The following is a 288,358-nucleotide window of genomic DNA, read 5'->3' as shown; positions in this document are numbered from 1 at the left end:
ACCCTGAGCACAGCTGCTGGGAGCCAGACGGGATGTGCAGAGCAGGGCTGAGGAGGAGCCTGGCCCCAGGGCGCGGCCGGAAGGACCGCGGGCGCGTTGCTGGGGGACGGTGGGCCAGAGCTCACCGCAGAGCAGAAGGGGCTGACATCGGGGTCTCTGTTTGGGCAGGAGGCCTGCGGGGCGGCGGTGGGGGAGAGGTGGGTGCGACCTCTGGGGAGGGGCAGTCCTCCTGGGGCACTTAGACTTTAAATTCTAGGTCTGTGGTTTTCAGGCATCTTTTAACCGTGACCTCCCTCTGAATGAAATCTTAAGTAGCCACCCGATATGCAAACTTAGAGCAGAAGTTCTGGGGTGGCACATCCTGAGGGCGGTGGCCCCCAGGGACCACTCAGGACCCTGACACATTTTTAAGGGTTGGGGCTCCAGGAACATTTTTGAGGAGAGTCACCGGTTTCCTAACCAGTCTGGGTATTTTGCACTCAGATTCTAATAAAGAAGAAGCCATGGAGGAGGAAGACGAGGAGGAGGAAGACGAGGAGGAGGATGATGACTTGGAAGTTAAGGAAGAAAATGGTGTCTTAGTCCTAAACGACGCGAACTTCGATAACTTTGTGGCTGACAAAGACACGGTGCTGCTGGAGTTCTACGCCCCGTGGTAAGAACCCATGTGCCGTTCCTCCGCCCGCCTGCCCGACCTGGCAGGGCGGGAGTGGCCGGGTGCGAGCCCCGGGTTCCGGGTCGCCAGCAGCTCAGCGTTCCGTTCTGCCCGTTTGCATCGTGCATCGTGCATCCTGCATCCTGCGAGCCAGCCCTTACAGAATGTGGTTCCCAGTGGCTTAAGATAGGAACAGGTCCTCTGTCAGTGACAGCTGCGGAAGGGGGCAGTGTTTAACAAGCTGTGCTGATCTGGAAACCTGCCTTGGGGACAGGCATCGGACCCATCCGAGGGCCACCCACGTCCCTCCTGCCGGTGGCGGGGCAGGTGCCCCGCCCCTTCCCTCTTTTGCCCTCACACCACAGTGCGGGACCCCCGTGTACCCTCCCTCCAGCTCTCTGCTGTTGCCTTACAATCCCTTCTTTCCTCTGCCCCCACCCTGGTTCACTTTGGAGACTTAATAGTCGGAATGCATGTACGTATTTAGCGCTTGATGTTTAAGCGTAGTATGAAGTGTTTTAAAAGAATTATTTACTTATTTTTTTAGAGAGAGGGAAGGGTGGGAGAAAGAGGAGAGAAATGTCTGTGTGAGAGAGAGTCATGGATTGGATCAGTAGCCTCTCCCACGCTCCACGGCCTTTCAGTGTACGTGCAGGGGTGCCCAGCCCGCAGGCCGCATGTGGCCCAGGATGGCTGTGAGTGTGGCCCAACACAAAATCATAAATTTATTTAAAACTTTTTTGCTTATCAGTTTTGGTTAGTGTTTGTGTATTTAATGTGTAGCCCAAGACAACTCTTCTCCCCGTGTGGCCCAGAGACGCGAAGAGGTTGGGCACCCCTGGTATGGGATAATGCCCAGCCTCCTGAGCCACACCAGCCAGGGCACATGTAAATTTTTTTTCTTTAAATTTATCGATTTTAGCCAGGAAAGGGGGGGACCAATTTGTTGTTTCACTTACTGTAGGCCTTCACTGGTTGATTCTCGCATGTGCCCTGACTGGGGATCCAACCTGCAACCTCTATGTGTCGGGATGATGCTCTGAGCAACTGAGCTACCTGGCCAAGGCAGTTTTCAAACTTTTTAGTCTTGGGATCCCTTAACATGTAAAATCTGAGGACCCCAACTAGCTTTCATGTGGATCATGTTGATCGGTATTTAGCATGTTAGAAATTAAAACTGGCAAGTTTAAAAATTATTCATTTGTATGTAACGTGACCCTTACATGTCAACATCAGAATGCTGGTGCCGTGAGTTGTTATAGCCTCTGGAAAATTCCACTGTACGCTTCTGAGAGAATGAGTGAAAAAGAGAAAAAGCGTTTTTGTGAAGAGCTTCACCTCACAGGCCCTTTGCAAGGGGTCTCTGGACTCCAGTTTGAAAAACTTAAACGCGAAAAAACAAGGTTCCGAGGCACTGAAAGTACGTGCCCAGAGCAGGGCGGGAGGTCGAACCCAGGGCGGTGTGGCCTCCGGCCGCTGGGCCTCCCCGCCGTGTCTCCTTTTAGCTGCAGTCATCGCCCGCCCCGTGCCCCGTGTTGGTGTGCGTGGCTGGGGTTAAGCCACCACAGGTGCCGTGAACCTGCTTTTCCTCTGCCTAAAACCTAATTCTTAGGTGTGGACACTGCAAGCAGTTCGCTCCAGAATATGAAAAAATCGCCAGTGCCCTGAAGGAAAACGACCCTCCCATTCCCGTCGCCAAGATTGACGCGACCGCAGAGTCGGCGCTGGCCAGCAGGTTCGATGTGAGCGGCTACCCCACCATCAAGATCCTCAAGAAGGGGCAGGCTGTCGACTACGAGGGCTCCAGGACCCAGGAAGGTGAGCGCTGCCTGAGCTGCTGGAAGGCGCAGGCACGACTCTCCCCGGGGAGGGGAGTCTGGGTACTGGGAAGGCAGGCAAGCTGAGGGGCCTGGACTGCCCCCTGGGGTCACCGGCTCCTGGGAGCGCTCCTTGCTGGGATGTTCGAGGTGTCCGAGATCAAAGTAGCCTTGTCCTTAGGTGAGAGGGGTGTCTTACAAGAGGTGGAGATTCTGGTCTAGAGCTGCAATTTTTAAACACTTATTTTTAGAGAGAGGAAGGGAGGGAGAAAGGGGGAGAGGAACATCGATCGGTTTCCTGTAGCACACCCCGAAGTGGGGCCCTGGCCCGCAACCCAGGCTTACGCCCTGACTGGGAATCGAACCGGCGACCTTTTGGTTTGCAGGCCAGTGCTAAGTCCACTGAGCCACATCCGCCACGGCTAGAGCTGCAATTTTTAACGAATGCGCCACAAGAATTTTTAAAACATGCGATACCTGTTTCATCAGGGGCACTGGCCTCTCTTCCCTTAGGCTGTCAAATTAAAAAATGACAGCAGCCAACACAACAATAGTCATCCAGTGTGAATGAGTCAAAATTACACCATTTTTTTTGGTCAGATCAGGAAAAAATACATATATTTTTGGTGCGCCAAAGAATTTTAGCAGTTTAGTTGTGCCATGAGTTGAAGAAGGTTGAAAGCGTTGTTCTAGAGCAGCAGTCCTCAGCGTTCCGCTTGCATCAGAACCACTGAAACGGACTAGGGGGCTGTTAAGACATCGCAGAGCCCCATCTCCCGTGTTCCCCGACTCAGCAAGTTGCAGGCCAGCTCAATAGCTTGCATTTCCCCCGAGCACCCCAAGTGCTGAGGCTTCAGGCCCAAACCCCACGCTGAGGATCGCGGCGCGGGGAGCCAGGGGCTCTAAAACCAGGCCTGTGGGCCCCTGCCTGCTCACACGGGGCACTAAATAAACTTTATCATGTGAATGAACAAATAAAATTGTGATTTCCTTTAGGAAGAGTGTATCTCTTTGAATCACTGTAAAAGAAATTAGGTTCCATTTTCCGCTCTCGGTGGGGGCACCGTGGGAATCGCACTGGGCAGGGCTCCCAGCCGCGCAGGAGCCCTGCGTCCTGGACACGCGCCCTCCCCTGGCCGGGCCCGGCGTCCGCAGCAAGGGATTGATGTCACTTGGACTGGACCTCAAAGTTCCCTTCAAGTGGTGCGAGTCTGCCCTGAGACGCTTTAGCACCGGAACACGCCGTTGTTGGGCGCGCGCTGAGACGAGGTGCTCACAGCCTTTTTTTGTACTTAATTGCACGGTGCGTTTGTCTGGTGACTCGATCCTGTGTTTCATGGGATGCTCTTTCCACCCTGCCTGGTTCCCCAGCTCCTGTCCAGGAAGGCGGCCACCGTAACAGGTTGCTCCTCTGTCCTCCAGAGATGTACGCATCCAAGCAAATGTGTCTGTGTGTGTGTAACTTTCGCACAGTTGTTAGCATATCTTAAATACCATCTGTACCTTCTCGTTTTTACTTAACAAACCTGCCTTAACCATATCGGTTCACAAGGAACTGAATCTAAAATCAGGCTGACAATAGTGTGCTGTACTGTTGGAAAGTAAATAGGCTTGTGTATTTGGAGTTCTGTGCTCAGTATTTGACTAGAGGGATGGTCCAGCTGGGACCGTAGGCGTGGTGTTTGCCATGGGGGCTCCTCAGCCAGCGGCCCTGTGAGTGCATTTGAACAATCGGGCCTTCCCCAAGGTCACTGATTTGGGGACTGGGTGTGGACGGGGCCGGCGGCTCATGCTGTGGGTGCACATTCCAGGCTGGGAGTTTGTGCTGTGCAGGCGTGGCTCTAAGACCTGGTCCTTTGTGGACTCCACAGCCAAGAAAGAAAAGGAGATATGAACAGTTTGGCTACCACTGCTCCTAAGAACCACTTGGAAAGTACTTTGCAAGAATATGCTCTGTGTTCCACTCCCATCATTGAGTTGGTCTCTGGGGACCCCGGGCCACAAGTGGGCACTCCCCCTTTTTTTTTCCCCAGTCCTCACCCAAGGTTATGGTTACTGACTTTTAGGGGAAAGGAGAGGGGGAGAGAGAGAGAGAGAGACAGAGAGACAGAGACATCAGTGGTTCCTTCTGTATGCACCCTGACTGGGAATCGAACCTGCAGCCTTTCCATATATGGGACGGCACTCCGGCTGACTGAGCCACCTGGCCGGGACACAGCTGGGCCTTTTTATAACATGACACCAGTGCAGCCTGAGCAGCGTGGGGGCTGCCGCTCTCCTCATTTTCTTGATTTCTGCATATGGTTTGTGGTGCGGTGATACGCTCGTGCCTAATGTGTGCACAACAGGAGGATGCCCCCCAAACTGTGGGTCCGCGCCTGTGGCCAGAGCACTGGGGCGTGACCACGCAGGGCCCTGTGGCCCTTGGTGAGAAGGGAGCCTCGTTCACCAGGCCGGTCCTGGGCTCCGAGAAGCCTGCTGTGCTCAGTCTTGTTGCGTCTCTTTCAGAAATTATTGCCAAGGTCAAGGAGGTCTCGCAGCCCAACTGGACGCCTCCACCGGAAGTCACGCTTGTGCTGACCAAAGATAACTTCGACGAAGTGGTGAACGACGCAGACATCATCCTGGTGGAGTTTTACGCCCCATGGTGAGATGGTATTGGCCTCTGGTCATTCACATGTTCATCGGGTGCCCTGCTGGCACTGGGTGGGGTGGCAGGGATGGCCGGAGAGCAGGGTGGGTGCAGCGTCCCCACTTTGCACAAAGGGCTATTGAGAGGGAGGAGGCCGTGACCTGCTGGCTTCCCCAGGGGGCCTGGCCCGGCACCCGTGGCAGGCACAAGAGGTCGGCTGGACCTCACCAGGTCGCTCAGGAGCGCAGGTTGGGTTTTTGCACCTTGGGTCACCAGGAGGCTGCGTCCGCGCTAGGACAGGCCCCTGACAGAGCTGGCTTCCTCGGGCAGGTGCGGGCACTGCAAGAAGCTGGCCCCCGAGTACGAGAAGGCTGCCAAGGAGCTGAGCAAGCGCTCGTCCCCGATCCCCCTGGCGAAGGTCGATGCCACCGCGGAAACGGACCTGGCCAAGAGGTTCGATGTCTCTGGCTACCCCACTCTGAAGATCTTCCGCAAGGGAAAGCCTTTTGAATACAACGGCCCACGGGAGAAATACGGTAGGGCCCCTAACTTCTAGCTCGGTGGGGCGGGCCGGCTCCTGGCGTGGTGGGCAGCGGGCAGAGCGCCCGGAGCCCAACCCCCCTCAGGCCGGTGCTCTGCCCACAGGGATCGTGGACTACATGATCGAGCAGTCCGGGCCACCCTCCAAGGCTCTCCCAGCCCTGAAGCAGGTCCAGGAATTCCTGAAGGATGGAGACGACGTCATCATCGTTGGGGTCTTCCAGGCAGAGAGCGACCCGGCCTACCAGCTGTACCAGGATGCCGGTGAGTCTTGGCCCCCTGTGCTGGGTGCCGCCGCTTTTGCGTAAAGGCGACGGCTTCGGGGTGGCTCAGTGAATTGCTGTAGCACCTGTGGGAACGGGCGTTGTGATCCCCCAGGTCAGCGGCTAGAGCATAGTTCCTTGTGGCCCTCGTCTCCACGGAGGCGGGAGCTGGGGAGGGCACAGCTGAGTCCCCCCAAGTTCACTGTCTCTCTCCCTCGCCTCCCAGGGTCCCCTTCACAAAGCCAGCCCCTCTGCAAGGGGAGGCTCTTCACCGGAGGGGGGAGCTTTGCATGAGGCCTGGGTGCGAGCCCGGCTCTGCCAGTTCTCAGCACTGTGGCCGACCGCAGGCAGGGCCAGTCGGCCTGCCGTTCCCTGTCCACCACGGTGGTCTCGTCCACCTCCGAAGTGGTCGCGTTCACTGAGATGATGTAGACTAGGCACCCGCAGTGCTAGAGCAGCTCCTCTGGGAAGTGAAGCTGCCCCGCCAGCTGTGGTGCCGCAGGTGCGGGCAGCGGTGGGCACTCCCCGGGCTGTGGATGGAAGCGGTTTCTGCAGGGACACTGGGACCCTCTCTGCCCTCATCACTTCCTCTCGTACCCCCCGACTCCGCCCCGCCGCCAACTGTACTCACACCGCAAATGCCTGGGCTTTCTACGTTAGAGCGCCAATTAATAATCTTCCGCACACGTCGTGTGCCGCTCAGTACTCCCTTCTGTGCCGTGCGATAACGGTTACATGTGTGTCACATGCGGCCTCACGGAGCGGAACTCACCAGTGGGGCCAAATCCCCTTCCTGCCTCCTTGGTCATTATTGATTAGGTAACCCTGTCACCTGCTTCTAACTAATCGGGAAGAACCCCAGACCCAAGTCACACTTGCACGTCCCGGGGCTGCGGGGGGGCCTGTGATAACGGCCTGGGCGGTAGGCTGGGCGGGCCGGGTCTGCCAGTCCGGGCTCCACAGGTCAGGTCGGACCCGTGTGCTGCGCGGGGCTCGGTCGGGTCAGGCTGCAGGCAGAGGTGAGGGGCACGGGGCCTGGTGTGCTGGCCCGTTCGCTGTGGGCCTCGGGGACGGAGCGTGACAGCCCCCCGGACGTGGGGTGTTCTGCAGAGAACAGGAGAATGGGGTCTGCAAACACGGGGCGGCTGACAAAGTTCTGGAGGCAATTCTGGCTCCTCGCCCACGGCCAACCGCCAACACCCGCGGCAGAGGAGGCCTAGAACAGGGTCAGGGACGCCAGCCTTCTGTGCGGGTTGTCTCACCTGATCCTCACAACAGCCTGTGAGGTAGACTCTCCTGTGTTTGCAGCCCACGGACGGACTGCGGCTTGAGCCAGTGAGTAACAAACAGCTAGCAAGTTGCAGAATTATGACTGGAACGTGGGTGGGTCTGATTCCGAGAGCTGCGGCCTCTCCAGGCTGCCCCCTCCGCCCACCGCCTCCCCCAGGCACGTAGTGCGCCGTCTCGGCTCAGGTGGGGCCTGGGTGCTGTGCTACGGACCGAGCGGAGCACCCGGGGTGCGATCGCCCCAGACCAAGGGCAGGGGTTGGCGCGCGGGCCCCGCCCGGTTTGGTGGCTTCATTAGAACACAGCCACACTCACGCTTCACACGTTGTCCTGCCGCTTTCACACGTGAGCTCGCAGTTGGGTGCTTGTGGCAGTGTGGCTGCAAAGCCCAGGACGTTTACCGTCTGGTCCTTCCTGGGAAAAGTTTGCCAGTCAGGTTTTTGTCTTGGGAGCCTGACAAGATTTAAATACAATGTATGTAGTAAAAGAGGAGGAGGTGGAGGAGGAGGAGGAGCTTAGGGCTCCAGGAGGTGCGGGTGGGAGAACTCGCAGGCACACAGCCGCTGACGCGCTCACTGTGACCTGGTGACGGGCTTGTCTGGGACCCGTGTGCTTCCCAGCATCGGGGACTGCAGTCGATCGGAGCACCTGACGGATGAGCTCTCAGATTTTCTGTGAACGTTCAGTTTGATGAAATTTTCTTACAAATTCTGAGATTCAGGTTTTAAGGTATTAGGTCTGTACAAAGGTGTTTTTTGGGGGGTTTTTTTGTGAAGGTTTTTTTTTTAATAGTTGGTTTTAGAGAATGAGGGAGGAAGAGGGGGAGAGAAAGAGAAACATTGATTTATTGCTGCAGTTAATGCATTCAGTGGTTGATTCTTGAATGTGCCCTGACCTGGGATCGAACCTGCAGCCTTGGTGCATCAGGATGGTGCTCTAACCACCTGAGCCCCCTGGCCAGGGCAGGTCCTGTACCAAGTTTTAAATCCAACATTTTAGCTCGAGGCGTCCTCACAGGCCTCACGGAGGTCCGAACACTGTTTCTCGGGCATTTGCTTTGGTTGATGTGGGCCCTGAGTTAAATCTGGATCCCTTGAGCAATTTAACAAATTGCGTATTTATCATTTCATTTTTCAGCTAACAACCTGAGAGAAGATTACAAATTCTACCACACTTTCAGCACTGAAATAGCAAAGTTCCTGAAAGTCTCCCCGGGCAAGCTGGTCATGATGCAGCCTGAGAAATTCCAGTCCAAGTACGAGCCCAGGAGCCACACGATGGACGTCCAGGTGGGTGAGGGCGCTCGCGCCTCGATGGCCCCTCGGAAGTGCCAGCCCCGGGGCGTCCAGTGGGCACGAGGATCCTGGTGGTGCCCCCATGGGGGTTCACAGCGTGAGGTCTCCCTCCGCCCAGGGCTCTGGCCCTGGGGCCCAGCCCACTGTGGGGCTCCCGGTTGGGTTTTACGGGGCAGCTCTCACACCCCGGGCCCCTGGCCGGGCTCCACCTCCCGTTCCCGCCTCCCTCGGGTGCCCCCACCGTGGGTCCGGCCCGTGGGGCTGCGCCGCCCGCTGTGAGCTGAGCCGCGTTCGCCGGCAGCCAGGCCCCGGCTCACGCTCCGGCCCGAGGCCACGCGGTGCTCTGGGGGTGTGAGCCGTGACGGGGGCGGCTTCTCCGGGCCGAAGGCAAAGCCCAGTGCGGCCACTCACCAGCTGTGGCACTCGGGCCTCCTGACACCTCCCCGTGCTGCTCTGCTCTCATCCCTGGACCGTCCCGATGGGGCTGACCCCTCGGGGAGGTGGGCCCTCCTGCTCAGTGCCCTGCGTTAACCGCGGTCTCCTGGCCACCAGGCCTTCCGCCAGCCATTCTGAGGGACGTCGCAGGGAGCCCAGCCTCCGAGGACAGGGCCCCAGGCTCCTGCAGCGGCCTGACAGTCTCACCTGAGGTTCTGGAGGAAGGGGGCCCCAAGGACAGCAGGGAGTTACTGGGGTGCACGTGCGCAGGGCCCAGAGCACCCCACTTTCAGTGGCGCCTTCCCCCCGCCCCCATGCCCAGTCCCACCTTTGCTCAGCAGCAGCAGTGACAGCAGAAGGTGGGCGTGGTAGATACACCCCATGTCTGTCAGCCTGTCCCTCACCTGTCCCCGCCTTTTTGCAGGGCTCCACGGAGGGCTCGGCCATCAAGGACTTCGTGCTGAAGCACACCTTGCCCCTGGTGGGTCACCGCAAGCCCTCCAACGACGCCAAGCGGTACACGCGGCGCCCCCTGGTGGTCGTCTACTACAGCGTGGACTTCAGCTTTGACTACAGAGCTGGTGAGGGGCCTCGGCCCTTGGGGGTTGGTGGCCGGGTGTGTGTTAGCTTTCTGGCTTCAGGGTCACTTTCCTTCTGTGCTCCAGGCAGGAGCTCGTGCCACTGGGCACAGGCCTCTTGGGTGGGTTGAGTTTTTGGCCAAGGTCCCCTGCTCACCCAGGTGACTTTTCGGAAATGCTTTTCTCTCCGATGGAGGCCTGAGCCTTTTCCGAGAAGAGTCTGAGGGACCGATTCTTAACCTTCATCTCCGAGACTCACGGCCTTTTGTGTCGTTTCAGCCACTCAGTTTTGGCGGAGCAAAGTCCTGGAGGTGGCCAAGGACTTCCCCGAGTACACCTTTGCCGTGGCGGACGAGGACGACTTTGCCACGGAGGTGAAGGACCTGGGGCTCAGCGAGAGCGGGGAGGACGTCAACGCTGCCATCCTGGACGAGGGCGGGCGGAAGTTCGCCATGGAGCCCGACGAGTTTGACTCGGACACCCTGCGCGAGTTCATCACAGCCTTCAAAAAAGGTGGGCCGCGAGGCGGGTCCGCCATGGGCGCGCCTGGCATCCTGGCCACAGCGCTTGGCGCCTCTCCCTTCCCATCGCTTGTTCGGAGCCTGATTCTGCGGTCCTCGCGGGGCCCTCAGGGAGGATGGAGACAGAGTATCCCCATTCTTCCGCTTGCTTGCTTTTTCCCTTTCCTCTACCGTTCCCTTTCCCTTCCTTCCTTCCTTTTTTCTTTGATAATAGGAAAAAGAGCAGATGTGTCTTAGAAATGCAAGAAGCCTCATTTAAAAAAAATATAGAACAGGCTTTTGGTGTTGGTGGAAAGTGTGTGTACGAGGAGCCTTGCTTTGAGGCATCACGCGCGGGTCCCTGTCAGCCTGGTGGAGCTCCGGTCCCGGCGCCCGCCCTCACGGGCAGACCTCCTGGTGCCCTGCCTGCCGGGCCATTCTTCTGGGCGCTCTTCCCCACGTGGCTTTGCCACCCCAGCTCTCCCTGGAACCCTCTGCACTGGGCATCTCTCTTGTGACAGCCTCACTGGACAGGACCCAGTGGCCCAGTCAGCGTGGGGCAGAACCACCTGTGCCCTCTCTGGCCATTGCAGGGACTGGGGAAGTAGATTCGAGGAAACCAGGGAGCCGGGGGGTGGGCTGTTGGGGACAGGGCCCCGCCCAGTGGGCGCACAGCTGCCACTCACACCCCTCCCCCGCTTGCTTCCCGCGGCAGGGAAGCTGAAGCCGGTCATCAAGTCCCAGCCGGTACCCAAGAACAACAAGGGCCCGGTCAAGGTCGTGGTGGGGAAGACCTTTGACTCTATCGTGATGGACCCCAAGAAGGACGTCCTCATCGAGTTCTACGCGCCCTGGTGTGGGCACTGCAAGCAGCTCGAGCCCGTGTACACCGCCCTGGGCAAGAAGTACAAGGGCCACAAGAGCTTGGTCATCGCCAAGATGGACGCCACCGCCAACGACGTCACCAACGACCGCTACAAGGTCGAGGGATTCCCCACCATCTACTTTGCGCCCAGTGGGGACAAAAAGAACCCAATTAAGTTTGAGGAGGGAAACAGAGATCTGGAGCACTTGAGCAAGTTTGTAGAGGAACACGCCACAAAGCCGGGCAGGACCAGGGAAGAACTGTGAGCCCTGCAGCTGGCGGAGGGCAGGAGGGAGCAGGCGCTCGGCTTCCAGCGGCTGGAGGCCGGGCGCGCCCCCGGCCCGGCCAGCGCAAGGGCAGTGTCTCGAGGGGTGTTTTTGTTTTGTTTTTGTTTTGTTTTTGCTTTTTGTTTTGTTTTGTTTTTAATTTTTTATACTCTGATGTTTCACCTCACACTCTGATACTGAATAGAAATGAATGATTCAATAGATTAGCCCAGATTTTTACAGAGGATACATCTATTTTTGTCATTATTTGGGGTTTGATTTTTTAACTTTCCACTTTCTTTAATATATTTCTTCAAAGCAGATAAGTTGAATCTCTTCTGTGAACGTTTTTTCTTAATTTAAAATTTTAAAAGCCTTTTTGCCAAATCGTATTGAAGTTTGCCCTTTACTGTGTATGCCGTTGTCTGAGGAATTCCTAGTCGGAGTGCTGCAGTCTCTCTTCTGTCACGGCACAAAGTGAGAGCCGTCCCCCAGTGCCCTGCCAAGGCCGTCCCTGCAGCCTGACCTCTGCACTGCAGCCGCGGAGTGTCCACACGGGAGCGGTGCCGGTGGGGCTGGGTGTCGCCGTGCCTTCTCCACGGCCCGCGGGCCGGCGGGCCTGCCCCAGGCCCCAGGTCCCCCGGCCCCTCGAGCCAGGATCCGAGGAGCAGCCTCAGAGAGAGAGGCCACCCGCTGGCGGACGCAGCCCCACCTCTTCAGAATGGACATGGCCTGAGGGGAGAGGACCGTGGGCACAGGCGGATGCTCTAGGGGGTAGAGACTGGGTGGGCTGTCGCAGTGGAATAAAGGAAATACTGAAAGTCAACCTCCGTGACTGTGTCAGGGTCCCTGAACAGGGTGGGCCAGGGAGGGCTGTCCCGCCTGACTCCGGACGTGCAGGGAGAGGGGGCCCTTGTGGCCGGGGAGGGGTTCCTCTGCTGGCCGCAGCTCCGGATCATGCTCAGGTGAGCAGTGGCACGTTCTGCCAGGATGGGGGGCGTGGGGCTGGGAAGAAGGCTGGACCAGGCCTTGCTCGGGTGGTGGGCTGCGTTCAGGAGCCCGTGCTACGGGACGTGCCGTCCCCTGCTCTGGATTTTGACTGGAACAGGTGGTGAGGTGGGCTTGCCTGAGCTGGTGGTAGTTGTCAGCAGTGACAGCAGGTCTCCCTGGAGGGGGCAGCCTAGGGGGACCTTGGCGAGTGGTCTGCTCTACGGCGGAGGGACATAACAGGACATTGTCTGCACCGTCTTAGTCCTCCTTGTCCTCTTCCATCATGAGAATGATGAGCACGCTGCCCCCGGGACTTTGTGCCATAAGCTCATAGGAGCAAATGTGGGTGTGGGACTTAAGGCTTTCTCTTCACCTGGGGGGCACGACTGTCCAGCTGCCCTTCTCTGGAGCTTCCCGCCCAGTCGGGAAGGCGCCCGTGCAGTGCGCAGGAGCCAAGGTGTCAGGAAAGCCCTCCTTCCCTCTGAGGTGGCCTCCGCTGGGGAGCCGGCTCAGCTCAGGGAGGGCAGGCGCGCCTCTCGGTGGCCCCGGGCTGCGGCCCTGGCCCTGCCTGTGCTGGGCGTCTGAAACGCAGGATCACAGGCAGGGCCCCAGACCGGCTGGGTCTGAGTCTGCACTTCCAGGAGATCCCAGGAGACGGATTTCACGGGCTCATGGTAAAGGCCCTGAGGCCAAAGTCACGGTGTGTCCGCCTCTGAAATACAATCTGGAAACCAGCTTCCCGGGGGCGGGGACTGCCTCAACTGGGGGCGGGGCGGGGGGAACCGCTGTGAACGAATCCACCCGGCTGGTTAGGGAGCTTCTGGACCCGTCGAGGGGACAGGCCAGCAAGTCGATGACAGACCGGTGTGCACTGTGGAGAACACACGTGCAGGACACGGCTGGGAGGGGCAGTCGCAGCCTGGAGCCTAGAGCGGCCCTTCAGGGGGGCGGAGTCAGGAGGAGAAGGCACGGGCTTCCCAAGTGGAGCCAGAGCAGGTGCAAAGGGACAGAGGCACCAAATTGCGAGGTGAGTGAGAAACTCCAAATAGAGGGGGAAATGGCGCTGAGGGTAGGAATTGAGGCCGAAAGAGGCAGGGCCAGAGGTGGGGGGTCGTTTTTGCTGTCAGGAGTTGCCACTCCGTGGGGAGGTGCCATCTGATTGAGATTTTACTCAGGAGAGTGACAGTTAACATTTAACATTTGCTGAGCACTTAGCAAAACCCAGCCCCTGAGCGAGCAGCCGGCTGGGTTAACCCACCTTAGTGACCTGTGAGGTGGGTTCCCCTGTGTTTGAGTTACAGCGGAAGGTGGGAGGCAGTAGCCCCGGGGCAGATGTCTGCAAGTGCAGAGCTGGGCCTTCTCCTTTGCTTTAAAAAAGAAAAGGAAAGAAAACCGGACCTGGTAACAAGGGAGGCGCTAGGCGGTGGCTGCGTGTTCATTAGGGGTTGAGTGGGCTTGTGTGGGGCCTCCAGGGCTCGGCCTGATCGAAGCTGCAGGTGGCTGAGGACCAGAGGCAAAGGCATGGCCCCCTGGTTCCTGAATTGCTTTGTTATTTAATTATGCCACTTCTCCATACACAGAAACAAAGGGACCTGTATAACCAACGCCCTTTACTCACCACCCACCGCAGACAGTTACCAAAATTTTGCTACATTTTCTTTCCCTGGTCCCCCCCCCGCCGCACCCCGCACCGCAACTTTCTCTTGGATGACACACCCAAGACATGTCTTGCCACCCCACGTTCCTGAGAGCGCACGTGCCTGCCGAGCCACAGCGCCTTATCACAGCTACCAAGGGAAACAATAATGCGTCCAGTGCCCAGTCTAGAATCCGGTGTCCCCAGTTCTCTCGAAGGCGTCTTTTTACAATTGATCTGTTTGAACCATCAGCAATCAGTGTCTACCCTTTTGATTTTGCCTCTTAAGTTTTGTTCTGGAGCATTTCCTGTCCCCACCACTTTAACTCACTGCAGAAAGGACAAGGGGTTCTATTGGGTCAGTTGAGTTGTGTTTTGTACGAGCTGGAGCAATGGTCCAATGTCACCGTCTCACTGGTGTGTCTAGGAGGTACCATATATATAGACACCTGGAGGGAACTGAGAGTGGAAAATGGTTCCAGATCTTACAAGCTGATAATAGCTTCCGTTGACAGGGGTTGGGGGGAGGTGCCTACCAGGTATCAGGGAATCGATGCGTGTTGTTATTAATGGAAACCTCAATCCAAGTTGACTCTACTGTGTGACTTTAGGCAAGTTACATCACTCCCCTTGGAGCTTACTGTCCCATCTGTGAGATAAAAAGCCACAGCCCTCTTCACTCAGGACACTTGTGAGGATTCTGTGTGATAACGTGGACACGGGGCTCAGCGTTGTTCCTGGCATGTGGCCATCCCGTGGCGGGCGGGAGGCTCAGCGCTGAGTCCCAGGCGTGGTGTTCAGGCTAAAGAAGGCTCAGTTGTCTGCCTTCTGAGTGGTTCTATGTGGCAAGTTGGTGCCGCGATTCCCAGTGCGTGGCAGAGAAAATCGGCGCACAGGTCTTAGACACCAGCTCGGAGCTCTGCGGAGCCTGCCCTGCTCACTTTGAGACCTTTCTTCTTTCTCCTGGACCTCGTCTCTGTCTGTCTTCCCTGTTCTGTGGGCCAGGGCGGGGCCGTTGACCTGGCATTGTGCAGACACAGGTGGACCTCAAGTGGAGGGTGAGGGGTCTGCATAAGTTCGGATTCCTGAACCCCAGGTCTGGTCTGCGGAGACAGATGCGGCAGGGGCGGAGCCTAGCATCTTTTGTTTTCCAAAGTTCCCAAATATGGTCCCATTCCACCCCCAGAATGGCGGCAGGACAGGCATGATGGCCTCCATGGCACAGAAAGGAAGTGGAAGGCGGAGAGGTTAGACAGTCAGCCCAGAGCCGCGAGGCCAGAGGAGCAGGAAGCCAGAGCTGGAACTCGGAAGCAGGGTTTCCATAGCGCCCGCCTTTCCCAGAATGTGTTGGCAGAACACTCCTGAAGGGGGTTAATAAATGCTCCATTAAAATGGAACTCTGTTTGTAATTCGGCTTGGGAAGTACTGGACTAAAAACAGTGCTTACCCTGGCCAAGTTGCTCAGTTGATTGGAACGTCTCCCCACACGACAAAGAGTTGCAGTTTCAATCCCTGACCAGGGCACATATGGGAGGCAACCGATTGATGTTTCTCTCTCATGTTGATGTCTGTCTGTCTGTGTCTGACTCTCTCCCCTTTCTTCTCCCCTCTAAAATCAATTAAACAATAGATCCTCGGGTGAGGATTAAAAAAAGCAAAATCTTTTTAAAATGCTTAAATGGGGTTCTTTTGAAGAAGCTCTCAGGTCCTGGAAGCCTTCAGTGTGCCGGGGACACTGCGCAGAGATGTCACTTTAGCTGGCTTCCTGGCTTCGCTGGCCCCAGACCTCGCGGATCCCCAGGGCTCCATGGTGACCTGCCCCCCAGTGCCAAACACTGTTAGTGCAAGTGTATTTCCTGAGAACGCCCCTGCCCTTAGCTCCTTCCCCAGACCCCGAGGACGCGCCAGTGCCTCCCCGCCACCCTCCCACGTCTCCCTGTCAATGTGGACCAGCCCTGGGTGGGGGACATGGGCCCGGAAGTGCTCCAGGAGCCCCAGGACACCCGGGCCCTGGGGCCCATCACAGCCTCCAGGGGAGGTACAGGTGTGTGACCCGCTGTCAAGTGGGTCGAAGAGATCAAACCCACAGAAGGTATGATTGCTGTAATTCCTTGACTTCTATTATAATAACTAAGAGGCATTTAAAATGCCTTCTGTGGGACCTGTGCTACGGCAAAGAACCCTCCTTCCTGGAGCCCACCTGGCTACCCACGTAAGAGCTGGCGGGCCAAGTGCGGGACTGAGGAGAGCGAAAGCCACGCGGAGCCCCCGGGGCCGAGCACGTGTAACAACGCTGTGTGGACGCCTTGAGTTGACCTGGCTCGAGGGCCTCCACGGACGCAGGGCCCCCCTCGACCACAACTCACCCTGCACGGAGCACGGTGCTCTAATCCAGCATGTTCCTGCCTTAGATCGCAGAGATACCATGGCGGAGAGGAGGACAAAGAACCACTTGTTATAAAGACTGAGAAGGGGGCCTTTTAGAAAGCAGTGGCAGGGGCTTGGCACAGGAATCATGTGGGAAAAGAACCCTCTCGCCATCCTGGATCTTCTCATGAAAAGAAAGTGGGCTCCGCTCCGGTTGGGTTGAAAACCGATGCCTCAACCAGAGGTGAGGGGGAAGTCGAACCCTCCCTGTCCCCACCTGCTACAAAAGTGCCCTCAAAAACCATAGATAATTGGGGGACTGGAGACCCCAGAGAGCTTCAGGGTCCGGGTTGAAAACTCCAGTGTTCAAGGGACCGGCAGGTAAGGCAACCATACAGGGCTGGATGCGGACCATAGGGAGTGGCGGAGGGCAGGTCATGCCTGCGAGTCTGCATTCCCCCTGGGGGTGGGGGGGGTGCTTCTTGTCCAAGGGAATCTGGTTCCACGGTTGCTGTTCAGACTTTTCAAGAAAAATGTGATATTGTGGGAAATCCCCCAGTTTCTTTTTTTAAAAGATTTTATTTTTCAAGAAAGGGGAAGAGAGGGAGAGAAACATTGATCAACTGCCTCTCACATGCCCCCAACCGGGACCCAGGCACGTGTGCCTTGACCAGGAATGGAACCGGTGACATTTTGGTTCACGGGACAGTGCCAAACCTACTGAGCCATACCCGTCAGGGCTCCCCCAATTTCTTTAAAAGATTTATTTATTGATTTTCTTTATTGTTGTTCAGTTATAATTATCCCAACCCCGCTCCATTGCTCTCCCCACCGCACCCACTCATGACTCCACCCCGTTGTCCATCACCACGAGTCCTTTAAACGTGTTCCTTGACGCGTCCCTTCCGTTTCTTTCCCCTGTTTTCCCTCTTCCCCCTCCTCTCTGGTTGCGGTCAGTCTGTTCTTTGTTTCCATGCCTCTGGTTCTATTTTGCTAATTTGTTTTTGTTGATTAGGTTCCACTTATAGGTGAGACCACATAGTATTTGTCTTTTGCAGCCCGGCTTATTTCACTTAGCACAATGCTCTCCAGTTCCATCTATGCTGTCACGAAGGGTAGGAGTTATTCTTTCTTTTTGCTGCATAGTATTCCATTGTGTAAATTTACCACAGTTTTTTGATCCACTCATTTACTGATGGGCACTTAGGCTGTTTCCAGCACTTGCCTATTGTAAATAACGCTGCTGTGAACATTGGGGTGCATAGGTTCTTTTGAACTGGCATTTTAGGATTCTTAGGATATATTCCCAGCAGTAGAACTCTCAGGTCAAAAGGCAGTCCCATTTTTAGTTTTTTGAGGAGATTTCCATACGGTTTTCCCCACCAGTCTGCGTTCCCACCAACAGTGGACTAGGGCTCCCTTTTCTCCACAATCTCGCCAGCACTTACTTGTTTGCTGATTTGTTCATGATGTTTGTTCTGACCTGTGTGAAGTGGTATCTCACTGCGGTGTTACTTTGCATCTCCCTGATGGCAGGTGATGCTGAGCATCCTTTTGGGTGTCTCTGGGCCCCCGTATGTCCTCCTTGGAGAAGTGTCTGCTCAGGTTCTTTGCCCATTTTTAAATTGGATTGATTTTTAAGAGAAAGGAACGGGGTGGGGGGGGAGAGGGACATCAATGGTATTGCACTTATTTCTGTATTCAGTGGCTGATTCTTGCTTGTGCCCTGCCTGGGGATTGTATGTGCAACCTTTGTATATTGGGATGATGCTGTAACCCGCTGAGCCCCACCGGTCAGGGCTGGAATCCCCCGGTTTTGAAACGCCAGATCTAGTCCAAACCGTTTCACCTATTATTTGGGTCACAGGAAAGGCACCAGAGAGCAGGTTCAGTTAGAAACTGCAGACCTGATTGTGTTTCCCCAAGAATCAAACCAGTACAAGCGCTGCCCCAGGTGCGACAAAGGCTTAAAAACCAAGTTCCTTTAGGAAAGTAGGAGATTTCAGTCTGGCCTGGGAACCTGGGCTGAGTCGTGGGGCGGTGGGGACAGACTGCGGGGCGTTCCCTCCCCCCGGTCCCCGCTCCCCCCCCACCTCCGCCTGGGGCCACGCTTCAACCACACCTGAGCACAGGGGTGGCCCCTTGGCCGGCACAAGCGCCCAGTTCCGGGGGCCCCTCGACAGCACCCAGGGGCACCGGCTTGTGAGAGTCCTCCCGTGATTTCCCCGAGCCCCGGCAGGCGCCCACGGAGACCTGCCACACCTTCGGCCACCCCGAGGCTGATTTGGGTCGTGGGAGCAGCAGCTGTGCGCTGGGGACGAGGTTGGCTGGGCTTCTGTGCCGCTGAGCCTGCTGCTCCTGCCGAAGCCTTGGCGCTTCTGGTTCCGAAACCGAGGCCCCAGCAAGGGACGCGCTTGCCCCGCCGGAGTCGCGGCGCTGGCCCAGGGCGTCCGCAGCGACTTCAAGGCTCTTCCCATCGCCGCACCTGCGCAGGTTGCAGACCCTGCTGTCCCGTCACTGTCACCAGCCTCGGCTCCCAGAGCTCCGACCTCCTGGCTGCCGGGCTCCCCGCGGCCTCTCGTGGCCCCGCAGGGTCCCTCCGATCACACGCAAGCGGCTCTGCCTCCGCCGCCGCCCCTCCTTCCTGGCTGCCCTCCCCCCGGGTTTGAAAACCAAAGGAGTGGAGAAGGCGCCTGTGTTGCTTTCGGAAAGAGGCTGCTCACAGTGTGTGAAGGGGGCCTGGCCCTTCAGAAGGTCTTGGAGGAGCAGAAAGCTTTCCCGAGTCGGGCCCAGCCAGGCCCGGGCCGGACAGGAGGGCCGTGTCCCGCGAACCGCTCAAGGGACCGGGTCCTCCAGCCCAGGCCGCAGCCCCTGTGGTCCTCCCTTCGGCCGCGCGCGGCCCCGGTTTTACGGAAGATACACAGGGGATGAAGGAGAGGCTTCCTTTCGAACAGAAGGACAAAGCCTGTGAGGAAGAGAAAGCTCAGGGGCTGAGGTCGTGAAGAGGAAGTGGTAACGCCATTTGAATTCCAGGGAGGTCCAAGGAGGGAAGTTTCCAAAGGTTTTTCTTTCTCCTGGGGGAGGTGGGAAGTGTTGCCCGGGAGGAAACAGGTACATGGGATCCAGGGGAACGTGAGAAAGTCACTCCAAAGCCACTGAAGATTCCCATCCCCACACACACCGAAGTCACCAGACAGGCCGAAGGCAGCGCCTGGCACAGGACAGTGGGGCCGGGCCTGTGTCCAGCGCTCTGTGTTCTGAGGGGGTGTGAGGAAAGCTGCCAGGCCACAGGCGCAGACCCTCAGTGGGGCAGGGCCCGGCTCTGCGCCCATGGCGCGGCGACCTGCCAGGCCCCGGTGCTCCGAGACTCGCGTGTGCCAGGGCGGCCCTTCTGTGCACCTGAGGGGCTGCGCAGAGGGGCCTGTCCCCACTCGAGGGCTCCAGCCTGCGCTGCGATCTGGACAGCCAGCCAGTCCATGTGGGGACCAGTGTTAGGGACTGAATGTTTGCGTCCCCACACCCCCCAGGCAAATCCGTGCCTGCGAGCCCTGACCCCTAATGTCATGTTTAGATGCGGTGGTGAGGGCGGGGCCTCCGCGATGGGATTTGTGCCCTTCGATGAAGAGGAAGAGACAGCAGAGCTTTCTCTGTCCATGTACACTGGCCAAGGAAAGGCCATGTGAGGTCCCCGCAGGAAAGTGGCCGTCTGCAAGCCAGCCTGTGGGCCCTCACCAAGAGCTGAATCAGCCAGCACCTTGATCTTGGACCGCCAGCCTCCAGAACCATGAGAAACGAACGTCTGCTGTTTAAACACCCAGTCGGTGGTACTTTGTTATAGCGACCCACGCCCATTAAGACCATCCGTACCACAGATCTGACGACATAACCCCATGCCCACAGGAGCCCCGGCGACAGTGGCCACTCAGGCCCCAGGGTTCTTCCCAGCTGGGTGCTGAAGTCAGACCGATCCCGCCATGGGATTGTGGAAGCCTGGGGAGTCCTTTATTTTGTTGTGGGTTTTTCTGTGGTTCAGTTTCATCTTCACAATTCAAAGGCAGGAGGCCTCCAGAAGGGAGACGACTGGTTTCTGGCTAACTCTCCAGGAGGGTGTTGGGGAGTTGTATGAAAAAGACTGGGCCCACCCTGGCTGGCGAGGCTCAGTGACGGAGTGCTGGCCTGGGAACCGAAGGGTCGCCAGTTCCATTCCCAGCCAGAGCGCACGCCGGGGTTGTGGGCCAGGGCCCCAGGACGGGGCGCAGGGGAGGCAACCACACATTGATGTTTCTGTCCCTCTCTTTCTCCCCCCTCCTCTCTCTAAACAAACAAACAAACAAACAAACCCTGGACCCTAGTTTTTGGTATTCACACAATTTTACATGTCATTTCCACAGGGGTTTTGTTTTGCTTGTTTCAATTCCTCTATAATCCAGGGCAGTACCCTGAAGAGGCCAGGCTGAGAGCAACAGACACAAAGGGGCGTCTGTCCCTGTCCTTTAAGGCCCAGGGAGTGAGTCAGCGCCCCAGGTGCCTCGCCCACCCGTCCTGGCCCCAGCCCCAGGGATGCCCAAGCCTGGGCTCTGAGAAACCAGCTGGACCCCGGAGGGGGGCGGGGGGAACCGGAGAAGTGTGTGGCCGTGACCACAGGCTCCCGGCTCCCGACTCTGCACATCAGGATGTGTCATCTTGTCAGACAGGCAAAAGTGGGACGCTCTGCAGGTGGATTTTGAATCAAGGGAAGAAAAGGTTGAGAGATGTCACTTGGCCTGGGAGGGCACATAGGTCTGGAGGGGGTGGTGGTGCAGAATCCTGTCCTCATAAAAATCACTTGGGAAGTGTTTCTGGGGAAATTTTTTTATGATTAATCAGGAAAAACTCCCTTCTCTTTGCTTAAAATTAATTGTTCAGAACTTTAAGTCAGAGTTAGAGATGGTGCCAGCAAAAAACAACAGGGAAGCTACTTGAAGCTCTGCCGATGTGTAACTTTTTCTTGTTAATTTCACATTGGCTCCCACGACCCAGCCACGTCCTGAATAACTCATTCTAGAATGTTGCCGGAGAGCGACATCGGTGCTTCCGAGACGGTCTGTCGTTGATGACACTCTTACTCTCATTCGCTCCCCTCTTGAAAATGAGGATATTAACAGTGTTCAGCCTGCTTCACCTCATTCACTCAGCACATTCACTGAGCGCCTGCCGCGCGCCCGGCACCAGGAGGCATCCTTCTGCTTCCGCAGCCGCGGTGCCCGGGGCGCCCCCCGTCTGGGGCTGGAGATCCGAACTCACCGATGAGCGCCCCCGGCCCTGCTCCGCGGCCCTGCTCCGCCGGCGGCCGCTCTTACAGCGGGCTGCGCCTTCGCGTGCTGGGGGCTCGGCTGCCCCTCCACCGCCTGCGTTGGACAAGCCCCTGCCCCCGCGCTGTCCTTTGCTACTCTCCGCAATGGGGGCGAGTTCAGGTTTTCCTGGGCTTTGCTGTTCGGACGCTTTCACAGAAATCCGTTCCACTCATCTCGGCTCAGCCACCTTTGCTTCTGCCTGTGTCCCTGTAAATTCTGAAACCCTCAGAAGCATCCTGGAGGCTTGGGAGTTTCAGATGCCTCCTCCTCGCGTCCTGCGGTGCTTTCTGGTTTCCATCAGCCGGGTTTCAAGGATGGCGGGGGGAGGAGGGGGATATTGGGTCGTGGGAGGCGCCTCTGCCCTTCCGAAGGGGACAGGCCCCGCCGAGATAGGGGGCGGCTGCCTCCGAGGCAGGAAGTGGGAGAGCTCCAGGGGGCTTGGAAGACGTGGGGACTTAATCTTCTCCGGATCCGAGTTTTCTCCAGACTTCCCAGAGCCGTCGCCGGGGTCACCGGCGGGAGGCAGACAAAGGAGGGCAGCGCTGATTGGGCAGCGCCCCGGGACCTGACTCTGCGAGCCACTGCCGTAGGAGAGACCCTGGTGACGAGATGCTAATTGTGCACGGCCCTTCCCAGGATGCCCAGCAGCGCTTCTGATTCTTGTTGCTAAAGTCCTTTAACACTCAGTATTGATACGTAGATGCTCCGAGGAGATTCTTAGGAGAGATACAGGATTGATAAGGTGAATGTAACCCTTTATAAGCTATGACTAAAAATATCACTGTAAAGTAAAAATGAATAAATTATCGGGCTCTAAATAGTCCAAGCAGCAGGGGTACTTGCTGGCTGGTCCGAAGGTAGTGAGTTATCTCAATTGATTGTCACAGTCAGTTACAGATTCAACTCTTCCTTCTACTCTTTCCCCCGTTCTCACTACTGCACTTGACTAGTCTTTTGCGGGGGGGGGGGGGGGGGGGGTATATCACAGCCGCAATCTCTCTCTGTGCAAAATACAGTAACCACCGTTCCTGTGTTTACTTTATTTCAAAGTTTTTTGCAAGTCAACACTAGCGAGCAGCACTACTGGGTCTGAATCCTTGAGGAGGGAGATGGGAATACAAAAACATCTGACAGTATAGTCCTTTATCCCCAGGAGCTAACCATGAATTTGAGGAAACTCATGACAGAGCCCCCAGAAAAAACAAATCAAGTAAACGTGGTAAAGATACTATACGTTCTGAGAGATCAAGGAAAGGACATGGTGTGAGGGCGAATCGGCTTAATTTTTCTAACCTTTTAGTAGAGCGGGTTTTTCTATAATTTCTACTTTCTTTAAGTCATTAGCAAAAAAGAAAGAGAAATCTTTGAAGATGCATAAAGATTCTGAATATTTTTAATATCAGTAGGATGAAAGACTAATATTTGATGATACAACACTTAATAGACAAAATTAGGAGACATTTCAAAGGTGTCAATCCTGTTAAAGTGTGAAGATAGAGATGTGAACGTTCTCAAAGAGGAAACATTTTGCAGGAAGAAAAACCAAGTCTGAAACCAGAGCAGAAGGCGGAGGCGGGCAGAGTACATGGGGGTGCCCAGGCAGGTCCCGAAGCGGCTTTCTCAGCCTGGTTCGGCTGCCTCCTCATCTCAAACTGAGGCCAGAACACTCTCGTTGGCTACGGCATCAGAACCCGGGTGTAGTGCCCTGGGGTGGGGGCCACAAGTATGAATCTAAGGACAGGATTTGGTTTGTCTTTACAAGGTGGAGGCGCCCCAGAGCACCCCAGGAGCCTCGGATCTCCGTAGCCCTTCCGCGAGGATCATGGTGTTAGTCTGGCCGCAACCCCCCAGAGAGGTAAGGCGGTGGTAGGAGTACCACCGTCTAGGGTTTAGGGAGACCAAGGGCTCCCTATGCGTGTCCTCAATCTAGGCCTCGCCCTCTTTCCTGTAGCCTCACTGATTCCTCGGTAATAGGCGTACACGAAGAAGGCCGGCCCCCTTTGTTACAGTGGATTGTTCAAGCCAATTAATGCTGCTATAATCACACACCAGCAACGAGACTCTGAGGAGAGGCAGTAAGCGATGCTGTGAGAGAGGAACAGTCCATTTGCACGGCCAGGGTTTTGTATTTGCCAAAGAAAAACCTTAGGTTTGTGTGATGTTTCACAAGGTGCAAAGTATTTTCATATTATTTATTGGGTTGGCCAAAAAGTTTGTTTTCTCTCCATTAGATGGCCCTGGTAGCACTTAGTTGACTTTAACTTCATTCGAAACAGTTTTGCTAGATTGTATTGTGACAGCTGTCATATTAGCCGAGTGTTAAAGAAAACTTATCGAAATCAATGAATTTTTGTACAGGCATTTTAATATTGAAGATGGAAGAAAATAGGCAACATTTTCAGCATATTATGTTTTATTATCTCAAGAAAGGTAAAAACACAACTGAAATACAGGAAAAGATTAGTGCTGTGTATGGAGAAGGTGCTATGACTGATCAAATGTGTCCAAGTGGTTTGTGAAGTTTTGTGCTGAAGATTTCTCTCTGGATGATACTCCATGGCCGGGTAGACCAATTGAATTTGATCACATCGAGACATTAATGGAGAACATTCAGTGTTCTACCCCGCGGGAGACAGCCGACATGCTCAAAATACACAAATAAATTAAATTATTGGTGAAAATGAAAGATGTGTCCTTTATTTTACGGAATAAACCACATGAAATTTTTGGCCAACCCAATATTTCCCTTAATATCGTTTACAACCCAGTTAGGTTGGTATAGCAAACAATGCCATTTTACAATGAAGACACTGGGCATCTGAGAGATCACCTGTGCGAGCTCTAGGGCAGCCAGCGGTCATTCCTTGCAGGTGAGGCAGGAGATAGAGTAGGAAACCCTGAGACACTGCAGCTGTCATCAGTCAGCATCCTGCTAATAATTAGCAATGTGCTTTCCTCCCCAGGTGGGCAAGCAAGGAGGATTGTGGGAAACCGCATGTGTAAAAGCTTAATACAAACCCTGTGAAGCCTGTAACCGTTCAACAGAAGAGAGTCGTTTCCTGGCCGGTCGGCTCGCTCCTGTAGCTTGGGATGATGAAGCCCTGAGAACCAAGGCTGAACCTACTATCCCTTTGGTCCCTGGAAGAGATGAGGATTTTGTGAGTGGGGATGATTTCGACTTTGGAATTTGTAAGATATGTGTTTACTTTGGAATTAAATATTTTAGCATAACTTTTGTTATGACTGCATTTCTGCACATAATTTTCAATTGGTAAAATGCAATTCTTGACACTTTCTGTATGATTAGAGCCTCTATTTTTTCTTTTTCTCTTCTCTCTTGATGATTAGGCCAAGGGCTGGGAGTAGGAAAGGGATTAGCTACTAGGGGCAAAGAAAGAGTTGACTCGTGCCATTGGAGATGGTCCCAGACATACTGTAATGATGTGCTTTCTCCTCTCTAACTGGATTCCGTTTTTTCTCTTTTTGCCTGAGCTCTTTGGCTACAGGAAGGTATGGGGCCATTTCATGATATGGTCTCTCCCTAATTCAGTGGATCCTGTTTATCAGGTTTTCCATTTATTTCCCTGAATATTTGGATGGTCAGTATTGGCTCTGGTGGGTGTTCCTGGTTTTAGGCTTTCTCCTGTTTCTCAGAGGATCTATCAGTTATGATGCTAGAAACTTTCTCTCCTTTGCTTCGTTCATCCTTGTTTGTGTGGTCCATTCAATTCTTTGTTTGTGGCCACCCAAAGCCTGGACCCATCTCCATCTGCAACACAGGGCCAGGATGACCTCTCCTTTTCGAGTTCCCTCTGCTACCCCACAATGAAAAACCCACAAGCAAACGATGGCAACAGAATGAAACCAATTGCTGTAGTGTCTCATGCAATTACACTGCAAACAAACAAACAAACAAACAAACAATAATAAAGTGTGGGGGGGCGGGTGTGATTATTTCCTTACTAAGACTTGTGTGACTAAGATAGTGTTGCCAGATAAAATACAAGATGCTTAGTCAGATTGAATTTCAGGTAAATCATTTTTCGGTGTGAGTATAACCCAAATATTGCATGGTATATCCTGCAATCACTGCATTCGCCATAATTTGGAGCCAAAAGAATCTTGATTTGCAAAAGCCCTGCATTTGAGAACAGAATGGGGATTTTTTAAACCCCAAATCTGTTTTACCAGAAACACAAAACTTGGTGGAATCCAGGCGTAAGCCAGTGCCATGAACCTCTGGCTCGAGCGCGAGACATGGCTCATTCCCTAGGTCACCTCAACTGCTTCTCAAGAACACTCCAGGGACAAGGTGACCTCCCTTTTCAGGATGACCCTTGCACACTCATGAGCGCTACTGTTCACGAGGACCCCCAGGTAGGCAGGCTTGTACGTTTTCTGGTATTAAAAGACCATTAGTCAGGACGTAGGAAAATTTTTTGCGTACTCCCCCAGGCAACAAAAGGCTAGTCAAGTGAAGCAGTGGGAGTGGAGAAGGAACAAAGAAATCTGTAACTGGCTGTGATCAATTAATTGTAGGCACCACTGCACTCGGACCAGCCAGAGAAACAGTTCTTACGGCTACTTATATAAAAGTCTAAACCTCAAGCCCCTTTATAGGTATGGTGACTATTTGTAGTTGGATTGTTTTTCAGTGTATGAACATACACATCATATATAAACCACATATTTAAAAAAATTAAACATAGGAACTCTGTGAAGAAAAGAGCCTTTTCCGCCTCAGTGGAATTAAAAGAGAACCAGACAGCCTTCCTAGAGCATTGTGGGGGATTTACATGCAAAACCAGCTCCAGCCACATCCACCAGAATCCCATGGTGGTCCCGGCGGTTCTCGGAGTGATTAGCGGTAAATCTCAGTGTAATTAGCGGTAAATCTCAGAAGGGCGGGGCGTTTTCTTGGGAAGGGTGCCCACCGAGCTGGGCCGGAGCCAGCCCCAGGCCCGGAGGAGGATGGGGATTCCCCCGAGCAGACAGAAAGGGAAGCGAGGGAATTTTGTCTGCGGAGGCCAACAGAGGAACGAGGTGATTGGCAGTAAGTTTTTAAAACGAGCGGGCGGAGAAAAGGCGCACAGCAACGGCGGGCAGAAGGGCCGGTCGGGACCGTGCCTGGTCCCCGAGGTGCGCCCGGCTCCGAGCGGCGCCGCCCCGAGCGCTCGTGCCACCTGGCTTCCCGGAGCTGTGCGAGGCGGGAGGGACGGTCTGCGCCGAGAAAGGTGAGCAGAGACAGGGGGACCCGCGGCGCGGCTTTCGGGCCTCTTCAGTTTCAGGGTCGGTAGCCGGGACCGACTTACTTGACCTTTGGAGCGGGCCATTTTGAACACTCCTCCGAACGACCAAGTTATTTGCAGTAATATTCATGTAATAATCAGTCGTAATCACTGTTTCTTCCATTCTTCCTTTAGTTTTAAAACAAGCAGCTAACAAGGTAAAAAGGATGAATTTCTGTTTGAAAATATGTTTTTCAAACTGAAGTATTTCATGTATCAATTAAAAATTGAACTTTCCAAATACAAGTATTACACCTTGAAGTTACCTCTGTTCCCCTGATTTAAATAGTGTGTGTTTTAAAATTTTAATTAAACAAATTTAAATTTAATTTAAAAGCTAATTTAGCCCTGGCTGAGTAGCTCAGTTGGTTAGAGCATGTTCCCATACCCAAGGTTGTGGGTTCAATCCCCAGTCAGGGCACTGTATGCAAGAAGTAACCAATGAACATATGCTAAGTGGAACAACAAATTGGTTTCTCTCACTCTCTCTCTAAAATCAATCAATAAATGTAAAAATGTATTTGTATCAAAATTTAAAAGAACTTTGTATCAACGTTTTTTAAAATTAAACTTTAGAATTCATTTAAATTAGTTAATTTTAATCAAATAAAAATTCCAAGTGGTGACACACAATGATAGAAATGAAGTCACTCAAGGTCTGATTCTTGTTTGAATAGTCACTGTCCTTTGGTGATTTTTTTTTTCTTAATAGACTATTTTTAGGACAGGGTTTTTGTTTTTGTTTTTTAATTTCTTGATTTAGAGAGAGAAAGGAAGGGAGAGAGAGAAACATCTACCTGTTCCACTTAGTTATGCATTCACTGGCAGCTTCTTGTATGTGCCCTGTCCAGGGATCTAACCGCAGCCTTCGCATATGGGAGACACCCTACACAAGGAGCTGCCTGGCCAAGCCTTTAGGCCAGTTTTAGGTTCACAGCAAAACTGATCAGAATATGGAGCTTTCCAACACACCTACCCCCTGGCTGACACATGTGCACAGCCTCTGACACTATCGACATTCCACAAATTGACACACCATTATCACCCGAAGTCCATGCTTTATATTAGGATTCGCTCTTGGTGTTGTACAGTCTGTGGGTTTGGGCAGATGAATGATGACATGTATCACTGCTCTGAAAATCCTCTGTGCTCCACCTGTTTATCTCTCCCTCTTACCTAGCGCATGGCCACCACTGATCCTTTTAGTGTCTCCATAATAATGGCCTTTTCCAGAATGTCATATACTGTAGTTGGAATCATACAAAACACAGAGTTTCCTATTTTTTTCCCCACTTTGCTATATGCCTTTAAGTTTCTTCCATGGCTTTTCATGGCTTGATACCCATTTCCTTTTAGCACTAATATTCCATTGCCTGAATGTACCACAGTTTATCTATTCATTCAACCCACTGAGGGACATTTTCCAAGTTTGGCAATTATGAATAAAGCTGCTATGAATGGCCATACACAGGTTTTTGTGAAGACATAAGTTTTTAACTCCTTTGGGTAAATGTCAAGGAACATGATGATGCTGGATCATATGGTAAGAGAATGTTTAGTTTTGTAAGAAACTGCCAAACTGTCTTCCCAAGTGGCTTTCAAAAAGTACCATTTTGAATTGTCACCAGTAATGAATGAGAGTTCTTGTTGCTCCAAATCCTTCTTAGCATTTGGAGTTGTCTGTGTTTTAGATTCAGGCCATCCTAACAGCTGTGTGGTGGCATCTCACCGTCTTAATTCACACTTCCCTAATGGCACATGATGTTAAACATCTTTTCAATATGCTTGTTTGTCATGTGTGTATCTTCTGTGGTAAGGTGTCTGTTTATGCATAGACTTTGCCCCTTTTAAAATTGGATTGTACTCTTATTGTTGAATTTTAAGCATTCTTTGGATAGCAGTCCTTTATCAGATGTGCCTTTTGCAAATATATTCTCTTAGTCCGTGGCTTGTCTTCTCATTCTGTTGACAGTGTCTTTCCCAGAGCAGAAGTTTTTAGTGAAGTTCAGCGTATCAGTGACTTCCTTTCACGGATCGTGCCTTCTATATTGTGTCTAAAAAGGCATTGCCATCCCCAAGGTTACCTAGATTTTTTTCCCCCCATGTTATCTTTTAAGGGTTTTTTATAGTTTTGCATTTTACATTTGGGTCTGTGGTCCATTTTGGGCTAGTTTTTGTGGGGGTCATAAAGTCTCTGTCTAGATTTATTTTTTTGCATATGAATGTCCAGTTGTCTCAGTATCATTTGTTGAAAAGACTATTTCTTCTCTATTACAGGGCTCCTTTGTCAAAAGTCTGTTGACTGTCTGTATGTGAGTTTACTTCTGGGCTCTCTATTCCGTTATACTGATATATTTGTCTATCGCTTCATCAATACCACACTGTCTTGATTATTATAGCTTTACAGTAAGTGTTGAAGTTGGAAACTATCAATCCTGACTTTTCCTTTAATATTGTTTGGCTATTCTGGCTCTTTTGCCTCATCATGTTAATTTTAGAATTAGTTTGTTGATATCCACGAAACAGCTTACTACAGTTTTGATTGGGATTGTGTTGAATCTATAGATCAAGTTATAAAGGACTGACATCTTTGCAATACTGAAGTCTAATAATTTCCCACTTCTTTAGTTCCTTGATTTATTTTATCAGAGTTTTGTAGTTTTATAGATCTTATCTGTATTTTGTTATATTTAGACCTAAGTACTTCATTTTTGGGGGTGCTAATGTAAATGATATTGTGTTTTTAATTTCAAATTCCACTTATTTATTGCTGGAATATACGAAAGTGATTGTCTTTGGTCTGAACTTTGTATGATGCAACTTTGCTATCATGGCACACTAGTTACAAAAATTTTTTTGTTGATTGTTGAAGATTTTCAACGTAGGTGATCATATCATTGGTGAACAAAGACCGTTTTATTTCATCCTTCCCAATCTGTGTTTTATTTCCTTTTCTTGTCTTATTGTGTTATCTAGGACTTATAGTATGATGATGAAAAGGGGAGGTGAGAATGGGACATCTTCCTTTCCTGATCTTAGCAGAAGAGTTTTGAGTTTCTCACTGTTAAGTACGATGTTAACTCTAGGTTTCTTGTAGATGTTCTTCATCAAATTGAGGAAGTTCCCCTCTATTTCTAGTTTGCTGGGAGTTTTTATCGTGAATGGGTGTTGGATTTTGTGGAACGCTTTTCCTGCATCTATTGATATGATCATGTGATTTTTCTTCTTCAGCCTGTTGATGTGGTGGATTACCTTAATTGATTGTTAAATGTTGAATCAGTTTTGCATACCTGGGATAAATCCTATTTGGTCTTGGTGTAGAGTTCTTTATTAATTGTTAGATTCAATTTGCTAATATTTTGTTGAGAAATTGTGCATCTATGTTCCTGAGAGATATTTGTCTGTAGTCTTCTCTTGTGATGTCTTTGTCTGGTTTTCATATTAGGGTAATGCTGGCCTCATAGAATGACTGAGAAATATTCCCTCTGCTTCTTTCTTCTGGAAGAAATTGTAGAGAATTGGTATAATTTCTTCCTTAAATGTTTGGTAGACTTCACCAGCGAACCCATCTGTGCCAGGTATTTTCTGTTTTGGGAGGTTATTCATTATTGGATAAATTTCTTTAAGACACGTAGACCTACTCAGATTGTGTGTTTCTTCTCGTGGGCGTTTTGGCCCTGCCGAGGTTTCCCCGCGCCGTAGCTTGGGCCACTCACGCAGTCCTTTTTATGCTGCGACGATACTCAGCTGGACGGATGCACCGCCTTTGGTTTAGGTGTTTCAGCAAATGGTGACCCTTGGGATTTGGCCATTATGCCTAATGCTGTTATAAACGTCCATGTAGAAATTTCCAGTATGAATTTAAGCGGTTCTTTAGTGAGGCCGGTCTTGCTATGCTTTTTACAACTGCAGGTCGGTGGGTAGCAGGAGATAAAAGATTCTTCGTGCCTGTCCTTCAGAATAAGGGAAGGAAGGATAGCCCACAGGGAGAGGTAGACAGAAAACTCACACATGTTCGTTGTGGTTTAAAGCAAAGGTAGCGGGAAAAAGAATCAAGTGATGGTGAACGGCCAGGTTGCCCTCGCAGGGTGTTGGCAGTGGAGCCAAATGGATTAGATACAAGATATGTAATTCATTAAATATTAATATCCTGTGAGCTCTCTGAGTACAACAAAAGGGAGAGAGAAATGAGAACAGTGTTTAGAAAAGTCCCTGTCACCCCACCACACTTGGGGGGACCCAGGGCCACACGGCCCGGCCCTAGGAGCCTTCGGACTGTAGACACATGAAGGCGCTCCCGGCTGCTTCTCATTCGAGTGCGGTCAGGGGAGGGGCCTTCTGAACGCACATCTGACACTGCAGCCCCGAGCCAGGGGGACCGCGCCCACCGTCACAGCGATCTGTCCGTTCTCGCGCCCACCCCCCGGATGCCGTTCTTCACCGCCATCCCGCAGCTCCCGGAGGGGCCCCTGGCTTAGCCCGCTGATTAGGAATAACTGGACTCTAGGCCAAGGCCTGCAAAATTTTGTATATTGTAGTCAGTGAATTTTTTGAAATGTTTATTCACTCAATTGTTCATTTATCCTTAAAACACTTATTGAGTATCTGTGAAGTGGAAATTGGGGTGCAAGGCATGGGGATTCATGGATGAAAGAACTTGGGGAACACTTGCTGTCCAGTTGGGGAACCAGAAAAGTGGGTGGATGGTGAGAATACGACGCATTAGATAGCATGATGAAGTCAGCCTGGGGACTCTGCCTGGCTGGGGTAGGATGTGTTTGCTGAAGGCAGTGGCTAGAGCCTCAGAGATGGGGTAGGGGCCAGGGAGGTGGGCCCTAGAAGCAGGCATCTCTCCAAGGAACCAGTTCCCATTTTGATCCCTGCAGAGCAAGACACTGGATATCCAGGTCACTGCAAGTATTGGTCCTCAAGGCACCGCGTGGAGAAGCAGCCCCGTTGTCGTAACCTGCAGGTCCCCGAGGTACGCATGCTGCTCTTGCTATGCTGGTCTGTGGGACACTCGTCCTGCACACGCGCACACCTGGGGGGACGGGTCCCGATCCAGGCAACTGAGAAAACACCCTTCAGACACAGAGGCAGAGGGGTTTGAAGAGCAGCGGGCAGTCAGCCTTAGTGACCGGGGCATTTGCTTTGATTCTTCGTTTCCTGTAACTGGGTCTGTCAGTTGAGATTATAATGTGATTTGGACTTGGGATCATCTCAAGTGGTATTTTTGGGACTCAGACTGGTTCCACTGCAGAAAAAAGGAAATATACATATTTATATGTATATGCATGTATTATTTCCTTCATAATCAGGAGCTTTTGAGAATGCCCTTATCTTTGTTATTTTTGCTTTGCTCTGATGGCCAGTCTCATTCTCAAGGAAAGACAGGCTATTCCAGCTTTATTATTATTTTTCCTGTCGTTCCTATTTCAAACTAAAGCAAGAATAATAGAAGAGGGTGGCGGAAAGGCTTGCGGACTTCGCCCGGCGGTCCCGCACCTCGGCCCTCATCCCTAAAGTCCTCTGAACCAAGGGCTTTGTTAGTTAGGCCTGAGATGCTGAGAGATGCTTACAGAGACAGATAACTGACAAATATTTGCAGCTTGACATTGGATAACCATGTCCACAAGGATTCCCTTGAAGAGACAATCGGGAGAGGTGGTACCAGGGTCCCTGAAACCTGCCCCTCCCTTCTGAGTGAACGGTCAGGCTGGACAGCCCCATCTCAGAAGCAGCCCATTTCAGGTAAAACACATAAAACACAATGGTTATGCAGTTGTTATTAAACTTAGAAAAAGAATAGTTTTGTTCCTAGTTGGATACAAAATGAAGAGGTAAAAGAGCCAGTCAAATTGAGTAGTGGGGGGTTGATACACCAACTTTAGTACACTAACTTTAGTTGAACTTTGATAATCCACTACCATCGGACCAGCCAAGAAACCTGCTTTCACTTTCATTATATAAATCCCTGGAGTTGCTATTCTAAATAACTTAGGATGAGTTATTTCAATAATTTTCAAAATATCATTTAATGTTATATAAACCACATAATATAATGCTCTAAAAAGCAGCACATTTCCTGATGGTTTTCCTTGGATGTTAAGCAGGTTAATACAGGCTGATATTCAAAATGAATGTAGTTGCATGATGGGAAACAAACAAATTACCAGACGGAAGCCTCTTGCTACTCACAAACACGGTGAGACATTCAGGGGCCACAGAAAAGAACAACGAACATACTTGGGCCAAATGTTCAGCAATAAAAATGTAAGACACTTAATGTCAATAAAATGAGCTTTGACTTAAAAAAAAAATGTCTTCTTGTTTATGATTTACAAAATGCCTTCTTGATTTTAAGCAGCAGGTGGCAGCAAGGCACGGAAGATTTGCTTCCCATCTGCTTCGGTCCCAGAGCTTGGCCGGAGAGCTACCAGCCAGGAATACATGCAGTGTTCATTCATACTTGTTATTATTTAGACATTTTACTCTTTTATTAGTAACCCTTAATAGTTATAATCAGGCAAATGGGCCAAATTTAATATAACTGTATCCTTCATCTTTATTAGAACACTTTGTAGATGTTCCCATAAAGTGCTGAAAATAGTCTTTTATCACTGGTTTTGTTGTTAAGAGGTCAAAGCCTATTCAGTGATCAGCTATGAGCACCCTCACCAAGTTCTAGGTAAGAAGTCCCCCATTAACCAGAAGGAAAGGAATGAGAAGGATTAGAAAACGACCAATAATTGGTTCTGATCTTTGCCTGTCAAATCTTAATTTTCCTGTTTTAAAACTTTCATGTTTTAAAATACAGCACATTAAAGTGAACTGAAGTTTTCAAGGACAGAAGGAAACATGTGTTCATTTATTTAAAGAAAATATTGTGTAAATAACCATTAAAGTGAGACTTGGAGTTCACAAAACCCATGCGATGAGTTTCCCGTGGCTGATAGAATAGACAGGGCCCAGTGGAAGTAGTGCGGTTGAGTGTGGCTGGTTGGGTACGTGACTGTCCCACACGGGATGGACAGCAATTCAAACCTTTCACCTAAAATGTCACATGGTGTGCTTGAGTGTGGTATTGTTATGTTACAGAATTATATGCTTATGATTTTGTAATAAAAGATTTTTATGTAAAAGAAAGGGGCGTTATTTGTGCCGGGCCCTGTATATGACTTCAGCTAGGAGCTCGCAGGGGTCGCGATCCGGGTTCGAGACGGGAGAGGAGGGCTGCCGAGCCCGTGGGAGGGCAGCCGTCACAACTGGCCTGCTTCGTCCTTGGGAAGACCAGCCACTGGGTCATAGGGGTCCTAGAGGGGAAAGCTTCTCATGTGATAACCTCTGCTCTTCTTCAGAATATGCTGGAAACCCACCCATGCCCCATTGCTTTCGGAGAAGTTTAAATTCCCTAATTTCTCTGGTCCTGTCTTCCACAGGCTCATGCTTGCAGGCTATCCCTGCCCTTGCCCATGACCTGTGCTCTCCAGTGGGACTTGAGAATGGTTCTGGCTGCTGCTGTTTTCTCTCCCATCCCCGCGGACAGACGGCCACCTGCCTATTGGCGGGGCAGGGAGAGTAACACTGACTTCAGGGGCATCAGACAAAAAATCCATCTGAGCATCGATCCGATATGATTTCTCCCATTATGTCTCTGAGCCTGGAATAGGGACGAATACCTCTTCTAAAATGCACAGGAGAACGTTGCTCTGTAAATCACAGCAACAACACGATGCACCCTTTGGGCAAAGGGCACAAGGGAACATGGAGAAAGTGGCAGTGGTCGCGCTACGGGGGTAGAATGCCAGGTAGGTCTCTTCCCTTTAAGGATTTACTGGCATGAGGCCTTTTGCGGGGGCAGTGATAACCCCTTAAGTGTCCTAAAACTATTAGGTGGTGGTGAGGGAGCTCTGCAAAGTTACTAAAGTCATTGAATTTTGTGGCACTCAAATTGCACCTCCACAGAGTTCTTTATAGACTTCAACTTGTGTTCTTGTACAATTTTAGCAATGAGTGAAAAATGAGAGTAAAAAAAAAATGAATGGAAATGAGGTGCTTTATTGTTTTAGTCATTGTCCGAACACCTGTCCGCGGTCCTGCCAGGTCCTGGTGAGTGCCTGGGAGATGCCAAGAAGATCAAGGACGCCCAGTCTTAACGTAGGAGTTTAACTGGACGCCAAACTCACGGACTCTGGGTGCTCAGCTGTGTTCAGCTCATTGCTTGGACCCCGAGCAGCCTCACGCAGGTGAGTAATGCTGAGGTCTGTGCCAGCAAGAAAGGAAGGGGGTGGCCAGGAACCAGCCTCGGGGGGATAGGGAGGAGGTGCCACAGGCCTAGCTGCTGGAAAGGGCGCAAAGCTGCACCCAGGGCTGGGGTCATGGGGCAGGTCGTCTGAGCCATCAGGGCATTGGCTGGACCAGAGAAATGGGAAGAGTCATCTTATGTTTCGCCACTGGAGTCACACAGGCGGTGACAACGAAGCACAGCTGGAGGATACGTCAGGTTTTGTTTTGAAACCCCCACATCTTAAAATCCCCAGCGCGACATCCCTCTCCCTCTTTACTGCACATTCCGCTGTCTCGAGTCCAGCCCTCCAGCCCCGCCACAGAACTGCAGCCCACCCGCCTCCCTAAATGCGTCTTTGAGGGTTCCTCTCTCCCAGCAAGCCCGAAAGCCCGAACTCCAATGTTTCCCTTTTCCCCTCTTGGGAAGGAATCTTTTCTCTCCTCCCAACTCCAATACAGCACTTTTCTGTTCCTCAGATGTGTCGTAATTATGGACGGGTGTAAGCCCATGGCCACAGCACACAGCGGTGTCATCCCGGAGAGCCCTCCTTCCGGGGCATCTTTGGAGAAGGCAGGGCAGAAGCTTCTTGACCACAGGGGCTCGGCCCTTTGTAGTTTTGCCTCTCAAAGCGAGTACTTCTTAAACTGTCTTAAGAATTGTTACGTTTGGGGCCTCTGATGAAAGGGATACATCTGTGTCTACAAAATTGCATTCTCAGGTGTACAGACATTCGGGGCACAACTTCGGGGTGCTCATAAACCCTCAGCCTGACCGTGAACCCCAGACCTGAGGAATACCGGGGGCTCACTGCACACATAGGACAAGTGTGTTGTTTCCCCCATCCATTTCTCCACCCTCTTCTCTGTCCCTGTCCCACCTGGGGACCTCTGACTCGCGCCGTGGAGACCCTTACTCCCCCAGAACACATCCAACAATCGGAAACAAGCTTAAGTATATTTTGTACATCCTCTTGAGGGAGGGTGTGTGCAGATTAAAAAGAGAATTATCAAAACTGGGCGGTGCAAAGAAAAATTACATGTAAAGGCCATGGGGGAAACATAAAATACTGTGCTCACCCCTGTGGGTGAACTTATATGGGATTAAGAGCAGAGAAACTGGAAATCGCAGGTGTGACATGCACTGGGCCGGTGCCTGCTTTTCCTTTGTTGCACAACACACACACCGGATCGTGTTACAGGGCTGTCTGCCGTCTGGGCTGCGACAGTAAGAAATCGCATTCCTTTGCTGCCACCGCTCAGGTGGTTAGAATAACAGAAGCCGAACGAACAAGTTCCCATAGGGTGTGAATAACCCAGTATACACACCAAAGTGAACCTGAAAGGGGGCTTGAAGCCATGGGCGTGTCATGGGCCTTCTGCGGAGCTGAACTGTGCGGTCTCAGCCTTGCTTTCCAACTTGAAGGAAAAAGGTTGAACCCTTTTCCCGCCGTGCCTGCCAGGTTTGTTAGCCTCCTCTAGGGGAGGCTGGGGCTTGGAAAGCGCCCCTGTTAGTCACAGGCAGGGCCCCGAAGGGCTCCCCGAGCCCCTCCCCTCCAGCCCGGCAAGATCGAGGTCCGGGCGTTGAGACGTTTCTCCTTCCATAGGCTCCACCTGGAGCCTGCCTCGCAGCCGTGGCGCGGGACGGGCAAGCAGAGACCAGCGGAGCCCAGAGCCGCAAACCGTAGGGCGCAGCCGGCCTCTGTGCCCCGCTCGGCGGTCGTCCTCGTCCCGGGCAGGGGTCAAGGCTGCAGCCTCTTCCCGAGTCGGGTGAGGCGGCCGCCAGCCCCAGCCTGAACCAGGCGCGCTTTCTGGGTGCTCCTTGGGGCAGGCTGACCCTGGGCAGGAGCTTTTCCACCTTTTTAAAAATCGTGTTTCTTCCTCCTCCGGACGGGTCGCTGCGTTTCTCCCCAAACCTGTTGCGTGTCCCATGGACGCGCCCTTCGGTGGCGCGCCTGCACCTCCAGGCAGCGGGCTTTCGGGTCAGTGTGTTCCCAGTCTCCGTTCCTCGCTGTGCGTCTCGCTCTCCTCCTTTTTACAGTGGGAATGAGAGAGATTTCGGCCCCCAACGATCGTAAAAGCCGCTCAAAAATGGCCCTTCTGGAGGCTGTCGGTGGGCGCGGGTGTTACTAAGCCTCACGGCGGAAGTTTTCTCGCCTTTTCCTCCGTTTTCTCGCCTTTTCCTCCGTTGAGTCTCTGTAGGAACCGCGCCCCCTCTGGGCTCCCCAGGGCGGTCGCCAGGCGGAGGCCTGAGTTCGGGGTAGTGGGACATGCAGGGGAACGGAGTTGGAGGCTGAGACACAACGCTGCGACTGGCCAGGGACGAGGAATGACGGGAGAGCGGGCTTGAGGGACGAGGAGCAGGTCTTTGGGAGGCAGGCGCAGGGGAGGCGGCCCGTCTGGTTCCTGGGCTGTTGGGGAGGGTCCGAGCTCCTCTTCTGCGCCTGGAATCAGCGCCCAGTCCAATGATAGAGCTTCTGCCAAAACAATGCTCATCTGTGCAGTATAGTGAACATCACCTCTCTGAAATAAGGGGCAGGTGACGGCCGTTATCATTACAGCAGTTAAATAGCGTTAATCGAGCTCTTGCTGATCCGGAAGGTGCTAAGTGTAATAGGTTTTTCTCCTGTGAAGTAGTGCTGTTGTTATACTGCTCCCTCCCTCCTTCCTTTCCTTCCTTCCTTTCCTTCCTTTCCTTCCTTCCTTCCTTCCTTCCTTCCTTCCTTCCTTCCTTCCTTCCTTCCTTCCTTCCTTCCTTCCTTCCTTCCTTCCTTCCTTCCTTCCTATTGCGATACAGTTGGCACATAACATTATATTAGTTTCAGGTGTACAATGTAGTGATTTGCTGTGTGGAGCAAAATGACCCCACTGTAAGTCTAATTAACATGTCACCTCATTTAGTTACTTTTTTATTTTTGTCTTCTGAGAAGTTTTACTATTCTTAGCAACTTTTGGATACACAATACAGTATTATTAACTGTAGGCACCATGCTGAACATTACACCTCCACCTTCACCCATTTTGCCCACCCCCACCCCCCATTCCCAATCTGTTCTCTGTATCTATGAGCTCTGGCTTTGTTTTGTTTTGCTTTAGATTCCACGTGCAAGTTAAGATCATACGGTATTTGTTGTTCTCTGACTTATTTCACTCAGCATAAGCATAATGCCGTCTAGGTCCATCCATGTTGTTGCAAATGACAGGATTTCCTTGTGTGAGTGTTTTTTTATGGCTAAAATATATATAAATAATCTCACTTTTTTTATACACTCATCCATCAGTGAACACTTAGGTTGTTTCCGTGTCTTAGCTATTGTAAATAACACTGCAGTAAACATGGGGGTGCAGATAGCTTTCTGAGTTAATGCGTTCATTCTCTTTTGATAATCACCCAGAAATGGATTAGCTGGGTTGTGTAGTAGATCTATTTTTAAGTGTTTTCCATTGTGGCTGCACCAGTTTTCATTCTCACCAACAGTGCGGGAGGGTCCCCTTTTCTTTACATCCTCCCTCACACTTGTTATGTCCTGCGTTTTTGATGACAGCCATTCTAGCAGGTGTGAGGTGATAGCTCATTGTGATTTTGATTTAAATTTCCTGATAATTAGTGACATTGAGCATCTTTTCATGTACCTGTTGGCCATCTGTATGTCTTCTTTGGAAAAATGTCTGCTTAGATTCTCTGCCCATATTTTTTTTCATTGATTTATTTACTATTGAGTTGTATGAGTTCTTTATATAATTTGGATATTGACCCCTTATCGGATATATAATTTGAAAGTGTTTTCTCCCATTCAGTAGGTTGTCTTTTCATTTTGTGGATGGTTTCCTTTGCTTTGCAGAAGCTTTTCAGTTTGATGTAGTCCCATGTGTTTATTTTTGCTTTTGTTGCCTTTGTTTTGGTGTCAAATTTTTAAAAAAGTCATTGCTAAGGCCAGTTCAAGGAGCTTACTGCCTACGCTTAATTATGCCCCTTCTAATAAGGAGAAAACTGAGCCTCAAAATGCTAACTTGAGCATGATCACGCTGCAAGTGGCAGAAATGGGGTTTGCTGAGGTGTGTCTGAGCTCAGGCTGCTAACGACCTTCAGCTGCGTGGCTTGGACATCAAACACACATTTCTTACAGTTCCGGAGGCTGGAAGTCCAAGATCACGGTGCTGGCAAATTTGATTCCTGGTAAGGGCTGTCTTTGTGGTTTGCAAACAGGTCCGTTGTGCCGGATCCTCATGTGACAGGGTAGGAGTGGGGGTGGGGTGGGGAGAGACCACCTGTCTTGTGTCTCTTCTTAGAAGGTCACCAGCCCCACTCATGAGGCTCCACTCTCGTGATCTAATCATCTCCCCAAGGCCCCGCCTCCAAAACCATCATGCTGGGGATTTGAGCTTCGATACATGAATTTTGGAGGACATTAACATTCAGTCTGTAGCAAGATGGCAACAGCCGCTTGGTTTTAGCATACCAGCCTTCCCCAGGCTCTCAGGACTTTCCTCTATAGGTGACATTTAGACCAAGACACCTGCAGTAAGGTCACTGGATCCTGACAGCACCTCTGGGGCAGAACTGTCCAGTGAGACTCTGCTGTGCACGGGAAGCTACAGGCATGTGACTTCACCCCTGCTGGGTCCTCCCACTTGTCACCTCCCAGAGGAGGCAAAGGGAAGTGACAAGTCTTTTCAAGGAAGGCGACACTAAAGCAGAGATGGTGCTAGATCTCCAGATCTCTCTTCCCTGCGGTACAGTGACTCTGTGTGGCCTCAGAGACAACTGTCCCCTGCTGTAGGTGGCCCTCTGCCAACCTCCCAGCCATGAGCATGTCCTACTGAACCTGAGGCCAGCACCGGACAGTGATGCTGTCCAGTGATGCCTGCATAGCCATCCACAGTCGTCAGCCAAATTCTGCAGATGTTCTTTACTTGGAAATATATTCTTTCACCATTAAGATATAATGTACATTGGCTCTGGCTGGGTAGTTCAGTGGGTTCGAGCATCAGCCCAACATTCCAAGGCTGTGGGTTCGATTCCCCAGTCAGGGCACAAACAAGAGTCAACCGATTAATGCATCAACAAGAACAACAAATTGAAGTCTCTCTCTCTTCCCCCCCTTCCTCCCTCTCTCTAAAATCAATAAATAAAATTTTTAAAAGGGTACAATATATATTATTGTAATTTTATGTAAGTTTTTTTGTGTGTAGTCATCTTCACAAACTGAATAGCCTACCCTGGAAATTGGATTGTACTTGTAATTTTCTTTAAAATGTAATAGATGCTCCTTATGTAAGCTGTGAGTAGTCTCTCTCTTTCCTTGGAAATTCTGCAGGCTGAATGCATATTTTTCCACATCCTCCGGCATTTTGGGGAGACGGGCGCTGGGCCTGGCATCAGAGAGCCAGAGCCGAGCCCTGGCTCGGTCCCTTCTCTCCGCCGTGCGCCCTCGGGCGAGCCGCCCGGCCTGTCCAGTCTGGGGCTCCTCATTTGTAAACTGCGCGATGGGGACTCTCCATCATACTTTGGTGTTACTTTGTACTTTACAGGGACACAGTGGCAGGTGAGTCTCATTATTTAGTCAGAGACAGAGGTTACTTCTCCCGTGTACCTCGTGTTCCTTGCCACAGTGCTTGTCAACAGCAGGGTCCAGTAAATATTTGTGGACAGTCTCCTTGTTCAAATACCCATGTTCAAAGGGTATTTATGTCTCCATGTAAAGGATGGAAAAGGGAGAACCCAAAGGGAAGCTCATGGGCACACGGAATCCTTTATGAATTCAGGTTCTTAGGGATTAAAAGATGTGCGCTTGAATCAAAAAAGTCCCTGTATTCAGTTATGCATGTTGCTAAATAATGCACAAATGTATACAAATCAAGTCACCATTTTTAAATAATAGGGTCCCGTCACTAGTCGACAGGGCTCATCAAAGGGATCCAGTTCACGACCAATCCTCAGATCTGCCGAGTTTCGTGGATGTTCCTAGCAGTTGTGAATCATTGAAAAGTTGGCTGCAGCAGCTTGAAGATCGCACATGGAGCATCTTCTGGCGCTTGTACGACTTCAGAAACCACCCGAGGTCCTAGGATTCCATGGACCCATGGACACTGTTCGTGCATGAAAAAGTTTTCTTGAAAATAAGCAATGCCTATGGACAAGACATGGCTCATGAAATGCATACGATGGCGTTCTCGCCACTAAGGAGGTTCTAATCTATCTCGGCATATAAACCACGTTTATAAATTATTATGAAGTAACAAACAGTATGTGAGGTGGTGACATACAGTAAAGGGTCCTTGTAAAGGGCAAAACAAGGGTCCTTGATGGTTGGCAGGAGGACGGACCTCCGTGTTGGTCACAGCCAGAGGGGACGCGCTCTCCGGGGCCGCAGAGGAAGGTGAAAGGGGACGGTTATAGGTGAAGAACCTTCTGCAGTAGCTCCACGCTTCCTTTGAGGTCTGTGACAGGAGGGCCTTAAAGCTCTCTTCTCAGAAGCCAAACCTGGCACGAGCTTTGCCAGCACTGGAGTTAGACCTCTGAGGCCTGGGTTAGCCGAACGCATGGACAGTTCTACTCGAAGTCTGATACGACACTAATTACACAACCAAAAAAACTCACTCAGTTTGACGTAAAGACCAAACTCTTGGTCTTTTGGTCCTGTACCTTCCTAAATTTGACCACCAGCTGCTTTGATGTCTTTTCCCTTCTCTTACAGGAGAATGTAGGCAGGAACATCAATTTGATATTTCGTATATTTTGTAATCCCATGAAACTGAAATATTATTTGAGTAAAGGTGAAATTTCATTACAATGAACAGGAAACTACCTATGCTTTGTTGTGGTCTCGAACCTGTCACTGTATGAGATACCACTGGAAAACAAAGGGAACGAACAGAGAAGCAAGGGAGCTTTGTAGCAAAGAGCACAGTCCCAGGCTGCCCTGATTGGATCCTGGCTCTGCCACTCACTCTGTGTGCCTCCCCCAAGTGTTTTCTGCCTCAGTTGTCTCATCCATAAAACAGAGAGAGATGAGAGCGTGCACGAAGTGTCATATGCTTGTTAGATACTCAGTAATGCCGTCATGGAGCAACCCTCATTAAATAGCCAGTGTAAATATTATCCCTTTCAAAATCATCACCCTGGGAGAATGATCCCGGGGATGTTGTCATTGGCTAAAATATATCTGAAACCAAGTGAAATCTGTCTTTAGTAGCCATGGCATGCATGTTCTTTTTTAGTATTTCTAGTTGCAGTGAATCTTCCCTTTTGGAAAACAGGTTTGCTTTTAGAATAGCCCAAAGTCTGTAAAAGTCAAGGATGGGGAATGTGATGAGAACAAGCTGGGAAGTACTTTCTCGGCAAAAATGCAGTGCGATTAAAGTAACGTGGTCCTCCTCCTTTTGTGGCTCACACTTTGACTCTGGAGAAGACTTTCAAAACAGAAGGAACGTTCCAAATGTGCATGAGCAAGGACACCCCTTTTTGGTAAAGTGCATGTATCAGGTGTCTATTGCTGCATAACAAATTAACCTAAAACCTAGCAATTTAGGACAATGAGCATTTTCTCACAGCATCTTTCGTGGGTCAAGAATTGGGCCGTAGTTAGCTGGGTGTTCAGGGTCTCTCACTGGGCCAAAATGAAGGTGTGGGCCAGGGCTGCGGTCATTGCAGCGTTCCCCTGGGGAAAGGACCACTTCCAAGTTCACCTGCAGGGCCTCAGGCCTGACTGCTGGTTGGCTGTATACAGTTCCTTGTCTGTTCTCTACAGTAGCTGGCTCCCCCAAGAGGAAAGGAGGAGTGGAGAGAGAAAGAGAGAGATGAACCCTAGCAGATCTACAGTCTTTTTCCAACCTAATCTTGGAGGTGACACCCATTACTTTTTTGTTTTGTTTTGTTTTGTTTTTAATAGTTATAGATCTATCTATATATAAAGGGTCCGGCAGAAGTAACACTTGTTTGAGTGCGGTTGGTCGGGTAATAATATGAGTGTAATAATTTATAGTTTTAATTTGAACATTTCACCTAAAATGTCACATGGTGTGCTTGAGTGTGATATTGTTATGTTACAGAACTACATGCTTATGATTTTGTAAGAAAAGATTTTATAATAAAAATCAGGGGCATTGTTTGTAAGCAAAAGCACCAGTACTCTTCTATATAGAATATATATGATTCATTGATGGTGTTTGTTCAATTTCCAAACACTAAGTTACCCAGTTGCATAATAGGCAATAGTGGAAGGAGGAAAAAGGTAGATAAGATGCACAATGGACACTCCTTTACTTTTGTGTTATCCTTTTCCTTAGAATGAGTCAGTTAAGTTTAGGCCTCAGTCAAGGGCACAGTTATCAAGAAGTAGAATCATTGCCTAATTCCTTGCATCACTTTTGTGGAAAAAGTGCAACAATAAGAACATGATCTTCATCATTGTCATCTTGGGTCTGGGTCATGGGTTGAAATTACAGAAGCAAAAGCTTAGTTCTAGTCCCCTTCCTTCCCAGTAGGCCTCACCTTTGATAGATTTTATTTTATTTTTTTATTCTCACCTGAGGACATGCTTATTAATTTTAGCGAGAAGGGAAGGAAGGGAGAGAGAGAGAGGAGGAGAGAAACATGCATGGGTTGCCTCTCGCATGTGCCCGACTGGGACTGAACGCGGAACACAGGCATGTGCCCTGACCAGGAATCGATCGCATGACCCCCTCTGTTTACAGGAGGACGTTTCAACCAACTGAGCAGCACCAGCCAGGGTGTGATAGATTTTATAGTCATCTGAAATGGGTTATTGAAATGTCTATCATGTTTATAATGTTGAATAAAACTTTTGATAATCTAGGATTTCTAGAATACCCGGTACCTAGAATTTAGGGACTTTGTATATTAATGCTTTTTAATCCTGGATTTAATTTAGGTATTAAGTTCAACAAGCTGATTGACACAAAGCACCTGTTTTCAATAAGCTTGTGAGAGGGGCTCTCCAGCTAATAAGCATGTTCATCACAGTCAAATTGTGCCCTTTTCATCTATCAAAATTTAGTAAACAGCCTTCCCTCCAAGTGGGGTGTTTTTTTTTTTTTGAGCGCTTTTACAATGGAGGGCACATATTTCTCAACAAAGCAGTCAACTTTGTTTGCTAATGAAGATACCAATGTGTTGGAACCTGTTGATTGGCTCTTAGTTGATTGACTAACTGATCACAGCAATTGAACGATAGAGATGGCAGCTGCTGGCTGACACCCACAGGCAGAAAAGATGGATGAATGTGGAGCCAGGAAGCTTTGCCACAGAGCAGAAAACTGATACACACTTCCTTTACTACCTGGTTTTAAATTGGATATTGATCCTGGTCTGTGAGCATATGCACTTTATAAATGTGAGACAAATAAACAGGCTAATGCAAAAAATAGGCATTATCTGCTCATTCACAGACAGCTAAAATAATTAGTAAATTTTAGCAACAAAATTTGTATATCTTCTGAAAGTTTCTTTAAATGTCCTCCTCTGAAATCCCGCTCCTTACAGTTATGTAAGCAATTATTTGGTGTATAACTTCTAGACTTTTTTTCTATCTGCAAACACATGTGCAATTATATATATGCTCACGGGTATATGATATCATAACATATGTCTTTGAAAGGAGCTTCTTCTGTTGGTTTTTCCCTCCTTCCTTCTGGTTTATAATGAAAAAAAGGCAGCGTTGTTTAACTATGAATTAACAATCTTCATTATAAGATTTCTAAAAACTGAATATACTCTTTAATTGGTTTAAGACTGATTATCCTTTTAGTATGAGGTTTTTTCCCCCCAGGTGCTTTGAAGATTATTTTACCGGAAAAAAAATATATAACCCCAGTCGGGCTATTTTATCATAAATTCAAAAGCTACTCGGATGCATGCATGAAAAATAAGCAAAAACACGCAGTCAGTCAAGCGTGGTTGTGGGGGGAGACAATGTTAATCAGCTTAACAATAACCCACAACCTTCGGACCAACTGAGACAGAAGTTTGTTCTCTGGGTATTTATAGTCCCTATTCAGACTTTTTTTTAAGTTAGGGTGCTTTTCATGCTGTCTGACACAACCATGAAAAATACCGTGGGTACACCTTCCTGATTAAATACAATGTAAACAAAACAATAATCCCTCTTTTGAAAGCAATCTTTGTGAGAATTGTGTTAACCGCTAACTTTTTTTGCATTTCATTTTTTACAAGTGCATTGTGGGTAGCGCCTAGCTAAATACGAAAGTAAACCGGCTGGGTGACTGGAATCCGCGAGGGCGCCCAGAGTGCGGGCTAGGGTGTTCTGGGTGAGGTGCTGGGGGCCCACACCTGGCAGACTAGGCTGGACCGGGGGCTAAAGGAACGGGGAAACCAGCCACGGTCCTTGACTAGCCCAAAAGAGGGCGCGGGGGCCGCTGGTTCTTTCAGTTTCATGTCAGTTTCAGGAGCACGTGCGGAGCCCGCGGCAGCCAGGCCAGGAGGGAAAGGGCGCCCCACGCGGGCCCTCTCCCCGCGTGGGCGGGGACCACGTTTGGCTCTGTTTCATCTGTGCGAGCCCCTTCACAAATCCCCACTGACTCCCCGTCCCCCCCCCCCCCCACCCTCTGGTTAGGGATTAAGGCTGAGTCAGCAGGGAGTCAAACAGGTGGCTCCAGCAACAAACACTTCCTCTCACCCTGCAGTGACTGTAGGTTTCCCCCAGGAAACCCCTCGTGTGCGTGGGAAGAGGGACTGCTCCAGACGTTTACATCACCCGTGTTACTCTTCTTCTTTCAACCCACGGCAGGGGGCCGGGTACTTCTTTTCAAGAACTCGAAAATGCAAACCATTGGCAACCTTTTGAAACTGTGAGTATTTATTATGATAGGCTAAGGACAATCAGAGAGGTTGTGCACACTCTAGTATTTTCGCATGAAAAGCATTGACGAGAAAACATGAAGCTATTTCCCTTAAGGGACAGGGTTTATTGGCTGAGGACGTGGGGCTGAACCTCGGTTTTATATGTCAGATAGGAATTACGGCCCCAAAAGTAAAATATGAATTAGATGCAATAAATAAACCTTTCGGAATATTGGAATGAGCTACTTTTTTTTTTTTAAGGATAGTTTTGTTTTTTTATTAAAAATTTCTTTTTGGAGAAATTAATAAATTTCCTACACTTACTCAAACAAAAGCTCTTATTCAATATTTTTTCGGTTTTCCTAGTAATGTACTGCTCTTTCTTCCTGTAAAGACAAAACCAGGAAAAAGGCCCAAGCTGACTTCCCAATTACCTATTGTGATTAGTGAGAAAAACTTCGGAAACTGGGAACATTGAGAATTTCAGAAAAATGGAGAAAATCTCAAATTTAATAAAAGATATTTAACAATTGTCCTGGTGAAAATGGTGTATTTTTCTCCACGTCAAGGTAGTTGACTTGGGGATTTAAAAAACATATATAATCTAAGAAGGGCAATATATTAAGAAATACTGGGAATGATACCAAATGCTCTATTTTAAAGGTAGATAATTACTCTAGTGACAGCCTTGTAAATTCTGGGATTTTTGTCTTTGACTAAGGTGGAAATTTATATAACAGAAATCATTGTAGTTTGTATAATAATTTACACTTTTTTTTATATTACCTCATTTCAATTATCTTTAGACATTAGTAGAATGCATCAGCTGCCCCACCCCCGTTTGTAATGCTTATCGGACTTGAAAGGAATCAGGATATGCCACGCAAATATACCACTTCGGCATAAAATTATTTTGAACTGAACACAGTTGACAATCAACAGATGCACAGAAAATTTGTTTAAAAACCCAGAAAAACACTTTTTGGAGTTTCCCTTATCTGAGCAAAAGCAGCAGCTTCTGGGAAATAAGGATGCCCATAGTCCTCCTCTGGGCGGGTCTACGCATAAGTGTCCCCTCTGGGAAGGTTCTGTGGCTCTGAAGAGGGCAGGAAAGACCACTCGACTCTGCAGAGACCAGCAGTGTCACCAGCTTTCTTATCTCTGTCGTTCTGAAAATCCATTTGTCTTTCCTAGAGAAACCCATTTGTTCTTCACACCTTGGCCTTTTCTCGCTCTTCCCTTCTCTGCTAGGTTAGGTGTATCAGCTCCACGCTGTATCTGCTCCTTTGAAGGCTCCAGCGTGTATGGGCGCTACATACATACATACTCTCTGCTGTTTTTCCTTACCGCCCTGTCTTTTGTCAGCGTAATTCATAGGCCCCCAGACACTGAACAGGAAAGGGTAGAGGAAAAGGGTTTTTTCCTTCCCTCCTGACCTAAGGGAAAATAAACTATAAGAGCAAGCACTGATCACAGAGGTTACCTGGGTGGAGAGGAGTTTAGCCCTAGGTCTTTACAGAGATAGTCTTAGTCCTAGGTCCGCAGCACCCAAGTTAAGTTTCTCTATAATGTTTTATTGAGATGTACCTCCCTGCCAAGTGCTGTGCTAAGAGCTTTGCCAGTATTATCTCATTTCACCCTCAGAACCACCCCATCAGGTCAGGTAGTTGCATCAGAGAAAGTAAACAGCTTCCCCCCCAGCCACATTCTGTAAAAGGTGGAGCAGGTTACCTAGGGGCTGACTTAACTGGGTCATGCTTTTCACCTCTCTGAGCCCCAGGATCTGCTGTGAAATGAGAGACTTGGGCTGGATCCACTTTCCCCCTGAGGCTTCAGAGAAGCCAAGTCTGGTGGGCTAGATGAGAAGATAATTTTGTGAACCATTTCATTTGGGAAAGTCTGAGTTATGTAAAGTATAAAAAGGGGGGGGGTTAATTTTACTTTACCTTTCCTAGTATTCATGTAGATGCATTTATTGAATGCCTTCTGAGCCAGGCCTCCGCGGGGGCAGAGCCCCCAAGCCAAGACACAGCCTCGGCGCAGCGAGGCACGGCCAGTGCCGAGGGAGTCGCGGGGGGCACCCAGGGACGTGCTGCAGGGCTGGTCCTCAAAGAGACCGGGGTGGGGGCGGTCGGAGCTGGCCAGGTTAGTGGAGGCATGATTGAGGCAAGAGCCTGGAACTTCAAAAAACTGGCCCAAGTCTAGGCTGACAGCAGAACATGGTGGAACTTAGACATCGCTGGGGGGCCTGGGGACAGATTTGGACTTTATCTCAAGGGACACAAAGGGCTATTGCAGGGGTCTTTCTGGCTACTCGGGAGAAGGGGTGGATAGAGGCAGAGCTGTTTGGGTGCCTGTAGTGTTTTCGGGGAGAGAAACCGGTGATGCTGCGTGACGGCAGTGAAAATGGGGCAGAAGTGGACAGATTTTAGGAAAAAAATTGGAGATGTAATTGCGGGAGGTAAGGGAAAGAGGGGAGTCTGAAAGCACCCCCACATTCCTGGCTTGTGCTGTCAGGTGGATGGACGGAGGTTCCAGTGCCCCAAACATGGAACAAGTGACGCCGCTCTGGAGGATGTTTATGAGGTGGTGGCGGCGGGGAGGGTGGGCGGGATGTGTTGAGACTGATGAGCTCTGTTTGGAGCTGACATTGCGAACCCCTGAAATAAACAGTGCGCAGCCTTTGCCAGCTTGACCTGTAATCTGTGTCTTCTCTGCAGAACGTGTCTCGGGGCCAGGGTTCCGTGGAACACCCTTCGGTCAGTGCCGGACTAGCTGTGCTCAGAGGTCCCTTCCAGCTCAAGTGATATCTTTGCCCTACTGCCAATGATAACCGGGAAGTAAACTGCATTGCCTGATGTTTAGATGAACTTTTAAACTCAAGTGGAAGAAAGATATAGCGTGTGTCCACGGCCTACAACAGCAGGACATATTATTGCAGAAGCCTCCCCTAGGCTCTTGTTTTTAAGTGTGTAAGTCGAACACGGGGCGGTCACAGGGAGCACAGGGGGGCGGGCTGCTGGGCTGAAACACCACCTCCATCTGATCTCTGCGATGGCGTCCTGCCCGGAGCTGAGCAGTAGACCTCAGCTCACCCGTCGCCCTGCACTCTGAGGGTGCCAGAAGTCACCAGGCCTCTTTTCTTACAGAGGGTGTTAGTGGCCAATAAATCTAGGGGAGGACCTTCCTCCAGAGTTGGCCTCACCTGCCAAGTGCCTCCGTGTGAAGATCCCAGGAAGGAAGGGAAGGGCAGGGCTCCCATCCATTTGCCAAACGACCCTCAGCAGCTCATGACCCTCTGGGTGGGCAGTGGTGCAGCACAGGGCGGCTGAATCGTTACAGGGATAAGGAGCACATGAACATCCATCCACCTCTGCTTCCTGCCAGGGAAGTGGGCCGTAGGCTTAACGCCTCCCAGCGAGCACCCTTCAGTGGCAGTTCGGTGTCATGCCCTAAATGAATAGATGGATGGGTGGGTGGGTGGGTGGGTGGATGAATGGATGGATGGATTCATTTTCTGCGCTGAAGCGTTCTTCTCCGTCTCTTTCCGGCTGCCTCGCCTGTGCCCTGGCCCTAATTTCACTGCCTTGCCCTTGGAGAAGCTATTTCCTACCCATGGAGGAGACCAGGCCCGCTCTTCCTCTTCCTAACGCTGCTGAGAGCAGCCACCAGGGGTCCCCAGGCCTGTGAGAGAACCGAATGGGGCAGCCTGACAACGCGGCCACGTGGGAGCTGGACTTCCTGGGTGCAGGCCTGTTCCATCCACTACTACTGGCTCTGTGACCAAGTGACTGAGCTTCTCTGTGCCTCCATTCCTTTATCAGCTGAACCATGATCGTTGATGCTTATCACGGTACCCACATCAGAGTCAGGCTGCGAAGATTAGAGGCGAGAACATCATGTAAAGTGCTTAGGGCAGGAGGACCTCAAAAACCACAGGCTGGGTGAATGAACGCCGGGTGCATCTGTGCGGCTGTTCTGACTGAGGGGTAGTAGAGGGTTCTGTGCGGCTGAATGGCTGAGGGGAGAGGGGAAAAACAAGTGTGGCCGGGGGAGGGGAGCCGGGAGCAACGAAGGTGACACTGGGGCTTCTAGTGTGCATTTCATTTCAGGACAGGACCTGACCTGCCTTGGCCATGTAAAAAAATAGGAATAATAATAATGCTTCTTTGCATTTGCCCAAGGTCGAATGAGCCTGGACGTGGTAATAAGAAGCCGTTGTTTTAGTATAAAGGTCGCACAGTGTGTCTTCTTTCTGTTGGTTTCTATCATGGGAACTTGAGAGGGGTCAACTCAGTTGACTACATTCGGCTCTGGTGGCTTCTCTGTCTGCTGACCTAGTGACAAGGCGAGTGGAAATGGTAGGGCTGGCCGCAGGGGGTTCACATGAGACTCCTGCGGGTGAGCACAGTAAGGCACGTTGTCATGGACCCTGGCGCTGGAAAGTTCTTCGCCAATTCCCTTTTTGAATTTAAATGTTTATGGATTTGTTCTCATTCTGCATGAAAATATTTTTACGGCTTGGGGAGGTGGAAGCGGAAAGGAATTTTGGAACAAATACATTTGGTCATTTATTTTCTGGCATAGTTCAGATGTGGTTTTGAGGACAGTGGGAATCTGTCAGATCTGGGATCTGTCAGTTCTCAAGATCACTTCCAGCCCTGTAATTCTATGATCTAATAGAATTTATAACATTATGTATTCCAGTAGTGACTTGCAAAGATTGCTTTGAAGGGATTACAGACGGTTCTGTAAGTATATACTTTTAGAAGAGCATAATGCAATTTGCTTTCTAGCCCAAAGCCCTAAAAATAATGAGGTAGGAGTTCAGACAAGTGTTAAAAGGCAGCTGCTTCTGGTGAATCCAGACAGTTTTGAAAAATCAATTGCATTTACCCTCAGAGGAGGGCTTGCATTTTAGATTCCTTACAGTTTATTGAATAGTAAAGCACAGCAACCACGCCAGTGTTAAAAAAAGTACACAGCGAGCAAAATCAGCACAACCTTCCAAACTCGGCTTACGAATAACAGAGTGGGGGGAAGGCATTCCAGAGTTCGGGAATGCGTAATGTAACCAAGACCTGGAGTGCTGGCCTTTGGGGAGTCTTACTTGGTCAGAGTTGCGACTGTAACATATGTGTTCCATCTGACCACGTCCGCAGCCCCTCGTGCCTTGGAATCGCCCAGTGCATCTGGTTTCTCTTAATGGGGTCCAAGGGAGACTTTCTCACTGAAGCGAGGTCGGCCGTGGTTCAGCGTGGTGTGTACGGGGAGAGGGGGTGGGCCCGTGCAGGGGCAGGAGGGGGGAGCTCAGGACCTCAGTCAGCGGGGCCCAGTCTGTGGATGGAGGGCTGCCGTGTAGGCAGGAGTGAGCCATCGGGGAGTTCTAGCTTCAATAGCTTATTCTAATAAGAGTATACCCTCAATGGAGAAGAATTAGAAAAAACACAAATGTGTGTAGAGGAAGATAAAGGTCCTTCATAATCTTGTCTTTCAGAGCCATTGTGGCCCCCCCCCCTTTTTTTTTTTTGGTTGAGCAGAGATATTAGCAAAGTGCTATTTTCAGGGACATTACCATGACAGTGGAAATTTAGGATTTAGGACGTCCTGAGGGAAGACGACCCAAGGCATTATTTAGACTCTCTAAGAAGCTAACTCATGAGTCACTGGGGAAAGTGGCGGTGGTGGCAGTGACCAAAAGGAGGAAGGGAGAGATTCGAGGCCACCAGAAATGAAGAACCAGCAAGTCCAGGTGAACTGCCGTGTGGGAAGCGAGACTTGAGGTGGAGGAGATAAAGGTGACCAGCGAGCTCCACTGGATGAACGTCGCCAAGTCATCCGTTCAAGTCATTCAGCTACGGGGGTGGGGGTACATGGACAAAAAGGTGAAATAAAAACTCCAAGACATAGCATGTGGGATGGTAGTAAGTGTCGTCAGGGGAAAGAAATTAAGCAAAGAGGCAGCTGCAGAGCATGGCAGGAGCGGTTTGAAACAGGGTGGCCAGGGAAGATCTCACAGAGGGGATTTTATTTGTTGTTGTTGATGTTATTATTATTTTTAGAGAGAGGGGAAAGGAAGGAGAAAAGGAGAAGAAACATTAATCAGTTTGATCAGTTGCTTCTCGTACACACCCTGACCAGGGACCAAACCCACAACCCAAGCATGTGCCCTGGGAATAGAACCGGTAACTTTCCGCTTTGCAGGACATTGCCCACCCAACTGAGCTCTACTGGTTGGGGCACAGGTGGGATTTTTTAAAAATTGATTTGAAAGGGCGGGGGAGGGTGGGAGGGAGGGAGGAGGGGTGAGGGGAGAGAGAGAAGCATCAGTTTGTTTTTCCACTTATTGATGCATTCATTGGTTGATCTTTGTATGTGCCCTGACTGGGGATTGAACCCTCAACATTGGCTCTTGGGACGATGTTTTAACCAACGGGACTACCTGGACAGGGCAGAGGGGATTTTTAAAGAAACAGCTGAAGAGGGTGAGGCAATGAGTCATGTGGTTAAACAGGCCATTGGAGCATGCCCCACCAAGGATAAGGGAGAGACAGGGACAGTACAGGAGAGGAGGGAAGCCATCAGGCGCTTTTAGCAGAATGGCCCTGGCACTGGCTGTTCTGTTGAGAAGAGACCGAAGAGGGATGGAAGTGGAAGAAGGAGAATGCGATACGTCCACAGAAAGAGGGGTGTGTTCGCCTGCCAGGGCCCCCGTAACAGATTACCAGCTGGGTGGCTTATGAGAAAAAAAAATGTGTTCTCATAGTCTGGAGGCTAGAGGTCTGAAATCAAGCTGTTGACAGGGTCGGTTCCCTCCTGAGGCTCTGAGGGCGGATCTGTGTCATGGCGCTCTCCCGGCTTCTGGTGGCTGCCAGTGTCCCTTGACATCCCTTGGCTGGTAGACACATCCTTGAGGTCCCTGCCTCTGTCCTCACATTGCCCCTCTTATAAGGATGCTTCTCTCATCACTGAGTTTAAGGCTCATCCTAATCCAGAGAGAGCTCATCTCCAGATTCTTTTATTTATTTATTTAAAAATTTATAAGTCATGTTTATTCTATTACAGTTGTCTCAATTTTTACCCCGCTTTACCCATCCCACCCCCACTCCCTGCTCCCACAGTCAATTCCCACTCTGTTGTCCATGTCCATGGGTCATTCATACATGTTCTTGGTCTAATCCCTTCCCCTTCTTTCCACCTCCCCTCTGGGCACTTTCTGTCCGCTCATGTTTCTGTGCCTGTGGTTTATTTTGCCCATTAGTTTATTTTGTTGAATAGAGTCCACTTATAGGTCAGATCATATGGTATTTGTCTTTCATCAACTGGCTTATTTCACTTTCCAGATTCTTATTTATACCCCTAAACTCCCTTTGTCCAAATAAGGTCAAATTCACAGGTTCTGAATGGAGATGCTTTGGAGGGGCCACCATTCAGCCTTAAGGAAGGTCAGGAGGCAGAGCTGGTGTTTGGAGAGAGGTGTACATTGCCAACTGTTCTGACCTAGGAAGACTTGGTGATTCTCCAGCAGTTTCACAGGCAAGTGCTGTCTTGTTCTCCCCAAAATCTACGTGAGTCACCGTGGCTTCTGTCAGCAATGCAATCCTGAAAACAACCTGATGATAAAAAGCCAAGGTCATACCCTTGAACCATAGTTCAACCATGGTACTTCCCCAAGAAGCCTCAGCTACATAGGTGCGTACTTATCTTGGGATCTGCCCTGATAAAGGACTGATCCTGGAGGATCATGTTCCTGTTCAGTCCCGATCACGCCTCAGTTCATGGGCCTTTAGTCTAACGAGAGAATGGGTGAAGAACCAATGTAACTCTCACCAGGGTTGAAATTCAGAAGAGATTCTACCACTTAAAGATGTTATTGATTTATTTTTTAGAGAGGGGAAAGGAGGGTGAAAGAGAGGGAGGGAGAGAAACATCAGTGTGTGGTTACTGGGGATTTGGCTTGCAACCCAGGCATGTGCTACAGACTTGGAATGGAACTGGGGACCCTTCTGTCCTCAGGCTGGCACTCAATCCACTGAGCCACACCAGCCAGGGCACAAGAGATTCTAACGTTTAAAGTCAGCAGGTCTTATGCTTATATTGTGGCATCAAGGATGCCCTTGAGAATGTGGTAGGACATCGAGGATCTCCTTCCCCTAAAACTGCAGCCCTGGTTCTCATGATAAGCAGTTTCGGGGACTCGCTGATGGAGGCTCCGCCGGCCCATGAGGAGGCGGCCCGTTTTAGAAGGTGTGGCCACATTTTCTTTTTTTTCATGAGAACTGCATGGTACCTCAAATCTTCACCCTGGAAAGCTGCCCAGCCCACCTGATGTCACGTGGCATGACTGGCAGGATTTGGGCCTGGATGTCTTCCAGGGCACGAGGTTGCCAGGGAGCTTAGAGCCCGGACGGGGGCGGGGGGCGGGGCGGGGGGGGCGGTGTCACGCGGGGGGGGGGGTGCCTGGCCAGGAGAGGGCGGGTGCATGAAGAGGAGAGGCCGCGAAGCTCCTTGCTGGCCCTGGGGGAGGAAAAGAGGTCAAAGCCAACTCACACCCGGGAGGAGCACCTGTGTTGGGCTGTGGCGTGGCAGCTGAGAGCGAAGAGGGAACAGTTTTGATGACTCTTTCAGTTTGTTGCTTAGAATCTTCCTGAAGTCCATGTCAAGCCTGGAAACTTTTACCTCTAGTTGCTGAACAGGTAGACATGATAGCAGTGATATACGAACAGCATTGGTGAGCGTTTTGGACTTTCATGGCAAACGTGGACTTGAATTTGCTGTTGGTTTTGGAGGTACAGTTTGCTCTTTTTTCTACAATTTCCATTTTCCTTTGTCATGGGGCCTGAATTGTATCATATATAACTGGGTAGTGGAAGTATCCTAAACTTAAATAGCAGCTCTTTTAAAATGGTACTTACAAATCGCTCCTGTTGAACCCACAACCTGAACCCTAAAGGTGCAAAATTCTTAGAGCATCATGTGAAGATCTTATATTGTGAAAAATTTCAGACTGTGGGCGTGGGATGTATCTAAGAGGAAAAGGAAGGCCTATGGAGGTTTAAGGTTAGTAAGGGAATGACACTTATTTAAAAAAAAATTCCTTGTGAGCGCGCCCATCGACGTACACGCATGGGAATGTTGTTATGGGTGTTACCTCTGAGCGGGGGTTGGGGGTGCGTGAGGGGAGGGCACTTTCACTTTTTTTCCTAAGTATTGTTCCATCTTTTCTTCCTTCTTTCTTTAAAAGTTTTTTTTTATTGTTGTTCAATTACAGTGGTTCCCATTTTCCCCCCATTACTCTCCCTGCCCTGCCCACCCCCCACATATTGTTTGATCATTTAAATGGAGAATATATTCACAAATTACTTGCGGAATTTAAAAGAATTAAAGAAATGCCGTGGCTGGTGCGCTCAGTGGTTTGAGCGCCGGCCTGCAAACCAAGGGGTCACTGGCTCAATCGCAGTCAGGGCGCGGGCCTGGGCTGCGGGCCGGACCCCCAGCTGGGGGTGTGCGAGAGGCACCCGACTGATGTTTCTCTCCCATGTCCGTGTTTCTTTCCCTCTCTTTCTCCCTCCCTCCCCATCTCTCTGAAAATAAATAAATAAAATCTTAAATAAATAACAAATTAAAGAAAGACAAAAACACTGAGGCCAACACAGCTGGCGTAAACAGACATCTAGATCTTCTAGAAAATGAGAAAGGTCAGTTCTTCTAAGGAACATGGTAGATAGACTTCGTCTGGGGCCGTCTTAAATGAAACACGTCCTCTGGTCTTCTATTTGAGGAATGAGGCCGGTACTGCTTTCACAGTTTCTTCCTGAACTTGTCACTCGGGCCACTGGCACGAGGCCCGTTTATTGATGATCTCAAAGTGCACAGGAATTTGTCCTGGAAAGAAACAGAGGAGGCCAAGTGACACAGTTAATCACCACCTTACTCCCCCTAAGCTTCATAGTAGAATTAACAGACATAAAATATAACCAGAGTTTCATGGGCTTTTGTTGTTGTTGTTTACCCAAGTTATCTTATTGGTGCTCCCATAGTCCTATGATACCTGCCTCACAGCCCATTTTATTCAGTGACAAAGTCTCAGCAAGACAACGGGACAAGTCCAATGTCTTCCGGCTCCCACACGTGGGTCTGTCTCCTGGGGCTGCCCTAGCAAAGTACCACAAACTGGGGGCTTCCAACCACAGAGCGTGACCGCCCACAGCTCTGGAGGCTGGAAGTCCCAAGTCAAGGAGCCTTCAGGGCCTTTTTCTCGCTAAGGCTCTGGGTAGAGCCTGCCTGGCTGCTCCCAGTGTCTGGTGTTGCTGGAACCCTTGGCTCGTGGTTGGGTGACTCCAATCCCTACCTCCTCCTCCATCCCTGCCGCTGCCGTCGCACAGAGTGCCCTTGTATGTCTGCCTTCCCTCTTCTGTGAGGACACAGTCATGATGGATTAAAGGCCCAGTCTACTCCAGTATGACTTCATCTTAACAAATTGCCTCTGCAAAGACCCCCTTTCCAAATAACGTTATATTCTGAGGTCCTGCGAGTTAGGACTTCAACATGCTTTTTGGGAGACACAATTCAACCACAACATGCCAACGCTGGGCCTTCTCCTCTATCCGCCCCACCAAACTAGACTTACAATGATTCACTTTCTATTTTGCCACCCTTTAAACACGTCATCTGTAGACTTTGGTAAGTCATAGTACTGGGTGCCTCAGAAAAGTTTTGGAGGGAGGACCTAGACCTAGTACCTGCGTGCATACGAAGGCAGCCAATCGATGCTTCTCTCACATCGATGTTTCTCTCTCTCCCTTCCTCCCTCTCTCTCTAAAAAAGCAAGTGAAAATGTCCTTGGGTAAGAATTAAGAAAAAACCCTCCTAAGTTGAGTGATTGTATGTGGGTGTGGGTATGTGTGTGAGAGTATAATTGTGCTTGTGTGTACGTGTGTACATGAGCGTGCGTGTTTGTGTCAGTGTGTCTGTGTTTGTGTGCCTGTGTGTGTGCTCAGCTTGTGTATATGAGGTCAAGGTTTAGGTGTGATGGTATCAGTTGACCGTCTCAGAAATTTTACAGATGTCCTTTGTTAGAAGGGAGGCCTTGTAACTTAAAGTATGTAAATTGTAAATTTCAGGATCACAGTGTACATATGGCAGTGGTTTAGTGATTTTCCTTTTCTTTTTTTATCTTCATCTAAGGACATGCTTATTGATTTTAGAGAGAGAGGAAAGGAGGGAGAGAGGGGTAGAGAAACATCCATGTGAGCGAGAAACATCGACTTCCTCTCACATGCGCCTGACTGAGGACTCGAGCCCATGACCTTTCGGTTTATGGGACGACCCTCCGACCAACTGAGCTGTGCTGGCCAGATCAGGGGTCCTTTTTTTCCCATGGACCTCTGATGTCCCCACTGGACTCAGGCTTTTGGCTCTAAAGTGTGAGTGCAGGAAAAAAATAAACAGAGAAAGCTAGGAAATGTTGGGCTATCGCCACCATCTGGTGCTGGAAGCAGGAAGAGAAGACCTCTTAAATAGAGTGGAGGGAGGGAGAAGAGGTGAAAGAGACAGACAGGCAGACAGACAGACAAGCACCAGCCCTAGTTGGGAAGCAGATAGGCCAGCGTTCCCCAGGGGCCTGACATCACAAGTAGAGTGTGGGCGAATTATCTAGATTATCTCTTTAACAAAGTTCTGGAATGAGAGGAGAGAGAGCATAAAAGCTGCCATGGGAAAAGTTAAGAATTAGTAGAAAAGGCTCAGTTATGTATTGTGAAGTTAACATTCATTTCAAAATGTGCGCCAACGGGGCATCATCTCAGATTCAGCACTTCCGATCGTTGAAAACATGTCTGTGCACAGAAGGCCGTCTTCTCTATTGGACTGCACGTCCCCGTGGTGTCTCTGGTCACCTGGCAATGACAGTGAAAGTTCCGACGGTTTCAAGCTGCCTCCTCAGGGAGAGGCAAGGTGGTGTTTGTGGGGTCCGATTCACCAGGTTTTGAGAAATCAGGCCGCTCATGTTAAGGCTTGGAGATTAGATTCCGTAGTCTTAGGCAACTAATCCACTATCTATGTACTTACCTCTTTACCTAATAAATTGGTAAGATGAAAGTAAATTCTAGAAGTGGCATTAAAGCAACACCTATAAAAAACTGCTTTGGAGGTATTAGTTAAATACGTATGGAGGTTTGAGGGTAAAGCAGAACTGAACCAAATCCTAAAGCTCCAGGAACAACGACGCCTCCACGGGTGCGGGACGTGAGGCGGAGGGAGGCACTTGCTCTCGGGGCTCCCAGACAAGCTTTGCCGCGGCTGCCCGTGCTGCGTGGCTATGTTGGCATCTTCCGAGTCAGATCTAGTGCGCGGAGAAGCCTTTTGTGGACAAAGGGGAATTTTAAAAATATGGCCAATATTATTGTTAATATGTTAATTCAAGAATGAAAAATTATTAAGTACTTGCTGAATGCTGTGTACTGTGAAGCATGCATTTTCACCATATGTGATTTTTGGATGCTTGCTTTTTTAATGTTTTTACATTCAGAGACAGTGTTTTTTTTGGTTTTTTTTTTTTTTTTTTTTATGGAAGGATTCATTTAGCAGCAATTTACTTAAAGACACTCTATTCTGTGTTAGGAGGCATCTACCCGTAGCTGGAGATATTAACATGAACTTGAGCAGCGAAAGTGCTGCCTGAGGTCCAGCCCATGAGCTTAAATCACCAAGTAGCAACATGTTTTAAAGTATATTCTTTCTTAAAGAGAAAAACCATCTCCTAAGAAATCTCTGCCAGGACAGAGACTACATTTTAGCCATCTTTGCATCCCCCACAGCACTCAGCTCAGCAAAACATGCTCAGAAGATTTTCTTTGAAGGAATGTTGAAATTGGGTATCTGAACCAGAAAGTGCCATTTCTTTACCTATGCTTGTCAATGGTGTTTTGTTGTTTTTTCTTTAAATGACATTTCCCTTGCTCTCGGCAATAATTAATGCCAAGTTCAGGCTGCAGGGTTTGGAGAAAGAAATCTGAACAATAGCTAGACAAGACAAAGGCTGTTACATCTTATGCAGGCTCCTCTGTCTGTTAATGTGGTTTAGAATTATATGTTGGGAGCATTGCATACCCGAAGAATATTGATTGCATTTCACATAACGCAATTTACAGTTAAGATGGTTATGCTGGTCCAGGGAAGTATTTGTTTTGTTCAATAATGTTAGACAGAAAACATACATTTTAATAAATACCGCATGAAGACAATCCTTTTGGGTGAACTTCAAGGAGAGAAAACCACATGGCCACCCATCAGCGGGCGTTCGTGTTTCTAAAATCCGAAGTGATACGTGCGGAGAAATTCGTTGCTTTACAAATAGATTCTTCTGAATTGTTTTAATATTGGAAACCTTTGTCTGGCATTTGGCATGTAACCTTTAACATCAAAGAATAATAGGAACAGGGAAGAATATACAGCACAATCCCATTTGTTCAAAAACACATATTTGTATGCATTTGTAGGTGCACACACCCATACCTAACACTCTGGAAGACAGTCTCTCTTCACAGTGGTTATGATGAGCAGGGCAGAGTGAGGTGTTTTTAAATTTAGTTACATATTTCAGTGATATTTGAATTCTTACAATAACATGTTCAGAGAAAGATTAATCAGAGAAAGATTAATATCCAGAGCTGAAGCTGATAACACAGACAATAAAAATAGTATTGCAAAGAGCTGGAAAGTAATCTAGCTGCCTGTGCTGCATGTTAAGAAAATAAATTAAAATATTAAAAGGCCGTATTTAGGTCCACAAACTACAACTACTACTGGACAAGAGGGGCCAGGAACTGAGAGGATTTGGAGTATCTGGCTGTACTCTTCCCCCAAACAGGGCTTCTCAAACCATAGATGGTGAAAGGGAAGGTTTGTTTTGCTTTTTATTTCCCCAATGCCTTGCAGACTGATACTTTAATAAAATCAATAAAAACGAATTACTGGGAAAATGAAATTAACAAACAACGAAGACTTCAGGGCCCAATATTTTTATTATTAGATTGAACAGACATAAAATTCCTCTGTCAAATTGCTTTTAAACAGGGTGGGGAGCTGTGACTTGGCCCCCCAAGGGACACTTGGCAATATCTGGAAACATTCTTGGCTGTCACAACCAGGAGGGTGGCATTGGCCAGCATTTCCCGGGCAGAGGCTAGGGATGCTGCCCCAGGTTCTACGGCGCCTGGGATGGCCTCCTACGCCGAGGAGCTGTTGGGCGCAAGGTATCATCGGTGCTGATGTTGGAAAACCCTGCCTTAAAGTTTCCAAGTGGTCGGCCTCGGTTTTGTATTTATCTTCTGGCAGACGGGTGACATTTTTGGACCCTTCCACAGTCTGAGAAGGCTGCTCTAACATACTTACTTTGAACTCTGACCCAGTGAGGTTGCCAAGCAAATCACAACCAGAACTCTAATCCTCGAAGTCTGGGAGGCTTCCACAGAAACAACGTGCTGGAAGCAGCTCAGGAAATTGAAGTGTAGAGGTGGAATCAAATGAAACAAGAAATTATTCTCTGCAGATGGTGAGACCAAGTCTCGAGGCTCACCTTGTCACTGCTTACCTGTGTGAGCCTGGGAAAGAGAATTCACATCTCTGGGCCCCCGGCTTCCCATCTGTGAAATGGGAAGGCCACCCTGCTCACAAGCTACTGTGAGGACCCCATGGATATGACACCCGTAGCCTAGTTCTCTCTTGGAGTCCTCTGTTCAAGGACTCTGCCCCAGGTCACGGAGAACCCAGAGCGTTGTCTGCATTCTTTTAACTTCTGTTTGGGGGACTTAACACGCCTTTTCTCCTCCTCCTCATGGAGGAGTTGGGCTCACCAGATGCGCTCAGCCCCAGACCCCTGAAGTAGCAGAGGGTGGGGACTGCCCCCCCCACCAGGGGATGGAGTGAAACTGCTTTGTAAAATGGAAAGTGCCATGCAAATGTGACAGTCACTCACTAGTTTGGCTGGTACTTATTGGGCCTTAACCAGATGCCCTTACTTTCAAGCGGTGGGAGAGGAAACTAAAAGGAAAAAAAAAAAGAAGCCCCCAGAAAACTTGAGACCTGGTAGCCATGTGCACTTTGCAAGACCAAAGCTGTGGGTAAAGCAGAGCCAGGCTCCCATTCGTTCACGGGCCAAAACACAAAAACAAAACCACAACGAAAAACTATCAGGGAAGACAGGAATAAACAATTTGTGGAGAAGCTTCTAGTACAACTTCTGAGGCCGCCACAGTGCAGCCAGCTCAGTTCTGGCAGGAAGTATTGGGAAGGATCTCGCCCAACAAATTCCAGCTGCACCTTAAAAAGTAACTATCTAGCCCTGACCAGTGTGGCTCTGTTGGTTGGAGCATCGTCCCCTACATCAAAAGGCTGAAGGTTCGATTCCTGGTCAGGGCACATGCCTGGGTTGCGGGTTTGATTCCCTGTGGGGAAGCAAGTAGGGGGGGCAAACAATCGAATGTTTCTCTCTCCCTTCCTCTCTCTAAAATCAATAAACATGTTTTTTGAAAAAAAAAAAAAAAAAATTCTCCAGCTGGTTCTTGTCTTCCTCTCCTAACCTGGAGCACAGGGCCACACACCTGGCCCCTGACCCGACACCACTGACCTGGCTCAGGAACTGGAACACAGACCTTCACGGGTCCCTGTTCCGGCAGCGGGTGGGGTGGGGGGTGTGAAGGGCGGCTGTGGGCCCCGTGTCCGGGGCCGGCGGGTCAGGGACCGCAGCCCTCCGAGGAGGCCCCATCGGATCTCTGCTTCCAACACTCTCCTTCTTGAGAACACCTCCCTCTCCTTCACAGCCGCCGTGTGTGAGTCATGCTCGGGTTTCGCAGAGGCTGTGAAGACCTGTCCCAGGCTGCTCTCGTTTTGTGTTCTGAGTAAGCACAGGTGCTGCACAGGGACGGAATGACAGCTGTGCTCCAGGCTGCAGCAGGGAGGCCACGGGGAACCACCTCGCCAAACAGTCTGGAGGCTGGAAGCGCCCACGCTGGAGACAGGGATGGATGCGGGAAGGTACGAATGAACAACAAATCTGTTAACGCCCCGTGGCTGCCTGGGAGGAAAAACCTGTTCTGGTCCCCATCCACATTATTTCACCTGCCCCTTCCGCCGGCAGCCCCCTCAGCATCTCCGCTGCTGTCGTGGAGGCGCTGGAGGAAGACGGCTCGCTGATCCACTGCTGCCCCCGAGGCCCCAGCAGATGCTGAGTGCGCCCGGAGAGTTACGACATTATTTCTCTTCCACAGACACTCAGGGCCTGGATGGGGACATGCACTGGAAACTAATAACCTCATGTGAGTCCAGTGGTATAAAAACACATTGAATGAGAACCTGGGAACAGAGAGGAAGAAGCAACGAGAGGCCAGAAGCAAGGAAACGGTCCTTTATGCCTCCCTGTGAGCCTGTTGAACAGACTTGCAGTGCTCAAAGCCGACGGTGGTTGATACCGTACCCTGACGACTTTGAAACATTTTCTCATTTTGGGACGTTTTAGCTGAACATACAGTCTTAAACTGTCTTCTTGTGAGATATTATTAAAATATCTTTCCACCCAGCACATGCTTTGTGTTACTGTGTAACTTAGATCTTATCAGATGTGCCTTTCATGTCCAAAAGCAACGCATTGATACAAACGTCCCTGCAGATCATTAAGTCTGAGTACACAGGTGCCAGGCACGCTTGGACATGACCCCTCAGTTCATGCTAACACGTACTCGCACATTTCCGATTTCTTCCTATTTTCAAAGAAATGATATGTAAGTATACTCATATACTTTTTTTTTTCCATGTTGGTCTCGTATAGTTATTTCTTTTCTATTACCTCAGGCAAAGAGTGCACTTTCTAAGCTTGAGCTCCTTGCACGTGAGCGCCGTGACTCAACTTTGCCCCAATGAGGTATTCTGGGGGCTTTTTAAAAGCTGGGAGACATAATTAAGATGAGTAAAAACAGGATCATCAGAATCACACAAACTGAAAGTAGAAAAAAGTCATTGTAGCTTCTGGTGGTTCGGTGAAACTTTCTATTCACTGGCTCCATAATTCATAAGCATCAAAGTCAAGGAAATTGTGGCTGCACAATTTTTCAGCCACTATTTCTGAGGCTCAGAAAGGCACTCAGTTGAATCAACGGTAGCGTTTTTAAAATGCAGAATGGGTAAAGTATAGATTTATGGTTTGAGAATCAGAACAGTTTAATGACTAGGGAGAGCCTTTGAGAACATTTGCTCCAAGCCCATCGCTTTGCAGATGAACAGCATCGGCACACAGCTGCTTTGCGACTGGCAGGCCCCTTAACTGCCCAGGGCTCAGCTTCCTGGTCTGTGAGGTGAGAGGCTGGGCTGTACGAACTCTTGATGCCCTTCCACCAGCATGTTGCAGGGCCCCTGTAAACGGCTGTTGAATGAATCACACTAACGCTCAGAGAGGCTGGTTAACCCTCCTGGAATCACACAGCTGGTCAGGGACAGACACAAACAAGTCTGGCTCCCAGCCTGTATTCCTTCTCTACAACAGACTTAGAATGAAGACCCTGGATTTTGTACAAAATCACCTAGAGATTAATAAAGAAAACAGCATGCAGAGAGGGAAAATAGAAAACAACCTAACTATGGATTAAAACCAAGTCAAACAAACTACTTATTTCAGATACCTGCATCTCCACTTTTTAAGTAAAGATTTTACTTATTTTTAGAGAGAGGGAAGGGGGAAGGAGAAAGAGAGAAACATCTGTGTGAGAGAGAAACATTGATCAGAGACCTCTCACACAAGCCCGAACCAGGACCGAACCCGCCACCCAGGCATGTACCCTGTCCGGAAATCGAACCGGGTCTCTTTGCTTACAGGATGACGTCTAGCCAACTGACCCACACCAGCTGGGGCATGTGTATCCACTTTTAAACCACAAACTGGCTTCCCTTAGGCACCCGGCTTACATACCAGCCATGCACCAAAGGAATGTCAGCTGGTGCCCTGGTTTCTCTTGCCGCAAAACAAGCTTCTCCAGAACAAAGAGGCTTCCAGCAATTTATTACTACCCCTTATTATGGGTTAAATTGAGTCTACTCCTCCAAGGAAAACATGACCTAACCACCAGTACCTATGAATAGAACTTATTTGAAAATAGGGTCTGTGCAGATGCTATCAAGTTAAGATGCGGTCGTTAGGCTGGGCCCAAATCCATAGAACTGGTGTCCTCGTAACAAGGGGGAAATTTGGACACAGAGAGACCCAGAGGATAGACGGCCACGTGAAGAAGGAGGCAGAGGCTGGAGTGGCGCTGCCATGAAGCCGAGGGGGGCCAGGGGCCACCTTTGCTGGAAGCAGCAAGGGAGGAGCCTCCCCCAGGGGTTTCGGAGGGAGCACAGCCCCGCCGACGCCTTCGTCTCGGCTGTGCAGGCTCTGGAGCCGTGAGGCCCTGCCTGTCGTTTTAGGAACGAAAGCAGCCCGAGGGCCTGGGTCACGTGAGGCAGCCCCAGGAGGTGAGCGCAGCGTTCGGGCTCGTGGGGGTCGACAGGGCTGAGCGGGTCCCTCGCCATCAGGGTCCCTCGCCATCAGGCTCTCTCAGATGGCGGCTGGCACTAGAGTCACCGGCAGCCTTGACGGATGTCCAAGGTGGCACAGTCACGGGGCCACCGTCGAGGCTGTCGTTGGCCGGGGGCTCAGCTGGGGCTGTGGCCCGAGCGCATGCCCATGGCCTCTCTGTGCGGAGCGGGTTTCCGACCGACCGCAAGGCAGCGTCCCCAGAACGGCCACCCCAGAGACGGGAAGTGAGAAAGAGCCGGGCCCGCAAGGGCCTGGCCAGAAATTGGGGCGGCCCCTGCCCGCCGCGGCCGACCAGCCACGCCCCTCCGAGGCGCGCAGCTCGCTTTAAAGCCAAATACCAGCGGCCGAGGGGCGGTTCGGGGAGACGCTCGGAGCCGTTGCTCCCCACTGGCGACACTGAAGAACAAGACGGAGGTGCGGAAAGTATGTCCCCGGAGAGCAAAGCCTCCCTTGGGGCCCGGAACAGCTAACGAAGCCCCCAAGGGTTCCAGACGACAAGGGGGCGCCGTTGATCCAGTTTCGCCCGGAACCTTTCTCACCCCTGGGTCACAGCTCAAGGCTCAGGAGGCACTTCCTCCCTCCTTGCTTTTGAAGGAAACTTATTGTCAGGGTTACACTCCGTTCAGTGACCCCCAAGCTGGGGAGGAAACGTTGTCGCGAAGGCCCCACAGTTCGTTATTCAATGAGCTTCCCTTAAATGCCTCCTGGGGGCCGGCTGTGCTGGCTGCTGGACAAGGAAATGAGGAGGAACTTAAGACGTTCAACAGAGAAAAGTGCCTGAAGCCCCGGGAGATGAGTCCAGAAGGTCCCTTCTTTCCCTTCCTCTCACCTCTCCGAGTGTGGAGGGGAGGACCCTGGGGCTCCGAGCCGTCCCCGCCACGGGTCTCTAGACGCTTTTTCTACGGGAGGGCTGGCCTGAGACCCTGGGCCTGAGGGCCCTTCCCACCCCCCTGCCCCCACCCCATTCCTGGGGCAAACCCATTCCACTGATGAGACGGGATAGCAAGAAGCTAAGAATATTGCTCGGCAAGCAGAAGAGGGAAACCGAGATCGCTGAACACACTGGCTGAGCAGTTTACAGCCAGAGACAGAAGGTCGCTCCCGGGAGATAACGTGGAGGCCCCAGTTGGGTTTCAGCTCCAGGCCCAGAGAAGCAGCAAAACCAGGTTGACAACTCCAGAACCAACCGCAGTGACTAAGGACCCCCTGCCCAGCGCAGACCAGTCAGTGGACGCCACGACCCTGGAAGGGCGCACCTGGGGAAGCGATGACTGTCCTGCAGAAGCCGTCCCCTGAGGCCTGCCCTGAGGTTCCCGCCTGCAAGATGGGGAAAAAGGAAAGACAGAGGATCCCCGGGGAGCAGCCCGAGCCATTCCCTTTCCCCTCTCCTCCCCCACTTCCTTGCCCACGTCTTCAAAACTCTATGGCAATGGGCAGCTGGCAGGTGTCCCATGCTAACCGCCTGAACCTTTCCCCAACACCCCCTTTTCTCCGACTTCCCAGGGAGCCAAGGCAACCCAGCCAAGGCTCTCCTGTTGTTCCTTCTGCGCCAAGCCCTTCCTTGTTTTTACTGTCCCCAGCTTTAATGAATGCACCCTGCCCTGACCGGTGTGGCTCAGTGAGTTGGGCGTTGTCCTGCAAAGTAGAAGGTCGCTGGTTTCCTTCCCGGTCAGGGCCGGTTCAGGCCCAGGTCAGCGGCGTGTACTAGAGGCAACAATCAATGTTTCTCTCTCACACTGACGTTTCTCTCCCTCCCTTCCCCTCTCTCTAAAAATAAATAGATAAAATCTTTGTACTATTTTTTCCAACTTTCTTCTGTCTAGAGTTTTTCAGAATTAAAAAGTAAAAAAGCATTAGTTTAGCACGTACTATTTAGCACTTTAAGGGCTGAGAGGGACGAGGGCAGCTGCGGTGCGTTGGAGGTGGGTAGGGAGCAATAAAACTCAGCAGTGTTACCTGATCCCGTATAATTGCCTCCACTTCTCCGGCGTTTTGAGAAACAATCTTTTCGTCTTTTCTAGATGCAAGAAGGTATAACTGAGTAAATCAGAACAGAAAATGTAAAGACTCTCTGCTTGTTGTTATAGTGACTGTGAAGTACGTATAAATCCCAGCCCCAGAAGGAATTAATTTGACTAACATAGATGTAAGATCAAAATTAATAAGACTACAATCCTTGGACCATCTGCGCTTGCTCTTATCAAATGCTCTTGGGGACACAGGATACAACGTTATTGTTCAGATACCTGGAGGGGGTGGGCGTGAGTGGGATGGAGAAAAGATAGGAGAGGTCATGTGCTTGCCTTGTTTGCAGAAACCTGATAAAGAACGCTGGAGAGACCCACCGCAGGGCTGGGGTGGCGGACCGGGAGCCTGACCCCAGGGGCCTCTTACAGATGTGGGGACGGGGACTGGGGCTCCGATGGGGCCGGACCATGTGGTCCTGATTGCTATCAGGGAACTGGAGGCTCATGGGTAATCCCCTGCCTCAAAGGACACAGAGAGCACCCTTAATTAGTTAAGGTCTTATTAGAGTTCACCAGAAAAACAGTCAGGGAAGGGCTGTATATTGAGGTATTAAGTAAGTGCCTTCTACGGATGAGGCATAATGCCAAGGGTGGAAAACTGTCAGAGTAAGATAAATAGGATCAGTGCCACCAGGTGGCTGATGGGTCAAAGATTGCTCACCAGGGAGTTCCCACAGGACTCAGTTTCCCCACCTGTAAAGGGAAGCCTCCCTCCCTCACGTGCGCGCTGTGAAGGTGAAATGAACTCACGCACCCGGAGTGAGTACCAGGCACTCCTCAGGGGCGGGTCCTCACCCCCTCCTCTCGGATAAAAGAGCCTGAGTCGTCCAGGTTTACACTGAAGTCTCGCCCACCCTACGCTGTCCCCAGGGCAGTTCCATGGGCCCAACTTGAGACCTTGTGCTGCTGTAATAACCCAGATGTGCTGCGGACACCGAACTAGCCCTTACAGCGTCCCACCCCCACGCCGAGGCTGCTCGCAGCGGGGCCCGCGTTTATTCAGTTAGGAAAGCCACCTCCTTTTAAAATGGGAATATATTGGGCTGCGACAGTGATTTCAATTTGTGGCGTTCACCACAGTCATGCTATCAAGCAGAGTTCAGGTTTATTAACTTTATATGCATCGGAGTCTTTGAAATTGTTAGTTCATATGTATGGAAATACATTTTCATAAAATGAACTACAAGCCCTGTTACATGGCACATCTTGAATACCAGAGTAAAATAGCTTTTAAATGACTAGAACGGCAGGTTTCTGCTATAAACTGGTGTAGATACGGGGGCAAAGAAAGCATAGATGGAAAAGAAAGGAAGGAAGGAAGGAGGGAGGGAGGGGAGGAAGGGAGGGAGGAAAAGAAAGGAAAAAAGGGAAAGAAAAGGAAGTAGATGTGAAGTCGCTGGGCTTTTGGTTATGTCCAGGGAGAAATTCGATCCCCTCATCCCTGGAACCGAGCCCCTAAGACGCCTTTGTAAAGATAGGAGTCATCCCTCCTAAGGCCACGAGGGCTCAGGGGTAACTTGGGACAGGGGCGGAGGAGGGGGGCAGGGGGGAGGCCGTGGCCTGGTGCCGCTGCCCGGCTAGGAGGACCGGCAAGGGGCCCATATGAGGCTGAACTTGCCGGCACCGGGAACAGGCATCTGCTTCACATCATTGGGCCCGAGGTCGGCAGGAAATAGGATCCCAGACCCTCCTTGGATGGAACTGAGCTTCCACAGGAAAGGGAGGGCGGGGCGGGAATCTGCATCTGAGGACCGGGGGAAGGACTGAGGGTTCAGCTCAGGGGTGCACTCAGCCCACTGTCCACCGAAAATCGGGTTCAGAGGGCTCTCGTCTTTAATCCCTCCATCTGCCCTGGGAGAGATTTCACAGCTGCTTACGCACTGACTCCGGAGCGCCAAGGACAGGCTCCTGCAGAGACCAGGGGAAAGGAGCTGGGGGAGTGTCTGCTGTTGGAGGGGAAGTGTGAGAGGTTGAACCGAACTTTGATTTTTCAACAAGTATCGAGTTACACGCATGTCTGCTACATTGGCCTGACAGAGAAGGAAAGAAAATTGAAAAGCAAATTCTAACATCCTCAGGAAAAAGAAAAAATTTATTTACATTTTCTGTTCTCTTTATAGCATTTTTTCCTTCCACCTAAGAATGAATTTGTAATCATCATTCTGTTATTATCAGAAATTTGTTATTACCAGATGTGACTACAAAGTAAGGCTACTGGTTCCACAAGCCACACATGGAAATGAATGTCCTTATTTTATAGTCAAAGCAGAGACAAGCAATATGCATGTATCTCAAATTATTGTTTTGTGTACCTGAAACTGATACAATGTTATATGAAAATAGCTCAATTTAAAAGACCATATTCTGTTTTCAAAGAGTATATGATGTGGTTTGGGATATCATAGGCGATCTCTGAGTTTGCTTTCTGAAACATGGAGTCAGGATTCGACTTCAAAATAGTTTACACTTCTACTGTATGATGGAAGGAAGGAGACTTGGGTGTAGAACACACAATACATTATGCAGGTGATGTATTCAGAATTGTACGCCTGAAACTTATATAATTGTATTAACCAATGTCACCCCAATAAATTCAATACAAATAAATGAAAGTCATCACGTATTATATAATAACTTAATAACATTATCCATTCCACCTTCCCGTGACCCAAATGAGATAATCAGCAGATTGTCTCAGATTCTTAGCAACAGGAGCAGGACTCCTGCAGGTCACCGTGGGCAATAGTTTGCAATTAGATACTTGATAATGATAATGCTTTGAAGTAGGAACTAAGTTTTCACTTTTGGTCATTTGATTTTCAACTTAATGAGCCATTTTAGATGTCGTCAAGGGCTGGTTTGCAAGTTCAGTTACAGAGAGGAGAGACGCCGCTACACTGGCAATAGCAACGGTCAGACCCACGCACCACTACGCTTGACACAGCAGAGTGGACCCCAGATGCTGTTTGCTGTGGGGGCCAGGTTGAACGACTGAGTGACTTTGGGTGGATTTCTTAACTTAGTCACCCATGGATGGGTTCCAGGAGCTCTGGGCACTCCCTGGCATGCCACGTTTGAAAATTTGAGAGCAGGACAGTATCTGTTAGTTACTTGAATGCAAAAGGAGTTAAGCTTGATCTGCCCCCATCCCCCCCCACACAAAAGGTAAAACCACAACCGCATGTCTTCTGCTCTCCTGCCTCCATCAGATTGCGAAGACAGCTGAGTGTGGCCAAGGCCATGTGCAGGCGTGGTTTGCCTGGACTCATTCCTTCCCTTCTTTCTACTAACAGATCTTGGATTTTGCTTTAGGTGACAGTGGGCTCAGCCTGATGGAGTGACTTGGGGCATTTCAAAACCAATCATGGCCATCGGATCCTCTTTCATTAGTTTGTAAACTTCCTAGCCTCCCTTTCACTGACTTTCTTCTTAGGGTTGTGGGCTTATCTTCTATTTCTTGCCAATGAGATGCAAGAGGAAGTCTGTGGGGAAGCTTCTGGAGAACTTTTGCTTTATTTCTACATGAGAAAGTAGTGGCTGACTCAGCCCTTTCTCTTTGCTTTTTGCTTTGAACTTGCATGTGATGGTTGGCACTGCAGCAGCCAGCTTGCAACCTTGAGGTGACATGCATCGGGGGTGATAAGCCAATAGGCAAAATGGAGAGACAGGAGGAGTCTGAGTCCTTAATGACACTGGTAAACTGGTAGGCCAGTTCTGATACGGACTGTATCTGAGTTTCTCGTTCAGTAAGCAATAAACAGTTTTCTGGCCTAAGCTATGGTCAGTAGAGGGTTTCTGCTACTTGCAGTCAAATGCATTTCACTAGATACAGTAAATAATCTTTTTCAGCTTAAAGTCAGCTGATTCTGTCTGTTCCAATGCACCACGAGTAGCTAGGTGTTGTGTTCAATGGGTAACACAAATCCTGTGGCCTCCCAAATGTTCATTCAGGAAATGTATGGGACAAATCCAAACAGGGGGAAAAGAGTGACCCTCTGAATGGAAATAATTCTCTTTCTGATATAGAGGAGAGTAGGTTTTACTTTATTTTTGGTTAATAATTCGGAAATCAATGAGCAAAAGTAAAGAGGCAAAGAGACTACATCTCAACTTCGCGCTGAAGCAGAGGTCAGTTTTAAGCTTCCATGCTTTCCTGTTCCACACGTTTCTATCGTCATACATTTTTGTGCTATTTCATCATGTGGCCTACATACTAGCCTAAAAGACAAACCCACTAACTAAGGTTTACATTTTTGGTTTTATTTTTTTCTACTCTGATAAAGGACCATTTTGACCTATCAGTCGCTTGGAAAATTTAACGAAGGAAAAAGCGGCTGAATTGTTAGCCTCTCTCCAATAACTTTAGTCATGTGTATTTCTAGGCTAGTTATGGAAATCGATATTCTATGTTACAAATCTCTCTCGCTCTATTTGGGGATTATCCACATACACTAACGGTGAAAGGGTTGGCCGTTTATCAGTCAGCTTTTGCTGTGTAACAAACCCTCCGAAACTCAGTGGTTTCAACAGCACTGATGTCTTCGCCAGTGCCCACGCGTGGCTGGTGTAGCCTGTGCTTGACTGGGTTTGGCTCCACACTGAATGCTGGATCCAGGCCTGCATCACATTTTTTGGACCGGCAGGCTGGCTGGCACATGTTTTTCTCACAGCGCTGACAGAAGCGCAGGAGGCAACAGGGCAAGTCCAAGTGCACATGTCAGGCCTTTGCTTGTATCACCTCCACTAAAAGTGCCATTGGCCAAACTGAGTCATAGGGCCAAGCCCAGTATCCATGGAGTAGAAATGGACTTCGCTGCTGGCTGGTAGGGACTACAGAGCCTCAAGGCAAAGTTCGAGGGAAAGGGAGGGGGGAACGATGGCAAACAACGGTGCTGTGAAAGGGAAGAGAGCTGGCAACAAAGGACCTGCTTCTGAGATTGTTCTGACACAGTTCTTAGAACCCGCCAGAACTAAGAATTAAAGGAACGATGCCTGGGACTCCTCCTGTGAAAGAGGAAATTTCCCGTCCTGAACATGTTTAGGCTGGAAGAGTCAACTCAACAACGTGGTTAAATAGGTCACCATCCGCCTCTCTCCTATGAGCATGCCTTTCTGGAGCTAGCCTCATATTTCTGTGGAATAAGGACAAGTGTCCTGTCATTGTCTCTGTGTGCTGGAGCTGTATAGAGACTGCATTTATAAGACTCATCAGGTGCTAATGGCGGTATCTTTTTAACAACAATACCAAGTGTAATAGCCACGCTCTTTGTGGGCATCTTTTGACTTTATTCTTCCCAGCCACCCCGTGAAGGAGGAATTGTTTATTATTTGTTTCCCAAATGATGAACTTAAGTCCCAGGCGGCACCGCTAACAGGGCCAGGATTTGAACCCAGTTAAGTGTTGTTTAGCATTTGCATCCTTGTCCCCCACCACCCCAGCGAGGACACTGCCATCGCTGCAGCCAAATTGATACCGGGTGACATATATGTGCGTAAAATAAGACAGAGCATGTGTCTGTATGACATGTTTGTAACACAGAAATTGCTCATCTAAATGGCATTTGAGCACTACTACATCCTGAGGACTTGTGTGGTTAGCAGAAGAATGCATTTCACAAAACAAATGTGAATTTTCGAAATACTCACTGGGCCTCATTGGCTTCCCAAACCAGTGTGACCCGGGCCAGCCAGGCCCACAGGGGACTAGCACCCTGAAATCTTGTTCCCATTCCTACCTAGCAGGTCCCAGCGCCGGGTCCCTCCTGTGCAGGGAGCTCTTCATGACCCAGCGGCACTTAAAAGCCTTTCCTTTATTCCCCTCCTTGATTCTCTGCTGTGTTCTGCGTCCTTTTCCGGGAGCGGGTGTTAACTGGGCACGTGGAGCCCTATTTGAAGAAACCTCCCAGAGTTCAAACCCTCGAGGCGCCTCCTCCTGGATCTGACTTTAACTCTTCAGCTCCCACCTCCCCTTCTGCACATCGATCTATGCAAAATGAATCTCCGGACTTTAAAATGCTTTCAACGGCCATTAGAGAAATTGTCCTTTTCATGTTTTAAGCTACACAAATAATTCCTCTACAAAGGCTATTCTTAAAAACAAGACTTTTGGTAGGAACTGGAGACGCCCCTTAAGCCCCAGGGCTTTCATGTGAACCAGGAGCCAACAGTTACTCTTCAACTAGTGCTTGTTTTGTTTTGATTTTTGCTTCTTTAACAAGAGTGTCTAAATTGGGGTAGGGTGCGTTAGAGGTGGCTAATGGAATGGGAGGGTGATCAAGCCCCCAGAGGGGTGTGATTAAAATTATTTTAATCACTGAGGTGGCTCACACACTGACCAGTGAGAATGGACAGTGGTCACAGACAGCCACGTGCTGGTACCGGTGTCCCTCAGCCCTGGTGCCTGGCCCCACCATTCCAGCTCTGGCTCCAGGCTCCTGTCAGCTGCTTCTGTAGATACGATAAATACGACCTGCTGTCCAAAAGAAAACATTTGTCACCATTTACTTAGGACATTCTGTGTTTTGAGGCAATTTCAAAAGGAGGTGTGCAAACACCGATTCAAATGAATACATGTACCCCTATGTTCATTGCAGCGTTACTTACAGTAGCCAAGGTTGGGAAGCAGCCCAAGAGCCCATCAGTAGGTGAGTGGATAAGGAAGCTGCGGTACAGTCACACAGTGGAATGCTATCATGCTAAGTGAAATAAGCCAGCCAGAGAAAGACAGGTACCCTATGATTTCACTCATACATGGGATTTACTGAACAAAATGGACGAACAAACAAAATAGAAACAGGCTCATAGATGCAGAGGACAGATCAACAGCTGTCAGAGGGGAGGGGGATGGAGGGCTGGGTGATAAAAGTGAAAGGATCAAGCAAAAGAAAAAAGGAAAAAAAAGAAAACTCATAGACACAGACAACAGTCTGGTGATTACTGGAGGGAGAGGTCGGTGAGGGAGGTGAAGAGGGTGTGGAGGGATAAATGGTGACGGAAGGAGACTTGACTTGGGGTGGTGAACACGCAATACGATATACAGATGATGTGTTACAGAATTATACACCGAAACCTATATAATTTTATTAGCCAATGTCACCCCAATCAATTCCATTTAAAAAAGAAGATTTTTTGAGCAATGACTAGAATGCGTTATTCCTTCTTAAAGTCCACCCCTGATTGAAAACATAGAAATTTTGGCTCATTCATCCAAAGACAAGCATGGTTCTTTTGTCGTACTTCTTGGTAATTGATATACTTAGTGGTGGCTTCCAGGAAGTGACTATCATTTTGATGAAGTGTTGGTCAGGTGACAGATGTCTGACATTCAGAGAACCCTCCACCTGGAGAGAGCAGGAAGTCATTATTAGGTCAGAGCAGTAGGTGTAGAAGGATCGCATTGTAGAGGAGAAAGAGTTGGAGTTGGAAGACGTCAGTTACGCCGGACTGACCACCAGAGGTGGGGGGACAACGTGGGCTCGTGGCTCTCAGGGCGCAGGTGGCAAGATGGACCGGGGATGGGGTCCACAGGCCGAGAAACAAGAGCCCAAAAGCACACGTGGGACGCTGAGCTCGGCTCTCACTCTGCCTGCTCTGGCTCCTCAGGCTTGCGATGTTCTTTTCGTGGGGGATCTGCGGATGAGACGGCTTCTGAGAACAGAGCCGGGGAAAAAAGACTTGGGGAATGTGGGGCTGGCTTAGGAGAATCCAAGCGAATGCCCCTCTTTGTGGCAACTAATTTTAATTAACTTTACATACCAAAGGAAATGTAAAAATGCTCTTTGTTGTAAAATGCCCAACAAGACAGGGCTAGTTGAATAATTACAGCGTATCTGTAATTTAGAACATGAATCGGTCATTGAAAGCTATGTCTTTAGGAAAGCAATACTATATATTTCTCTGTAGCTGTATAAATTATTTGTGAAAGGTCTAAAACCTTCATGGAAACCACAAATGCCCAATTCAAATTGCTGTGTTGCTTCTGGAGAGAGTGGGGGAGATGGGGGTTGAGGCGTGAGTGGGCAAGTGGGGTTTATTATACACGTGATGTTTATTCTTCAGCTGGGTGGTGGGTCCATGTGTGTTCAGGATATGAATTTCTATGCTTTTTGTTTGTTTGAATTATTTAATAATTTAAAAAATCATGTTCTCAAATTCTGATCACATGACATGTTTGTGATAAAGTATTGAACAAAAATCAATCAGGCTATAAAATATGTACACAATATGATATCAATTTTGCCTTAAAATAATATATACTCATATGTGTATCTATATATACATACATACACATATGTAACTAGAATAAAGTAAAAGAGGCTATTTCTGGTCATTTTTATTTTCTTCATTATTCTGTTTTATGTTCTTTGGATTTTTACAATAATATATCTCTTATCATCTAAGAAGTGGTCTTATAAAATATTATGATCTTTAACAATTAATGAAAAGTGCATTATACACGTTCAGTTATTTTTAAAAAATCCTTGCCCGAGGATATGTTTATTGATTTTAGAGAAAAAGGAAGGGAGACAGAGAGAGACAGAAACACCCACCAGCTGCCTCTTGCACACGCCTGCAGCGGGGACGGTGCCCCCCACCCAGGCATGTGCCCTGGCCTTTTGTGCACGGGACGATGCTCCGACCAACTGAGCTATCCGGCCAGGGCCATGGCCACTTTTTAAAATGTTAAAAAAACTTTTAAAACTGTAAAATTGCTGCTTTTTAAAAAAATAAAAATAAAATGACGGCTTTTTAAAAACATATGGTTCCCAGCTGAAGTTTTATCACTGCTGCTCCTTTTCTTCCCAAAAGATTATATACCAGTTTGATTGGTTTCATCAGTGGGAAAATATTTTCTCCTCAAGTTCGAAATGAATTTTTGCAGTTGGAAATGTTTCTTATACGAAAAATACGGAATCAGAACATGCTCTGGACTTAATGGTAGGAAATGTCTTTTGTCAGCAGTCACTAGAGCACTGAGAATTGCAAAGCGACTTGTCGATAGTGGCAAGTCCGTCCAGCTTGGTGTCCTGGGCTGGCCGAGGCCACAGTGTTGGCTCTGAGTGTGTACTCGGCCCCCTGGCCCACTGCTGTGTGGTCCAGGACACAGGTGGATGGAGAACCGTGAAGCTCAAACCCACTGAGGACATATGAGGCCTGTCCAGAAAAAGTCCAGCCATTTTTAATATAATGAGAATAGATTGTGTGACATTGACGTAACATGGTGGCCATGGAGAGTGGACTGGAATATGCCTGTGTGAACAATGGCCATTTCACTGTGCTAGTCAGTGGGGGCCACTGACTGAGCATGTGTACTGTGTGGCCGTCGCATTCAAAATGACTGAGGGAGTAGAGCAACAAATCTGTATCAAACTTTGTGTTAAGCTTGAGCATTCCTCTACAGAAACTATTGGGATGATTCAGAAGCCGCAGCTATGGGCGACTGGGGATTGGCAGCTTCATCAGGACAACGTGCCTGCTCATGCATCACGTCTGGTGCAGTGTTTTTTGGTGAAACATCAAATCACCCAGGTGACTCATCCCCCCGACAGCCCAGATTTGGTGCCCTGTGACTTCTGGCTTTTCCCAAAACTGAAATCACCTTTGAAAGGGAAGGGATTTCAGACCGTGGATGAGATTCAGGAAATATAACAGAGCAGCTGATGACAACTGGGAGAACCACGTGAGGTCCCAAGGTACCTGCTTTGAAGCGGACTGAGGCGTCATTGTACAATGTTTCTTGTATCTTGTATCTTCTTTGATAAATGTGTCTATTTTTCATGTTACGTGGCTGGATATCTTTTGGACAGACCTTGTAGGAGGGCACCATCCTGGATGAGGAGCAGAGGGAAAAAATCTGGCTCAGAGTCTTGTTGTTGGCAAGATCTATTCTCTACAGTGTTCCACCCCAAAGCTCACCCACCCCACCCAGGAACTCAGGCATTCCCCTGTCAGAGCCCCACTGAGCCTGGTCCTGACTTCAGGGTCCTGCTGATACACACTGCTTTTGAGATCCAAGGCAGTGATGACACTAAGAGGCTGAGGGAAGCCCTGGCTGGTGTGGCTCAGTGGATTGAGTGCCGGCCTGCAAACTAAAGGGTTGCTGGTTCGATTCTCAGCCTAGGACACAGGCCTGGGTTGCAGGCCAGGTCCTCAGGAAGGGGCGCGCAAGAGGCAACCACATGCTCATGGTTTTCTTCCTCACTTTCTCTTTCCCTTCCCCCCTCTCCAAAAAAACAAACAAATAAAACCTTAAAAAAAAAAAAAAAAAAGGCTCAGGGAAGTGGCCATCTCTTCGAAGTGCCCTTCCTTTCCTTGCTTCCTTGCTTTCCTCTTGTTATCTTGAGAATCTTTATGCCCCTCCCCCTTCTGCCTCATCTATGATCTTGATCTGGTCTAAGCAGGCCATGGACCAAAGCCAGCGTTAAGTGAATGTCATTTGAGTGAGTGAATGAATGAATGAATGAATGGTCCTATATGGCTCAGGCTTTAAAATACTTATGCAAACAGTTTAAACTCTTTCAGATTTGTCTAGTTACACCGTATTTTTAGGGAATGATTTTTTAAGCTTGTCACTTAGCAAATGAAATGATTCTTAATCATTTTTAATAAACATTGTAGAGAATGTAAGCAGTGGTCTTTAAACTGAAACATCTTGGGATTCAATGGGAAAACCTGGATTCGCTTTATCCAGATCACATGTGTTTTCAGAGAATTTGCACCCTGGACTCACTTCTCAGCCCCTGTGTTTTCAGCCTGAAGAGTACCGACTGGTCTGCCTTTAGCAGAGTCCCTGTCCTTTTCCCTCCCCTGTCCCTATTCCTTTGGCCTCTTAGGTGCAGTGATCAAAAAGGCTTATAGCATTTCCTGTTGAGGACACCTCAAAGTTTTGTTTTAAATTTGATTCTTGGACAATGTTTTGTTGCTGTTTTGGGTCTTAAGACCTTCCTTCCAAGCAGCTGACTTCCTGGGTGCCTTTCCCCAGACTCTGACTGGTGGCGAAGGGGATAAGGAGCTGTCACGACCTTTCCTGGAAGTAGGGTCTTTCAGTGGGAGGCGTGTCCAAACCAGTTTTCTTATCTTTGTTCCCCTGAGTGACCACCTCTTCCTTCTTTTTAAAAATAACTTTGAGATATAATTTATATACCATAAAGTTCACCCTTTTAAACTGTACAATTCAGGGGTTTGATATACCATAAGCTACTTTTAGAACACTTTCATCATCCCCCAAAAGACCTTGGACGTTTATCGGCCACTCCTTCTTCCTCCCACTCTCTCCCCACCCTCTCGCCCCAGGCGATGGCTCATCTACTTTCTGTCTCTATAGATTTGCATATTCTAGACATTCTTATAAATGACGCCATACAATATGTAGCCTTTGTGTCTGGCTTCTTTCCTTCCCCTAATGTTTTTTGAGCTTCATCCACGTTGTAGCATGTATCAGTACTTCATTCCTAGTTATTGCTGAATAATATTCTGTTGTGGGTATATCAGGTTTTGCTTATCTTTTCACCCGTTGATGGACATTTGGGTTGTTTTCACTTTTTGGCTTTTATGAATAGTGCTGCTTCGGGGTGGAGGGAGATACTTTCCTGTGCCCACAAGGTTCTTTCAGCCGGTCTCATAATCAAATCGACATGGAAAGATTAACAAGAGGAAATAACTAAATTTTTAAAATGATTTGATTTCTTTGTTTTTAGAGAGGGGAAGGGAGAGAGCAAGAGAAGGAGAGAAACATCAGTGTGTGGTTGCCTCTCACACGCCCCCTCCTGGGGACCTCTCCCGCAACCCAGGCCTGTGCCCTGACTGGGAATCGAACCTGTGACCTGAAGTCACAGGCTGGTGCTCAATCCACAAAGCCACACCAGCCAGGGTTTAAGTAAGTTTTCACACTGTGGATGAACCTGTTTCCCCAGAACCCAGATCCAGGACTACAGCATGATCGGCAAGGGATCCCTCAGCAAGGGATCTCCTCTCTCTCTAACCCCTGCCCTCACCACAGAGAGCCAGCTCTGCTGCCTTCTAACATCACAGACAAGTTACGCTTGTCAAGGAACTTAAACAAAATGATATGATACCTATCGTTTTGTTCTTTCACTCAAAGTCATGTGTATCCGATTCTTTCCAATTGTATGTACTTGTAGATCATTCATTTGCATTGTTGTAGGCTATTCCATTAGATAAATTTACCACAATTTATTCATTCTACTGTCAGTGGGCATTCGGATAGTTTCCAGTCTGGGGCTATTAGGAATAGTGCTCTTAGGGATATTCTTGTACATGTATTTTGGTAAATTACCTGCCTACTCACCTACTCACCTACCTTCTTACCTACCTGCCTACCTACATATCTGCTAGATCTATAGCTATGAGTAAAATAGCTAAGTTATAGAGTATTATTATTTGTTCAAATTATCAATTTTCCAAACTGGTTGTACCAATTTATATTCCTGTTAACGGTGTTTAACGATTTGGGTTGCGGCCATTTTCTCCTCAGAGGTGGACGGGCTGGAGCAGCGGCCGGCGCTGAGGCAAGCGTTGCCGTGGCCGGTGAAGCCCAGCCCGACGCTGATGCTTTGCAGGTGCTCAGGCACCTGGCCAGTCGCTCGCGCTTCCGCCCCCTCAGGGCCACGTGCGCCTCGAGCTCCAGCCGCCGGGCGTCTGTGCTGCCCTTGCACATCATGAGGTACAAGCAGGAGGACCCAGGGTCCTGAAAAACTACTGATTCATCCTCGGCAAGTGACTGGCATTTGCTGATCTGGCAACCAGGGGGGTTGGACAAGGACTGGGGGCTGCGTGCGGGGTGGTATATACTGGCAAGCACTTTGACAAGGCCAGCTGAGAGGACAACGCCCCCGCCATTTGCTGAGCAGGCCTATGACCTTGCTAAACAGGACTGCCATTTTATGCTCTTGAGCTTATACCCCCAGGATTGGAAATTACTGGAAAGGGAGAACAGAATTTAACTAACTGGCCCCCTACAGCCACAGGCAAAAGGTAACGTCGGAGCAAATGCAGCTTATGCAAAACCAATGGAAACCGCCTGAGCTGCAACGCCCCTAACAGCCCAGGAGCCACAGGGCAGCAGCCCCCGCCCCTTATAATCCAATATAATACGATGAAAACTCGAAGCCCCCATGTTTCACTGCTGGGGTATCTCTCCACACTGTGCCCCTTTCCCCTTTTGGAAAGTGAATAAAAATTTGCTCCCTGCCTTTTCCTCTCTTTGTGAACTCCTTCATAGTCCGCGCCAATGACCACCCTAACACAAGCTACTGGGTGTTCTGCCCCTTGAGATATGCTGAGTCTTGAGGGGCTCTGCCTGGGAGGCATTGGCCTTCAGTTCCCACTACAGTCTAAATAATCTCTCTAAATAACCATCTTCGACGTGGACGTCCTGGGCTACAGGGGCGTCTTGCCCGTTGAGAACCGCATAGATGTCTATCAGAAGCACCAGGAAGCCTTTGGGTGGGATATTTACGTGGTAGAGGGCTGCGGCATTGAGACACTTGGTGGGGGGTATTCTGGCAAGGGACTCGAGTGAAAAACAAGCCCACTGTTGTAATTGCCAAGACCTTCAAGGGCCAGAGCATTCCAAGCACTGAGGATGCAGAAAATCAGCATGGAAAGCCAATGCCAACAGAAAGAGTAGATGCACTTAGCAAGCTAACTGAGAGCCAGATAGAGACCAACAGGCATCTTGAACCGAAACCCCGGTTGGAGACCCGCCTCAAATCAACATCTCGGACATAGAGATGAACTTTCTACCTGCTTACAAAGTCGGGGACAAGGTAAATGCTCAGAAAACATGTGATTTGGCTCTGGCTTAGCTGGGCCATGAAAATCAGTCATTGTGTTGGACGGTGACACCCGGAACTCCACCTTCTCTGAGATGTTCAAGAAAAAGCACCCTGAGTGCTTCGTCGACTGTTTTATTGCTGAGCAAAGCAAGTTAAGCATGGCACTGGGATGCACCATCTGTGGTTGGACTGATGCTTTTTTGTTAGCACCTTCGTTGCCTTTCTGACCTGAGCATTTGACCAGATCTGGATTGGAGGCATCTCTCAAAGGAACATCAGCCTTACTGGGTGGCACTGCAGGGTATCCGTTGGTCAAGATGGCCCCTCCCAGTCGGCCCTGGAGGATGTGGCCCTGTTCCGAGACATGCCCAACTACACCATTTTCTACCCAAGTGAAGCAATCTTGACCCAGCATGCTGTGTTCCTGGCGGCCCATACCAAGGGGATGCGTTCCATTCGGACCAACCGACCAGACACTGATGTTATTTACTCCCGACAAGAAAGTTTTGAGATTGGACAGGCCAAGGTCGTTCGCCACAGCGTCAATGACAAGGTCAGTTATCGGAGCTGGAGTTACTCTGCATGAAGCCGTGGCAGCTGCTGATGCTACTTCCAAACAAGATATTTCTATCCGCGTCATCAACCTGTTTACGCTACAGCCCTGGATGCTGCCACCATCATCTCCAGTGCAAAATGCACAGGTGGCCGAATTATCACAGTGGAGGATCACCACCCAGAAGGTGGCATCGGGGAAGCTGTCGGTGCAGCCGTTTCCATGGAGCCTGACATCCCGCGTCGCCCACTGGCAGCGCAAGGAGGGCCTCAGGGTTGGGAGGTCGAGTGAACTGCTGGACGCCTTTGGAATTAGTGCCAAGCACATTAGAGTGGCCACGAAATGTATTTTAACAAACTGAAAGAGCTGTTGGCCTCAGTCTTAAAAGACTAGCCTCTACATTTATACTTGTTGACAAACGATCATTAAAATCCATACAGTTTGTTCTTTGTTGTTCTTAAGGGCAAGACAAGTTCCTGTTAAGCCGTAACTACATATACAAGTGTAACGCTCATCTTAAAGTAATTAAAGTGGGTTATAAGATTTTTAAGTGAGCTTTCGCCGGTGTAGCTCAGTGGGTTGAGCACTGGCCTGTGATCTAAGAAGTTGTCGGTTTGATTCCCAGTGGTGGCACATGTTTGGGTTGTGGGCCAGGTCCCCAGTAGGGGGCGTGCGAGAGGCAACGGATCGATGTTTGCCTCTCTTCCTCCCTCCCTTTCCCTCTCTCTAAAAAAAAATAAATAAAATCTTTAAAAAAAGATTTTAAGTGACAGAATGTCTAACAAAACAACCATCTGATATCAAGTTTTATGATGAGACTACACATATCCGGGCTGGGGATTAACATAGGGTAGCAGTTTCTAAATGTGTGTATTTTCCTCATAAGTAAAGAAAGTGTGAACTGTAGACTGCACCCGCTGGGCTGCGCAGCACTAGAGCACCACACTGCAGCCAGGTAGGAAGTTCATGTGCTGCCATCCCACGTGCAGCTTCCTGGGCACCGGGGGACCCCAGAAGCCCTGGAGTTTCGTCTCCTCTCTTGCGGTGCATGAGCGGCAGTGAGAGCTCTTAGAATGGGCTCCTCTGCTTGTGGCGACTAGTCAGCACACGGAGGACATAGCTGGTGTTAGTCTCCACACTTGCCCTCCTTGCGAGGTCTCAGAACGTCTCATTTGCTCAGTGATCAGGCCAACTGTTAGCTCAATTATATTTATCTACTAAGGACACTCGTTAAAGTTAATAAAGCATTTAAAAATGTAGTGGTATTACATTATGATTTTATTTGCATTCTCTGATAGCTAGCGAAGTTGAGCACCTTCTTATACTTTTATTGGACATATGTATATTCACTTTTTGGGGGTGCCTATTTAAGGGTTTTGGGTGTTTGTTTTTTTTTTTTTGCCATTCCCTAACATTTTGTCTTCTTTTTCAAATTGTTTCGCAAGAGTTCTTTATGTAATCTAATGGCAAGTCTTTGGTCAGATATGTGTATTATAGGTTTCTTTTATTCTTGTGCCTTTTTCAGTATCTTAATGGTGTCTTTTGATGAATAAAATGTTTTAATTTTAATTTTTTCTTTATGGTGAGCACTTGTGTTTCGTCTATTATGAGATCATAAAGCTGTTTCTCTGTGGTGTTGTTTTGTTTTGTTTTTCATATTTAAATAGGTGATCCAGCTGGGGTGTGGCTGGGACTGAAGATTTTCTCTCTCTGTAAGGTATCCAGCACCAGTTAGTGCAATACAGCCCTCTCCCCGCTGCCCGGCCAGGTCCCCTCGGCTGTAAATCGGGCGACCATGTGGGCGCGGTCCTGTTTCTGGTCTCTGTGTGCCTCCCCGTTGGGCTGTTTGCCTGTCTTTGTGCCACTGTTACTGCTGTAATTATCCCAGCTTTAAAAAGCTGGGTTTTCATATCTGGTAGTGAAGACTCTCAGCTTCATTCTTCTCCTTCAAGATTGTCTTGGCTCCTCTTGGCCGTTTGTATTTTACGTGTGTTTTAGAATTGTCAACGTAAGAAACGTTCAAACCTGTAGGGAATTTTTGTGAGTTTATTTGAGCCAAGCTGACGACAATTGCCAGGAAGCAACATCTCAACAGATTGAGGAAATGCTCCGGAAAACAGCAGTGTGCACTTTACTTTATGTGTCACAATCAAAAGAGAAGACGTAGGGTGGTTCCGTGAAATCCCTTGGTGGTAGGTGGGAGGCAGGAGAAAGCAAAGTGGGGGAAGCCTTTGGGCTTAAAATAAAAAGGTAAAAGGAGAGAGACACAGACTCTGTTTGCAGAGGTGGGTACAGGGCAGTTTCGAGTGGACAACTAACAAAGAGGGGATTTGTGGTCCCTGCCCTGGGGCAATGGTTGTGCCCCAGGGGTCTGGAAAAAGGGAAGTTACCTTGACATTCCAAAGGTCTGTTCTCACAGGTTCAAAAGACAATGGAGGGCGCAGTCAAGGTAAAGTTTGACTTTCGACCCGGAAGGCTCTAGCCTATGACCAGGACGGCCCACAATGACCTGCTTTCAGTTAATAAGTTTAATTTCAGACATTCTTTTGTGGTTACTTTAGGTCTTGGGGCTTGTGACGCCGCCTCGCAGGCCTCCCCTGAGCTGGTCAGGTTTCATGTGTGGTCCCTTTTCGTCCACAGGGTCACCTTGTCAATTTTCACGTACACATAAGTGCGCACACTCGCATCCATAAACCCTACTGGGGTTTTGACTGGCATTGTATCGACTCCATGCATCTTCTAAATGATGAAAATACTTCCTCTCTTTCTTTAGGCCTTTTTTAGTTTCTCTCAGTATTGAATAACATTCAGCATATAGGTCTCGCACATTTTTTGTCGGATTTCTTCCTTAGGTATTTGATATTTTTCAAAATGTAAATGGTTTCACTTTAAAAGTTTAATTTTCTCTTCGTTTATTGCTGGTATATATAGTTGATTTTTGTAAACTAGCCTTAAGTCCAGTTACTTTGCTAACTATATTCATTAATCCTAATACTTTGATGGAAGATAAGTTTGGAATATCTATGCACATAATCATGCAATCAGTTTTCTTTTTTTTCCTTTTCAACTTTTTTTCTCTTGCTAAAACTATGTTCTCTATCTCACAATATATTTTAGTCATTGACCCTCTCCCTCTTGTTAGAGTTCATAATTATGGGAAGACTCATCAGTTTTCAGCTTCCCCAGATCATCAGTAGTCCTCGATGGGACAAGTGTCACATTTGTAAAATGATATTCTGCCCAGGAATCACGTATAACCACATTTTAGCCAAGCATTCCCAGCTCATACTTGAATCCCTTTAAAACTCCCAGTTAATTTCTAGACTAATTGTTTAAATCCATTTTAATCTACTCATTTGACTTCATCAAATTTCTCTTTTAAAAGCCTTAGTGTGAATTGATAGCAGTGTCTTGATCAATTCAGCTGAGTTTGTGCTTGGGAAAGTAAAATATGTCCGGAATTTAGGGAGGGAGACGTGCAAGACAGAAAAACTGATGCGACAACTTCTTTCATGCAGGATTTCAGAAGTGACATCCCTTTGCTCTTGCAGCCTGTTCTGTTAGAAGCCAATCACCAGGTCGGCGCGCTCCGCGGGCAGGATCACACCAGTGGTAATTTGGAACATTTCTGAAGCTGCCCACCGTATTTCCCTCTGGCTCTCTACAATGTGACGATTTGAATCTTGTTCTAAAAAGCACCAGGCTAATTTAAATCATGACTGTTTATGTGACATGACATATGTAACATAAAATTATGTTACAGTTTAAAAATTAAAATTTCCTGACATGACCCTCATTCCCTGACCCCAGCCTACTGTGTTTCCCAGCCTGCAAGGATACATTTGATGAGCTCAAACTTCTTACCCAAATTTTATATCCTAATGGCTCTTCATGTGTCCTCTACAAATCTTTTAGATTTTTCACTTTTGCTCTGTATTCCATGTGCCTGAAACCAAAACCATCAGTTTTATATCTCTGTTAGGCCTGAGAAATTCTTTTAAGACCAAGAAGGGGGAGTTGATAGCAACATAATGGCCTACACATTTTTTTCACGCTAACAAGCTGCACACTCATCCAGACACTACCATTCTCAGTCAGGTAATTACCGACGGGTGTCTGTTGCAATCGGACGGAAACTTCTATTAAATCTACCCCTGTATCTGCATTTATGTACAAACACTGGACCTCTATCCTGTTCACCCTCCCAGCAAAGGCCACATCCTCTGTCTCCTTTCCCCTGTTCAGTGTGTGGAGCCCCCTCGATCCAGCACACTCAGGGATGTGGCTTCGGCAATATTCTTGTCCCTGACTCATCAGTTTCCCCATCTCCACCGGATGTGTCCGTCATCAGTGTACCAAATGGTGTGTCATGCCTCTTAAAGCTCATAAACTCTTTCTCTTGATTTCACTTGCTCTTCCAATTGTATTTTCTTTCCCTTCCTTTTTAGCAAAATCCTTGAGAAAGTTGTCTATAGCGGCTCTGTCCGATCTTCTCTAATTCCCTTTGGAATCCACTCCAACCAGGCCACTGAAACTGTCTTAGTGAAGTAACCGGTGACCTTTGTATTGACAAATCCAACCCACAAGTCTCAGGCACCTTGAACCAATGGTTACTTTTATGCAATGGTTACTCTTTCTTTTTTGAAACACTTTCTTCCCTTGGCTGCCAGGATACCAGCTTTCCCACGCTGGCTGGGCTGGCTGGTGCTCTCTGTCTTCGGTGGTTTCTCCTCACCTCCACAATTTTTCCCTGGTGGGGTACCTTGAACTTTGCTATCTATGCTCCTTCCTCTGGTTTTAAATACTATTTATATTCTGAGGACTCCTAGTCACAGTTTCTCCCTGGACAAGACCTGTATACTGCAGGGATTTCTTTATGCCAGATGTGGTGTAAAGATTACTTCAAAGTAAAAACCCTGGAGCTCCAGTTGATACTGCTAGCACTTCCCGGATCAGAGTAAAGCAGAGCTTAAAGAGAGTCAGCCCTCCCGTGTCTCCAGTCAGGAAGGTGACTGACGGACCTCAGGCACTGGGACAGTCCCCCTCCCCACCCCCCAAAAAAGTTGTTTAAACAAGCCTCATCAGAACATTCCATCCTTTGAAGCGTCAAACCCTTCCCGCCACCCCCCACCCCCACCCCATTAAGCTGGTATGTAAACCTTTACCTCCAGCTGTCAGGGGAGTTACTCTGGGTAATGCACTCCTGCAGCCGCAATAAACGTTTCTCTTCTTGTCACCGAATTTGCAGGCCCTGATAATCAGGCCTAAACTGGTAGAGGATGAGTTTTTCTTCCAACAATAACTTACCACCTTGACATCTCTATCTGGTTGAAAACAGGCATCTCAAACTTACTGTGTCCCAGACTCACCTCTGATCTCCAGACCTCTGTCCCCAGGGCCCCTCCTGCCCCTCCTGCCCCTGCCACCCCCAACTCAGCTGTGACTCGCTTGCTCATCCACCAGCTGGTTTTCAACTTCTTTCTTGCGTCTTAAGTCCGACCTGTCGGCAAATCCTATCGCCTATACCTCCAAATATAGCCATAGTCAGATCATTTCCCCCCAGCTCCACTGTTACGGGGTTGGTTCCCTGCCACTGTCATTTCCTGCCTGGATGATGACAATAGACTGTAGCTGTCTTCTGATTAGGCCCCCGCTCCACTTCAGGCCACTCTCAGCACAGCGACCTTGTTTAATCTATCAGGTCTCTTTTCAGCACAAAATCCTCTCACTTAAGAAAAGTCCTCACAAGGGCCCCTCACCCCTTGGCCTCATCTCTCCCCGTCTTCCCCTTCCTGTTCCTAGAACACCCTGGGCAGGCTCCCCGTAGGGTCGGCTGAGGCACTTGTCATTCTCTCTGCTTAGAACTTTCTTGTCACCTCCTTCAAGGTTTTCTTTAAACGTCATTATCTCAGGGGAGCCTCCCCTGACTAAGGTGTTTTAAAGTTGCAGCACTTCCCTCCTTCCAGCCTATGTTTTTTTTTTCCATTTTATTTATCACTATCTCATTTGCAATATAATTTGTTTATTTTTTCTTTCTGCTAAAAAAGTCAGCTCCCCCAACGCAGGGATCTTTCTTTTGCTCACATTTTATTCTTACCTCCTAGAACAGTGCCTTCCACTTAGGAACTGCTCCGTAAATACTTGTTGAATGTGAGGAATAAATACATGTGCGAGGAGAAGTAAGTTGCTCTCAGGGGGCTGAAAGAGAAGTTCTGAGATGCTGATAGCCTGAGCTTTGTTCTTGACTTTCTCCTGTTCTCCTAGGAAAGCCCTGAGGGTACCTAGCGTGTGCACTGTGTGAGACCCTGGGCCTAGGGCAGCGAAGTAGGTGGAGCTGCATCTTGACTTCTAACTGCTGTTTTTGGTTTTGTCCCATACTGTACTAGTGAATCTCTGTCTACGACAGAGGACAAAATGGCCTACCAGTAGCGTCGTAACTGCAATCTGAGCATCTTTACACAGAAATGAAAAAGCTTGGTGACCCTCAGTGGTTTCACACCCACCCCTGTGCTTCACCTAGGCACCTTCGGTCACCAGCATTGCTGCACGGGAGCACCGTGCACGGGTGCACAACGCACGCGTGCACACACTCACAGACTCACACACTTTATCTGGGCTTCCCTGCCTGGAAATCTTCAAAGGAGTTTTCTTAGTATGGGAAACAAAATATAATTGACTCTTGAACTAGTATTTCAACTGTGTGGGTCCACTTATGTATATGCATTTATTTTTCTTCTTTTTATTTATTTTTTTAATCCTTACCCAAGGATATGTTTGTTGATTTTTTTTAGAGAGTGGGGCGGGGGAGGGGGGGAGAGAGAGAGAGAGAGAGAGAGAGAGAGAGAGAGAGATCAGTTGCTTCCAGTAGCCACCCTGACTGGGAAACAACCCGCAACCTAGGCATGTGCCCTGACTGGCAATCCAACCCATCGCCTTTTGGTGTACAGGACGATGCTCCAACCAACCGAGCCACATCCATAATATACTGAATATTATTTTGGAGATTTGCAACAATTAGAAAATACTCAGATGGACTTTTTGATTCCCTTAGTAACATTTCTTCTAGATTATTTTATTGTAGGAACACAGTACATAATACATATAACATATAACATATATAATGTGTTAATTGACTATGTTATCAGTAAGGCTTCTAGTCAACAGTAGGTTACTAGTGGCTAAGTTTTTGGGGAATCAAAATTTATATGTCGTTGACGTAAGAAATGTCCTAACCTGTAGAGAGCTGTATGAGTTTATTTGAGCCAAACTGATGGCACTTGCCGAGAAGTAAAATCTCAACAGACTGGGAAAATGTTCCAGAAAATGGCAGTTTTACCACTTATTTTATACATCAAAACCAGAAGGGAAGACATTGGGGGGGTTACATGAAATTCACTGGTGATAGATTAGGGAGGCAGGGAAAAGCAAAGTGGGGAAATTTCTGAAACTGGATAAAAAATAAAATGGAGACACACATACTTCTTTTACATTGGTGGGTATAAGATAGTTAACTGTTAACATTTACAGCACATAGAGATGGTATGTGGGAGAACAAGATAACAGGGAGGGGTTCTGTGGTCTCATTTTCTGATGGGAGATTGTGCCCTGAGGGGTCTGGAAAAGGGGCTTACTCTGACATTCCAAAGGTGTATTACACTCTGACATTCCAAAGGTATGTTATCATAGATGTAAAAAGACAATAGGCTCAGATAAGGAAAAGATTGACCTTTGTTAAGGAAGAGGCTGCCTTAGGACAATGCCTTAGGACAATGACTACAACTCATGACTCTCCTTTAGTTAGCGAGCTTTCATTTCAGACCATCCTACCTGGTTACTTTAAGTCTTGGGGTTTGTAAGGCCTGCTATGCAGGCCTCCCCCGAGTTTGTGAGGTTTAGTATGTGGCCTTTTTTTCATCCACAATGTGGATTTTGACTGTGTGTGTGTGCGCGCGCGCCACTAACTCCCGCACTGTTCAAGGGTCAACTGTACTTCTCCCTCCCGTCCTTTGTCAATATACAAAAGAGAGTTGCAAGATACCATACGTCCTCCATGTACAATAAAGTCTTTTTACAATTAGTTTCAGATTATCCCTTTTTCCTGCCATCACTGTAACTTAAAGTATCTTGCTTAACTGGGTAGCGTCACCCCCCAATTAAGGATGCCCCTGGCATCCCTACTTCCTGCTGTAGCTCAGCCTTCATGTTACAGTATGTACATTATGAATGTTGTATTTAATAGAGCCTTACTTAATTAGCTCTCTACTCTTTTACCCTTTCCCAACTGGAACTCTCAGTGCTAGCATAGATATTCAGTGCAATCGCCCTGCGAAGACGTTCATTCCCAAGTGCCCCCCGCCCGCTCAGTCTAGATCTAATGCTTGCTTTCTTCACAGTCCAGCTAAAATTTCCTTTTCCAAGGATTCTTTTGGGAACATCTTGAACCAACATCATTCCTTGATTCTAAATGCTTTGGCAATTCATGGTGTTTCACACTCTGCTGGATTTGTTTATAATTGCTTTCTGATAATTCCTGCTAATTTCTTTGACTTTTAAAAGATGACCATGTTTTAATATTTAATATAAAGAACAGATAAAATCAGCAATTTGAGAAGCAACTTAGGGATAAGCAGTTGGCTTCTGAGGTTTAAATTGCTGGTTAAAAATTGTTAACTACTGGTATAGGTGGAAATCTTTTACTGTGGAATATGAATGTATTGGTGATGTTACATTATTTTATAGTCACATCTCAGATGCATAATCTACTTTTGCATTATTACCATTTATTCATAATTGTGCTCTTATTTGGGTACATGATTGTTTTTAGTCTACCTTTTGGTTTTCCTCCACATACATTCCTGGTGTTGAATTTGTTCGTGATACTTGTGTGGAATGGAACGGCGATTTAGGACAGGTGGGAAAATTATGGGCTACATCAAATGAATTGTAGCGTATTAAAAACTTAGTCATTTGAAAATGTAATTAAAAATATAAAAAAAACAGTTTCTGTGGGCTTTTGACCCAACAGTTCATCGTTGACCATGCTTTCCCCAGCCTGAACTCTCAATGTGGGATCCTAGTTTCCGTGGGTGAGTGGTTATTTTGCCCTGTAGCTGCATCCTATTAAAGAAAGTCGGAATAACCTTAACTTCATTGCCAGATTAAGCAGAGAATGCATTCTAAACGAACAGTCTTAATTCCTCCGGGTTGAGACAGGTTTACCCCACTATCACTTCTAAGTAATTGAAAACTGTTGGAATCATCCTGACACTTTCCAGGGGCGTTACCATGAGGCTAGAGAACCACACTTATTTTGGATAAATGATTTCTAACGTGGACACGTGCTTGGAATTACAAACACTGGAAGGATCTCAACAAGGCGCTTTGACTGAGGAATCTGAACTGCAACGTCGCCCTCGCCCAGGTTTCTAAGGCGATGGGCACTGCGGGCTCGACCAGCGGGCCGGGGGTATCAGGGGACCGGCCGCAGAGGCAGCAGCCGACAGAAGTACTGGGGAGGGCGCTCGGCTCCTGTAGGGGCGCATGGGGCCCGCCGGAGCGCGGGAGGGTCGCGGCTCCTCGCCAGAGACAAGCCGAGGACCCCAGAGCGCGTCCCGCCGGCCGTCGTGTCCGGCGCCTCCCTCCAGCCAGCCCGGGCCTCGGCTCCGCGCGCGGGGAAAAGAGCGCGGCGGTTGAAACCGTTACCACACTAGAGTTTTGAACTGGTTCAAACTTGGCGTTCGGCCCCGCCCCGCCCCTCCGGCCCGGGAACTCCGAGGCGGCGGTTCCCGCCAAGCGCCGCGAGCGCGCCGTCCCGCCCTCCGACCAGTTCCCGCCACCCCTCCCCGCCGGCCTCCCGCCCGTGGACCGCATTTAGGGCTCCACGGGCTTCTTGTGCCCTTCTTAAGAGGCGCCGAGCCTTCAGCGAAAGAACAAAGAGCCGGCGCGCCGCTTCCACTCTGCGTCCAGGCAGCCGCGTCCCTCGACTCCCACACGCGCGCACGCGCACGCGCACCACCAGCCTAGCCCGGCCGAGTCCCGCGGGCGCCTCTGCGTGGGGCTGGCTCGGCGCCTCGGCGCCCGGCGGGCCCTGTGATTGGACGGGAGCCCGCTCGCGTCCCGCCAATCGGGGCGGCGCTTGGTTGGACGGGGGGGCCAAATAAAAGCGATGGCGATTGGGCTGCCGGGTTTGGCGCTCGGTCCGGGAGCGTCCGACACCCACTGGGACGCAGAAGGCGGTGGAGCCCCGGCGGCGGCGGCGGCGGCGGCGGCAGTGGTGGCGGCAGCGGCGGCGGCAGCGCGCGGGAGCGGCGCGCGGGAGCGGCGCGGGCTGGGGCTCAGGTAACGCGCCGCTGTTGGGCGGCCCGCCGGCCGGCATGGCTCCGGAGCCGGGCGCGAGGCGGCGGCTGCACCGGGACGTTCCCGCCGCCGCTTTGCCTGTCCGGGTATCGCCCTCACCAGGCTCTCTCCGGGCGCCGCTTTTGCTGGCGGGGTGAGGGGACACCCCTCGAAAGGGGGCCGTAAGGGCTGGCCCGCGCCACCCCGCGGGCGGGCAGTGCCGGACTCCGGAGACCCGAGAGGGGGGCAGGAGCGGGCGCCGCCGTGGGGGGCGTGCGGAGGGGTCTTCTCGCGTGCCCGCCCCTCCGGAGGCGCGGGGCCGGGCCGGGGCGCTGGGGTGTCCGGGGCGGGCTGGCCGCCGGAGCCCAAGTCTCCTTTGTGTGGAGCGCCGGGTGGGACGGGACACACACAAGTTGGTGGGACCTCGCTGCCGAGTGAGCACTCAGACAAAGGACGGACTGTGTCTCAGGGGAGCTCGGCGCGAGAAAGGGGCAGTGACATGGGCCTGACAGCAGGCGGGAGAGGGGCGTGCGGGCGGGGGTGGGCGGGCTCGGCCCCACGCCCCCTCCCCTCGGGCGCGCGGGGCGGCGGGGCCGCAGCGGCCCGGACGGCGTGCGGGGACTGGACTCCGAGTGGCCGCACCTGTGACATTTCCCCCAGAGCAGCCTGAAAACCCGGTGGCCGCGCCGGACTGCCTTCGCTTTCCTGTCGGGCTTTCTGTTAAGTTTGAGAGGAGGGTCGAGCTGCTCTCCCCCCTTCTTGGTTTTGTTCATTTCGGGGGCTTCCCGTCTACTTCCCGCGTCATGGTGCACCCCCTCCAACCACCGTCAAGTCTGTGCCACGGGGTCACTTTTCGAAAACGGGAGGAATCGAGAAGCACGGTATTTTGGGAAAACTTGGTGAACTCACGCTTAGTGAGTTACCACTTTCTGAGGAATCATAATTAAAAAAAAAAATTACTAGCTGTTTTGGCCAACTTGATACTGAGAATGGCGACAGGTGCTAACGAAATCAACTGTCATTTAGTCGGCGAGTATTCCCCCCAATCCTTGGGGGCTGAATGAGGATGAGATGGATGGTAGAAATAGTTGATCAGAGCAAAATGCTTATGACAAGTGTGTGTTTAGATGGTATGGTTAGCAGTTATTTATTTATTTTATTAATTAGTCTTGTTTTCCATGAACAATAGCCTTGGTGAGTCAGGAAAGACTGGATGCAGAAATGTTTGTTGCCTAAGAAATAGAATGTGTGCTGTCCACAGTTAAACTAAACTTCCTTTGTTTACCACACAGGATCTGTAAAATTTAAATTCGTTTGGACATAAAAATCTGTCATTGGTGTTTAAAGATATTTTACTACAAGGTTTACTTTCTAGGTTTCAAAGGTCACGAGTTTAATTTTGTAAAACAATTTAAAAATCTTTAGTAAACACTAAAGCTGATGCAGTTGAATGTAACCTATATTTCCAAGGATTTTGGAGTTTATTTTCCAGTTCTCTTCGTGAGCATAAGCAACTACTTCATATGTAGGAATAAAATGTGGAACAAATGACTAGTTTATTGATAATTTTATTTACAAGAAAACGAAAGTATTTAAGATATGTTTTATTTCCTTTTCATAGTCTCTAAAATTAGGAATAAATAGGATGCTGTTCTCATTTTGGAGGTGTATTAGGGAATGTAATATTTAAAGTTCCAGAAACCCTTAGGAAAATGCATTTTAAATTCTAATTTTTTGTTGAAAATGAATATGTTCAAAGAAAAGGAATTTAGAACCACATAGGCACTCTTCTGATTTGCATTGTTCTGTATGATGAAGACTTAATGTACACCTAATATCTTATGATTTCATAAAAATGGAGACAAAGAAATGCAGTGTGAAAGTATTCCGTATATTTATAGAGTTGGACACAATTGAACAGACATTACAGGTGTTGCCCTCAGTGCTGAGATTGTTAAATAATGTTTGCATTTAGATTACTTGCCGGTAAATATGTTTTAAAAAGTCCTGCGAATAAGCTTGTCCATTGTAATGAGATGAGCTAGATATGCAGATTTCAGAAGAAATTTGGCTGTTTTAAGCTAAGAAATTAAAAATTTTCCCTTCTTGTGTATTCAGTATTTGATAATTACTATCTTTGTACTTGCCACGAGATATTTTTTTAAAGTCTTTTCGGGGAATTAGTTTAGAAATTGGTTTTAAATTTTTTTCTGATTGAATTGAGAATGTATTTAGGCAGTTAAACTAGCCATGATTTAAAAAAAGCCCACTTGTGATTTAGTGTAGTTAGGCAAAAAAAAAAAAAAAAAGTTCTAATGCTATATTATACCAGCTTTGCCTTTGCATGCATACATGTCATTATCTTTGTGTTGACCACTTAAAAATTTTAGGGAAATTTCCCCAGGAATGTGAATTGATTTTTGTATTGGCCTAAATAAACAGTGATTGAGAAAGTTGATCTGCTTCTTAAAAACCAAGAACAAGGAAAAATTCTCTGAGGAGCTAATGCAATCCAGGGTCAATTAGAAATGATTTATGGATTTGCCTTGAAGTCTGTGTCAGTACAAATGGTGAAAACGTTTTCTTTGAATTATAAAGCGTTCTGTATGGTCAGTTGAAATCTCTAGTTTGGATGAGAGCATGAGTGGAGAGGAACAACAGCTCATTCAATTCAGAGAAGGGTTCAGGGTCAGATGATACCTTTACATTCTAGAGGCCTTCTCTGAATTCTCAGGCACACTTGTATTCCACAGGGCTTTGTTCATACTTTTATTATAGCATGTATCAAATTGGATTGTAATCACTTGTTTATGCAGCCAGCTTCACTCTACTCTTCAGTGCCTTAAGACAGAGGCTCTGTCCTATTTTTTTCTGTATATCTGGTAGTTGCTAGAGAATAGGGGCTTAATAGTCAAATGAATGAAAAAAATGGAGAAATAATTTGACAAAGTAACTGAAAAGAAACAGTAAATATTAATATTTGTGTCGCGAGGAACTTGAGAAGGTGTGTTTTCTCCCTCTTGGAGAGGCAGTTATTACAAAGAAAAACAAATGTCAAGATGAACAAGTTCCAAGGTTTCTCATAATTCCATTGATATGTGATTGAAAATTGGATATTTTTTAGGTGCAGCTATTGGTATTCACGTTTGATATTTGGGGCAGCTAGAGAAAAGCTTGAGTCATCTGGGTACCTAGCATATAGTTTCCACTTAATTTGATGATACTGATGATCCTTATACAAAAATATAAGGAGGGGAAAGTGGTCAAGAATAGTAAATCTTTTAATTACAAGGTGTCTAGTTACAGTGGATGAGTTCTTTATTGGAGTGATTAATTTGAGGTAGGTTTTGAAGCTGAAACGGAAGGAAATAGTTCCAGCCAGTGTAAATATGGATCATTTATTGAGATGCTCATCATTTCTTTAAAATGGTATGATAAATGTAGATTAGCAAATCCAATAATCTCTCAAAAAGCATAGCCAATACATTTCTGAACTGGTTGCTCTGTTCCCAAGTTTTGCCACTCCTCCACTACTTGGTGCAAAAAATAAGACAAAAATGAAGTAAAAAGAAGATACTACAGTGCCTATATTTGCCAGATGCCTTATGCATTTGTTTGATTTTTATTGTGGTAACATTCACATCAGATGCTTTATTTTTATTCTTGTAAAAACTACCCTGTATCCATCAACAGATGAGTGATAGACACATACAATGGAATATAATTTAGCCATTAAAAAAGGAAATTCTGATACATGCTTTAACAAGGATGAACCTTGAAACATTGTAAGTGAAATAAGCCAGGCACAAAAGGAAAAAAAACCCTGTAGAATAGGCCAATTTATAGAGACAGTAGAATGGAGGTTACCAGGGGTTAAGGGAAGGGGGAATGGGAAGTTAGTGTTCATTAGGGTACAGAGTTTCTGTTCGGGATCAGGAAAAGTTCACACGGCTGGTGATGGTTGAATGACATTTGGAATGTGTTCTATGATACTGAATTGTAGACTTAAAAATGGTTAAAATGGTAAATGTTATGTATATTTTACAATACAAAAACTTTAACAACTCACTCTGAAAACTTATACAGGTAAGAAAATTGCTGTCCTGAGGGGTTAAGAACTTGCCCAGGATTATTCAGCTAGGAATTTGCACTCAGGATCCATACTTAAATTCTGTTTAACTCCATATTACCTACTCCATGTTATCTACTAGTAAAGTCATGTTGGTTTATTTGAGTTAATCAGAAAGTTTTATGTAAGAGTATATAACTGTAGTGTTTTGGGAGATGCAAACTGGTGCAAAAGATGTTTGTAGATATCTTTCTTAGCCAGAGCTGTAATGGTGTGCACTCAGGGTTTGGGGGAGGATGGCATTTTCTCTCTTTTTTTAGTATCTTCACCGAGGGACATGCTTATTGATTTTTTTAGAGAAAGGGGAAGGGAGGGAGGGAGAGAGGGAGAGAGGGAGAGAAACATCAGTAAGTTGCCTCTCATAGCACTCTGAATAGTAGGTGCCCTGAACTGGTATCAAACCTGAAATGTAGGCATGTATGTACCTTGCCTGGGAATCGAACCCACGACCTTTCGGTTTACAGGATGACACTCCAACCAGCTGAGCCACACCAGCCAGGGTGGGAGGACAGTGTTTTAAGAGCGTGGTCTTTGGAGTTGGCTTTGCTTGAGTTCCAGTTCCTGAGCTGCCAGGTTGCAGCCTAGGTAAGTTGTCCTTGATGTCTAAGTTTCCCTGTCCGTAAATTAATCATAATGACAGACAGTATTCATTCCATATGGTTGTTGAGAGGATTAAATGAATTACTACATGTGAAACCTTTAGCACGATACCTGGGATAAAGTGTTTGATAAATGGTTTTTAGTTATTGACAAATGATTTAGTTATTGTTTAGTTAAAACAGTATTGTTTTTATGAGTTGATGTGTATTCTCATTAACAGAACTAAGCACTCCTCAAGTTTAAATATGTGCTTAGGGCCTGTAAGTCAAGAAAGTGGTGTTACATACGCTTTATCTATTTGTTTATTAAGAAACATCTCTTGGTTAAATACAAGTTTTATGTGTTCAGTTTAGGCATTTATAAAGTGAAAGCTTTCTTGATTCCTATAGTCCCAATCTTTACCCTTAACAGTTTGGTGTATATTTTCCCAAAACTTTCCAGTGTAGTCATATAAATATGTATTTACACATATATTTTATAAAGATTGGATCAAGTTATTTAGTTTTAAAACAACCCTTTTTAAAGGTCAATACAGAGAGCTCTATTTCATTAGAAAATAGCTGACATTTTGTTAGGGCTGGCTATGTGCTTGACATTGTTTTAAGTGCTTTCATTTATTTTATATAGATATTGTAATAACAGGAGATGGAGAGATTGGGTAACAACTAGTTAGTAGTAGACTATGGATTTGAATTTGGGCTCTTTGGTTTCAAAGCCCTGATTTCAGCGTGTTTTTATTTTTTTTTCCTTTTTGATAAGGTCCACAAACTGCCTGTGATTTTAGTATTTCTCAAAGAGTTATAAAACAACAGCAAAGCTCCCCAAAAAGAATATACCAGGAGACTGCATGCGGCCTGCCAAGCAAGCCTAAAGTACTGTTGATGTGGCCCTTTGCAGAAAAAATTTGCTGTTCCCTGCTCAAAGCTATCAGGCTGTGTTGTAAGCAGAATATGGAGTGTTTCAGTTTTGATGAATGTGTCACAGTGTCCACCCCTCTGAGATGGATGTGGTGTTCTCGAAAGAAAAGTGAACACATATCTGAGCATTTGTGTGACAATGTTCTACTGAGTATGCACATTTCAAGTTTTAATAGATGTCAAGTTGTTTTCTAGAAAGGTATCCATTTTTTAGTTAGATCAGCTTTATTGAAGTGTAACTTATATGTACACAGGTCCGGCACAAATAACGCCCCCATTTTAATTACAAAATTAAACGCATGTAGTTCTGTAACATAACAATATCACACTCAAGCACACCATGTGACATTTTAGGTGAAATGTTCAAATTAAAACTATTAATTATTACGCCCATATTGTTATTACCCTACCAACCAACCACACTCAAGCAGGCCTTGCTTTTGCTGGGCCCTGTACAATAAAATACACAATTGAAGGGTTCAGTTTGAAGAGTTTTGACAAATGTATACACCTGTGTAACCATCACCTCAGTCAGGATAGGACATTGCTATAATCTGAAACTTCTTTTATGCGCCTTCATAATCCTTCCCTCTCAAATACCCATCAGGTTTTTCCTGTTCAGGAATTTCATATAAATGGAGTTATACAGTATATTCTCTTCTATGATTCTCCTCTTTCATCCAGCATGTTTTTGAGATTTATGCTGTTACTTGTGTTAGTAGTTTTTAAACAAAACTTCTGAGTAGTATCCTATTGTGTGAGTATACTGTTTTTATTCAGTTACCTGTTGATGGACACCTGGGCTGTTTCCAGTTTCGGGCTTTTATTACTAAAGCTGCTATGATCATTTTATGTCTTTTGTGGAACATCTTTTAATTTCTCTTGAGGAAACACTGTGTAGTTGGTCTCCCGGGTCATGTGGTAATGATTTAACTTCATAAGAACTGCCAAGCTTTTCCCAAGTGATTGTGCCATTTTGTTTGGGGAGTAACAATTTCAGTTGTAGCTGTAACAGGACTTAGTGACTCCATGCCCTCACTGGAACTTGGTATTGCCTGTCTTTTAAATTTTGGCCTCTAATGAGTGCTGAGTTTCTCATTGTGATTTCAGTTTGTATGTACCAGGTGATCAAATGATGTTGAACATCTTATTTATTGATTTTAGAGAGAGACAGATAGACAGACATAGATTTGTTGTTACGCTTATTTATGTATTCATTCGTTGATTCTTGTATGAGCCCTGCCTGGAGGTTGAACCTGTAGTCTCGGTGAATGGGGAGGGGGTGTGATGCTCAAACCAACCAAGCCGCCTGGCTAGGGGCTGTTGAACGTCTTCGAAGGTGCTTATTGGCTATTTGCATACACTTTTTGATCAGGCTTTTTGCTCATTTTAAAATTTGGATTTATCTCATTGAGTTGTAAGAGGTCTGTATATATTCTGGGTATACATTATCCATCAGATTTATTGCAAATGTTTGCTCTTTAATTTTCTGCATCGATTTTGTGTATTTTTGATAATATACAGATCAAGTTAAATAATGTTAATACTGGAAGCATAATTGTTACAATTCAGTTAAATTATGTGAAAGCAAATTTGTTCTTAATCCACAAGTCATATAGTTCGTAGTATAACAAAATGTTGTGTTTGCAGAACCATGGAAATAAAAATGGTATTATTTGTATAGGTGGTATTAGGTGTGTGGCATGAGGAATTTTTTAAATTAAGCTAATTAGTTTTGAAAATAATATTTGGTAATTTTTCTTACATTTTCAGTTTTGGGTAATTCAGAGCTTTTCATTTATTAGTGAGTAAAGTTTTTCTTAATTTTTTTCTTCAAAGGATAAATGAGCATATTTAAAGTAAAATAACCTTGATTATAGAATCTAGTGTGATGATGAAATTGCCGAGCTTGGTCTACCAATTTTGACAATTAAGTAACATTTTTATTATATAGAACAGATGACTTTTCAGAGTATATATACTCGATTTCTGCATACTATTTTATTTCTACAAAATATCAGTTCTCTGCTCATTACCTAATTTACCTCCATATTAAATTATTTTTAGAGAGAGGGGAAGGGAGGGAGAAAGAGAGGGAGAGAAAAATCAATGTGTGGTTGCCTCTCTCGCGCCCCCACTGGGGACCTGGCCTGCAACCCAGGCACATGCCCTGACCTCCATAATAATTTTTATTTTTATTTTTTTCATTATACAAGTAATAGGTGACCCTTCTCTTTGTTTCATAAAAGGGGAAAAAAGTGCAAGCCTTTAGGCGTCTGTTGGCGCCATGCACCACTCCACGTGATGGACCGTGTTCTTGCCCAGGTCAGTCTTCCCGTGGCTGTGCATTCAGATAGGCTTTTGAGGCTGCCCTTCCAGGCAGTCTAGAGAGCAGTCCACGTGCTCTTAACTAGTCATATCTCTGGCAGTTTTCTTATACCTTCCCCCTGCTGAACTCGACCTTTTTGCTGGTCTCTAGGAAGTTCCACATGGCTTGTCTGTGCTCTGTCCCCTTTCTGAAGTATCTTCCCTGCCATTTTAGTGTTTCAAGATGCTGTTTAGCCTGTTTGGCTCAAAGCACCCCCCTGCACCCTTGTCCTCAACCAAACAGATATAATTTGTCTCCTGCTTAGAAAGAAATACAACACATCTCTTGGGTTTTTCACTCTCCCTCTCCTTCATTTTAAGCTCTATTTTACTCATCTATGTCATAGAGGTTAGGAATGGGTTTTTGCACCTAGGAAAAAAAGACAGTTTTTGTGAGGTTGATTTAGGACCAGAGCCTTCAAAACTTGGGAGACCTCTTCTTCAGCAGCAACGCAATAAATGATGGTGGAAATAGCGCCACCACCCCTAAAGCAGACCTTTTGAGATTTTATCAATTGAATTTTGCAAGGCTCTACTGTGTATCATCCACAGTGAACTTTGCTACCTGCTGTCAGATACTATTCTAGAATTTTAATTTATATCTTTAATGATTAAAGCCAAAGAGCTCGAACTCTGATTCTGGAAAACAAGCAGAAAATAGTGGGTCTTCAAACTTATCAAAGGATGATCTTTATCCCTCAGTTGCTTTCATATAAGCTAAATTCATACATAGCATTATCAAGATGTCGCTAGTAAGTTTTCAAGAAGCGTCAGAAGGACAAACATTCTCGGCTATCAATTTTAGTGCCTTGGTTTTTGATACTGAAGACCATCTGAAGTGCTTTGTAAGCAAAACGCAAACATTTAAGAAAATTGTTTTATTTTCTTTAAACAGTAAAAAATACCAATCAGTAAGCAGCTTTCATATGTTTTTGATGCCATAGCCTATAGTGAAATGTCACTGTATTTGTAGGTAAGTGACTACCTACTATGTGCCTACAAGTTATAGAACTTTCTGCTCTTTATTGAGAACCTGTTTTGTGCCGCTCAAAGCCAAACATTTTGCTTTTGAAATATGTTGTAAATCATGCATTCTAATTATTTAAAAACAAATACCATTTTTTTTTTGCTAAATGACTAAAGTATTAACTGTTCTTTGAATGTTAAAAAAGATTCTATTAAGATGAACTTTATAATTTTTTAAAATCCTCACCTGAGGATATGTTTATTGATTTTAGAGAGAGAGGAAGGGGGACAGAGAGAGAAACAGTAATGTGAGAGACAAACATCAATCAGTTACCTCCTGTACGTACCCCGACTGGGGGTCAGACCCACAGCCTAGGTATGTGCCCTAATTGGGGATCAGTCCCGTGATCTTTTTGGTGTACAGGACAACACTCCAACCAGCTTAGCCACCCGGTGAGGCTGAACCTTATAATTTGGTAACACTATGTATACTGACCTACCATTAGGTGCAAAAGCTGCAATGTGAGTATACTTACTTATAAAAATTTTGGTCTAAAATGTTTTCATAGTCAAATTACTTAGTAGCGGAAGCAGAATTTGCAAAATCAGGAAAACCCTAGTGGGTGCTATGAGATATGTTGTCAGGCAAATTATTCGTGGCTCAGAAAAGTTTGGGAAATACCCATGTCAGGACTTTTAAATGGCAGAACTGTTGCTTCAACAGGCCTGGAGAAAGGAAGCGATGAGTTGTTCCACTGTGCCCCGGAAGTAGTAGTGCCCCTGGAGAACATTTGTCTGCCCGAAATACAGAGCTTAAGTTACACTACAAAGACATTTTTAAAGGGTGACTTTCCACTAGCAGCTGGATACTGTGCAGAGCACATAGTCTCTAGGCGAGGCTCTGTGATTAAGGTAGTTGTATATCACTGGCAAGTAGTTTTGTGGATTTCATTTTCCCCGTGTTCAAAGAGGATATCTCCATTTTGCAGATAAAGAAATAGGAGCGCGGTGAGGGTCAGTAAATGCCCAGCTTCACATGGCCTGTAGGACCAAGGCCTCTCGGGGAATAGGCTTTTGCTACCTTGGGTCCTTTTTAGCTCAGACACTGGAATGTGAGATGCTTGGTTTGTTACCCACTTAGAACTCTTTCCCTGGAGAGTTTGAGAAATATTGGTCTTGAGTTCACATTGCTGTCACAGGTAATTGTGAGTCTCCCTAGCTGATATTTAATTGACCAATAAAAAAACATCTAATGCTGATTATAAGCCTATTTTTTCTCTTTTGTTTCCACATTATAGGCATAATAGCACCTTAAAGATTTTTAGGACTGTGATAAATATGACTAAACCAGCTTTGTAAACAATCAGATTGGGATATTATATTTTATAATAAATATATATTTGAGCTTCATCCTATTTCTGGCTGAAAGCTTTTATAATCCTTGGAATTTCCAAAGTGATAAGATCCAGCGATAAAGGTGTCTTTTGATATTCATAACAACCCCTTCTCAACCACACCCAGTTACATTATAGATGACTTCTGGAGCTTAAGGATGGGGCTGGTTGTCAGGAACCAAACTGTTTAGAGGGTTGGACCTTTCAGGCCCCTTTCCCTTACCTCTGGGGAGGGGCGAGGGGCTGGAGGTTGAGCTCAATCACCCAGTGACTTAATCAGCCATGCCTGTGCAGCGAAGCCTCCATAAAAACCCAAATGGGTGGGGCCTGGACAGCTTCCGGTCGGTGAAGCGAGTGCGTGTGTGGCTGGTGAACTCGTGTGCGTGCTGGGAGAGTGGTGAGCTTAGAGGGTCTGGAGGCTCCTTGCCCTACCCTTACGCAGGTCTTAAATCTGGCTGATCTGAGTTACGTCCTTTTGTATTTAACTGATAATTTAGTAAGGGAACTTTTCCTGAGTTCTGTGAGCTGCTTTAGCAAATTAACAGAACCCAGTCAGGGGGGTAATGGGAACCTCTGATTTATAGCCTGACAGAGAGGAGCACAGGTGACAGACGACCTGCAGGTAGGATTGGCACCTGAAATATGTGTATGAGGGGAGGGGGTCCAGGCAGTCTTGTGGGACTGAGCCCTTAACCTGTGCGATCCCACACTGTCTCCAGGTAAATAGTGTCAGAATGGAATAAAAGTGTAGGAGACCCAGCTGGTGTCCCAGAATTGTTTGGAGTGGGATAAACTCACGCATTTGGTGACCAGAAGTGTCAGAAGTGAAATACTGTTCAGACATATTGTATGTAATATAAATGGAAACAGTAGTTTTTCTTTACACAAATCTAGATTGGCAAGTTCATACTTTTTTCCTATAGAATTTACTCTTGTACATAGAGAAATAAAATAGTTCTTTTTTTAAAACCCGTTTGTCTGGTGTCACTTGTCTACTAACAACAGCATGTAACTAAACAGCTAGTTAATCTCATACATATTTTCTAGAAAAGAAAATTCCTTTATACTATTTATTGGGTGCCTCAGTCTTCACCTCTTAGGACTATTCAAATAAAGGGTGAGGAGCTCTCTTTACCCTCTAGAAAGAGTCGTTCTCTACTAGTGAAAATACCAGCTTGTAAATCTAGACTATCATAATGTCATGCCTTTTCTAGGCCCCAAGTCAGGAAATCCTAAGTGTTAGGTACTCATGTTGGCCTTTCTTTCCTCCTTTCCCACATGGAGAGCTGGGACAGAAATCTTTTTTTCCCTGCTTAAACACCTTATTGTTTGTCTGGAAATTGCAGGGGGCAGCTTTCCCTGTGGCTGGTGAATTCTCTACAGCATTTCTATAGGTATTTGGAGACTCAAAAATGTATTCCCTCAGGGCTTATTTGTGACAAGTCATTTTATAGGGCTAAAATAATTCATTAGACAATATATTTGGTAAAACATATTAAAAATATCGTTGATTGTAAATAATAGTTGAAGAGTTTGAAGTTTTCTAGTACCTCAGCAGTATTTTTGTGTTAGACCCTCGATAAAGGACAATCATGAAAGGCGTATAGCTCATAACTGCCCCGCCTCTTTTATTTCCATCTTGTCTCGAAATGACTGCTATTCTTAGCAAAAAAAGTGAACTTCAGGGCCGAGGTGAACCAGAGAAGTTCTGAGGGGGCTCAGCGAGGTGTCCACAGGTTAAAGGAGCGGCACTTGCAAGCAGGCTTACCTCCCCATGGCATCCGTGGGGTTCAAGCACGGGGCCTACCAGGTAATGGGCTGTAGGATGCCTGGAAATTCTGAGGGTTCTGCGATTGGTAGTGTGAATCCATTTTTGATTCTCTTATCAGAATAGAGAATTGCATCTTATTCGGGGGTTTGAATATAAGGTCAGCGTACAAGGCATCAGTCATATGTCAGCAGAATTACCCATGCAAAGTTCCTGGGAAGATGCCACATCATAAATGTGCCCCTTTGCAGTCCATAACCAGCCCATCTTTCTCTAGTACTGTTAGCAGTGATGTTGGACTGGAGCCTGACTGGTGAGTCCCTCTTCCAGGGCCAAGGGAGGCAAGGAGCAGAAGTGTCTCCCTGGGGAGGTAAGGGGGTTACAACCAGGGAAGTATAGGGGCTGTGAGTAAAGTATAGCAATTACAGAAGGGTCTAGTTTACAAGTAGTACACAGCGTGGGGTCATCCCTGAGGGCCATGAAGGCTTGGATATGTGCAACCTCCATCTAGGTCCTTTGGGAATGGCAGAATAGGTTTAGCTGTAAGATGGTGTTAAAATTAATGGTGCTATTAACCAGTCAGACCTTTCTGTCCCCCAGTTTATACTGGGGCCAGGCCATGTGGCCAAAAAAGAGTAGCCTCTTTTTCTTCAGGGTCACATTTCTCCCATTTGGTAAGTATGCACCCCAAAGGGTCTCTTGAGGTATGATGCACTGGTTTCCCATCTACAGAGACAGATGTAATAAGCCAAGAGTTAGAGGTGTCCCTGCAAGTCTCTGAGCTGTTTTGGGCCACCTTGAATTATAGCAGGGTGGGTACCCTGTACCCTGGCACCTGTGAGCTACGCAGGGTGTAGAGTACTTAACCCGTGCTCTGAGGGCAGCCTTACCAGCCGTCACAAGTGGTAGGTAGGGACTCTTGACACTTCACTTAACAATGCTCCAGCAGGTGACCTTAACTCCACACCGATGACCCATACCTCAAGTGGGGTGTTTCTCACTTACGCTCCCCAGCCCAACTGGCCTACGGGAGACCCCTCTCCCCTTTCTGTCTGCTCATACAAGGGGTGCCTAGCAGTTCTGTTGCCTCAGGTAAAAAACTTGTCTGGCAACCCTGCTCTTAAGTAGTGGAGCTAGTGGCTCGTCACCCTGCCTTTCATGTTCCCGGCACCCTCTCTGCAGGGAGAGGGCAGTCACCCTTAGGAGGAAAGATAGGGTCCCTGTCCAGCTGTCCCTAAGGCTCTCAGGGAACTTAATAATGAAAAGATGATTAGAGGAATGGAGAAGGAGTTGAGGGTGGCCCCTTTCTCAGTCTCAGGGGTCTTAAGGGAGTATGCAGAAGAGGTGTTTTAAAAGACGGAGGACCTGGAAAGGATCAGAGAAGATCCCTGCTGACCTATGTACGTTAGCTGGGCTGGCCAGGCAGAGGCAGCACCCTGGGCCCTGGCGGCGCATCCTGTTGGCCTACTCTAGGGAGGCCGTCAGTGGCTGGCATCCCTGGATATGAGAGGGTGTAGGGAAAATTTGCCCCTATGCCAAAGCGGGGACTGGTTATATAGGGGAATTGGTGAAAGACCAGTTGGTCCAAGGAGAGGAACCCATAGGAAATGGATGAAGTGCTGAAGAAGCCAACAAGGGAGGGGTCCTGAAGGTTGTGAGGTGTAGGCACAGAGCAGTGACCAGGAGTAGGGCTTGTAAGCAAGAGTCATGTTAGTGTTTGCTATGGTATTGAGTGTCAAGCAGGCTTTTGGCCGGTGTTGGTCCCAGGAGACTAGGTAGTAAAGGTGTGGACCTTGGGGGGTGCCATGAGGGCTGGCAGTGCCAAGAGGTGAGGCAGCTACAGTAGGACCCCGGCAACAGAAAAGACAGGGAGGATCCAAGAGCGCTTGTTGTCGGAGGAAACCTGGAGGTGCACAAAGAGAAAGTAGTGAGTATGTATCTTGAGCCCAAAGGTCTACAGTCTGGGAGGTTTGGGAAAGAAGGATAGGTAAAGACGTGGAAAGAGGGATGGAGCCAGGGAGTGGGCTCGAGTGTTTGGCCTTGGAGGCGTGGCGTCTTATTTTGAGGTCTGTAGAGTCTAAACAAATGTCTAGGGATGTTGTATAGTGGGCCGAAGTGTGGGCCGAGCTCCATGGGGCTGTCACCTCCCGAGTAGCTTCAGCCCTCTTACAGGTCCCAGTTTCTCTTCCTGGCTGTCTAACACAGCCGTGAAGGCCCACACTAGGCACCCAGCCTTTCTGTGCATGTCCCTAGACAAGTCAGTTATCTGATGACAGTTGTGTTGGAATTCCCTGCGGGGCTGCTGCTCCTGGTGAAGGACACCCTCCGATGCTGCCACAGGTTCTTAGTCACCCAAGAATACCCGGAATTTGAGCCGGCGGGAGGAAATGCCCGATATTCGGAGCGTAATGAATTCAGGCTCTTTATCTGGCAAAGGATTTTGTTCAGACTCAAAACAGTTAACGGGAAGAGTCGCTGTTCATGGCTTCCCTGGTTGTAGGTCCGGAGAAAGGAGACTGAGAGCACCAAGAGGCAGGAGTGCGCCAGGCTCAGTGGTGTGCACTCAGGAAGAAAGTTATGGAAGCAAAGGAAGAGTCCGCAGAGACAGCTTCAGGGGTAAGCCCAGGATGAGCTGCTGCAGCCCGCTGTCTGGTATAAGTCTCACAGGGACCCTTAAGACTTTAGAAAAAAGGAAAGAAGGACATATGCTTGAAGAAGGAAGACGCAGGCATGCTTTAGAAGGCTACCTACCCAGAAAGACAACAAAGACGATCTGAGTTGCAGCACCAGAAGTTAGCAGCGATGGTAGAGCTACCCTGGGGCGTTGGCAAGGCCTCCTTAGAGCTGGTCGGGGCTGACCGCTTCCCGAGGCTGCCCTGTCAGAGTCTCTGTTGTCCGTGTTGGACTCCTGTCCTCGCATGGGAGTTGTATGAGGCTGTTCTCCGTCCCCTTGTTCATCCTCGATGGGGATCTAAACCTCATGATTAATGACAGCCTAGGGGAGAAGCTACCCTAGGGGAAGAAGGGTCACCCTGGGGGCAAGTCCTGGCCGGTATTGGTTGTTTTTTCTAGTTTTGCCCATTGCTAGGCACCTGGGACTTTATGCCCTGGTGACATTCTGTACCTGGCCTGTCTTTCCTGCTCTGCTCACGTCTGCTTACCTGCTGCCTCTATCTGTATGAGAACAGATCACTGTTGAGTGGAACGGAGTTGTTGGTTTGTGCTTGGGGCCAATGATGTATAAAAAATGCTTATGTTTTAGCACTAGAATTGCTCTGTGTTGCTAAATACAGTGAAAGACGCGCAGAACAGGTTGTAGGAACAGCAGCAGATTCCTACCGCCAGCTCATGCTCACATACATGCACTAATTGGGCAGATTCCTTGTTTTTACCTAAATTGAGATCCTCCTAAAATTTTGTTCAATGTGTGTTGTTAAATTTGTGTTAGGTGTTGGCTTACTTGAGGTTTAAGATTTAAAATAGACTTCCTGGAAGGAAGAATATCTGGCGTTGGACTTAACTACCTTTTCATTCTGTTTGCTTGTATCAGTTGGAGTGCTAAGGAAATAATATGTATCTTATGGTTCATCCTTGAATTATAATGAATTGTGTGTCATAGTTTTAGTTTCTTCTGGTTCAACATTTCTCTTCCAACAGTGTCTCAGTAAACTGAGTACATTCCTAACAAAATGAAGCGATTTAGCTTATCAAATAGATAAGCATTGTTTTCAAAGAAAACTTTAACCTCTAGATGTCAGTTTAGTTAACCTGTTTTATATATTCTTCAAGCAGATACTTTAAAACATTTGTGATCAGTCACTTCTCCAGTTGGTGTAAACTTATATGGCCATTTCTTTTCTTGAACTTGTTTTTGTGAAACTGATATAACTTTGAAATAAACACGGGAGTACTGGTCAGTAGACTCTGGTGAACTTGTGAGTTTAGTTTACTCTTCTCCTGGAGGAGGAAAGAGATCTTACTTTTGTGGAAAATACATTACTGCAATCTATGTACTGTTGCTGTAACAGTCAAGTTAATATTTTCTATCATTCAGCTAAGATTGCCAAATTTTTTAATTTTCCTGTGCCTTTTAACACTATTGTGCTTTTTAGCACTACTTACACCAGGGCTACAAATATATCTCTATTTTTTTCCCTTGTTACTAGTCACTGCCACATCTGTTTCCTAAAGGCTCCGTGAAAACAAATGCTGCTCATGATACTTTCTCCTCTGTAGTTGCATGTACAAGTGACCCACTAAAGTTTAGGCACTTAAGTTGCCTGTCGTATCTTACACAGTTGTGTACCTCAGAGCATTTAGCATTTTCTGAGTGCTCCATAAATTCTTACTGACTGGTTGATAATATCTCTGTTCCTGGCTTTTCAAGTCCTTCAGACTGAAGTTTCAGAACTTCTGCTAGCATTCTGCAAGTCATTTGGGTGGAATGTTGGGTCCAGCGGTTGCAAGCTTGTGCATTTTTGTCCTTTTCCTTCTTTTTAAATAAAAACAGGCATTCTCGAAAGCAAAAGGTCCCTGGAACAGGATCTCAGATTATCTTTCTTTCATGGGGGTAGGGTGAGCCTTTGGGTAGGGCGTGCTGGTTTTGGGCAGCGTCAGGGGAGTGGCTGGGACTGTGGGCGAGATCCGACAGTCAGTGGCGAAGGGTAGGACGGACGGAGGGAGCAAGCGGTGTGCTTAAAAGAAGTTTTGCCAGACATGAGTCTCTTAATTTGGCACAGGTGTATGGCCACCTATCATTTGGATTCTGTAGCTTGACAGTTATAGCGAAGTATCCCTCGTTAAATATTCTTCACGTAGACTTTTGTTTGCTTTTTTATTTTTTAGTTGCAAGATTGGTGGTTTCTAGGCTTTCATTCTTATGTCTTAGAAATATATAATTTTACTATATTGCCTGTTCTAGGCTCTCTGTTAGGTAACTGGAAAAGTGCAGAGTATTATGATTCTTGATTCATATGGTTCTGGGTAAACTTATGGCAGCTGGACTTAGCGTGTGGTCTGTGGACCACAGGGACCTGTGATGTTAGAACTGTTTTTGTAATAATACTAAGATGTATTTGCCTTACCTTTTTTTTTTTTTTTTTTTTACTGTGCTGACATATGCACAAATAAGAAAGGAATGGTGTGTAAAACCAGTTGGCACCTTAGCACTTGGAGTAGAAAAAAGACATTTTTACTGGAGGGTGTCCTTGATAAAGTGATAAAAAATATTAATTTTATTAACACAATTCTGAGTGCACACATTTTTAACATTCTGTGCAACAAGATGGGAATGTACGTAAGGTGCTTCTACTGCATATCCCAAAGTATGACGATACTCTAGCAAAAGCACTTAAGCAATTGAGTGTCAAGCTACACTAGGGGCTTTTTCCATGGTGAACACCATTTGTACTTAAACAGAATGGGCAGACGAACTATGATTATTCAGGCTTGGGTATTTGGCAAAACATTTTTCAACAAAGTGAGCCTGTCACTTCAAGGGAAACAAGTGACCTTTGTCTTGCCGATGATAACATTTAAGCTTTCAAGCAAAAATTAGAATTTTTGGAAAACTTGTATCTGTCACTGTGAGCTGGACAGTTTCCCAATAAATACTTAAAGACTTAATGATGAGATCAGTGGGTTTAATAAATACAATGTCTTGAAATATATCTGCTTCTGGAAAATCTGCATGATTCAGGGGACCAGTGTTTTTCAGAGGAGGAGCGATGATGATGTAGCATCATGTGTGAGTTAAAGATTCACTTAAAGTGACTGGGCCAGTGAACTTGAATGTAGCAGAGTAGGAAAAGTTTATTGATACAGTTTCAGATTCCCTGTGGCCGCTGATCTTTTAAGAAACTACCATTGTTTATAGAAAAGTAGTGGTTGTCTTGGAAAAGGACCTATGAGATTCAATTGCCAGGTCAACTAGCCACTTTTTCATAGAACAGTGTTGGTGTAATATCAAAGCTTGAGGTAAATCCACAATTACCTCAAAAGGCTGTCAAATATTCTTCCAGTTTCTTGCTAAATATCTGTTTGAGAATAGTTTCTTCATACTCTTTAACCAAAACAACATATTGGAGCAGATTGAATGCCGAAGCAGATAGAAGAATACAGCTGTCTTCTACTAAGACGGATATTGAAGAAATTGTCAAAAATGTAGAACAATGCCATTCGCTGCTTTTTTTTTTAAAGGAAAATAATTTTTAAAAATCTGTTACTTATATTTACATGTAATTGGCTTGCATTATTTTGAAATGAGTTAATGTTTCAAGAATTTTTCAGTTTCTATTATGCCAAGTATCGATAGGTGGAGCTCCTGTAAACTAAAGGGGTCCGGAGACCAAAATGCTCAAGAATAGTGTATGGTGTTCGAACTCTCTACCTGTTTTGTTTGTCAATGCTGGTAACTGCATGTTAGTAATGTCTCAATTTGGATTATTAGTTTCAAATCTTTTGTCATAAAAAAAAAATTTTTTTGTCTCGTATGAGTACATCTGACTTAATTTTTTTTTTTTTAATTTTAGAGGAAGGTGTGGGGGTGGGGGGCAGAGAGAAAGAGAGAGAGAACCATCTCTCTGTCGTTCCACTCATTCATGAATTCATTGATTGATTCTAGCATGTGCCCTGAGCAGGATCGAACCCACAACCTTGGTGCATCTAGATGAGGCCCCAACCAACTGAGCAACCTGGCCAGGGCCATCTTGTGTTTTAATTTTAGGTTATCCTTGCCATCCTTTTTCTTTATTCCCTCTGACATCAACCCAGCCAGAGCCCTTATCACTTTATTCCTGAATTACTCCAGTACTTTGGTATTTTATAATATGTGTTTTTCAAACTTGAGTGTTGAATGGAACTTCAGGGTTGACTAAGACTATATTTTAAATATGTTCCCTAAAAATGTACAAACTACTTATAAAAAGGTATAAACCAAAGCAGTGTTACAAATTAAACACTATCAAATCAACAACACATATTTAATGATGCTATTTTGTGAAAACTGAATAGTTGACATTAGAGCTTATAATGGAATTGCATGGCAGCCTCAGGACCAGTTTTATTATATTACTTTAATTTGGTTTAATAATTCTAACATAGAGAATGGCTATTACCATAAATATGTTTTATAAAACAGTGTTAACTTTTAGTCTTTATCTTTTCAGGATAATCAGACCTAGTAGTATTGGGTTGGCCAAAAAGTGTGTTTAGTTTTTCCTGTATGAAAGCTCTAGTATTGCTTAGTTGTCTTTAACTTCATGCGAAACAGTTTTGTTAGATTGCATTGTGACAACTGTCATACCATACGCATTAAAAAAAAAAAATTATCTGCCCTGGTTGATGTGGCTCGGGATTGAGTGCCAGCCTGTGAACCAAAGGGCTACTGGTTCGATTCCCAGTCAGGGCACACACCTGGGTTGCTGGCCAGGTCTGCAGTGTGGGGGTGCATGAGAGGCAACCACACATTGATGTTTCTCTCCCTGTCTTCCTCCCTTCCCTCTGTCTAAAAATAAATAAAATCTTGAAACAAATTTAAAAAAAATGATCAAAATCGGTGAATTTTTGTGCAGCCATTTTAATACTGAAGATGGAAGAAAATAAGCAACATTTTCAGTGTATTATGCTTTATTACTTCAAGAAAGGTAGAAACGGAGCTGAAAAAAAATTTGTGCCATGTATGGAGAAGGTGCTGTGACTGACTGCACATGTCAGAAGTGGTTTGTGAAATTTCTTGGCACTATTCACATTTGGGCCAAATAATTCTTTGCTGTGGGCTGTCTTATTCATTAGAAGGTGTTTAGCAGCACCCGTGGCCTCTATCCACTAGAAGCCCATGGTGGGAGACAGCCGGCATACTCCAAATATCCAAATCAATATAGTTATTGGTGAAAATGAAGTGTGTCTTTTATTTTGTGGAAAAAAACCATATACTTTTTGGCCAACTCAATAGTTAGCCTGAACAGTGACACCTAGCAATCCCTGAATGTGAGTTTTAATGGCAGTTGAATATTCTGTAAAGCCGCATTGATCACTGGAGCCTTGTGGAGTTAATTGAAGTCTGCATCAGATAGATAATTAATCCAATTATTTTTGGAATGTTTACTAGAAAATATGTTATTATGTACTTTACCTCTGGGTTTGCTGTTAACAAATTGTTGCTGGTTGATGGGAGCAAAGTGCATGTTAGCGGGATCTCTGCATCCATCCTCCCACTGACAGTTGCAGCGCGGATTAGGCGCTTTGTGCTTCAGCGCAGTTTCCTGTTGGCCAGCCTTCCCATATTTGCCTTGCCCTGTTTCCCTGTCTTTCCCTAGCACTCAACACCATCTTACATACAAAACATTTTTTATTTTGAGTGTTTCCTTTTAGGCAGATTTTAAGTTCTGTGAGGTCACAGATTTTGGTGGTTGTATATTGCTAAGTCTGCAGTTTCTGTAATAGTGCCTACCATGTGCTAGATATTCAGTCATATTGATTGAATGACTGAATGTATATTAACCCCTCTCTCTACTCAGTGCTACATCCTGATGCTCTTTCTTGTGTTACATGCTTGCTGTTGTCTCCCGGATGGGGCATTTCTAACCTTATATTTTTAAAGCATTCTAATTATCTGTACATTTTTTTCCTTCTATTTAACATTCCTGTAAAGCATTTTAACTTTTTCAAATATATTTCTGTTCTGTTTATTATTTTAAAAAGTGGTCACTTAAAAAATGGATGTCTTTATGTAATGGTTGTTGTGTAACTTTTTAAAAAAACTTTATTTTTGAATAATTTTAGTTTCTGTAATCGTGGTCCATTTATCAAAATTAAGCAATCAATATTAGTGTGTTACTGTTAACTAAACTAGAGATTTCATTTGGGTTTTACCAGTTTTTTTCTTTTCTGTTCCAGGATCCAGTCCAAGACTCCATATTGCATTTCATTGTTTCCCTAGTCTCTTCCTATCTATGACAGTTTGTGTCTCTCCTTGTTTCGACCTTGATAATTTTGAGCAGTATTGGTCAGATGTTTTGTAGAAATGCCCTTCAGTTTGGGTTGAGCTGGTGGCTTTAGTGCGATTAGACTGAGGTTGTGGGTTATGAGGTTTATCGGTGGCACATGACAGTAACAGTACTTACCACTGACGCTTTAACCATGATCACTCGACCACAGTGGGGTCCTTTGGGTTTCTCCACTGTGACATTGTTTACTGTCCCCTTTCCAGACTCCGCTTTGGAAATGGCTCACTGAGTCTAGTCTGACCTCATCGGGCAGGGAGTAGAGTGCTACCTGCCAGGTCAGGGGGTGTCCACGTACCCTATGTTGTTGGAGTTCTCTGTAAGGAAGATTTGTCTCTTCTCCATTTACTTAGTTATTTAATCATGTATTACATCACAGACTCATGGATACTTAATTTTATTAAATCAGTTTTAATTTGATACCATTGTGACTTATTTGCTGTTCAAATAATTCCAGCTTTAACCATGGGGGGTTTCCTCACTCAGTAAGTGCTTCTTGTCTGTGACGTGTCCTCTTCTTTTAGTCTTTTGAACAGTTCCTGACTTTCTGCTACCGGCTTTTCTTGTATTTTCCTTGTCCCAGCCCTAGAACCAGCCATTTTTTTAGTGCTCTGCTTTCTTGTACTGGAGAATGGTATTTAGAAAAAAGATACGGGTGCTGGGTGTGCTGCTGTAGCATCACTGCTTCGAGGCTTTCTGTGGACGGAGCTTGGAAATAAATGTGTGTCTGCTAAGCCATGTGTATGCATGTCTGTATTTCTGTACCTGTATGCACATATCTTAAAAATAAATGAATTCAGCCCTGGCTCTTGTGGCTTGGTGGATTGAGCGCCGGCCTGCAAACCAAAGGGTCACCAGTTCAATTCCCAGTCAGGGCATGTGCCTGGGTAGCGGGCCAGGTCCTCAGGAGGGGGCGTGCGAGAGGCAACCGCACATTGATGTTTCTCTCCCTCTCTTTATCCCTCCTTTCCCCACTCTCTAAGAGAATAAATAAATAAAACCTTAAAAAAAAATGAGTTCATACTGATACCTCCGACTCTAGTCCATATCCATCCATTGCTTATTTGTAATTGGAACCCCTGAGAGAAATTTAATAACTAGGGTACAGTGTTTATGCACAGTTCTTTTTAATCTTTTTTAAAAAATTATTTACTTTTAAAGAGAGGGGGAGGGAGTGAGGAAGAGAAACATGTGAGAGATACATCGGATCTGTTGTTGCTCACATGCCCCCTAACTGCACAACCCAGGCATGTGCTCTGACTGGGAATCGAACCAGTGACCTTTAAATTTGAAGGCTGGGGATCAATCCACTGAGCCATACCAGCCGGGGCTCCATCTTTGTTTTTATCTGCATACAGTCTACAGTTTTAAAAAAAATGACTCTTTTCACACTGGATTGTTGTCTTAACTTTTTTATGTGACTGTTGTAATTGCTATCTTATTCTTCTGCTGTTTGTGTAGTTCATAGCCAATATTATGGCACTGTCCTGTGTACCTTACATAAATTTGTTTCTCATAGCACCTCTTTGAGGTAGATACTCCTATGTTAATCTCTTTTTCATGAGGGGAGAGAGGCACAAAGATGTTTAGTAACTTGGCTAAATTCATGAACAGCTGGTATGTGGGAGAACTGGGGTCTGAACCCAGGTAGGCTGGTTTTGGAGTCTGTCTGTGCTCTTGTCTTTTGCTTAAGACTGGATATGATTTAGAATTTAATAGGACTTAGAATTTAATGTCCACTTGCTGTTTAATGTTGAACTGCGTTTGGAATGGAGAGTGCTCTTCCCATGTTCTTTGTCTCGCATTCCTAACAGCCATTGTTAATCATGATGGCGCTCCTCTTTCTCTGAGCTAGAACGTTGCCCGGCCTGGGAACCTTTGTAGCACTCGGGGGACACATGAAATGCGGCCTCCTGTCTTACTGTCCTGAGAGCAGGGTGCAGTGCAGTGGCCCTTGCATCTGCCTTTCGAAGTTCTTGCTCACTCTCAGGCTTAGTTTTTGTGAGGTGTGGGTGGAGGGTCTTTTCCCTTGTGCATTGGACCTACTTCTCCTAAGTAATTAATTTTTATCTCTCATCACAAGTTACATCTCTGTGTCTGTCTAGGTTCTCTTTATCTTTACCTGCAAAATTTGTTTACTATTAATTTACTTTTGAGTTTATTAAAGCAATGGATTTTTACTTAAAAAATAAGTGAAATTGTTAAATGAGACTAACATGTTCTCAAAGAATCTAAAAATAAAAGCACTATTGAAGATTGGTGATTTTTCAAAATAGGCAATTTTATGACAGTCTTGTGAAGTAAAAAGACATTTTAGTCAGAAAAGGACATCGAGCATATTGCAATTGTGTACTTAAATTTTGTTGGGTTTGGATTTGACTTTATTTAGTGTGGTATTCAGTTAGGAGTCACAGTGAATGCTGTTAATATATTTGGGAAGGATAAATAGTACATGTAATTTATTACTTAGTGTTCTTCCGATAAGTAGAAAGAAGACTCCACAAGACTGAATAGGTGGCTAATACCTTGGTTTGGCAAATCCTTTAGGAATGAAGAACCCTTAAAGAAAGGCATCAAGGGCACTGAAAAATGCCCAGGGAACTTAAAAATTCCTCCGTCGTTGGCAACTCGGTAAGGAGGGTTAGGGATGTCGTCTTAGGTGAAGGCCCTCACAGGTGGACCGGCTGGGCCTGACAGAGAAGGGGGCTGATTCTTGTGGCCTCATCACCCGCGAGGTGGCTGGATGTGTCTTGGCCACATCACTGGGGTTGTAGGCACTTGGAGGGCGGAGAAAGCTCCTCGCCTGGCGGGAAGCAGAGCCCCCCGGGTGTGTAGCTGCGGCCCTTCCTGATGCTGTTGAGGATGAGAGCCCGCCTCTGTCGTTTCAGGCCTTAGTGTACCTATAATCTCAGTACTAAGAATCTATCTCAGTCCCCCTCTGTATTTCATGTGGCAGAGCACCTCATCCAAACTGGTTTCAGCAAAAAAAAGGGAATTACTTGGCTTGCATGACTGAATAGTTCTGGAGTCGGTTTAGCAAAGCATCCCTCCTTCGGGGCTCAGAGGTGGGATGAGAGTCCATTTCTTGGTGTTGGGCGTTTTCTTTCTCTGTTGTTGACTTTGTCTTTGCCGGCTTTTCTCTTGTGGTTGCAAGTTGGCTTCCAGCCATCCTCAGGGCAACATGTTTCCAGGTTTACATCTAAGTGGAAAAGTGAGCATTCTTGCCTTCACGTTCCAGGGACCCTCCTGAGATTCTCACTGTGGCTGGATCGCTTCCGGTCATGTGTGCAGCACGGTCCTGGTGACTCTGCAGGGAGCGGCGGGCCTTGGCCAGGCCAGCTCCCTGGGCTTCTTCCTGTGGCAGTGGCGGTCCTCAGAGAGGGGGTGGTGGGAAGTTCCCAGAGGGTGGCAGAACCACCCCCGCGTCCGTTCTAGTGGGACAGAGCTCGGTTACAAGGGTGTGGTGTTCAGGGTATTTGATTTGGTTTGATAAAATAGACTCTAGACTACATAATTTTTTTCCTTTTTTCTTTTTCTTTTCTTCTTCTTTTTTTTTTAAAGAGCCACTGAGCCACGCCAGCCAGGGCTCTTTTTCTAATTTAAGTTAAAAAAAGTTTTTTATTGATTCCAGAGAGAGAGGAAGAGAGAGAGAGAAACATTGATGTGAGAGAAACATTGGTTGGTTGCCTCCTGCACACGCCCCAACCGGGGACTGAACCTGCAACCTAGGTATGTGCTCTGACTGGAGATTGAACCCGCAACCTAGGTATGTATGTGTCTCTACTGGGAATTGAATCCAAGACCTTTCAGTGCATGGGATGATGCTCCAACCAACTGAGCTGCACAGGTCGGGCTATATAATTTTTTTTAATTTTATTTATTTTATAATTAATTCTACAAGGTTTTAAATGGTTCCCTGCTATAATCTGGTTTGCCCTTTGAAATAAAGCATAACCATTGTTTTGGTTTTACTGTACGGTATATAGGTAGAATCGTATTTCAGTGACTGGAGCTATACCATAATGTTTTGAATAAGAGAAGATGTTTTCATGTCCTAGATAAAAATCATACTAGTGCTATTTATTTCACTTATGAAACAAAACAAATGTTGTGATTGATAAGTTTGAAAATTGGGTATATTCACAAATTCCCGTCCACTTAGTGGTAAGTCATTTTAATAAAGGTTTCTTTTTGCTAATACATGAATATTTGAAGCTATACTTAAATAGTTGGCTGTGGTGTAGTGGAAAACAGTCAGAAACCCAGTTGGGGTCTGAGGGGCGTGCGTTGGAAGACTTCCTGCGTAATAGGCGCAGCGCTGGGTGAGTCTGGCGCGACCAGCTTGGAGACAGGTGGCGCCGTCCCTTTGTGATTGGGGCTGTCTTAAGGCACTGTCAGCTTTCTCAATAGAAAGAAATTCAAGAAACTCCCGATTCTCGCTCAGGACTCTTGACTGGTAGGGCAGCTGGGTCACGGGCTTCTGTTGCCCCTGCGACGCATCTCTCAGGGGGCTTGGGGCACAGCTGATGATTTTCCATGCTCAGGCGTGGTAGCCACCCTTCCTTCTCCGGCCTGGGGCACAGGTGTGCTTTAGGAGCTCCTCAAGATGGGGGCACACTAACAAATCTATTTTTTTATTTGTTTTAAAATCTGCTCTCTGCCAAGTACACAACCAGGCCCCGGGATTTCATAAATGAATAAAAATGAATCTTGCTGCTGAAGAATTAAGTGGGGGTGAAGTGGAGTGAAAAACGTGAAAATGTGATTTTAATATTATAAATGCTGTGATAGAGAGAGTTTGTTTTATGGACAGTATCCTTCTAAATGGTGCCTCTTGTTTTCTTCTTTACAGAAGATGGTCTCCCTGTTTATTACTGTACTTCCAAAGAACAGTCTGGACACTTTTATATTTATTTCTTAAATCAGATTTTTGATAATCTCCCCTAGATGAATTACCCTAATTTTCTTCATTTCCTCTCAGTTGTGCAGTTATTTAGAGGCTCATCCTATAGACTAAAACCTCCACTCATGTACGTTGTTTAGATGAGCTATGTGAAATCTGTAAATGTGGAAATTTATCCATATTTGTCCTCTTTCAAGAGAGGTTGGTTCCAGATTCAGTTTTGAAATGTTCTGTTGTCTCACCACTTGTTTAGTTGGCTAAACTTGGTCAGAAAGCCTTTTGTTGTGACACACTTTATTGTAACTAAGGTAGAAGCAACATGAAGGTGTTCCAGAATGTTAGACAAGGAGGGTTGTAGTACAGAAACGTAATGCTAATTAACGATACCTCTTTACCAAGACATAGCACGTGTGCGCGTTAAAAAAGCATTGTAGCAGCACCCACACTGTGCATTGGGGGAAACTAAATGCCCTGGCCCTCCTGTAGGGTTTGTCAGGGGTGTTGCCTCTAAGACCAAGAATTTGTCAAGGCAGCAGATCCGATCGTTGTGAAATCATTTTTGAGCTCATGAAGCAACAGATAATCACTTTTTATCAGACTCCTTTTCTTTCTAGTTTCTAGGCCTTTGATGTGCTAAATGTCTAAAATAATTTGCATAGTATTACTTGAGCTTCTTTGTTAACTAGCAGATTTGAATGCAAACAGTTGCCACAAAGTTATATCTTAAAGGAAGCTCCAATTTTTTCTTAACTTCAGTGTCTTTTTGCCCTCTTCACTGTCTTTCTAGCTTTCTTCTTCCCTCCTAACTTCCTGCATTGCTTCAAGGAGGGGCATCTAGGTGAGTTCAGCCTTCTCTGTTGTAAGGACAGTTACCTTTGTTCCACTTCAGTAACCCAGAGGCAAGGCTGCATTTTTAACCTTTCACAAGGAATACTCCTATCTCTGACCTCATTTAACTGTTTTTACCTCAGATTCTGAAATCTCTTCATTCTTCTCATTTGTTCAGTCCTTGGAGTTTTGAGCCTCAACCACCCTAAACATCCGCCTCTGTCAGAGGGGTCTGCAGGCTCCTCTCTGCCCAGACAGCCCTGTCTCCAGGGGTGTCTGCTCACGCCTTGGCGTTTCTTTCATTCCTTCTTGGACTTTGAACCCCATCTTAACTGTCAGGTTGTGTCCTTGCCTTCCCTGCCACCCCTCTGCAGTCTAGTCTGTCCAGTCCCCCCCCCCCCCCCCGCCATATTAATCTTATATTGGAATTTTTTTTTTTTTTTTTGGCCTTCTTAGGTAGGCTGTCAGCTCCTTAAGGGCAAGTTCTGTGTTTCACTCATCTTTGTGTATTCATTGCCGGGACCTTATTACGTGCTTTCTTCGCCCCTCTTTCAGCTCTGAATAACCCCGCATTTGCACTCCGTGTTGCGGTTTGGTGGTTGAGCGTTTTTACTGAGAGCTGCCCAGACCCTGGCTCTTTCTCTAGATCTGGACTTCTTGGGCCGTTTTCTCTCGGCCTGAGGGGATTATGGAAGCAGGTAGGTAAATGAAACCTTACTCAGTTATTCAGGCCAGGAAGTCATCTTCCCCCACATTGAAATCATCACCTGGTTGTCTCCTGAGTAGCCCTCGAGTTCCTTTCCTGCCCTGCTAGCAGCGTGGTGGCAGCTGCTGTCCCCTCTTGCCTGGAGACTGTGTTGCAGTCTGGTCCGCCTCGGCCTCACCTTTGCCTCTGTCTCCCCACCTCCCCTCTTGCTTTGCAGTCACCTGGCCTTCCAAGGTGGAAACCTCCTCTCCCCTGTTACTTAAAGCCCAGTGGCTTTCCACTGCTTTTAGAGAAATGAAAGCCAAACTCCTGAACATGGCACCTTTGCACTGCCAGAGAAGTGTTCTAATCTTTTGAAGATACAGGTATGGTTTCATAGTTTGAGAAGACAATGTTCTAGAAGAGGACTTACTTAGACTCAAAGTGGGAACTCTAGTATGAATGAGGTACCTTGTGAACTGTAGGTTGTCCTCAGAGTTGAACACAGTTAGTTCCCAGAGCCTGAAACTGAAGATAAGGCAGAGGGTTTACTGTGCGTTTGCCGCATTCCTTTCTCCTCTTGCTGGCAGAGGGACCCCTCATGTCAGTAGATGTAGCTCAAGAGGCAGGAACCCATTTTACCAGTGTTTAAGGTGAGAACTGTGGTTTAAAAGTGTATAGGAGGAACACTTTAATTTGTACATTGGTTGTGTATTGTACTCTTTCTACTTTTAGTGCTGCATGTAAATTTTACTTTTTTGGACTTGTCACTTTTATATTACTCAATTTTGCCTGTAATGTAACGATGAAAACTTAGGGTCATTCTACATTTTTTCGCTCCACAGTGTGGATGTCATAGATTAAAAACTAGCTTGTTATAAGGTATACTTAATTCCTGTAATGGGATCATATTTCTGTAAGATGGCTGATCTGTAGGGGTGGGGAATCTGTGTAAATAAAAATATATTTTAGAAGTTGTGATGAGTAAAACTTTATAGTACTTTGAATGAAATGTTTTATGGATTTAACCATTCAGATCAAAGGAGCACCCTTCTGCAAATGTCTACACTACAACTATGTATTATTTCTTTTGCTGCTTGTTAGTTTGCTGGGGATTAACACACAAGGGATCATATTCTGGATGGTTAGATTAGTGATTTTAATATGAAACCATTGCTTTTAGAATAATCATGGGCCAGACTGGGAAGAAGTCTGAGAAGGGACCAGTTTGTTGGCGGAAGCGCGTGAAATCAGAGTACATGAGGCTGCGGCAGCTCAAGAGGTTCAGGCGAGCCGACGAAGTGAAGGTATCGCTTACTTTGTCTTTTGTGAAAAGGTACATACAATTGAAGATAGCTTTTTTCCTCCCTAAAGATATGTTTTAATTTGAAATGGTACATTTTCAGCCAAGGCTATATTTACATTACGATAAATGAAGACTTGGAAGCTCAAGTTGTTATCTGTCTTAACATAAAATGGTACCATGCACAGCAGTGATATGGGAAAGATTTTCAGCCTGCTTGGAATTCACTGCCTTTTTGTATACCTTTGCATTGCATCTGTAGACTCGGGCCCACATAGACAGGGCTGTGCATGGTTTCATGTTTCGAAAGTCATTGTCAGTTTTTTAAAATACGGAGTTAACAAAGGATGGAAATAATTCCCTGTTCCCCTCCCATTTACAATAAAATAACAGGTGTGGTGTTTTTGTATTATTTAAATGTGGGAAACGACAGTTTATTTAAAAATCTTCATGCGTTAGAGGGAATGTTCCTGGTATTTTTGAAAAATCACTAGATTTTAACCCTCAGTAGACATATTACAAGTGGTCTAACAATGAACAATTTTTTTCCTCCTCTGCTTTATTTTTTTTAAAGAGTATGTTTAGTTCCAATCGTCAGAAAATTGTGGAAAGAACGGAAATCTTAAACCAAGAATGGAAGCAACGAAGGATACAGCCTGTGCACATCCTGACTTCTGTGAGCTCATTGCGCGGGACCAGGGAGGTTGGTTAACTCCCGCGCCGCAGTCCTTCTCGGCGCTTTCTGGTTTTTGCTGCTGGGACGCTGGTTGTTTGTTGAGAGAAAGTAGTGGCTGACTTCTGGATGTCCATCTTTTTATTGCCATTTCTTTTTCTTATGTAAATGTTAATGGCTGCCTTAGGTAACACAGAGCTCTAGTGTTTGATGTACGTTTCACTGTTACTAGGCAGATTCTGAGATTTTTAAAGACTATTGTTGAAAAAAATCTTTTAAATTAAATACTCTTCAATGTCCTCATCAGATCACTATTTAGAACAAGGCTTTCTGACTCAGTTGTCTTTTTTCTCCCATTAATATGAATTAGTCATGCTCTAAGAAGTACCTCCTTTTTGTTCATCTTCTTAGACAAAGTTTTCCATAATTTGTTTAAATTCTAAGGCTCTTTTAATAAGAATTTTTTTTTAAAAAAGGTCTCACCAGGGGATATGTTTATTGACCTTAGACAGAGAGGAAGAGAGAGAAAGAGAAACGTTGATATGAGAGAGAAACACCTATCAGTTACCTCCTCTACGCGCCCTGACTGGGATTAAGCTGACAGCCTCTTGGTGTACGGGACATGGGATGTTCTAGCCAGCTGAGCCACTCGACCAGGTCTTTTACAGGAATTTTAAATTGAGCGTTGAGAACTTACTTGGAATTTCCTTTTCTGTAGCAATTTCTGAATGAATGAGATATTAATTCCTCCAAAAAATCTTATTCTTAAAGGAAGGTGATAAATCTGTGGTAGATTGTATGATTCAATAACACAGGAAAACAAGTGGCAACAAGATGAAAGATAGTGTGGGCGCTTAAACAGTGTAGAACCATGTTAAAGCATTTCTCTTTGAGTACCTGTTTTATATAGAAAGATGGCATAGGGTATGTTACCCTATCTGACTGGGCTCAAGCAGAAAGAGGGGAAAAGTGATTTGGAATTTAGATTATCCTGTGTAGTAGAGTATTGACTGGAGCCTCTATCTAAACTAGCAGTTTTCAGCCATGTGCCACAAGAAGTTTTAAAAACATGCAGTGTCCTCCCTGACTAGTGAGTGGCTCAGCGGGTTGAGCGCTGGCCTGCGAACCGAAAGGTCACTGGTCCGATTCCCAGTCAGGGAACATGTCTGGGTTGTGGGCCAGGTCCCCAGTTGAGGGCATACGAGAGGTAGCTGATTGATGTTTCTCCCTCCCTTCTTTTCTCTGTAAAAAATAAATAAAATCTTTCAAAAAAAAAAAAATGCAGTACCTGATTATTTAGTCAGGGGCACTGACCTTTTCTCTCTTAGATTGTTAAATAAAAAAAATGACAGCCAATACAACAATAGGCGCCAGTATAGATGAATCAAAATTATACCTATTTTTTGGTCTAATCAGCAAAAGATATATTTTTTGGTGTTGCAAAATTTTAATAATTAGTTTATGTGTGCCATGAGATGAAAAAGTTGAAAATGGCTGACCTAAGCTATGGAATTTGTTCTAAAATACATTTCAATGAGTAGCCATTTTTAATACAATGTGGTGATAACCGAGCACTACTTTGCTGTAGTCTGAGACCTGTGGCTCGGGCACACTGGCTTCAAAGGCGCGCCAGCACCGTCCCAGTAGCCCAGTGAGCTACAGACATGGGCCTGGTGATGGCTTCGTGACAGCGGGCGGTTCCAGTGGCAGTGCCTGGCTTGGGATGTTCTTAGCCATTTATGCCTTTTGTCAGGTGACTATTCTTTAAAGCTCTGACTTGTACTTATATGAACATGTATGATGTGCAACAAACATGTCTGCACCATCTGGGACAGGTCAGGGCTTACATATTGGAGGTAATAACTTTATTGATGTACTAAGGGTGAAAGGGATTTTTTTCTATGCCAGTTAGAACAATCTTGAAAGGGTTAAGCAAGGGGCTTCTAAGTAATTCTTTTGAAAGTTTTGTCTGGTGACCTTCTGGAAATTTGAGGTGAGGAACAAAAAACCCCCCCCAAAAACCCTCATTTTATTTCCCTCCCTGGAGGAATAAATCTTAGAAATTTGGAGAAATAAAGTAGAAACACATGGAACACTTATTTTTGGCACCCATTAGAAATCCCAAAATGCTATCAAAAGCCCAACTTACTTTAATAATAAAAGTTAACAGCAGTAATGATTTCTGGCACTGTGCAAGGTACTCTGTACACATTATTTTATTTAATCTTCATGATGGCTGTATTATACCTCCCCCCCGACTTTCCCAGATGAGGAAACTGAGCCTTAGAAGAGTTAAGTCAGTTTTGCTTGCTGTAATGATCTGATGAGGGCCCAGAAGAGTACACTTTGCTCAGACATATTAAAAAATTAGTAAATTCATTATTTATGTACAGCTGCAGTTGCTCATAATATAATTTTTGGCATTAAATTTAAGAGTACAATATAATCAAGTGTGTATTTACCAATTGAAAATTTCTTATGATTTTTGTCAAATGGAGATAAACATTGCATGTCAAGCTATCTAACTTTACTGTGAGTTTATGTGAGAAATTGTGAAAAGAAATTAGCATTTTAATAAAACTGTTTTCTAAACTTGGTACCCCACGCAGGTTGAGAAACACCATTTTCAAAAAATAGGAGGGGAAAGGAGGGAAGTAGTCCCAGCCTCAGGTATTCAGTTTCTGTTGGTGGAACTCTGGCCTGGTCAGGCACGTGGTTTTGAGCTGCTCTTGATAACCAGTCTGCTTCAGATGATGGTTCTTCGATTCCCTCTGTCCTCACCTCCTTTCAGACCGCCATCCCTGACTTTTGGAAATTGGAGATTTATACAGTTTGTGATAAGCCTTTTGGTGTTATCACAATAAATAATAAAATATTAGGGCTGAAAAGGAATTTAATGATCTCTGTTTAATTGCCTTTTCAGATAAGAATATAGCTATTATTTTTTTTCTTCAGTTTGAGCCTTTTCAGCTATATATTGATTTCTTTTATATGCTATAAAAGTGGGAGTCTGGAGCAGGTTAGAAGCATGAGGATAAATAAAAGCCTGTTTTGCAGACTTTTCTAGTAGCAGGCTTGGCAGGGCTTTGGGCTGCAGTGCTGACCCAAACACCTCGTCTGTGGCTTTGAACACTCGGAAATGCTATCCTAACGGTGCTCATTTTTATAAGCTGCTGATTCTTTGTAAGCCCCGTCTTCGGTTTTAATACCTTGCAGCATGGCGATGATTCAATGACAATTTTCAGTTTTTTACACGTCTTTTACTTTCTTCTCTTCTGTACTTGTAGATACACTCAGTTTTAAAGTGACTGATTTTATCCAGGTTATTTCAGTAAAGAATGTCTGACAAGTTTACTCTCTGGTCTAATGAAGTGACTGCTGTAGGTGCCGTCTTCAGCTTAAGGAGCTCTGCAGCTGAACCTAGAGGCCACATCTGCAGTATATTGTTTTCAAGACACTTTCTGATATCTGTTTTTGGTGAGGTTACGGAACCTTAGGCAATGTTACGTGTAGAATGTGTCTTATTTTTGTGCTTCTTTTAAAAAATACTTCTGACTTCTTGAAGACAGTGACTATAATCTATGTTTTAAATTTATTTTTTGTTCTTTGGTTGATCTTTTTAAGGGGCTTAAACATGTCCCTAAGTGATACATACAAGCCAATGGATGTATGCCTTATTGCCATGATACGTGGCTGTTCATCACAACATTTTCAGGTGACCTTCATTCCTTTTCTTCTGTAGGTCTGCACCGTTGGTAGTCATACTCTTCAGTCAGTGTGTCTGTTTTTCCAGTTTTAATGAAGAAACTGGTTTAAGAATTACCCTAGTAGTTCTTACTAGTGCATTTCTTTTTGAACATTTATCCATTTCTTGCTTAAAAACTACAAAGCCCTTTATCCTTCATTGATTCTTCATATCAAGCTTTATTACCTATACCTAGTGTGACTGAAAGAGGCTTGCTCAAATGATGTCTGACTTCTGGGTAGATGGTGTGATTGGTTTTGTAATTTAAAAATTCCCTGCTAATACGCATTTTTAGATTCCCGGGAGAATATAATGTTCTTGCAAGAATTCTGTGTCTTGTTTACTGGAAGAGTGAGAATTTTTCATGTGTGTGGAAAAATTCAGCTGGGCTTCTTGAGAATGCTTGACACACAAGCCGCATCAGGAAGGCCTCCTAGTCCTCCGTTCAGGAAGAATTAAATGTCTTGTGGACTTTGCAGTACATGGGTTTGCTCTTCCTAGTGATGTCTGAAATGATTTTAAGTTCATCACCTATCATTTGACATTCGTATATATTTTTTTGGAGAGAATGCTATCAAAATAACATAGAATGTGTAAGTTCTTTAATGTGTTTGCAGTTTGGACTGACTTGTTGAAGAAGAGAAAAACATTGTTTTGTTTACATGTAAACACTTATTGTTGATTGAATTGGTACCGCACTTTCCTAAGTTAACTTAAATGAATTTAGTTACTGGTTTCAAAGAAAAAAAAATGTTAGTTTACCCAATGTATAATTTTACTGTTCTTTTACTGAAATACACTTGCAACACACTTAACATGCTTTCTTTCCTTTGTAAATTGCAGGATGACAGTACCAATAGGTCTAGAGTCTCCTGAGTCCTTTGAGCAGATTATTGGGAGGGAGTGAGGTCGCTTTTGTCCTGTCTTAAAAATAAAGGGATGCCTCTCCCAGGTGTCTGCTTTGACTTTCAGTCTGAACATATCCATCCTTTCTTGGTTCCTGAAGGAACTGATTTTTAAGTTGCTTTCTGCTCCTGTTGGCCTCTCTTAACCATATGCTGTATTTACTTGGAGAATTTAGTCTTCCATTAACTCTGCCGGTCCTTCCACCCATGTAGCTTTTCAAATCACTGCAGCCTTCGTTTCCTTTCTGGCTTTCTCTTGGCTGAAATAGATGGAGCATTTCTTAAATGACCGTAAAGGAAGTGTTTCTTCTCTTTTGAAAGGAAACTAATCCAATAAAAGCATTTAATGGATTTCCAAAGGGTTGTTTAACAAAGAACAAAGGTCACTTAAAATGTTTTGAGTTTATATTTTAAACTTAACATTAGATATCTTAAGTTTAAAGTGAGCTTTTAAAAATGTTATGTTTATGTTGTGCAGTTAATAAGCAAGAATTACATTTAATTTTTTTAATCCTCACTTGACATTTTTCAATTGCTTTTATTTTATTTTTTGAAAAAAGATTTTATTTATATATTTTTAGAGAGAAGGGAAGGGAGGGAGAATGGGAAATGTCGATGTGCAAGAGAAATGTCAGTTGGTTCCTTCTTGCACACCCTCCAACCAGGGACCTGGCTCACAGCCTAGACATGTGCCCTGACTGGTAATCGAACTGGCAGCCTTTTGGTTTGTAGGACTATGCCCAGTCCACTGAGCCGCACCAGTCTGAGCCATATTTTTTTGAATTGCCTTTAGAGGGAGAGGAAGGGGGAGAGAGAAACATCCATGCAAGAGAAAAGTATCAGTTGCTTGCCCTCTGTATGCACCCTGACCTGGGCTTAGGGATCAAACCCACAACCTAGGTATGTGCCCTGACTGGGAATTGAACCTGCAACCTTTTGGTTATGGGGTGAAGCTCCAACCAACTGAGCCACACAGGCCAGAGCAAGTTGCATTTAATTTAGTGTTTTTCTTCTAGAACTCTGTGTATATATAATTATTTTTAAATTGCTTAAAAATTGTTTGAATTTTAAAATTATTGTTAAATTGTTACAAAGATTTTTTTCCCCCAAAATGCAAAACCAAATTTTGACAGGTATTTTAAAAGCAAACAAAATAAGCCCAAACTAAAAGAAATACTTGTCTAGTCTGGTGTTAAAAAATGCTTATTGCTATGAAGAAACAAAATTTTATTAGACCTGGAACTCTGGCACAATTTATTTAGCTTGATAACGTAGATTGACTTAAATTCGCTGTCTAGGATTCTGTTTTTTCTTATTAGATTTTATAAAAGAATATCACTTGTACCATTTTGGCAGGTTTGGGCAGATTTCACAAGCTACTTTGGCAACTGACGTGGCAGTTTTATGCCAGCTAATGTAAATATCTGTTGGGTCAATGAAGTTTCCTGTTTTTCATCTTTCCAATTAAAAGGTCATTGCAAAGTGATAACTTGAAGAATTCAGATAAAGAAATATATAAAACAGTCCTGCCCCCAGGACTTCTTTGAGAGTTCTTCTGTATCCGCTAGCGTGTTAATAGTAATGATAATGTATGTTCTATTTTGAAGAGTTACTCCCGGATAGAACAGGCCTGCCACGTGGGCCCTCGCTCCCCGTCCTGTCCAGGTCCGCTGGCGCTGTTGCCGGGCCGATGGTGGGTGATGGGTGGTCCTGTTGTTAATCGACAGGCATTTAGGTTTTTGTTTGTTTCTTTTGTAATTAGTGTTGCTCTGAATATTCTTCACCTTTATTTTTGCATCTTTTGCGTAATTTTTTAGGAAAAGTTTCAAGAAATAGAATAACCAGGCCGAGAGGATGTGCATATTTAAAATTTAATAGAGATTTTCAAGTTGCGCCCCAGAGGTTTCACCTTTACACTCTTGCCAGCTGTTTATGGAGTGTCTGTTCAGATTCCCAACATCAAGTATTACTATCTTTTAAGTCTTTGTCAGTGTGATAGGTAAAAAATTAATAGTTTGTTCCTTTACCTTTATTAAATTATTCATTGAGGTTGAGTATCTATTGTTTATGTTTCTTTTATGAGTTTGCTTATTATGGTCTTGGATCTTTTGAAATTAGGTTGGATTTTTTTTTCCTCAAGATTTTAAAGGACTTCTTGTAGATTATACATACTAGTGTTTGATCATATTTTACAGAGTTCCCCACTCCCATTTTGATGTTATCCCTAATATATTTTGGTTATGCAGAAGTTTTAAATGTGTATGTATTTAAATTAGAATCTCTTTTTTTGATTTCTGTGTTTCTTAAAGGTTTAGAAAGTCATTCTCCACTTCAGGATTTTAAATTATCTGTCCATCTTTACGGTTAGGACTGCTTTCTTTTTTGTATTTTACTCTCATTTAACCCATCAGGAATTTCCTTTGGCATAGTAAGTGGGAGTTTGATTTTTAAGTTTTTTTTATTTAGCTTTATAGTTGTTTTAGTGCTATTTACTAAATAACCAGTGAATGACTGCAGAGCAGTTATAAATCTGTTTTGCAAAGATCAGCCTGATTGGTGGTCACCTGAGCAGGTTTACCACCTGAGCAAGGACTTGGTGCTTCTCCTCAGAGACTCCGGCTGGGTGACAGTCTTGCTTCCCTTTAACTGGGGCCTCTGCTGCTCCGGGGCCGAGCCCCACCCCCACCCCACGTCCATGCATGGAAGCAGGACGTCACAGCCACAGCTTACGGAAACCGAGGACTTCTATAATACTGTTTGCTCTGTTTCTTAGTTTTTGTTTGTTTTTCCATGACAGAAATGGTCATATTTTCCACTCACAGGACTGTTCTTGAATTAGGTACTTGAGTTTGCATGTAATGGGTGAACATGGCTCTGTTACCTGCTTACTGTCCTTGTTGAGTGTTTTTGTAGTTTACTGACTTACGTTCCGTGTCTGATCCCCAGTATTTTAGCAAAACTGCAGATGATGAGGAGATGATTTACCCCAGTAGCGCCCTTCAGGCCCAGACTGCAAGGGGTTTTAACAGTTGATTAGTTTCCTAGGTTTATATATTTATGATCTCTTTCATTTAGAGTCAGGTGTCTGAAGCTAGGATGCAGGAAAGAGCTTTAAGCACCTCAACTTCCTGAGGTTGTATTTCAAATGTTCTATGTTCTATGTTAAATGCTACGTATGCCCCCTGCCCCGTCCCCAGAAGTGTAAGAACTGACACAGGATGACGTCTTTCCATTGTGCTTTTGTAAACTCGGGGGCAAGAGCCCTGTGGTGCGCGGTGGACGTTGTGCCCCGAGTCCAGACAGCTTTGCTACCTAAAGGTTTAACAACAAAACAAATAATTTACAAGCTGGAGTGAGCCGCTCCTTCATTCCTCAGCACCATCACCTGTGATTAGCTGTTTGTATTAAATATGTCAGTGTCAGTCCTGATTTTTTCTTTGCATTTTTATTTCTGGCACTTGCCTGATGGAGCCACTCGTCACTTTGATCACCTCCTAATCATCCTCCTAACCTGGTAATGAATCACTTACTGTTGAACTTAACTTGATTCAAACAGTTTTTCTTCATTACTTTCTTCACGTAAAAGCAGTCTGAAATCAAGTTCCATACACTCATTTCACCAGAAGGGCGAGTGAATTTAAAACTTGGCTGTGTTATCTTTACTCTGATCTCGAAGAATATGGGTAATTTCAGAAACGATGCTCGGCTTTTCTCTAGAGTCGGGTGGCAGCCGATGCTTCCTCCTGACCCATTCTTTCCTACACCTTAGATGTGAGACAGTTCTTATTGTTTCACTTGGAAAAGTGAGAAGATACTAGACAATGTCAACAGTTCATTTTGTCTCTGGCGTGAATCAAATGGACCAACCACTAGCCAAGAATATTTTTAATTTTGGTTAATTGACTGTATTTCCCCCTTACTATGCAGAGTCGGACTTAACCCTTCTGCTGTTAAGATTGTTCAGAGAGTGGATAGCTATGGCAACTGTCCTTTGGGATGTCCCACTGTAAGATGGGGAGTTATCTACCTCATAGGGCAGTGGTGAGTTTTAAAGAAGTTAACTTTGGTAAAGTCTCTAGCACAGTGCTTGGCACATAGTAGGGTGTGTTAATTTCTTTCCCTTCCCTGCAGGCCATTCACCTGCTCTTCCCTCTACGATTTTCCATAACACAGTTTTTACTTGGAACCAGCCTTCTGCCAAGAGTCTCAGTTTGGTTGTGTACTCCTACAACTCCTATTTTTGGCTTGACTTCCCTCTCCAGCTCCCAGTGGTCCAGCCACACAGTCGCCTATTGTACCAGCTGGTTGATGTAAGTCTATCCATCCTCAGAGGAACTTGGTTACTTACCAGTAGTTGTGTTTCTCTGAAAATGTAGCATCCTTGATAACTCACGTAGTTTTTTTCTTTATCACTGATGATGAATCATATATGGTAACTTCCTTGTGATGCTCAAGTTGGAACCAGAATTAGAGAATTTACTTTGTTGAGATAGGTGGTCTCCTAGTGAGCGCCTGAGCGCAGGACACGAGACTCCGATCAGGTAAAATGCTGTGCAGATCCACGACGTCAAAACCCTTTTCAGTGCTCTGCATGATAGGAGGCTTCATTATAGAAACTGTCAAGGGTGATACATTTTCAAAGAAAAAAAGTTACTGGTAAGTAACTGGGATTTTTGAATAATTTTCCTATAAGTCAATAAATAAGAATTCCCAAACTTGTTTTTACCAACAAATGCTTTTGCATTTGAATATTTCATAAATGAAAGGAATATGGTTTTTAGTTAAGGTTGACAGTTCAAGAACGGGACAGGTTTCTGGAGATGCTACTGTGTAGAGAATGAAGTGGTGTCGACCTGTAGCTTTCTAATTAGACGCTCTCTTAGCCTTAAAGGGAAACTCAGTGTGCAGTTCTCCGCTAGGGAGAACCAGCAAACGCAGCCTGCGCAGCCCAGGAACATTTTTTGAGTGCCTACTCTTTTTTGAGACACTGTGCTGAGTATCGTTGTGAGACAGAGAGGTGAAGCCACACTCTGCCTCCGCCGCTTCTGCCCTCCAAGAGCTCGGTGACCCTCGTGTGACTGTATAGACATAATGGCTCATGGGAGTGCGACAGGCGTGGGTGGAGGTAGGACTGAGTACTCAGCCTTTGCCGTCTTATTTCTGTGCTTCCGTCAGTTCTTCTGTTTATGGGAACACTTGGCCGGCTTCACTCAGTAGACCCAGAGTGTTTTCTCCGTGGCCGGAGCAAACAGGTGAAGCAAAGCCAGCCTCCCTCCTGCTTAGCAGTTGAATAGAGCATGTGGCTGTCCAGCCGCAGGTGTGATCTTGGATTCAATGTTAAAGCAGGCAAATGAGCCAAGAGTTGGAGAGGCCACCCACTCCCCTGCATGCACCGCCCCCCGTGCTGTTAACAGGGGGCTAATCTTCAGAATTCAGGCCACAGAAGTAATTCTTATCCCTGCCAAATTTAAAATAAAAGTTAAAAAACCTAACAGTTTTACAAGAAATGAAAATTATTCTGTACTTAAAATCACTGAGCAGCGTGTGACACTTGCCCCAAAGTTCCCAGGTTAAGGATTCCTGTGTAGGAAGGAAGGAGGCTCGGTGGGGACAGGGCTGAGAGGAGGAGGTGCTGGGGGAGGAGCGCGGCGTGGTGCCCACTGCACGGCTGCGGCACGGGTGGCGCTCTCGGCGCTGGAGTCAGACCTCGGCCTCCACCCTGGCTTGGTCGTTTACTGCCTTTCGGACTAGGCCAGTGATTTCACTTCTCTGCACCCCAGCCTTCTCCTCACTGTGAAGTTGTGAAGCCAAAGGCTGAGGTGAGTGGTTAAGATAACGTCTGTGAAGCACTTAGCACAGTGCCTGCAACATAGTACGTGCTCAATAAATGTTAACTGCTGTTGCTGTTGGATGGTGGGGCGGACGGATGAAGAGTTGCATCAGGGACTAAAGAGGGGAGCTGGGAAGATGGCGGGTTCTGGGGGGGTCAGTAAACTGTTCACACCTTATTTATTTAAGCTATGTATGAGCTTCCTGGTATTATTATCTTTATCTTTGCCCTTTTGGAAAGCAAATTAATGGATTAATCACTGTCACAGTTCTTCCTGACTACTCTGTCTTTACCCTTCCCTTCCACCGAGGAAGGAGCTGTTTTTGTGCTGCAGTGACTGTGACGGTTGCCAGATTGACCCCCTGGCCTGGCCTCTGTGCCAACAGTGTGCACTCTCATGTCACTGAATCGAGTCCTGCTATTTTTAAGACCTTGTAAATAAAAATTAAATGATTAATAATAATATGTCTATAGCATTATTATTTGCTTTATTTTACCACTTCAATTCTACTTTTTTGCTCTATTTTCATTGATTATAGATTATGAATGGGTGTCCAGGGTATTCTTGAGAAGGCTCTGGAGGCCTGGTAATTGGGTAAAGGCACTTACTCTTTAAGAAAAGCTGGATCCCTAGATGGGATGGAGACTGTTGTGGTTATTTGGACACAGATTTTTACCGTATTTCATAGAATCAAAGATGCAAACTGTCTAACATTTGCACATCCGAGACCATCATGCATTTTAGAATCTCTGTGATCAGAAAGCATTATGACGCAGCGTAACTGGAGCAGTATTAGCGATACGGAAGATGGCGGTATGCCTGGACATCGGCGTCCTCGTGGATTGGATGAAATACGGTCCCCGAAGGGAACGGAGGCACTGAAACCCTGTAGAAACGTGGCGTCAGGGCAGGCTGTGCAGGGGCTCCAGAGTCAGACTTTCTGGGTGTAAATTCTAGCCCTGTTTGTGTGACTTTGAGCCAGTTACTTATCCTTTCTTCACCTTTGTTTTCTCACCTGTAAAATGGGGGCTCAGGATGGTCCCATCTTACAGCGTTGTGATGAGGACTGAATACGGTCAGATGTGATGTGTGTAAAACGGTGCCTAACACATACCAAGGGCTTAATACCATTAGATGCTGTTATTATTAGTTTAGAGATTATGCTTTGCAGAACTGATTCGAGAGTCCATTTTGTGGTGATTGAAACTCAGCTCTATTACCCTTTAATGTTTGTGTATCACCTGATAATTCAGCACATGACACCCGGGCTTTTTAAAAGGGAAGATAAAGATAAAGCTTAACCTAACAAGTTTCCATATTCTTACTAAGTTAGATTTGAGTGGCATATTTGGTATCTCTATTATTAATACATGTGTTGAAGTATGGAAGAAATTTCAAGGAGTTAATCTGAGGCTAATTTAAATGTGGTTTTTGACTGGTAAGTATGGGAAGGGGTGGAGGGCTTTAAGAATTTGCAAAATCTGAAGCATTTTTTTCACCCTAAGTAAAAGAGGAGGAGAGAATCCCTTTTGGGTTGTATGAACTTTACTGCCTTAGGTAAAGACAGTGATTTTTAAATTTAAAAATTACCTCTTTAAAATTATGTTATGTAGGCAGCATCTCCTTATGATACGATTGTTATAGCTTCAGGTTGTCTGTTCTTACGAGCCGTTTTATTTTTTCTGTTCTAGTGTTCGGTGACCAGCGACTTGGACTTTCCAACGCAAGTCATCCCATTAAAGACTCTGAACGCTGTTGCCTCGGTGCCCATAATGTATTCCTGGTCCCCCCTGCAGCAGAATTTCATGGTGTGTGAATGACATTGCTTCTGCTTATTTGATCATCACTATTTTAAATAAATGGCAATATAGCATGAGTAAAAAAGCTATCAAAATGATCAGGATAACATTTTTAAACCGATTTTTATCTGTCTATTTTAAGCATTTGCAGTGTTGCTCTTTTTCTAGTCCTTTCTAGTTTTAAAATGTTCTTCAGAGGAAAAGTGTTAAGCAAAAACCATACCTGGGATTAAAAACATATTTAACAGATGAAGTTTACAGTTTTTAGCCTTGAAGAGGTCAGTCTGACTTTGAGGTTTTGTTAATCGAGAACTTATTTAAAACAATTTTAGGCGGCATGTTATTAAATGATAATGTACACTATGGAATATTCTTAAGTCTTATAAAATACAAGCATTTCCACAGGGAACACTAGCCTAATAAACTTGGTAATGCTCTGCTAGTATACGTGGTCCTTGATAAAAGTAGGAAGGAGGATGGCACAAAAGAGAAAGGCGAGTGTGCTTTTCTTGTATTCAATAAAAATGCAGTTTTATTACTTGATATATAAAATAGTGTTATTTTTTCCCAAGCTTTCATACAGTTGGTTTATTTTTTTTTCCCAGCAGGAGAAAAAGAATAAAGTTACAAGATTCTTTTAATATTTTCACTGTGTTAAAACTAAAGTTGAGCTCTATGCTGTGTATGTAAATCTAGAACGCAAATGGGTTAAGTAAGATTTTCTCATTTAAAGATATAAGAATGGAAGCTTTTCTTACAGTAAACTTCACAGAACTGCAGGGGAACAAACAAAAATATAGTTGTTATTGATATATAAAATGGTAAGGGTAATAAAATGTTGATGAAGTCCTTGGTGAGCCTACTTTAGAGAATTGCTTATTTTTCCAATGTCTTTAATAACTTTGAAAGATTTTACAGTGGAGGGTTAAAGGCAAACTGGATACTCTTCTGCAGTTGCATTCATTTGTGTGTTAAAGGCTTTATTAAAAAATCATTTAGGTTTTTTAAAAAAAGATTTATTTTTAGAGAGAGGGGTAGGGAGGAAGAAAGAGGGAGAGGAACATCGATGTGTGAGAGAAACAGCAATCACCTGCCTCTCTCATGCTCCCAACTGGGAGCCTGGCCCACAACCCAGGCTGTGTCCTGACCGGGAGTCGAACTGGTGACCTTCAGTTTGCGAGTTGATGTCCAACCAAATGAGCCACGCTGGTCGAGCCAAAAACATTTAGTTTGAGAAGCATATTGCAAGAGCTTAAGGGAAGTTTCATATTTTCACAGACTGAAATTCTGAAAGAATATTGTGTTTAAACTTGATAATATATACTATTTATGAGTCATCCATGGGTTTTGCTGGACACCGACCAAAGCAAATTACACAGGCTGTCTTTATTATGCTAGGGCATGTTTTGGGGACAAGATTATATGCATATGATTGGGAAGACAGAATAGCCATCGTCCCTTAATTTTTTTCTTGCATCAAAAAAATGAACTCGCCTAGTTTAAATGGGGTCAGTGCAAGTGAGATGCAGTGAAAACTGGACTCTTGCACACATTTAAATTTTCATTTATATACTATGTACTTTTTCGCCCAATTTCCCTTTTCTCTGTTTGTCTAATGTATGAGCTCTGCAGTTGTCCTCAATTTGTTACCGAGGAGTTACTGGAAAATACTCGCTTTCTTCGCGTTTCCTGACCACGGCTGTAGTCCTTGACAGTCCTTTGTGTCTCAGCCTTTCCTGTGTATTCTTGCCTATCGATTGTGGCCCCGGCTGAAGGTTCTTCACACTTTATTCATTTAAATCTCACCTGAGGATATATTTTTATTGATTTTAGAGAGAGAGGGAGAGAGAAATACCGATGTGAGATGGAAACATTGAAGGGTTGCCTCCCATATGCCCCCTGACCGGGGTCAAACCCCGAAACCTAGGATGTATGTCCCCTGACCAGGAACCGAAAGTGCAGCCTTTTGGTGTACAGGTCGATGCTCCAACCGACTGAGCCACCCAGCCAGGGTAAGGCACCTCACACTTTAAGTGGGTGCCCTGACTTCAGGTATTAGCTTGTCCTGTTTATCAGTCACCTTTCTAAAATTCTATTTTTAACCAGTACAGTACCCTGTTCAAAGACCTAAGACTTAGAGCTGTCCTCACTTTACATTAGTGTCCTTAAATATGGACTGCAGAGCATTCTGGTCTTTATAATCACTGTCTTTTCATTCTTTATTGAAAATTCTCTTCCTCACGATTGTCAGCTTTTTGCCCCTTGTATTCTTAAGTACCCATTTTCTCTGAATTTTTCTTTGGCTCTTCCCAGCTAAGGCCGCACACTCATTCTTCCATTGCCCTCCACATCTTGCTAGGAACTCATCTTTCATTTCCCTTAGCATTCTCAATTTTGATGTGCATTATATTCATCTCAGTATTGAAATATTTTTTGTTACTGTAGAATGTTCTCATGTAAATGAGTAGATTCTTTCCGCATAAACTTTAATGGATCTTCGATACTCTATTGTACAATCCTAGACTTTTATTATATTGAATGTCAATAACTAGATCAAATGAAATTTAGAAACCCTTATGTTAAGTGTTTTTTTTAAGGTATGACTGTTTATAGCTGATTTTAAGGAACCGTATTTCATCCATTGTAAGACACTGTCATTGGAAATAGGAGTGTGTAGATAAAATAATGGAAGGTTTTAATGATCGATGATATGTTAGATTAGGTAAGCTCAGTAGTTTTCCTTAAATTTGTTTCTCAGTGATGCTTACTTGTGAATGGGGTCTTTTTAAACCCTTATCTGAGGATATGTTTACTGATTTTAGAGAGAGGGGAAGAGAGAGAGAGTGAAAAACAGAAGTAGTGACATGCAAAACATTGATCTGTTTGGTGCTTATACATGCCCCACCCGGGGACTGAACCTGCCGCCTAGCCTTCTGCCCTGACTGGGAATCAAACTCACGGCCTTTTGGTGTGCAGGATGACACTCAGCGGACTGAGTCACAGGGCAAGAAGTGTGCTTTATTTATAGTTTATAGAGTTTGCTCTTTATTATTTTAGGTCTGGAGATCAGCGTAAAGACATCTGCTTATGAAAAAAATTGTTGTATTTCAGTTATCACATTGATTTTTAAAAATTTCGATAGGATAAGGGTGCTTTTTAAACTTACTATTTTTTAACTTTTAGGTGGAAGATGAAACTGTTTTACATAATATTCCTTATATGGGGGATGAAGTTTTAGACCAGGATGGGACTTTCATTGAAGAACTAATAAAAAATTATGATGGAAAAGTACATGGGGACAGAGGTGAGCCATGGGTTTACTCTCTTGGAAAGAGGGCCAAGGAATTATGGGATGATTTGATTTTGTTTTATAAGGATAGATATAAAAAAGGTTTTTCTATTACTAAAATTAAGTTTTGTGCTGGGCTGGCTTGGCTTACAAGCTTAAAATTTTCATTGTTTTCCCTATTTATAAATTGAAGGACCATGTTTGCCACATGAAATTTATGCATAGTTGGTGATAGCATAAATTATGTCAGTAACCTAAGTAGAATTGCTTGAGTATACATAGACTTCAAGATTCTTTAGCAGTAAAATTAGTAAGGGCCAGGGCTCTGCCTGTGTCACGTGGGCCACAGGCCGCCCCGCATTCTCACGTGCCTGCCCCGCAAGGCTGCTGCGTGCGGCCCCTGCATTCTGTGGCCAGAACCCTGGTGCCGGCCTTCTGTGCCCAGGAGAGCCTGCCCAGTAGCCTGGTAGGAGGGTGGTGTGGGTAGTGCCATTGCCTGTCCTCGTCATTAGGAGTGCGCTGTCTGCTAGGGACACTGATTCCAAGGAGGCCAAGGCCACACTGAGTCTCCAGTGAATTAGGTCACAGTAGAGGCACTGGGGACTCTTGAGGGAGCGGTGATTACAGAGAAAATGGCAGATGTTGAAGGAAAATTCTGTTCCTCACTTTGCCTTTGGCCAGTCCTGGAAAGGGCCTTTCCCCCGCATTTTAATGATAATGGTATGCTGCTGATTGACAGGCTCTGGCTGTTCCAGATTAGGAATTGGCACAGAAACTGTTGTCCCTGCCACTGTGCTCCATCTGTTCATGGTATCCGACTTGGTGAATTTCAGAATGTGGGTTCATAAATGACGAAATCTTCGTGGAGTTGGTGAATGCGCTTGGCCAGTACAATGACGACGACGATGACGATGACGGAGATGAGGCTGAGGAGAGGGAAGAGAAACAGAAAGACCTGGAGGAGAGTCGGGACGGTACGTCTCTTAGGTTTGTGCATAGCCAGCACAGCGACGTAAGGAGAGCAGTAGGTACAAGTGGCTCTGAACCCCCCGCCCCTTTTTTTAAATCACATCCATTGCAATATAATTGAAATTAGTATTTGCAACTTTTCATTCTGCCCTTGAGGATCTTTATTTCCTTCGGCTAGCGAAGGAGTAGACTGTGCTGCTGGGTTTCACGGGGCAGTCGTCGTCAGCGCTGGAGAACGCCGACTGCCTCTGCGCAGGCAGTGCACTGATCGCTTAACGTGCACCGGTGCACTCCACCCTCAGAGCGCTTTGCGGGAGACCGTGTTGTCATCGTCGAGGAGATTGGTTTCCTGTGGTGAAGGAACTGATTTAACTTAACGCTTTTTGCAAGGAGCAGCCCAAGACGCCGTGACGGGGGCTGGCTCTGGTGGCTCCAGGGCCTGTGCTCTCCACGCCCGCATCCGAAACCAGTGTCCCCAGGCGGAGTCGAGAGTTGGTGGAGACTTGGTGAAGCTCATTAAGACAACATAGAAGGATTTGAAGAAACACTGCAATTTCAGAGAAGCATAAATTTTTTATAACAGGCACCTCGGTGATCATGTAGTTTGTGCCTTTGTTTACAGATACGAAAACAGACCCAGGTGGGTCAGTGACTGGCCAAGGTCACATAACCAGTTAGTAGCAGAGCTCGGATTTGAACCCATGTTTTTCTGCTTCTCAGTCTGCTTGAAACTCTTTGTTTGTCTGATATACTATTAAGCCACAGATACATGCAAAATATGGTAGAAGTGAAACACAAAGTTGATAGTTTCTTAGGAGAGCTTTGTTACATACAGTAGTGTGGAGAAAATGAAAGATTGAAAACTTGTTTACTTTCATTCTTTTTTTGTCCTTTTATATTTCCCTATTTAGATAAAGAAAGCCGTCCACCTCGCAAATTTCCTTCGGACAAAATTTTTGAAGCCATTTCCTCAATGTTTCCAGATAAGGGCACAGCAGAAGAACTAAAGGAAAAGTAAGATTTGTTCTTTCAAGGTCATCTCAGCTTGTCTGGGAATGCCACTCACCATGTGGTTTATTGGAGATGGAACTAATGTAGCTTGGGATCCGCTCACTTCATTTGTTGCACATTTGCCAAGAGGCTTGGAGCGACGCACACACCTGTGGTCTCTGGCCTCCAAACCTTTCCTGCTGATGGAATAGACACACCCAGCGTGCAGTGGTCCTCCATGTAGAGGACAGTTTCTCTGGACCCTTGCAGAACTTTTAGTGCCCTTGGAGGTTAGCTTTAATACAAGAACATTTTTCATGATAGATCTGAATCATATCTGTGAATTTGATTCTTGGTATGTTGTGCGTAATATTTAATGAGTTCTTCACAAGGTGGTGGTTGTGGACTTTACCTTTATAGTTTAGGCACAATAAAAATAATACATGGAATCTGTTTAGAAACTTTATTTTTAAAACAACTTTTGTTTCCCATTGACTGACATCCTTGGTTCATGTCAGGTATAAAGAACTCACCGAGCAACAGCTCCCAGGGGCACTTCCTCCGGAATGTACTCCGAACATAGATGGACCAAATGCTAAATCTGTCCAGAGGGAGCAGAGCCTGCACTCATTCCACACGCTCTTCTGTAGGCGATGTTTCAAGTACGACTGCTTCCTACATCGTAAGTGCAGTTATTGTACGTTTTCCTTTTCTATCTTTGTTGTGGAATTATGTCTTAGAGCAGCTTGAAAATTGTAGTTGTTCGTTACAATTAGATTTTATCGTTTATTCTTTCAGTTAAGATTAAAAATGTTACTGCCAGTGTCTCAATATTTTTATTATTTTTAAAATCTTTATTCAAGATTTATTTATTGATTTAGAGAGAGAGAGGAAGGGGGAGGGAGAGAGGGAGAGAGAGAGAAACATCAATGTGAGAGAGAAACAGTGATCAGTTGCCTCTTGTACAAGTCCCAACTGGGGGTTGAACCCACAACCTAGGCATGTGCCTTGCCTGGCAATTGATGCTCCAGCCCACTAAGTAGCCTGGCCAGGGCAGAGTCCTGCTACTTTTTCATTTGTTGCTTGAGGGTTGCTCCAAAGCCCTCGGCATGCTCTGATTTGGACGGCTCTCCCTCACTAGGGTGGGGTACCCACAGGCCAGTGATTTTTCCATAAATGCTAACCGCGTGGTTGTTGCACAATAGAATTTACTGTGGACTAGCTGATAGCCCAGGGCAATAATGTGATATTGATGAACAAATTTTGTTGAAGAAACTGACTAACAAGCTTTGTTATATATATCTAGTATTAATTTTTTTTTCTTTTTGGTCCTTTAAAAACCTCATTTGAATACAGGTAAAGCATAAAATGTTCTTAATGAAATCGAAGTATGGCACATAACAATATTACTTAATTTTTCTGACATTGCTGGGGAATGAGGTTTCTTGTCACTGGAACTTCTGTAGGCACAGTTAAAACGGTGCCAGCTACTTTTGAAGAACTTATTTTGAAAGTATATTTCATACCTCCCAGTTTACCAAGCGGAGTTTACCTCATACAGGTTAGCTTCTTCCATATTACATTTTAGTGCGATGTTAGTGGCAAGGTAATGCGGCAGGGGCTTTGGGCCTGTGTCCGGTCGCCCTCCCCTGCACTAAATGGCCCCGTGCTGCCTTGTGCTCGGCTCCCGGTCCCACCTCTCCCGGAAGGTTTCCCTCGTTTTCCGGCCCTGCGTCTCGGTGCGACTTCGCCCGCGCAGGCGGCGGGCTCTCGCCGCGAGTTGTTTTGCTCTGTCTGCTTGGATCTGCTGCAGCTCGGGGCCTGTTGTGTGATGTGTGTCTTGGTCTGGAAGAAATGACTTCTGTGTGTGAAATATTTATTTACTTTAATAAATAAAATAAAGGGAAGGAGGAAGAGTGGGAAAGAAACACTGATCACATGCCCCCAACCTGGGACCTGGCCCGCAACCCAGGCACGTGCCAACTGGAAGTCAAACCAGCGCCCTTTCGGCCTGTGGGACGGCGCCCGACCCACTGAGCCACACCAGTCAAGGCTGTGTGTATGAAGTCTTAGTGGTTGAATTAGAAAAACTTGAAGTAGGTTTTTAGAATTATTATCTCTCATTCCTATCTAGTTTAAATTGGTGATTTGGTGGTTTTAATAATCTGGCCGTGGGGTGTTGGTCAAATGCGTATCTCATTTGAGCCTGGCAGTGGTGTCTTCACACAGCTCTTGAAATAGTTATTTTGAATTGCATTTAAGTACCCTTTACACATGTTCATTTTATAAAATATGTCCAATTCTTATTAAGAATATTATAGCCCTGACCGAGTAGCTCAGTTGGTTAGAGCTTCCTGATACACCAAGGTGGTGGGTTTGATCTTGGTCAGGGCACATACAAGAATCAACAAGCGAATGCGTATATAAGTGGAACAACGCATCAGTGTTTCTCTCTTTCTTTAAAATCAACAACACACACACACCCACTAAACAAAAGAGTATTGTAAAGTTAATTAACATCACTGTAGCAAAAAAATTTGAGTGAAATGGTCCCTTCAATTCATTGGTTATAGATGTAGCATTTCAAGTACCTTTTTTGATGTACAAATGAACTAAGGAAGCAGGGTGCTCCTTTTAAATATTATGAGTTATTTTATTGTGCTGTTGAGATTTGAGTGATTCTGATGACCCTTGAGCCTATTAATTATCTCATTATTCAAGCCGGGGAGAAGAGGAGAGAGACCTATTTCCCTCTAAGGGAGCTGGCTCCTGTGGGGCCCACGGGCTGCCCCGGCCAGCAGTGCGTGGCGGCAGGGCCCCGCAGTCCGGCCCGCCCCCCCCCCCCCGCCTTGCGTAGAGCCGGTCTCCTCCTCGTGCAGCCCGCGCGGGCTCTGTAGGTATACCTGATGCAGCATTTCCCACTGTGTGTTTTTCTTAGGTAAAGTAAACTGTGAAGTAAATTACTAGACGTATGTTAAATATAGCATTTTGTGCTTTCATCGTTTTTGGTCTACACAGTGAGGCTATATGTTGGGTTGGCCAAAAAGTCCATACAGTCTTTTCCATAAAATAAAAGACAAACATCTTTCATTTTCACCAATAGCTTTATTGATTTGGTTATTTTGCGTATGTTGGCTGTCTCCCACGTTAACGTTGTTTGTTCTCAATTACTGTCTCGATATGATCACTATCAACTTCAGCTGGTCTTCCCGACCGTTGAGCGTCGACCAGTGAGAAGTCTCTAGCACGAATCTTTGCAAACCACTTTGGACACACGTTACCAGTCACAGTGCTCTCCCCATACATGGCGCAAATCTTTTTTTTGCATTTCAGTTGTATTTTTACCTTTCTTGAAATAATAAAGATGATGCCAGAAATGTTGCGTATTTCCTTCCATCTTCAATATTAAAATTACACAATTCAATTTTGATAATTTTTTAAAAATAAATGCATGTTGATATGACAGCTGTCATGATACAATCTAACAGAGTTGTTTCAAGTGAAGTTAAAGACAACTAAGTGCTACTAGAGCCATTTTATGGAAAAAAAACGAACAAACGTTTTGGCCAACCCAGTATGTAGTACTTTACAAGCTTATGTGAGGATTAAATTTATTACTGTCTGTAAAATACTTAAAATACTATTTGGCTTGTGTTTAGCTATTGTTATTTTTAAAATAGGTCATCAGTTACATGACTTATGTTTCAAAGTAGTATTAAAAGGTGTCTAGTAGAGTCTCCTCGCCTCTTCTGTATCTTTCTTATAGTTTCTTCTGGCAAATACAAATATATTCTTTTCCTGACTGTCCTATTCAAGTGGTGCCATGTTATTTAGGCCTTTTTCTTTTCTGACTTAATGTTGTAGAGGTTACTCCTGTCTGGACAGCTGCATAGTCTTCTGCAGTAGGAGGCACTATAACCCACTGACCCTGTCCTCTAAAGGTCAACATTTGGGTTGTTTTGAGCCTTTTTTTGTAACAGCTCTGCAGTGAATACCCTGTGTGTATCCGTGCATCATTTTGAGCAAAGTTTACCTGATTTCACTCTAGATATTATTGGATGACCCGCCATATGGGGGGCCTGCCACTTTAAAGACCTACCAGTGGAGCCCTGAGGGGTGGCTGGAGCATCGTTCCGTAGAGTGAAGCGTTGTGGGTTTGATTTCTGGTGAGGGCACATACCCAGGCTGTGGGTTTAATCCCTGGTTGGGACATGTGTGAGAAGGCAACCAACTGATGTTTCTCGCCCATGTTGATGCCCCCCGCGTCTCTCTGAAAGCAGTGGTAAAAAGTGTCCTTGGGTGAGGATAAAATAAGTAAGTAAATACCAGCAGAGTAAGCATGCTTATTTCCTAAAATACCTGACAATAGATTGTGTTGAAAAGCTAATTTTGACTTTTATTGATGAGTGAAAAGTGTTTTTTTTTGTGTGCATGTGTGTGTAGTTTAATTTGCACTTTTTTTTCTTCCTGTATGTTTGATATTTGTATTTTGTTTCCTTCGAACTATTTTTATCTGCTGACTCGTTGATCTGTTTTGAAAATTGGGAGCTCTTTATATAGTCAGGAAATTAGTTTTTTTGAGATGAATAGAAATTTTCTTTACAGTTTGTTGTATTGTAAAATTTGCATGAAGAAAGTTTACAAATTTTAAGGGTAGTTGAATTAATCAGCTTGCTTTCCCTACTCCAAGATTATAAATGGTTTCCTACTTTTTTTTCCTGGTACATTGTACGCTTCATGTTTTCCATCTAACCCTTCTGTCCATTTGGAATCCCGACAGAATCCAGTTGCCCTTCCCCACCTCTAAGGTGACCTGGTTGTCTCCACACCTTGAGATCCTGCTCTTGTTGCCCCTGGTCCTGGGGTCTGTGTCTGGTCTTTGTGGTCTGTTCCTTCAGCCTCTCTGTCCAGAAGGCATTATTCAGAGATCTCCTGCTATTATTGTTTATTATTTGAATATAAATTTGAGAGTCAGTTTAATTTTAAAAGTCTAGGCATTAATGATTATTGGAATTGCATTAAATTTATGAATTAAAGGGAAATTGACATTTTAAAATAAAGATTAAGTTGTGTCCCTTAAAGACCTCAAATTTGCCTCATGTAACTTTTGTATTGGGTTGGCCAAAATGTTCTGCAATTATTAATAGTGTTTTGCCTTCTTTCCAAACTTCTTATTTTTGCCTAGCTATGTAGGCTTGTATCTTTAGTGTGCTGTTAAGTAATGGTGCTAGTAGATAAAGTTTTCTGTTGTTTTGGAAAATTATCCCTTTTTTTCCAGGTTTTGAAATTTATTAGTATAATCCTGATATGCGTCTTCTGATTCTTTCATTTGGATGATTATTCTTTTCTTATTCTGATCTCTGTTTTCATCCTTCCCTTTGTTTGGGTGTGTGTCTTAGCACAGCAAATTGTCTAGTGCGCTGCTTCAACTTTTCTCTTAGGCCCTAATATTTGTGTTACTACTGTTTGTTTTAAGTAATTGTAAGGAATGTTTTATATTTTCTCAACAACTCATTGTTAAAGGGAGAATTTTTAAAGCTTTTGGGTACAGAGGCCTTTTTGGGTGTTAACTGTTTTTATATTTCTGTGCTGGTCGCCTTACTGATGTCAGGCCTTACTTGTTATTTTGTTGTTGGTGGCATCTACCCTTTTATCTGAGGAAGATGTTAGAAGTTCCATATCTCTGACTGCACCTTTTCTGTTAGAGGGATGTGGCTACTTTAATGAACCTTGAAGGGTAAATGGTTTTGGGCAGCAAACTAATCCCACTTAATAATCCAAGTAATTTTCAGGCCACAACCCATTTTGTAAATTGGAAACTGATTGTCCTACAAACTTGGAATCATAGTAATTTCTTTATAAAAGCTCTCGCCAAGCCCTGGCTGGTGTGACTCAGTTGGAGCATCGTCTCAGAAACTGGAAAGTTGTGGGTTCAATTCCTGGTCAGGGCACATACTTAGGTTGTGGGTCCCATCCTCAGTCTGGGCATGTGCAACCCCAGTGTGTACGAGAGGCAGCCAGTTGATGCTTCTCTCTCCCGTCAGTGTTTGCCTCAGCCTTCCTCTCTCTCTAGAAACAGTGAAAAGCGATCCTCGGGTGCGGATTAAAAAATAAAAAAGTAAAAAACATAAAGTACAAAAAAAAGCACTCCAGCCTAAAATTTACAGTCTGGTGTGGCTTTGGCAATACCTTTCGGATCGGGAAGGGAGGGGAGAATTGAGCGTGGGACAGCTAGCATGGGAAACACAAATGGGTGTGTCTGCATGTGCTTCTGTGGGGCTGAAGTAGCGCTTTGAACAGAATATTTGATAAGCTGTCTAGTGTCTGAACAGCCTACAGAAGAATCCATTTTAAGCATAAAACCCGATTGTATCAGTTTGTCCTTTTTGATACTGTGTGGAAGTCTGTTTGAATGTTCTTTTTGGAATGTGTGTGACTGTTGACTGAAAAGATTATAACATTTTAAATGGTTAGAATTTCAAAGGAGGTGTTCCAGGTTGGTAGCAGGTGGTTGGCGTTTCCAGTCCTCCGGCCGCGTCACGGTCCCGGCAGCTCAGGCGCAGCGGGACTTTTCATTTGCTGCGTGATTACCCGAGTGCGGGGCCCGCCCCACACCTCAGTGCTCCTCATCTGTGGGGTGGGGGTGGGGGTCGTGGTACCTGGGGATTCTGTGGGGATTCAACGAGGTGATGCCCGAAGCTTCACTGTTAGTGTGCGCGCCCTGGGCACTGCCTCTGTCTGCTGCCGTCACGCTCTCCCTCGCTCAGATGACAGCGTTCCTTTGTGAGGTGCTTTTTAGTAACAGTCTGGTATTTGTAATATACACAGAAGAATTTACATGATTTCAGCTGTAAGGGTATTCAGTAAGAATTTGTTCTTAATACTAAGCTCTAATCAGAACAGACAGGAGCAGTACTTTGAGCAGAGGTTAATGTGTCAAACTGACACTTTGTCCTGGTCTGACTGTTGGTCACGTGAGAACAGCTGAAGAAGCAAGCATTTCAGAGGAGTGGGGCGCGGTGGTGTGGTCCAGAGACGCAGAGCTGCTCTCTTGGTCCCCGAGGTGACGAAGGCTGAGGGAGGGGTCTGGTCGCACCTGCTGCCCAACAGCCGGCTCCGTAAATCCATTGCCTCTGTCCCTGTTCCCTGATTTGTGAAGCCCACTGGAAGTGGGCAGTCGCCCGCTGTCCCAGCCCTGACCCCGGACGCTCCAGGTGTGTGTGGCGGCAGCGCCGGTTTGGTGAGGCGCTGAGAGGTCCCGCGGGCCACTCAGGGCGTTGAGCCGGCGTTCGGTGCCGCCAGTGTGGTCTCGGACGCAGGTGCGGAGGCTTAGCTGGGGCTACGGGTGGCCCTTTGTACTTCTGCCTGAAAACCTTTATAAAGATAGGCTTTCATCCAGATTTTATAGGTTGCTTTTGACAGTAAAAGAAACAAAAAAGCTCTCAATATCCATGTTCTCTCCTTAGAAAATTTAAAGGTATCTTGGCTTGATTTTCCTGATAATGAAATTTTATATAACCTTTTTTTGTATATTTAGCTTGAAATACATATTTATTTCCTCACTGGAGGATATGTTTATTGATTTGAGAGAGAGAGAGAGAAATTGGGGGTGAGGGAGACCACTGAACCTCTGGCCTTTCTTGGTATACGAAACGATGTTCCAGCCAAGTGAGTCACCTGGCAATGGCTTAAAAAACGTTTTCTTTCTCCTTTTTCTTTTTAAAGATTTTATTTATTTCTTTTTAGATGGAGGGGAAGGGAGGGAGAAAGAAAGGGAGAGACACATCCACGTGTGGTTGTCTCTCATGTGTCCCCCCACTGGGGGCCTGGCCCGCAACCCAGGCCTTTGCCCTGACTGGGAATCAAGCTGGCGATCTTTGGTTCGCAGGCTGGCACTCAATCCACTGAGCCACACCAGCCAGGACAAAAAAACTATTTTTCAAGTATATATAAAGAACAGAGCCTCGAAATACTAAAATGCCTTTTCTCTGAATCTTGCAATTCAAGGACCTAGTGAGACCCTTTAGTCAGCATCTTGCCGCAGAGGAAGACACAAGTCAGATAAAATAGCTTAAAAAATGTTTGAAACCTAAGATTCCCGTTTTGGTCCCCTGAGCAGTGTGAGCACACAGCAGTGAAAGCCTGAGAGAACTTGTGAACACTAGCTGCCAGCGTGCAGAGGTGAACGCTGGACATGTCCTGTCAGAACTGCACAAGATGTCAACCTCTTTAATATGGATAAAAACAAGTGACACACTCATGAAACAAGTCATTTAAAAAATATTTGTAGAAGGCCATTCTCTCACCACGGAACTTAAAAGGGAAATATAGACAGACTGACGAGGGAAAGGAAAAAAAAAAGTCAACCAAATTATGTTTTTACAGTAGAAGTTCAAGGCTCAGATTCTTTTCAAGTGCATGAGGTTTTCCCCAGAATGAGAGCCTGATACCACACCACTAACTGAGCCATGGACGTTTTGAGCAGGTGAGGACCCCTGTAATACCTAGGCTGCACGTATGGAAGGGCAAGACGGTATCAGCAGCAAGGAATTGCATCAGTCCAAAACGCAAGACTGTCGTTAGCCAGAGTTAGTGCATGTAGTGAGTGATACGTTTTTGTAAAACTTGTTTTTAGTTTGTACACTTCCTTTAGCACATGCTGTATTTATATATGGATATCCTCACCCTGACTCAGTGACAGTTAAAGGTACATGTGTGTATCTGTAGACAGAAGGACACACACACAGGGCTCAGGTGAGGACAGTGGCCGCTGCTGGTCGTGAGCGAGAACTAGGGAACAGTACTCATTGTAAGACCATAAAAATAGTCTTAATCACAAGAACAAGTTCAGGCTATAAAGGAAAAATGAACATTTATAATCAAAGGTACTTTAATAAATTACAATACCATTCTCATGACTAGATTCCCTCAGCAGAATTTCAAACAGGAAGTTTATCATTCAGAAAACCATACAAAGAATTCCCTCTTCTAGAAACATCTAGACTATTTTAGATTTCCAGAATACTTTTCAAATAGGCATCTTAATATTTGAAGTCAGTTATTAAAAATATTTCAAGCTTGCCCTGGCTGCGTGGCTCAGCAGTTGGAGAAAGGGCTGCATGCTGGGCCCCCAGTCAGGGCACCTACGTAGGTTTCAGGTTCCTCCCCAGTCAGGGTGTGTGTGGGAGGCAACCCTTTGATGTTTCTCTGTCTTTCCCTTCCTTGCTAAAATCAATAAACATATATTTGGGCGAGGATTTTGAAAAAATTACCTTTTAATAAGTAGTATTCCATTCTCCCCTCTTCCCCCCACTTGACAGATTGTTGACCTTTAGAAATAAAAAAGTTGTAGATGTCAGAATCCTTTTGGTGAGAATAGGAAATCTGGTTTCATTGTAGGGGATGTATCCGTTGTTTCTATGGCGATATTAATGACCCAAATCAATGTTTATGGTCAGAGTTTAGAGTTTATGTGCGTCAATTATACTTGCGAGGAGAAAAATAACAGCGCAGTCGTCACTCAGAACGCACTGTGGCGCCCTGGCGCGGGTCGGGGAGGCGCGCACGTGCTCTGTGGGACTCGCTGGAAGCACACGGTGAGTGTCCCGTGGGAGCTGGAAGGCAGGTTCTGGGATGTGAGCCACAGAGTAGCAAGACGGGAGCGTAGTCATTAACTTTTTCCATTGAAACTGGGGAAAATGAAGTAAATATTTTATAAAATATCCAAATGTTACTACTATCTTTTATTTTGCAGCCTTCCATGCAACACCCAACACCTATAAGCGGAAGAACACGGAGGCAGCGCTGGACAACAAGCCTTGCGGGCCCCAGTGCTACCAGCACCTGGTAAGCGCGGGTGCCGTGTGGGCCGAGGGCGCTGGAGGGGACTCCGAACTCGGTGAGGCGCGTGCAGCCAGCGTAAGCGCCGTGGCTCCCACGGCTTCTCCCGGCCACGTGGGCGGCAGGGGGTCTCACCCAGGTCGTGTCTCTCACGTACTGCACACTCTAGTCCTTCATTGATTTTGGATTAGTCTTTGTGTATCCATGTAATCTCTTCAGCAACAGTTCAAGGTTCTAGGGTCAAGGATGCTTACATTCCACCTTCTACCGAGTCCACGAGCGTGTGCAGCACAGGCAGCTGCCTGGCTGCCAGGCCCCGGCAACTGCACGCGGTAGCTCGAGGCCGTTCTCAGAGCCACAGCCTTCCTTAGAGCTGCAGGCCCCTGTTGTTTAAGCCATGGTAGAGGGCCCACAGGGAGAAAAGGTTAAAGTTTAGGAAAATAGGAGGTAGAAAAGTAGTTGTTTTTTTATGGGCACTATCTTATTTTTACCATTTCCCCTTTTTGAACCAAGCCACTCCTACCTAGGAACTAAGTGGGTATATATTGCCTGTTGGATTTTGGACAGAAGATTCATTGAATGGCACCTGCAGAAGGTATCCTATTTTTAAGCAATTTGGTTTTTGTAGAATGAAGTATAAAACTGTTGGCTGCTCTCAAACTTTTCCCTTCTGTTGCCACTAAAAACGGGATTCTCGAGCACTGTTGTATAATTTTATCTGGCTCATCTGAAATGTTTCTCTGGTCCTTCTGTAATCCATGCTCGTACCGGTTTTTTGTACTTCTGAGACTGGATGTTGCCCTTTGTAATACAGACCGTAACCCCACAGCCCTGTTCCTCACGTTTCTGCCGTGTTTTCCTGGGGCCGTGCGTCCTCCTAGGAGAGAAACAGGGTCTTTCCGTAGTAAGGCAGGAGGTGACCGAGGCGAGCATGCTTATTACGTGTTTCGTATTCTCGTGCACTGTAACTGGGACCATAGAGGCATGCGCTTCGAAACCCCGGAACAGGAAAGCTTGGCTCCAGAAGCACATTAAGTGTATGATTTTCCTCATAAAAATTCACTTTTAAAGAGACTATATGTTATATAAAGCGTATTTTGTATTTTAACTTACTAATCAGTTAGCGTACTTCACAAACACAGAAGTGTCTTGCCTGATTTCATGCCACTCTAGCGATATCTAGAACCCAAGTCTGTCTTTCCAAAAGTTCCAAACTGTCAAAAGGAGACAGAAAGAAAACAGCTGTGTTTAGAGATGCAGACGATTAACTGTTGAAAGTGGGTAGTGCGTTGAATTTCTTGACTAACTTGCTTATGCAGGTTTTTTTCTCCTGCACGGAAACGGTTGTAGAGCCTGACCCCGATGTCGCCGTGTCTCACTCTGTAGGAGGGAGCCAAGGAGTTCGCCGCCGCCCTCACTGCCGAGCGGATTAAGACGCCGCCCAAGCGCCCGGGCGGCCGCAGACGAGGGCGGCTTCCCAACAACAGCAGCAGGCCCAGCACCCCCACCATCAACGTGCTGGAGTCGAAGGACACGGACAGCGACCGGGAAGCCGGGGCCGAGACGGGCGGTGAGAACAATGACAAGGAGGAGGAGGAGAAGAAGGACGAGACCTCCAGCTCCTCTGGTGAGGGCCCAGCAGCGGCCGGGCTGCGGGGGTTCTGCACGGCGCGGGGGGGGGGGGTTGGGGGGCGCGCATGCCGTCCTGGTCGGCTGGCTCTCGGATGCCGCTCCCACCCTCTGTCTCAGTCAGGGCAGGAGGGGGTGCAGACCACTCAGGCCCGCGTCCTTGATGTTCTGTGGGTCATTTTGGTGGTTTTCCCGACTGGATCTTAAGTGCCTTTCTGCCCTGTGGCTCACGCGTGAATAACAGTAGGACAGCCCACGCGCCTTCTTTGTGAAAGGGGCCAGGCTTCTGGTCCCTGGTAAAGGTTTGGTGATACTTTCTAGCCTCGGTTTGTTCTCAGACATGATTCACTTCCTGCTTTTTTTCTTAAGCATGCCCCGAGTTTTACTTCTTGATCTGCTGTCCTCCAGTTGTGATTTCCTGACCAGTGCTTAATTTGGTTTGTAGAAGCGAATTCTCGGTGTCAAACGCCCATAAAGATGAAGCCGAACAGCGAGCCCCCGGAGAACGTGGAGTGGAGCGGGGCCGAGGCCTCCATGTTCCGGGTCCTCATCGGCACCTACTATGACAACTTCTGTGCCATTGCCAGGCTAATCGGGACCAAGACATGTAGACAGGTGAGCACATCTGACTGAGAAAGAGCATCAGAGAGGTAGAAAAATGTGTAATCTTTGTCCAAGTGAAAGAACAGTCTCAGTTACTATTGGCCTTCTGTTTACCTCCTGGGAAGGTTTTTTAACTGAGGGTGAACTGATTGCAGCCTTCAGCTATTCCAGGCCAGGTGACAGTGGACTTAAAAAGACAGAATCCAGATTGAGCCTTGAGACTCGGCCATAATGCCATCAAAGCTGCTGTCCCTGCCTGAGGGCCAGGACAGCGCTGCCCTGCTCTCCATTGTCCGCAGCACCGAGCCGCGTCACAGCGGAGACCGATGTTTGTGGTGGGAGTCAGGGCGGGGCCGGAAGTCTGCTGGCTGTGGTGGCCTCACGGTGGCAACGGTGTCTCTCATCAGGTGTACGAGTTTCGGGTCAAAGAATCCAGTATCATAGCTCCGGCTCCCGCCGAGGATGTGGACACCCCTCCGCGGAAGAAGAAGAGGAAACACCGGTAAGTCAGCCTGCGGCTGCTCTGCAATGCCACCGGGACACCGCTGGCCGCCCCGGGGCGGCAGCTGGGCTCCGCCGTGTCTGTTAATAAAAGAAGACTGAACTGCCTTAAAAATAAGACTGGTGGGATTCCTGCGGACAGCTGCTGGGAGTGCTTTCTGAAAGAGTGCGGCAGCATCAGTAGAGCTGGTTTTAAGAGCCATAAAGATTAAGCTTATTCTACGTTTGGTTGAGACAAACCTAGTAGCTTCTGCAGTAAAGGTCACACAGTTACTTAACTTGTTCTAAGATGTTTCCCTGAGCGTCAATATTGGAGCGTTGACGTGAGCTCAGAGCCAGTATTTACTTGAGCTGGAATCTTCTGGGTGCAGGGTGTTGCCCTGGTCGTCTTGGTAGACTGTCTCAGGCCATGGGAGCGTCACCTTTCCTGAAGCCTGTGGCCGAGAGTGGTGAGGTGTAAGTGCAGAGCCAGCAGATGGTGGCTGACCTGTCAGCTTTAATCCCTTCCCAGCTTTGTCAGAGAGCAGCTGTGGTGGGTGTGGGGAAGGGAGCATTTAGGTTGCCCTTCAAAATGTGAGTGCGTGCTAGTCCGTTCCTGTAATTTAGAATCAGAACTTTCCCACAGAAAGTTTTCCCACAGAAGTTTTTCCCACAGAATTTAGGCTTTAGTAGACAACTTCCGCATTTTTTGGTTGAAGTATTTGTGATGTAGCTCAACTGATTAAGGATGTACTAGTGGCACCGCATCAGCACGAACCAGTAGGTAGCCCTACCCAGCACGGGAAGGCGTGGCCGCCCTCAGTCCTGCCAGGTGCACTTGTGAAGGCTTCCTGGTGCACAGCAGGGCCTGGCGATCACGCGGTTTCTCAGTCACCGCAACCTGGCAAATGTAAACTGGGGACTGCGTGACCCTCCTTTCAGTCACTTGGATTGAAGGCACGGCTCTGTTGATGGCACAGGTGGACGGACCCGCGTCAGGAGCCCCTGTGGGGATGTGCTGACCGTGCGCCGTAGCTTCCTGGAGACCATTTGCTGCTTTGTTTTGCAGGTTGTGGGCCGCACACTGCAGAAAGATACAGCTGAAAAAAGGTCAGCACCCTTCCATTCAACCTCATGAACTGAAAATGTCTGTCATGTGTTTCAGAATAGAACTGGGTTAGAGTTTAGGGTATTTTGATATAGGGAGGAGCGTTTTCTCGCTCAGAGTGTGCACACCTCCCGCCTGATTGACCTGCACGCTGTTGTCTTGATGCAGACGGCTCCTCGAACCACGTTTACAACTACCAACCCTGTGACCATCCACGGCAGCCTTGTGACAGTTCGTGCCCTTGCGTGATAGCCCAGAATTTTTGTGAAAAGTTTTGTCAGTGTAGTTCAGAGTGTAAGTATTTGTTGCTTTGATGCAACTGCATGAGAATTAAATGGGCCTTTGGTCAGCCTTTTAAAATAGTAACAAATTGACACAATGTGGCAGTTCTTGCTGCTTTGCTTTTGGGAAAGCCAGAGTCGTGGGGCTTGTGGCTAATAATCAGCGCCCGTGTCCTGGCTGCTGCATGGAGCACAGACAGGTGAAGGCAAAATGGGATGAAAGGAACTTTCTTTGGTGGTTTAAATTAAGTCATAACAACACTGGCAGAGGATGTAAGGGGAACCTGGAAATCACTACCCAGATACCTCGTGCGCAGCAGGAACTGTCCAAGTTGGGTGGGTTCAGTGCTCAGAACAAAGGCACTTGCATCCTCAGGATGGTGACTGTAACTGTTGAATGAAACCGCACATGAAGCTCTGACATGCAGGGCGGTTTTCCCCGCGTGCAGTGGGACGGGGAGGCTGTGCTGAGGGCTCCACACGTCACAGGACGGTAATGACAGACGGTCCCCGCAGGCCAGAACCGCTTTCCCGGCTGCCGCTGCAAAGCGCAGTGCAACACCAAGCAGTGCCCCTGCTACCTGGCCGTCCGGGAGTGTGACCCCGACCTGTGCCTGACGTGTGGGGCTGCCGACCACTGGGACAGCAAGAACGTGTCCTGCAAGAACTGCAGCATCCAGCGGGGCTCCAAAAAGGTACGGCCGGGGCGAGGGCCGGGGCCCGGGGCCCGGAAGCCGTCACTGAGGGGACAGTGCTGCACAGGAGCAGCCTGGGCACCACCCCCCGCCCAGACCCCATCCCCTCTCATGTAGGAGGAGCCAGGGCAGTCCAAGGGGCGGCTGTGACTGGCTTCATGTTTGGAGCGAGGGGTTTTTTCCTAGTTGTTTAATAGACCATTTGAAGTTCTTTTTTAGTTAATAGGAGGAAGGAATCATTTATCTAGTCTCCTTATTGCAAGTACATGGTGTCCTATCAGAATAGAGACCCGTTCTTTAAAGTAGAGGCGAGTTTCCTTATTGTGCAGAGCAAGAGGTGATATTTCCCACAGTAGTTTTCAGACTTTGTTCCTTTAACCACCTTGAAAACATCACAGCCAGGAATTACATAATGGGAGCTGCACGCAGGTGACTTTTAATTGTAGTAACCTGGACGTTCATCACTGAGCCAGGAAACAAACAGCAAACTGGCAAAGGGTAGATGGTGCGTCTTCCGTCGATCATTTTGATCATAACAGCTGGCGTTTACTATTTAACACACAGCGGGCACTGGGCTGCGTGCCCTGGCTGTTAGCTCGCTAGTCCTCCTGACGTCCTGGGGCAGCGTTCCCGTCGGCCCATTTTCCGGGCCAGGGAACCGGAGTCAGGACTTGAGAGGAGGAGGAGGAACCCCTTGCTATGGCACCCACCTCGGGCTCCAGGCCACCGGAGACAAGGTGGAGCACCCTGGGCTGCTGGCAGGGCAGCCCCGCCCCGCCCCGCCCCTCCCAGCAGGAGTTCTGGTTCTGGTTGTGGCTGGCTGTTTGGCTCCAAGTGTTTCCACAGCTTTTCTCTGGGTAAACATCCACCAAGGTCTGTCTGTCACAGTGATGTGCTGGTTTTGCAGGGCACACCCATGATGAGCCCTAATTCATCCCCCTGCCCCACTCACCGGCAGCATCAGGTCTCTGGTGTGCGCAGGAAGTGGGCAGTGCCAGTCGCAGACACTCCTTTTAACTTGGTTTCCAACTGGGTTCCATTTGCCCCAGAGCTTCACAGTGTCATTTAGCTGATTTAGTTTCTGATCAGGGAGGTATTTGGGAAAGTCCCTGACAAAGGGGAGTCAGGGCTGGAGTAGAGCGAGGACAGATTGGGAGCCTGGGTGATCAGGGCCCTTTGCAAAGGACACAAGCAAGTGCGGGATGGCAGCAGTGTGATGGGCCCGGTGCAAAGTGAGAGGCCCGTTCCTGACGTGTCCCCACTGGAGCTGGGTGTGTTCGCCTCCTTGGCGGCTGCCAAGAACGGAAAGCCAGGCTGGCGAGATGTGACGCCCCCTCCAGGCAGTTCTCCAGGCTGTCTGAGGAGCCGCCGCAGGAGCAGTCGAGCTTCAGTGCAAGCAGCCACGGGCCTGAACAGGGAGTGGAGGAGCTGGTGCTAGAGAGTGTGGGGAGGTGTGGAGACAGGTGGATTCGGTGTCATGTGAAATGCATGTTGAAAGTGGTAAGGGGGTCAAGGGCTGACGAAAGGACAGGAAGTGTATGGGCAGCAGCTGTAGGTGCCCTGCTGGAGGGCAGCCTCAGAGGGCCCAGCGCCACCGTGGTTAGCTGATTTTTGGAGAGAGGTAGAGGTCACATTCCGTTTATTTACAAAAACCCAAAGCAGCATTGTTCTTGCAGTTTGTCAGCCCCTTGGGCAAAAGCTGACCTCTCTGTTCAGGCTCTGAACTCAGGGCACCTACCTGGTGGCTTCTTGCTGACCGACTTGGGAGGGGCCCGGGGAAGCCGCCCTTGCCAGCAGGCCCCGGGCGCCCCTGTGCTTAAACGGCAGCTTTGTTCTCTAGCACCTGCTGCTGGCGCCATCCGACGTGGCAGGCTGGGGCATTTTCATCAAAGACCCTGTGCAGAAGAACGAGTTCATCTCGGAGTACTGCGGGGAGGTAAGGCCAGGCAGCACGCTCGCCTGCGGCCGCTGTGTGGGTCACCCTGGGGCCGGTCAGAAATGGGTTAATACAAAAAGCTTTTTTTGGGCAGGCCTTCTGCTTGTGGGTTTGATTTGCTTGGTAATTGGACCTCTCAGTTCTGGTCACATTTTTCTCTGGGGACAAAGGGGAACAAACAGGAGGTTTGCCATGGAAGAGTCTGTCCTACTTAACCCCCAGTCTCACTCAAGGACCTGGGAGCGAGTGCCGCTCGTGGAGCCGCAGGGCTGGGTCAGCCCGCCGTTCGAGTTTCTCATTCAGTAGGAAAGACGCCTGTTCACCACTTTGTCAAGCCTCGCTCCTTGGGTGGGAAGTACCCCTGAGTCTAACTCCGTGAAGTCCACTGTCCTTTGGCCGGCACAGGGGCAGGGCGGTGGGCTTAGCGCTCCCGGCGCCTCAGGAAAGGCCCAGCTCTGCTGGTGAGCGTGAGCATGCGCTCACCTTCTTGTCCTCTCTGTCCTCAGATAATTTCTCAAGACGAAGCTGACAGAAGAGGGAAAGTGTATGACAAGTATATGTGCAGCTTTCTCTTCAACCTGAACAACGGTGCGTGTACGAGAGGAACGTGGTATCCAGGTGGCACTGGGGGCTATGTCCGGGTGGACCCGTGGTCCACGCTCCTGGCAGAGGCTCAGGAGTGGGCTGTCGCTTGCACGGAGGAACTTCTCCTAGGTAGAGCGGGTCAGGTTCCAGGGATGCGGTCTCGGAGCCACACCAGATGGGGTTCCCACTGCTGAGCCCTAATGGCGCGGGGTCTTGAGCCAGCTGGGCGCATGTCCTCCGGTGCTTGCCCAACCCAGGAGGGCGCGTCACTGGGTGGTTCGAGAACGCGAGGCTGGCGTCCTCGGGGCGGGCGGGGTCCGTGATGAAGAGCAGGTGCCTGGTAACCTGGGCTGAAACAGGGACAGTTTCTTCTGTGGACAGGCTCCACGAACAGAATAAAGATGAATTTTGGCTATGAAAATGTTTATTTTTTGAAGTTGTGAAGAATTTAGTCAATTTTTTGCAATGTTTTCCTCACTAATAGGCAGCAGCATTTGGTAGACAGCCTGAATGAGCAATTTTACCTAGACCAGCATTTTCTTACAAATGGTCATTTCACAATGAGTGAAGTTGGATGCATGATTTACTTGCTTTTGAAGGCAAACCCGGCAGAGCTGTGACTTGTATTTCCAAAGTCCTAGTAACTTAGCGTTTAGCGACTAAAACTGAAACTGTTCCTGCATTGTGCTTGTTTTTTCTCTCCAGATTTTGTGGTGGATGCAACTCGCAAGGGTAACAAAATTCGTTTTGCGAATCATTCAGTCAATCCAAACTGCTATGCAAAAGGTAGGTGCTTCTGAACGCAGGAGTCCCGTAGTCTGACGCCAGGGCCCCCGCGGGTCACACAGTAAACCGGAGCCAGCGCTCTGGGCCCGTGACCCCTTTCTTGACCCCGTCCTGTCTCCTTGCAGTGATGATGGTGAACGGCGACCACAGGATAGGGATCTTTGCGAAGAGAGCCATCCAGACTGGCGAAGAGCTGTTTTTTGATTACAGGTGAGTAATGGGACAGTTCTGGGGTGACCCCACAGCTCTCTCTCTTGGACTTGGCATTGGGGACAGAGGCTGTCTTTCTGCTCTTCCATGGATCTTGTGGTGTTGGAGGGATGAATTTTGGGTCATTCTCTGCCTTGGGCATGGGCAGGAGTTAAGTGGACATAGTTTCCATCCTTCTACCCTGCTGGTTAAGGGCTGGGCGGGGTCACGCCGCAGTGAGTGTGGCGTGATCTGCTGTCCTGGAGGGTGTGCCGGGCTTAGCGAGGGCCCACGTGCTGTCACTTGGAAGGCAGGACCCACAGCAGGGGCGGCTGTGTTCGCGGGGTGGGCCGTGGTCACGCCTGTCTCCTGCCCTTGCAGATACAGCCAGGCCGACGCCCTGAAATACGTGGGCATCGAACGGGAGATGGAGATCCCTTGACGTCTGCTACCTCCTCCCCTCCTCCTCCGGAACAGCTGCCTTTAGCTTCAGGACCCTCGAGTACTGTGGGCAATGTAGAAAAAGAAGATGCAGTTTGAAATCCTGAATTTGCAAAGTACTGTAAGAATAATTTATAGAAATGAGTTTAAAAATCAACTTTTTATTGCCTTCTCACCAGCTGCAAAGTGTTTTGTACCAGTGAATTTTTGCAATAATGCAGTGTGGTACATTTTTCAACTTTGAATAAAGAATACTTGAACTTCTCTCTTGTTGGTTGGCATCTACCGCGGAGCCTCAACTGATTTTAGAAAAGGACTGTGTCCGAGGAGACAAACTCACATGTGACACCTTTGGTTTTGCTTATTAGTATTCATTCACTTAATTACAACATTAAACATGGGGCCGGCAAACACCGGTTTACAGTTGTAAGTATGCAAAAAGTTTATTCTCATATTATCACTTTATGAACCCACTTTTGCTGCCCCCGTATACATGTAAATACGTAATCTATACACATGCAATACTGTACACTTTGCCTAGTCATACTTAATATTGACTGTTAATAACTAAGCGACTACCACTGCCTGCATCCTGAGATGGGGGTGGGGCGGGGCCAGGGGTCAGCCAAGGAGCCTCATCCCGCATGTGGGGTCAGTGCTGGCCGAGGGGTGCTCTGACTGCCTGCCTCGCTCTTAAATTCCTTCAGTCTGGACACAGCCCCTCGGGAACACAGCAGTGTGCCTGGGACCCCGTACCTCCCCACAGGAGGCGACGTCTCCCGTTGCCTAGCTTTCTGAAGAGGGTGTTCCTTTTTTTTAGGCCCCTCCTTCAAGTGTCAGGGGAGCCGCGCAGTGACAGACGGCATTGCAGCCCCTCCTAAGACACACTGACCCCTCCTGCGGGCAACGCTAGAAACAGCCATGGTCGGTCTGTGTGTAGTTGCTTTTTCTAGTTAAAGTTACTGCTTTATAATGTGATAATATTTAAAACTCACCTTCGGTTCCAGCGAGGCAAAGGCTGGTGAGACTGGTTTGTGTTCTGTCCGCGCACAAGCCCTAGCACCCGGAGGCTTGGCAGCAGCAGCAGCGCCTGGCCCCACACACCGGTCTCCTACGGCGTGCTCTACCCTTAGGCGCTGCCGCATTTCGTCTTGAACAACTCTAACCACCCCCCGCCCCGGTCTCCAGCCGGGAGCCGGTGCCACGAGAACTCCTGGGCTCAGCGTGGGCAGCCAGGCCCCACCCTCGGTGCCCAGGGGACCGATGACATGGCTGCATTCCGGCCACTGCCCCCCCGCTGCTCTCAGCCTGCCCACAGGCGCGCACGGCCGGGAGGCGGGACCCGGAGTCCCGGGGGGGTTCTGCTTACAGACTGTGCTGCAGACCCAAGTGCAGCAGCCGGCGGGCCGGACGGACAGCCGCCGCCGTGAATGCGCAGCCAGCTCTTTGTGCCTTGGCTGGAAACGCGCCTCTTCCTGGCAGAGCCTCTACCAGGACCGTTCGATGCGCACCCACTCACTGCCCCGTGGGGTCCTGGGCGTCCGCACGACACAAGTGGCTGGCTTCAGCTCTACCTCTGTGTGTGTGTGTGTGTGTGTGTGGGGGGAGGTGTGTGTGCACAGAGCAACACACAAGGTATTCGAACGCCCAATTGACGAATTGTGGACAAAAGCTCAGTTAAACAGCGTGCTCTGTCCCTCGTTCCCACACCGCCCCGCCCCCGCCCCCCCACGATTACCGAACACCAGTCTGACTTTCAACCGCCCATGGCACACAGGGGCTGAGCACTGCAGTTCCAGGGCTCGCCAGAAAATAGTTTTGCCCATCTGACCAAAAAGAAGAAAAGTGATAACTGATTCATTCACACCTGACAGCTATTGGGTTGGCGGTTGTCATCTTAATATGACAACCTAAGGGGAAAGATCCATGCCCCTGGCTGAACAGTCTGGCGTTGCGTGCTTCTAAAAGGCTTGCAGCACCCCGGCCGGAGGAGGTTGCTGCTGTCGGCTGCGCGCGCTTCCCTACCAGAGCAGCAAAGGAGCTGTAGCAAGTATTATAGCAGAGCACAGGCGGTCCACGTGTGACCATCCTCCTCTGAAGAAAAAGGGGGTCCGACAGACGGCAGGAGGCCCAGCTGGCCCCTAAGGTTTCTCCTAACAGTCACGGGGGAACCCTGTGAAGACTCCCAGCCCCAGTCCAGGCGGCACCTCGCCTGCAGGCGAACTTTTGCACCATAAAATAACACTGCTTTTGCTTGTCACCGTTCTTTTCAAGCAGTATTTTATAATTCTCATTTTAAAACACCAATTATAATCATCTACCCAGAAACTGCTGCCTAGCGACTTTTCACTACTGCCAGGTACGGTCGGCCCCCAGCCTCCCATGCACCCGTCCGCTGACTCGGTCCTGGTCCCACCCGCGCCCAGGTGCTCAGCGCCGCCCCCGCCCTGCCCAAGTCTGGGGGCATCGCGCAGGCCCTGTGCTCCTGCGGAAACTGGCCCAAGCAAACACCTGCTGCTCCCTCCGCTCCTTGTCATAAATGACCCATGAGGGTCCACAGCCAGGCGCACATAACCCCCATCTCCATGAAGTGGTTTACAAACGGACCCACTCACCTTTACGATTAAGCTACCACTTGGCTGGCCACTGGGGGACCAGAAAGAGACGTAGGGGTGCAACCGCAAACTGGCCAAGCCGCTGAGCTGCTGTGGTTGCTGAGAGGAGTGTCTTCAGAAGCAGATCCAGCTCCAAGAGATTGGGCAGCATGTCTCTGCCTGCGTGTGGCAAATCTTGAGTGTTTTCTAGAAATCAGACACCAGTGTTCAGCAAGGAGGTAGGTCATTCTCAAAGCTATCTGATGGGTCAATAAAAGTGTGGGAAATTCCAGGTGCTTCTTGTTTCTGCATCACCCGCCCCGCCCTTACTGGTCTCTGGGCTGGTGTTTTGCTGCTCTGACCGCTTCCCCAGAGGCGCTGCCCAGGCAGCCCAAGGCTACGCGGGACCTCCCGGACGGCCAGGCCCCCCCAGGAGAGTCCTACGTCTGTTAGCCTCAAGGTCCACTCCTCACACTGGCTTTTCCCATTTCCCCACAGGCAGGCAGGCACGCAGGGGAGCTCGACTGTGCGGCTTGCGTTTGGAGACTCCTGTCTGTCGTCAAGCGAGGATCTAGTTTGGGGAATAAAGGGGAAAAAAAAAGTCAGGACCTACGAGCAGGAGCCGAGCCCACCTGGGAGGCCTTGCTACCTTCTTCCGTTGCCCCTGCCCATCCCCGCCGTTAAACAGCACATTGGCCTAAGGCGAGGGGCAGGCACAGGCAGGGAATCCGAGGATGGGGGTAACTACCTCCTCACCCGTCCCTGTTCCTCTGCTTCCTGTGCTGACGTCTGGGCTTAGCCAAGGGGCTGAGTAACCCCAGGGTGCTCCCGATCGCGGGTGCCTGGCCCGTCTCGCTCAGCGACCCCCACCCCCACGGGCTCACCCCCAGTTCTGAACGTGGCGCCTGGGTGTACCTGTCCCAGAGGCCGACAGAGGAGCTGCGGGGAGGGCAGGTGTGCTGTGGCCTCGCGCCCCAGTCCCAGCCCAGGGCCGGGCCACAGGATGGGGGCGGGACATGTCCCCGGGTGGCTGCCCTGCTTTCGCCCAGGGGTCGTTTGAGATATTTATAAGCAAGTATGGAAACCATTACCTAAGTGCTTAAGTTTATTACTGTTACTTTTTATATCCTGTAACGTCTTTTAAACCTTTAATAAAACCCCGTTACGTGCCAGATTGCTCCAAGAAACTCTTAAGAACCTCACTTTTGCACGTTCCTTTGGCTGTGCTGCTGCCTCCAACTTTGAGGTTGAGGAGGAAAACGAACCTACGAGCAGGAGCCGAGCCCGCCTGGGAGGCCTCGCTACCTTCTTCCGTTTTCTGTTCTCTGGCCAGAAGCGAGTGAGGTGACGTGCTGACCATGGGACTGACTGTGGACAGAGACCAGAGACAGTGTTACGGGGACACGCAGGCTGGCACCCAGGCCCCCACGCTGGGAGTGGGTCTCCTCCCGGGCACACGGCCGCAAACATGCCAACTTACCAGCAGGTGCCTGAGTGCGAAACGCTCACTGGCTGGGCTCTGGTCCTGCTGCAGGGGCCCCTCAGTCGGGACAGCGGGGACTCGTGCCACTTGCTGGGATCCTGGGCGCTTCCCCAGGAGCAGCCTGAGTTCATCTTGAGCCGGGGCTTCTTGTGTTTTAAGAACTGCTTAGAACTGGAAAGGAGCCACGGGCCCCACCACACCTCAGGGTCCAACCCGGGCTCGGCCTCCCGGGCTCGGCAGCAGAGCACAGGCCGGGGCCACCGCCCCCAGTCCTCCCCGCGCCTCCGCTCGCTGGTGCCAAGCGCCCTCTTCTCTTCAGTGTCCCCGCTTGTGAGAAGAGGACCTGTCTCCCAGATCAGGTGGTCAGAGATTAGCCTGTTCGTATGGAATCAACGTGTCACTGACCCTCACTTGCCACCTTCAAGTTACTGGAGGAAGTCGTCAAAATGAGCATCCACGTTTGCAAAAAAAATTACAAGGGGACTCAAAATTCTAAGCTCTCATAAAACATTCAATCTAAAGAACTGCCGCCTGTTAAGACTTCAGGAAGACACTGGGAATATAAACTTGCACAATCGTTATATCTTTTATTTACATATAGAAATTAGTAAAACTGAAAACAAAACCAAATGCAACTTGTACAGAAATCCTTTAATTTTCTTTATTTCCACACATTAAAAAATGAAACACACTATACAAATGGTTTCTCCGAGCAGTCGCACGCGGTCCGCGCGGACGCCTCCCCCGAGCGCCGGCCTGGGAGGGCCGCCGGCCGGCCGCGGGGAGCGCGCGGCCAGAGGGTTGGTGGGGTGCGGCAGCATGCAGCCCTCAGCGCGGGAGGGGCGGTTCCCTCTGTTCTTAAATTAGGTTAAATGGCATCGGTGTCCTTATTTACAGACTGGAAATGTATCGATCCTGAGCAGCTCCGATGGACAGCTGAGGCCGGCTGAGGGGAGTCTTGGTCTCAGTCGGAAGAGGCGGGCCCGTGGCGGCGGCAGCTGCTGGGGACGGGGGCGTCCGGCGGCAGCACGGTCAGAGCCCCCGGCAGGGCTAGGCCAGGTAGCTGTAGGTGTCCTTTTCCCCGTCCACTCTCTCCAAATACTCTTTCTCGATCAGAATGTCAATGCATTTCTGGGCATTATTTTAAAAAGGAAGAGGCAGTGAAGAGAAACGCTGATCACAATGGAGGCCGACACCCTCACCACAGACTGCCCACCTCTGAGAGCTCAGTGGGGAGCAAGGTCCCCTCGTGGCCTGTCTGCCTGCAGCGAGAGACCCTGCCTCCCTGCTCGGAGCCCCCTCTGCAGCAGCCGGGGGGCTGCACCACCCCCTTCCCAGGCTCAGGTGCTGCAGCAGCCGGGGGCCCCTCCCCTCTGCACGGGCAGGGAGCGGGGGCGTGGGACGCCCCGGCTGCTGTCTACCCAGCGGCCCCGAGAGGCAAGAGCCACCTCGATTCTACTTCGAGAAGCCCCAGTCGGGGAGGGGCTGACGGGTGGTCGACGTGAGTCCCCCCCCAATGTGGCAGCTGATGCGAATGCACAGCCAACTGACAACGCTGGAGACAAACAGCCCTAATGTGATGCTGAGCACCATCCCAGCAGCCACAGCACAGCAGGACTCCAGGTCTAGAGAGTTCCGTGTGGGTGTGCGGTGCACCTGGCAGACCCCGGGGGCTCTGGCAGGCCCGTGGCTGCCTCACTGTGCGGCGGGTGCCGGGGACACGGGCACCGAGCATGCCGCCCTCCTCTCCGCACGCCAGGGGACGTTTGGAAAGGAAGCCCGTTTTCTCCTGCAGAAAAGCCCCGTCCACAGCGACCGAGCCCCTTCATCGGGGGGCCTGCTTCCGGTGGTTCCACCTTCTCCACAACAGCCCGCCCGCCACCCTGCCACACGCGCCTGTACCTTGATGACTGGGACCCGCGGCTTGAACCGTGAGGACAGCTGCGTGAGCACCTCCCCGAGCAGCTGCTGGTGCTTCAGGACCTTCCGCATCTTCATGATCCTCACGATCGCCGCCTGCCGGGCAGAGCAGAGCGAACGGCTTACGCTGGACCACGGCCAAGCAGCAGGGCCGCCGCGGCTCGGCCTCTGCGCGTGGGGTCACGGCCTGGTCCACCAGGTAGCACATGGCAGGTGAGTGGGCAGCGGGGCCTATCACCTACGTGTGGTCTTATGAGCAATTCTAACACCTTACCCCAACCACAGAGCATTTAAAAAATGAGGAAAATCCGGCCTTCCAGCCACAGAAGTCGCCACCGAACAACAGCCTCCTTCCCCTGCACTCTGCTCCCTGCACCGTGTCATCGGCTCCGCCCAGGACCCACGCCCGCAGCGGCCCAACATGCAGCGAGGCCCCTCTGATGGGAGGGACGCGCCAGTCACCTGAATCAGCAGTTTGCGGTCTTCCTCGATGTTTTTGTGTGTGGTTTCTTGTTCCTGCTTCTGTTCAGTTTTCATTGGCACATTGATGTTAACCCTTAATTTCTTACTATCGAGAAAATCGAGCAGACAATCAGCGATATTTGGAGAGGCAGGCAGTGAAGGATGGAGGGGAGGGGACTGGGTAGACCGGCCTCTCACCAACCACACACTGCGCGGGCGACTCTACCCCGGCCCCGAGGGCTGGGCGTCTGGGCCCTTCACCGGCCCCCAAACAGTGTTGGGAGAGATGAGTGGGGCACTTGGACGCAGAGGCCCAAACCTCTGAGTGAATTGGTTTTTTTTTTTTTTTTGAAGATTTATTTATTTTTAGAGAGAGGGGAAAGGAGGGACTAGAGAGTAGAGAAACATCAGTGTGTGGCTGCCTCTCGCGCCCCCTGCTGGGCACCTGGCCTGCAACCCAGGCCTGTGCCCCGACTGGGAATCGAAATGGCGACCCTTCGGTTCACAGGTCAGTGCTCAGTCCACTAAGCCACACCAGCCAGAGCCTGAGTGAATTTTTTAAGGAGACTTATTTGCCAAAACAAAAACAAAAACAAAAACAAAGACAAAACACACTCTAAACCCAGAAGAGTCAAATGAAGAAACACAGAATTGCCACGTGACATCCAAGGTCGCCATCCAAGCCTTGCCTGCTCAGCACCTCCCGCCCCCGCCCCTGGGGCAGGGATGGCAGTTCTTCTGCTGGGGGTGGGGAGGGGCCAGGGACCACCTATTCAGCAGGTTTCCTTACTTTTTATAACCAAGGTATAATTTTATTAAGGTATCTGGCTTCAGTTCCACCTCATCAACATTTGCATTTTCATCTTCCAAGACCTGTAAGGAAACAGCTGTTACTACATAATTTCAGAAAAAGGCTTTTTGTAACTTGACGTGAAAAGTGCACAGACGTACCAATAACTTCGATTTCAATAAAATCTGTAGCACTTGTGCCAAAATGTCCTGCAATTAGAGAGAAAGGGTAAGTTAAAGAGAAAAATACAGTTTTCTTTGCAATTAAAAACCACGGGCAACATAATGCATTTTTTCCACGGGAAAACAATGTCACCCAAACCGACAAATACACTCAGAGGAAAGAGAGATGGTGCTTTCGGAGGCTCCCTAAACACACTATGTCCCCCAGCACCTGCGTCTGACAGTGACGTAACTGCTTTCCAGCCTCGACCACCAGTAACGACCACTGAGGATTGTTACACCAAAGTATGAGAGGCCACGCGCAGCCGGTCCCCTTGACTAAGCCCGCAGGGGCCGGGCCCCTCGAACACCTGGCAGCTCCGCGAACACCCAGCACTCTCTGCGGGTAAAAGCACTGAACACACTCAGAACTGAAGGGGACGGACCTCTGCCATCCACTAAAACCTACCTAAAGCTATCAGGCAAGAGAAAGGAAAAAGATATCCAAACAGGCAAAGGAAGAAGTACGACTTTCTGTGTTTGTAGATGACATGATTAAAAAAGCCTGCCCTGGCTGGCGTGGCTCAGTGGATTGAGCTGCAACCTGTAAACCAAAGGGTCACTGGTTCGATTCCCAGTCAGGGCACAGGCCTGGGTTGTGGGCCAGATTCCAAGTTTAGGGGAGTGCAAGAGGCAACCGCACACTGATGTTTCTCTCCCTCTTTCTCCTTCCTTTCCTCTCTAAAAATAAATAAAAAAAAAATCTTAAAAAATAAAAAAAAGTCCTAAAGAATCCACAAAAAAGTATTACAACTAACGGCATGGGCTCAGGCTGGCTGCAGGGCACAAGATCAATATGCAATGATTAACTGTATTTCCATATGCTAACAATGAACAGAAATTCCATTAATATAATAAAAGAGTACGAAATAAATTTAACCAAAGAAGTGTTAAGACTAGCCTACTGAAAACTATGAAACGCAGTTCAAAGAAACTAAAGACACCTTTAAGCACATGGCAAAACACCCAAGTTCACAGATGAAAAGCGGTGGAGATGCTCCCCAAAGCCGCCACACAGCCACGGCCACCCCTTTCCTGATTCCACCGGCCTCTTCCCGCAGCACTGGACTTGCTAATTTTGAGTTTTATATGGAAATGGAAGGGGCCAAGAACAGCTAACACAATCTTGAAAGAAACGAAGTCGGAGGTCTCAATTTCAAAACTTACTACAAAACAACAGTAAGGAAGACAATGTGATACTGGCATAAAGACATACAGACAGATCAGTGGAAAATAACTGAGAACCCAGAAAAATCCATGCATTTAAGGACAACTGGTTTATGACAATGCTGCATGGACAAGCTGTCACCATGCTGCATGGCCATGTTTTTAGTTGGTCTTTAAACTTCTGACTTTGTCTACTTTTCTCTCTTTTAAAGATTTTATTTATCTATTTCTTAGAGAGGAAGGGAAGGAGAAAGCGAGGGAGAGAAACATCCTGTGGTTGCCTCTATACACGCCCCGCCTGGGGACCGAACCTGCAGCCCAGCAGGCGCCCTGACTGGGAAAGAACTGGCGACGTTTCGGTTTGCGGGACGACACGCAGCTGCGCCGCGCCGGCCAGGGCTCCTCTCTCCTCCCTGACTCTCCGCCACAGCCCCTGCCTAGAGCAGGCTGGGCTTGTCAGGAAAAGGCGGGAACTCCAGGGCCAGCTACGCCTGTCGGCACGAATCAAGTGAGAAGCCCGAGGAGCACAGCTAAGAAACTGGTCCACCTGGGAAGGGCCCGGGATGGTGCCTGAAACCCCTTCCCGGGACCTGTGGCCACACCTCCCTTCACTAACACGCTCCTCTCACACCCCAGGCAGACGTGCGCCGTACAGCCAGGCATGCTCCCCGGAAATTCTGAGCACATGCCACCTTTTTTTCAGAAACCCCCACCCTGACCCCGCCTGCCTCCCGCCAACCCTTCACAGCTCGCCCACTCCTTCCAGGCAGAGCGCCCGCGGCCCGCGCCTCTGCTCTGCCTCACTGCACACAGGCTCATCCTGCTGGTGCGAGACACACAGCAGCAGGACCTTGTTCTGGAGTCCTTGACCCGTAAGGGTCAGTGACACAATCAAGAGGGAAAGGACAGCCTTTGACTGTGGATTAGATATGACACCAAAAACACAGGCAACAAAATAGAGAGTGGGTTTCATAAAAATCAAAACTGTGTGTGGTAAAATGGAACAGACAATCCAGAGAATGGGAGAAAATCTCTGTAAATCAGGTGTCTCACAAGGGTCTATATACAGAACACACACGCGCGCACACACACAATCCTTACAACTCAACAATAAAAAGGCAACCCACCCAATCAAAATATGGACAAAAGGTCTGGACAGACATTTCCCCAAAGAAGATATACAAATGGCCATGAAAAGATATTCAACATCATTCGTTGTTAGAGAAATGCAAATCAAAACCACAACACGCCACCACTCCCTGCCCGTGGTGGTGGGGGGGGGGCAGCTACAACGGGGAACAAGCGCTGGTGAGAGCGCGGGGAGGGGCCTGCGGGGGAGAGGGGCCGGGGGGCGCCGTGGGGCGGCCGGCAGGCCCTCGGTGCGGCGAGCATCGCTTATCGCGACCCAGCAACCCCCAATCTCGGTGTGCATCCCAGAGAACTGAGAGCACGTCTGTACAAAACCCCGGACACGAGTGTGGACAGTCAGTATCATTCGTAGTAATAGAAAGGCAGGAACGACCCACCCGTCCATCAACAAATGAATGGAACGTGGTCCATCCATATGCTGGAACATATTTCAGCCATAAAAAAGGAATAAAATGTGGATACATGCTAAAACATGAATAAACATGCTAAGTGAAAGGAAGCATACAAAAAGCCACGTTCCATGATTCAATGTACATGAAAAGTCTGGCGCCGGCAAACCCAGAGACGGAAGAGACTGTGGACGGCGGGGGCAGGGCCGCCCCCAGAGCGGGGTTCCCGGGCTGCGCACACCACCTTGCCAAGAACTTCCAGACTGCACACTTTAAAATGTACACAATTTTATGTCATGTGACATGTATCTCAGTAAAAATTGATTAACATGAAGGCTAACATTAGGTGAAGATTTAAGCTTTGTCATCAGAAAAGCTTTGCTGGGAAGAGGGTGAAGAATGGGCTATGCTCGTGCGCGCGTGCGTGCGTGCGAGCGACCCGGGGCGGGAAACAGCTTTCCAAAGGGCTTCCACGGGACGCACCCTCGCGGGGCGGTCTGAGCCTAGGTCAGACCTGGGCAGGTTGTGCCGGCTGCTGCGCCTGGGCGCCACCCCAGAAGAGGGTGGCAACCCTCGAGGGGGCGCGCGATCTCATCAACCGCCCGGGGACCCGGCCTTGCCCCTTCCTTGATTTTGAATGTGTAAAAGACTCAAAACTGCTGTCCTTCTGAGCATTTGAGATCTTGCTCCCCAGCATATTTTTTTGGGTCAGTTTGGCTCAAATAAAGTGTTATAGAAATGCAAAAAATTTTAAAGTTTTAAAAAACATTATATTAAAATCCTGGAAGAAGAGCGTATTCATAGGCAGATCTCTGTTCAGACCGAAGGCCCTGGCCCCCACACCTCCCCCACAGCGCCCCCGAGACGAGGCAGCCGAGGGGCGGTACCATTTTGATCTGCGTGCTGTCCGTCAGCTGCTGCACCGCGTAGGCGTCCTCCGTGTTGTACTGAAGCAGGATCGCCATCTGGAACGTCGATGCCTTTGCGGTCCCCACAGGAGAGAGAGAGGCAAATTTAAACCGCGCGGGACACTGCCCCCGTCTGAAGCGCTTAGGACAAAGTGCAAGTCCACTACAATGCAGCATGTTCCCGAAAGATGTCATTTCCCACCTTTTGAAACATTAAAATGATTTTGAATTTTCTTCTAAAGACATGTTTTGTTCATGTAAATTCATATGTGTCCACACTCATTATACAAACACATATGTACCCATCTGGCACACAGAGAAAGTACAGAGCACCCATCTTCAAATTTGTTTTTGCACAAAGGCCAAGGAAAATTATCTGTTGGTACATTGACATAAAACAGTCTGCACACTGAATTATATTTCATTTTTCTTCATCCTAAATACTTCCCTGTGTAAAGTCTGCTATGGTTTACAGCAAACCCCAACGCTCTGAGGCGCCTTTCTGGAAACTGTGCGCCAGGTCCCACAGCCTGCAGCGGGGCAGCGAGTGGTGTCCGTGGGGCCCTGTCCCTCCCAGGGGGACCCCTTCATCCTCCTCTCCCACGATCCACAGCGACAAGTAAAAGGTCCATGAGCAGCAACACTTGGTCAAGGTCCCTGTAGGCCTGGGCCTGGGCCTTGGAGACAGGAGACAGGAGGAGGCCAAGCAGAGAAGTGGCCCATTGAAGGCAGCAGGGCTTTGCAACCTTTCCCGGGCAGGTGAGCAAGAGGCCCCTCTCATTTCTCATCAGCGGCCCAGATCAAAACAGTCTCAGAAATGTCCCCTAGTTTGGTGGCAGTTCCACCCATGCATGTGACCTGCCATCATGCAAACTGCATACGTATAATGGGTGCCTTTTATTGTATGTAAACTATCCCAACTAAGTTGATATATCCTTCCACATGTGTGGGTAGGGGATGAAGAAAACAAAATCCCAGTTGTGTAGCATCTAGGTTCAAGCTGGCGCAGACCCCTGGGCCTGGCGCAACGACTCTCACGCGCTTTTGCTACTGTTTCAGAGAAGAATTGTGGAAACTTGACTGAGCAGAGCGTGCGTCCGCGGAACACATCCCGAACTTTCTTAGCACTTAACAACAGACCCACAGCTGTTTCTGTAAGTTTACCAGTGAATCGAGAGAAAACAAAGCTACCAGCTAAGAGGCTCGCCTGCACGAGCTCACGGAGAAAGAACGTGGACTCGCTGAGGGCACGGACCTCAACAGAAGGTCCTTACTGCCGGGTGCTCGGCACTGCTGTGAGCACCAGCGGCGACTGCAGCGCGAAACCACTTCCCAAGGGGAAGGTCTGTTACCACCCCCCCCACAGAAAGCTCCGGCTTACTGAGCTGCGGCCGGACGGGCAGGCGGGGACCGGACCACGCACTTGCACCGACATCTTCATTTTAGGGAAAGGAAAACCGACGAGGCTCCGTGTCATCATTGAAGTAACCTGTCCCTTGGCCAGAAAGAACCAGAATTCACCTCCTCTGACTCTCAGGACCTATGCGCTTAACCTCTACTCCGTTTCCTCGGAAGCTGGTCTCTGGGCTGTTTCCTTAGTCACTGTGTTCTGCTTGGTACAATTTGTCTTATCTTCATTTAAGCTTAAAAAATAATCCAAAATAGAAAGGCCACCTTACCTGCAAAGTGTATCTGTTCTTGAAGCAGTTTGTGACCAGCTCTCCCTTGGACAGCTGGTACAGCCACGTGAGCTTCCTGCCGCTGTGCCGGCTGGCGTAGAAAGCTGTGAATCGCTGATAGCTGCGCTCCAGCTGCGGGAGAGGGCGGCGTGTGAGCGCAGGCCTGACCGCGCCCCGCGGAGAAATGCCCTCACACCCAGGGAAGACACCGACGCCATCGCGGATGCTCACAAAGCACGGGAAACTAAGCACTGGAAGGTACAACCAATAGAGGCTTCTGCTCTGGACAGGTGGGACCGGTTGTGCTGTTTGTCATGGTGCCAGAGAGGTCCCACAAGTGGGAGGGAACAAGGCCCATGTGTGGGAGGGGGACAGCGGCAGCTGCAGGGCTGTGGGTTCCCGCTCCCATGTCGAGTGTGGCCGCCCAGCGGGAAGGCCTCCCCAGACGGCCGGCCCCTCCCGCCCACCCCGCCGGACCACGGCGCGCACCTCCGAGGGCAAGGCGAACGTGCAGGACTGCTGGAAGGGCCAGGAGCCGGAGCTCAGGACCTGGATGCTGAAGTCCACTGCGGGCGCGCACAGACCAGGAAGACACTGCGTTAGTCTCAGAACTGGAAATGCTTTCTCAAAACACGTTCAGTGAAAGTCCTGCTTCAATATAAAACTAAGACTTTAACTTCAATTAGTTTTATTTTACTCAATTGAAATTAGGAAAAGGGTGGGAGAGCCAGAAATCCCTTTGCTCCCAAGAGTGTGTTTTCGTCTCACTTCCAACTTGGGACGAGGACATCAGAGGCCCGCCTTCTGCACCCCCTTCAGTTTGGTGCCCCAAGCAACGTCACCGCAGTCGGCCCCGACGGCACGCCGAGGAAGGGGAGGCCCCGGGCGCGCAGCTGCCCAGCACCACTGACAGCCGGCCGCAGGCCACGGCACCACTGTCACGCTGACCATGGGCATGTTCCTTCCCTTTGGGGAAAGTCCCCGTGTTTCACTGAGAAGGACGGCATGATTCTCATGACGTCAGCACAGCCTGTCACCCTGAGCTGCCACAGGCCTCGCGTCAGGAGCCTGGCCTCCCCAGTCCCCAGGGCCAACCTGAGGCCACGTGCTCTTTGTCAGCTTGACCCTGGTATCTACATGGCCACACCAGTTTCTTATACTTTAAGGAAAAAAACCTTCAGAATGGATGCAAACCCAGGTTACACTGAGCTCTGTGTGGAGGCCTGAGTTGGCAGATGCCTGCGGAGGGGTGGCCATGCCAGCCAGTGGGAGACACTGGGCTCAGGGCCTGGATGCGCCCCCCGCCCTCGCCTGTCTCTAACGTCATACGGGACTCAAGAGGAGTACAGAGCACCTGGGAGGACCGTGTCTGTCCTTGAATTCTTGACAAAGGATCCACCACCCTTACTTCGTATTTGCCATCTCCCTCGTCTGCTATAAAGGGCATGGATTTCTCCCAGAACAGGTCTGTAAAAGGGGCTTGTACACACGTGGGTACTCACAGTCTAGTGGCTCTGAGTTTGTCAGGTGCTTTTTGAACTGCTCGTTCAAATCTTTGCTCACGCCAATATCTTGAAACATCCGCTGAAGTTTAGAGGTGTACTCAAACCCACATGCTTGCTGAAATGAGCCAAGTGACAGTCTTATTAATTTCTACAGAAGTATGAACACACCTGGAGACCTGGAGAGCTCGCAGTACATGACACGTGCTCCGCTGTTGAACTACAGCTGAAGCTGGTGCCTTTCAACTACAGCTCACAGTATAAATATGCCCCAGTTAAAATTTAACACACTACTAAATAACAGAGCTGTAAACCGAACAGTTAAGCCATCAGACACATGGTAACTATTACTTGAGCATCTAAGAGCAAGAATTTGTGACGCTGGTAGAACACAAAGATGACATAATCTGTCTCTTAACCGCTGCTACGGAACGAACTGTGTCCACCAAACTCCTATGCTGAAGCCCTAACTCCCAACGCAATGGTGTGGGCAGGGAGCGCCACAGGGAGAGCGTCCAGTGTAAGTGTGGCCACATGGACGAACCTCCACGATGGAACAGCCATTCCAGGATGACACTAGTGAGTGTGCCCTCTTTGCCACACGAGGACATGAGGAGAAGGTAGCCATCATCAAGCCATGAAGAGAGCCCTCACCAGAAAACTGCCTTGGCTGGCACCTTGATTTTGAACTCCCCAGACTCAGCACTGTGAGAAATACATTCTTGTTACTTAGGCCGCCCGGGCGATGCTATTTTGTTATGGGCCCTGAGGTAAGTGAGACACCTACAGAACTCTCATCTCAGGTCAAAGTGGAATAGCCCTAAGACATGTAACAGCGTTCAACAGGGCGACGAGCCTGGAAACAAACGCAGGCTAAGCGCAGAGGTGGTCAAATAAAGCACGAACTCCTCACCCTGGCTGCCGTGGCTCAGTGGACTGAGCGCCAGCCTGTGAACCAAAGGGTTGCTGGTTCGATTCCCAGTCAGGGCCCAGGCCTGGGTTACGGGCCAGGTCCCCAGCTGTGGGCATGTGAGAGGCAACCAATCAATGTATCACTCCCTCCCTTCCCCTTTAAAAATAAACAAGTAAGATTTTCAAACAAAAAAGGATCCTATCATTATTCCCATTAAGAAAAAGAAGAAAAAAAGGAGAAAGAAGTGCTCAGTAGCAAAGCAACACGACCCCTTCTGTCCTCCTGCAGACACAGGGCCGCCGGCCACGAGCCACACCCAGAACACAGCCCAGCACCTGCCCGCCCAAGCCAGCAGCCACGGGAGGGTGGCCTGGGCCCTTCGCCCAGGCCTGCCGTGCAGCTGTGACGGGTGAGGACAGAGCAGCCGGCCCGGCTGCTGTGCTGGAGCCCGAGGGCGGGGAGGCCTGGGGCGGAGGCCGCGGCCCCCTCGCAGGCCCTGGTAGCTTTCCCACAGCGCAGCAGCCGGGCTCACCCGTGCACAGCCCTTGTTACACGCTGATCAACGGCTCTGCCCCACTAATACTGCTATGTATTTCTGGGGAAACTAAGAACTTCTAACAGAGACTTAAAAGCAGGACTGTTTTCAGGAAAAGAGTAAATTCACCTTTAACTTGGAGATCATGCTTGCTTCTGCGTCATCGCTCGCACTGTTCTGGTGCACGAGTCTCTTGGCCAGCATCTTTGCGTAGAACTTTTGGAACACGTCCTTGTCCTCTATGTACTTGAAGACAACCATCTAGCAAAGCCACCGAGAGAGCGCACTGAGTGCACCCATGCCTGCCCCGTGCCAGGGACAGCACACGCGCGCCGTTTTACCTGGCCTGGCGCCATGGCAACAAACGCCACCCCACTGTCTCTAAATATACTCATAGTCTGAAAATATTTAAATGACACTAGTTTGGTCTGGACTTACTACAGATTCAAAATAAAATAAACGATTCCATTACTTTTACATTTCAGATGTCCTCATATAAATAAGCTTAAAACAACCTGTCAGATAAATGACCACTGAAAATGCATGTGATTATTAAGCACCTTACCACTTGATTGAGTGTATCTTCTAGTTCTGCTTCTTCTGGGTTCTTGGAACTGAAATTTAAAAACAGGCAGTGTTTCAAACAGCCAGCCAGCAGATGTTTCAACAACAAGCACCACTTAGCCAAAGGCTTGCACCCGAGCGTGGGTCAGAGCACGGGCAAGCCCGGCTCTGTCCGAGTGGCGCGGTAGGAGGGAGGGGGCCGCTCCCCACCTGCGGCCACCTCACACAGTAGGCCCAGCAAGGAAGGAGAGATGGGGAAGCAACCTTTAGAATTCCCACAATGAAAATCAACAGAAGATACTCATTAAAAGTTCAAAAACACATTCTGAATCAACTTTTCCTTTAATATAATCCATTTAAATGCAAGTAAATGCTACTTTTCTTTTTTTAAAACATTTTATTCATTTAATTTTAGAAAGAGGAAGGGAGGGAGAAAGGGAGAGAAACATCACTGTGATTGCACCTCACGCACACCCTGCTGGGGACCTGGCCTGCAACCCTGTGCCCTGACTGGGAATCCAACCAGCGACCCTGTGGTTCACAGGCCGGCACTCCATCCACTGAGCCACACCCGCCAGGGTGATACTTTTGTAACTGCCTCTACAATATGCTTTAACTTTGAAAAAATAAAAAGGCATAGTTTCCTTTTAATGGCCTAATAATAAAAGATAACGAAAGGGTTTAAGCTACGATTAAGTATTGCCTTCCATCTGTAGTTGCATCTACAAAATAGATGGCTGTCCTTTAACAACTGATGCATTCAATGGCGTCTACTGAGAAATACCAATCAAAGGGTGATTTCAGGGTAAATGAATCTTTTAAGGTTTTACTGCAAGATGCCTTTATACCCAAGACCCCCATAAATGATGGAAGGTGGTCCTGGATACCAAGAAAGAGGGGCTCGGGAGCGGCCCGGCTGACCACAGCCGGCGCAGAGGGCCCCGCCCCACGCCCGATGGCTCCGGGCACGGCCGCCGAGGGGACCCCCTGCCGCCCCCTCCGCTTGGGCACCGTAGTGCAGAGATCGAGAGCGCTGACAGGGCCGTTCTGTCCAACAACAAACGGAGGCCCTGGGAGGGCGCCTCTTCCATGTTTAAATACTGAAAATGGCCGCGTGACATAGCCAAATAGCCTGAACCATGAAACCAGGCCAGAAGAGGCATTCCGATTTAAGGCCAATTTCATTCCTGAAATGCGTACTTCAGAGGATCTGCCTAGAGTCTGCAAATCATCCATGAGATCAGCACTGTTAATAATTAGGAAAAAAACCCCAAATACTCAATTCTCACTGGCTGGGGGCAAATGGCTTTCTGATCAAGTTAGAAACTGCGAGCAACCAGTCCCCCCACGCCCTTCAGAAGACACAGCTGTTCCCGCAGCGAAGCACATCAGATCTGCTGCTGCTGGGCCACCCCACACTGCGAGAAAGCCATGCTTCGTCCCAGAGACCGGCTCTTCAGTTCGCTGACATTCCACTCAAGACCCCACAACCCCGAGACCTGTTTGCCGTCTTTTTCTTGGTGTGTGAAGGTACTCGTGGTGTTTTTCGTAACGAGGCTGCGTAAGCTGCAGAGAGCTGTTTAAGGCGTAATTTGTTGCCCTGGCCGGGCAGCTCACTTAGTTGGAGTATCATCCCATATACCAAATAGTTGTAGGTTTGATGCCCAGTTGTATCGTGTGCAAGAGACAACGGATTGATGTTTCTGTTCCACACTGGTGTTTCTCTCAAATCAATAAAAAAAGTCCTCAGGTGAGGACTTTAAAAAAAAAAAGGTAAGGTTTATTAAGATCAAACCCAGCAAAATTTGGGGGTGTGAAAAACTATCACAATAGCGTTTGCTGCTACGATGGCTAGAACTGCAGGGTAAGCCTTGTGCGTTCCTTCACTGGAGGAAGCCATTCACGTGGAGGAAGCTGAGGAAAACCGCACCGGACACACGACCCGGAGAGAACCGTGGCAGATTATGTCACCTCTAGCTCTTAGAGCACACACATCGATACCAGAGGAACCAGATGAAAAATACGATGGTTAAAATATAAAGAGCGTGAACGGCTACAGCGCGAGCTCGCTAGACGGTGGTGGAAGGGCCTGCAACCCCAGGCCGCACTGGGAGGGCCCCGCCCTGCGCAAGGCTGGGCTCGGCAGCAGAGCCTCCACAGGGGAGAGGGCGCTCGGTGGCCGAGCACAACCAGAAGTAGCAGTGACACAGCCGCATTCCGCTGCCATCGCCATCCTCGCCACGGCCCGTGGGACCCACTCGCTGGGCTGCATTTAGCTGACGAGTGAGTGAGTTACGCTGCCGGCAAGTCCAAAACGTGGGACACACAGCATGCAGTGTCTTCAGGAAGACAAAATCATTGGCCCTAAAGTACTTTCTCAAGAGGCACAAAATTATAGTTTTGTGTGTCAAATGTAATACAAATTTTAATTCCTCAACGAAAGCCGTGACTTTAAATAGGCTCATAAAGAACAAAACACAAAGTCACCGTACCTCTTCTTCAACAAGGAGTCGCAGTATCGAGCCAGCAGCTCGGGGGACTTACTGGACGACTGCGCCATCTTCGTGACCGCATTGTTGTTTATGAAGCGCCCGCAGGCCTGTGGGCAGGACACACGGCGGTTAGAGGGCCCGCGCCGCCCCGTCCCCCAGAGCTGCCCGCTAACACACCCACCTTGTCCAGCGCGGCCACGAAGCCTGCGTCGTTGTTGAACGCTGACATGACCAGGGCGTTGTACTTTTTATGAACATCCAGCACTGTCTGTACATACATTTTGGGGTCCTTAAGTGGGGAAACACACATAAAAGGTGGTTACTGGGGATTAACTGTGTGCTACTGTGCAGCCACTATACAGATGCTTCTTCAGATGTTAACGAGATCAAGAAATAGTTTTGGTTCCATCATCAAAACACCTAGGACATTTTGTTTTCAGATACAATACTATACATTCCCACACCTGAAATTAAATACTCATTTCAAGCTTGTAAGAAAAACAGTGATAGTCTTCAAAGGGATGGCTTTGCTTAGCCAATTTTTGTTGTTAAAAAATCAAATTCTGGACTCCGGTTGGCCAGTTACCTAGCAGCCCACGGCAGGTCGCGCAGAGGAACCCAGGGTTCGGCCCAGGAGGCGGGGCACGGGTGGGCCAGACGCAGCAGCGAGGGACACTTGCTCCCCCACCGTCCGCAGAAGCCTCCATGGACAAATAAAGGGAAGCAAGAGGGGACCGGCCAGGGCCCGGGGGCCAGGCAGGCAGGTGCCCGGGGGCCTCTGGACATGGGACCGCCACCACGGGAGCCGGCGGAAAGGCCGGACACAGGGGAGGCCCCTGGAGCGACGCCCCAGGAGCTGGCACGGAGGGGGAAGGGCGGCAGACCCGGGCCAGGCGGGGACAGCGGCTGCTGCCGAGCGGGGCCATGCCGGCACCAGGACGGAGGCCGGTCCCATCTGCGCCCACATTCACAGATGAAGACACTAAGTCACAGTGATGCGTCTGGCCGAGAGGCTAAGGGGCAGCAGGACCAGGGTGGCAGGCTGGGGACAGGCCAGGGGCCCGCGGGGCAGCAGCCCTGAGTCCGAGCAGGAGGAAGTCACGTGGGGAAACGAAAGCCTGAGGCACAGGGAGCTTAAATGGTTTGCCAATGTTTCCAATTTCTTGACAGATGCTAATCCTCAGCATTCAGGAACAAGACACCACATTTCCCCAAGTTTTAACTATTCTGCATTTCTGTAACGCTTTATTTACTTGTTTTTCAATAATAACGAGCAACCATTAAGGATGAATCATTGTTCTGTGATGTTGCAGAGCTTTTCCGTGATACCAAAAATGGAAGATTTACTGTTACCATGAACAAATATACTGAGACAAGACCATTCCAACATGTAAAAAGTGGCCCCTACCTGACACATTTAATAAGAGAATATATTAAAAGGGAACTGAATATAGACTAATTGCAAAATAAAAATCATTTAAGGCATCGAGAGCCAGTACCATGCGGGCTTACCACCTCACTGCTGCCCGTCTGGTGGCACACCGACAGCAGCATGAACTGCCCCGGCTCCTCGGCCCGTCTGACAACTGCCCGACCGGGGTAGCGCGGCCCTGCGGCACAGCCGGCCTTGCTCGCGGAGCACGTCCCGCAGCGCCCCACAGCGGGCACGCGGCGCACTCCGCAGACCTGTTTCTTTAACAATGAAAATGGTGTCTGACTTCGCTTTGGTTTTGCATTGAAATTGATGCTTTTTGCCAATTCAGATTTTAGATTACTTTCTGATTTCACGTCAAATTATTTCACAACATTCACATTTTTCTTTTTGCATTTTTATGTAAAAGTACTGACAATGAACTTTAACCTACAGCAGATACCCAAACACTAGAAAATGCCAGCAAACATTATTGGGTAGTAGTGGAATACCATTCAAGGTCAAGGCCAACACATTACAAAAAACTGCAAGTCAAAACTGCCAATTGAAGGACTTGTTTTGCTTCCAAAACTTGCTGTTTCTTGGACCACCACTCCCACGACCCCCCAGGATCCACATAAAGTACCTCGCATCCATCAACACATTAGCATGTCTTGTCTGGACAATGACTCGCCCTGGCAGCAGAGGGCCACACCCACACCCCCGCTAGCCGGGCGCCACCTACAAGGGGGACGGCTGTGGTGGCGCAGGGCCTGGCCCCAGATCACCTTTGCCCCCCACTGTGCACCCCAGCACCCTGCTCTCGCTCTGGTCCCTCAGGGGACTCCTTGGAACCACAAATTTCTCTGTGTTGAGAATTATAATGCTTTCCTCTGTTTTCTTGATTAATTTTTCTCAGATTCAGGATTTGTAAAAATAAAAATATCTCAAAACATGCCAGGAAAGAATTTCCTGTGGAAAGACAAATCTTCCCTGAGGGCACAGAAGTCTTCCAACTCCAATTTCAAGACTCGAAGGGAACATGAACTTGGCCTCTGAGATCCAGAGGAACGGTGGCGGGGACCCCGAGACGCGCGGGCGCTAGAACAGCACCGAGAGAATTTATAGAAAGGAACAGCCAGGAGTGCCAAGCAGAGGACAGGCGTTCCGGGGGCCTATGGAGCAGCCACCAGGCCGACGGTGATCTTCAGTGTTTCAGTGCGCCCCGCGGCGGCCCTGAGGGCGAGTGGTGAGGAGTGGAGGGAGGAGGTCGGCTGGATCAAACGCATTTTCAAGAAAATGAAAACTCATGCATTTTCAAAGGTTGGAAATGAGGAAGTGAAGGGAGCAGTGACTGGTTTGCACGTGACCGTCCTTCACTCAGTGCACAAGAGCTCCCAGCCTAGGAAACACGACACCGCTCGGGCCTGTTCCCGAGGAATCCCACCCACGTCCCGTCCGTGGGGCCCTGCGCCCACCCCACCCCCAGCACAGTAACTCCAGGCCGGGCCGGACTCCCCACTGGGCTCACACACCTGCCCTTGCCACGGGGCCTCCCTGCCACGAGCCTCTCCTCGCTTGCTCTCCATTTCTTTTCTATTTTCCATTTCTTTCCCTTTTTTTGTTCGAATTTTTTAAGATTTTATGCGAGCCAAATTGACGACACATGCCGGCGAGAGACTGCAAATGCTCTGTGTCCACTTTTCTTTCAACATTTTATTGTGGGGGGGATCAAATATAGTCAAAATCACAGAGGACAGTGAAGCCCACCCCATGCACTCACCTCCAGCCTCAACGCCGACCAAACACAAAGCCTGCCCACAGCGGGGTCTGTCTTCCCCAAGCCCCCCTCCGCCCCGCCACCCACAGCCGCCCATGTCGTCCTCCACCGGAACACCTGTACCGACCGAACTGGCATCTCCCAACGGCCCTTCACTCTTGCAACCCATTTTCGGCACAGCAGTGACTTTTAAAAACAGAAAGCCGCCCTGCCCGGACAGCTCAGATGGGTAGAGCGTTCTCCCGATAAGACAAAGTTGCGGGTTTGATCCCCAGTCAAGGCACGTACAAGAATCCCGCAATGAATGCATCAGTAAGTGGAACAACGAATCACTATCTCCGTCTCTCTAAAAATCAATTAAAAAAAAAAAAAAAAGAGAGAAATCTGATCTTATCAGATTACAACCCTCCCCATTTTCCTCTGGGCTCAGGATCCAGCCATATCATCAATATGGCCCCCACGGTTTTAGTTTTGCCTGGTGTCTCTTCTCGTCTCCTCAGGCCTCCTGGTTCTTAGACTGGGTGGTGGTTACACCACAGAGGGTCTTTGCTGTGCAGGGACCCCCTTGCCTCATTAGCGCCCACTCTGCCATTGGTCTCAAGTATCCTCAGGGAAGTGCTCTGAACTTCTGAGACCGGTTAGGCCGCTGTTACACGCAGGGCCCAGACCCTGCCAGGACACCAGTCACACCGCAAGCCGTCGCCGACGGCAGCCTCTCTTGCCCTGAGTGCCCAGGCCTACGCCCATGCGCCCAGGGCAGTGCAAGCGCCAACCTGTGTTCCATGGCTCACTCAGAAACGTAACCATTATGGTGGCATCACTACCTGTACCCCACACCCTGCCACTAAAAGGGCGATGCCTCATGGACTTAACTTACCACTGATGCTGTTTTAGGCAGTGAAGTGCACGCGACACCTGAAGAGGTACAGGGACCTGGTCCCAAGAGCGGGTGAGTGTCAGGCCCGACTTCTGACGATCACCTGGGACGCTCAGTAATATCCTCACACTGCCATCGGGGTACACAGGTAGGAGGGGACACCTCACCTGTCCAAGCCAATGACAGATCTGACCCGTCCTTGGAAACCTGCGGGCACCTAGAGCTACCTGGGGCCCCGTACCTCCCACCCAGCAGGGCTAAACAAAGCAGGCCCATCACAGGAGCTACCGGAGGGTCGCCGAGGACAGCCAGTCACCCCCGGAGGGCGCCGCAGAGCACTCGAGTGCGGCCTTGCCTCCGGGTCGCTGTTGTTTCCAGAGGCGGGAAGGGGAAGAAATGAAGTCTCGCTGATTAACAAAAACACACCATGCGATTCTTTGGGGCCGCACAAGTCCTTTCCCCACAGGCACTAGCACTTGGTCTTTGTAGAGACACTATCTCCGTACAAAACACAGAGAAGCAGAGTTTCAGGCATCTGTGATCCCGGCTGAGTCTCAGGCCGTAATTAGTAAGTCTCTAATCTGAACATCACACCCGTGGACTCTGATAAACTCCTACAAATTCCTGACCTCGGTTACGGACCTGGGGGCTTTATTTCTGACCCTGCCCTGCCGCAGCCGGGCTGTTCCCCTCATCCGGCTCCATGCCCTGTGGTCTGGCCCTGTAAGTGTGGCGGCCTGACGCTGACGAGGCACTCAGTCATCACAGGTAAAAATACTGAATTTTGAAACTGGAACTACATTGCGCTTGCCAGGAAAAGCCGCGACTTCTGTAAGAGAAAGAGTGATGCTTCCGGAGCAGCAGAGCGAGCGCTGGAGGAGGCCGTGCCCTGACGGTGGGCAGGCGGGTGGGCGGGGGGTGGCCCGTCCCCACGGGATGGTGGAGAGGCGAGGGCGGGGAGTCCCTCTGGTCCCAAGCCAGGAAGGGCCCCTTCAGGACTTAGAACACACGGCGAGGACGGGACCAAAGTCCGGCCTGACATGGGGCAGAAAGCCGGCCGGGGACGGGCAGCGCCTGCCGTAACTGGTCTGCTTGTGAGACGGTCGAACCTTCCCAGAAGGTGAAAGAAAGAAGGGTTTATCCTTAATATGAAAACAAAACAACACATCTTTGCAGAGGCTGGTTATCCTGAACTAAAAAAGGACACCCGTGCACTTTTTATTTCAGAGAAAATGATCATTCTCTCTATCCCATGGCAAGACGGAAGACGAACTCACAAGCTGGCTCCGTGTGTTCCGAACCCATTTCCACCGCCGGCTTGACTTCCACACAAAATGGCTTCTCGGGCCTAAAGCGGCTCCTTGACCCTGCCTCTTTGCCTTCCCCACATTCACTGCATCAAAACTGGTACTTTCTTTGTTTTGTTCTTAAAAAAGCGTTTTATCATAAAAAAATCATCAAACATTCAAAACGAAAAACAGTAAACTGAACTCCACACAGTCTAGGGGTCTCTCATCCCACGGTCTCCACAGGCGTCAAGATGTTACAGACAGGTATCCCATCCCCCGCCACCAAGGCCAAGTGCGCTGCCAGTGGGAGGCTCCTGTGCCGCCCTCACCATGGCGGGGGAACTCCCTGCCACTGCCGCCCACAGAGGGGGAAGACCGGGGCTGCGCTGCTTCCATGCTGTACTGCGGCAGAGAAAGGGACCCTGGGGCGTGCACATCCGCCCGAGCTCCCCGTCCGCTGTCGCTCTGTTCGTTCCGACGCAAGCCCGCCCACCCCTGAGGTTTTTAAAATTATTCCTAACCCAGCTGCTCAGTCCAAACCACCGAACTTTTCCCTAATGCCAGCAAGGTCCTGAGTCGCCGCCTGGCCTTCTACCTACAGCTCCGCCGGTCAGAGCACCCGACCCCGTGTGACCGTGCACTTCCCCGCTGTGCGTGCTCCCTTCTGTGAGCGTCAGCTGCATCCGACTCCCACAGCTTGGCCCTCTGCTCCGCAGCCCAGCGCCCCGCCCGCCAGACCGGCCGCCTGCCGGACCCCCAAGCACCTGCAAGTCCTCTCCTGCTGGCTTGCGTTTCAGTCCCAGTTGGCCTGGGACTCCGCATCAAGACGTGGTTTCGAAGGAGACCCTGCTTGGCCGCTGCCATGTCCACTCTGAAGACAGCAATGAGACACCTTCTTGTTGCCTGATTTACGTTTATTCCCGAAGCTCCTTGCAGGGAAGCACGACAGCCCCCGAGTGCTGGGGGACTATGTTAACTAGACATTCAACAAGGAATCAAGCGCATCTCCCAGCATTCACTGGCAAGTACTCAAAAGGCTGCACTGTTTGACAGTCCCTGAGCTTTATTTTGGCATTTTGTTATAAGCCCGCATCATAGATCCTAAAGCCAGTCCATGATCCGACGCCACGTTCACTTGTAAGTGCAGGGCCGACGACTGTCCCCACCGCTGGTGTTCCCCTCAGGATGGGCTGCTGGGCCAATACAGTTCTCAGTCCTGACTGCCAGGGAGTTGTTCCCGAGCCCCCGGCCTGCTCTGCTCGACCACGGTGAGTCAAGGAGTAACCGCCCTCGGCCAGCAAGCTCTCGGCACCAACCTGACGGACTCAGCGGTGCGCCTGCGGCCCTCCTCCACCGGGAGGCCGGCCGCCGTCCCCCTTCGCCTCCCCCGTCTCCTATCGCTATCCTGCCGCTCTCCGCGTCACTGCGCTCTTCCTGTTGTCCTTTCTGTGTGTGAATGCAGCCGTGGTGACCGCGGGAACGAGTGTGACTGGAACTGAGGTACACTGAGACACTGTTCTGTACGAGGCACTGTGCAGAGCTCTGAGGACACGAAGGTGGGCGAAGCCATCCCTGTAGGGGGCATTTACACAGACACCTGCTGTATAAAGTAGTGTGAACATCACATACAGTCCAACATACTTGTATTTCAAAGGGATGACAAAGGTGTTGTGGAAGAAATGGCATTTGAGCTGGGTTCTCAGAGATGGATAGGTATGTCACAGGCAGAAGGAAGGAATGTATCTAAGCAGAGAACTGGCAAGCCCAGAAGGCCCATTTCTGGAATAGTGGGGCCCCCCCAGGTCAGGCGATGGACAGAATGTGGGTACAGAGTGGAGGGGGACAGAACTGGAGAGGAGGGGGTGGCCGCGGCCGCCGCCGCCACCACGTGCACCGGTGGGAGATGCCAGCACTGAGGCCGCAGAGGGCACTGCGGTGAGGGGTCAGCTGCGCTCAGACTCTCAGGGGCGCAGCACCCACGGCGCAAGGGCAGGAACACAGGGCCCCCACACAAGGAGAGAGTGGCATGCGACAGATTTTTAAATGCCTTAAGGGTGGGGATGGAGGTGCACTTGCTCTAGCTGAGCTGCCCGGCGGCAGGACTAAGGCCCGGGGGTTGGGGGGTTGGGGGGCGGGGGGGCGGGCCTGGGAGCTAGCAGTTCTACTGGAAGACAAGGCTCATCCGAATGGGGCAAATAAGAAGAGGATTTTGATTTGACATTGTAGATTTAACATATTATTATAGGGAAGAGGTTAAAACAAATGAATGCAGAATAAAACTATTCATGTGTTAAGTGGGATTTTTTAAAGATTAAAGTGCTTGGCATTAGGAGGGATGAGCAGGAGTGGGAGAGATGGGAGACCGTTCCCGAGAATGGACAACAGGTGCAGACCGAGAGGGCAGCCCAGGGAGCCAAGCGAACGCCGCATCCGGTTCTCACTCTGCACAGAGGGCGATGGGAGACGAGCCGCCGCTGAGGGAGCGGCAGGCAGGCTGCCTCCTGCTAAACAGGACTCGAGCCGTGTCCCGGGTCAGCAGGGAATTGTCCCGTATTAGGTTACTAATGTTGCCACGGCCAAGGGGAAGGCTGGGAGGCACATGCAATGCAGCTGCCACATTTGTGCTAAGAAGCAAGGGAAGGAAAGACGTGAGTTTAAAATAGTCCAGTCAACTAAAGATGAGGCCATGGGGATTCAATGAGAAGAAAGAGGCGAGGCACTTCGGTTCCGAGCCCTCACCATTAGGTCTGCCGCAGGAGAGCCGTGGACGCTTGCTCAATGGATGAAAGCAACGATTTCCATTTCATCTGTACTGCTTGTTGGCTCTTTGGGGTGCCGCGCCAGCCAGCATCGTGCAGCTAGCTGCTCTGGGAGATTTTATGAAGAGCAAGCCAGTTCCCCCTACACAGGGACAGGCCCCCCCGGGTTTTCCGTTTTTAAAAACAAGCACCCAAAGGTGTGGGCTGTACTTCCAAGATGCTCCCGAGAGTCCGAGGAAGATGGGGTGCACCGGCCCCCTGCATCGCGGTGCCGACCGTTGCCCGCTGCGTTGCCAGCGGCTGTGCACACTGGTCGGCTCTGGCCCACCTGTGAGCGCACGCAACGTCTTCCACACCCTGGCTTCTGAAGGAGTTTCGGGGAAGGGTGAAAGGTGCTAGTTTACTGGGCTGCCCATTTTCTCTGCTCAGTCTGGAAGTCCCACACGGGGTAACCCGTCTATCAGACACATTTACCTATTAGAAAGTTGTTTATCTGAGCCTCTGTTCAGCTCTAAACCAGTTTTAAGCCGCGCCCGTGAATGCTTCTCTGTGTACAAGGTTCCCAAGCCCCACTGGTGCCCCAGTGCAAGGCCCTGCTTCAGCCTGCAGCACCTCAGTCAGGCACAGCCAGCCTCGCCCACGGGGGTCTCCGAGGCGGGCGGGAGTGCTTCTGAAGGCCCCGGCTTCTGTGCGAGGCGGGTGGGGCAGGCCCAGGCTGCCCTGCGCAAGCGGCGCCAGCCTGGAAGCCTCTGAACTCGGAGAGGAGCCCGGGTCCCAGAAGCGGCTCGTGGTCTGGCCCAGTGACACTAGCCGAGGGGCGGCTGCCGGTGAAGAGGGGGAGACATCACCGGGGACTCCCCTGCATTAGGCATCCAGGGACAGCCTTGAAGTTTGAAGTTGTTTTAACGATGGAAAAAACACCTTAAGCAAATTCTTAAGCCGATACCTGTTTCTAACACTTAAGTCTTCTGTGAGCCGCATGAGCGATGGGAAACCTGCCATAATTTCAGTGCAGGCCGGACTGACTACTGGAAAGTCGCCCTCTAACCGCACTGCTGGTGCGGGCAAAACCCTGGGGCCGGGAGGCGGCCCGGTGGACCCGGCGGTGCCGCGAGGCAGCAAGCTCTGGGCGCCTAGCACGTTGGTTATCATGCTTCTCATGCGCTGGGACGTGGCTCAGGCAAACACCTTCAAACGCAAGAAACTGTGTTCTTAAAGTAATTAAATCCTCCTAAGATTATGTATAATTGTACTGTACTTTTTTTTTTTTAATACTAATTCCAACAAATCTCTGCTTTTTTCAACATCAGTTTTTGAAGTGACCATGGCCTGGGTCGCAACATACCTTCCACATTTCACCATGGATGTGATAAGAATGTGGTAAGAATGACTACCCATTTAAAGCAACAGTTAGCAGCTGTATCGACTCTTCCTTACAAGGACTGAAGCCCCTACTGTGCGCCAGGCCGCACTGGGCACGCGTGCCCTTCCTCGGGATCCCTCAGGTGCGGGGGCTTCCTGTGTCGGAGAGCGCAGGCCGTGGCTCACCCGGACCCGGGAGGCGGGGCCAGGGGCCTGCTGGGGCACCCAGCCCTGCAGCTGGTGGGGCAACCGAGGCTTTTGAAATAAAGAGAAAAAAACAGAAATTCAGGGCAAAACTCCTTTTGCAGAAAACAGAAGTACTTGCTTTCACAAAGAAAAATGTTTCTTTACAAGGAAAAAGAAAAACCAGTTCCGTGAGTTCAACAGAAAAAGTTCTCATGGAAACAATAATTATAATCAGTAACAATTAAAAAATTGTCTGACTTGAAAGTTCAGGCAGATGCAATACATGTTTATTAAGCTGTATACAATTTTTCTTCATGGGGAAATCCTTATCTTGGTTTTTAAATTCATGTTCCTTAGCTGCTGATATTTAAATAAGTAATAAAAGTATTGTTTAATGGCTTACTGTCTAGTAAAATATAACTGCTGGTAAACAGTTTCTTTGTGCTGCTTCCTGCTGACAGATGAAGCTTCCACACACAGAAAGACAACTGCACCCGGAAGCCGGGCATTTGCTCTAACCGGCCGTGAGAGAGCGAACACGAGCGCCGAGCCTCGCGGGCCAGGTCAGGCGGCCGCTGACTGTGTCCACGGTGAGGGCGCGGCGGCACCTGCGGGCTACAGAGCGGTTTTCTCTCCAGGTTTGAAACAGACAGTCATTAGAAGGAATACTATTGTTCTATGAAAATGAAAAAGCAATTTACACGTATTTTAATCTACCTACGTCCACGTAGAAGACGAGTGCCTCGAGGCCACCCGCAGACCTCTGATGTGCAACAGCTCACACCGAGAAGCACATCCGCCCAGCTTTCCTGAGCTACTCGAATCCATGTCCCATGAAACAACAGACTGAGCACCCCCCTCATTTCAAGGAAAGCTAAGTCTTAACACTTGGCTCTGCTGCCGTACAGCTGTGTTTTGATTTAGTAATGGTGAGATCACACACTTTACGTTATTGAAACAATAGGCTCACCACGTTGGCCCTTCTGAATCACACGTATGTATGCATGCGTGTGTATATCAAGCCCTTTAAAAAGGAACATTTAGTTTGGAAATAGGAAATGTTATCAAGATGTAAGCACTTCACAAGTATTTTATTCACAAAAACTCTAACGTTGTCATTATCATTATTCAATATCTTTTTACACTGACAGGAAAAGCAACTCGCAGAAGGTCTGAGTCAGTACGGGGGGGGCGGGGGCGGGCGGGGGGTTGGGGGACTGGGATTAGAACCCAGATAGACTGTCCTGGGGTCAGCGCTCGATGGCTCCCTTGTCATGCCACTGTGTGTCCCAATGCCGTGATGTCATTCTTAAGCTTAAACTAAAACCTGGTGTTCTTTCCACAAAACCCACTGTTATGCCAGCTCCCTTCCATCTTGTAGGTGTAAAGTTGATTATTTTATAAACCCGAAGGAATTTACACCCCTCCCTCTAGTAATCCGCAGATGTGGCAAACGGGCGAGGCAGCAGGCCCGCACCTAAAAGTGGGAAAGGGGTCTTCCAAAGACAGACACCAGGGACATAAAGGTTCCTAAGAACATATTAAAGAAGAGAGCACAGTCAAAAATAATTACACAGGATAAAATCGGGGAGGTAAGAAGTTCTCCAAGGCGGACATCAGCACTGACTCTGCCCTAGCAGGTCTTCTCCATCAGTGCTCCCAAACCCCTGGGATTCTTGTTCACAACGGGGACAAAGCTGAAGACAACTTGCATGTCCCGAGAACACGCGACACTTCCGGGGTAACAGCATTACTTGCCGTGGAGGCACCCCAGCAGGAATACCCTACGCGCCCCCTGGGTGAGGTGAGCGGACGAGCAATGCCCTCTACTCCTGGGCCCGCCCCGGGCCAGCAGCCTGTGCCCCGCCCCCGGACGGCAGTCCTCAGGCTAAGTCCCTGAAAGGCACAGCCCGGCCCGTGGGCGCCAGAGCAGAGCTCCGAGGAGCTTCAGGCTGTTCTCCCCAAGGTGGAGACTTCTAGTGCACGAAAGGAAATAGCGAGAGGATAGGAAGGAATATATAAAGAAGTGACATCCCTAATACCTAAAAAGCGCCAGAGAAGAGCTTTTGGAGGTGTTTACTACACAACGTTGTGAACCGTCTTTAAAAAGCCACACAAGGTCCTCTCCGGGGGTTTGGTGGGGCTCTCACCACCTGGACTGGGGAAGATGCAATGCACACGCCCGTAGCCCCCGCGTGGGGACGGTCAGGCCCAAGCACACAGCAATTCAACAGCACTTACGTTTAGAGCAGCTTCTCCACACTTTTCAATGGCTGCAAGACCCTGATTGTGAATGTGTGTCTCTAGAAGTTTTTTCAATTCTCCTAGGCCATCCTGGATTCGAGATACAAGATTATACATGCGACCCAGATCTGAAAGAAAAAGGCACCACCTTTACACACTGAGTTAAACTCTGCACGTCCACCCCACTAAGAATGTGTTTCTGTTGAGAGGAACAATACCCTGAAATAAAATAGCCGTGCTTTTAGACTTAATTACAGTATTTTGTATTTAGCGCATACATATTTAGCTAGCAGCAACAACAAAGTCATGCATTTATAAGTTGTATTTTCCCCTTATTGTGAGAATCCACTAAATAATAGAGAGAAAAAAATCTTCTCATCAGGAAACACCTGATGCTTCCTAAGCATTGAGATAAAATTTATGCCTGGCACACAACAGGCGCTCATGAATGTATTTGAACAAAAAAATGACTAAGGAGATACACATCCCCATCTCAACTACACAAACAGACGAATCACAAAAGGGCCTCAAATTCCTCACTTACTGTATATATGACACATGGTCAGTTTATGAGCGCCAAGGAAGAAAAAGCCCAAGTCCCCAAATCAATCATTTGCTGAGCTCCTAATACATCCCAGTAAAACATGGAGGGGTAAGAAAGATACAAAATAACTGCCTTTTCATCCTGAAGAATGTTCTAAAGAAAAATATTCAAAAACAAGATTGGGGCGATGTCTTAAAGCTAAAGTTGTGGAACAAGTTATATTTCAGATTAAACTGAAAAGATGCTCTTCCCCAAAGTCGTACCCAGAAATCTCTCTGGAGGTCTGAAATCAATCCACAACAAGGCAGACACTCACACATCAATCTTTTAAAAACTGACTGATGTTGGCAGTGTGTTAACTCTGAGCCAAGAATTTCACTTCCAAAACCATAGATCGTGATAAATATCTACAGGTTTGGAGCCGGAGCGGCTCACCTTCATTCTTGTCGGCATCCAGCAAGTTCTGGAACTCCGTGTGGAAGATCTCCAGGTGCTTCTCGATGAGCACCTGCTCGCACTTCCTCGCCAGCTCATCCTGGGTGCTCTCGTGAAGGTAGACCTGCACTCTTCGTTGCTCCTCCAGCAGGCGGGCCTCGGCCTGCGGGGATTAATTCCATTCACTTTAGGAGAACTGGTATGTGAGAAATGGCAAATTCACAAACCTGCTCTAATAAAACATGATTTAAGAAAAAAGGGGGAGAGGGATTCTTGGATTTTAGCATGAATGCCGGCCACATTGAAGGGGCCACTGCTGTGCTCCCTGTTCTCTGCACTACCCATTTCCCATTACGCTCCTCCTGCAGTGACTTGATGAGGTCGCAATGATCAGTTCTCTCCTTCAGACACGCAGCGCTTCACCTCTGGGGTAATCTCTCCATCTGACACTCTCGTAAACCCCTGGTCCCTTCCCGTATGCAGACACTGAGGAGCCCTGCTTTTCAATGAAAGCTACTTGGAGTAGAACTATAATTTCTGATATGACCACATGAAAACAATGATTGCTAATTAGACTTTTAAAAAATTTTAAGAAAACCATTATGCTCAATCTCTTGCCAATCATTAAATATGCACCTCTGAAGTCTAATGGATTACTTATGCATCTCAATTTCTTACATTTCCCTTCAAGAAAGAAAACAAAGATACAATTTAATAGAGCAGCAAAATTAAGCAAAATCACATAGCTTACAATACATCATACCAGAAACGTGTGGTGTAAAGTATCACCGAGCAACTGCTAAATTATTAAAGCAAAAAAGACATTTCAGTGATAATCTGAAATTATTCAGATGATTTGGAGACAGAAATGATATTTTTATTATAAAAATGCCAGTAATCTCCAAAATGATTTTTAAATTTAGTATAATTTTGGAGAAATCTGGAAAAATTCAACTGAAAGAATAAACATTCAAGAGCCAAGAAAACATAAAATGCAAAAAAAACAATTAGAACTGGCAACTTCTAACAATTAATTACAACAGGGCAACTGTTTAAACTACAGCAGTTAGATCCATATACATTCTAAACAGTTCCTTGTGAATAAAGTAAACTTGAAAAATATCTGTAGCAGTTATTGTTAGAAGGTCGACATCCTGAATATACAATGATCTCTGAAAGAGCGACAAGCACAGCCAAATAAAAACACGGAAAAGGGAAAGAAACAATTTACAAATGAAGAAATATATAAAAAAAATTAAATTTCCAAAAAGAGCTAACCAGTTAAATTATAGCATATTTGGTTAAAGAAACACTATTTTCCAATAAAATAAACATAAAATGTTTAGTGAAAAAAGTTTACAAAAAAACCTATAGCATTATTCCAATTTGGTTTAGTATACATACTTAGTGATAGTGTTCCAGCCTTATTTTATCTTCCAAAAAGTCTACAGTTAATGTGTATTTTTTTCTGATTACAAAGTTATTTTAAAAAACAACAAGCGATCTTTATGAGTTTTACCACAGAGGTCCTAAGCTAAGAACCCACTGCTTCATTACCTATAATGTGTCATTAAGCCGATACCTCAAAGAGATAAAGCTGATGAAATGCAGGGTGTACGAACCCCAAGCGCCACTTTCTGTTTTAAGTTAAATCATTTCCTGGAAGAACCCAATCACCTTGGGCAGCAAAAACTCATCTCTCTGAAGAACCCTGCTTTCTCCTGCAACAAGCCTGCCCCCTTCCTAGCTCAGGCCGACTCACTCCGGCGGGGGGCGGGGGAGGCGCACGCTCAGGCCTCTGGGGCGGCAGCGGTGGAGCGGTCCATGGGCGGAGAGAGGAGCGAGCGGGAAGTGATTCTGAAAACCTTAAAGGCCAGAGGGGCCTCAGCAATCACTTAGTTTATGTGCACAAGTAAAGAAACCAAGACGTCCAGAGAACCTGACAGTGGTACGAGCTGGCTGTGAAAGCAGAACACGTCCTCCTTGGTCTCAGTATTGTCCATGAGTTCTGTGTTCTATTTCCTGATAGAACACTGTGATATAAACATACTCTCTCCTTAAGTCGCTGACCCACGGGTTTGCACGCCCTCAGACACACCGGATGCTCTGAGCAGTGCGCAGGCGTGATGCCCAGCACACTGTGCCTGCTCTTTGCCAAATACTACATGTCTATTTATAATGGCTTATCATTCCCATGTTACAGATGAAGAGTCTGAGGAACAGAAGGTTAAGGTCAACCCTCTAGTAAACGGTGGAGAGGGGGTTTAAAGCTAGACTCTCGGCCAGATTTGAGAGGCAAGGCTGTGTGTAGGTAAGAGCAGAACTGTTTGCACGGTTAATTCCAATTTCATGCTCATAGAGTCTGTGCACAAAGACTTCCTGAATGTGATGAAGTCACATCTGATAAGCTCCCACCGCGTCTGGACCGAACCTCTAACCTCTCCGGAAAGACGCGCACCCCGAGAACCAGGGAGCAGGAAGCGCGCGGCCCCTGGGGGGCAGGCCCACGCTGGGCTGGAAACACCCAGGAGGTCACAAATCTTTGCTCTTCAGGTTGCCGCTGGTTCCGTGCCTGGCTTTGCAAACAGCTGGCCCTCCTTTGGAGCGGGCATGCAGCTCTGGCCTACCAAGCCGACTTCACCGTTCCAGGAAACTACTCTGCTCCCCGGGGCGGGCAACCGACAGGACCGCGGTCCAGGTCGAAGTCCAGGAAAAGGACAGGCTTGCCCACTACTGTGTCGTGCACCTCGGTTGATGACTGAAAGGCCTCACTTTTAAAACATACACCATTTAAAAAGACTCACCCTAAAGAGTACAGTTCAATAAAAGTTGTATTTATGAAATAAACAGGTAATGCTAACATTTAAAACAGATTATGCTTCAAAAGTCTATTTGTCAGGCGCGGTTTGAAACTCTGAAGGAGCTGGTTAGGTTCCAGTCAGCATACAAAAGCTAGCTTGACTGTAAATATACGCAAAGAACCGTTACTATTCCAAGTATAGTACTGTTGAAAAGTTCTATATTAGTTAAGTTTGAGATACTAAACATTGGCCTGTCAAGGACTTCCAACTTCCAAGACCCGCGTATAGTTGCTACCTCCCACGAGACATACCCTTGGAATGTCACGAACTAGCAGGCAAGACTTCCCGTGGTGAGAGAGGGAGCTGCTGCTCTCAGTAAGCGACCTGCTACTTTTCTCTCTGTGTGACTGAAAAGTGATTCTGCAGTCCATGCGCGCTCCCAGCGAACGGAACACCAGGGGCAAAAGCACACACCAGACACCGCCCCCGGCTCCCTGGAAACCTTATACAGCTGGGGGCAGACGGGGAGTGGGGGGCTGTGCGTGGCAAACCCCGCCCATAAGGAAAATGAAGTTTTACTGGAACACAGCCACATCCATCTGGGTAGGTGCTGCCTGCTCTCCCACCACAGGGTCCACTGCATGGAGACCACAGGCCGGGCAAAGCCTACAATGGTTACTATCTGGCTCTTTGTAGAGTTTGCTGACTCCTGACCTGGGTCACCCTTGGAGCCTAAGTCTAGGATGCCTGGGTCCCCAAGGAAGAGAACAAAGAACGATCACATCACACCCTCCCTGAAACGCTGCTCGGTACAGAGGCGGCTCTACGAGCCAGGCCCCCCAACCCCCTGCGCGAGGACCGGGACCCTGCGGGGTCAGGGGGGGCCTCTCCTCCCACACCGGCTGAAGGCTGTGCCGCAGATTTTTGGGGCAGTTTGGAAGGAAAAAAGCAAAGCTTAAAGCCTGCACATCTGAGACTACGAAAAACCTGGTTTTTCGTAGTCTCAGATGTGCAGGCTATTTTCCCCGACACGGTGAGACTGGCTCCCACTGGACGTCGAGATGCACTCCAGCAGGGACAGCACAAACCCCGCAGGTCACGCAGCCATTACGGTTCCATCCTTAGGACAGGGAAGGCAGCACTGACTTGCGAAGATCAAATGATTTCATAAAAGCTCTTTGTCGAATGGGAAGCAAGTGCACATGCTACAGATACATACAACAACAGTGTCCAAGAAATGACTACTGAGGACTATAGAGAGTATTCCTTGGCCAGCAGTAACTTTTAATTGAAGTCCACTTTAGAGAATTGTATGTAAGCTTACCTTTTTCATATATTCAGTAACTGGGTTCTGCTGCAAGAATTCAGTACTTTCTCTGGTATAAAATCTCTCTGTGTCAGCCAAAAACTGAGACTCAAAGGATTCTTTATACACTGTTAACGTGGGGCCCTTTGCAAATGCATCATCTTCATTCAGCCCCAATTCCACTAGAAAGAAATATAACTATATTTCAATTACCCTATTTTTGGTCACATTTTACAGAATATACTTAGGTGCAGCCTCCGGCTTAAGTTGTGCTTAAAAGGTAAATGTGGCGCTGGCCAGGCAGCTCCATGGGTTAGAGCATTGTCCTGACGGGCCAAGGCTGTGGGTTCAATCCCCAGTCAGGGCACATACAAGCAGCAACCAGTGAGAGCATCAATAAGTAGAACAACAAAATGAAGTTTTCACTCTCTCTCTAAAATAAAAAAGTATGAAACGGCAGGACATAAAGTCTTATTTACCGTATTAAAGTACGCTGTTTCCATAAAACAAAAAAAGAGAAACACCTCAAGACATACAAAAGCAAGTAATTCTGACCCATGGCCAGGCATGCTTCAAAGTTATCAGGGAGTTTATTTAAAAACTCCTATTTTCTATTTCCTGAAAGCATGAAAGTAAGAAAAATGACTAATCTTAAACATTTAAAAATACAAGGCTGCCTAAGTTTTTCAAGCATTGTATTACGTTATTGGTTTCTCAATTTCTATTTTTCAAGCTGGTATAAATATCTACTTATAATCCAGCTCCATTAATGACATTATCATCACATTATACACCGAGTAATTCAGCATGAGGCCAGAAAATAATTCAAATTTCTATTCCATCAGGGATCAATTTTATGATGGGTAATATCAAAAAGAATCACAATGACTTAAAGAGAATTACAAGCACCCTTATAAATGCTAACAGTATTCATGATGCTACAATATTTTTTAAATGAATCTGTTGGAGTATTGTTATAATTGACGTTTGCTATAAAAACTCTGAATAAAGGAAAACTCTTTACCGTAAGACTGTACAACACCACTGATCAGTCTTGTATTTATGGTTTCGCCATTTCTTTCCTTTTCAATCAGTTTTAAAACAGCATTGGTTACCTTCAGAAAGGACATGGGAAAAAGATGCAGATTACAGGCTACAGTACGTATCACGTTACTGCGTATCTCCCGAACATACACATCCGTTAAACAATGCCAGGGGAGAGGCCCTTGAGGTGCCCCATGAGGAGAGAGGAGACAGTGGCTAAGACGCCAGGTCTGTCTGGGGCTTCAGGGGGAGGCCGCCCACGCTCACACACGCAGGTACCTGTTTGTTCAAGGGCCTGAACAGACAGTCTCTCCAAGTCACCAACGCAAGCTGGAGAAAAAGAAAAAGGGAAAGTATAAAATGTCTATACTTTTACTGTTTTTCTAAGACTGAAGTCATAGGAAACACCTAGAATCCCTGATTATATGATCAGTATTTCTAGATTATAACGTCATAAAGAATCTATCATCCCAATGGAATAAGAGCCACTCTCCCAAGTTAACATCTTCAACAGGTATCAAAGTAGTGATGTTCATCAGCTCACGTTTTATAAGTAACATAAAAATTTGAATTTAAGGAGGCTGTAGATACCAGCTTAAAAGGGCACCAGTAGATGCAACCTATAAAATTCCCTGGGCCAAATTTAATTTTTGACCTGGCACACTTAATGAAAACAATTTTTAAAAGTTTTAAAAACTAAGTTTGGGCAAATGGCTGTCACTGCTCTTCCAGTCTACAAAGATTTTTCTGAAAAGGAGCTACAGACATGCTCTGGATCATCCTTGAAACAGCTGCGGTTTGCTTCGGGAACCGTGCCCACAGAATGCACGCACCGTGCCACCCAGAACACCCAAGAGGGCGCTGGCTCTGCACTGGGCTCGTGGGTGCGCTCTGCAGGCGGGGCCAGAACACTTCTGTCCCTCCCTAAAGTTCTAAAAAAGGTACTCAGTGGACCTTTGGTTTTTTAATATATGTACATTGCTACAATATATATCACATGTATTTGGAATCTAAATGGTTTTTTGTTATCAGACAGAGACTATCTACTATTTTTTATTTTTAATAAATATACTTTCTTTTAAAAAAAGTGTTAAAAACTTGCATAGAGGCTGTATCAGAAAGTTACTCTAAAAAGTCTCTCCAAAAGAGAAATGTTATAACTCATGCACTGTTTTTAATGTTTGTTTAGAGGTATTATTCAGTTGAAATAATATTCAAATTTGTAACAATTTAATGCTCAAATACAAACTGCTGAGAAATTCATTTAAACATAAATGCGATCAGTGTTATTTTCCCCAAATGCAACCGTAGATAAAACTGGGTTTATATAAGATACATCCTTCTGAATTATATAAATTTAATTTATATACTGAACTTTCACTGAGTGGTATTTCCACACGCACACAATGGCCTGAAAAACATATACCCTCTTTTCTTAAACGCAAAAGTGAGGTGTGGGGAAACATAACGCAGTGGACATGAACTTTTAGGAAAGACAGACTGCACCTTTAAAAACAACTTCTTCCAAACATTTTTTCCTTAAATTAAGACAGATTTAGACAGTCCTAACATGACTGTGGATAACTTGTCGCTTTGAAGAGAGGAAGGAAGAGGAGCCAGGCAAGAGAAGGCAGCAGGAGCACAGGTGAACTGCAGAAGCACAGAGGAGCAGGCCCGGGGGAAGCCTGCTGAACCACTACCGTGCCAACCGTGGGGTTAATTTACACTTGCTGGTTGACTTGAAAGGAAACCAACAACGTTTTTAAAGAACAACAACTTTTTATAATTAAAAAAGGAAAAAGAATTATGAGGAAAAAATTAAAATTTTTAATTTCATAACAAAGCATCCTCATCTTCCAGAGATTCTGGAAAACACAATGAAGTTACTGAGTAAGAACTGCTCACTGTTGTCAACTGATACTTGAACTTTAAAGGAATTTAACAGGCTCACTGGAAGAACATAAAGGTCTGTCCGGAAGAAGTCCAGCCATTGTTAATGTAATGAGAACAGTGTGTGCGACATCGATATAACCTGGCAGCCAAGGAGAGTGGGCTGGAATGTGCATGTGTGAACCGCGATGACTTCACTGTACTAGTCAGTATGGATGGTAGATGCTATTGAGTGAGCATATGTACTATGTGGCTGTCACATTCAAAATGACTGAGTAGAGCAATTAATCTGCATCAACTTTGTGTGAAATCCCTCCACCAAAACTATTCGCATGCTTCAGGAGGTCGCAGGTGTGGGTGACTGGGGATTGGCAGCTTCATTGAGACAATGTGCCCATGTATGCATCCTGTCTCGTGCAGAGTTTTTCCACAAAACATCAAATCACCAGGTGACTTAGCCCTGTACAGCCCAGATTTGGTGCCCTGTGATTTCTGGCTTTTCCCAAAACTAAAATCACCTTTGAAAGGGAAGGGATTTCAGACCACCGATGAGATTCAGGAAAATATGACAGAGCAGCTAATGGCAACTGGGAAAACTATGTGAGGTCTCAAGGTGCCTACTTTGAAGGGGACTGAGGTGTCATTGTACAATGTTTCTTATATCTTGTTATCTTCTTTGATAAATGTCTCTATTTTTCATGTAGCATGGCTGGATACATTCTGAACAGGAAATACTGTTTCTAGCCTTTGCTAAAAATTTATGGCTGTGTTCCAAACAGTGACTATAGCATTTAAGAATGTAGAAAGTATGAATTTTAAAAGTAATTAAAAAAAAAACCCCAGCTGAATCTTGAGAAACATACTCTGTAAAGTATATTTGCACTTCTTGTATTTTCTTTAACTGCTATTGAATATAGCTGAAGAGTGAATGGTTTTCGGGACTCTGATGCTATTAAAGGTCATATGTGGTGCTGCAGGTCAAGCAGGCTTCCCAGAGGAAACCAACCCAAATCATGCTGACGCCTACACCGAGAAGCAAGCATCCATAAGTGGAAAAGAAAGGGGAAGTACAGAAACTCCAATCAGGACAATGAGCCTACCGAGTTTTGTGAAAGGCACGTAACTACAGAACAAAGCACCATTATGAAGCAGTAGCAGCTCGGTGTAGAAATTGAGCTGTACATACAAATGATAAAAATGTGCCATGCACCTGTGACCCGTTACGGTTTTCGTGCAATCGAATTTGTCTAGGGTGGAGCAGCACGGCCACTACACCCCTTCTGGGGCGCAGAGCTATCCGTTCTGCAGAACCTGCCATTTTCGCACCCAGGCTCAGAGGGTCCTGGATGAGTGCCTGACAGCCCGCCATCAGCAGGTGGCCCAGCGGCTCCGCATCTTCCCCCAGTCCTCCCCCGGGCTGCGGCGTGGGGCTGGTGGGGGGCGGGGGTCTGCTGAGGCAGGCTGCTGGGCTCCACCTCCAGGGCTCCCCATGAAGCCTGGGCGCAGGTTAGCTCCCAACAACCTCCCGGGGAGGTGAGGCTGCAGGCCTGGGACCGCACTGTGAAAACCAGGAGGCCAAGGAAAAACTTCCTTGCCTGAAGGAACGTATTAATGAAGGTGATTTAACAATTCAAAGGGTGGCCCTTTCAAAGCCTATTTTCACTCGCATTATTAAAAGAAACCCTGCGCTGTTAAACTCTGTGGCTGTTAAACTCTGTGACTGTCATTCCGTGTACCACGCTACTTTGAGGGGAGGAGAGCACAGTCCCCTCTGTGAAGCAGCTCCCCAGAACCGGGAGGGGAGGGTCAGGGACGCCCGATGGGCCTGGCTCTGCCAAGACAGCCATACAAGAACCTGACCAGAGCAAGACGCAGCCACACTGCTGCTCACATAAATCTAAATAATAAGCAGTGAAATGTAAGCCTAAACTAGTCTGGATCACAGTATATAACCTTTTTTAAAAGGCAAAAACCTCACCAACAGCATGACTACCAATACTTTTATGCAACGCAATACGCGGCTCCTTACTTTAATACTAAAGAATAATTCCAGTGTTCACTTTACAAAGGGCTTTCAGTGCTCAACAGGGCAATTCGGGTGAAACCTGAAGGCTGGTCAAATAACTGAAGAAGGAACTTTAGTACCAAACACAGGAGTGTGCAGGTGGTATTTTGGGACTCTGTTTTACTCACCTTTGTCCCTTCTTGCCACAAACTAAGGGTCATTTATTGATAAATTAAAACAAGGGAAACTAGCCTCGTATTCTGAAAATAGATTAACATTTGCCCAGATCCCCTGACTGAAAAGATGATGTATCACTCAGAAAACACACATTTGAAAGGTATTCTAAGAAATCTTACAGAATAGATTTCATATATTCCTTTTCGTCCTTCGTCACACTCACGGCGAACCCAATGTCTATTGAGGTAGGCACAAATTCCATTCAGAACTTTGCTGGAAAATCGGTAATCTTCCCATTGCTGAGTGTAGAATTTCAGTACACTCTCATCCATCAAATCTTCTCCGTCCTGAAAACAAGGCAACTACAGCTTTAAAGATGACTCATGTGTCGCACGATCAAAGCTCACGGAGACAAATCTATTGCACTACCGCACATGGATGTGTGTGGTCTTAGATAGGTCCTTTAAATTATTCTGTATACAAAAACATCCTCATCAGTTTGAATTCTCACAAAAATACAGGTCGTGAGGACTAAAGAGGTTAATTTTAATTCTTTCATCTCAAACTGGGATCAGTTTGCATGATCACTTGCACATTTTGATTCAGAACAGCACACTGGGTTCCAAGTACAATGAGATGGCGTTAAATATGCATATACACTCATAAAAATGAACCCTGAATTTTTACAATATAAGGGTAATTCCTTTTTGTTAACAAACAGGAATTCATCTCAGAAATCATCCTTTTGCTATTTTCTCTGTTAAAAAAAATTAACATGTCCAATTAACAATTTAGACCATAGGCCAACACCATTTATTTTTTTAATTTACTTTCCTCCATTAGACTTAAATTATAAAAATTTAAAGCTTTTTGTGGTAATGTTACATTTTCATAAAAATATAATAATAGGCTAGCTCTTCTTTAACAAGATGTCATGAGGAAAATGTGCATTAATTAAAATTATTTTTATTGAGATGTCTGCAACTTAAGCCACCCATTTTTATTCGAAGGAAACTAACTTGAAAATTTTTTCTTCATGTTAATGACTCTACAAAGTTCAGCCTTTTAACAGCTGAGCATGAAATTGCAGAATCACCGAAATATCCTGCACAGGAAACACGTGACATGGAGCTAGAGGGAGGGCACTCCTCCGTGAACCTGAACGTGAACGGGAATGGGAGTGGGAACGAGGAGGAAGGGGCTGGCCAGCCCGGAAGGGCTCTCAGGCTCAGTGCTTGGGGGCCTCATGTAAACCTACTCATAACTTGCAGTCCACAGCCATCCGACAGCCCCATGAAAACCTGATCACATGACACAAACACACGTTTGTCCACTCACATTTAAGTAAGAAATAAGATGCAGTGCTAAACTATTCTGGACCACAGTATATGACCTTTTTTAAAAGGCAAAAATCTCACTGATAGCATGGTTATCGGCACTTTTGCACAACACAATGTGTGGTTCCTTATTTAATAATTAAGAATTAATTCCAGTGTTCACTTTACAAAGTGTTGTGAATAAAAATAAGGACACAGGGGCTTCAGCAAGACATCAGAAACAGTTTAGGGAACGTGAAAAGAATACTAATTTAAGTCACCGCCTGTGGTCAACCAACTATGGTCTGTTGGAATGTTTGAAAGTTTCCAATTAGCTTGTAAAATATATTAAGAAAAACCATTTTGGAGTATGCTGAAATTTTTGCCTATTATGTGTGTAAATCAAAAATCTTTAAAAACATACACAGGTGCCAGCTCCCCGGGCAGAGAGGCTGCCGCTCGCGCCAGGCCACGTGTGCGGCACCAGAGGCCCGGGCTGCGGCCGCCCGTGGTGGGAGGGCGGGCATCGCGCTGCGTTGCTCCACGCACAGAGACAGGGGCAGAGAACGGCAGAAGGGAAGGGGACCCCCACCGCTGCAAGCGAGAGGCTTGGGGCGGGGGACCCACACTTGAAGGCGGCGGGTGTTCTAGCGAAACCCATCCTGGCGAGGGCACCATTTCACTGTAGTTCTGAGATATGCGACGTGATCGTGTGCCAAAGGCAAGATTCACATCAGGAAAATGCCATTACCAAAGGCTGGAAAACCTTACGATCACTTGCACATTTTGACTCAGAACAGCACATTGGGTTCCAAGTACAATAGAGGTAACCTGAACTCATAATTATATGCTTCAAATTAAAAGGTTCTTTGATTTCTAACAACCAAATGACAAAATGGCTGGCAATTTAAGGAAAGCGTACTGCTATGGTATAAGGGCACTGAGAACTCCTAAACACTCTCATGCAAATATCAATGATAAAAACAACGAATAAATGACAGTGAAAGATTCAGCACTGAGGTGCTACCTTTTTTTTACGTTCTATTAGAAATGTTCAGCATATATGAAAAAAGTCTTACCTTAAGAAGATTTGTCAAGTAATTCTTCAAAAATTCTTTAAGTCGTTTGTACAACTCCAAGCCAACAAACTGAGCTCCCCCAGGTGTCTGCCCCTTTTTTGACTTAGAAGGAGGGACGCCAGCCCCTCGTGCTTGGTTTGACTGGTGAACACTCGTGCAATAGTTATAAACGTGACTTGAAGGAAGTTAAGGAAACCAACATACATCGTTGATGTCAACACTGATCAATATGAACGTATTTTCTTATACAATATTTCAATATCAATACCTTTCCAACATAGCAACAAAAGTCTGTTAACCACTAGAATAGAGAAGAGATCCTGTTATTCACATCCCAATAACGCTACCTGTGAACCAGCCCCATTTACACGCAGGCACTGAGAGCAGCCAGCCAGGAGGAGGAGAGGTTCAGGAAGACGCCAGACCTTCCACACCACCCACTGAGATTTTCTTGAGGAAGCGGCCCGAGTGCACGAGGAGGCAACAGGTACAGAGGGAAGGGCGCAGTGATCTACTTCAGTAAAAACAGAAAACTAATAACCACAGTCTATTACAATGTTTAGATTTATTTCCAGAAGCATACAGTATAAATACAGAAACAACCAAAACTTTATTTTAAAATGATGTATAGGTGGATTTAAACAAAGCTACACCTTGAGGATGAAGGACGAAAAGCAGAAGAAATGGCAAGTGAGAGACCAAGTCTGCTTGTTCCACCAGACAAGTCAGAGGTGCCTGCCACGGCCAGCTACGTGGGCAGCTCACACCACCACTGGACGTTGGGAAGGGGTGTCAAAACGCTCCCAAGAAACCCAGAAGAAACAGCCCAAGTCTGAGCCAGCTGCCTCTGGGAAGGGGCAGCGAAGAGAATGGGGAAATTCTCCATTCTCTTGGGGCAGAGAACCACTGTTTTGGTACAACCTTTAAAACTATTTTAGTGTATTGACATATATTTTACTTGCCAATACTGATATTGACTAGGGCAGAAAAAAAATACAAGATAGAATTATTTTGGTATATTTTAACAATTTACTACACAAATATATTTCAAGCCTGTGGGTACAGATAGATTATTCAATAAATGACATTATGGTAAGAGGTGATATCAAAATATAATCCATATTCCAAAATATATTACAAATAGATTAAGAAAAAATACACACTGAAACCATAAAACAAAGAAAATATGCAAGAATATTTTCCAGATTTCAGTTTGGAGAAGGTCTTTCTAAGCAAAGTCGTAAACATTTAATCGGAAATTTTGAAAATATTTTAGTAAGAAATAAATTAACCATTACTATTTTTAATAAAGATAATTTAGACTATGAAAAAAATTAATCTCTATAGAAACATGGGCACCATATTCCAACAGAAAACCCCAAAACTAAAAGAAGTATTATGCGTCAGTGGCTGACCCCTCCCCAAATTCCTCAACCTTAGGAGCAACCAAACTGAGCCTTAAAACAATGAGTCACTTTACTACGTTTCAAATGCAGAGAGAATCACAGATTTTAATACACAATGAACTCATTAGCTCATGACCCAATTGGGAAAAATATTACTATTCCCCAGTCTTGCCTCATTTCATCCAAACCCTCCCTAATGTTTCAGGTTTCAGGAAATAAAGCAGTACAGATTCTCACTGAGAATAACTGAGGTTACCATGTATTCCTCCCTAGTCCACTCCTCCCTCCACTGCCCCCCCCAGGGGCAAAGTTGCTCATGATGCGGCATCGTTCCTATGGATGTTCTTCTATTGTATTATTTTACATGTTTTCAAGCATGGCACAAAATGTGGCACGCACGTGTGCTTACACTGCTTGCTTCGGTTAAGTGTGCAACGGCCACAGCAGGGTGCGACATGCCGCGCGGCACGGACCTGTGAGACCGGGCCCACTCTCTTGCTGGCAGGCCCTGCTAATGGCCATTTGGTGGGCTCCGATTTCTGGCACACCTGCTTTCGTTTAAATCAGGTTTGCACACTGAGGTTTCTAATCCCCCTCGAGTGCAACTACACGGGAGGGTGACCAATGGGTCACGTGCTGTGCGTCATATGGCCTATTCTTTCTCACGATGTGTATCGTTACTTCTGGGAAACTGTCCATTCTGCTAAGTTTTTAAGTATACTGCCCAACGGTTCAGTTTTCTCTTAAAAAAAAAAAAAAAAAAAGGCCTTATTTTAAATATTTTTTATGATTAATTTTGCCAGAGGCTTGCCTATTGATCTTTTTAAATAACTGGTTTGGGACATTAATTTTCAAAAGCGTATCTTTATTTCATTTGTTATTTTTAACTTCTTTCTTTACATTTGCTTTCTTTCTGTAAATCCCTGTTTTGGTTGTTTAGTTTCGTAATTTCTCTAGTTCTTTGCTCTTTTTAATATAAGCTTGAAAACTGCAGGTTTTCCTCTCCACACCACGTTGGCTGCCTCACTGGGATCAGACATGTATTTCCTTTTTTCAGTTAAATTTTCTTTTTTCCACTATCAGTTCTCTTAATTCAGTTATTTAGATGTTTTTAGATTTCCAAAGGGTATTCCTTTTACCTTAAAGTACTTTTAATTTCATTTTAAAAATTAATAAAAAGTTATCTTTTTGGTAGTTTCTTTAAAATGCGATCAGACTTAGAGCTGAGTGTGTGGTTTTTCTTTGCATGTGCTTGAAAGGAACGTCCGTTTTCTGATTGGACCTGTTAGAGCAAGCTGGTCACTTCTGTTTTTCAAACCTTTTATATTGATGATGATTTGTCTGTTATTAATTACTGAAAATTTTTTATTGAAATCTCCCTCACTACAGACTTGTCAATTTCTCTTATTATGTTCTACAGTATTTGCCATACATTTTGAGGCCCTACTAGCAAGTATACAAATCTGAAATTATATTCCTGGTGAATGTAACTTGAAATGATATCCCGTTATCAAAAGGAAGTAACTGTGTTTACTCCCGACAGCAGTGCTTCAGAAATCTCTCCTACCTGATGTTAATACAGTTATTCCTACCTTCCGGTTCGAATTTCCTCAAATACCTGCACCGTCGCCCCTTTGACTTCAGTGTCTCGGCTGCAGTGTGTCCACGGGCGCCCACCGCCACAGGAGCCTTTGCTCACAGCAGGGAGCCTGATGCTCTCTGACGAGCAACTCTGGTTTTGTGAATGTATGCTTTAGCCTGCTGTTTGCATGATTTTCTACCGTATTTTGCATTTTCCATTTTAATTATTTTTCTCTATTTTCTCCCCCCTTCTAATGGATCCATATTCCCTGTTCGACGGTAGTTCTTTGATGCTGAAATTACCCATTTAATTTGTATTCTTGTAATGGGTAGCTGAATACCTGGCATAACTATTTTGCCTTTCACCACTTCTGACAATTTCCTGAGTTATCTTCTTTTGCACTATTTCTGATTCCCTTCCATTTTCTCCTACTTTTTCTACTACATGTATCTTGGACATTTTCAAGCCACCTTCCATATCTTACTTTATGTCTTCAGTTATTTGCCATCAGTTTATCTTTGTTCAAACTTCCTAATTTTTCTTGATCTCCTGTCTGGTTAAGTGATTCTCTCAGCTGTGTCAAATTTGCTGTTTACTTTTACTGAGTTTATTTTACATTTGTAGAGTTTGTGTTCCTTTTAATCTGCCTTGTTTTCTGCCTTTATGTTTTTGATTCTTTTTATCATTAATGGTTTTTAACATTCTTAAGGGCCCTCTCTAAAGATTCTGTCTCCTAAGTTCCCATGGCTCCAATTCTGCGGCTCACGCTACATGCCGACTTGTTCCGATGGACTCTCTCCTCCACTTTGTAACTACATTTTTTTAAACTCAATTTCACGGGGTTTCACTTTAATTTTTTAAAAAACGATTTATTTATTTTTAGAGAGGGGGAAGGGAGGGAGAAAGAGGGGGAGAGAAACACTGATGTGCAAGAGAAACTTTGATAGACTTGCCTCTCACATGCCCCCAGCGGGGTACCTGGCTCACAACCCAAGCACATGCCCTGACTAGGAATCAAACCTGTGACTTTTGGTTTGCAGGCTGGAACTCAAGTCACTGAGCCACGTCAGCTGGGGCTCACATTACTTTCAAGCTTGAGGAAATCTTGCAACAAGTTGGTAGGACAAGCTCAAACCCCAAATACACCTGAAGGGACAAATTTACGAGAGACCTTCCCATCCACCCTCACATCCAGAACTCAGCTCAAACTGATTTGCTGGTTGCCTCCCTGGGATGCTGGGTTGACAGTTTTGTTTTCCAGTTCACCTCTTCACTGAAGATTTCCATGGAAACGTGGCTCCACCCCCACTACTTGCCCGGGCACCAGGCTGTGCCTCCTTTCCTGTGTGGCCACCTTCCAGCTCGCCTCTCGCCCAAACCCTCAAAAGCTGCTCCAGAGGCTCCCAAGTTCTACCTAGCACCCAGCTCCAGTCGCACCCAGGGGATGTTTTGGCTCTCTGGTTCAGCCTGACCTCTGTTTCTTGGCAATATGTTAACCTGCAGCTAGTAAATTAACAAAGGTCTTAACAAAGACAAACCCAGAGATAGTGAAGTGCAGAAAAGGGGAGCTTCTTACCCACTGAAGAGTCAGAGTGTACACAGTTACAATTTTTCTAGAATAAAACTGGAAAATATTTAAAAGCCTTACATTATACCTTTTTTGATACAGTAATTACACGGGTAAGCATTCACCAGAAGTTCTCACAGAAGCATACACTTACCTAGCAAACTGCCACGGCACTGCATGCTCTGCAGGCTGCCAGTCCGAGCGCGGCGCTGCCAGGGTGGGTTTCTGGGGGGCACTCTCCTCTGGGCATGTGGACAGCCGCCGTCTCCCCGTGTCCTCCGAGAGCCCTCTGGCGTCTCTCCCTTGCCTCATAAAGATCCCAATCCTACGGGACTGGGGCCCTATCTTAAGTCCTCATTTACTCTTTCTTATCCCCCACCAAAGGCTATAAAATTGGGGTTACAGCTTCAACATATAAATTTTGGGGGCACAGAACTCAATCCATAGCACACATATATCTATACAAAATGTTCAAAATAGACAAATCTGTAGAGACAGAAAGTGTATTAGGACGTGGGGGGAGTAAGGGTGTGACGGTTAAAGGGAACAAGGTTTCTTTCAGAGACGTTACATTCAATTTTAGAGCATTTTTAACGACAGCTGAACAGGTCTGTGAATATACTAAAAACGAGTGCAATGTACATGTGGAATTAATAATTCCATGGCATGTGAGTTATATATCAATAAAATTTACTTTAAAAAATTTCAATGCAATCGTAATTGTAATCCCAGCAGTTTTCAGGATAGAAATGACAAACTGAAAGTAAAACTTAAGAGAAATGCAAAGGATCTAGAATAATCAAAATAACCTTGGGGGGCAGGGGAGGAGAACAGAACAAAGTCAGAAGACTTATACTGCCTGACTTCAAGTGTTTTCATAATGCCACAGTAATTAAGACAAAAAATAAAAACACCAACCAATATCCTGCAGAATGTAGATACAAAAATATTCCATAACACATAAATCAAATTAGTAATGTATCATTCCTATAGGATGGATAAATATATAAACAATTCTAGAAACAGACGCATACTTAAAATTGTCATTTATTTTAACAAAGGCACCAAAGCAACCCATTGGGGGAAAGTCTTTTCAACAAATGACACTGGAATAATTGGATGGCCACACGGGGGAAGAACGAACCTCAAGCCCTGCACCTCACAACACATGCCAAATGAACTCAAGAGGGATCACAGACCTCAATGTAAAAGCCCAAATCACAAAGCTTTCTCATAGGCCACCAACTAGAGAAGAAAACAAAGTGGGTTTCCTCAAAAGAAAAATATCTGCTCCCTGAAAGACATCAGTGAGAAAAGGAACAGCGAGCCTCAGACTGAAAGAAAACAGGCGCAAGTCGTACTGGACAACACACCAGTGTCCTAAATAAATGCCTCTGACTGAGTAATAGAAAGTCCAGCAATCAAAAATTGGAAAGAAAACAGCAGCATTACAATACTTTATTAAAGGAAGACATACAAGCACCCAACTAGCATGTGAAAAGGGACCCAGTGTCATCGATCACCACGGAAACGCAAGTTAAAGCCATGAGACACCCCGCGCACCCCGGGAATGGCTACAACCACAAGCGCTGACACACCAAGTGCAGGTGAGCCTGTCACACAGCGCACACTCCTCAGGCCCTGCCTGTCCGAACACCAAGGGGCACAGCCGCTTTGAAAGTCGGCCGCCTTCTTCTAATCCACTTGATTGGCCCGTAAGTCCATTTGGTTTTTCTGTACGATGGCTCTAGCACTTAGCTGTCTTTAACTTCATTCAAAACAATCTTGTTAGACTGAATTGTGACAGCTGTCATATCAGGATGCACTTAAAAAAAGCGATCAAAATCAGTGAATTTTTGTGTAGCCATTTTAATACTGAAGATGGAAGAAAATATGCAAAATTTTCGGCATATTATGCTTTATTATTTGAAGAAAGGTAAAAATGCAGTTGAAATAAAAAAAAACCAAAAAACAAAAAAGGTGCAGTGCACGGAGAGGGTGCTGCGACTAATCAAAGGTGTCGAAAGTGGTTTGCAAAGTTTTGGGCTGGAGCTTTCTCTCTGGTTGTTGCTCCCCTGTCAGGCAGACGAGTTGAAGCTGATAGTGATCAAATCGAGACAATAACTGAGAACAATCAACGTTATACCACACGGGCGATAGCTGATGTACTCAAACTACCCAAATCAATAGTTACTGGTAAAAATGAAAAATGTCTTTTACTTTATGGTAAAAACTAAACAGACTTTTTTGGCCAACCCTATCATACATGCAATCCAGCAACCCACTGCTATGTATTTACCCAAGAGACATGAACACACTACACCCATGGAAAGAACTGCACTTGACATTCATAGTGTCTTTGTTCATTACACCCCAAACTGGAAACAGCCCAGGTATTGATCATTAAAGAATGAGTAAAAATACCACTGTATTCAAAAAACAGAATATTACTCAGGAATAAAACCAGAAACCCAGTGATACTGGCCATAACATGGTAACTCTCAAAAGCATCCTGAACTACAGCAACCTCACACGAAGGGGTACATACGCTCTACTTCCCTTTACATGAAGCTGCCTTGGTGAAGGCAGGCTGACTGGGAAGCATGAAGGGACTTCCTGTGGGGACGGTCACGTTCTCTCTCCTGGTATGGCGTCAGGCTGCACAGGCAAATGTGCCAGTCAAAACACAGCCGATGGAAACCGAAAATGAGTATCAAACTCTTAGTACATGCATAAGTATTTAGGGAGAAATGTGTGCAAGTCTACAACTTACTCTAAACTTCACCTAATAACATGGATGGATACACAGAGGGAATCAGGGCAGAGAGCTATTTCATTAAGGAAGTGCAATAAAATGTTAACTGCAGAATACGGGTCTTCACTATAAAATTCTTTCAAGTTTTCTGTATGTTTGAAATTTTTTATAATAAAAGGCAGACAACTCCAAGACATAAAATAAAATATAACCTTTAAGCCCTCGCCCCTGTGGCTCAGTTGGTTGGAGCATTGTCCTATAAACTGAAAAGGTTGTGGGTTCAATTCCCAGTCGGGGCACCTGCCTAGGATGTAGGTTCGGCCCCCTGGTTGGGAAGTGTACAAGAGGCAACTAACCGACTGATGTTTCCCTCCCGCCCCCCGCCCCTTCCTCCCTTCTTCTCTCTCTAAAGTCAATAAGCATGCTCTTGGGTGAGGATTAAAAAATATATACATAAAGCCTTTAAAAATAAAACAAAGAGTTGAACCTCCGATGTCATTAGCCAAAGATAATTATAAATGCTTTATTATCTAAAACTAAAAACAAAGCTATAAAACTGTTAGGGTGAGGGCTACGGCTAAATTGCTGAACCAAAGCCTGTGCACAGCTTCGGCCCCTTCTTTAAGACCTACAGCAACAGTGCTCTCGGCCAATTATTCACGTAAGACAGGTGTCTTCCCAGCCATCCAGCCTCTGAGGCTGCTAAGTCACGCTGCTCTTCCTCACCTCGCTCCTCATCAAGGCAGCGTAGGGCTCCCGGTGCCCTGGCACGCTCCTGTTGGTACCTTACGGCTGGCCTCCCTCATCACATCCAACGGTCTTAGCTTGGCCACAGCGGCCAGGGCGCTGCGGTCCTCTGGCTCGGACGTGCACCGGCTGCTCCCTGGCCCATGGGGCAGCATGGCTTCAGGACTTCAGCCCGCGTACTCTGCGATCTCTTAATCTGCACAGGAGTCTCATCATTTTATTCCAGGTATCGCTTTTTCTCTTCATTATCTTGGACACTGCAAATTTAGTATCTTCAGTTATGGGAAATTATTTTACATTCTCTATAATACTGTAAATTTTAAGAATCTCCTCTCATTTTTCTCTAGAATTACTACCTAACAGTCAGATATGGGCCTCTGGATTACTTCTCAATGTCCATACCTTTTTGCCTTCCTATTTTACTTTCAAGTTTTCTTCTTGCTCTTCTACTTTTCTTTTTAGAGTCTTGAGTTACCATTTCAGATGTGAGTTTTCTTACAGTCCTGTTTCTAGTTTATGGCTGTATAAGAAGCTTCTCGCATCTGACAATGGTCATCTCTAACATACTTCCTTCTGTTCCATGTATTATCAGTGTCTTCATTTCCCCTTTTATTCTGTTTGTTTTTCCTGCCCTTTCATACAATGATTAATCCTTAGAGATAAGGTGCTAAAAGACCAACTGGAAATGCCGCTGGCCTGAGTGGGGCTGGCGAGTTTTGGGTGACTCACTCTCCCTGGAGCTGGCCTCTCACTGCGGGACCCTCCCGTCACTAAAAGGCTTTCCGTCCCGGGGCCTTCCATCTGCAGAGTGGTCCCGTCCGCAGCAGCACCAGTGCTCTGACCCGGAACTGGAGCCCCGCTCTCTAACTTCACTGCCCACTTTCTACCACGAGCTCTGCGGATGGTTCCTCTTCATGCCAACCTCTGCCAGGCCTCCTGTCCCCGGGGTTTCTAAGATGGTCCCATTCAATGTGTCCGCAATGCCAGCAACAATCCTGACGGGGACGCAGGCTCTCTTGGCGGCCACGTGTTCTGGACTTGGGAGCGGAAGGTGATGCTGAATCCACCCCTTGCCCCCAGCGCTGCAGGCCCAGGGGCTGCCTGGCCGGCGCTCCTCTTGGTGCCGCCTGAGCGGGGGCTTCTTGCACCCTGGTCATCAGCGCCCTGCCTCCACCTGCTTCTCCTCTTTCAAAAAATCGTTGCCTCCTTACCTGTAATGTTTGTTCTCTCGTTCTTTTGTCTTCACTGATTTAAACATTATTTTACTATCATTTTAGTAATGTCACAAGCGGGGAAGTCAGAACAAATTTCAGCAGAGGCCTAGTAATCTGCTGCTTCTGAGCTCCAGCTCCGCGTCTACGGCCACCGCCCTGGCCCACCTTACACGTCAATTCGAGTCACCCTCTCCCTGTCTCAGACCTCTGATCTTGCGGTTGAATCCCACGGGATTTCCAGGTTAACCCTCCTAACACTTGCGTACATCAAGCCATTCGTCCTCAAGTCATATGTCCATCCCAATGGACCTATGACTGAAACAAACAAACAAGAAACCCCCGCACCTCACCTGATTTTCAAGATTCACCGGATGCTGCACCACCCTTCATTCACCGGTTAAACCACGCAAGTCGCCCAGCTGTTTCACAGAGCTCTCCCAGCGCCCAGGCACGTCCTCTGAGTGCTGCGCTCCACTTTCCTGGTCGCCTTCTCCCTCCAGCACGACTTCCTGTCTTCCCCTCCTCATCCATAGTCACCTTCTGAGGTCCACACAAACGCTGCTAGTTCAGGAAACTTCCCAACCTCGGCAGCCTCCAGCCTTCCTCCCCGCCCATCAGACACTCCTAACAACGCTGACGCTGACGGTGCAGTGAGACCGTCAGCGGTCCCATCACAGACACTTTGCCTTCCGTGTACACACCCTCCATGTCACTGAGCAGGCCTTTGAGACAGCTCATAAGAACACCTGAAACATAATAGAAAAATAAAATATAAGCCAGAATAAATATCTACAGAACAAGGAAGCAAAATAGGATACAAAATTCCAATATCCAAGTCAGAATCCTAAGTTACCGGAAAACAAAACAAAACAAACCCGGGTCTCACTATGAATTATTAGAAATAAGCATATCACACATCTGGGGTACTAGCTGCCGAAAGTAATCTTGGTTTCAGCATTTCTAACGGTATGCAGGTAACAGAACCAGCTGCTAAGGCAATTCCTATTTCTGACTCAAGTACAAATACTATCAAAGCAATCAAGGAAAAACGAACTTTCCCACGGTCTCTGGCAAAGATGCTGTTTCTGGACCACACGAGAAGAGTCACAAGTGGTTAGATACAAGTTCACGGTGACGTGATGTCAGGAGACCATTTCTGTTCCCTCGCAGGGATGTTTCAGGCCAAATTCTCCTTCAGGATCAATGACTGGTGAACCACTTGATACAAAAAACCAGAAACCCTACAGATACGTTTACTTTCACCTAGGAAACTGTTTGTGTTAAAGATGACTCTGAAGATTACATACGCGAGTGCAGATAAATACCCGGGCGGACGTTCCCTAGCGAGCGGCCCTGGGACCGCCTGGGTGGCTGAGCCGTGAGCAACACACGGAGGGGGAAGGACGTGCCCCTTCCACTGTGTGCCTTTGTGCACTTCTAATATCTCACAACAGGATTACTTACGTAGAAACAAAAAATTACATGTTCGAAAGCCCCCTAATGGACCTACTCCTGAGTTGCAGTTTTCCCAGTCTATGCAGCTTTAATGCACGAACTGGGAAGCCGTGTCCACATGGGGAAGAGTTCGGCCTCAGCCTGCCCCCCATGTGAAACGCCGGCTGGGAAACCTACACGCGTGGTTTCCTGGGAGAGGAGGCTGGCGCAGTTTGTGTACAAACAGGTGTACACTTCTGAGGGAGCAGCAACCACCTGCCACACAAGGGTGGCCCCAAAGGACGCAGCACAGCCCGCCCCACCCCTGGGGGGTTGTGCCGACACACCACCTTCGCTTTCTGGTTTTCAGGCCTTGGCTTCAAATTGAACATACGACGTGGGGAAATGCTACGGGAAAAGGAAAGAGCAGGCCCTGGTGAGCTGCCAGAGAGAAAGCACTGTGGCGGCTGGGGGCGCTGTCCGACGGGCGCCGTCCCGTGCTGGAAGGGCTCTGCGGCAGGCGCACCCCAACTCCTGGGGCCGTTTCCTGCGGTGGGAAGCTCCGGCCTCGGGCCTCCAGTGGCTCTGCCTGTAGGACGCGAGGCTCCTTCTGCCCCCACAGACCACACTGCCACCCACCATCCTAACACGTGCACCTGTACATGTTACTAAATCGTTTACTTTCTATGATGCGTATTAAAACAAAATAAATATGATCGATAATTAGGAGAAAAATGGTCCAATCCAAAATTATTTTAAAGCAAAAACAGCGCCAGACTGCAAACTGAAATGTCGCTGGTCCGATCCCCAGGCAGGGCACAGGCCTGGGTTGTGGGCCAGGCCCCCGCGCGGGCGCAGGAGGCAGCTGGGTGATGTCTCTCTCACACACACCAGCGTTCCCCCTCCCTCCTCCCTCCTTTCCCCTGTCTAAAAAGTAAATAAAATCTTTAAAAAACTTTTTTAAAAAGAGGAAAACTTAAATATAAAAGTTAGGAGGAAATAAGGAAATGAAAAACCACCAAGAGGTAAAAATAGTCTAAAAATCTAAGAGGTAAGACAAGACGCTTCATTCAGCAGACAACGGGTTAGCTGTTTTTCACTAAGGCACCCAGAACCTGGCAGACCCACATATTTGACTTTTAAAACCGGAGGCTCTTTTCAGAAGGTTCCCTGGAAACCGTCTTTGGAAGCCGACACCTGGGCCTCGCAAGGGTCTGCCCAGGTTCCCTGCAGGCAGGTGCGGCCAGGGAGGTGGGTGGCAGGTTGTGGTGAAGAGCCAGGTCTGCTTCTGCCTCCAAGGAAGGTCGCACACTGTGTCACTCTGGAACCGTTCAATCGTTTGCCAAGGCACACCGTTTGCATGGCTGGTAGGGACAAATCACGGCGGAGGGGTCACGCTGAACACAGAGGTCCCAGGCAAAGCCACGCATGCCTGCCCCTCTTTCCCCAGACAGACCTTCCCACCCTGGGAGAGGCTGCGCACCCTGCTGCGTGGGGGTGACACCCAGAGGCTCTGGGGATGCTGCCAAGGCCTGGCTGTCCCCGTGACCCAAAGCACTGGGCCTCATCTAAGGGGAGAGGGGAACCGATTTGAGACTTTCGGTTTCTACCAAACTTAAACCATTTTCACTTTCTAAAAGTCTACTCAATTAATTAAGCAAAACTAAACAGAATAGAACCATTTTCTACTGCTACTTCTTACCGAACTGGAACTCAAGAGTAGAAATTCCAATAATGAACTTGTATTAAGATCATTTGCACAGATTCGCACTAAAAGTTAAACTAGAAATACTTCCCATTCTCACAGGTCACCACGTGGGCCATCTGACAAACCAGCCAGGGCAGCGGGCCTGCCCCTCACAGCCTGTCGGCAAAGCTATGCAAGAACTAAGTCCTCCTGAGCTGCAGGCAGGCAGGGTTCCCGACCGATGGGGACATCCCTGGCAACGCACATCAATTCACACCCTCCGGCAGCTTCCAAAAGCAAAGACAGCTGGTAATTGCTTGTATCACCTGTAGGGTTTGTTTACAAATGCTCACAGTGCTCTGAGTATATACACCATGAATCAAAAAATTAAAAAAAGGTAAAAGAAAAAACTTAGGCTGAATGTACCATATTCATACTAATAAACAAGAACTCAATTCTAGAGGCAGTTATGCAATATAATTATAAATTCTGTGGGTTTTCTCAAGGATGGGTGCAAGTTCTCAATCCTAAATACTTTAATAGTACTAGCTCAGTAGTGAAAGGTAGAGACAACTTATATTTGCATAAGGAAAACTAATAAACTACATTTTAAAATGCATGCTTCATACTGAAAATCCAGAAAGTACAGGTCATTAAAAAAAGCATCTTGAGGCCCAATACCTACAAATCGCCACTTTCAGTCGGAGCCGGGTAAATTATTTTCACAAGTAGAGAGGGTGCGCTGGGCGTTCACAGTGCATGTGCCCCTTTATGTCCTGCTCTCTCTCGTACTGCAAACATTATTACATATCAGCAAATACTCAATATATTTTAATGGCTATTTATAGCCTTACTGTTAAAGACTGAGGTTGCTTTCCACCGCTTCCTATTATTAAAGTATTCTGAAAAGCCTTGCACATATAATTTGAACACAGCTATTTCCTTTGGACAAAAACGCCCCCAGCAGAGTATGTTTTTATGTCTTTGTATTTCTAAATTTCTCTTCAGAAAGATGCGAGCAAACTGACACTCCCAGCCGCCTGAAGAGCCTCGGCTCCCTCCGCTCTCGCCAACACTGGCTCTAGTCATTTCTTTAAAACCCTTCTCAACCTGATAGGGTAAAGCTTTTTTAAGCTCTTCATTTCCTTAATAATTAACATTTCCCCGTTCGCCTGCTGACAGCTTGCATTTCCTCTTTCTGTGAACCAGTTACGACCCTTAGAGCCTTTCTCTGAGGGTATAAATTCAGGAGAACAGTGGCTTATGTTGGAAAATGAGCTACGTTCACATGCTTAGGTTTGTTTGCTGTAAGCCATGCTCGTTAGGTGAGCAAAATAAGACTCGTGTAAGACCCCTGAACCTGAATAAAAAGTACAAGATAAAACGATACCCACAGACATTCACTGGGCTGGGTGGTTATTTCCAAATGGACCCGGGTCACCTGTCATCTACTGTGAGAACAAGGTGTTCCTCTTTCTGTCTGATCTGCTTTTTGGAGATTGAGTTTCTATAAAGGGAAGAGCATTCTGTAGCTGGATCTTTCCCCTAGACCCCCCACACCTTCGGAAGCACTGGCAAGAGTCAGACACGTTGACCTGAGAGAGGGACGGCCGCAGCAGTGACCTGAGCAGAACGCAGAGCTGGCGGGCGCAGGGCCGCAGCGGGACCAGCCTGCGCTGCACGGCACCCCGCAGAGCGTCCGGGGCTGCTGCCAGGGGCTCGCCCCGGTCCCGGGGTGAACAGAGCCCCGCCTGGGGACCACCAACTGTGCCCCTGAGTGTCAGGACACTGGTTAAATGTGAATTCTGAAGATGCTGCTGTGATGACTTCCTAGGAAAATCGGACATGACCCTCATGTACTGGTTGGGAAAAAGATTTTGAAAAAGACAGGCTACAAAAACAGAATAAACTAATTCAGCTCACAAGGAGAAAAACAGAAGCTTCAAAGTTTATGAGAACGTATGCAGATGAATAGAAAAAAGAGGAAGACATCAACACAGAAGTTTAAATTGCTTCCAAGGGAAGCTAAAATTATGATTTGAGGTGTATAATGATGGCAGGAAAAAAGAAAAAAAGAAAAAGGATTCTGACATGGAAATGCAGGCAGGGGGACCTGGGGCCTTTCAAGAACAGCGAGAACCTTCAACTAGATGGCCTGGTGTCTGGACTGGCGAGACTGGGTGCTGGGTGCAGGCCACGGGGACCCGGCCTCGGGCTGTGCTCCCTGCCCAAACGTCTGCTCCACAGGCAGGACCCAGGTCTGACACCAAAAATAGAACGATGTCCAAAAGGGAAAAGAAATTTCATTTCCTACTTCAAGTTTAAACATAAGGAAACCAACTATTATCTACCCATCTGCATAGGAATACTTCTATTATTTTACTGAAAAAAGAAAAATCCTTGTTGCACTGTAGACACACCCCCACGCACGCACGCACGCACGGGACGTCACAGAAAACTGGACCTCCACAGATGTGCTTGACAGACAGTGGGGAGCAAGGGCTCAAGGCAAAACTTCAGGAGAAAATGAAGCCTCTGTGAAGGGGCTGGAAACAAAGTTAACTGAACAAGACCCTCTGACTGCAGAAGCTCTGGGACCTTCTTTTCTTTCTCCAAATTCTTCTTTTCCTTTGCTGTTTTGAGTTGGAAAAGCAAGAAAGCCGTTCACGCTGCGCCGAGAGCCACGCCCCACCCCTCCGCCCTGAGCGGGTCCCAGACAGCACCAGCGGGCGCCAGAGGTCCCCAGGGCTCTGAAGCACTGCCTCACTTCCAGAAGCAGGTTACTGTCCCCGGGACCCATGTCACGCTTCTCCGGGACAAAGGGAGCCGCCCCGCTGGTAGCTGCTGGCTGGACTTCGGGGAAGAGAGGGGCCGGTCCCCCCTCTCGTCCTCGCCCGGTTTTCCCGCTCCTGCCCGCCTCAGCAGGCTCCTCCACCTGCGCCTGAGGGGCCAGGCCTAGCTTGGAAGAGTGACCCCAGGACAGGGACACACGCAGCCTGCTCCTTCCTCCCAGGGCCAAAAGTGCCTCCGCACCCGAAACATGAACTCGTCAGGTGTCACTGTAAACCAGACCGTAGGAAATTATTTTAAGGGGCACTACCGTTAAGTGGTTCCACAGGATGTTGAATATACACCTCTAAGAAAACTTTTTAAAAAACTGTTACACAAACTAAGGCTGGGCTAAAACTGCAGCAATAGCAACACGTAGTTTCAAGAAGTACTATATATATTAAAGTGACTAAATGGAAATGAAGATGTGCTCTACAAAAATGTCAGATGACTCAAAGTTCTTCTATTTTTGACAATAACATTGATATTGAAAATGTAGGTGAAGGCCCCGGCCAGGTAGCTCAGTTGGTTTGGGAATCATCCTGATGCACCAAGGCTGCGGGTTTGATCTCCAATCAGGGCACATGCAACAATCAACCAATGAGTGCGTCATTACGTGGAACAACAAATTGATGTTTCTATGTTTCTCTCTCTCTCTCTTTCTTCCCACCCTCCCCAAATCCCCTTCCCCTCTCTAAAATCAATAATAATAACAGTAACCTAAAGGCCATATAGTGGATAAGGGCAGTTTCTAGATTCAGACTAAGTTCGGACTGTCATTTATTAGTAGCTGTTGTAACAATTCTACAAATAATTATTGTTACATAATTAGGCAACTTGCTTGAGCTTTTGGAGACCAGGTTTCCGAAACCACGAGGGAAGGGTGACCACCACCAACCCTCTGAGGTAACGTAAGCCTTAGATAAGATGCAGGTGGTCTCTGGCACAATGCCTGGCACACAGGACTCAAACTGTGCCTATGATTTCACAAGTAATATCTAAAGGTTTAAAGTCAGGTTCTCCACTCTTAATGTATTGTCTCAGACCAAACTGGAAGGCAAAGGATAACACTAAATTTAAGAGTAGCAGTCCTAAAATAATTAAAATTATAGGTATCAGAACAACTACAAATTCTAATTATTTGTAGAATAAAAGTATTCAATAATTGCTGCAAGTATACAAAGTTTCTACTTCAAGTTTTTTTAAGAGCAAAAATATCCAATTGCATAAAAAGCCAATCTCATTTAGTCAAAAATTACTTAAGAAATTCCCCAGAGGCAAATCAACCAAATATCCTTGATCTCCACACTAACGCTCCCGTTTTTTGCAAACCAGAAATCCAATCAAGTGCCTTGTCTCACCCGTGGAATTACCAATTACCATCTTCACCTCTATCACTCACAAGAATTAAAAACAAACCAAAAACAAAAAACTGTCACATCCAGCAAGCCACAGACCTCCTGAGTGGAAGAATATCCTCTTATTTGAAAAGACCCTATCCTGCTTAAAAGTGTTTTCCACATCACATGACCCAGCAAATCCCCCTCCTACGTATGCACCCACGAGAACCTAAAACACAGGTCCACACACACACTCTCACACGGCTTTGCTAGCGGCCGCGCCACCTCGCCTGGCCCACAGGGGACATGGCCCGGTGCCGGCACTGGCAAGCAAACGGACGAAGGCGCCCGTACAAGCAGCCCTCCGGACAAAGGAGCGCCGGCTCCTGTTCCAAAGGGGAGGCGCCTGGAAACGCTCTCCTAGGCAAAAGGAGCCAGTCACGAAGGGCCACACACGGTGTGACTCCATGTACATAAAATGTCCAGCACGGGCAAATTCCCGGAGACAGCAAGGACATCAGTGGTTGCCAGAGGCTGGGGGAGGAGAGGCTGGAGAGCGACTGCTACGGGCAGGGCTGCTTTGAGGACGGATGAACCTGTTCTAACACTGGACCAGTGGTTATGGCCGCACAATGGAATGTACTAAAACCACTGCACTGTACACTTGAAGAGAGTGAATTTTATGATGCAAATGATATTCAATAAAGCTGCTATTTTTCTATATTTGACAGTGTAAGTGCATATACACATTGAGTATGTATATACACATACAATAAATTTTAAGTTTAGAGAAGACCATATATAGTTTTGTATCTATTTAAATTAATGTTGATTTTTTAAAGATTCTAAAATATTAGCAAAGATAAGGGCATACTGAAATTATCACATAACCAAGTTTAACAATCACTGATACTTATTAATGATTTAAACTTAAATTGCCATTGAACTAGCAACTTTAAACTCCTAGAACCAGCAAATCAGTAGGACTCTGCTCTCTAGTAAGTTAGCTTAAATTTCCATTCCTTCCACCCCCCTTAACCCCCGTGGCGGACAGCAGTCCAGCGTGCACATCATGCGCCACAAAATGAGTGAGTAAAACTCCTTTTTGATACTGTATTTGTAAACAGGGCATGAAGCAAGATGCTCGCTCTGTGCAGTCGCCCTCCTGATGGGGGCCGAGAGTCGGTGCCAGCGGCTCCGTGGGCCAGGCCAGTTCTGAGGCGATGGCTCTGCTCTGCCCCACGGGCCACGGTGATGCCAGTGCTCCCCTGCCTGCCCAGCGCCGTGCGGCAGCGCTCGCTGCCGCGAGGGAAGCAGTCTGTTATCTAAAGAGCGTTTGAAGGATGGCTACTGCAATACTGGCACTAAAATTTTACTTAATTACTTAGTTTTAACGATTTCAAATGTAGGCAGCCACAGGTAGCTTGTGGCCGCCACACTGAACGGCACTGCTTTAAACCACCAACTAGCCAATTTCATCTCTGCTCAAAAAACTTAAGAGTTAATCTTTAAAGCTAAAAATGAACTCGGGATTTTATCACAGGACGAACTGGAAAGAGAAAACATGATGTCAAATTTCTAACAATGCACAGATCACACTAGTCAAGAGACTTCTAAGCAAATCGCCCCCGGCCCCCTCAGTAGGATACGTGTAGAGTTCCATGTATCTGGACTTGGCCATGCTCTGTCTGGTGTACACCTGCTGGATGCCAGCTCTGAGGTCGTCCCAGATCTGGTCAAGGCCAATCTGCTTCAGTCCGTGGGGGTTCTGACTCCTGTTCGATGACATTGTGAGTAGTATTCGGAGGTTGTCCAGTGCAGCAATCCTTATTCAAGGTACAACTAATTCTCCATTAGATGAAAATATACAGTATCATTCCAAATTTATTCACAGCAGTTGAGAAAGGATGTCCTTTAATTGTAGAGAATGAAATCTCATCGCAGGCAAACCTGAAGAAGAAATAAAGGGAATGAATTAATTCCTTCTCAACATCCTGGGGTGGGTAACAGGGTACCTGTCACACGTTGATAGAACACTCAGTCTGCAGGCATCAGCACCTGCTCTAAGCACCAAAGATCTTTTACCTTTGTAGATGGAAACACTTCTTCTGTAGGATATAGGTATAGAAATATGCTTCTTTAGACAGTTAAAATCATTAGAACTATCAGCGCCCATGAGAAAAGCTGAGTAAAATTTGCACAGGGACAGCTAACGTTGCCTTTCTTTTGTCTTCTAAAAGTATCAAAACTTCAATGACAATCAGAAAGATAAACGGAAGGAAAAACAAAATCCCAGAATGCAAAACACAAATAGCTAAGTAGTAGGAAAAACTATTCACTCTAGTTAGTTATCTGTGAATTTCAGTAACTTTTCACTTAGCACTGGGCAAAATGCAATGCTGGGAAAGGGAGGCTGAAGGTAAAGGGGAATGTCCATTCCCTTTTTAGAAGGGAGTGTGTTAAGACTTGGCAAAATGTAAAAGGCACTCTGAATTCAGGGAGGCCCGGGTCTGAAGCTCAGCCCCTCGCCTACTAGGTATGTAGTCCTGGGTAACTTACTGACCTCTCCTCTGCAAACCTTGATCCCCTCGTCTGCAAAGCGGGGCCACTTTCCTAAATAGTTGTTAAGCTAGTGCATACAAAATATTTAACACGTAATAAATGCTTAACAAACGGTAACTGCTATTATTTATTCCTAAGTGTCCGAAGCTACTGCAAAATACAATTTATGATGCTACAGGGTCTTGGATTCACAGATAAAGGGCCTTAGCTATGCAACACTGTATTAAGTGAGCACTTGTCCATGTGTCATATTACAGACATACTTTAAGGGTCATCTGTGTACAGCACATCACAATATGTAGGTTTTTAAATTCGTATTGCTAGCGTGACATTAAGAAACACTGAATTATTGTAACGGCATGAGAAAGAATGTTGTGGGGAGGTAAACGTAAACAGAACAGAAAGAACAGACCGCCCCACGGGGCAGGTGTGGGCCACCCCAGCGTGCAACCCCGCCCTCTCAAGTGGTGCTGCGACCCTTTGAAAATTTAGGCCCATTAGGTCCCGAGTATGGATTAAGTCTGAAGTACTGAAACCTAAATCATCTCTAGCATCTGTCACTGGAGCTATTGGACTTAACGTTTTATGAAACCACATCAGTTCACATCCTGAAAGTATTTTATGTCATACATTCCAACAGATATGTTCAAATGTAGAATAAAAAAGAGTCAAACAAGAATTCCCTCAAGTTTTAAGGAAACCAGCAACTCAGCAAAGGTTTCCTAAACAGAATGTCAATCAGAGTTCCCTTCCCTGCACCTTGGGAGTATCATACCAACACCCGCAGGCAGTCATCGGGCTGTTCTGTACGGGTGGCACCACCTCACAGCATCGCCCATTTAAACCCACATTCTCTTCTCTGGTACTTATTTAATTTTCTCCAAAGGGGAAATTACCACTTAAATTCTCCAGCCCAGATCTCTTCTCTGAACTCCAGGCATGTCTATACCCGAGTGCCTTGGCCGCATCTCCCGATGCCCCAAGCCCAGCAGAGCCCAATGAACTCAGGATCTGCCCCTAAACCCTGCCCTCCACCGGCGCTGCACGTCTCAGTCTCAACGCCAACACCGTGTGTCCGCACAGCAGAGACCTGCCACGCCCCCCCGTTCCTCATATGGCAGCTGAGGCAGAGAGTACAGACCGATTAGACAGTCAGTAAGAGAACGACGGAGGGGGGCAGGAGGAGGGGCAAGGTAACCTGAAGCAGAAAAGCCTTCACTGTGGCGCCGTCAGGTCCTCTCTGTCTCCTCCGGTGCCCCTTACCAACCTCTCCCCGCCACCCTCTCTGGACGCCACACATGCCCCCAACTTTCTCGGACAGGCCCATCTCCTCCCTCCTGAGGGGTTTTGCATCTGCTGTTGCTTCTGCCGGGGGGGTTCCTCCCCTTTCTCACCAAGCTGGCTTCCAGCCACTCGTCCAGCCAGGTCAGGCCCACGAGGGAGCTCCCTGACAAGGCTCAGGCTCGCCCGCCGCATGGACTTTCCTTTCCTAACTCTCATCAAAGTCGCAATTTCATGCCCAAGTCTCACCTCTTGGGTGGGAAGGGTCCCCAGGCACAGAGGCTGCCCCTTTGGCTCCCCCGAGGAGCGGGGAGCCCGGCTCAGGGCCCAGCACCGGCACCAAGCTCAATCAATGTGTTGCATAACTAAACGAAAGAATAAATTAAGGAACGGAAAAACCATGTATTTAAAGGATTTACAAATAAGGACAGTGCCATTGAACGTCTGAACTTGCCTCAAATCCCCCTTTAGAATCTCTACAAAATTCTACTTTGTTTCTTCTAAACTTTTTCTTTCACATACTAGATTTTAGACTAAAAAATTTATTTCTTGCTCTTTTGGTTATTAATGTTTAATGTTATCCTACTCATTGCAAACGTGTACATAATTTAACAGTGTTTAAACAGACTTGAGAGTGACAGAAATTTAGTGACCATTATTATTTACTTAACAAACATTTCGCAGGCAGGCACTGGGCGCTGTCCTGGGCGCTGGTCATGTGCTGCGAAGCAGCAAACAGACGCGGTCTCCCTTCAGAATACCAATGCTACGGGATAAAGCCTCTCTCTAAGGAACCAACCCAGAGGTCACATTTGCTACAGAGGTCAACCTCAGAGACAGCTCCCGACCCTCTGACGGATGGAGACGGACTCAAAGAAGCAATCCAGTAAGTCAGGGTCACGCCAGAGGGCGGCAGGGCCGCAGCCAGGGCTCTGGGTGCTCAAGCCAGTATCCCCGACACCCCAGCCTGAAGTTTAGGCTCTCTCATTTATAAGATGTCAGTAAGCAGGGAAACCATTAGAAGAGCCATAGGAATAAAACACAGATTCACTGATAATCTATGTATTAATCTTAGAAACTCAAAGAACTCCAAGTTAAAAAGCTGATAGTTTGGCCCTGGCTGGTGTGGCTCAGTGGAGTGCCAGCCTGCAAACCAAAGGGTCACCAGTTCGATTCCCAGTCAGGGCATGTGCCTGGGCTGCCTGCCAGGTCCCCGGGGGCAGGGGGGAGTGCGAGAGGCAACCACACATTGATGTTTCTCTCCCTCTCTCTCCTTCCCTTCCCCTCTCTCTAAAAATAAATAAAATTCTTTTTTAAAAAACTGAGTTTGAAAGAGCTAACAAATCAGCCCTAACTATATCAGTATTAAATGTATTCAAATAATTTGAAATTTAAGGAAGCTGAAATTTTTTTAAAAAGCCTGACATTTTTAAAAAACTAAGGACACTGCATGTATCAGAACAGCCTAAAGGGTTCAAGACACCACTTATCAAACAAACACCCCTCCACACCCAAAGAAACAGTCAATGTGGGTTTTTTCTACAACCCCTCCACATCAAAATCTGTCAAGAATCTTAAGCAGACTTCGTGAAAAGTCGGAAAGGTTCGAATGATTTTTAGGTAAGAGGTAAAAATATTTTCCTAACAGTACACCACATCTCACAGCCGCAAGACTTAGGACAGCCAGAAAGCCAACAGATATTAAAAACAACAAAAAAGTAAACAAAATATACTAGGTCTGCCCAAAGTCCAGTCATTGTTAATGAGAACAGTGTGTGCGACATCGATGTCGCCTGGCGGCCCAGGAGAGTGGACTGGAATGCGTGAGTGTGAACAATGATGATGTCACTGCACTAGTCGGTGGGGGCGGCAGACGCAGTCGAGTGAGCATGTGTACTGTGTGGCTGTAACACTGCATATGAGTAGAGCAAGGAATCCGCGTCAGATTTTGCGTTAAGTTTGGACATCCCTCCGCGGAAACTGTTCCGGTGATCCAGAAGGCCGCAGCTGTGGTTAACCGGAGAATGGCAGCTTCATCAGGACAACGTGCCCGCTCACGCATCACGTCTGGTGCAGAGATATTTGGTGAAACATGAAATCACCCAGGTGACTCAGTCCCTACAGCCCAGACCTGGCACCCTATGACTTCGGGGTTTTCCCAAAACTAAAATCACCTTTGAAAGGGATGTGACTGCAGACCCGCAATGAGATTCAGGAAAATACAACGGGGCAGCGGATGGCAACTGGGAAAACTGTGTGAGGTCCCAAGGGGCCTATTTTGAAGGGGACTGAGGTGCTACTGTCCTGTGTACAATGTTTCTTTCATTTTGTATCTTTTTCAATAAATGTCTCCAGTTTTCACATTACATGGCTGGCTGGATACCTTCTGAACAGACCGCATATACGCAGGGTATTAGGCAGTTTTCCAAAGTCCTCTGGGACAGATGGGTGGGAGGTGCTTTCCTTCTGCACGGGGTGACTCAGTGGTGCCTGTAATCATCTCTGATAGCCACTACCTGAATCTGAAACCTGAGCGAATCATACGAGGGGGGACCAAAAGACCCCCTGGAATTTATTTATAAAAAATTGTGTATTTATTCTTACATATTTAAACTCCAGTCACCTTCAAAGTCGTCTCCATTTGATGCAATACATGTAACGAGACTTTTTTCCACTGCTCAGAACAGTTTTTGAACTTGTCAATTTTGATGCTTTTTAGTGCTTCTGCCGTTTTTCATTTCACCTCTTCCACATTGACAAAAAGTCCCTTTAAGGATTTTTTTTATGGGGGAAACAAAAATTCACTTGGGGCAATAGTGGATAAATTGGGTAGGGAGGGGGGAGCCCAGGAGTCATGCTGTTTTTAGTAAAAAACTGCTGAACACTCCGCGATGTGGGCAGGTGCACTCGTGAATCACCCATCGTGAAATCAGCAACCACGCTGAAATAGTCTTCAAAAAAAAAAATTTTTCACTGAGGCCAAACACAGCCTCTCACCACAACGTCAGCTGGCACACAGATACAGATGGGTTCCCAGAACATTCACCCAGTGGGGGACGCCTGTGCTACAAGGGGCCCGCCCTCCTGAAGGTAATTCCACTTTTGTTTGGGTCCCCCCTCGTAGACTGCTGGCATTACAGGGTTTACTGACTATGGTCAGTGGCACCCGGGAGGAACACTGAAGTTTCTGGACACAGAATCTGCAGATTTGCTACTCCACTACTTGGAAGTGCAAGAAACCGAGGCACAGAATGCAGCCCACCAGGGCGGCAACTGTGGCAGAGCCAGTGGTACCCTTCCCACCAGTCACTGGCCATGAAGCTGAAGTGAAATTGCGCATGTACACCCCCCGCAACACCCCCGGAAAGTAAGATGATGCAAAAGCACACAGGAGCCCAAGTCACCAGGTCTAATGCAGAAGGGGGTTGTATGCTTCAGGACTTGTCCCAATGATAAGTCTGTTGTTTCAAGGGGACGTGAAAGCCAACATGATCGATATTAAACTCTTTAACACTTCATACACTAATCAACCAACCTGTTTCTCAAGATGAACGGCGTACAAAATTCCTTCATGGAGTAGAAGTGTGAACTGACTGCTAAGGATTCTGAAAAATACACCCTCTCTGCTATCAGTGGTTCGGAGTGTCACTAAGCAATGAAAGGGCTGTTTTAAAAGAGCACTCACTGGACATCGCCTAATAGAACAAGAAGGGCATTTGGGAAATGCTGGATCCAGGGACGCTGAATGCTTTATTTTGTTTGCTACAAGACTTCAGAGGCCGTAATAAGTGAACCTGTTTTGTGAATTTCCATCAGAAAAACAGCATAAAGCATCTCCTCAAACTGACTTGGCCATGGAGCATTTTTTCCTGAACATGCCTCAAGACTGGTTTTTCAAGAAATCCCTGTTTTCAAGGAACAAAATTAAAAGAGAGAAAAGAAATCCGTACTGATCCCTACTGATTCCTAGCCCTTGGATCAATCACACACTGCTCTGCAACTTTTCCCACTTAGTAATGAGGTATACCTCACTTCACAATGACACACACCTCACTGTTTTTGTGAGCTATAAGATATTCTGCTGTTCATCACACTACTCCCTGGCTAAAGAGCTCCTGGGTGTTTTACTTTTAAAGTTATAAGGAACACTGCAACGAGCAGCCATGGAAGTAGTTCTCTCCTGCTGACAGGAGTGGGTATATGACAGATGCCTACATGTGGCTGCAAGGTGAACGGACTACGGGACCATCTACTGGGACAGAACAGACCAGAGGCGCGCCAAGATCGGTGGCAGGTGGGTTACTTCTGCACAGGTGACTCTGGTGCTTGTGGTCATCTCTGACAGGCACTACTTGAGCCTGGAACCAGAGTGAGTCAGAGAAATTACAGAAAGATGAGCTAAACTGAGTCCTGAGGAACACTCTGAAACTGACTAGATGATGGGGAACCCACAGTTTGTATTTGCAACGTTAAAGCCCCAAACAGTAAGAGCCTCCCCGCCCTGCCGCCCAAGGCCTAAGGAAGTAAAGGGCACGGCTGGCGGGACCCGACAGCGGTTACTGCCATTACTTCTGTCTGCTCTTGGGGAAATCCCTTAATGACTCATGGGTCAGGATTAAATGAGGCAGCACCATGTTTCATAAATGCTAGATATTGTTTTCATCATCATGAAATGATGCTTTGGGCTTCGGTTTCATTTAAGTCACTGGTGACCTCAGCAAGGACAGTTCTGCTGTGGTTTTAAGGGCAGAAATGAAACTGGAACGGGTTGGAAGGGACCAAAATGCAGGCTATCTTTAAAACCTTGGCCGTGAACGAGGGCAGAAAGCGGGCAGGGGATGTAATGTAGAGTGAGGGTGCCCTCACGCCCTCTCACGAGAAAGAGCAAGGGACACAGGAGACGCGGTTGTGGCGGGCCAGGCTGTGGATCAGAACGGAGCTCTGGGGGCAGGGGGGGTGCCTGCGCAGAAGCACCCAGATGCTGGGTGCGACGTGGAGAGGAAGAGCTCGGGCCGGGCGCCAGAGCGTCCACGGACTCTGGAATCTGGCAGCGAGCAGACGACAGCGAGGGGCATGGGCAATGTGGGGACTGCAGAGAGCCACACCTCGGCTCTGTGGGGTCGCAGGAGGAGCTAGGAGGTTGAGGAGCAGGACTCGGGAAAGCTCCAGGAAAACCGAGGAGCGGAGAGAGGGGAGCAGGAGGGGTTTTGGTCAGAGGGCGTCCAAGCAGCTATGAGGGGTTAGTTCAGAGGATGGAAAGCAGACCGTGGGGCTCCGAGACAGGGGGCATTCAAGCCTCTGGTGTCAGGGGGACGGTGGCCTGGCCCCTGGACAGGGGGACAGGGCTACAGGGCCAAGCAGTTCTCGCCACGTGTCTAACCAAGTGAGCTCTGTGCGGTCTCCTAACATTGTTCCCCTGACAGTTCCCACATACAGAGCAGACAGGAATATAAACTCTTAACACTTCGTTTTTTCCCATCCACCACCTTCCATGCAGAGTACAAATCTGCCACTGCAACTTAGTCATCTTTCAAAAATCAAGACAGCCTTTCACCACTGCCAGCTCTAAGGAAAGAAGTCAATGGAGGAAGCATCGTGAAAAAAAAAATCACAGAATCTTCTTATACTACCTTCTGCAAACTCTAGTTTCATCACACTGTAAGCAGATATAAGGCATAAGATCAGGGGGAAAAGCTTAAGAAAAACTGGTAAACCATAAATTCTTAGGACTTTAATGAACATAACTACATTTCTCCTCCAGGGAAGGAACCCATACATTTTAAAGTAATCAGGGAAGAAGCCCTGGCTGGTGTGGCTCAGTTGGCTTGGAGCATCGTTCTGTAAACTCAAAGGCTGCAGCTTTGCTTCCGGGTCAGGGCACACACACACATCAACCAGTGAATGAAGAAGCAGAACAACAAAATTGAGGTTTCTCTCCTCAGTCCCGTCTAAAATCAATAAACATATCCTCTGGTGAGGATTAAATAAATAAATAAAACTAAGTTTAGCCTGTCCAGTTTAGTGACATTTTAAATCTGGTTAAAATGCAAATGATCCGGGATATCACTTAATAAGCCATTACACTTGCTTTGTACTACCTGATTAGATGTACACCACCTGCAAAACAAATGATTTGGACCTACAGACACTTGGCCTATATACACCAGGGAATACGGAACATGTGCTACTGTTAACACTGGTTATGGAAACGACAACAGAAACCCCAAACCTGGAAACAACCTGCATATGTCCACCAACAGAACGCACAAATAAACTGTAGGAGTCACACAAAAGATCACACACAACGCGAGTCAATTTCACATCCATACTTCAACGTGGATGAACTGTGGAAAGAGTCCTGAGAAAAGAGACAGAAGATCACACAGTATGATACCATTTTTATATGGAAGATTTGAAGGGGAAAAGAAAGAGGACTTCTATGAGGGGAAGGCCGGCGACCCCCAAGATGGAAAGACGCTGTAGTGACCAACTGACACAGACCTGGCTAAGGCACTGGCCACCGCGGTTTTTACTGTGCTTATGTTTAAAAAGCAAAAACAAAACCACTACACTTCCCAGAGACGTATTCTTGCGGGTGAAAATGACAGGATGGCTGGGATCTCTCACCTGGGTCACTAACGGAAGTCTCTCCACTCGTCTCTCACCAGCCTCACCCCCTCCGACCTACTCCCCACATCGCTTCCAGGTTAATTCCTAAAATGCAAATAGCTATTCATTCTAATAAATTACACTCCACCCTAAACCTCCCCCCCCCCCCCCCCCCCCCCGCCGCCCCAGACGGCGCCCATCACAGGGAACTGCCTGCTCCAGGCCAGTTCACTAACTCTGTAAGGAAGGGACCCAGTATTTACTACAGGCTACAAGGCCAAACTCCGCGCCACCAGGAGCTGTAGTATTTTCTCTCACTGAACCCCTACCACGCCACATTCTCTTCATGGTGCTGTCTACTTCTTACAAATGAGGAAACGCGCGCTCAGACGTGTTAAGTAAGCTGCCCAGAGACACTCTGCTAATACGTGGAAAGGATTCAGACCCAAGCATTTGGATTCCAAAGCTGCATTCTGTCCATCACCCACCTGCCCCCACAGGCTGTTCCCACCGAAGGTGAAGATGAGCTCCTTTACAAGGTGCTACCAAGACTTCCTCTTCAATTTGCAATGACAACCCTGCTTCCAGGGGCGGCAGGCAAAGGACAAGCAGAAGCTCCAGGACGGGACGGTGCGATGACAAGTCCGAATGACAGCAAACCAACAGGCCGAGGAAAAGCCAGCAAATTCATGAACTGGACATTTATTTATACTAACATCCCCCAAACTATTGAAAGCTTTCTATTTTACCCAAATAATCGTTAATTAGCATTTGACTGCTAATTATTTTTTTTTATTTTAAAAATTCTCACTTGAGGACATGTTCACTGATTTTATGGGGGGGGGGAGAGGGAGGGAGAGAGAGAGAGAGAGAGAGAGAGAGAGAGAGAGATTGACTGGTTGCCTCATACACATGCCCCGACCAGGGTTAAATGCTAATTATTTTTAAATTTCACTTGTTTAATCAAGACGGAATCTAAACTTCAAGATCTTGTAAATGTAGACCACTTATTTGTGCATTCAGTAATTAGGGTTCTACTGTATATCTACTAGGAAGGGCAGTTACTACTTTAGATAAGCCTACACGACTTCATTAAGAAATTAAAGGTTTACAAAATTTATACTTATAAAATGTAAATATAGCATTCCATTTCTATATAGAAGAGAATTACAATTAAGTTGAAATAATTACAGATTATAAGAATTTAAAAATTCCAATTAGTATCTTAATAAATGGCTTTCTAGAGATAAGAGCTGAGTTTAGTCTCCACTTAAAGTCATTCAAAATCTTTAAATCCATGGCTATAAGAGAAATAACATAAACCTATGCCCAAATTGGAAATGGATTCTGTTATTTCTCAAACAACCAAGGAGCCAAATTCCAAAGAACTAAATGTATAAGAATCACTCAAATTGCCTTGTTTATGTCTTTATTCAAAGTTCATCATTGAACATTTGGGGCATTAAAAGACAACATTCAGTTAACATAAATTTACCACATGACCCTTCAATTCTACTACTAGGTCTCTAACAACCCAAACAAAACATATCTTCACCCAAAGACCTGCATACACATGTTCACAGTGCCTTATTTAGAATAGCCAAAAGGAGGAAAAAGGAGGAACAATTTTAATGCCTATCAATGCATGAACGGATCAGCAACATGTCACCCAGTCCTATAAAAAAAGAAACCACCATTCAGCAATGAAAAATGAAGTAAGGATACATGCGACGGCACCATGACCCTCCAAACCATTACACCAGTGAAAGCCAGAGGCAACGGCCACATACGACATGATTCCATTTATTATATGAGATCTACAGAACAGGCGAGTTGCCGGGACAGGAAGCAGACAGCGCTTCGCTGGGGTGGAGGGCGGGCGACTACACACAGGCACAAGGGACCTCGTGGGGGTGAGGGCAACGCTCTGCAACCAGACTGTGGCGATGGCTGCACAGCTCTAACTTTACTAAAGTCCTGACGTACACATTTAACACTAGTAACTTTTATGGTACGTGAATTATATACCAATAAAGCTGTTAAGAAAAAAAAAAACAGCTTTAAAGCACGCTAGCTATAACTTTTATGGGTCAAATTCAGTTCATTCACAGAAAGACATGTATCTCTACAAAATGCCTAGGTCCTGCATACGCAGGGGCCGCAGAATGAAAGGCAGTAATACGGAGTGTTCTGTTGGGAAGAAACGCTACGAACTTAGGATATTACTGATGGGGGTGGCTCATATTCTTCTGCAACATATATAAACAAGCGACAGCTAATTATAAGACTTAGTGGAAGCTACCTGAGCTGTCAGGTGGCACACGTGATTTACTGCTGTATTAAAGGCACAGACAAAACCGCAGCACGAGGTCAGAGGGCCTGAGAGCTCTGCGAACCTGGGCCGACAGAGGACACCAAGGGCAGTGACATCAACCGGGAGGCTGTTGGGCCGACAGAGGACACCAAGGGCAGTGACATCAACCGGGAGGCTGTTGGGCCGACAGAGGACACCAAGGGCAGTGACATCAACCGGGAGGCTGTTGGGGTTGAGGTAAGGCTCCACTTAGACGTGCAGCTTAAAGCCACACCCAGCAGGCGCTGTGGTGAGCCGATGGGACACGGTGGCACTGGTGAGGACAAATTACAGATGACAAGGGCTGTCTCTCAAACATGTACTTTCACACCTCCAAAAATTTTTCTCCAGGTTCCCGAGTTTCACAGGGAGTACATTAACAACTCAGAACAGCAATGGCCGCCGGTGGGGGGCCCGAAGACACAAGTAGTAGCGGGGCTCACCTCAGGGCGGTACAGGTGCCACTTACCCTTTGACCCCGCAACCTCACTTCCGGGAGCCGCTCCCCAAAATAAGGCGGCCCCAAACCACAACAAGATCAAGTTGGGTGATTGCCAAGGCTGAAAATCAACCCAAAATCCATCAATAGGGGACAGAGGACTAAATTATGCATGTCCACACAATGCAGCATTGTGCAGTTATAAAAAGGAAGAAAAATGAGTTCCACTTACTGATAACAACAACACAGTGATTTCTTAGTGGACACATTAACTGAAAAGACCAAGTACGTGCAGGTGGGGTAGGGTGGGTAATCCTAACACACAGGTATAGCTACAAGTTTTTCCTTCCAAAAAGAACAAAATGGGAGGACAAACCAGAAACTAAAAATGGGTGCCAACGAGGGAGGAAGAAACAAGGTGGAGGAGCTGGGTTCCCGTGAGGCTCCGGAGGGCTGTGGGTGAAATTCCAGGGCCTGTGAATGCAGGTGGGGAAAAAGTGACATCTTCCGTGTCACTCGCCCCTCGCTGAAACGAGAGTCCCTCCAGTCACAAACGGAGGCCATGGCCCAGGTGTCCTGGCAGTGCCTGGCATTGCCCCCACAGAATCAGACCCCGCATTACTCCATGACAGCGGCTACTGGCGTTGACACTCTGCAACACCTTGAAAGCACTGTTGGCACAAAGCCCACTCTAGACCTTAAATAGGTAATATGTGAAATGTGTTGATGTGTAGTTCTCAGAGGTGGACATGTCTGCAGTGCCTTATTTGACATCTTTTATGGTTTAAAAGACAAACAAAAAAAGTTACACTGTAAAAGCAACAAAAACATCTGTGAGCCATATCTGACAAACAGGATCTTAACCCATTAACTGCATTCTCTGCTTTAGGGACACCTGGCAACACTAATTATAAATACAAACTCACAAGCAAAACTTCAGGGGCAGTTCTGGGCTAAATGATGATCATCCAGAGATTCCTAAATCTGTCTATATGAAATCTTTTTATCAATAAATTGAACACTCTCTTAAAAAAACTCATGCTGGCAAACCCCAGGAGTAAAGGGAGTTAAAGAGAAACAACCCAAAAGAGAAAAGTGAGGTTATTAAGAGAATTTCTCTTTAATAATAAGTTATGTGAAGAAGCCTAAATCTATAAGCAATGAAGAGCTTAATTTTAGATATTAAATGTGAAGTGATTTTTTAAAAAATTAACACCAAAATGAAGTGTGTAAGCAGGCAGCTTAGAACTATAGCCTGAAGGAAAACTGCACCTGAAGAAATACATTTAGTAATGTGCAAAAAGGCAAAAATTGTTGGCATTAATGCAAATAAAACCCCTCAAAGCATAGAGAAAGAATTTAATAGACTTGAGGACTGAAGCTGGTATTTACACAGACAAATGAGTCCCTACCTCCCTCCTGCCCCAAAGAGAGGGGCGTCGGGGGAGGCCCAGAGGGAGAGGTGGATGTGGCGGGGGAGAGAGAGGCTGGAGACAGAGAGCACACAGGTAGCAGCACTGGGAGGTCAGAAAACAAAAGCCAGAAGAGGGTCTTTGGCCAAGTCCAAGGTCTGCAATAAATCAAAGAGAAAGTCTAGCCCAGGCTGGTGTGGGTCAGTGGATTGAGCACCGGCCTGTGAACCAAAAGGCGCTTGTTCGATTCCCAGTCAGGGCACATGCCTGGGTTGCAGGCCAGGTCCCCAGTTGGGGGCGTGCAAGAGACACCAATCAATATATCTACCCTTCACACATTGATGTTTCTCTCCCCTTCTTCCCCTCCCCTCTCTCTAAAAAAAATAAATAAAATTTATAATAAAATGATTCAGTGCTCACCATCCATGGCGGGGGGGCAGGGGGGAGAGGCCTACTCTGAAAATGTTACCGACGGCAGTAGTGCCAGGAGACAGTGGCTTTCAAGAACATAGCTCCACAGAGTGGACGCTGAGCCACACACCTGTGGAAACGCCCCCACCGAACAATTAGAGAAGGTGCCGGACTTGCCACTGATGAAAACCAACATAAGCCCGCTTGTCCCAGGAGGATTCCAGCAGGCTGGGACAATGTGGTGACTTACTGCCCCCATTCGCTATTATACAAGGAAAGTATCAGTGAGACTTGAAGTTGCCTTTTAAATTCTAAAGCTGGTTGGTATAGAAGCACAACTATTATAATCTTATAATTAAACCATGACAACTCTCATGCTTCAACTTTCAAAACCAACCTTATTCAAAAACAATGTAGAGCCAATGATTATTTACAGCAGCAGCCTCATAATGAAACTCTGAGTGTCTCACAACTCAACAGTGCAAGCCTGCATTTAGAGTCTGACGTAAAGTTGATCGTGTTCTGCCTGAGTCCATGCTTCCCGCTGCCCCCTAACAGGGCAATCTCACCAAGGTGACCCTTCGCTCAGATCGCTCCCTGGTGGGAGCGAGAAAGTACTACGCCCAACACCCCAGACACGCTACCACCACCACTGAGCACTGCTAGCCAAGGTGCTCAGGAGACGACACTTGCTCTTCTGATGATGCTGGTTCTAATTCTGTTAACTCATTTTAAATCAAAGACCTAAACACCAGCTTCTCAGAGTTGTAAAGATTTAAATGAGACATCCTACGTAAAAACGCCTGCTTCTTTGCCTGGCACATAGGAGGAATTCTCAAACTGATAGTTCTCTTTCTTCCTCTAGAAAAATAATGGGGTAGTAGGAGATGACCTCTGAAGACCCATCTAGTTCACCTAATTTTAGTCAGAAAATGATTAAAACCCATTAAAAGCAAGGGCAACTTTAGTATGTTGAACATGATTTTTTTTTGCAAAATCTTCCTTAAAAATAAAACTGGAGCAAAACTATACAATTCCTAGGGGACAACGCAGGAGAAAACCTGGATGACCGCAGGGATGGAGAGGCCTCTGCAGATACTACGCAGCAGCGGGAAACGAAATACTGATACGCTGCACTTCATTCAAACCAAAACTTCTTTTCTGTGAAGGACAATGTGAAGAGAATGAGAAGACAAGCCACGTGACAGGAGAAAATATTTGCAGAAGACACATCTGATAAAGAACTGTTAGCCAAAACATATAAAGAACTGTTGAAATTCAGGAAGAAAACCACTCGATTAAAAAAAATTAGCCAAAGATCGTACTGAAGAAGATATTCAGGTGCTAAATAAGCACTGAAGAGACACTCAGCATCCTACCTCCTCAGGGAAATGCGCCCTAAAATGAGACCGCACTCACTGCACACCTAGCAGAATGGCCAAAATCCCAAACCCGGACACCAGCACACGTGGGTGAGGCCGCGGGGCGGCAGGCGCTCCCACTCACTGCTGGTGGGAGCGTGGCACGGTGCGGCCGCTCGGGACGGCAGTTTCGCAGCTTCTTACAAAACTAAACACACTCTTGCTATATGACCCAGAAATCGTTTAGAAAAATTCTGCTTTTAATTTTGGTTAAATACTTTCTGCAGAAAAACAAACAAACCCCCCCAAACCCAAAAACAACAACAAAAAAAACCCCTTGTGATCATCCACACAATCCAGCAATTACATCCCTTGGTATTTATCCAAATGAACTGAAAATTTATGTCCACACAAAAATCTACACATGGTGTTTGTAGCAGCTCTATTCATAAACTGCTCAAACTTGAAAGAAACCACGGTGTCCCTCAGGAGTACACCCAATGGGACATTACTCAGCACTGAAAAGAAATGAGGTCCTGAAAATACATTCAATGTCAATGCATTTTACCAAGTGAAAGCGGCCAGTCCAAAAGGCTACAAACTGTGTGATTCCAACTATATGACATCCAGAAAAGTCAAAACTATGGAAACAGTAAAAAGATCAACGGTTTGGGAGCGGGACAGACACACAGAGCACAGAGAATTCTCAGGGCAGTGAAACAACGCTCAGTATGACACCAGGCTGATGAATACACGGCACCATACACTTGCCCAAACCCACAGATGGTGCACCCCCAAGAGTGAACCCTGAAGGCGGCGGTGGACTTTGGGTGATGACGTGCCAATGGCTCACCCCCGGTCACATGCACCGTTCTGGGGAGGGACGCTGACGACGGGGGCGGCTGCGTGGGTGTGGGTGCAGGGGCTCTATGGTAGATCGCTGTACCATCCTCTTAATTTTGCTGCCAACCTACAATTTAAAAACTCAACTCTTTAAAAAAAAATCAAAACAAACAAAAACAAAAAATTAGAGTAGAGGCTTACTTTCAATTTTTACATTTTGCTCATGAAATACACTTGCATTTTAAAATCTAGATAACATGAGCATTCAAAAAACTAGTATCAAATATCACACAGTATACCTGCTTATTGTTCTTAGTTCAAAATTAGGCTGTTTTGTTAATTACTGCTATCTGAATAATCAGTATTTTAATAAGTGGATCTTGCATTTATACATTTTTCTGTAAAAAAGGAAATATCTCAATAATTAAAGGTTCTCGGAGAACAGGACGCCTGGCTCTGGGATTCTCAGGCTGCAGAGACCCACACTTGGGCCTGTGGGCTCCACCCTGTGCCGGGGGCCGGCGGGAGGCTCAGTTCGCAGCTGAGCCCTCGGCGACGCAAGGCGCCCCGGCGCACGAGGGGCTCCAGGGACACTGGCACTACTTTTGGAACCTACTACTCCAAATTTTGGGGGACATACCTAAATCTCTGATGATAGTTAAACAAAAACTAAACACACAAACAAAAAACAAACTCACTCAGCTCATCAGCGCATAGGAACATGTTGGAACATGGTTAATGACATGTCATTTTATTTCTACCAGCATAGTAACGGTATGGAGGAAAATGGGGGAGGGTAACACATTTATATCACTTATGAAATTAAAGAGAAATATAATTATTCTAACAAGCCATAAAAACTGTAAAACTTATGGCTTTAAAAAATTAAGGAAGAAAGCCAGGAACTATCATTCTGGGATAGAATAAGAGCAAATGTATTTAAAGCTTCACCTTATGTGTCTCCCACTTTCTAAAATCCAGCAGAGCTTTGAAATTATAGGCCCTTAAACTTATACTGAATAAATACAGCTGCCTTCCACTGGAAATCAATTTTTGTCTTAATCACATAATACAGAAATCACATAATGCTGATCCAATGTATTCCCTCAAACACACCCAATTTTATAATTATGAAAAATTTCAGATGTCATAAAGTATGGAATGTTCCATGAGCATCTTAGTATCTTAGTAGAAATTGTTTTTGCCCTCTTAGACTTGGTCCTTGAACAATTAATAGAAGAGGGTCATTTTAATTCCTAAAATCCACAGATAAGCTCTCAGAGCCTTAAATATCGTTCAAGTCATAACCAAATCTTCATTCAGTCGGCAAGACAAGGCAGGTGCCATGAGTGCCACTGGTATGTACTGCTTTAGAGCCTGACAACCTGCGAAGGACCTTGACCACTTAGTGTTTCACCGGTGCATGGGGCGGTGTGTCCACATCAACCACTTCTAATGCGGAGGACTGAATGTCAGGTCTCACTTTCTGTGTGCCGCTTTAATGGACAGACACATCTGTTCAACGGTCTAGCTTGGTGCTTGCATATATTTTATTACCAAGCATTCTCATTCATGCTAAAACAAGGCAAAGTGGTATTAGGCTTGGGCCCCATTATCTACACTACGTAAGTTTTTCAGGTTGAGAACTGCAATCCATTAATGTGTGAGCCACGACAGTGGCTTAGTAAATGGCAATGCAACTCTTAACCGGTGACCCAGAAAGAAGAGAGCTCTTAGAACATAAGGAAAGTGTTCTTCAGTCATCTTTGAGGTCATTTACATCTGTGTGTGTATGGGGTCATCCTACAAAATGCATTTCTTACTGCACAAAGAGCTCAAGAAGCACAGAGCCACATTACACGGTGGCACGACCATATCCAATGTGTGGGGATGTTTGTGGAACTTCAAAGATCTGGCTCCGCAACTCACAGGCTTCCTCCCCTTCTGTCTCTAAGATGCTCCGCAATGGGGTCATAACAGCACCCATCTTATGAGGCTGCTGTGAGGAAGACAAATCAGGTAAATGCTTAGAGGAGCACCTGGCACACAGCAAGCACTTGCTACATTCCCACTCTTTTACAAGGCCTTTCAGATGTCCTTGAAATGTCTAGCACGGTACTTAAATAGTAAAAATCTTCAGGGGAAAAAATGTCAAAACGAGTATGCTTTTTTAAGTCAAAATGAAGTAAATTAATGTTGCCTGAAAATTTCACAATACCCTCGATAACTGACAACTCCAGGGCCGGTATTGCCCCCCCAGTTCCCACTCACTTGCGCCTCCGGGACCAGGAAGGTGAGCTTTGGATTCTGAAGGACCCGGGGATCCAGCCAGGAGCCCTTGCTGGAAGTTCCAATTTTCTCCGAAAGCTCATTCTTTTTGAAAATTCATCCAAGTCTCCCGTTCTACAACCAAATGTGCTTGTTTTAACAGCAGCTTTAAAATGCCTGCCTGAAACGTTCCCTACCGATCCTCTAGTTGATGGGGGGGCTGCTGGCCTGTGGAACCAGCAACTGAAGAGCTTTCGCTGCACCGCAGCATCCAGAACACGCCCTCGGCCGGTGCCGCAGGGCTTTCACAGATTCACAAATACAAGGACCAGTTGTTTTTCCCTCCTGAGAGGACAGGATGGCGGTGACATAGGAAACATCTTAAGGCCACTGAGGGTGGAAATCCAGACTTGACCTTCAGCCGGGAGGCGCAATCACCTGTCCCGCACCACCGGCGAGCCTGGCCTCTCCGCACCAGGTAAGGCACGAGGACCGCTTCAGGACAGGCAGCATTATCTTACCGCAAACGCCGGAACTTCGTTTACATGAAACAAGCCTCAACTCACAGTTCCCACAATTCGGTTCCCCTCCTGCAAATTCCCCGCGTGTGTGGTGTGGTCTGCCCCGCCGCTGGTGAGTGCGGGGCCCTCCGGCGGCATCCGCCAGCTGGGCAGGTTTGGAAAGCTACCACATCTCCAAGGGAACGAGGAGTTACTCACCAAATCCAGGTTTTCAAGCCTTTTCATTACTTTTTTTTCCACCAACACATATAAATTAACCCTACGTTCAAAAATTCTGATCAGCAACTTTCCCTAAGTGACCTTTGAAAGACAACTCTCATTTCATTACAAAGTGGTTTTCAAAGGGTACTGTCCTCCCCTCGCCTGCTCCTTCTCTGATCTGGAACTTTTTTTTTTTTTTTTTTTGAAAATTTGAATACAATTTACCAATTTACTCTCCCCACTGAAGGCAGGGAGAGAGAATCCAACGGCACTCCTCTGCTGGGTCACACGAGCTTGCTGCCTACCGCCGACTGCCCCCGTGGGTCCACCTGCCAGAGGCCTGCACCCCCTTCAGTGCTGCGCCTGATAGAAAGCATCTTGTCGCAAGAGCCCTCACCAGCTGTTATAACATTAAGTATACTTGCACATTCAGTATTTCTAGACATTATATACCAGGGAAAAGGTATAGGGAGGTCAGAATACACAATGTGTGTTTAAACCTGGGCTTGGATCAATCAAGAGTAATTAGATTCAGTCTCTCAATGAGGTGAGTACACCTTCTATACTCATGAAAATACGCCATCTGATAATAATTTTCAGTAACAGGTTTCTCTGGAGGCAGGAGGGGGCTTCTAAAAAACATCTCCCCCGCTGACTCAAAATAGTCTGGCCATATCCCTAACAAAGGGAAAAATTCGATAAACCTTCAACAACAACTTCACCTCAGAAGACGATCCTACCACAGACTCAAGCGTCTCACAATTTTTACTGTTTAATTGAACTAACTCCCAGTCAAGACACATTAACTTGTGCATTTTCTCAGGCAAGGCTGTCAAGCTTATGCTCCAAATTGCTTATTTTGAAAACTATCAAATTATGTTCCCAACTGAAAATGTAGTTAATATTTTTTTTAAAACAGCAGAATCACAAAATCCAGATTTCCCCCATAATTTTGTATGAATAACTTGCATATAAAAAAAGGACACTTCAGAGGACTTGGGCTTCCAAACATGATTCAATTTTCTAAAATAAAACCTACACTTCAAAATTTTGCAAATAAATCAATTTCTGCAAAGTATAAATGTAATGAACTATATAAAGAAGCACATTATAGAACTATTTTCCCCCCCTAGATCACACACCGAATAGGCATTTATACTGTCTACACCAGACCATGGACAAAACAAACTCATCCTCTGCATTTTGAATGAATGAATGAATGAATGAATAAAATCTTTTTAATTTAAAAACTGCAGTTCTTGATTCCCTGTTGTCAAGGGAGTCATTGGAATGTGTTACAGTCATGTTTCATTACAACTATTAAGGGAGTCTATTATCCCAGTGTCTCCCCCGCCCCCCGCCGTACAGCTACCATAAAAAGCAATGCAGACATTCATCTTAACACCATATCCACACTTTCAAAAGGAAATATTAGTGTAACACATGGTTTGTTGATTATCGTCTGTGAATTCTTCAGTCATAGACAGTCTCCATCCATCAATCTATAAAACGAACATTTCTACATTTATCATTTATTATAGGTAAGTAAACCTCAAAGTTAACAGAGCTCCCCCAAGTCGGTCTGCTCTGCTGAAGTGCCCTCCTATCACATTCCCGTATGAAGACGCAGGACAGGACAAACGGCCAGGACAACACGCAGCCCCGTAAGCGAGCCCTGCGGCAGGCAGGCCAGGGCTGCCCGTGGCTGGGTCTGCAGTACTTCGGGAGCCCGAGGGGCTGAGGTGGGGCTGCAGGCACAGGGCTAACAAGGACTGGGGGCGAGCCCACTCTGCAGACCAGGGTGACTCAGATACCCGCTGGGGACAAGCTCTGACGTCAGGGAGACACGACAGATCCGGAATACAGGTGACATGAGGATACAAAGGCCAGATGAAGCCCTTCAGCTGGAAGTCACGGAGCCAAAATAAAAGTGAAAAAACCCACACTAAATAACTAACAAAAAACCCAAAAACAAAAACTAGAACAGAGAATCAAGTCAAAGAGGTATCTCCTGAACATCCACGGACAGAAGAAAAGAGAACTAAAGAGCCAGTGTTGTTCTCCACAGATGCGAATGCAAGAGATCACTCAAGAAAAAGGAAGGGCAGCCTGGACCAGAGGCTTGGAAAATGCTGCATATCACACCCCCTCCTCAGGCGGCCAAAACGCTCCAGAAAATAGACCTGGTTCCACTCCCTGAAAAAACCTCACCTTGTGTGCCATGTGGAGCATTCACTCTGGAAACCACTGGGCTAGAGATGCAGGAGAGAAAAGACGAGGATAGAAATAAGAGAACCTTTAAGAGGAGAAGGAAAGCCTGGGTTTCAGTAGACTGAAAGGCTTTTCAAATTCAGGCAGTTTAGACTTTTAAAGAAAAAAAATGGAAATAGTATCTCTGTAGTTAGTGTGACAAAGCAGTCTTTTCCAGGTTTAAAAAGTGCACTTACATATGACACCGCCAAGAAAATGCGAGTGACGCAAGCTGATTTTGTTGCTGCGGCTCCCGAATCCCAGGCCAATGCCCATCGTGGGCTTTGGATTTGTCTTAGATCCTTCCTGTAACAGCATTTACGATTTAGACTTAAACAGGGAACAAAGTGAAGCGTTTCTGTTGTAGACAACGACACCTGTCCTCTACCTGTTAGGATTTCACGCTCCCGAGGAACACTGGTGTCTCAGGATGCTAATCAGTATCCTATCAAAGACAGGAAAAATGAACAGAGATCTACTCATACACCTCCACTGCAAGTCACCTAACTGTTCACATTCTATGATTCTAAAATCAGTATGTGCTTTAATGTGGGAGTGGGGTCTTCTTCCCTCCAAGGCTATTATTAAGTCGAGGGGTAACCTTACATCCATACATGTACTGGCCCCCATACATACATGCATACACACTGTGAGATACAGATCTCCCTGTAAGACCAGAGGGATACACACACGCACAGTAACACACTGGCAGCTCCTCAGCCTAGCATTTCCTAAGCTTGTTCACAGGTCTCCCCCACTCCTACCTATGCCTTACATGCCACAGACCATAGCAGGGCAAACACGGCTCTACGCAGATAGAAACATTGATAAGGCAATGACACGTCCAGTGCCCCAGCTGAGCTCCTTTCTTCGTCAAGGGACTCAGAACAGGCCTCCCAGGATGTGCCACTTTGGCATGTAGGCTACTGAGCTGAAGGCAATGGAGATCCTGCTGGCTCACAGGAAACTCCTACCTCTCCTTTAAACAATTTAATTTGGGGGCCTTGCCCATAATAAGAGTTATCACCAGAAATACCCTTTTATGGCTCATCAATAGGGCAGGGCCAACTTCTACGTAATTTCTGAATACCTGCCCTTATCACCCTGTAAATGACACTCCTCCCCTCTGAAGCGCGGGGTGCGCCTACCTCGTCCTTTGCTCGCATACAGCTCACGTTAACTTTCCACCTCTGAACCTCTCACGCATTGGAGTCTCTGATGCTCTCATGTATGTAGGTTCCCATACATAGGTATGTAATTAAATTTGGTTATTTTTCTCTTGTTAATCTGTCTCATGTCTGTTTTTAAAAAAATTTTTAAATTGATTTTAGAAAGGAAAGGGTAGAGGAGGGGGGAAAGAGAGAGAGGGAGGGAGGGAGAGAGAGACATCGATTTATTGTTCCACTTATTTATGTAGTCATTGGTTGATTCTTGTATGTGCTCTGATAGGGGACTGAACTCTCAACTTTGGCTTATCAGGACAACGCTCTAACCAACTGAGTACCCAGCCAGGGCTCATGTTGATTTAATTATGGTAGAGGTTAAATATCTTCTTCCCTTACACTATAAAAATAATAGTAAACGCACCCCCCCCCCCACTGTATAATGTCCATGGCGACCACAGGCATTAATACGCTTCACCAGTTATGCCTCCACTAACCCAAACCAACTCGACCCCACACAGGGCAGTCACCCACACATGCCACTTACAAAGATGCCAGCTAACTCCAGGCAAAACTGCTCAACAGGCTTAGTGTCTCCCACATCCCTAAGCCTTCCCTTTGTCAAACTGAAGAGCCTCTGATTTTGGGGGGTCTCTGTCTGATGACTGATTAGTATAACATCCCTGCACCTGTGTCCAAAGTGAGGCATTTGCAAGAAGCGAGCTGTGGGTGGCAGCTCCAGAGTCACTGCCACGTGCCCACCCTGGCCTGCGGCGCGTACTAAGTGCTGAATAAATGGTGATATCACGTGTAGGATGAACCTGTAAGTCAGTCTTGTACGGATCTTAAATCTGTAAGCTGGGAGAAATCAGAAGAACCCCTCTTAGATGTTTCCTTCTCTTCTCCACCCTCCCCAAAACCAAACGTCTCCGCGTTCCCAACACCAGTGTGCGGCTCAAGGAGGGAAAGAGCTGGGCCCGAGCTCTACCCGGGGGCTCCATGCGGGACGGACACATCTGTCCCCCTTGCAGGCTTCAGGCGTCTCCTGCAAGTACTGGCACAGCAGGCCCCTCCCCCCTGCCTTCCGTGGGGCGAGCTCCCAGGCCCCGGCCTCGGATGCCCTCCAGGCCCCCGGAACTATGTTGGCGAGCACATACCTAACCGATTTCTGCAGAGGGAAGAAGGCCTTTCTCCCCGCTGACATTTGGTGGCACATTTCTGTGCACCTATTCTCTCCTGATTCCAACAGTATCGCTAATTTGTGTATTTAAAATACACTGCTTAAATTGATAGCGACCTTTCAATTTTCGAAGCTACAGCACCTACTGGGCCAAAAGAATTTATTTTTCTAATGTTTAAAGCAAATTTATGTTTGTAAGCAACACAACAGGTTTAAACATTTAATTTAAAAATACATCTAAGAGTTGTAAATAGCAAAAAGAGAAAGTTCACAATACTGTTAAGAAAACTCCCACATGAAGACAATTCATCAACATATCACCCAGTATAATTTAATAAAATACCCAAACATAAGCGTGTTTCATGGGATTAAGATGTTTCACGAGATTAAAACAGTGTCGTGAAGGGCACGACCCGTGAAGGCACCGGCAGTAGGTGAAGGACTAAGATGTGGGGGAAGAACGGGAAGACTAGACAACAAAGAACCCGACGTGGGACACGGAGCACGCCGGAGTCGGACATTCACCCCGCGGGAGCGGGGAGGACGTAGCCGGAGAGGGACCCGAAAATGAAGTGGACACCCAGTGATCTCAGCATTGAACTAAGCGGAAGCATCTCGTTCCCAAGAAGGCCCACAGCCTCTATTGCCTTTTAACTGGGGGGCCGGCGGGGGGACGGGTGTAAATTAACCCACTGTATTATAAATACACATGCACTGTGAAAAATTGGAAGAGAAAAAAAACTAAAAGTAACCCATGATTCCACTGCTCAGAGATAATCACTATTAACATTTTGGTTTATTATCTTTTTAAAATGCATTTACTCACACCAAAAAAATGTTTTATATATTATATATGTATTGTTATATAGCATGTTTTTGTCATTTAATATTCACTGAATAACCATTACATATAGTATTAGAGAAGTGCAAAGATTTATCTAAGCAATGCTGAAATCATCAACCTTACTAGCAAAAAAACCCTGAAAACGAATGTTCAGTAAGAGGGCATTAGTTAAAGAGTGTAATCATGACAGAATATTAATCTACTTGTCATTTTTAATATTTTCTTAGACTAAACCCTTAGAAGTAGATTAGCTATTCCAAAGTGCCTGCATATTTTATAAGCCTTTGTTACATATTTCTCAGAAAAATTATACAAAATTATTCTCTTTCTAGCAATGTGTAAGTAGGCTCGTTTCTCCACACCCTCACTGGGAGGGGCTGATTTTTTAATGTACACCAACATTGTAAAAAACAGCTGATTTGCATTTCTAGGAGGACTGCCTGTGGAGCTGAGGTTTTTTTCCCTTGCTTCCTGCTCCTTCTTTTATAAGCCATGTATAGCAAGAAAAAGTAGATTTGCTTGTAAGTACAATATTTTTCTCAGTTTGCCACTGCCTCTGAATTCTACTTACAACATTTTAACATATAGAAGTTCAGTTATTTTAAAGGAAGCAAACAAATCCTGTCTTTCACAGTCCTACTCTGGTGCGATGCTTTGAGAGGCTCTTTCCATCCAGAGATCATTTGTATTATCTTTCTGGTCTTAAATTTTTTTGAAAAATATTTTAAAAGCACAAAGTTCACCACCTGAAATTAAATGTTCACCAATGCACACGCACTTTACGCACACACATTTCACACATTTTCCAAAACGTGTTCTGAGACAGGCCTTTTTAAAAACCGCAGCTTGTTAGAGCCAAACACTTAAGTGGTTTTACAAACTTCAGGCCCAACTTAACTCCAGTCCCTGAGTTTCAGAATGTCTGTTTCTACCCCATCACTGCCCTGCTACTCTCCTTCAATGTCCATTGGCCACTGAAGATTAAGGAGCAGCAGCTCATTCCTGGTAGTCGACCAAGTTCTGCACAAAGAACTGTCGTGATTATCAATGCTCAGAGCGTTTTCATTTTGATCTTCTCTCCTCTTCCACCTCTACGTTAACTCTCAGGCTTAGGGAGAGCCTGGTTAAAAGCTGAAGCCCAGGCTTTACCACCGACTAGGCCTGACCCAAACCAAAGCCTGTTTCTCGACCCACAGGCTGTAAGGGGGACCCAGGAAGAGCACCTGCACTTCACGGGCTTGGCAAGGGTCTAAAGCAGGAGGGTGTTCACGAACAAAGTACGAGTTACAGGAATGTTGATGTGGGCAGTGGTTAAGGTACCAGGGACAGACGGGCACCACACGGTCCCTGAGCTAAAGGAGGTCTGTCGAATGGGAGAAGCCACCAAGTCCAGCCAAAGGGTGAAACGCTGGAACAGTGACCCAGGAAGGGACTCACGGGACCGCAGAGAGTCTCCCAGGCTGGGACGGGGCAGGGGCTGAGGGAGCCTTTCTGAAGCAGCAGGAGCCCCTCGGGGGACCGGGCGCTCCATGTGGAGGGGACACGGGAGAAAGCGGAGGAGCGGGCAGCACGGGACCGCCCGCACGGGACCGCCCGGAGAGGCGGCCTGCGGTGGACGGCGGGAGGGCGCTCTGCTCCCTTGGGCCGAGTTTCTTTCCCCAGGGAAAAAATTTAAGTAAGTGCCAAAGGAGGGCGTCACAACTCTGCTTTTCAAAAGTGAATTGAGATTATGCTTTACAGGACAGTTTTCCAAATGTTGTCACTGTTAAAAGCTATGACATGGCCAGGAAATCCACATACTTTGAGGCCTGTAAAGAAATCTTAAACAGTGTCCATTAAAACACCATCTCCTTTTACAAAGGCCGAAATGAACACCCAGCAAAATTAAGCTCAAACTAGATTCCACGTCTTCTCCTCAAAGCAAAATAACACAACTTCTCAGAAAATATCTGTGTGAATAAAAACTTTACAGAAACACAACAATGTGTTATAATAATTATCTTGTTTATAATGTGCATTAAATGCATGTTAAAAACAGGGTTGCTTAAAGGCCTTAGTAATAGAGTAAAAATGTAAGGTTTTATTTAAATTTGATTTTATTCTTCATTTAATGTTCATTTCTCAGTTTTGAAAAGCACACAAAAAACACACCTTACTGAGAAATGACCAGATATCAGAAACAGCACGGCGAACTTCGCGGGGGCCCTGAAAAACGGCGCCCGCTTCTCTCCGGACACCCCCCGAGCGGCCCGCTCCAAACTGCGCCCCAGGCCCGGCTGCCAGCGAGGCTCCGGGGCCCACGGAGGGCCGCGGCAGCAAGCGTCGACACCCCCAAGGGCGCTGGACCCTGAGTTTTCCTCTGAGGACTGGCAGGGACAGCTGCTCGGTGGGAAGCGCCTCCACTTGCGCGTTCCACGCTGGAAGCAAGGCCGGCTGGGCCCGCGGGCGCCCTGCGCGGGACGCCGACACGGGGCCCTCAGGCCAGGGGGGTGCCTCCTGGGAGAGCTGCTGAAAAGACCCCGACCTTGTTTCAAAAAATGAAATGGCAATTCTGCACCCTAAAGCTAGTTTTGAAGGGGAAAGAAACAGAAGTTTCACAACTTGTTTTCCTGGGCGGCCGCCGAGAGAACCGCCACGGTGAGGCGGGCATCCTCGCCCAGCCGAAGCGCACGGCCCGGCTTCCGCGGCCGGAACGAGAAGTGGTCGAACACGAGGTCCGAAATATTCCAGAAGGTTTATCTTTCCCCAAAACACCCGAGGTACCAAGTTCTCTGCTACGCTGCGGGTGCAAAAATAAAGGAGGACTCCGTCCTCCCCTCCAGGAATTCACAGTCTGAAACGCAGGAGAAAGGAGGCTGTCCCGACGATCAAGAAGAGCTTAAGTACCTCTGGGAGGTAATCAGTAAGAGGCAAAGGAGTCTAGGGCTGCGAGAGCTAAGGAAACGGCAATCAGCCCCGGCATTCCTGTCCCCTGGTTCTCCGGGTGACATCTTAGGAAGGCGGGGGCGGGGGGCCTGCCTTTGCAAGGTCCTGAGCGCGGGGCGGGCGATTTCATCAACTGCTGGCAAATCCAGATGGAATGTAAGTTTGCCCCCCCACCCCACCCCCGTCTTTGGCAAAATAGTTTTTTTAAAAGAGGACACCAATGAGGAAAACAAAAGTTGAACCTGTTTAGAAATAATTCGGCCACACCTCTCAAGTTAATGAGCACTCTCCTGCAACCTCCAAAAATGGGCATCGTAGAGTTAAAGCAGCCGGCCTCGTGTTTGCAGCTTCGAAATTTGAAATGCGAAGCAACGCTGTCCAATCACCACCGGAAGCTACACACCGAACTTTCAAGAACAATATTTTTCGAATACCCAAGAACTTCCTCAAACACACGCACAAAATCCTCCTACTCAAAATTTTTTCCTACACAAAATAACCCTAACCCGACAGCACTCCAGGATCTCAGCTGCACAGGGTGGGCCCAAAATGGAGCGTTAAACTTCGCACTGCACACATCTGCGGGGTGTTAAGGTATGTTTAGGTCCCAGAAGCTCAGGACTTAAAGGGAAAGTGCCTCTGGTTGCCCTTCTGCCACCCCGATGAGTGCCTTTCAAAAACTGCATGACCATTCACCCCACTCCTAACTCGAGCTATTTTAATGCCACCGAGGGAAGGGCCATAACAAGGCAAATAAATACCCGAGTAAGTTGATGCGATTCCGTATTTGCACACTAATCACTAACCTCCACCGCGAACTAAAAGCGACGGCAGCCCTCCAATCGGAAGAGAGAATCCTATTTTTGGCAGCGGGATCGCTACAGAGAGAAAACCCTGACTTGGGGATTCGTCTCCAGGAAGGCTCGTGAAGCCTTTCTCTCCCTAGACCACCACGGCGGCCGCGGCTCGCTGCGTCCCGGGGGGCAGAGGCAGGCCCCGGGGCCGCGCGCGGTTACCTGCGGGGTCAGCGCGCGCTCCCGCCGGGCGCGGGGCCGGGGGCGCGCCGAGGCCGCGGCGCAGGCCCGGCCCGACTCGCGGGCGCCCGGGGCTCCGGCCTGTCCCGCCGCCTCCCCGGCCCGCTCCCCCGAGAGAACCCAGCCAAAGGGCGACAGTTACCCAATAATAGCGACCTGCACCGTCGCAACAATGCCGGCGGGGAACGAGAGAGCAGCAGGGCGGCCGGCCGGCTCCGTGGGCCCTGAGCTAACTGGAGAACACGAGCCGGGGAGGAGCGGCCCCGAGGGGCGGGGGGAAGGGCACGAGGCCGGGCGCCCCGCGGGGGGCGCCGCACGAGGGGCGAGAGGCGAGGCGCGCACGACCGAACTGCCTCAGCTCCGCGGCCCCAGCCCGGTCGCCACAAGGCCGTCGCCTCGGGCGCGATGAATCGGGCTTTTTCCCGGTGCGTGGTCCGGGCCCGGCCGCCGCGACCCCGAGCCGGCGTCCGCGGTGACTTAGGGCCGGCCCCGCTCCCGCCCGCGGCGCCCTCCGCCCACGGGTCCCCGTCCCCGCCGCCATTCCGCACGTCCGCGACTCGGCGGCTCAGGCCTCGCCCGGCGCCTGCGCTCGGCCGCCGCGGGCCGCGTCACTGCGACACCGCGGCTCCGGGCCGGGCCTGCGCCGCCTCCCCTCGGCCCCGGCGCCGCCACACTCACCCGCATTTCCCTGCGACCGAAATGGCTCCTGCGACGTCTCCGCTTGATCGCTGGGCCTGGGCCCCGGTTAAATCCCCGTCCCGCCAAGGTCTAGCTGCGTCCCTCAGCCGCCGGGGCCGCCCCGCCTGGAGCTGCGTGCGACACGGCCCCCGCCTCCTCCGCCTCCTCCCCTGCCCGCCCGCCGCCGGCCGGCCCTCCTCCCGCCGCCGCCGCCGCCGCCGCCGCCGCCTGCACCACGCAACCTCCGCCCTCTCGCCTTTGCTCCGCCGCTCCCCACCCTCCCGGCCTCACCGGCTCCGGCGCCCGCGGGGGAGAGGCGCGTGGGGGAGGGTCGGAACGCCTCGCCGGCGGCGTCGGGGGCGGGGGAGCCGGGAAACCGCCGCCGCCATCGCCGCACTGGCCAGAGCCCTGGGGTGGGGGGCCCGGAAACCTCCCGCCGCCGCCCTTGCCCCGGGGTCTCCGGCCGCTCGCCCGGCTGATTTATACCTGAAGGCCGGGCCCTGAACCCCGCGCTGTCCCGGGCCGGGCGCTCCGGATCCTCCTCCAGGTTTTACAGCCTCCCTTGCTTTCGGGCCGCCTCCTACAACCCGGCTTCCCGCCACTTCGGACCCCACGAGGAGGGGTCACCTTTTTAGATTGGGGGCGCCAGCCTTGGGAAAAAGTGCTCCAAAACAGTTAAGGAGAGGGTCTTACAGCTCCTGCCCGGCTCCGGCGCGCACACCCCACATGCAGCCTGAGCCCACAAGGAACACGATTACACCCAATCACCGTGCTTCCCGGACCGGGACAGCCACCGAGCAGTGTCCCCGGCTGGCTGATAGGACAGTCAGAGGTGGGCAAGTGCTCTGAAAATCAGGCGCAGACTTAGGAGAAGCGAGCAGTCCACGCCCGAGCCCCTGAACACCTGCAAGGCCTTAGCAATCAGCTTCTGCAAGCCTAAGCTTACCTGAACCTCTTGGCTCCCTTCTGAAAATCAGTTCTAAAATACAACTACATTAGGCTTCCCGCTTCCAACTTTAACTAACTCCTTAAAATTTTTTTAATTGCATTTTTCCATTACCATATATCCCCCTTATACCCTCTTCCTCTTCCACACCCTCCCTCTTTTTTTTTTTTTTTTGCAAGTATTGATATCGAATCACTTTGCCATTAATCTTTGTAAAGACGAATCAAGAATAGAATTTAAGGACTTACCTATTTGGATGGCAGGAGGTGTGACTAAAAGCAGCATTGTTTTCAGGTGTAGGCTTAAGTAGTTAATTGCATTCATTTGAAATTAACTGTCACCATTGGGGTACTGGACATACTCTCAAGCAGCACAAATAGCCACCTGGCTTGCTATGGTGTGGTTCATTCCCAGCATACCAGAGAGGCAGCTACTTTCCCGAAAAAGCAAGAAAGGATTTCAGATGATCCTATCTGGGCAGGAGACGCGATGAAAGTCACTTCCTGTTTTGCTCCAAGCTCAAACAGCACAGAGATTCTAAGTACCACCTTGGAGTAGACGTCCCAGGCCCTAGGTCCTGAGCAGAAGGCTGCCCCCAGAGTCCATACTGTTTCCTGAGCCACAAGGGTTTCTCTTGGAAGACTTACCCGCTGGTATATGTGGTTCCTTGTATTAAAATGTGGTCTTTCGTCAACATCTGTTCGGTATCTCTGGAAGTATTGCATTTGTGCGTACTTGTCACCCAAGTATGGAATCGCAGTCTGTGCCAGGTTTTAGAGTTCTTGGTTTATACCCTCTATGGCCAAATAAATGAGCCAAAAGAAAATTTAGATGCATTTCACAATTTTTTTGTGAGCACATGGTAAGATTAAAGGTAAAAATGGAAGGCCTGTCCCTGTGGATGATGGCTTTTTTTATATCCTCATTTCTTCCCCTTATGGAGCCTGTGCTTTCTTCAGACAACTTATCTCTATCTTCTCTGCTTTCTCCAATCTCATCATTTAGTTACGGTCGCCTCGTCTGTGGCTTACTATGGTTAACACAGGACGTGAGTGGGTCCATTTCTGCTTTACTGTCTGTTTCCTCCACCCTCTGTTTTTGGGCTTACTAGAAGTATGTAGGCCGCCCAAGCCACTGTCCGCTCTTCCCACTGCCTCAGTTCCTGCTTCTTAACTTCCTTCTGTCCTTTACTCTCCACGCATCTGCTCCTCCGTCATTCTTAGCAGTTAGACTATGCCATTAACTTTTATGCCCACTTCACAACCAGGTTGCTTCTACGACACGTTGACCCTGGGTGGGTAACCTTGCCTCCTACCTGACAGATCAAGGCCATTTACTCCAGAATAGTCTTCCTCCATCTCTCTCCCCTATGGCAGCAAAATTGATGTCCTTTCAGTTGACCCAAAGTTTAGAGGGTTAATCAACTTGATAGGTGTCAGAATCAAAGTTCAAAATAGTCTCCAATAGAATATCAGGCCCAAACCAATAATATAGAATATAACTATACACCATGACCAGCGTGGCTCAGTTGGTTGAGCGTCACGCCCTAATGCGAATGAATGGTTGCTGGTTCGATTCCCAGTCAGGGCACATGCCTAGGTTGTGGGCCAGGTCCCTGGTTGGGGGCATGGAAGAGGCAACCATATGTTTCTCTTGCACATCGATGTTTCCATCTCTTTCTCCCTCCCTTCCCCTCTCTCTGGAAAGAAATAAATAAAAACCTTTAAAAAAATAACTTTACAAGTCCAAAATAACATGGTGAGGTTCAAAATAGCCAAGCTTTAGATTTAGGCAGGTGGCAGTTTATATTCTGTCTCAAATTACTATCTTTTGCTCTAAGTCAATTGTTAAATCGGGATAAAAAGATCTACCTTATAAGTGAAGAGTTATTCCTTTATAATTCCAGCATAATGTCTGAAACGCTTGCTGTTAGTTCCCTTTCTTTCCTGTCTTTGCACAGTGGAGGTCCACGGCCTCCCTGATTGCTGTTGATAACACTAACATCTTCTAAGTCATCCAAGCCTGAAACCTCAGTATCCTGGTCTCTGGAACCTGCATCCCTGAGCTCGTGCCCCTCCCAGAGAAATCCGTTTATTTTGCTCAGCTTGTGCAGGCAGACATTTTCACCTCCCAGCCGCTCCCCAATGAGAAAACCTGACTCAAGAGATGTCAGACAGTTTGCTTCAAATCACTCAGCTTGGTCAGTGGCATAACCTGACTCTCAAACTGGCATATATCCACTATTTTACTATGATGTCTTCCCACACCTATGTTGTTGTTTTCTTTAATCTTCTCATTGGTCTTCCTGGTTCTGATCTCTCTCCTTCCATTCTGTGCAGTGACTGAATGCAGGTGGCTCTTTCCGAACGGAGACCTTCAACGTGGTATTTTTGTCCTTTCAAACTTTGCAATGGCCCCCCATTGTTTACCAGTTCAGTCCATACTTGGACCTGGCAATTAACGTTGACTATAATCTTGTCTTAACTTACTTCTCCAAATTTATTTCCAGGCACTCCTCCAAAACAGCTCTCCGCTTCATCCAGTCCTGTTGGGCCTACGACTGGCCCACAGGTTCTGGCCTGGGATCACCTTTAGGAATGCTTATTGCCCTCGGGTCCCTTAACAGAAATAGTTCCCTCCCTCTTTCCTACGTGTGCAAGTCAAACTCCTTTCTCTGAGACCCAGCTCACAACTCCTCCCCACCCTAAAGCCTCCTTGGCACCTTCCACCAGGGTTTTGTGCTCTCTCCCTGGCTGCCAGCATCTCTCACGAGCCTTTAAACCTGGTGATCTGGGTGGCAGGTTAGACACGATTTCCTAAACATCACCAGGCCCCTCAGCGTTGTGGCTGAGGAACACTGAAGAGCATTCACACATATTTGTTTATGAATCAAATGAAAGGGCATTGTATCACTTTACTAGCCTTGTGAGCTATTATTTCTAAGACATGAGTAAGGAACTAGCCATCCAGTGTAAAGTAAATTCATTTAATGGGATACTTTCCAAGCCTGCCTTTGCTTCAGAATCACCTGGGGACTTGGTTACTGATTCCAGGGCCCATTTCAGACCAATGGAGTCAAAACTGGGTGGGAAAGGGCAGGGAGGAAATTTGAACCTGCCAGAGTTTATATCCTGGCTTTACTACTTATTATTTCGGTCACTTAGAGCAAGTTACTTAACCTCTCTGTGTCTCAGTTTCTTCATCTGTAAAACAGGGGTGACAATATATCTCATACAATGTTGTAAATTCAATACTTAATAAACATTACCTATGAAGAAGAAAAGAAAAGAAGAAGAAGAAAAGAAAAGAAGAAGAAGAAAGAAGAAGAAGAAGGAAGAAGAAGGAAGAAGAAGAAGAAGAAGAAAGAAGAAGGAAGAAGGAAGAAGAAGGAAGAAGGAAGAAGAAAGAAGAAGGAAGAAGAAGGAAGAAGGAAGAAGAAAGAAGAAAGAAGAAGAAGAAGAAGATTCTATAATTACCCAGGGCCAGTCTGGTGACCTGAGTGGGAACCACTGATTTAATGACCTATTTCCTCCATTAAAGTTTTAAATGTCATGACCTTAAAACTTCTGGTATTGGCATTATGACACATTACAAGAAGTTTTATTTGTTTGGAAATAGTCTGTTAAAGAAGAGGATCTAAGTAAAAAGATTAAATTTGTTTATCTACTCCAAATCATGAAATAAACATTATGGGCAATTTTTTGAAGAACTAGTTCCCCTTAGAAAAATAACTACACATGTGCTATAACTACATAGCGTAATTCAACCAACTTAGTATTCAACGGATGCAGGAAAGAGAGAAAATAATATCATGATTTCTTCCACTTAGGACAATGAGTCATCAATCTTTTTGAAGAAGTAGGTTTTTAAATCCTCAATTTTAGTTCATTGGAAAAGAAATCTTCATGGCTCATTTTGGTCCATGAAATTTGAAACATTTTAGTAATGTTAAATGTAACTAGATATAAAATAGGAAGCAGAAATTTACTTCCCAAAGTCACTAACTAAATATGTCTGAATGGGGGAGACAGCCCAGGTAGCCCCACCTTCTGAGCGCTAGACTCATAAATGCCCTACACAAACTGATCCACAAAGGCTTTGTTTTTATTGGCTGAATTCTGCTAAAGAGTCCTAGGATTTTCTCTTAAAAACCCAGATAGCTCCGGGAGGATGACAGAGCTGGAGAGTCATTCTCACACCAGCAGTAGCTCAGTCAGGGTGCCTGCTTTCTAACACAAATCGGTAGCCCTTGAAGAGTGGAAAGCTTGGAAGAAATGCTGAGTACCTCTGGGCAGGCCAAAGGCCTTGGGTCAGAGGTTCTTAGGGGCAGATTAGTCAGCAAAAGAAGGGACTGAGGAAAGGAGATAAAGTATTTAAAAATCTAATCTGTCCAACTTTAGATTTTGCATATTGAGAAGTTGTAGGCCTCTTGTTTTGGGAACCCGTATGACAGAAAATATTGTCGTAAGATGGTCCCAAATTAATATTTATTTATTTATTATGTCTTATTATCCTCACCAAAGGACACTTTTTCATTGCTTTTTTCAGAGAGAAAAACGTTGCCGGGAGAGAGAAGCATTGATTGGTTGTCTCCCGTACTGGCCCAGACCAAGAATTGAACCCACAACCTTTCAGTTACAGTACAATGTTCCAACCAACTGAGCCACAGCAGACAGGACCTGAATTCAGTTTTGAGGTCTGGCCTGCAGGACCTGAACACCACTGTAACATCCTATTAGGTGGGACCACGTGAGATTTCAGCTCATTTTCAAATGATTCAACCTGGTCTGTAGGAGAAAATTATTCAGAGTTCCAGAAAACTGCTCTAAAACCCCCTTTTCCAGGAAACTTCTCTGACCTTCTCCCCTCACCCAGCCCACACCCACATGCAGATTAGGTGCTTCTCTTTTATACCATGTACTTACTCTTTTTTTTACTTTTTAAAAAAGATTTTATTTACTTACTTATTTTTTTCAGAGAGAGGGAAGGGAGGGAGAAAGAGAAGAAAAGAAACATCGATGTGTGAGAGAAACATTCGGCGGTTGGCTCCCTTTTGCATCTTGACCAGGGACCGAACCCACAACCCAAGCACGTGGGCCAAACTATAATCCTCTGTTTTGCCAAAGGACCCCCAACCGAGTCATGCCAGTCAGCGTTGTTTATTTACTTTTCAATAAGTTTAAATCCTTGAGGGGCACAGCATAACATGGATTCTGTGCCCAAAAGCCTTAGCAGGAAGGTTGCTTCCGAATTCAGCATGAACCACCCTGCTGTTTCCAGGAGCACGGGCGACCTTTCCTGGGGTCACCCTGGCTTTGTTGGGTTCACCACCAGGAAGCACTGTGCTCTTCTTTGCTTTGTGCACACAAGCGCACTTCTTGCCTAGACAGAATTCAGCTTCATCTCCAGCATAAACACCTTCCGTTTTAAGAAGAGCTGTGAGCTCCCTCTGGTTCCGGAGACCCCGTTCATAGCCGGCAGGGATGGCCTGGGACCACAGCCTTCCCGGCCCATTTGCCGGTGCAGAAATCGTGTTCCTGGCAGGCTCCGCAGGCTCCAAGATGGTGGAAAAAGGAGAGCCACCAGGTACTACTACAGAGCTCCTCAACACTGGATTCTCATTTTCCCTTCTCCGTCTCCCACTCCCTCACAGGTTGTGTGCTCCTTTTATTATGATTCCTACAGTGTTCACAGTGCCCGGCACATCGTATGCCAAAGGAATGGTTAGAACTCAGCTCCCACATTACTTGGGATTGTTTGCACCACAAAACCCAGTCATGCTACTTCCCTGCTCAAAAACCTTTAATAATTCCCTGCCTCCTACCAAAAGAATGGTGAACACTTCATTCCTCATACGCTTTGGCTCCCACAGGTCCGTCCATGCTTGTCTCCCTCTGGTTTCTTACATAGTAAGTTCTCATCGTTGTCCACAGGTTCTTGGAAACTGCAACTATACCACAGGGCAATTTACAAGAGTTAAGTTCCTGTGGCGTATTTCTGGTCACATCATCAACTTCTAAATAAAGACTGCAAACACCTCTAATATTAACCATTGAAATAAATGTGATCTATACACGCATTTAAGGAAGATTAACAAAACCAAGATAATTATCTTTCGCCCCACTTATACCAGTTCACGGTCAAGGGCGGCTGAAGCCCTTCCTGCAAGCTCAGGGCACAGATAGGACTCAACTCTGGACAGGGTGCCCTTGCATCATGGGGTCACTCACGCACCCACGGTCCTAAGGGGCAATGCGGGCACACCGGTCACCTAGTCAGAATATCTCTGGAATGTGGGAGGAAGCCTGAGAAACCCCACGCAGACACGGGAGATGTGCAAACTCCATACACAGTGGCCCCAGCTGGGGAGTCACTTTTTTTCCTCATTAACGTTATAATCAAGTGACCTTGAACGAAATGATGTTATTCGAGGGCCTGCTGTATATACCCGGCCCAGCTGAATCCCAGATGCACTCCTGTGAATGCCTTAAAGGGCTCCGTGCGATCCCTCCTCCAACCACACCTTCCCTATCAATTGCTCTTCCCCAGCCACTGCTTACCCAATACACCCCTCCCCTCGTGCCATGCCAGGTAAGCCCCGTGAGGACATGCTTCAGCAGTCCGTGTCCCTGCAGGGCTGTATTAGTCACGGTTCTCCAGAGACACAGACCCAGGTATCTAGATCTAGAGCTAAATCTAGATCTAGATATAAGTACCTATCTTTTTGGACAGAGATTTTACAGAATTGGCTCCTGTGATTTTGGAAGTTGGTAAGTCTGAAATCTGCAGGGCGGGCCAGCGGGCTGGAGGGCCAGGGAAGAGCTGGCGCTGCGGATCAGGTCCAGAGGCCATCTGTTGGCTGAACTGCCTCTGGCTTGGGGAGGGACCGTCATAAGCCTACCCAGGCCTTCAACTGATTGGATGAGGCCCACCCACATGGCGGAGGGCAATCTGCTATACTCAAAGTCCACTGATTTAAGTGTTAGTGTCATTCAAAAAGCACTCTTACAGAAACATCCAGACTAATGTTTGACCAGATATCAGGGCACTGTGGCCCGACCATGTTGACACATAAAATTAACATTTGCAAACACTGAGCAGGATAACCTGGTCATAGCCAATGGTACTTTACTTCATTTACTTATTTTTTAACTATATTTTCTTTTCAAAGTAGCTTATGCTCATTGCCTCAAGTTTCGCACCACCGAGGGGCTCCGCCCATTTCTCCTGACCTATTAAGTTGCACAGTTGCTCTTCTGCATTTGGCGCTCCCCCCGCCTCCCCTTCCATCCCGGAACTAGTCATACTTTGGCTCCCGAACTCCCGCACCCTCATGGCTCTCCCAGCCTATCTGGTAACTTTGTCTTCATCTCGCTCTCTTCCACCCACCCATTAGGTGTGGATTCCTGAAGGCTGTAGTCTTGGCAATCTTTTCTTGCTACATTCTGTTTTTGAGCCACCTTGTCATTTCTATGGCTTCAATCGTCAATTATACCAAATTACCACCTCTAACTCAAGCCGGGGAATCAGGTGAAGTTTTGTGGTACCTGATATTTATAAAATTTCGGGCGAGGGTGTTCCTTAAGAAAATTTCTATGCTAGGATGACTGCTTATGCCTGGAAACCAAGGCTGTGTCCCGTTAACCCCACACTATATTGTATTCCTAACACAGCTTCCCCCTAAACAGGCTTCTCCAAATGCCTGGAGCGCTCCATCGCCACTGGATCGGAGGGGAAGGGGTGTGAGAGGAAGCTGGGTGGAAAGAGGTTAACAGTCCTTTTCTTTATCGATTACAGCTACAACAGTCTACTTTTGGATTTTTTAAAAACACTTATGATGACACGACTCTATAGGTAGGGCCCCCGTCTGACCCACCCAACCCCCCTGCATGGCAGGAGCTCTGAAGCTAAAGCTTCAGGACCCTCAAGAGTATTCACCTCCAACCTGCCCAGGTGGCTCAGTTGGTTGGTGGGTTGTCCCATACACCAAAAGGTTGCAGGTTCGATTTCTGGTCAGGGCACATGCCTGGGTTGTGGGCTTGACTCCTCCCTGGTTGGGAAGTGCAGGAGGCAACTGATCATTGTTTCTCTTTCTCATCCATGCTTTTCTTTCTCTCTGCCCCCTTCCTCTCTCTCCAAAATCAATGAACATATCCTTGCGTGAGTATTAAAAAGAAAAAAAGGAATATCCACCTCCATCTCTGTCTTCAGTCTTGACCTCTCCCACACTCCACATCTGATTTTCTACCAATTCACAGATCCCTCTTCTTGAACATCCTTCGTATTTAAAATCATTTGGCCTCAAACAAAGCCCACTGTTCTTTCTTCTCCAACTGGCCCAGCCTATGTCTTGTCCTTTGTTTTCCGTCTCTGAAACTGGCAGTGCCCAGTCATTTAAATTAGACACCTCGGCTCTTTTTGAGTCTCTCCTCCACGCCCGTCTGTGCATTAAGTCCTGTTCATTGCAGGCGGGACCAGCTTGCACTCGGGCTGCTGCGACGGCGCCCTGGCTGGCCTCCCCGCCCCAGCCTCTCCTCTACCTCATCCTTACATAGACGGAGGTCCCCCTCTGAAACACAAGAGTCATTTCCTCAAGAAGAAAAAGAGCATGGGCTCCGGAGGTAGATGACCAAGGGCTTAATCTTGGCTCCACCAAAATCTAGACCTTGCAAAAGTTATTTCATTGGCCTGTGCCTGCCTGTAAAATGGGAATAGTACACACTTTACAGGACGGCTTTAAGAGAGAACTTAGAACACTTCATGGTGTTGGATATCTGATACCATGAAGCATTGGGTGTATCACCGTCATTGTTGTATAGCTCTCCTAGGAAAACCTTCAGTGGAGTCACATTCCGTAAGCAGACATTTAATAATCATCTTCACAGCAGGACCTCCGTTTCCCTTCCCAGGTCCCATTCCTGGACCTTATGCTGCTGTCACAGTGGACAGCCAGGAGGATCTCCCTGGAAGTTTGGGGACTCTAGGCTGTGTCTTTTGTTGGCTTCCCTCTTTCTTTCTCTGAAGAAATTGGAATCATTTAGCAGGTCCCCAATCCTGTTCGTCTTCTGTGTGGTTTCTCCAGCCTCTCCGCTCCCCTCTCTGTCCTGACGTTTCTGCGTAAAATTGGCCAAAGCCCTCTGAGAAATCCCTCTCCCTGAACCTTCTCCCTGGGTTGCCAAAAACGGGGTTTAAGGTTTTGAGCCGCTCTTCTTGTATTCTTGCATGTAATGTAACACGGGTGAAGTAGACCTTGGATTATTCCAAGTTTTTATTGGCATACACTGGAGAGAACATTCTAGTCATGACTGATGAAGTGTGTTTTCCAGGTCATACTACATCTGTGCCAGGAAAAACTTTCTAGCCCATCAACAGCATTTGTTTATATGATATATTTGAAAGAAGAGCTATAGTACTTAGACAACATGAACAGAGAATTTGAGAAATTCCAATGGTCTTTGAGCTTGGTTTTTTGGTGTATAAGGTCAGTTGCTTTTTGACTCAATGTTCACTTTGGGGATTGAAAAAATAAAAATAAAAAGGAAAACCTGCTAAAGGGACCTGCAAGCTGGAGTTCTCGATGAATAGATAATAACCAAGAAAGGTATTATACAACTCTTTTATGGGGGAAATTACATCACTCTCCTCCCATTAATTTTTTCCTGTGGGATGGCAAGTGAGGAGACCTCTTCTGACGTTGCATCAATGCCCTGAGCGGTTTTTCAGAGCCCGCGTCTAACTCAGAACGGGCACCTGGGCAGGGGCTCCGCTCGCTCTGCGGAGTACGTGGGGAAACCGAGCTCGCGTCGGATGGCGAGCACCGCATCCCACTTTTGCTGATACTGTCCCAGAAACTTAGGTCAGTGTCAACAGCCGCGGCTTCACCTCAGCAGTGACAAGGCCACTGGTAGGGTTTTGGCTTTTCTGTGGGCCCCGCTGGCGTTCAGCTGTGCTTCTGTGAGCTGCAGCAGTTCAAGGGGGCAGTACCAGGATGGGGACAGTAATCACCAACACCCCGTGGATAATCTGGTAGGGGAGCAAGATGTACAAGACAGGTAGGAAATCAGCAACTAATTGTCCAAAGTAAACACTGAATCTTGCCTCTCATTTGGAAACCAGTCCATGTTTCCCACATACCTGCCCATGATACTTTAGTTTCTCTCCACCTCCTTTCCAAAACTCTAACCTTTTAAAAGGTTAGAAGTAGGTAAGTATCTGGCAATCCCATTCCCTAGTTGTTGGAAGATTTAATTGGCTTAATTGCCTTTAAATTAGAAATGCTACTTAAGTCATGCAAAAGGGCTTAAATTCTGAACGTACTGGCAAGGCCACCTGGAAGAAATGGGCAATGGAAAAAAATTTACTTTGCTCCCCAGACACTTACACTTTCTTGACAGAATTAGGTGAGTAAATGTCAGGAGTGGATGTAAAACACTGATGGTCAAAATAAAGTGATTCTTTTTTGTTATCCTAGGGTATCCACAGTTTTGAAAAACAGAGTAAGGAATTTACCACTTGCTACCTGACCTGCTCTCCCCTCCACCCCTGAAACGCTACACTGTAGTTTAAGCACAGGAAGCAGGCGTGGCTCTTACCCAGCAGCGAGCAGGGCTGATCCCACCAGAAGGGCTCCAGGTGAGGTTTTACAGAGCCTCCCTCAGTCTGGGAAAGGCTGTGGGAAGAAGCCGGGAAGATGCTCCCATGGGAAAAAAGCAGACAGGTCTCCCAGTCAGGGCCCAAGCCAGAGGGCAGAGCACAGGGGAGAGGAAGCACAGGCCTCCCTCCTGCCCGCTGCCCCAGGTGATGCCACCTGGAGCAGATGGGTACCTGGCATGCTGGATGGCCCCTGGCCAAATAATCCCATTCTCCTGAGTGCCCAGATGTTGCACCTGCCAGGGTTCTCTGTACCTCTCACTGTACTTAACGCTTTTTAGCTGTGAGCTGTTCGGGGGCAGGGCTGTGTCCTCACCACACTCAGTTGCACAATTGTCCCCAGACCACCTTCCTAAGTTCACTTTCTCTCCTCTCCTCCCATCATAATCACCGCTGGGCTACGCACCGTGTAAATATCTTGCACTTTCCTGCCTTGGAGTTTTTGCTAATTCTGCCTTGGGTGCTCTTTTTACCCTTGGGACCAACTGCTGCAAAATCTCACTTGTCTTTCAAATCCCGGTTCAGGCCTCAGCTCTCAGGCTTCCCGGCTTCCCTTGGCTTATCACATTCTTCTTTGTATTCTCATAGTATTTTGTTGGGCCTCGATCGTAGACCTAATTCTTCTTGCTTGTATTTCTGCTGTCCTGGGCTCTAGGCTGCTTGCCTTTTTATCCTCTTAACCTGGTCTTTCTTGGAGCAAAGACTTTTTCTTTTTTTTTTAAAGAAAAAAATATTTATTCATTTTTAGAAAGAGGGGAAAGGAGGGAGAAAGTGAGGAAAAGAAACATCCATGTGGGAGAGAAGCATCCATCAGTCTCTTCTCACATGTGCCCTGACCGGGAATCAAACCCGGCAACCACATGTTTTGCAGGCTGACATCCAACCAAATGAGCACACCAGTCAGGGTGCAAAGGCTGATGTTTTGATGGTGTCTAATGTATCATTTTTTTCCTCTTACGCATCATGTTTTTGGTGTCAAGTCTAAGAACCCCCACCTAGCCCTAGGTCCTGAAGATTTTCTCCTATGTTTTATCTAAACATTTTACAGTTTTATGTGTTACACTTAACTCTAGGATCCATTTTGAGTTAATTCTTGTATGCAGTATGAGGTTTAGGTCGAGGTTCCTTTTTTTTTTTTGCTGAGTATATCCAGCTGCTTCAGCACCATTTGTTGAAAAAGCGATCCTTCCTCCACTGGGTTGCTTTTGTAACTTTGTCAAAAATTAGTTGAGCTCTTTGTGTGCTCACCTTTCTGGGCTCACTATTCTGTTCCGTTGATCTGTGTGTCTAGATTCAAGGCACCTTGAGGACCGGACATGTGCCTTTGGCCTACTGCCTTGCCAATAACAACATCTAACACAGCACCTGGCACATAGCAGAGTGTCAAGAAATTTTTGTTGAAAGAAAGAGTTAATGATAAGTGCTTTATCCATGTGAATTAAATTATTGCTGGATTAATTCTTAAAATGTTGAGAGTCTGACTTCTGTGCGCCTGCAGCCTCAGCCTGGCAACGACTGCTCTGCAAGCCTCTCGGCACAGTAGCTACAGTCCCCGCACACTCCTAAGGCCTCTCGCCTGTGCCGGCGTCCCGCCCCCTCTGCAGGGACGCCCACCCTGCCCCGCCCCTCGCTGCCTGCGTGCTGTGTCCCGGAGGGTCACACCCTCAGCGGCAGTTCCTTCTACTAGCTTTCCCACCCCTGGCGCGTGCACGCGCATACACACGCATGCACGCACACACAACTTGTACCCCAAGGCCTTCTGCCCCTCCTTGCTGGCTCCCAAACTCTCATTCCATGCCCACACCGCAACTGCTGGTCACCTGCTCCCCGCTCTCCACCTGCCTGCCCAGCAACTCCGGACCGGCACCAGCCTGGCCGAACCACTGAACCTCTCTGCTCTCTGGGGGGCTGTGAGCAGCCACGCCTTCTCCAGTGAGATCTGAGCGCCTCCCGTGTGTCCTTCCGTGGGTGCCGTCCCTCGCCCACACAGAGTGTCCTTCCGTCACATAATCTTCCTTTGGTCCTCTTTCATAATTGTTTATTCAGCTTCCGCACATAATCTGCAGTGTGGCTTCCGTCTCCTGAGCAGACCCAGGCTGCCGGGCTGGGTCAGCCACTAGCCTCACCTCGCAGGGGCCCTGTCGGACGCAGGCTGTCGTATGCAGCCCCGAGAGCCGTGACTCACACACTGGCGGGAGTTAAGTCTGTCTGTTACGGCGGGAAGATCCAGGGCTTTGGAATGAAAAGCCTGGAGTTTAAGTCTGGCTACTACTATTCACTAATGGAGTGATAATTCAATGTGACATAGGCCATCTCGGTCAAGTCACTCTCTTCATTGTGCCTTAAAAGGAGAATGATTGCAATGACGACCTATTACAACTCTGATATGCTGATCAAATGGGATAATGCATGTAACATGTTCTGTTCATTACGTTTCCAAATGAATAGTAACCGGTTTCAGTTTACCTGAAGGTAAACTATGGAATGGAAGGCCCCGGCTCCCGCTGGGTAAGTTTCAAACACAGGAGCAGCGGCGGTTTCTTCTGAGGTCAGACCAGAGGCCACTGCCGGGCTCCCACTGGGCCCCGGCACAGCCGCGCCCAACACACCCTGCCGGTTTGTCCCCAGTAACAGAGGAACTAACAGTTTTCAACTTATTTTAAAGACAAGGAAAAGACAGTTAAATAGAGTGGAAACGTTGTAGAGGAAAACCTGCTGTGTTCACATTATGTGATTAGGATTTCTTGCTATTTAGAACGATAAAACACCGTATTTTGCTGTGTATAATGCTCACCCATGTGTTTGACCCAAACTTGCAGGAAAATAATTTTTCGTTTTAATTTTTGAATTCAATTATTTATTTATTTATATTGAGAAACACAACCAATTATCATATTCCAGGGTATCATTTTGCATACAGATATCATTATTGCTTTCTAGAGTTACACTTCTATCGCATAAGCATAAATAAAATAATTAAAAAAATTTATGTAGATTTGGAATTAGTACTACCCATGTATAATGCACATCCTTATTTTTCTCTCAAAAATTGGGGGGGGAAGTGCACATACATACGGCAAAATACGGTAGTTAAGGATACACACATCTGAAAGAAAAGGCCAAGTTAAGTGTTTTTAGCTGAAATATTTGAGTAGTGAATAATTATTGTAAGAAAAGCGTGATGTCAAATCAGATCTCAGCGAGTAATTTTTAGAACCTGATGATTGAAATAGATGTCAAAGAAGAATGCAAAAAAAAAATTGTCAGAAAGTATTTCTCAAGAATTTCTAAATTTCTGAGGCAGCTTTAGCCTGGGTTTAAAGTTCTTAACACTCGTTTTTTACATATACACTTAACAGGCAGGGAGTTCAATATGCTAATAAATAATGTAAAAAGAAAACTCCAAACTGCAGCTATATTTAGGATATTCAGTATGTTAGAATGCTTGGTGTATTTTTGATTTCAGAGAGAGAGGAAGGGAAAGAGAAAGAGAGGGAGAGGAGCGCTGATGTGAGAAAGAAACATTGATAGATCACCTTCCGCATGTGCCCCAAATGGGCACCTAACCCGCAACCCAGGCATGTGCCCTGACCTGGAACTAAACCGGCCACCTTTTGGTTCACAGGATAACACCCAACCAGCCGAGCCACCCAGGCTGGGTAAGAACGCTCTTTGTAAATTACTCTGTAAGGTATATTATAATTATTTTTAGTAGCATTATGCAACAGAATTGTACACTTGAAGCCTATATGACTTTATTAATCGTCACCCCGGTAAATTTAGTGAAAAAAATAGGGTTATCTGAAAATAGCACTGTGTTGAAAGATAAATGTTTTGAATATGTCAATTCTTCATTCTGACTACTATTCTCAAAGAACATAATAAGAATGCAAAGAGTTGGGCTTATCTAATTTTAAAGTCAGCCACGATGTGGGTCCTACGAAATCAGCTGTCATCCTCTAAAACGCATTGTTTGAATAAGTAAAATTATATATTCTATCTGTGGAATGTCACTTCTCTCCACCCAAAGAGATCTCAACCTCTGAAGTGTAGCAGTCCTCATAGTGTTCTTTAAAAAATTTTTTTAATCTAAAACAATTTATGTTTTTACAGAGGCTTGAATATATGTCCACCAAGTTTTTTATCCTCTGTCCTGTAAGGGTGGAGCCAGATCCCTCTCCCCCTCCGTCCTGGACTGCTCGTTCTGGGGGCAGCCAGGAGCCAGGAAACCCAGGTGTGAGAAATGGGGCCTCCTGCCAACAGCCCTGCAGTGAGCTTCTCAGGAGTGCATCCTCAGCCACCCTCCCCTTGTCCCCAGCCTTCAGGTGAGTGTGGCCCCAGGCAACCTCCGACTGAAACTGCAGGGAGACCCTGAGCCAGAACCCCTCAGCTGGGCCACTCCCAAATACCTGACCCCCGGAAAAGACGAGATATTTTTTATCATGCTGTGAGGTTACAGCCAAGGTTTATCTTTATTCCACATGCACATCCAACTTTGTAAACACCATTTGTTGACTCGTATATACTTTATTTTTATTTTATTTATTGATTTTTAGAGAGAGAGGAAGGGAGAGAGGGAGAGAGAGAAAGAGAAATGTCGATTTGCTGTTCCACTTACTTGTGCATTCAGTGGCTGATTCTTGTATGTGCCCTGACCGGGGGATCTAACCTACCTCCTTGGAGTATCAGGATGGCACTCTAACCAGCTGAGCTTCCCGGCCCAATTCGTTGAATAATTGCCCGTTCTCCATTGAATTACATTAGGACCTTAGTGAAAAATCAGCTGGTGAGTGGGATTTAATCCCAGAAATCCCAGAGTGGTGCAACATACAAAAACCAATCAACATAATATACCACATTAACAAAATAAAAAAAAAACAAACACGATCATCTCATCTACATCGTCATATCATCCATACATGATGTAGAAAAGGCATTTGACAGACTCCAATACCCTTTCATGATAAGAACACCCAATAGTAGAAATAGAAACAGATAGGAACTTCTTCGAAATGGTGAAGGCCAAATTTAAAAGGCCCACAGCTAACACCATGTTTAATGGCAAAAGACTGAAAGCTTTCCTCCCAAGATCAAGAACAAGCCAAGGATGCCCGCTTTCACCACTTGTATTTAACAAAGCACCGGAAGTCCCAGTCAGAACAACCAGGCAAGAAAAAGAAATAAAAGGCAGCCAAATCGGAAAGGAGGGAATAAAAATGACATGATCTATATAAAGATGACATGATCTTATATATAGAAGCCCTCAGGAATCCACAAAAAAAAACAACTAATAAATGAATTTGACAAAGTTGAAGAATATATGATCAATAGGCAAAAAATCGGTAGTATTTCTATATGCTTGCAGCGAGCAATCCAAAAAGGAAATTAAGAAGACAATGTCAACTGACAATAGCATTTTTATCTTTATGCCAGTACAATATTAGTTGCTGTACCTCTGTAGCAAGACTTGCATTCAGGTACTGTGAGTCCCTCTAGTATTTTGTTCCTAGAAGGCAGGACGAACCTCAGTCTGCGAACAGGTCCACGTGCCTTCGCTTGGGCCCCATCTCCAATCTGCTACTTACCCTACAATTGGAGGGGTATTTTCAAGACACGTATCTGCTCATACTGTCTTCTTCAGATGCATCTCATTATTCTAGGAATAAACATAAAACTCCTACATGGCTCATAAAGAGGGATCCTAATCAAAATAGTCAAAATATTTAATAACCAATATCACATAGGTACTGACCATCAGAACAGGTGTCAGCATCTTGGAGCAACATTTTGTTTTATTTATTTTATTTATTCTTATTTTTAGAGAGAGGGGAAGGGCGGGAGAAAGAGAGAGCAACATTAATGTGTTACCTCTTGTACATGCCTGGGAATTGAATGAATGACCTTTCGGCTTGTGGGACAATGACTAACCAGCTGGACCACATTGGTTGGGGCTGACGCAGCATATAAAAAATCTGCCCTTGCTGCCCTTTTATGCCAGGTAATGCTCTTTCAGTTGCTAGATCACAGGGAGTCCAGAAGAGGGGCCGGGCAGCAGGACTGGGGAGGGGGGAGAACACCAGGCTCACTTTATCAACGGGTACAGAAGTATGCTACCGTCCCAGTGACAGCAAGCCACGCTGGGGCCCACCGGCTGACCATCAGGCCTGCTTCCAAGGCCTTCTGTGGCCTGGCATCCACTCCCTTTTTGGCTGCATCTCCTGCCCTAGCCACACTCCATGTTTATGAGTTCCTTAAATGCCACACGCCCAGTACAGAGCCCCTGAACCTTGTTTCCTCTGTGAACATCTGCTCCCCCTCACCTGGCTAACCCCTACTCCTCCGTCCTACCTACCTTCTAACCTGGGCTCCCTGGGAAGCTGCCCTGACCTCCCTGAGGAGGTGAACCCCCAGTGATAACCCCTCAGAGCCCCCAAGTCCTCCTTTTTCTTTCAGTCCTCACAGTTGAAGTTTACAAATAGATTTACAGGATGACTCAGTTAACCCTGTCTTGTAAGCTCCCAGAGGACAAAGATCATGCTTCCCTTGGCTTACCACCGTGCCCACAGGGCCAGCTCAGGAACTGGCACATGCTAGGAGGTCAATCAATATTTGTTGAATAAATGAATGAAAAACCAAACCCAGTCTTTTTCCTCTTTCTGAATTTCCCGTTTTTGGCTAATGGCACCATCTTCGTGGTTATCAAAGCAAGAGGCTTAGAAATCATTCCACATCCCTCCTTCTCCTTTATCCCACCATTGAGACAGACACCAGAGACCGTGGGTTGACCTCCCAGCCTGGTACTGCCTTAGCTCGGGTTGGCATCCTTTTTTGGCTGGACTAGAGCAGACTTCTCCACACTCCTCTTGCACTCTCTAGATTTCCATCCACTTTGTCCCTACTTCACATTGCTCTTAGGGTGAACCTCTGAATCTGACCAGGTTGTTCCCTGTTGTAAAATACTTTGGGGTCACGTTCATGATCTGGTTCCTGCTCACTGCCAAGGCCAGGCATCTGGGACCACTTATTGTACATCTCCTGTGCTCCCACGTTCCTTCAGTGAACATGAGCAACTCTGCAGAGAGGACCCAGGTTTCATTTGTGTCTATCCTTAGAATTCAGCATCATGTCTCTCACAGAGGGCCAGCACACAAATGTTTGTGGTTTTGAATGGAAATGAATAAGGCTTATTTTTGTCTGCATGTGTTATCTGTCACAGTTGGCGCAGTGTGGCGAAGAACGTTCCTAAGGCTGACTGCAAGTCATGAAGAAATGGATTAAATTATACTTATGAACTTAATATTATACATGTTACAAACTGTTCAAATGAGAAAGATTGTGATTTTAAAGTTTTGGTCTTTAAAGGCATAGTTGTTCCACTGTTTTTGGAAAGTCAACCTTGCAAAATTACATTTTGCATGTCCTTGGGATATTGGGAAAATTTGACTATGGTTTGTTTCGTGTCTGTGTGTGTGTGTGTGTGTGTGTGTGTGTAGATTTAGCAGCATTTGTGAGTTGGACATACTCTTTCTTAAATTCCACACTTGCACCATTTTTCTCTTTCTTCAAATTACTCTCATGCCAGAAACTTGCACTTCTAATTTCTTGTTTTTATTTGCTGCTCTGAGAGACTATGTTTGAAATTAAAATTAAGTCTAGGTATAATTTTAAGTGTGACTAGAACAGGCCACAGGCAAAGCCGCATGGGGTTCAACGGGAAACGGAAGGAGAGGGAGACAGCAGGTGCCGTGGCAGACGCGGCCCTCACTCGGGACCACTTTCTACCTGGTGAAGGCAGCTGGCCCAGCAGGACTTGGAAATAAAGATCCAGGGGCGAGGCCTTCAGATGCATGTACAAGTTTAACTTAAACCAGGCAACTGGAACCAGAAGCGGACCAGCATAATTTTAGGAAGCTATTTTAGTGAGGGGGGAGGAAGTGGCTGGGAAGACACTATAATTAGAGCATTTGAGACTTAGTGACTTTTCCTAATATGTCGTATGTCTGTTAGGATGATTAAGTGATAATTGTTTCAATTTTCTACCAGAAAAATGGCTTTGCCTCTAAAGCTAAGTAAAAAGGTGTCAACTGTTTCAGGGCTTGCTAATCCCCATGTTCGACTTGGAAATTCCACGCGGAATTAACGCCCCACCTTAGGCTCTGTCCGAAGAAACGACTGATCTCTCTTCCAACAACCAACACAAAGTGCTGGCTCCTTGAGGCCACCTAATGTGAAGTTGCCATTATGTAAATCTGTGAGCTCACCAGGTTGGGCCAGCGTTCATGCTGTGGGCCCTGGGCCTGAGGGACTAGCTGGGAGGGAAATGCTACTGGGAATTCTACTTTGCAGTGAATTGTCATCTGTTAGACCTGATTAACACGAACTTTGAGTTGATTTGGACAATGGGTAACTTGCATTTTACCATGACACCCTCTTTGTAAGGTACATTTGAAAACCAAGTTAGTATTATAGATAAGATTTTGAAGAGAATAGGTAATTTTTGAGCACCCTCAAAGGCTTAGAAGCACCATTTCCCCATAACTCACGATTCTGGTTACCAAATCACCGTCGTCTTTTCACCAAATGAGTTCTTTGGTAGACAGCCTTGCGTTCCCCTGTGCTCAGTTTTCCTATCAATACACTTTTATTAAACACATTCTCTATGCTTAATGCTATGCTCAACATTTTGGGGGTAAAAGAATAAATATTAAGGAGGCAATAATATGCTGGGCAAGAAAAAGATTTCTCCCACAAATGTCTTTGTAGCAAAAGGAGAGACTATGTAATCATCGCCTAGACTGCCAGCGGGAAGTATTACTGAAGTTCGGAGAGGCCGAGGTCAGCGCGCTCCGGGCTAGTGAGGAGGTGTGCCGTGTGAATGGAGCAGCGGCTCAAGCAGTCTGGGCACACGCTCAGCCCCAGGAGTGGGGTGTGCTCGGCTGTAGTGAGTGGCTGCTGGGAGCCCCTTGTCATCACACACACACACACACACACACACGCCCCTCCGCCCCAGAGAGAAGCCTGCTCAGAAGGAAGCAAAATGGACAGGTAGATACAGATTCTTCATGATGCCATTGGACATCGAAACCTAGCCGGGTCTGAAGCTACCGCAATGTATCCTAGACTTTTCAGGTACAAGAACCCATCACTCCGCGCGCCCCCCCCCCCCATTTTTGGCCTTGGTCAGTTGGAACTGACTTTCTATCATTTTATATGAAAGAACAATTCGGATTGTGAGGGCCTGGGCCACAATCCGAGCATGTGCCCCTGACTGGGAATGGAACTGGTGACCCTTTGGTTCACAGGCTGGCACTCAGTCCACTGAGTCACACCAGTCAGGGTGAATTTTAAAAAAGCCACTTAATGGTTGGTACTGAGGACTCGTTTACAGGGAAGAGAACAACAAAGCCACGTGTGGCAATGGCTTGGTGCTTGGAGTGAATGTTGTTTCCGTCTACGAGATGCTCCTGCCAGAGCGCGTGATTCAGATTCCTGTGTTAGCAAAATCACGACATTGATAGGCCTCTTTGATCGCCTTTGGGGGGCTGCGTCTTGCAACGGTGAATCTGGGAATCCCAGAGTTCACTTCACTGATGGCCACACTTCGTGGCTGTCCCAGCCTGGTCCACGTGCTGTCACAGGAGGGTCCATGGTCTCTGGGAACATCGCTGGGGTGTGAAAACCCATTACACACACACGGTCAACTCAGTGTCCTATCATTTGGGTTAGAAGTCAAAGATTTGTTTCCTAGTCCGGATTTTTCCATGATTTTGGACAAAACATTCCCCTTTTCTGGGCCTCAGTTTCCTTTTCCAGAGATGGAGAAGCCGAGGCTAAGTGATTTTCAGTGTCTTTCACTATCCTAAATTCCTTGATTCTGTGTTAAACATCTATATTAGCGAGTATTTGCTCTCTAATTTGCCAACACTTTCTCATCGAAGAAAAACAAAACAAAGTATTTGGATAGATTGCCACATTTCTGTTAAATTTTCATATCCCCTTTTTTTAATCGGAGAGAGAGAGATTGGTAAAGCCAACAGGTGACAACAGGAATGACAGGTGGCTGCACACCGGCCCAGGATGGGGGAGAATGAGACCTCGGCAGAGGCCCACCCTGGCGAGGGGAGATTTTGTACCATTCATGCTTCAGCTTCTAGGTCTTGCACCACCAGCCTGTGATCCCAGGTGCTAATTAAATTAATAAAAAAGCATTTTGTTCAAACATGTGCTCCACACCTGCTGGGTCACCAGGCACAGGTTTCCTGCCTGTTGCGATGGAACAGTTTTGCCACTTAACGACGCGGGCAAAAAAATTAAAAATAACAGCAAGAGGGAAAAGTCCAAGTGCAGCCAACAAGTCCCTGATTTTTTTCCCCAACAAATGCCTATTAATTTGCGATGACACATTAGGAAAGCACTCATCTTGCATTTGACATTCTCAATTACTTAGGGCTTCACAACTTTAATTATTATTATAATTACAAGAAATAACTTCCTGTTCTCACTCAATTAAGGATGAGGATGATAAAGTAAGAAATTACAGCTTATAAAACTCACAGCTTTAGACACAAACAAGGAGCACACCCAGCTCCCTCTAATGACGTTTTTGCTGAATGGTCAGAAGGTCACTTATCCGGAATTCTTGTAAGAGGCTCCAGTTATGTTTTTTCTTTGACTTGATGCAGATACCTGTGTTTTTGTTCAGGGACGATACATTTAAAGTCTGTTTAGCTTTAGCTACACTTTATGTTAAAAATAGACATGCTCCATATGTTAGGATTAGATTTAGTGATGAGAGAAAAACCACAGAACGGAAGAATTTATCTCTGCCTCGTCTGGGCCGAGTGTCCGAGAGCAGCACAGGCTCCAGGTCCCAGCCCCAGGCCCTCCCCGCTGCCCTGCCCTGCCGTGTGGCCTCTGTGTTCAAGCGTATCTCATGTTCAAGGTCAGGTGGTGCCCAACTTCCCCTTCCATCTACTTCCAACAGGGAGGTGGAGAACTGAAGTCTCTTTCCCAGGCAGCCTACCGAGCTTTACATTGCGCGCTCTATTGTTTCAGAACAGGGCTGGTGAACTGTTTCTGTAAACAGCCAGATAGTAAACCTTTTATGCTTCTGAGCCACATGGCTGCTGTCTCAGCTCTGTCACTCTGCTGTTGCAGTGTGAAAGCTGCCATATATGAATGCATACATACATGAATAAAATAAAACTGTGTTCTGATACAACTTTTTTTTTAAGAACTGGTGGCAGCCTGGATTAGGGGCACAGGCTGAGCCTTGGTTTGGGAGATTAAAACAGATCCTGGGGAAAACTAGTTTTTCTCCAAGACCTGATAATAGACATATCAGCAATGTTAACTTTGGTAAGTTCCTTCTGCACCTCTTCTTCCTTTTCAGTATAGTTCGTGGCAAGCAAAATTGCCAATAAATAACTGAAATGAGCTAAGAGATGTAGTGGAGGGCAAATTTGTTTAAGGCTTCCGTTGAAAGACTGGTTAGTCGGTTTCAGCCATGCTTATTCTGACAGGTCTGTGTGCTTTCAGTGGGCAAAAACTCCTGTCTTGTTTCCCGCCTTGGTAAGAGAAGGGCTGTATTCTCAGCTCAGTGCTTGGGAGACGCAGGGTTCCCTGCGATGAGTGCTCTGGAGGTGGCGGAGATGCTGAGAAAATAATTATGGCCCCCCGCTTTCTTCGGGCAGAGCGGGGCAAGGCTGCACGCTTTCATGAACCACACCTCACGCTAAGGTCTTTGCTTTCTTCCTGGAGGACAGGGGGGAAGAGACACGAGGTAGCTGTCACACGAGCCAAATAAATCTGCAGAAGCGTGATCAAAATTCCTTCCGGTAATGAATTTCATTTATCATTAACATTTACTTATTACTTTCTTCGTTTTATTTATCTTTTCCCCTGCATTCAAAGAGAGCACGCGGTTCTGTGGGAGGCGGTTAGACAGGCGGAGCGGGACAAGGCCGGTGGTGGCCCCGGTGGCCCCGGGACAGAAGGGCCCCAGGGCAGAAAGCTCCGGGTGCAAAACCAGAGGAAACAAGGACCTCGCCCCCAGGGTGCCCTTCTCCCCCTACTGTATCGCTGGTCCTGCGGTTTAGACCCCCTGACCTTTCCTCCTTTGGCACCTTGCTAGTCCTGCCGGTGAGACCCCCTCAGAGGGGGGACAAAGAAGGGGGCGGGAGAACAGCCCTGATGCATGGAGCCCCCGGGACCACGAGGTTCTGACCCAACTCAGATACATCTAGGCCCAAGTTGTGTTTCAGCTCCAGGCCCAGAAAAGCAGCAAAACCAGACAGGCAATGCGGTGGCGGCCTTCAGGACCAGCTGCAATGACTAATGACCCCCGGCGCTGGTTAATCAATGGAGACCAGGAACCTGAAAGGACACACCCAGAAAGCTGGTGAATATTCCATTGAGACCCTCTCCTGGGGCTCCTCCTAAAGGCCCCGCTCACGCGCCCCCCAGGAGCAAGGCCCTTGCCTTTCCCCTCCCCCTCTTCTTCCCTCAGACATGGTACCTCTACCTTTCTCTTTCTGAACCTCCAAGGACACTTTTTTTTTTTTTTTTGCCTCTATCTTGTTTTGAGCCCATTACTTCTACGGTTCACTTCTTCTACACCTGTGACTTCCTAAATAAACTTTCTCTTATTATATTGGGTTGCCCAAAAGTCCATTACATTTTTTCCCTATGATGGTTCTAGTGGTGCTTAGTTGTCTCAAACTTAATTCCGACCATTGTTCGATTGTATTCTGATGGCTGTCCTATCAGCGTGCATTAATAAAAGAACCCCCATCAAAACCGGTGAGTTTTTGTGCAGCCATTTTAATATTGAAGATGGAAGAAAATAAGCAACATTTTTGGTGTATTATGCTTTATCATTTCAAGAAAGGTAAAAACGCAACTGAAATGCAAAAGATTTGTGCTGTGCATGGAGCAGATGCTGTGACTGATTGAATGTGTCAAAAGTGCTTTGCAAAGTTTCTTGGTACTATGGACATTTTGACCGAATAATCCTTTGCTGTGGGGCCATTTTATGCATTGGAAGGTGTTTAGCAGCTCCCCCGGCCTCCACCCGCTAGAAGCCAATAGCGGGAGACAGCCGGCATCCTCGAAACATCCACATCAATAGAGTTATTGGTGAAAATGAAAAGTGTGTATTTTATTTTAGCAAAAAACCCCCTAAATGGACTTTTTTGGCCAAGTCCATAGCTTGAGCCTTGACTCTGAACCCTTTCCAAGCCAGCACTCAAATACCTGGGGTACTGACCTGAGGTCCAGGCTGGTTCTACTGCTCTAACACCTGGGGCCGTTTTCGCTGCTACCAGCAGTTTTAACAAGTCAAATGCCAATACATAAATATTGAATTGAAAGTCTTCCGTAATCCACCCCTCCCAGTCGTTTTTATTTGCCCATCCGAACGATCAGCCCGCACGCCAGCAATGCCAGGTTACAGTCACTTCTGCAGCTTCCAGAACTCTCACAGTGAGGTAAGCTGTTCTGCAAATTTCTAACTTAAATTTCGTTAGTGGAGGGATAGTAAGCTTCAAGATGTTCTTTTTTTCATAGCGCTGACTACTGTTACGTCTACTGTTAGTATCTCCCACAGTCCTAATTTTGTATTCAGTAAAAGCACTTAACTTTAAAAGTTAAAGATAGGTAACTTTCATTAAACTGGTCATTTTTCCTACATAGGCTGGAGACTAGAAGGATAGAACTTGAGAGATAATTGCGTCCCAATCCCTGAGTTGACAGAGAGGAACTGAAGTTCAGAGGAGGAAAGTGATAAGCCCTGGATGGCACAGCTAATGAATAACACAACTCGGCAGCAACCCAGGGCTGGTTCACAGAAACACAGGGCGCTGGCCCTCCCCCCACCTCGCCTCCTGCACCGCCCCTCCCCCGCCCCCCAGGCATAAGGAAGTGGGAGGATAAGATGTCTGGCTGCTCCATTTCTTCTTGCAACCAGACCAAATCCAAACCCGAAGGGCCTGAGTCACTCGGGAGAGGCCCTCTGCTCTCTGGGACAAGGACACAGCGTGGTGGTGCCTGGAGAGCTATCCTGGATGAGTGGACAGTTTACAATGTAAGGGGCACAAGATGGCTTTCCCTGGGATGTCTGGGCCTGTCCTTGTAACATTCTTGGGTGTCTGTAGGTTTTTCAAATAGTTTCAAAGCATTATACCCAAATCTAGAGTACAGTTAATTTACTTTGGCTTCACATGACAGCTTTCGGAAGAAAGGAAATGTGTCAAATTTAGACCAAACAAAAAGTTACCAACATTTCCCAAAAGGCTGGGGATTACTAAGCATTAAAAATTTGAACTAAAAATATTAAAATAAAAAATAAGAATTTAAACTAGTATGTATGGTGGGGTAGTTTTGTAAGGGACTTAGTACATCCCAACATGTTTATTATTACTATTACTTACTACATCCTAACATGTTTACTAATATCCAGGGTCATCTTCATAAATGGGTAAAATTTCCATAGATTCAGAATAACATATCGATACACTAGGTCTGTCCATAAAGTATCCAGCCACGTGCTATGACAATTAGAAACATCTATTGAAGAAGACACAAGATAAAAGAAACGTTGTACATAGGACAATGACACCTCAGTCCCCTTCAAAATAGGCCCCTCAGGACCTCACACAGCCCTCCCAGCCGCCATCAGCTGCCCTGCCGTATTTTCCTGAGTCCCATCAAGAGTTGAAATCTCTCTCTTCCCTTTCAAAGATGATTTTAGTTTTGGGAAAAGCCAGAAGTCGCAGGGGCATCAAATCTGAGCTTTAGGGGGCCTGACTCACCTGGATGATTTGATGTTTCACCAAAAAAACTCTGCAGGAGACATGATGCCCAAGCGGGCCCATTGTTGTGGTGAAGCTGCCAGTCACTTGAAGTTGCCCGTGGCTGCAGCCTTCTGAGTCGTCCATCCAAATAGTCTGTGGAGGAGTGTTCAAGATGGATGCGAAATCTGATGCAGATTTGTTGTTCTCCTTGCTCAGTCATTTTGAATGTGACGGCCACAAAGCACACGTGCTCACTCAATGGTGTCTACCGCCCCCACTGACTAGTACAGTGAAGTCATCGTTGTTCATGTATGTGCATTCCAGTCCCCTCTCCTTGGCTGCCAGGTTACACCGATGTCACACAAACTGTTCTCGTTATATTAACAATGGCTGGACTTTTTATGAACAGACCTCATATATTCATATCTACATAATATACGTATGTAATATACACATACATTATGTGCAGATACATGTATTTATATATACACACCTATATCTGTGTGTATCCATATCTGTTTACAGAGTGAGGCAAAAGTAGGTTTACAGTTATAAGTACACAAAACAGAGTTTATTATTGTATTTCATTAATTAATAAATGTCTCTATTAGGTAACATACATATGTATCATGTATATGAGCTTGTACACATACACACATTCATATATTCATATGCATCTATGGAAATTTAACCCACTTATGAAGATGACCATGGAAACTAATGAATAAACATACTGGGACATCCTAAGTATTTATGTATATGCACATATATACATACAAACACATACATATCATGCATGTATATTAATGGAATATGTAAGCCTATAGCAGACCCTCCTTTTTCCATCTATTGTGAGATCCCTCTCCCTCCATGGATGTATGTATATATATTATCTATTTTCCATATTTTTCTCTTTTCTTTCCCCTCAAGAAAAGAAAGAAAAAAAAGAGGGGGTAAAAAAAGAGAACAGGGCTGTGTGATCAAAAAATGCCCAAACATTAATATGAAAAGAATAAATGCTTATTCATAACAACCAGTGATACATGCCCCTTTGGAATCTCATCTGTTATAGCTTAAGGAAAGATATTTAAAAGGAACCTTCTAAAATGAAAGAACCTCTCTTCTACTTTCTAAAACCAACAAAGGCTACTGCCTATTACGAGTGATTGTAGCAAAAGCATTAGGAAGGAAAGACCATTTAAAGCTAAATCTGTCATTAATTTACTAACTACTCACTTGAACCTCATAAATAATTTTAAGTAGAAAGGGTTGTCAACTGTGATGAAGGTCATTATTTCATGTTAAAGTGGCCCATAGGCTTTTCCAATGTAAAAACCTTTCCATAAAAAGAAGAGCTAAGGTTTCTTCAAGGTTCAGGGTCTCTGGAGCCATGTCTTTGGAGATGTATTACAGTCAGAATGGCGGAGGGTGGGGAGGTCACCTGAGAAAATTTTACAAGGTGAGGTGTCTCTGAACAAGAACCAATTATATAGTATTTTAAGAACATTTCCTAGGTATGCAATTTCTAGAACGAATTGCAATGTTTTCTGCTGCTTAAGAAACTGACAGCTGTGTTGAGAAAACGATAAGCTAGGCACCAATTAATTTATTCCACAAATATTTGTTGAACCTGTTCTAAGTGCCAGACACTCTTCTAGCTTCTGGGGACCTCGCAGTGGCTCAAAGGAAGTCCCTGCTTCCACAGACTTCACAGTCTAGTGTGGAGGAAATAACGCGATAACCCTGGCCAGGTGGCTCAGCCGGGTGGCGTGTCATACTGAACACCAAAAACGTGCGGGTTTGGTCCCTGGTCAGGGACACACCTAGGTTGCGGGTTTGATCCCTAGTTGGGGCATATACGGGAGGCAAAGGATCGATGTCTCTCTCTCACATCCATGTTTCTCTATCTTTCTCTCCCCCACCCCTTCCTCTCTCTAAAAACCCTCAGGTAAGAATTAAATAACAACAACAACAATAATAATAATAGGCAATAAGTGTAAAAGATAGCAGAGCTCCTATCTGCAGCAAGAGACACACAAATCTTCAATGACAAGTCCAGTGGCAAGTTTTGGGGACAAGAGAGGATGGGGAGCTCTTAGACGTGGGAGGAGAGAAAGCCTGTCTTTCCCCAGGGTGACTGGCTGAGACCTGAAGGGTAAGGGGCAGCTGGAACCAGGACGCAGGTAAGGGCCTGAGGTGGAGGTAAGGACGGAGTACTCCGGCCAGACCGCGCAGGAACTGTAAGCCACATTCAGAAATTTGAAGTTTGTTGTAAGAGCAATTGTCAAATGTTGTTTCGTAAGATCCTTCTTGCGGGGAGGACTCGCTCCTACACAGGAAGAGACGGCACGGATGTGGCTGGCTCTGGACAGTGACAGCGAGGACTAGGACGAGGGCCAGTGCTCTCTTGTGCCCAATACCCTTCCCAGGCCTGCACACCATCCCGTTTAATCCTCACAGCATCCCCAAGAAGGCGGCCCTTTGTGACCACCCACGTGCTATCAAGGAAGAAACTATAGTCAGGCTGAGTTACTTGCATAACCGAGTGGTGGATCCAGGATTTGAACTCACCTCCTGTGGCAGCAAGTTTAACCGCTTCCCTAGGGCTTTCTCTCAAGAGAGAGACTGGTCTGAGGAACGCTGAGAGAGCCGACTGGAGAGCAAGCAGTCAGTGCCTTGGCGAGTGGTGAGGGAGGAGGGAGTCAGGACGATGGGATTGCCTTTCACTGGGAGGAGGAGGAGGGTTTTGGGGGGGAGCAGAGATACGGAGTCTAATTTTAAACACGCAGAGTTGGAGATGTCACGTGCCGATAGCCAATTGCTTTATGGATCTAGGCTCCGGTCCAGGTCTGCACTGGCAAATACAGACATGCGAGTCCTCAACCTGGATTGTCATTGGAGTCAAGGAAGCAGATAACATTGCCTAGTGACAGTATTTAGGGCGACCGGAGGAGATAGCCTAGCAACCGCAAAGGGTGCTAGGAATGGACACGGAACAGAAGGGCGACAAAGAGACTGTCGGGATGTGGCTAGAGAAGTCCGAGAAAAATCAGAGCAACGGGTTGTCACAGAAATCAAGAGGATGCTTCCAGAAGAGGAAGACGGCCAGACAGGAGCCATGCTGTCTAGCAGGGGCAGGACCGACACACGCCACTCCGCTGGACTGAGCAGCACTGAGGCCCTGGCGAGGACAGCAGTCGCTGAGCAGACGTCACAGCCAGGCTGAGGCGGGAGACGAAGAGGTGGATAGAGGACCCGAGGAGGGAGAGGGAGTGGGGGGGCTGCGGGGAGAGGACGTGGGGAAAGGGGCGGCGGGCGCTTGTTTGATTGGAAATAAAGGAACCATCTCTGTGCACCTACTTGCGCACTGGTGACAAGTAGCTCAGAAGAAGAAATTAAAGAGGGAACAGAGAAGGGACAAAGCAACGGATTCTTTGGGAGGAGGTGCAGTTGGGCGCGCAGGTACAAGGACTGACCTGGGATGTAGGCGCGCATGGGGGTTTAGCGGTGGGGGTCCAGGGCTTCCAGGGCTTCGTGTCAGCAGGACTGAGCGTACAGGAGAGATGCAGTGAGGTCACAGGTTGGAGGGAAGTACAAAAAAACTGTCCAGTAACTAGAGTGGAGACTGAGAGAGGGGGGTGGGGGAGAGTTTACAGACGGCTGGCAGCGCCGAGGGCCCTGGAATTCATGGTGGCGCCGATCTGAAGTCCACTAAGACCCTCAAGCCGAGCTTGGCGGCCCTGGTGGAGAAGGCGCTCAGAAACCTTGGCTTGATCCGAGTGGAGGTTTTTCCAGGTGGTTGGGAGCGTGGAAGATGGAGACCACGGGGCAAGGCGTGAAGGGAACAGACTCGGTGAAGGGCAGGTCACGGGATGCCAGCTGGAGGGGAGATGGGGAGAGCGGGGCAGACGCTCGCCCTGACTCTCCCATCCACTGTTACTTTGGGTAAATTGCCACGTACCCCTGGGTTTCAGTTTTTTTCCCCACCTACAAGGAAGGTGTTGGCTCATTTGGTTAATATCGCTTCCACTTCTACAATTCTGTGGTTCAGCCTTGCAAAACTGGAAGCATCCTCTGACCACGAGGGACAGGGACGGCCAGCTCCTCCTCCTCACCACGGTCAGACAGCCTTCCCTGGGCCGGAGGAGCAAGGTCCTCCAACGGTGCCAGGCCACGGGTGCAACTCCTTCATTTTCTCGTGAAAATGTGAAAAATGTTCGGGACCCTTCCCGTCAATCAAGAATAACTGTTTCATTGTCATTGGTCACCCAACCCTGCTGCACATGTCCCCATCTGCACTTGATTCAATTCGGTTCAGCTTAAAAACATGTCTCCTGAGGGTTGACTCTGTATGAATTGCTGACACAGCAGCTTCAAGGGACACGAAGGTAAGAAAGTGACACTCTCGCTCTGCCACGTTCTAGGAGGAAGGATCAGACTAGAACAGAAATAAGTGAGTTGGGCATATCGAAATAGTATTCAACTCCAGAGAGAAAGAACAATTTCTTCCTGTATTTCTCTTCAACAACTCAATTTCTGCTTTCAGTCTACCTTTTTCCTGGTCTGAGTAAGCTCAGTGGGGGCACCCCCATGTTTTGGGTCGTGACTGATTCTCAGGCATCAGGAGGGGGTGCCTTCATGGTCCGCAGCATCATCCGTCAGCACTGTCTGCCCCAGGCCCACGGCCCCCGTGGTTCTGCATCACCGGTTCAGACAGGCAGCCAAGGAACACGCTCCCTTGCTCTACATGGTCCCTTTAGGACTTTCTGATCATCTTGCTACTTCTAAGGCCTTTCCGGGCTGCATGGTGGTCGTGTGCCCCGTACCAGCACGCTTTGATAGGCTGCTGCACACTGAGGAGCTGGTTCCCAGCACATTCGTATGTGGAAGTCCTGCCCTCCAAGGCGAAGATGAGGTTAGGAGGTGGGGCCTGCAGGAGGTGATAGTCACGAGGGTGGACCCTCAGGAATAGGATTAGTGCCCTTATAAAGGAGGCCCGGGCGGCTCCCTCACTCCTTCCACCAGTGAGGACACCCATAGTGGAAAGACACCATCTGTAAACCAGGAAGTCAGGCCCTCACCAGACACCAAATGTGCTGGCCCTTTGGCCTTGGACTCCCCAGCCTCCCGAGCTGTGAGCAACGAATTTCTGTTGTTTATAAGCCACCCAGTCTATGCATTTTGATATAGCTGCCCAAACGGTGACACACACCACCCGTTAACCTTCTTTATGGGCTCCCGCTGCCTCTGCAGCTTTCTACAGTCTCCGCACTTGCCCTCCCTCTTCCCTTCTCGCTGCCGGCCCTGAGAACCCTCCGACCTGGGACGCCCGGGCAGGTAGGGGTGGCGGGAGCTCTAGTACCACAACTCACGTTTGCTTCCAAATCTTTTGTCTATGCTCTGAGCCACTTGTGTTATGCTAGGAAAAGTCCTCCTCCTCTCTTCTTCTGCTTCATCACATCCCCCTAAGGCCACGAAAACAGAATGGACTAGCTGCTTGAATGCAGAGACGAGCAAGGGGACAAACAAATATGGGGAAACTGAGAGCACTGTTTCATAAAAGGAAGAATAGAGTGTGTTAGGAGACGTACAAGCATAGTGCTCTGGGGGTTCAGAGTATCACAACAGAGATATTCGGTTGATGAACACTGGCTAACTTCAGAAAGAAAAGTAATGGATGTACTAGAAGGATTCTGGGTAGCTCATGGACTAGCAAAAAAAAAAAAAAAAAAAAAAAAAAAAGAAGAAGAAGAAAAAAAGAGCTTAATCTATGTTTTGAGAATGACAGGGACCAGGGCAGTGATGGTGGCTGCAAGAGGAGGAACTCAAGAGCCATCAAGCTTGCTGGGATCAAATGATGCAGCTCTAATTCCCTCCACCTCCACTCACAAGAAGAATCTCCCAGAGAGAGACCTGATCGGCTGAGCCTGGCTCCCATAACCACACCTGTGGCCAGGAGCTCTCTACCTGGAAGTTCTGCCAGACCTAGTGGACCGGGAGAGAAGGCACTCAGACAGTGGGGAGCTAAAGGGTGTTGGATGGGGGTGGACGAAGCGTCCGATGCCCGCTCGAGAGGAGCAGGAGCGCACTTCCCTTGAGACCGGAAAGCCGAGAGGAGACGGCTTCTGTGACGGACTCAGAAGGATGGGAGCGGTTCTGATGGACAGAAATTAGAAATGGCCATGGGAGTGAGCACTGGTCCTGAGGTAGGAAATGTGAGACTCTCCAAAATGATCCGAGAACGGTTTTGCTGGAACTTAGTTTATGAGTTGGGTAGGAGCCAAGGTTGGTGGGGTTGAAGGTGTTGATTTGCAGCCATGTAAAGACATCTGAATGAGGAATTGTTACTGGCTGAATCGGGTCCCTCCTCCTCACCCCAAATTCATATGTTGAAGACCTAACTCCCAAGAGCTCAGAAATGAGGTTAGGCCATCGAGGGTGGGCCTGGATCCAATAGGACTGGTATCGTCATAAGAGGAGATTAGGACACAGACATGCACAGAGGGAAGAGCATGTGAGGACAGAGGGAGAAGACGGCCACCTACCAGCCAAGAAGAGAGGCCTGAGAAGACCCTCTGCCAGCCCTTTGATCTCAGATTTCCAGGTTATGGCAGCCCTAGCTAAACAATATAGGATTTCCCCTTATTTTGGAAGCAGTGGGTACCTATGGAAACTTCTTGAAGAGTAGAATTACGTAATTAGACTTCACGCTTCAGGAAGACAGGTCTAGCCGAGGTCTGTAAGCGGGGAAAATAGGAAGAGTCCGGAGGCCGGGAGCCGAGGAACCGAGGAGAATGCACCCGATTCTGCCCGCAGGAGCCAGGGAACGCTTCGCGGAAGAGGCAACGTTTATGACGAGGTGTGTGCAAAGCAGACAGAGGGTCGACTGGCTTTCCAGGCAGAGGGCGCCACGTGGGCAAAACCGGGAGGCCTGTTTGGGGTGTGATGGAGGGGAAATCAAACGCGGCAAGTTTCTTAGGGGAGCTGCAAGCGCAACGCTCCGCGATCCTCACTTCCATCACAATTCTGTTGTAAAAGTCCTGGCAGGGGAGTGCTGTGGGCTCGGCAGATGTTCAGGTCGTCGGGGACTGGCCTTTCCTCCCCTACACCTAAGGGCTTTGTGGGCCTTATATTAGAAAGAAACGGGTCCTGTCATCCAGGCTCGGGGCGCACCGTAGCCACGACACGTCATCTGCAAGTATTTGTTTTGCTTCTGGCATTTGCAGTCAGGAGACCAGATACTTAAAAATAAGTATTATTTGTTTCCCTAATCTATAGAAAAATTGCCTGATGTTATTGTGGAATTAGGGATTCGTTTCCATTTGGCAGTAGGGTTATGGTCCAGGTGGGAATTTAATGGTGAGATCCATTACCTACTTACATTGAATTCTGTCATCCAGGTGGCTATTTATGGAATATTTACAATACACACAAGTCGTTATATGAGTTTGTAAGGAAAATAGAATTTTTTTTACATTTGGTTTGTGGAAATCAATATTGCTATGTTAATTCACAGTGAAAAAGAAAATACCACTCAAAGGAAGGGTATGGTTTCCTTCCTAGCAGACACGTGCAGAAGGACAATGCACGGGTCCAAGGGAAGGGCCTTGGCTCACACCCAGGGGCAGCAGGTGAGGGCTTGGCCTCCCGCGAGTGCAGGTCACAGGCTAGAGGCCAGACCACACGTTTTTTGCTCCATTTATACATGTACAGTTCCAATGAACTATATAACATAATGGGTTTTCAGCCAATTTTTGGTAAGAGATGCTGTGTTTCAGAGCATTTTATCCATGGAGTTTGACTTCAACATCCTCAGACATTTACAAATAAAAACAATTATCTACTAAGTGAAAGCCACTGCATTACTTCATGATCGTAGTTTAAAAATGAACTTGAACCAGGGTGGCCACCTCGGCCCGGCTTTAGCCCTGGGAGTCCCACTTCCCAGGGCTCCAGACCCCGAGCTGGGCCTGCCCGCCAGAGCTCCGGTGCAGCTTGCACGCCGAGGCCTGGTCTCACCCCAGCTCCCAGGATGTGGACCGGTGGGAGCAGAGAGCTTCATGTGGCGCGTCTATCGCTGGAACGAGCCAATGACCAGGATTGTGACAAGTGATCAAATACTAAGGTCGTATCAACCACACGTCTGAGAGCAAGTGGGGGAAAAGATGAGAAACACGCACACAGGAAGGAGGGAGCTGTAAACATGCTGGAGGAGGGATCTGGAAAGCTGGGCTCACTCAAGAACCGCCTCCAGAGGTAGCCATCAAGGGCTGCTGTTCTCTCTGCACACCTACGGAAAGGGGAGATTCCAGGTCAGAATCCTCACGCACAGCACTTCAGCCTTTCTTTTCCAGAAAGAATGTACTACATTCTTTAATGATTTTTCCTCACTGTTAAAAAAAATATCCTTACCTGAGGATATGTTTATTGATTTTGAGAGAGAGAGGGAGGGAGAGGGAGAAAGAGAAGGTGAGAAGAAGGGAGGGAGGGAGGGCAGGCAGGAGGGGGGGAGAGAGAGAAACATCAATGAGAGAGAGAAACATTGATCCGTTGCCTTCTTGTACACGCCCTGACCGGGGCTCAAACACGCAACTCAGGTACATGTCCTGACTGGGGATAGAACCCGCACCTGTTTGGTGTACAGGACAACGCTCCAACCAGTTGAGCAACCCAGCCAAGGCGACCTCATTATTTTTTAATGAAAATTTTCAAACATGCAGAAAAGTTGCACGAATGTCACTGTGAACACTCAAACACCCACCTCGGAGACGCTACAATGAACATTCCACTGCTTGTTTTTATCGCATGTTTTTTTGCCTTCCCATCCATCAATCCATCGCATTTTTTCTCATATTCTTAAAGTAAACAGCTGAATTCCTTACCCCTAAACATTTAAACGCACGTTACCATTAACTAGAGTTCAGTATTTTCTATTTTTTTCTTTAGAGAGAAAAGTTGCACCCAATGAAATGCATTGAGATCTTAAGTCTATTTTCCCCTGAGTTTTAACAAATGCGCTCACCTGTGTTACGCAAACCCCATCATGACACCGAGGGTCACCATCACACCCGCGAGGCGCCCTTCAGCCTCTTCCCAGTCAACGCCCAGCACTCTCCCCCCCGCCTGGCACCAGACCATCACTGTCCGGAGTTTCCCCACTCAAGATCAGTTCCACCTGTCCCAGCGCTTCGTATAAATGGAATCACAGAATACGGACTCTTCTGTGTCTGGCTTCCTCTGCGGAGCAGCCTGTCTGCGAGGTGCATCCACGCTCATGTGCGTGTCAGTAGTATGTCTGACCAGCATTCCCCTGAATGGATATACTGTCGCCTGTTTGTCCACCCTCCTATTCAGGGACACCTGGCCTGTTCCAGCTTTTGAACATTATGGATGAAGCTGCTGTGGACATTCTTTTAAGAGCCTTTCTGTGGATGGGTGCTCCTGTCTCTAGGAGAGTTACCCAGGAGTGGAACCCACAGCATTATTTTACACGATTTAGTTCAGCCCTGGATGGTGATACCAGTCTAGTTCAGAATGTCTGCCCACTCCTCTGTGCATCTTATTTTCTCTTTCCCTATTTTCTTCCTCCTGTTGTCCTGACTATTGTCCTCTATCCCCTTATTTTTTCCTGTAAGTCACCCATTCTCTCTCCCCTTGTCTCTCCTGAAAGGATGTGATGTTTGATTACCATTTTCTCAATGCCCTAAAAATCCTTCCAGAGCACAGTGTCGATGAGGCAGCCCCAGCTCTGGGCCCATTCAGGACGTGCCTCTGCTCCTTCTCAAGAGGAGTCTTGTGCCTCTCGAGCTCCAGGCTCGCCCGCTGCTTGCTCAAGGGCTTCGGACAGAGGACCACAGTCCCTTTCCCGGGCCTATCACTTTGAGAACATAGGCCTTCGTTTCTAAGACACAGATCTGGCAGAGAGCCAGGAGGAAGGTCCGAAGACGGGGATGTTAGGGTAGGGATGGAGTGGGAAATAAAGAAAACCAAATAAATGTCTTTCCTGCTTCTTGGCCAGAAAAATACTGACATGCGTTCTGGGGCCAGGTCAGTTCTGTCTGTGAGTAGTTTCTTTGCTCACTCTTGGTTTGGGGATGGGCCCCCCACCTGGCTTAGTTTTTCTCTCTGCTGCTGGACGCCCCCTTGTTCCTCTGTCTCCTATTCCTGTTATCAGTTCTGTGCTCTAGAGGTGCTCACTGTACTCATTCTTGCTATATAATCAGAGTCAGAACACTGATGGTGGGAAACTTGGGTCCAAGAAGCGAAGAGACACCATGCCAGCCTGTGTGGGGCGTTCTTGCGAGCACATGAGGCCAGGCCTTTGAGATCCTCCTCATTCTCGACAGACCATGTGACCTGAACTTGACTCTACAGTTTCAAGTCCAAACACTTTGTCCGACTACTCTTACAGGTACCCCCCTGCCGATCAGGACACGTACTCCAATTTCTGGTCCAGAAAACATGGTCCCTGGGCATTTTGTTTGAGACCATTTACGGTGAGTGCTCTTTTTCGGGTTTTCCCTACCCTTTAATAATTAACGTATCATTAGCACGTACATTATTAAAAAAAAAAAAAGAGTTTCTGACTCCAGTATGGCATTTACAGAGAGATTAAATAAAGGGAGAAACTACTAAAATAAGAAAGAGATAAACATTAGAAGAAAGAGGTAGTGTAGAATGAAAGAGTGAGAAAAATATGCGACAGATGTGAACAGAAGATAAAGAGGGAAAAATGCTTTCTGTGTAGAGACAGCCTTTAAAAGACAACACGTTGTGTTTGTTTGTTTTTTAAGAGAAACATTCTGGGCTAATTCCATTCAAAAACCGCTTTGCCCCAAACCAGACGATTTCAGAGTAAAATGTAAACCTTGGGCCACAGCGCCCCCTGGCCAACCTAAGCACGGTCTTCATTCAGATCCTTAATGTGGTTTGATGCGCTCAGAACGCACTCCGCCTATTTCACAACACACACAAGTTAATCATGGTTCAAAAGGAGCAGAGGTGGGTTTTCCAGTCAAGCTCTGAGCAATCATAGTAGTGATTCTTTTTCTGTTCCTAATATACCAGTTAGGCTCATAGAATTCCAGCTAATTAAGTACGTTAACTCGAAGGTGAGGCGATGGTAACGTTTGTAGAAGCTGCCATGGGCTCTAGCTTTTAAAAACTCCTCCCCGTGAGGCTGGGGCTCTTGTTTCCTGCCAGTGTGGTTCTCCACCGTGTGGTTCTCCACCGTGTGGTTCTCCAGTTATGCCTGTAGGCTGACTCTCAGGAGTTGGAGGAAAAGAAAAAGACATGCAGAGTTTTTAAAAAAAATCCTAACCTGGGGATAAGTTTATTGATTTTAGAGGGGTTGGGGAGGCGGGGGAAGAGAGAGAGAAACATTGATTGGTTGCCTCCCATACAGTCCCAACCAGGGTTTGAACCTGAAGCCCGGGTGTGTGCCCTGGTGGGCATCAAATCTGCAACCTTTTGGTGTCTGCAACGACGCTGTCACCAGCAGAGCCACCCGGCCAGGACGTTTAGACAGTTTTAACGCAGGCAGCCCCCCGCATCAGACCTGGGTTCTGAGTGTCGCGACTCTGAGGCCTTGGGGCGTGCGCCTGTGGGGACTGGATGGCACACGTGCCCTGAAGAGAGGCCCGGCCATAGCCCGGAGCTATGCTCCACCCCTGTGATTGGCACCTGAGACCCTGTCATGGAGAGGGATGAAGGACTCCACACTCCAGGGAGATGGAGGGGCCGCCTGGCATCTAAGCCCTAAGAAGAAAGGCCTCAGAAGGCAGAGCTAGAAAACAGACACTCTAACTCTGTAAATGGAGGACATTGTAAGGTTTGAGATGAGGAAGAAGGTCCAATGGACGGGGTCAGGAGCGGCCCCCCAGAGCCAGGGTTTGGGTACGGTGGGGAGAGGCGGGGGGAGGGCAGAGCATCTGGTGAGAACCAGTGGGCTGGGGCGCAGTTGTGCGGCCGCTGGGGTGGCCTGAGAAAGTGGCCAAAAAGCTGGAAGCATGTGCCCATGCGGCCTGTCTACTCCAGCCTGGCCACTTCCACTGCCATGTTCTGCCGTAATTAGCCCCCCTCCTCGCTAAGCCCTGAGGATGGTTACCCAGAAATCCAGCTGAAGGGGGATCTTTTAATGAGAGTGAGAGAGAGAGAAAGATCTGCAGTGTTCGGAACACTGACAGCTACAAGTCAGTGCCGCTTGTGGCACGGGCCACCCCCCGGGAACAGGCGGCTGCGGCTGGAAGCCGTCGGCGGCCAGCCTTTCCGCCGCGGGAGGACAGGTGCAGCGGCTCTGAACTGGGACGCTGGGCGCGCAGCGGAGCACCCACCGCAGTCCGCCCTCCCACCGCAGCCCTGTTCTCTTCCAACAGCCAGCTGGTGGCCTCTGGGAGCCGCCCCTCTGGGGTCCTGGCCTGGGTCCCTAGGAACGCCCAAGGGGAGGGTTAGCAGGAAGAACGACCGCCCCTGACATTATAGTTGATCTCGAGGCTGGAACTGATCCTCACCACCCCTGTCCTCAGCTACCCATTCTAGATCCCTCTCTCCCCGGGCTAGAATCTAGTGGCTTGTCTAGTTAAGTTACACCTGAAGAGTGTAAGCCTCTGGTTACCTTGCTCTTCTCCGACTGTGTCTTACTGTATATGTCCATTTACTGTTAAAACCCAGCAGGGAGCACTAAGAGATGCCCCAGTAGATCATCTGCATGTCAAACACAGCGCACATTTGTGTAGCAGCAGACTGGCCGGCCAGCCTGCCTCCTACTGGTGACCACGCCTTTCCTTGCCTGCTGGTCTCTTGGTGCAAGGATTCTAGGGCGAAGGGCAGCAGCCCGGTGTTCGCTGGGGTTCTTCCTGTGTCCCGAGGCAGAAGTGCTGTGCCCTCTGGGGATAAGCACCGCTAGCATCACCATGCTTGAGGGTGGAGGGCAGGAAGCACAAATTCCCCGGGGGGCGACCGGGTAACTGTAAGTGGGACCACTCCGACGCCTGCCCTTGGTTCCTGGAACCAGTGTTCTTCCTCATTGAGAACAGGACGACTCAGAATGGATGCTGATTTAGGGTATGTGACACTGTGGAGGAAGACGCCTTCCTTGTAGGGTGTCATCTCTGAGCTGGCGCTCCAGCTACAACTTTAAGGGGCCACCCCACTGCTCTGCTAAGCCAGTGGCTTCTCGGCGGTGTGGTGTGAGAGCGCGTCTGTGGGCCTCCAGGTCGTGGGCCCACTGCTACATCTCCTTTGCTGCAAAGTGGGTCCCTTGGTCCTACTTTGCTAGGAGGCTTTATTTCAGTAGATGGAACCATCCAAACTCTTGAGTGGGAGCACTGCCCTGAGGCACTGAGGGGGAAGAAATGTCCATGCCTGGAATACGCGTCATCCCAGGCGAGGTGAGTTTCTGCCGTTCCCAGGGCGGGAGGGCTCCGATGGAGCCAACCTCCTGCTAAGTGGTCTCCTCAAAGGACAGTGTCATGTTCAGGCCAGCAGTTTGGACACCCAGCCCTGGCAGCAGTTCAGGGAGCCTCGGTGAGTGGCGCCTGGCCATCTGCAGGACAGGTTCCTGACCTGTCAGACAAGGTTTGTCATAGTGACGAGACCAAATGGAGGCGCCATGTTTATGAGATTCATCCACGTTGTTGGGTGTAGTAGTATTTTGTTCCTTTTTATTGTAGTACTTAGTCTGTAAATACATCACAGTTGTTTATCTGTCATCTGTTGATGAACATTTAGGTTGTTTCCATGTTTTCGGTTATTATGAACAATTGTGTATAAGTCTTTCTGTCGGGACGAGCCTTGGGAATCTGTATGTTTAATAACTAACCCCAAGTGAGTCTCAGTCATGCTCACGTTTAATAATTCATTAAGATGAATCCTGACTTTTGAGAAAAATATTAATTTTTAGAGAGAGGGGAAGGGAGAAAGAAAAGGAGGGAGAGGGAGGGAGAAAGAGAGAGAGAGAGAGAAAGAGAGAGAGAGAGATTGCTTGTCTCTCACACGCGCCCAGCTGAGGACCTGGCCCATAACCCAGGTATGTGCCCTGACTGGGAATCAAACCAGCAACGTTTTGCTTTACGGTGCAGCACTCAGCCATCTGAGCCACTATGGCCTGATCATGGTCCAGACATTTTAGACACAAGTTAGAAGGGAATATATAAGAAACTAATAAGCTAAAAATCATTGTTGTCCAAGAGCGATACAAATGATTTTTGCTCACTAGTGTTGCCCTGTAGGATATTAATGAGTTTTACACCTAACTTAATTTTATTCTAGTCTTTTTTTTTTTAATAGACTATATGGACATCCATTTTTATTTTTTAAAATATTTTATTTATTTTTAGAGAGAGGGAAAAGGAGGAAGAAAGGGAAGGAAACACCCATGTGTGGTTGCCTCTTGCACACCCCATACTGGGGACCTGACCTGCAACCCAGGCATGTACCCTGACTGGGAATGGGACCTGTGACCCTTTGGTTTGCAGGTCAGTGCTCAATCTACTGAGCCACATCAACAGGGCTGGATATTCATTTTTAGTATTTGCCTTGGAACCATCCTGTCTTCCTCACGAATGAGCTGAGTTAAACTTGAATGTGTGCTCTACGTATTTTTCTTTTTCTTCTTTATAGATTTTGAGAATGATACTTTTGACCGTACTCAAGACCAAACCATGCTACTATCTTCACTCCTCAAGGCTAGGTCACGTGTTCTGGGCCTCTATTTGTCTGTCTGCTTCTGCGTTTTCTCCAAATTCTCAGTGGCTCTGCAGAGTGATTAAGTGCAATACTCAAGCAAGGAGAGAAGTTCTCTGCAGGTTCTCATGACTCCTTCAGTCCTTGGCTTAGACTTCGTCTCCTTTGGAAACCTTGCACTGCCCTTCTATCTTGTTTTAAAACTCTGTAACTCCCCCTTGCAATGTACTCATCACGCTGCATTGGAACCGCTTGTTTATGTGTCTTATCTCTTTTCCTGTGCGTTCCATGGGAGCATAGCTATATTTTGTTTAGCTCCCCTGCCCCCACCCCCACGAGTGTGCCTGGCTGTAGG

The 288,358-nt window shown here is 47.2% G+C and overlaps 3 protein-coding genes and 1 pseudogene across 5 annotated transcripts in view; 3 read left to right on the top strand and 1 right to left on the bottom strand.

Annotated features, from left to right (window-relative positions):
• Positions 1–11,954, top strand: part of PDIA4 (protein disulfide isomerase family A member 4) — a 17,769-nt gene extending 5,815 nt beyond the window's left edge. Inside the window, exons 2-10 of the mRNA XM_054563955.1 lie at positions 484–655; positions 2,268–2,473; positions 4,981–5,119; positions 5,435–5,640; positions 5,750–5,908; positions 8,332–8,483; positions 9,349–9,505; positions 9,782–10,015; positions 10,718–11,954. Of these exons, the coding sequence (XP_054419930.1) occupies positions 484–655; positions 2,268–2,473; positions 4,981–5,119; positions 5,435–5,640; positions 5,750–5,908; positions 8,332–8,483; positions 9,349–9,505; positions 9,782–10,015; positions 10,718–11,133 (1,841 nt within the window). The 3' untranslated portion in view covers positions 11,134–11,954. The remainder of the gene's footprint in view (positions 1–483; positions 656–2,267; positions 2,474–4,980; positions 5,120–5,434; positions 5,641–5,749; positions 5,909–8,331; positions 8,484–9,348; positions 9,506–9,781; positions 10,016–10,717) is intronic.
• Positions 11,955–60,072: 48,118 nt separating this feature from the next.
• On the top strand, positions 60,073–81,154 carry LOC129063278 (transketolase-like protein 1; annotated as a pseudogene).
• A 9,943-nt stretch (positions 81,155–91,097) lies between these two features.
• On the top strand, positions 91,098–156,937 carry EZH2 (enhancer of zeste 2 polycomb repressive complex 2 subunit). Its single transcript, XM_054564471.1, has 21 exons — positions 91,098–91,131; positions 115,903–116,000; positions 119,871–119,994; positions 120,565–120,693; positions 132,836–132,952; positions 136,127–136,247; positions 137,066–137,206; positions 138,113–138,215; positions 138,710–138,873; positions 147,946–148,037; positions 149,418–149,658; positions 150,106–150,275; positions 150,671–150,765; positions 151,813–151,853; positions 152,020–152,145; positions 152,649–152,827; positions 154,668–154,763; positions 155,270–155,351; positions 156,054–156,134; positions 156,260–156,344; positions 156,705–156,937. Exons 3-21 carry the CDS (start codon positions 119,878–119,880, stop codon positions 156,763–156,765), a joined length of 2,241 nt encoding a protein of 746 aa, XP_054420446.1. The 5' UTR covers positions 91,098–91,131; positions 115,903–116,000; positions 119,871–119,877; the 3' UTR covers positions 156,766–156,937.
• A 4,537-nt stretch (positions 156,938–161,474) lies between these two features.
• On the bottom strand, positions 161,475–247,540 carry CUL1 (cullin 1). 3 transcript variants are annotated; one of them, XM_054564257.1, is made up of 22 exons: positions 247,420–247,540; positions 218,248–218,548; positions 200,038–200,212; positions 197,822–197,989; positions 193,850–193,900; positions 193,551–193,641; positions 192,545–192,708; positions 188,420–188,582; positions 187,438–187,568; positions 175,714–175,821; positions 175,533–175,639; positions 173,042–173,090; positions 172,606–172,737; positions 171,029–171,146; positions 170,016–170,092; positions 169,527–169,658; positions 167,827–167,919; positions 164,175–164,222; positions 164,014–164,096; positions 163,224–163,329; positions 162,744–162,857; positions 161,475–161,972 (listed from the first exon to the last, which is right to left on the bottom strand). In XM_054564257.1, exons 2-22 carry the CDS (start codon positions 218,385–218,387, stop codon positions 161,892–161,894), a joined length of 2,331 nt encoding a protein of 776 aa, XP_054420232.1. In that variant the 5' UTR covers positions 218,388–218,548; positions 247,420–247,540; the 3' UTR covers positions 161,475–161,891. The 3 variants fall into 3 exon arrangements, with proteins under 3 accessions (XP_054420232.1, XP_054420233.1, XP_054420231.1); XM_054564258.1 differs by lacking the exon at positions 247,420–247,540 and adding an exon at positions 247,225–247,249; XM_054564256.1 differs by lacking the exon at positions 247,420–247,540 and adding an exon at positions 246,934–247,093.
• Between the last annotated feature and the right edge of the window lie 40,818 nt (positions 247,541–288,358).

The sequence above is a fragment of the Pteronotus mesoamericanus genome, unplaced genomic scaffold, assembly GCF_021234165.1.
Source record: "Pteronotus mesoamericanus isolate MK-2021 breed Mesoamerican mustached bat unplaced genomic scaffold, CSHL_Meso_final scaffold_85, whole genome shotgun sequence".
Lineage (NCBI taxonomy): Eukaryota > Metazoa > Chordata > Mammalia > Chiroptera > Mormoopidae > Pteronotus > Pteronotus mesoamericanus.
This window is presented reverse-complemented; position numbering and strand designations above follow the sequence as displayed.

What these genes read in the sequence shown, in the direction of transcription:
- EZH2 (XM_054564471.1), top strand. Translation starts at nt 119,878, where the DNA reads ATGGGCCAGACTGGGAAGAAGTCTGAGAAGGGACCAGTTTGTTGGCGG. An exon ending in CCTGGAGGAGAGTCGGGACG is followed by an intron (nt 137,207 to 138,112) that starts GTACGTCTCTTA and finishes TTCCCTATTTAG; the next exon opens with ATAAAGAAAGCCGTCCACCT. An exon ending in CCCAGTGCTACCAGCACCTG is followed by an intron (nt 148,038 to 149,417) that starts GTAAGCGCGGGT and finishes CTCACTCTGTAG; the next exon opens with GAGGGAGCCAAGGAGTTCGC.
- CUL1 (XM_054564257.1), bottom strand. Translation starts at nt 218,387, where the DNA reads ATGTCATCGAACAGGAGTCAGAACCCCCACGGACTGAAGCAGATTGGC. An exon ending in TCAGGCCCTTGAACAAACAG is followed by an intron (nt 193,642 to 193,849) that starts GTACCTGCGTGT and finishes TCCTTTCTGAAG; the next exon opens with GTAACCAATGCTGTTTTAAA. An exon ending in TCGTGGCCGCGCTGGACAAG is followed by an intron (nt 175,640 to 175,713) that starts GTGGGTGTGTTA and finishes TCCTGCCCACAG; the next exon opens with GCCTGCGGGCGCTTCATAAA.